General features: G+C 43.7%; 7 protein-coding genes, 2 long non-coding RNA genes and 1 other non-coding gene across 22 annotated transcripts; 4 read left to right on the plus strand and 6 right to left on the minus strand.

Annotated features, from left to right (window-relative positions):
• The first annotated feature begins 268 nt into the window (after positions 1 to 268).
• tsr2 (TSR2 ribosome maturation factor) lies at positions 269 to 5,028 on the plus strand. The gene is made up of 5 exons (XM_004568144.2): positions 269 to 433; positions 1,503 to 1,593; positions 2,358 to 2,449; positions 3,663 to 3,821; positions 4,657 to 5,028. Exons 1-5 carry the CDS (start codon positions 356 to 358, stop codon positions 4,756 to 4,758), a joined length of 522 nt encoding a protein of 173 aa, XP_004568201.1. The 5' UTR covers positions 269 to 355; the 3' UTR covers positions 4,759 to 5,028.
• A 1,395-nt stretch (positions 5,029 to 6,423) lies between these two features.
• srpk3 (SRSF protein kinase 3) lies at positions 6,424 to 23,520 on the minus strand. Of its 2 annotated transcripts, none has more exons than XM_004568147.6 (17): positions 23,059 to 23,520; positions 21,969 to 22,065; positions 16,310 to 17,442; positions 16,105 to 16,213; positions 15,929 to 16,016; positions 15,751 to 15,838; positions 14,822 to 14,928; positions 14,570 to 14,735; positions 14,166 to 14,191; positions 12,476 to 12,568; positions 12,332 to 12,383; positions 12,034 to 12,252; positions 10,951 to 11,048; positions 10,741 to 10,848; positions 8,717 to 8,786; positions 8,500 to 8,592; positions 6,424 to 8,354 (listed from the first exon to the last, which is right to left on the minus strand). In XM_004568147.6, the coding sequence occupies exons 1-17, from the start codon at positions 23,066 to 23,068 to the stop codon at positions 8,170 to 8,172; spliced, it is 2,742 nt and encodes a 913-aa protein (XP_004568204.1). In that variant the 5' UTR covers positions 23,069 to 23,520; the 3' UTR covers positions 6,424 to 8,169. The 2 variants fall into 2 exon arrangements, with proteins under 2 accessions (XP_004568204.1, XP_012779269.1); XM_012923815.5 differs by having other exon boundaries at positions 21,969 to 22,062; positions 23,059 to 23,519.
• On the plus strand, positions 23,468 to 25,629 carry LOC143414267 (uncharacterized). Its single transcript, XR_013094786.1, has 3 exons — positions 23,468 to 23,586; positions 25,137 to 25,300; positions 25,404 to 25,629. It is a non-coding gene; the product is annotated as an uncharacterized LOC143414267 (long non-coding RNA).
• On the minus strand, positions 25,525 to 118,821 carry plxnb3 (plexin B3). Of its 3 annotated transcripts, XM_004568148.5 has the most exons (40): positions 118,652 to 118,821; positions 89,894 to 89,969; positions 54,213 to 54,617; positions 53,323 to 54,046; positions 51,114 to 51,293; positions 47,216 to 47,344; positions 46,962 to 47,062; positions 46,576 to 46,708; positions 45,672 to 45,831; positions 45,299 to 45,407; positions 45,097 to 45,205; positions 44,899 to 45,015; positions 42,718 to 42,831; positions 42,524 to 42,614; positions 41,536 to 41,705; positions 41,043 to 41,194; positions 38,435 to 38,537; positions 38,216 to 38,352; positions 37,957 to 38,133; positions 37,713 to 37,878; positions 37,496 to 37,627; positions 36,652 to 36,756; positions 36,401 to 36,562; positions 36,090 to 36,241; positions 35,733 to 35,833; positions 35,300 to 35,517; positions 34,995 to 35,173; positions 34,819 to 34,885; positions 34,403 to 34,549; positions 34,243 to 34,323; positions 33,063 to 33,141; positions 32,787 to 32,890; positions 32,593 to 32,680; positions 32,252 to 32,418; positions 31,655 to 31,815; positions 31,412 to 31,559; positions 31,252 to 31,316; positions 31,027 to 31,102; positions 30,859 to 30,933; positions 25,525 to 29,592 (listed from the first exon to the last, which is right to left on the minus strand). In XM_004568148.5, exons 3-40 carry the CDS (start codon positions 54,599 to 54,601, stop codon positions 29,488 to 29,490), a joined length of 5,673 nt encoding a protein of 1,890 aa, XP_004568205.1. In that variant the 5' UTR covers positions 54,602 to 54,617; positions 89,894 to 89,969; positions 118,652 to 118,821; the 3' UTR covers positions 25,525 to 29,487. The 3 variants fall into 3 exon arrangements, with proteins under 3 accessions (XP_004568205.1, XP_076734471.1, XP_004568206.1); XM_076878356.1 differs by lacking the exon at positions 89,894 to 89,969; XM_004568149.4 differs by lacking the exons at positions 89,894 to 89,969; positions 118,652 to 118,821 and adding an exon at positions 82,280 to 82,501.
• LOC105941304 (uncharacterized) lies at positions 82,762 to 92,762 on the plus strand. 2 transcript variants are annotated; one of them, XR_013094785.1, is made up of 4 exons: positions 82,762 to 82,902; positions 85,323 to 85,421; positions 88,539 to 88,634; positions 89,113 to 89,763. It is a non-coding gene; the product is annotated as an uncharacterized LOC105941304 (long non-coding RNA). The 2 variants fall into 2 exon arrangements; XR_001167930.4 differs by lacking the exons at positions 88,539 to 88,634; positions 89,113 to 89,763 and adding an exon at positions 92,505 to 92,762.
• A 981-nt stretch (positions 118,822 to 119,802) lies between the features above and the next one.
• On the minus strand, positions 119,803 to 145,452 carry abcd1 (ATP-binding cassette, sub-family D (ALD), member 1). The gene is made up of 17 exons (XM_012923814.5): positions 144,886 to 145,452; positions 142,805 to 143,086; positions 139,744 to 139,862; positions 139,486 to 139,643; positions 139,165 to 139,352; positions 137,709 to 137,883; positions 137,387 to 137,577; positions 137,079 to 137,259; positions 136,841 to 136,983; positions 136,447 to 136,624; positions 136,178 to 136,272; positions 130,900 to 131,045; positions 130,602 to 130,747; positions 129,696 to 129,780; positions 128,156 to 128,281; positions 127,207 to 127,294; positions 119,803 to 122,515 (listed from the first exon to the last, which is right to left on the minus strand). The coding sequence occupies exons 2-17, from the start codon at positions 142,931 to 142,933 to the stop codon at positions 122,393 to 122,395; spliced, it is 2,271 nt and encodes a 756-aa protein (XP_012779268.2). The 5' UTR covers positions 142,934 to 143,086; positions 144,886 to 145,452; the 3' UTR covers positions 119,803 to 122,392.
• Positions 145,453 to 147,232: 1,780 nt separating this feature from the next.
• On the minus strand, positions 147,233 to 185,909 carry ccdc120a (coiled-coil domain containing 120a). 5 transcript variants are annotated; one of them, XM_023152257.3, is made up of 12 exons: positions 168,536 to 168,858; positions 160,303 to 160,441; positions 159,876 to 160,061; positions 159,605 to 159,722; positions 159,388 to 159,515; positions 158,929 to 159,042; positions 158,570 to 158,711; positions 156,822 to 156,878; positions 155,943 to 156,039; positions 154,984 to 155,774; positions 153,400 to 153,676; positions 147,233 to 152,814 (listed from the first exon to the last, which is right to left on the minus strand). In XM_023152257.3, exons 3-12 carry the CDS (start codon positions 159,921 to 159,923, stop codon positions 152,709 to 152,711), a joined length of 1,878 nt encoding a protein of 625 aa, XP_023008025.2. In that variant the 5' UTR covers positions 159,924 to 160,061; positions 160,303 to 160,441; positions 168,536 to 168,858; the 3' UTR covers positions 147,233 to 152,708. The 5 variants fall into 5 exon arrangements, with proteins under 5 accessions (XP_023008025.2, XP_004568208.2, XP_004568209.2 ...); XM_004568151.4 differs by lacking the exons at positions 160,303 to 160,441; positions 168,536 to 168,858 and adding an exon at positions 185,688 to 185,909; XM_004568152.4 differs by lacking the exons at positions 160,303 to 160,441; positions 168,536 to 168,858 and adding an exon at positions 185,668 to 185,909.
• trnae-uuc (transfer RNA glutamic acid (anticodon UUC)) lies at positions 174,633 to 174,704 on the plus strand. The gene has a single exon. It is a non-coding gene; the product is annotated as a tRNA-Glu (tRNA).
• A 4,673-nt stretch (positions 185,910 to 190,582) lies between the features above and the next one.
• hcfc1b (host cell factor C1b) lies at positions 190,583 to 210,907 on the minus strand. 5 transcript variants are annotated; one of them, XM_014407454.3, is made up of 32 exons: positions 210,798 to 210,907; positions 206,137 to 206,349; positions 203,981 to 204,129; positions 203,539 to 203,699; positions 203,254 to 203,456; positions 202,973 to 203,057; positions 201,863 to 201,969; positions 201,484 to 201,663; positions 201,075 to 201,398; positions 200,842 to 200,987; positions 200,440 to 200,610; positions 200,123 to 200,347; positions 199,907 to 200,020; positions 199,404 to 199,602; positions 198,978 to 199,093; positions 197,536 to 197,674; positions 196,542 to 196,708; positions 196,215 to 196,380; positions 195,817 to 196,094; positions 195,445 to 195,570; positions 195,256 to 195,339; positions 195,108 to 195,174; positions 194,875 to 195,011; positions 194,619 to 194,795; positions 194,346 to 194,544; positions 193,525 to 193,680; positions 192,821 to 193,026; positions 192,628 to 192,735; positions 192,356 to 192,541; positions 191,952 to 192,261; positions 191,806 to 191,866; positions 190,583 to 191,247 (listed from the first exon to the last, which is right to left on the minus strand). In XM_014407454.3, exons 2-32 carry the CDS (start codon positions 206,315 to 206,317, stop codon positions 191,208 to 191,210), a joined length of 4,968 nt encoding a protein of 1,655 aa, XP_014262940.2. In that variant the 5' UTR covers positions 206,318 to 206,349; positions 210,798 to 210,907; the 3' UTR covers positions 190,583 to 191,207. The 5 variants fall into 5 exon arrangements, with proteins under 5 accessions (XP_014262940.2, XP_023008020.2, XP_014262939.2 ...); XM_023152252.3 differs by having other exon boundaries at positions 210,760 to 210,896; XM_014407453.3 differs by having other exon boundaries at positions 210,756 to 210,896.
• Positions 210,908 to 210,989: 82 nt separating this feature from the next.
• Positions 210,990 to 224,953, minus strand: irak1 (interleukin-1 receptor-associated kinase 1). The gene is made up of 15 exons (XM_012923825.3): positions 224,625 to 224,953; positions 220,633 to 220,800; positions 218,890 to 219,036; positions 218,728 to 218,801; positions 218,437 to 218,613; positions 216,995 to 217,059; positions 216,781 to 216,892; positions 216,151 to 216,272; positions 215,117 to 215,321; positions 214,239 to 214,307; positions 213,607 to 213,694; positions 213,422 to 213,516; positions 212,520 to 213,144; positions 212,311 to 212,409; positions 210,990 to 212,220 (listed from the first exon to the last, which is right to left on the minus strand). Exons 1-15 carry the CDS (start codon positions 224,734 to 224,736, stop codon positions 212,141 to 212,143), a joined length of 2,238 nt encoding a protein of 745 aa, XP_012779279.1. The 5' UTR covers positions 224,737 to 224,953; the 3' UTR covers positions 210,990 to 212,140.
• Between the last annotated feature and the right edge of the window lie 363 nt (positions 224,954 to 225,316).

Consider the following 225,316-nt stretch of genomic DNA (forward strand, 5'->3'; position numbering starts at 1 on the left):
TTTAAAACATTTAATTATTTATTTTCAGTTGTATTTAATTGATGACATTTTAATTAATGATATATTTAATTAATTATTGACACATTCAATTCATTTTTTAAATGATGTATTTATTTAATTCCTTTTGGCACTCCTGGGCCTCCACAGTACAATAATGTCAACATGGGCGGAAAGTTTCCAGCACCTTGATGAATCTGACAATTAGAGCAGTTCAGAGTTTGCATGCATATCTGTTTATTTCTTTAGCTTTTTGTCACAGTCCCGTTTCGATTGGAAGGAGCACGCTTTTCCTGAACGATCGCTTCTGTCTGATCTCTGTTTCTGCACTCGGCTCCTTCCGTCTGTCAGACCCAACATGGCGGCCTCCGCGGCTTCACGTGAGGTCTTCACAGAGGGAGTCCGAGCGGTTCTTCAAACCTGGCCAGTTCTTCAGGTGAGTTAGAGCCGATCGAGTGCCTCCGGAGCGGCAGGCAGACGGGTCCAGCTGATACCCAGACGGGTTACTGATTCAACGATAACCGATATGATGCTAACATGCTAACAGCTTCTCACGTGAGGAGCTTATGTTCTGTTAAACCAAATCACAGACCTACACAGAGCATTTTTATGGCAGCGGGACCTTTTAACTGGATAAATAAAGGATAAATACAAAAGTCACTCTGCCACAAACTGACGGCGACTTCTACCTTGTGAGAGGAATGTTGTTTGTGGCTCAAGATGACTTGATATCATACATGAGGGAGACAGTTCACATATATCTCACATATTATAGGTCAAAATGTCTTTTTTATGGAAGTGTAAATACCGGGAATCACTTTTTGGCACACGGGGGTTGTGTGGTGATTGTTTTTATGTTGCTAAGTAGACTGTAGTCGGCAGGATTTAGAAAGCAGTTTTATATCAAATAAACAGAGGACCTGTTTTGGAAGTATCTTCATGATTCTGCGTTACTGTACCCACATCATCATCAATCCAGTCCTTCTTGACCAAGATTAGTGTTATTTATTGAAGTGTGGAGCTCAGTTCGGATGTGTAAAGATGGAGCTGCAATGCAGGAGGACAATTTGAAGACCAGGATTAGATTCAACGATGTAGTGAAGCAGCACATGCAGAGAGTTGGTGTGACTGTAGACAGATGATCTGCTGTGGCGATCCCTAAAGGGGGCAACCAAAAGAAGGTGATGAACTTTGACCTTTGGATAGTTCATCTTTTTAAATGTTTCAAAATGATTCATTACTTCAGCAGAATGCAGGTAGAGCTTGGAGTGTGGGCGTCTGGATGCTGGGGGGTGGAGTCAACACATAGAAGAAGAAGTGGGAAATTTAAACAGACGTGTGGGGAGGATGTGTTTGAGTTGGGTGCCTGCAACATCTCGCAGGATTCTCTGTTTATGAGATTTTATTAATTAGCTCGTTTATTCTTAAGTCAACATTAGAAATCTGATGTTATGTATGATGTGAGGTCACAGCAATAAAATGTACCATCTCTGTTTGTCGGACAGATTGCGGTGGATAACGGGTTTGGAGGCATCTACGGCCAGCAGAAAGCTGATTGGATGGTGGATGTGGTTCAGCAGTATTTCCATGACAACGGTGGGTATGTGTAGTTGTTACGGTGCTAATTAGAAGTGGGTGAACCCTTTAAATCGAGTTTAAGCTTTCAGTGATCATTAGATGTGATCTGGGTTGCCTCAGTTTCAGCTCGTGAGGATGCATGAATAAAAGTGACTTTGAACCTCCAACGGTTCAGTCTGTTCTTTGAATCTGACAAAGGACAGCGTGAGATATGGATTGAATTTAATGTTGCATAAGAAAAGACAAATAATTAGACAAAGTTTCTGTCGATATCAAGTTGATTAAAGGGAAACTCAGTCAAGTGTGTCTCAGAGGTTTAAAGGGCTCCTGTTGTCCTTCTTTTCTGCTCCATGTTCACATCAAACTTAAGTCTCAAATAATGAGGTATGTATGTAAAAGCAACCCATGTGAGCCTAAAGGCTTCAGACTGCTCCAAATGCTCCTCAATAAGATGCCAGAGAAAGAGGGTATGTTTAATATGTTCATCTGAACACGGCTCTGCCTGTAGACGCTGAAACCCCGCCCACCTGTAGTTTAAACCCTCTGTTTACAAGACGTAGCCTGTCAGAAGAAGTTTGGTTTAAAGGGAGATGATCTATAATATTTCAGACAGGATGAACTGAGGAGCAGTTTAAGATGTTTTGAACTGTGCGCCATGCAGAGCTTTACTAGTGGAGTCTAAGAATAGAAATAAGGAGCAGAACCACGTTTAATTAAACAGCGAAAGCTTCAGGGTCATTTTTGATGTTGTGTTAACATCTCCGTGTGTCTGTGTGTGTCAGCTGACCTGCAGCAGTACGAAGTCGAGGACTTCATCGCTGAGCTGATGGATCAGGAGTTCAATACAGTGGTGGATGATGGGAGTTTACCACAGGTACACAAAGACAACAGCAATAACAGTGTTTCTTTTTTAAATCCTGTTTTTAAAATGCATTCATCTTCACTGTATTTAAGTCTTCTGTGGAGAAAAGTAAACCGTCGGGATCAGAGGCTACATTTCTCATTCTCTGCATGGATATGATGTTATAATAAAAGCAGCATGTTTATGACATGTCTGCATGTAAATTCTGGTTGTCTTCATCACCTTCCTGCCTCCTGATGTCAGCATTATATCTGCGTGGTCTTATTAACGTCTTCATCAGTTAGTTCAGTAGGACGAGCGAGGCATGAGTTCATCGGTTCTTCTTCTCGCCAGGACAATATTTAGTTTAGTCTTTTTGTTGTGTTTGTGAAAATACACGGCAGTTCTCGCGCTCGTACTGCCTCACGAACGAAGCTGCAGCGTTCACTATGATGTGATTAATGATGCAGAACTCGCGGTTGAAAATGGGCTGTTCGTGTTTTATGGTCGAGCAGAGGTGGTGCGTTCGCTGTCCGCTCCAGAGCTGGCAGCGAGCTCTGTAGTCAGATGGAGGCGGTGCACGATGTGCTACAGCCAGTCTGTGGTTTGCAGAACATAAACACTGTTTGATGATGAGCTCCCAGATGTTTCCATAACCCCGTCCGCCCATCCTGCTGCTTCATCACTTTTCTTATCTGATGCCTCCTCTTTCCTTTATGCGGTTTTTGTTCCTGGGTGTTTCCTGGTCGTCCTTTTGGAGCTGGCGTTGAGTCCTCAGAGATTCATGTCGGTCTCATCCTGGAGAAGAGTCACACCTGCTGCTTTTCTCCAAATTTAGCATCCACCTTAACAACACCTGCTTCTCTGTCACTTTGAAGTTTTGCTGCCTTTTGAACAAAAGCGCTGCGGATTCTGTTAAAGCGGCTCCGTTTGATCTCTTCTGCTTTGTTTGAGCCTCGTTATTTCTTCTTTCCTGACGCTTTCCAGGACGACTCGGTTTCTCTGAGCTCTTTGTTCTTGTAAACATTCAAGCGGCCAACTTTTCACTGTTCAAACCTCTAAACTCTCCACACAGTTGTTTCCTCATTGACGTCAACTTGTTTGAACTAAAGCGCAGCAATTAAAGTAGTTTTATTATTTTATTCCACACCGAACAAAAACTGAAGGAATGAACACAGAATCGTCCACTTGGTGCTGGTCTGCAGGTGTGGATGTTTGAAGGTGATGTGTGTGTGTGTGTTTGTAGGTGTCCGCCAATCTGCTGCAGATGTTCGGTCAGTGGCGGCAGGGGGCACTGGAGCAGCTCAAACACACCATCAACACTCTGACACAGAATAAGAGTCAAAGGGCAAAGGTCACGGCTCAGCCCACACAGTCTGATGAAGAGAGCAACGATGACGCACAGGTACGGCTCACCTGACAGACACACACAGGTCAGAATCAGGACTGTGGATTTTGATCTCCGTCACTCCCACTGAGAATCTCTGAGCGACGTTCAACCTTTTTGAACGAGTAATCTGAATCTTTCACACCTGAATTACATTTTATAGGCTTTGTTAAAACCTGCAGCCCCATCAGTTGTGCGCCCACTCGAGCAGAAATCTTCAAAAAGTGTATTTTGTGTGAGTTTTGCAGTGTTGCATCCATTTTGATCTTCTAGCCGTGATTCCTTTTGTGGTTTAAAAATGACTGTATCACATAATTACGGAGTATTTGCCATGGACTGTCCAGTATGTGTCTTGCTTTCAGCTCCAGCTCTGGATGGATGGAAGGAAACTGTAGTTTGAAAATCTTTCAGCTTCTCTGATGCAGTTACATCCTCGTTCTGTCCGTTTGTAAAGTTGTGCTGCTTCTGTGCTCATATTATAGTCGTAAACAGACAAAACATTACGATATGTGGAGTGGGTGTAAAATGGATTTGGTTGCTGTTTTAAAACAAAACTCAAATGTGTTTCATGAAGTTAAGGTTTAAAATTCCTGGAAAAACCACGACACTAAAAAGCCAATTATGGCCCCGCCCCGTGTACGCCAGGGGCTCATTCATAGTGTGAAGACACAGCTGACTGAGGGCTTCAGATGGGAAAAAAAAAAATATATATATATATATATATATATATATATATATATATATATATATATATATATATATATATATATATATATATATATATATATATATATATATATATATATAAAAAATGAAATCACCCGGGTTGAGTGATGGTTGTTTGTGTGTGCAGGAGATGGAGTGTGAAGCGTCTGGTCCATCGGTCAGCAGGACACATCCTCCTCCTACTCAGGATGAAGAAGATGGCTGGACGGTGGTGAGGAAGAAGAAGTGAAGATTTTAGGATGAACTGTTAAACTGAGAGACTGAAGCATCTCACCTTTGACCTACAGGAAGAGACTTTTTAGTGAAAGCTGGGCCTCAGCCTCCACCTGCTCCAGACTGAAAGGGTCCTGCAGGCTCAGAAAGGCGTGCTGTTTGTCGGCCGCCTGCTGGGACGTTCAGTCTGGAGCAGGTGGACGGGGACGATGTCCTTAAACCGGAGTCACTCTGCTTCCTGTGGATGAATTTTTTATTATTATTATTATTAAACACTTTGACCATACGCAGTGCTGTCGCTATACTGTACATCACAACATATAGAATTATACATCTTACTAGTACTGGGTCAGACAGACTTCAGAGGTTCGTGCAGTTGCTTCAGGTTTGTGGAGACCACCTGAGTCCAGTGAACTCGTTTTCATTAACTATGTTGCCAAAAGTATTCACTCACCCAGCCAATCACTGAACTCAGGTGTTCCAATCACTTCCATGGCTACAGGCGTATAGAATCAAGCACCCAGGTATGCCGACTGCTTCTGCAAACATTTGTGAAAGGGACCCCAGCGTGGTACCGTGATTGGATGCCACCTGTGCAACAAGTCCAGTGAAGTTTCCTCATTACTAAATACTCCAGTCAGCTGTTAGTGGGATTATAGCAAAGTGGAAGTGATTGGGAATGACAGCAACTCAGCCATGAGGTGGTAAAATCAGAGCGGGGTCAATCGCTACAGACCTCCAAACTTTATGTGGCCTTCAGGTTAGCTCAAGAACAGTTCGCCGACGGCTTCATACTGTGTTTAAGAAACTGGTCCTCTGTGCTGTGCACCACTGCATGGATGACATCGACCTGATGAGCCTCTCTACGGGAACACACCAGGTTCACGTCCGACAGCTTTGTTCAAGCTTTCGCTCAGCTGGAATTTCAGTCTGCGTGGGGTCGTAATTTGAAATATAGACTGCCTCTATGTGCCAGAACTCCTGCTCTCCTTATTTGCTCTGTGCAGCTTGACTTTGCATTAAAGGAAAAATATATATTTTTAGCAGCGAGCAGAGTCTACTGCAAATGCGTCTGCTCGAAATGCAAGCATTGTTTTGAGTGAACACGAGCAGCTTAGTCTACAGGCACCTGTAGTTGAACTACTCACAGCAACTTCTGGCCCGTGTCTTTCTCTGCAACCAGTTGCAGTTCTCACCAACCAGCTGGGGAATACACGTTTTTCCCTAAATAGGGAGGGGGGGGTCACTGATCGGTCACTGGGCCTGTGTGAGCGAGGCCTTAACCAGCCCACCACAGTTGGAATGTAATGCAGCTGCAAGTGGTGTTTTCCCAGGATCAGTTTCTGCCACAGGCCCATCAGCAGCTAAATCTGGCTCTGACACAGAATCAGCCCCGGCTTCTTGTACACTGATTTATGTGTTGAAAAGCAGGCTCCCCTTCAATTTAAGCAGATGCAGTGAAATAAGCAGACGTCTCTCGTCATCTCAGGAGGTTATAAAGCAGTGAGAATGGCTTCAATCAAAGGCAACGTCTTCAGTTTCAGGTTTTTCTTCTAATGACTGATTTTAAAAAGTCAGAAGAATTAGCCATGAAATAATGAATGCATATAAAGGAGGTGATAAACAGCAGTAACCCAGCATATACTGCAAGTGATCAATAAAGCTTCAACTAAAAGTCAGGTGAGTGTTCGTTCATCTTTATTTTCACAGAAGAAACATTCCACACTGACATGTAGAAAAAAAACAACCTTATTATATCAATGTGATGGGGAGGAGGGGGTGGGGTTATTTCAAGGCACTATTTATCATATGAACATAGAAAGAGGTGAGGGCAGGTGAACAGGGGAGGTCAGAGGTCATCAGAGGACAATTCGGTTTGACCTTCAGCTACAAAGATCAATACCATCATCAATAATACTGTGGTCAGTGTGGGCGGGGTGGGTGGGTGGGGGTCAACTGTTGTCGGGAAGCTACAGTGTGCTCATCTAAACAAAAGTCATCAGGGAGATTCACGAGTCCTAGAAGTCTCTGATCAGTAATCAATAGTCATCATCTCACAGGTTCAGCAGGAAGTGACAAAGGGACAGGTAAATATGAACTCAGCAGAAATCAGAGAAATGCAGCCGAGTGACCGGGACAGAGACAAAGTGCAGGAAGGAAACTTAAAACTCGCTCATTCAACCGAGCCAAAGGTCAGCAGAGGTGAGAAGACTGAGGCTGAATCCAAATGTTTCCACCGTAAGGCTTCGTCAACACCGGCTAGGCTCATTGTAGCATTTCAGCATAGTTTTATATTTAATTTAAAATAAATAAAAAAAAGGCTGAAAGCAGTGGATTGCTTAGAAAACTGCGGGAGGAAGAACAGCAATGGCAAAAGGTTCCGAGCAGAGATATCCTTGCTTTACTGAAAGTGACAGACAAGGATGAAGCAGGTTAGGACGTGAGCCCAGCTTTAATTTTCCCGTCATTTTGTGACTAATAACAGATCCAAACTCTGGAGTAAAGTCGACACAAAGGTGCCAACGCAGCAAACACACAAAACAAAATCCTCTCGCTCATCAAACACCCTCACACACTTCACTGGCATTCACTGGTGTCGTTCGCTTACAGTGAATGAAACGTAACTAATAAATATTAAAATTTACATTTTTTAAAAATTCTTAATATAAGGAACTTTGATGTGCTCTGATTCAGTTCTGCATTTCCCTCTGCCGCAAACCAACACACTAAACGTCATTTCCCATGCTTATTAACACTAAAACTATATTTAACGTCACAACACTACGCTAATATCCTCAAGCAAAGCCTGCAAAAATGCAGACTTTTGTGAGGTGTGCATAAAGAGATAAAAACGTCTGCGAGCGGCTGATAAAAGTTAGGAGCAGGACGGCCCTGATCGCTGACGTTTGACCTCGGGGAGGGCAAAAAACTCACCTCCGCACAGTCAAACTTAATCAACACAGGAAGATCAAAGGAGGAAGAGTACAGCTTATTTCGCTTCAGTGGACACATCAATAAAGACTGCATGTTGGTTAAACTGGTCTTTAGAAACAGGCTGTGTTTACTGCTGCATCACCTGTTCGGACTTAAGTCCACCTGACTCTTATTTAAGCACAGGAAGTCCCACAACAAGTCAGCAGGAGATGCAGGTTTAAGTTCGATGTAGAAAAAAAGAGAAACTTGGAAGAACTGGAGTTTTCTATCAGAAATTATACTGAACATATTAAAATACTCACATATGAGACGTGAGGACTCCGATTCAGTTTGGATCCAGCCTCAGCCAATCAATCATCCAGTTACTTCAGGAATCAGCGCAGACACATGATCAAGATAACAATTTCCCACATTATGTGAACTCAACAGACGCTTCCAACCCTCCCCGACCGCCGACTGTCTCTGCGTGCAGCCCCTGAGGCTGCGTGCGCATCTATGTCTGCAGCCACGGGTGCTGCAGGCACTCCGCCGCCGTCGCCCTACGCTCAGGCTGCAGCTCCAACATGGTCAGCAGGAAGTCACTGAACTGAGCCGCCTGGTCCAGTGGCCACTCGTACTTCTCCAGCAGAACCTCGAACAGACCCCACGGCTTCAGGTTGGAGATGTGACGCAGGTCACCTGAGACAGGAAGAGTGAGGCATCTGGTTTTAAAAACAACCAGGTTCACTGAATAAGATGGACAAGCTTTACCATCTGCAACAAGAGTTCCAACTTTCCCCTCCTTTCTCTACAGTTTAGGATCACTGAAGGTAAACTGTCTCACCTCTCCTGCTGAAGTACTCTCTGGAGTACCTGCCAGACAAAGCGAAGGGCAAAGGAATCGGCCCCAACAGCTCGATGATGTGAGCGATGTGATCTGAACACACAGTGAAAAGTCACACTGAGGTAGTGTAAACACAGTCAGTCTAACACTACAGTACTGTGTGTGTGTGTGTGTGTGGGTGGTACAGCTGAGTGTACTGCCAGCTGTGCAGTAGTACCTTCATCTCTGGTGTAGTCTTCTCCTGAATGGGGCTCGAACAGGTAATCTCCTGTTGCCAGCTCAAACGCCTGAAACACCAAAATCAATGTTTCATTTAGTCATGTGACCACTGACTGAATCACACATCAATAACTTGTCAGGGAAACACAGATGAAGGACACACGGGTGGCGGTGTGTACATTCTCTGCATAGATCAGTGCACGCAATCAGAAGGTCTGCTGCCTGCACCTATTAGAATACCAAGTGAATTTAAATTTGTCTAAAGCAAAACGTCTCAGGACCGAGCTCGCAGTACAGTTTACACAGTTTACTCTGCCTTACAGAAACCTGGTTGCAGCAGGATGATTATGTTAGTTTAAATGAATCAACACCCCCGAGTCATTCTAACTACCAGAAACCTCGAAGCACAGGCCGAGGGGGCGGCGTGGCAGCAATTTTTCACACCAGCCTGTTAATCAACCAAAGACCCAGACAGACTTTTAATTCATTTGAAAGCCTGATGCTTAGCCTCGTCCACCCCAGCTGTAAAACTCAGAAACCAGTCTTACTTGTTATCATCTATCGTCCACCTGGGCCTTACACAGAGTTTCTGTCTGATTTCTCAGACTTTTTATCTGATTTAGTGCTCAGCTCAGATAAAATAATTATTGTGGGTGATTTTAACATCCATGTAGATGCTAAAAATGACAGCCTCAACATGGCATTTAATCTGTTATTAGACTCAATTGGCTTCTCTCAAAATGTAAAAACCCTTTTATCACACTCTAGATCTTGTTTTAACATATGGCATAGAAACTGAACATTTAACAGTGTTTCCTGAAAACCCTCTCCTGTCTGATGATTTCCTGATAACATTTACAATAATTGATTACACAGCAGGAGAGTAGACTTTATCACAGTAGATGTCTTTCTGAAAAGAGAAAGGCTCTCCCTCCCATTTGTTCCTAGAGTATTTAAAAGTAGAATGGGAGGCAGAGCCTTCAGTTTTCAGGCCCCTCTTCTGTGGAACCAGCTTCCAGTTTGGATTCAGGAGACAGACACCATCTCTACTTTTAAGATTAGGCTTCAAACTTTCCTTTTTGTTAAAGCTTATAGTTAGGGCTGGACCAGGTGACCCTGAATCCTCCCTTAGCTATGCTGCAATAGACGTAGGCTGCCGGGGATTCCCATGATGCATTGAGTTTTTCCTTTCCAGTCACCTTTCTCACTCACTATGTATTAACAGACCTCTCTGCATTGAATCATATCTGTTGTTAATCTCTGGCTCTCTTCCACAGCATGTCTTCATCCTGTCTTCCTTCTCTCACCCCAACTGGTCGCAGCAGATGGCCCCGCCCCTCCCTGACCCTGGTTCTGCTGGAGGTTTCTTCCTGTTAAAAGGGAGTTTTTCCTTCCCACTGTTGCCAAAGTGCTGCTCATAGGGGTTCATATGATTGTTGGGTCTTTCTCTGTATCTACTGTACAATATAAAGCGCCTTGAGGCGACTTTTGTTGTGATTTGGCGCTGTATAAATAAAATTGAACTGAATTGACACCACCACACCAAATCTGAGACTTGCAAAATCTCTTCTGAGCATCATTTTGTGCAGTGACAGCCAACACTCCCATTACTGTGTGACCCTCAAACCAGTCAGAATAACAGAAAAACACAGATCAGCAACTTTTATGTGTTGCCAGATGGGTAGAAACTGCATTTCATAAACAATCTGTCAGATCAACCTTGAAAAAAAAAAAACAATCTTCATCAAATTATCCAGATCAGATGACTTGGAAATGGGATCGTGCAGGGACCGTGTATAAAACGCAGAGTTTAGGCAGAGTTGTTTCACACACACCACTGCTCTCATCTCGTTTATTTTAGGGAATTGCTTTCGAAATAAAAGGCCTATTTATTTATACACAGGGACAATATTTAATGGCTACATACAACAATGGTCTGATGAATATGCTGTAACAGTCAGACTGGGGAAAATCCCGCATGTAAAGCATGTCTATGTATTTTGCACCAGTGAGTACGTGTACCATGCAGGCAGTGCTCCAGATGTCAGCCGGGGGTCCGTACTCTGCTCCAATCAGAACCTCCAGAGCTCTGTACTGTCTGGTCTGAATGTCCTCTGTGAAGTGTTTGTGCTGGAAAAGAGACATAAGACGGGAAAAGAGAGAGGAGCCGTCTGATTGGTCTGACGGGAAAATAAACGAGAGGAAGAGATGACCGTGAAAAAGGATTCTCACCACCCAGCATGCATTTCCCAGATCAGCGATCTTCACTCTGATCTTGTCTGCGTTCTGGGAATCCAGAGGACTCAGGACAAAGTCGGAGGCGCTGAATGCTGAAATTTAAAAAAAGGAAAATCAGTTAAACCTGATTGGTTTAACTGCTGTTTGTGTTAATGCAGGATTTAGAAGGATTTGGCTAATTTGCAGACACTGAGTGAGGTGCTGGAAGAACTTCTGCTGGGTGGCTTCAGTGGTCACGTGGACAAACCTGGTGGTCCGGGGTGGTGGTGCTCTATTATTGGATTAGTTTGCCCATAACACCATGTTTGAGCATTAGCATGTTCATCATGAGTCCAGTTAGCAACAGGACATCCTAGGCTGCCACTCAATTCTAGATTTTCTGACTGCATCATCGGACCTGTGGCTGTAATTCTTTCAGCTGTTTGGATGAAGATGAGTCAAACTGTCAAAAGATCACCACTCGGCGGCGAGTAGGATCATGAGGTGGGGGAGCATGTCTGGCATACTAAAGCATATAGCGAGGGTGGAGTGGGAGTGTTTGGCAGAGGTCCCAGTCCAGGAGATTTAAACTTTCATTTGGCAGAGATTACAGGACTCAGAGTACAAATGGGCCACGTTCCACCTCCAGTTCAGAGTTCCCTAACCAACCATTGAGCTGAAGAAGTCCCTTCAAGTGTGGTTAGCTTATGCTGTGTACAGAACATTTTTGGATAGAATTTTGGGGACAGTGGGCTGTCTGAATTGTTGAGTCTGAGGATCCCTTTGATACAAGGAGCACAAATCAGCTTCCTCTGAAAGATCTGTGGGAGGAGCTAAGAGTAGAACAACTCCTTTGCTTCATCATCATATCATTGTAGGGGATGCCTCCCTGGGCTGGTCCTCAGTCCCCTGATCAGAACCTGCTCTTTATCCTAAAATCTGTAGAATAACTTAGAGCAGTGTGAGAAAGATAGTAGTGAAATATAAAACTGGAAGTCTTTCTAGGGAGAATGGGCCAAAAATCTCTCAGTTGCTACAAAAACAGACTACAAACGATAAAGGCGAAGTATTAAATTGAAACGTGTGAGCGTGTCCAACCTTCTCGTCCACTCGAGTATCCGGACTGAGTAGAAAGTGCAGATTCAGACGTTGCTGACATCACTGAGCTGGAGAACCCTGATAGGCCAGAAGCGGGACTTGAGAACCGTCCGGGGGCGTGGCCGTTACACCCATCCTCAAACCAAGAGCAGTTGGACTCTGGGCTGGTTTTGCTATTGGCTATAGAGCAGGACGTGTTGCCATTGACAACCAGAGAGCCTAAGAACAAAGAAACACCGTATTTATACTGTGTTAGACAACAAATTCTACTTCGGCCTTTACTAACGGTCACACTCACCGATACTGTCTGCATCCTCAGCCTGCAGCACACCATCGTCTTCCTCCATCCTCTGAACACACAAACAGAAGAGTTAACCCTGCAGTACTGCTGGAGGACTGGTGCAGCATGTTTCACAGTACTATTACTGCAGTGCTACTGTACCTGTATATCAAACAGTCTCTCCTCTAACAACTTCTGCTGTCGCTTTGCTTTTCTTTTTAACTTCTTCTTCTTGTTTTTAGACAGTTTTCCGATCTGCGCGCACACAGGGCGAGACAGGCAGCAGGACAGTGAGGCTTCAACAACAACAGTAACAATTTTATGTTTCTGTAATCAAGACGCTCAAACACACGCCTGTTGTTACTGACAACACACACCCATGCACACAGTTCCTTTTCTTGACCTTCGGCCAATCAGCTTGCAGTAGTTTACTACAGCTATAACGTATCTGATACCTGCACTACAAGGCAGGATCTGAGGCTGAGTGAGGTAACTTCAGGTTTGAACTCATCTTTTCAGTGTCACAAACGCAGTTCTTATGGGAGAACAGCAGCAGGATAACTTATCCTGTTTGAGATACCTTAGAGCAGGAGTGGGAGAACTCCAGGCCTCGAAGGCCGCTGTCCTGCAGGGTTTAGATATATCCCTGATCCAACACAGCTGATTCAAATGGCTAAATTACCTCCTCAACATGTCTGGTAATGAACTAATCATTTGATTCAGGTGTGTTGACCCAGGGTGAGATCTAAAACCTGCAGGACACCGGCCCTCGAGGCTGGAGTTCCCCACCCCTTCTTTGCAGGTATGCAGCACATATAATGCTCGCAGAAGGAGTTTCTCCAGTTTTTTGAGACCCAAATAATTTTTCATTCCTGATTAGCTTCAGTGAGAGATACAGTACTCAGCAGAAGTGAAAACATAATTCCTGCCTAAATTTCTGTCCCACTAGCAGCAAGTAATCTTAGAGCCATTTTGCTCCATATAAAAACAGCAAACCCTTTTAGTTGCACACCAGCGTATTACCAGGTTGATTGTGAACTTTTTACCTACTTGTGGCTCCATAGTGTAACATGCAAAAGGTCCCTGGTGTGAAGCTACCTGCTGTGGCGACCTCATGAATAAGGGAGCTTCTACATTTATTACTTTTGTATATGCCTGCTCTCCCCTGCTCTCACATTTCAACACGAGCTGAAGAATAATTATTTTAAAAATGATCTTGCTGTGCCTCAGTGTTGGAACGGTGATACCGATCAGTCTAATAATTCACACAGTCTGATTTTCTTTCTGGTTTTAACAGGACTGGTTCCAGGGCTTTCCAGTTTTACTGGCCACTCACACTGTTTTACACTCACACATCAATACAGTGCTTTTTTACACTATACCTGCATATAAAAATATGCTAGTAGACCTTTCCATGTTTTCAGTCGACTACATACTGCCAAACAATTGCCACTGGAGTTTGTGGTGATTCTAACTAAAGGTATCAAGCCGATAATCTCCACATGACTGCTTAGCCTGATTGATGATTTTAGGGTATTTGAAGCCAGATAAAGGAAAGATATCCTAGGTCAGGGGTGGCCAACTCCAGGCCTTGAGAGCCGGTGTCCTGCAGGCTTTAGATAACACCCTGGGTCAACACACCTGAATCAAATGATTAATTCATTACCAGGCCTCTGGAGAACTTCAAGAAATGTTGAGGAGGTAATTTAGCCATTTGAATCAGCTGTGTTGGATCCAGGACACATCTAAAACCTGCAGGACACCGGCTCTGGAGGCCTGGAGTTGGCCACCCCTGACCTAGGTGTTTAGAGGTTGCACTTGAATACAGTAGGCATCACATCTGGACACTTACCTCTAGATCCCTGGGAGCCGTGCTAACTAGAGAGAGAGACACACAGGGACAGACAAACAGGGAGGAAACGGCAGAAACAGGAAGAAGAAAAGGAGGAAAACAGAGAGACAGGAGAAACAGTGCAGTTAGAGCTGTGTAAGAAAGGAGAAGGAGACAGCTCAGAAAGCAGACAGACAGGCAGGTAGATGTCTCTCTGGATGGAGTGGAAACCACAGCTCCCAGTAACTGTATGTAACACGTCTTAGCATTAAACATTTCTGTTTGTCACTGATCACTGAGCTCACTGATCGATTTCTCACTTTGATTGGAAAACACTTGACAAAAGCTTCATTAGCAGGTTCCTGACACTTAAAAAGAGACACTAACGCTTCCTAGTTCCGACCAATCACATAGCAGCTGATCACCTGATGATCCAGAAGGGGGTGGGGCTCCAGCTCTCTGCCAGATAGTAGCTTCAGCTGCCAATCTCCTGACGTAAACCTCATCAACCTCCAGCAGGATGTTCTCTGGTTTGATGTCAGTGTGGATGATCTTACACTTGGTGTGGAGGTAATCCAGACCCTGCAGCACCTGCAAGCGCACAGCCGAGTCCATGCGGGTCAGCAAGTCCAAGTCACTGTATATATACTGTATAGATCTGTGTTTGCATGCGCTACCTGTCTGATGATGGCCTTGACACAGGCCAGAGGAAGTCCCATGTAGTTTGACTTGATGATCCACTTTAAGAGCTGGTGGCCCAAAACTTCCAGAACCATACAGACATCTGAGAACGGCTGAGGAAACTAACAGCCCACTCTTTCTAAAATTAATTATTAAACAGTACCACACAAGTACCAAGTCTACTTGGTAAAAACGAATGGAAAAACATAATCAGCTTCCTCTCCAGCAAGTCTCCTTCACGGATGGATCTGTCCTGCTCTGCAGCCTCGCTGAGCTTCGTATAGCGGCTCGCTAACCGGTTCTTCGTGTGCTGGTGAATCTCCAGAACAGAACCAGCAGATCTGCTTTGATATGATGTCGTCAGCCCGCGTAGATTTACACAACACCACCTTAAAATACCTCAACAAATATAAAAATTCTTAATTGATAATAATCAGGAAAGTACAGCAAAGAGTTTAATTCATTCTCAGCTTCTTCTTCTTCTTCTTCTCGATGTCTTTAATCTGCCGACCTTAAGGGCGAAGAGGAAGGATTCCTGTTCACAACTGTGCAACGAAAGACCTGTGACTTTTCACATTTGCAGTAACAGGGCTCAGGATTGTGTCGATCCGAAACACTGTGGTGTATATCCACAGACAATGAAAGGATAACACAGGTCTTCATGTCTGTCCCACTGCAGGGCCAGACTGTGGCACAGCCGCTGAATGATTTAATGAATCACAACAACAGCGACTGGTCAGCTTTCCAGTATGAAAAAGCTACATGGGAAATGCTGGAGCTAGCTCCACAGCAGTGACTGAACTTTCAAATTACAAACAAGGGGGTCATTTTTTATATTGATCACTAATTAGCGTGTAGCGTCATTCTGAAAGATGGAAAAATAAATCTTTTAAAAAAGAAATTAGAAAACTTGGTTAAAGGATACGCACTCCATTGACTCCAGAGATCTTGAAGTCATCAATGAGCTGGACGATGGTTTCTCTGTAGGGGTCAGAGGGGTCGCTGTCTCTCACCTGGAGGGACCGACAGACACTCTGGTTACCTGAGCCACAGCCCACGTTGTTGCCGTTGTTTAGAGAAAGCATAAGAGAGCAAACACTCACGCATCGCAGCAGTTTGATCTCGTCCAGAGCCGTCTCAGTGTAATGAGGAGCGCTCTTCACCACTTTCAGCGCCACAAAACGCTTCTTCCTGAATCAGACACAGATTCAGATCATGTGACAACAGAAACCATGCAAAAAGCCAACGAACTGTCTTCAAAACATCATGTGTGCCGTACTGCAGATCCCAGCAGAGCCAGACGGTGGAAAAGTGTCCCCAGCCTAGTTTCCTGACCACGTGGTACCTCCCGTTAAACAGATCGCCAATATCCACAGGGTAGTATCCACCTGGAGCGCACAGAAAGAGAAGAAACCAGAGCTTTTATTTGATTTTAAACCCACGACAGATCTTTACTCTTGCAGGTTTCTCTGATAAATTCTCACCTTTACAGTAATCAGACGGGTCCTCCTGCTCCTCATCATCAGAGCCCAGCAGCTGGGCTGGGGGTGGGGTTAACTCTGGAGGGGGCGGGGTCATAGCTGGAGGAGGTGAGGTCAGTTGATGGGTTGCCGTTGGCATCATGGGAGGAAGGCTAATGGGAGGTCCCAGAGAGTCGAGAGAGCGCATGAAAGAGGGGGAGGAGGAGCAGAGGGGGGAGTACAGGTGGGAGGAGACACTGGACGTAAAGGTCACTGAGGTAAGCAGGTAAGGATCGGGTTGGGAGGGGCTTAATGGAGGAGTGGGAGGAGCTTTGGCAGGATGCGTAGCAGACACCGACGGGGACTTAGAGGCATTGTGGGTAACCGTGTGCGGTGAGGTAGGAGGCGATTTGTAGAGCTCTGTTTGACCGTCTGCTGTGACGGACTGAAGAGTTCTGTGAGGCGATCTGGAGGAATCCTGGGTATTATTACTCTGAGTAACAGTTGGCAGTGGTTGGCTGGGACTGTGAGGAGAATGTGGAGAAGCTGCAGGAGGTGACCGGTTGCAAAACTTATAGCTGCTGAGGGCAGTTTGAGGAGGTACCAGGGGTTCCTCGGGGGAAATTATTGTGCCTAGAAATGGTGATGAGATCTGGAGGGGAGGTGGTGACGGCGTACGGGGAGCATTCAGCGCTGTGATTTCAGTGGTTAACGGGGGTGTTCGTATGGGCTCCTGTGGAGGTTCTTGGTGGGGTGCCGTAGTAGTTTCATAGGGATCTTCTGAGCATGCTGAGGTGTTTTCATGTGGCGTGGTTACTTCTGGAGTGCTTCTAGGATCATCTGGAGATGTTGACATGTTTTCGTGTAGTGTGGTTGTGTCTGAAGCGCTTCTGGGATATTCTGGAGATTTTGATGCGCTTTTGTGCAGTATGGTTACTTCTGGAGTGCTTCTGGGATCTTCTGGAGATACTGACATGTTTTCGTGTAGTGTTGTTGTGTCTGGAGTGCTTCTGGGATCTTCTGGACATGCTAACGCGTTTCCATGCGGCGTGGTTGTGTCTGGAGTGCTTTCATGGGGTGGCAGAGCAGTCTGTGGGAGTGCTGTGGGTACCCTGCTGTCAGCATCCAGAGTCTGAAGGTTACAGAGGTCATCAGACCTGATGGTAAAAGAAAGTAGAGTATATTGAGTGGATTGAGAATACAGGGCAGAAAACTCCCAGTAAAAAAAATAAATAAATAAAAAATAGAAAATTCATAATCGGCAAGAATTATGGGGACATTTTTTAGACATTTAGTTTGCTGACAAAAGTATTAAAGATAATTCAGCTGTGAATCTTAGACATGGGTTGCAGGGGAAAGCTATAAACTCACACAAGTGGCAGCTACGTGAGCCCGATCAGGATTTCTCTTATTTATAAAATGTTTCATCCACCAAAAGTCAAAAATGGACAGTGACAAAAAAAAAAACTACTTTTTTAATTAAATTTTAAATTAAATGCCTTTGTGTCTCTCAAAGGGCTAAAAATACCAATAAATGCAGAGATTTCAGTCGAATAAAGTAACAAAGACTCTGTGTCTCATCATTATGCAGCTTTTATGTACGACCAGGGGGCCAGTCGTGCTTAAGTGCAATCAAAAGGCACATTTTTAGCCAGGAAGAACCCCAGTTGATACAATAATAACAAAAATAATAATGATAATTTCACAGTGTTCAACCATGTGGAAAGATTAAAAGACTTCGAGAAGGGAGTAACTCATGTGTAAGAAGACTACTTCAAAGAAATTTGAAAAGCTCCTTTAAATCTGGGAGAAAATAAACCAACGAGGATGAACCTCAGTCGCTGAAATGTCAAAAAGTTACTGGAAACGTTTCAGGAATATGAACTCTCAGACCACACGACAAATCAGGTGAAACCTCGTACACACAACAAAGATGCGGACAGTAAAATATGAAGGTCGAAGGACTCTTTTTGACATTCGGATGAAGATTTGTTTATTTTGTTTATTTTGTGCTTTTTGAAATGAAGCAGGTGTGTGTGTGTGTGTGTGTGTGTGTGTGTGTGTGTGTGTGTTTGTTTGCTGGTGTACAAACTGCCGTGGGTGGAATCAGACAAGCAGTTTGTTTTGTTTGTTTCTGTAAAAATAATTTTAAAAACTTTTGAAAACAAAAACAAACAAACAAAAAGACTAAACCCTTAGCTCTGTGGACTGTTACAAGCTCAGTAATTATCTCATTCTGGACACAGACAACCTGCAGAGATCAAATAACACAAACACACACACACACACACAGAGAGCTGCTTTCCATCATATCTGAGTCATGGACATTGTTGAAGTTTGCCTGAGCTGTACTGAAATAGACTGAAGTGCGCACGTGTGTGTGTGTGTGTGTGTGTGTGTGTGTGTGTGTGTGTGTGTGTGTGTGTGTGTGTGTGTGTGTTGTGGGATCATAATTCAGTCTCCGGTTCTATTATTGGATCTGAGTGTCTTCAGGCTGAGACCAAAACTGTTTCTGTCAGCGGGACAGCAGCTAGCTTAGCAGGAAGCCTGCAGCAGGCTAGCTGTTTCGCTGACATTTTGTGTGTCGTTATGTGACGAGCTGTTTATCGACAAGACTCACAGCTCAAAACTTTCACTGGAAATCTGTCAGTCCTCATTCGTGGGCAGTTAAACTCAGTAAATACCCAGTCTGATTGAGTTAACTGTCACATGTGTTGATGCCCTCACTTCGGTCTGGCAGGCAGCTCTTTAGTCATGGAAAATTAAAGGTCATTACTCAGCCAGTGCAATGCCAACCATGAACCATGAAAGGAGACATCTGCTTCGTCTTAACGTCTGTATTACTGTTTCTTCAGTTACCTGAAAAACCAAAGCTACCAGCAAACTTTGAAAAACTTGAGCTTGTTCTCCATCACTCCAAATACTTCGCATGGAAATCAGCACCTACTAATCAACTCATTTTCAATCAGACCCAGGTAGCAGATAGCAGACAGCAGGCTGGATGGCTCCACAGAGACTTTCCCCTTCTGTGCACAAGTAAAAACTTTGATTGTCCCTGTCAAATATTTAAACTACTGCCAACCGCCAGTGCTACCGCTCAGCCTCTGTGTAGACACACCTATGGTATCGATTTCTAAATGATACATCACCTTGTTATAGAGTTATTACATTCACAAGATATTCAGAAAACTTGACCTCGAGTTCAAGATCACTGAGATTTGAACTCGATACACCTAAGGTGCTACTACGTCACCTCATTTTTTAGTTATCACATTCACAAACTTGGGTATCAACACCGGCTGCCTGCCCCGGACGGTGACAACAACACCTCGTCAGCATTTTACAGCTCAGGAGTAAAAATACTAAACATTTGACGTGGTAGCTGTTCTTCAGTTTAAACCTGCAGAGGCATAAAGTCAAAGGTAAATGGTTGGGAGGCCATGTGAACGAGGCTCTGTGTAGTCTCCAAAACAGCCAGTGACTCGATAGCCTCAGTGTGAAAAGGTAAAGTACTTTCACCTGCATTCTTTCTAATGACCAGCAGGGGTCGACTCAACAGAAGTCTCACTAAACACAACCTGATGCCCAGTTTGTAAGGTATGGTTCCATGATCAATGACAATGACTATCATACACTGTGAGATATCAGTGAGTACCCCTGATAACTACGAGTACTGCCTCTCAGCAGGCTTCCTGGAGTTGGCCAATCAGAAGAAAATGGGCTTTTGGGCAAGGTGGTCTTAAAGAGACAGGAGCTAAAAGACCACATTTAGACATGTGGACTGAGGGGGCTTCTTAAACTGCATAAACATAAACAGCTGGATATTAGCAGAACAGAAACACTCAGGTGCAGATGTTGCACTCATTTTGTTAGGGTCCGTGTCCACAGCGAGAGAGATTGTTGTTGCTAGGTTACAAAAACCATCTTCTTTAAATTTTTCTTCTCTATCCTTAACTACAGTGTTGATACTGTAAGTCACGACCTTTCTTGAATTTAAGTGGTCGTGAGAGAGAGGTGCCAGTGAAGAGCACAGAAGTGTTCCCAGAGATGGTCTAAGAGCACCGCGAGAGCAGAGCAGAGGGGAAAAAAGAAAAAGAGTGTGCTGAGGCTGTTTTTGTGATGGATTTCAAACACCATCAACGCAGAGATTCAAAAGATTTATTTTCTGTAAAAAAAACAAACAAAACAAAACAAGAAAGAACAGATGACAAAAGTGCAAAAAAAAAAAAAAAAAAAAAAAGGCTGTCTGTACACTCAGAGCTTTACTCTGGTACAGCTGATCTGCAGTTTTCTATATTTCTGCACAAACATGTCATAGAGGTAGAAATAAGAACCATATTAACCAAATTCAACATAAATATTGGTCTTAGCTGTTGATTTATTTACATAAAAATAAAAGGGAGACAATATTAACCTGTGCTTCAATAACTGGTGCAAACCCATCGATGCTGCGATAACTACAACTAAACATAACTCTTGATTAGTCCTGCACACCGGCTTGCAGGAGTTTTTAGTCCAAACTTCAGCTCATGTAACTGACGTGAACGCCTCACTTCAGACTATTTCACGGCCATCTCCATTATTCTCTGATCATTCTTTGCACTAACAGTGTGTATGCTGATGCTTATTTTCTTGGTGCATGATCGACTTTCTCCTATTTCAGGTTTCCTGAAATTATCCTTCAAAGTTTGCTGACATGATTGAGAAAACAAGCCCAAACCATGTACTACTGCCACCATGTTTCACAGATGGGATTAGGTTCGTATGCTGAAATGCAGTGTTTTCCTTTTTCTACAGATGATGCTTCAAAGTTAAACCTAAAAAGTTCTGTAACAGGCTCATCCACTTACAAAGCACTGCTCAAACAGCCTTCTGTTTCCTCCACATAATGTGTGGAGAATGTGCACCGACGTTGCACAGTGATGACACGCTTATGAACATTAACATTAACATGGGTTATGATAACCACACTTTGATAGATCTATGACCTGCAAGGGAAAAAGCGGGGCTTACTCACACCTGATTGCAATCCCACTGAATAAAAAACATCTGATAACAAGTTCATCTTCAAATCTACGGCTAATCCCTCACACACTTTCACCTTCCCCCTCACAGATAAATAATACTGAGTCATTTTCTGAAAATAAATCAACAACAAATGACAATATTTGCATTTTATCCATTTAGTTAGGTTATTTTTGTCTAGTTTTAGAACTTGTATAACGTCACTTTCATGCAGAAATAAAGAAAATCTAAAAATGTTTCCCCACAGCTGAAGATGCTGGTTAAGTTCTGACAAGGGGAAAAATGAACAGGTTGGTTCTAATGTGTTTCTGTGATATTAAAGCATAATAGCAATCTTATCTTATGAAGCAATCTTGAACTTTAAAGTTACACAAATTAGAAAAAGTGAAAGCTCATTAAGACACCAGAGATAATTCTTTGATAAGATAAATGAGCTCAAACTTTTCAGAACTTGTTAATATGACGCGATCAGGAAATCAGATTAAGGAGTAAAAATCAATGCTCTAAATGAATGGAGGTGACACACAGGAAGTTAAAACCAATTTTCTTGGAGTGCACCCACATGCATTCACATTAAGACACGCCTCTAAATTTAGCCTGTGAGTTTGTGTATGGGGTAAGCAGCTGATCCAGTCTACAGTCTCTGCTGGTTTCTTACCGGTTCTCTTCGGCTCGAATTCTCCGGTGTTTTTTGCCTCTGCGGCGGTGTTTCTTGCCCGTGCCGGCAGGGTTTCCGGATCCGGCACCGACTGCTGCTGAGAGGAGGAACAACGTCTTTAAAATACATCATTAACACAAGGTTCAATCACATAACAAACACCATTAATAATGTGAAAATCCAATGATGTGAGCCTTCCTGTTAAAAATATCATCATAAATAAATAATCAAAATACTTTAAAATAACACTATCATAACTCTGATAAGTCTGTTCCATAAATATTAGATAATTTAGATTAGCATTATGTTACCAGCATTTTACAAAAAGTAATCTTTTGTATGTTGTATAGTTTAATTTGCATAAAGATGTAAAACTGCCAGATTACATGTTACTGTTTATTCTGATGTTTGATACTAATTAATAAAATACAAGAAAACAGTACATAGTACACACACATCACTGCTACAAATATCCAACACATTGTAACCAGCTGTCATGCATATATTCCCTAGATTCACGACAAAACAGTAGAACACGAACCAAACACGATTCATAAAATTCTTAAATTTGGGATCTTTAATAGTTGTGTAGCACCTACACAACTATTAAAACAGAAAACAGCACCGGATGATGGTAACCTGACACAACCCTACAGTACGGCCTGAAAACATATAACACAAGACTGCACGTTTATGACCGAAAACAATAACTCCAAAGATCCTGTTCTCCATAACCCTGAACCCGGGATGGGGTGGTGTAGAGGCGACAATCATGGAATACATTAGAGATTTGAGTTAATGAAGTGTCACCTGGAGGCTCAATCGTGTGCCGAATTTATCAGCAGACGTTTTTATTTAATTTGAGACGTAAGTCAGGTCGGTGAATTCGACAGTTATCTGATAAAGAGGCAAAACCCTTAAATACAACATTTTTCGAATGGAGTCTGGCATTGAAGTTGGCGGAACCCGAAACCCCAGTCCGTGTGTGTCACAGCCTGGTACCTCAAGCTGATGCGAGCTAGCTTAGCATGTTAGCGTTGACTCCAACTGTATCGAGCTGTAACACCGAACTAAATCCAGTCTACTTTACCTATCAGCATCTCGGCTCCCGGTCCCCAGTCCGAACCGGTCAGAGAGCGTCTATCTTGTCCGGGCTGACGTGCTCTGACGGCTCTCGAGCGTCCTCGACCCGGTCGAGCTTCACAAAAAAACAGCCGCTGGACTCCGTAAACAATGCGGCTGCAGGAGGTTCCGAAAGTCCAAAAATTAGATCGGGTCGAGGCGGATCCGCACGGTGCAGCGTGGTTACCACGAGCCGCTGGCCTGTCCGTTAGCCCGTTAGATAAGAGCTGTCGGTCCGTTGTCAGTTAGCCTGTTAGCTCCGTTAGCTCCAGCTGCAGATCACCAGCTGGTCCTGCTGAATCCGCCCCGACCTGTTCGTCTCTGAGCCGGTCCAGAACCTGGTCCGCACGCTTTATTTGGGTGTGTTTAATTCGCTGTCTCGGTCTTGCCGTTCATGGACTCAACAGCTGCTGACAGCCTGACACCGGACACCGGGCTTTACGCATGCGCAGTGACCGGCCACGAGCTAAACTGGGAGCAGTGGCGCATCTAGAAGGTAATTTAGGGTGTCTGTGATAACAAAACAGCAACAACCCAGTGCCCATTCTTATTGTTCATGTGCAAAAATGACGTCAGAGAAGTCAGAGGAAGTAAGCTGAATCTGCTGCTGATGCTGATGTTGGGTAATACCTGGGAGACCAGGATAGGATACATGTGTACATAGTTACTATTTCTATTTATTTATTAGTGTCCTTGAGCACGATGCTGCTTTCTCATGGCATTCCTGTCAATGGGTGAATGCGAGACACATTGTTAAGCACTTTGCAGGACTGCTGAGATTAAACGGTGGAATATATGCATTAAACCGTTTAGGTTTAAGCCACAAAACTCCTTGGCTGTGGTTTCTGTTAAAATAGACCATGTTAGGCAAGCTTAGAAAGAATATCTGTCAGAAAGCTTTTCTTCTTCTTCTTGCTGTCATAAAGTGCTGAAGGCAAACTTCTCCTATGTGTGCTGGGATGTGGTTAATTCACTATCTGTAATCACAGCAGGATGGCAGGCTTCATTTTCCTCCAGCATATGCTGCAGCAGAGCTGATGCTGAGGCAGATTCCAGATGCATTCAGCTCAAGAACTTGTATATTGTGGGTTTTGTGCACACAAAATGCTTACATTCATCAAAGGGCTTTCGTCATTTCTCACATTTTTTGTCTCATCGACGGGAAATTGATCTCTGTGAGCCATGCTCAAGTTGATGATGCACATATAAGAGCCAACACACACACACAGCTGGAATATTAGCACAAGTATTTTTCTCTAGAAGTAGTTTCAAATATTTTTGAGAATGATGACACATTCTTACTGCCCTTTGTTTAACTGAAAGGTATGCTATCTTGTCACGTTGCCTTATTATGAATTTAAATAAAGGTTCAATATGAAATATTGTAATATATGTTACCATAATCTCCGTTACAAGTGAGATCATAAAAGCAGCTGTAATAAGGCAATAATATAACAATAAATGATGCACACTGCAGCTGTGCCAAATATTATTTCAATATGGAGAGATCATTCTGAAGAACTGAACAAAATCTATTGAGACAGAGAAATTAATTCATCTATTTGGCCACTGGACTCTGATGACCCATCATGGCAGAATGGAATCCCAGCGGGGACAGGATTTAGGGCAGGACCCCCGTAGTTTAGGTCCTGATGGTGGTGAAGATTAAGATGAAGGCTTGGATGGAGTGAGTAACTCGGGTGAGGTGAAGATGGGAAGGAGAGTCTGAAAGGGAGAATGTATCTCAGTGCTCTTCTTCAAAGCATGCAGAGTGGCGGCTGACTGGGTCAAAGAAGGCGGCAAGAAGATGACTGGACTGGTGTAATGATGCCAGTACGGAGTTTGACAGCATGGGAAAATGGTAGTGACTAGCAGCTAAACATCCAGGAAAGCAAGCAGATGAGTTAATATTGCAGATTGTTCTTGTTGAACTTATGCATGAACTTCATATCTTATTTGAAAAGCTTGAAAATGAAAGAGATGAAGAAGGTTTCATGTTGTAAAAAGCCTGTTGTCCTGACTATTCTTTCCTTCTCTTTGGAGCAGAGGGAGACCAAGGGCAAAACACAAACTACAGGAGAGAGAGATGGCAAAAGTGACTTTTCCAACACCAACATCTCTGCTGCTGCTCATTCAATGGTCTGAAATCAAAATGGTTGATGCTATAAAGTGGGTCATGGGGCTGTGACAACCCTAGGAGCTAAGGAAAGGTGATTTATTACGATTCATAAAAAGATCCAAACATACTGTCTCACCTCTTTCGTCAAAAACATGATAAAAATAATCCAGAAGGAAAAATGTTTTTTGCTACAGGTCCAGAGGGCCTCGTTTCCCCCCAGGAAACAGAAAATCCAGACTTCTCATGATGATGTCGTGAGAAATGATGTCATCATGACATCAGAACTGAAGTTTGAGATGCCACAGCACAGCTGAGAACTGTTAAAATTATAACTTTATTTTTACATGATACAAATTGTGTTTGGCCTCCTGCCTTTTCACAATAAAAGCACATTTCCATTGCAGACTGAATCATCATCATCATCATCCTCAGACAGGTATTTACAGGCACATTTACACACTGTTAGCAAACTGTACACAGTCAGTAGAAACAACTGATCCTGGAGTTCTTTTATACAAACCCTTAAAGTTTCTTTTATTTATTTTTTATTCCCTTATAGTAGAAAAAAAAAAACAATTTCGTAACAAACAGAGCTCAACCAATTAGAGCTGAGGATCAAACTGTACAGAGATCAGGTGACATGCGCATCATCACTGACAAGGCAGGTTTTAAGCCCCGCCCCTCACCTTTAAAACAAAAGAAAGAAAATTATACTGAAGAAGCACCATAAATCTGCATCTGCATCATCATCATCATCAACACACGCATGCAGAAATCTATTGTGACCGAAGAACTACAACTACGGGGTCAAACACAGGCTCAAAAAGCACACAAGCAAAACACAGAGTCAGAAATAGAAGAAGAAGAAAAGTCCAGCAGGAAGAACTGGGTCAGCAAAATCTGGTTCAGGTCTCTGGTTTGGTTCAGTTCAGTAGCAGGGACCATCATCAGAGTCCACCTGCTAGGTTCAGTCCAGCCAGAGGCCATAAACACCGGGGGCACGCACCCAGTGTCGTCAACGCCATCCACAAAGACCAAGACGACACACTAACAGCTGAAACATCATGGCTGCCTTGAAGACCCAGCTGTGACGTCGAGCAGAATCCAAATATCCCGAGAGATGTCGACTCTTTAAACCGGGATCTGGAATTTACACGACCCTTTAATCCCGGTATGTGCAGTGAGTCCGGATCCTCGAGGGCTCCGACCGTTTTTGTGCTATAAACATTACAATACTGATGAGAACGAGAAAGCATCCATAGATTTAAAATGTGGTACTGGATGTGAACAGCCCAAGACCTGAAAGCTCTGTGGTTGGTGATTAAAACCACGCAGGGCATCAGCAGCATCCATCTACCCAGTAAAAGTGATACTGGTGAGATACATGCACAGATAAAACCCACCCCATCCACAGCCTGTTCACCCTGCTGCCATCTGCCAAGCAATGCAGGAGGATCCAGCGGTGCACCACCAGATTTCTTTCTTTTCTTCCTTTTTTTTCTTTTCTTCAGGCTGCTGAATTCATCGCCCATCCTTTTTTCATTAGTAGCATGCAGCAGCTACGTCTACAATTTCCTTTTACCACCGTGTGTTGGGTAATGGTAATAAAAATGAGCCTTCGATCTCTTAAACTTCACTCATTAGATTCGGGCAGATCTGATATCAGAGCTGTAAACTAATACCTGTCACGTGTAGCTCAGCAGATCTAAAGTAGATGAAAACGGCTACCATAACAATGGATGTGGCAGCAGTCGGTAACAACCGTGGCACGACACCTGGACCAGTGTTTCAAGTTACTCGTAGCTTCGTTCTTGAAGTACACTGCGTCCACCTAATGATAAAAAACATTTTTAACAGTTGCAACTCAGCAGAAATGCTGGGGGACATACACGCCAAGCAGAGAAAAACAGGAAGCTACAATCGCCACAATCTGTGACCTGAAACAGCAGCCGAGCACAGTGTGGTACGTGCTGTTTGTGCTCAGGGTTTGTGGCTTTACTCTGTTGTGTTTGGTGGGGGTGGGTTCTTCTGGCATATTGTCAGGGTTTGTGTAAGTTGCTGTTGTTGTTTTTCCTTCCCTGGTTCAATACAAGTTAAGCATTTAAACTGATTTATTTTCCCAATGAGCAGGGGGATACGTGATCAATAAGGCTGCTGTCAGAACAGACAGTGCCACCTAGCTGCAAGAGTGAAGGCACAGCTGGGATTAAATAAGTATAAATAGGACTTACAGTATGTACACACAATAAGTTAGTAACTAGCTAGCACACAGCCACTCTTTATCTCTTTATGTCGCTTACACAAACACAAACACACACACACACACACACACACACACACACACACACACACACACACACACACACACACACACACACACTCTTTAACTCCTCCCACAGATTTTAGATTGTTTTTTCAGCAGGTTCGACTTCAATGTTTCAGTTCAACATTCAGTGTGACTCCAGTCTCCGTCTCCACCACTGCCTCCTTTCACCTGCACAATACTGTCTAAATTAAGGACATCAGTCATTCGTAGGCTGGACTTTTGTTCAATTCCTTCGGTCCTAAGAAGCTCCAGCTGCACTCTGAGAAGCCTTCAATCACCTAAAATGCTCCAGCAAGCGTACTAGCAGGAACAGGGACTGAAACAAGACAGAAAAGAGCTTCAAGGGTTCCTTTCAAGGAGAAAAGAGTTAAAAAGTTTCTTGCACACAATAGCCATAGTGACCTGCTTCTTAGCTTCATTATGGAGTTACAGGAAAACGGTTATAAACCCTTCTGAATAGACAATTCAAAAGGGTTTATTTATAACATTAAAATAATCTATGAACTTTAACAATTAGAAATAAAATGACATTAGAGCACATATCCTTCAATGCACATCAGCAATAGGCAGGGAGAGCAAGATAAAGACCCAGCACAGGGCAGAGCAGACATCAGTGAAGATATATCACTTTGATGAAGTCAGATGCACCATGAAAGGTGAAGCTGGGCTGCAAAGCAGCTTGCACATCAAAGCAACTGCGGGCAGGCTGAAGCAGTTAAAAACATGCTGAGCTACCAGCTGATGTGGGTGAGGACTGTGGCTGAAGTTTGCAATTGTGGTGTGTATGAGCATGCATGACACCCACCTGATTCATAACTACTTCTGTAAGTGGTAAAAGTACTTTTTCCTTTCAGCATATCAGAGTGGAGAGATGCTGCTGAACACATCTGGTGAAATCAAAAGGATTGTCTAGAGTAAGGGTTTCCTAAAATAGAAAGAGAAGTAGAGCCAGCTCCCACTTTGGCTTTGGGAAGCAGACACCCTGTTTACTTTGAAGACTAAGCTTCAAACTCTCACTCTTCTTAAAGCTAAAGTTCAGACTGGATCATTAGTCTGGGACAGTCTAGGAGAGGACTGTCACACTGGATCCTGTTACCACTGCAGTCCCTTCCTTGGAGTCCACAGTTTAAAAAAGATGTGGATTGAATTTGTTTTCATCTCTGACAAAGATCCTCACTTGGTCACATTCAGCACTCGCTGGTTTAGTTTCAAACTAAATCTAAAGCTGCACTCATACAAAACAGATTGATGAAGCAGTCTGGACCCACACCTGTAACTGAGGAAGGCTGGAAGGACTGGGACCAGCAGGTCACTGTTAATGAGAAACTGGAGTCACGCTGAAACGTGGTTTAAATGCTCCCTGATTTTGGTTCTTTTATTGCGCTTCTTAAAACTCTGCCCAGATCGGCAACATCAGAGCTGCTGGTTTCAGTAGAAAAGGCGAAACTTACAAACAGCACGTCTGCGACCAGGAGCTCAATAATCAATACATGAGAATCTGAGTATTTCACTTGTGCTTTTTGACTCACAGACAGTAGAACAGCAGGGAACTCTGGGAAACATAGTGCAAGGCAGCAGGTGATGGTGATATTCCCTGATCTAATTGGTAAGATTGTCGTTCTCCACCATAGGCTGGTGTCAGTCGGCGTAATGCGGCTTCAGGTTTGGTTTAGGTTAGTTTAACTTTAGTTTCAGTGCTGCTGCTCTGTGAGGAAATCTAAAGACCTAGGATCTCCTGAGTCGGACTATAAAAGCTCATATATCCTGACACACACACACACACACACACACACACACACACACACACACACACACAGATGCACACAGCAGGAAGACACAGTGCCACAGCATTCCAGTCATTTCCACTGCTTCAGTCTTTGTGAAGATGTTTCTTATGATTCTTCATCCCCATCCTCCATCATCCTCCTCTCCTCATTTAAGATAAAAACACATCAGAGGTCCGTGACCTTGTTCTCCACCAAGGCGGCGACCTGCTGCAACCGATAGGCCAGCTGCATCTTCTGCCCTGAACTGTCCTCCTCCAGAGACATGATGATCTGAGCAGCAGACACAGTACAGAGAGTTGGACAAGTGCAGAAGTGTAAGATTAGTCTAGAGAGCTGCTAATAACCAAATACATGTTTGTTTCTTTTATTGTAATCTGTCATTTTAACCACTGGATTGCAAAAATGCAATGTAATCTGAATACTTCGTGATTTCTTCAGAAGAACAGAGTGCACCTGTTACCAAGTATTTTATTTATATAATACACTTAATGCACTGCAAATGTATATAAAACATTTGTAGTGCAATTAAAGTGCTAAGTGAGAACTTACAGGTGTTCACAGTAAATAACCTTTATACGAATTATTCAGACACAAACTGTTTCTTAATCAGAAGACTTGTGGAGGACTCACATATTGTAGTATAAGATAAGTTTTCCCTCAGAACTACTTTTATATTTTATTTTTCCTATAAATAAAAACAAATAAAATGGCTATTTTTTCACAGATTATCATAAAAAACAGATAATGATCTGGCAGCGTGACTTACTTGGATACACTGACTTCAACATTTAGATTTATTTAGAAACAGATGCTGAGATAAAATCAGATTTACTGTTCTGTTTCTTTTCTTGTAAATAAAATAATTTATTTTTTATTTTATTTTATTTAAAAAAAAGTTATCAGGTAAACCTGACAATGAACCTGTAATCTACTTACAGTTGCTTAAAAAAAAAAGTCAGGGCTGAAAATAGATTTAGTGAGAGGTGAAAATGCCTGTCAGACGATCCCATTCTTTACTGTTTTTATCACTTTTATATAAATACCATGCAGCACTCTCTCACAGTATAAGGCCCTCATTAATAGGTGGCACCTTTATTTTAACTATGTTGCTTATTTATTGTAGACTCCATTATTTTTATTTTTATCTTGCTGCTGTAACACAATATTGATGCCACAAGGGAAATTAAAGTATTAAAGTATCCATCCATTGATCCGTCCATCTACATCCCAATAGCATCCAAGCCATTACCAGCCCATAGCCTGTGTGTGTGTGTACATGTTTAGACATCTATGTGAGGACAGAAAATTTGCATGCTACTAAAATTGTGGAGACCAACAGTCACTTACGGGGACAAAATACCCATTCCTACGAGTTTGAAGGCATGTTTGAGACTCAAAATGTGGTTTTAGTGTCAGGTTGAGGGTTAGGGTTAGGCATTAATTTTTGATGGTTAGGGGCTAGGGAAAGCATTATGCCAATGAGATATAAAAACAAGTGTGTGTGTGTGTGTGTGTGTGTGTGTGTGTGTGTACTACCTGATCATAATATTTGTTGATGTACTTGTAGAGCTCATGGAGAGCCACAAGATTGTTCATTTCTGATGCAAAACTCTGGAGGCAGACAGGCAAAGACAGTTTTAACATCAGTTTTTCTTACAGCTGAATTTCAGTATTTCAGGCTCTGTTCAGTCTGTGTTTACTGACCCCAGAAAGTTCAGTCAGAGTGGAATTCATCTCTTGATAACAGCCTGACGCAGCACTGTGGATGTCACTGTAATACCTGAGCGCATACACAGAAGGTTATCAGTACTGCGGCTCTCGGGCTCAAAGAATCATCAGCTAAATTAGATCTTATCTTCCCCACAGCATAAAAACAGTCTCTCTATAGTGCATTATGAGTTAAACAATGGGGACAAGAAGCTGTCTCACCTTTCCACCAGCTGTTTGTATCTGGGGATCTCTCTGGCGTACAGCAGCTTGTTTACAGGCGAGTCCTGATTGGAGAAAAAGTAACCATGAAGCCTAGAAAACAAAATCAAAAAACCAAAACCAATACATAGCCAGGCTGAACAAGAGACAGAATTTTTACCCGTCCCACTTTGTGCTCAGAGGTGGTGCAAGAGTCTATGAAGGTCTGAGCGATGACAGACAGAACGGCGTCGATGCTGTCAGTCACCTGAACGTCCAGAACGAACTGAGGGTTCTTCAGGATGTTGACCCAGAACCTAAGAGGGAGACTGGAGGGAGAAAGACATGGGTCAGAGAGAGGGAAAGGGGTGAGAGGGTTGTGGGAGTTGAAAATCTCGATCGGATAACCAGATGTGTGCCTCACCTGTTGGTCTTCCAGATGTGGACAGTTTCTGGGTCGTCAATTCCATGTTTCTCAGCCATGTCGTCCAAAAAGTCGAAGAAAAACCTCACGGCGATCGGAGGAGGACGCTTTGTACTGAGTATCGCCACAAACACGTCATCCACAAACTTTTGCAATGTCCCCTAGTGAGAGACAGAAAAGTAAAGTTGAAGGACAGATAGCCAGGCGGTCAGTTCTCTGGCGTGTATTTGTTTGTACTTATCACATGGCAAGGACAGCTACCTGATAGAATGGAGACCAAACAAACAAGTCTGCACAAAAATAACCTTAAATTTAACAGGTATACCTGTAAAGGTTTTAGTGTTTATCCCACACACTCCTCAGACCAAGAGTTTGTCTGTGGAGGTGTGTGGTGGAGAGTTAACTCTTTACCGCCCCCTAGTGGTAAAAGATGGTATGGCAGCAACACACACACACTAATATCAGAACACACACACACATCTATTTTGCACATATCTCCACCATGTGAAATTTATTTGCTGTTTAACCTCCAGAATCAATGGTCCCCACAATGTCTGACGTCCCCACAATGCTTAAAGGTAAGGATATGTGTGTTACCTTCATGGACAGCAGCCTGGTCAGGTAAATCTCTGGGATGGCCTTGGCTCTCTCCCTCTCCCTCATACTGCTCTTTCTGTGTTTTGGGATTTCAGGATCTTCACTGCTCTTCACCAGGTGCCATAGACGGAGACCCTCCTCCTCCTCACCCTCCAGCATTGGCGTTTCTGCAGCCACCATAAATAGACGGTCAGCCACCATGTTTTGGTGTAATACTTTTACACAGAGTTTTATTTTTCCTCTTTTTTGTGCTACATTAATTTTAATCTCTGGGAGTATTAGATTTTAGGGTTATATTATATTTTTAATATTGAGATATTCTGTTAAGATGTGTTTCTTACTCTCTCCAGTTTGGAAGACCTGGTTGACTCCCACTCCACCTGAACTTTGAGAACGAGGGATGAGAGCGACTGTGGCGCCATCGGGAACCTGAAGAACCAAAGAGCAGAGAACGATGTGAACAAGGAGATGGACAACTGGAAGGAGGAGCAGAGAAGGTGGTGATGGTGGAACACGATTGGCCAGTTGTTTTCACCTTATAGTGCTGCAGTGTGTTGAGTCGTTTCCAACGACCTTGAACCACTGCTGTGACATCATCATCCGACAAGGTCAGATGACCTGCTTGGCCTGAACGCCACTCTATTGACAAAGAAACAGGTACATATGAGCTGCCAGTCTGGATCTACGGATATGATGACACTATGCATTCTCAGATCCACTAACCGAATATTTAAAACACCCACTAATGCTTCGGCCAATTTAATCTACTTTCAGCCATCTCATACAACAGATAGGTGAGACAGGTGTTTACCGAGGTCAAGACTGTCAGCTGATGGTCTCTGAGAGAATGGAGCTCCTCTGTAGACCTGATCCAGAATCTTATCTTTCACCTGAACACAAGCAGACAGCAAAGTGACAAAGGTATTTAGAAATCCCAGTGGAATTAAGAATATAGACGACTACTTCTATGAATCTGAAATTAAATGCTGCAGTGAAATTTTGTATTGTAGTGCAACAGAAAGAACATGCCACCAGAGGGCACTTTTTATCGATGGATCGATGTAGCTGAGCTCAGTGAGCCGTGAAAAATAGCGAGACTGGGAGGGGCTTACATTGCAGAAGGTCAGAAAGGTGAGACAAAAGATGGCAATGCTAGACACTGCAAATGCCACTGGACCCTTCGGCAACCAGAAACAAGAAGGTAGGCATTTCCCCAAAGAGTAATTGCCTAAATGAAAACTCTAAAAGTAAGAAAACTAGTCAAAGGTGGCTAACTTTAGCAGTTACTAACTGCAGGGGCTTTTCATTGCAAATGAACACTGCAAATGAACACACACAGTATTATTAGTATTATTAATATAACCAATACAGTTTAGATAAAATAACACTTTTTTAAAATCATCATTTAACACCTGTTCCGCCTTCCAGCTTGCAGGTTAGCTACATCAGGACTTCGGTTTTGACAGAGTACAGCTGCCCTCAGTTGCAGCTATATGGGCTGTAGCCACTGATTAATAGCTGCTTGCATGACCTAACAGTTGTCCCTTGATGAAACATCAGTAATTATTAAATCATCTATTATTTCTTATGCAGCAGCATATGGTCGCAGCAGATGGCCGCCCCTCCCTGAGCCTGGTTCTGGCATAGGGTTCTTCCTTTTAAAAGGGAGTTTTTCCTTCCCACTGTCACCCAAAGTGCTTGCTCATAGGGGGTCATGTGACTGTTGGGTTTTTCTCTGTATGTATTATTGTAGGGTCTACCTTACAACATAAAGCGCCTTAAGGCAACTGTTGTTGTGATTTGGTGCTGTATAAATAAAACTGAATTGAATTGAAATTATGCTAAGCAAGGTTTATTCAGCTAATCAAACATATATTTGTAGCCACAATAACTATCACCATCACATATCACTTACTATCATATGCAGTATAACCAAAAGGTGTGAAGGCATTAAAAATAGACACCGCCCTACCGTACAAACAAGCATGTACCTGTGTGATCGTGTCGGTGTCGAGCACTTTAACAGGACATGGCTGAACTTCGACTCCGTTTTTCACCAGCACTGTCAGAGTCTGAGAGAAAGAGATGACTTGTCATAAATGAATCAGTGATTCAGCTGCAGATCAGTGTGATGTCTGTTACTCTGGTTACCACTGAGCAATATTCAATGTCCTCCCGCAGCAGGTGACTGTCATTGAGCGTTCGTTTGGCTTTTCCCGTCACAGCATCCACCGGCCCTTTGTCCACCTGATACTTTATGGCTCTGTAGAGCATGTAGAGAGGCTCTCCCGCCACCTCCTGATAGACAAAAAGAGCAGCGACCGGGTGGCCAACATTATGCATGGTAGTTTTATACCCAACACTGAGACAATCTCGTGTTTTTTGATTGGTTCTAATTCACAACACTCAAAAAGAAATGTATCAATCTCTGGATACCCTCTGCTGAAATGTGAATTAACAATTATGGCAAAAGAAAAATGGACTACACCTCAATGATTCTACTGGGATGTGGTCAGGGACCTGGTGAGATGGGACAGGCAGTGGGACAGAGCCAGAGAGACACTTACCTTCAGGAAGGAATAGAGGCAGATGGACATCCAGTTGGTCAACATCTTCTCAACGACCGTCTCTGTTCTGAAAGACAAACAGGCAAGCCAAGACATCAGTAGGACAGACACCTTTAAACCTGAAAAGACTTCCTGTTGAGTTCTAATGTGACTGAAGTTGCTTTTGCTTTGCGTACCGGCGCAGCATGAGTTTGGGGTTCTTGGCAACATACTGCTGCACCAGGTCCTGCAGCAGGCTCTTCATGACTTCAGTGAAGTATTCCAGTTTGTCGTGCAGAGCCATGGTGAGCAGGCTGGCCACGTAGCCACGATCTCGCTGGGAGAAACCCTGCTGGGCCTCCAAAGTGTGGATGAACTGAGACACACACACACACACACACACACACACACACACACACAGAGGCATATAGAAAAAATGTCACCTGTGAGTCTTAGACGTCATATGGTCATTCTCCTGCCTCCTCCCACTATCTCCACTCACCCTGGTGAGGAAGAGTCTGTTATTGAGCAGGTTGTTGAGCTGCTGCAGGCCCTGCTCCACAGTCTGCCTCCTCGATTCAGGCAGATCTAGCTGACGACTCAGTGGCGCCGTCTGCTGGCCAGGGAAGAAAACTCTCTCTGCATATATCCTGTAGTCCAAGAGGGGGACTCCTGGTCCTCCCACATCACTGCTCAGATCCATCATCTCTGTCATCAGGTCTGAAGGACAAGAGGTATACGAGGAGCAAATGGCAGCTTGAGATTTCAAAAACGTAAAGAGTTTAAATTTAAATGTATCCAATCAAACACAGAGGGCTCAGTAAATCTTTAAAGTTTTAACATTTTTGGGCAGATCTGCCATCAGGAAATCCAGATGACTAAGAAGTCCAACACAATACGACGGTTTGCAGTTCATTTAAAATGTGTTTTCATACCAGTGAACTCTTTGCGGCACTGATCTCCCACGTTGATCTCCAGAGTTTCTAACTGCAGTAAAACCTTTTTATAATCTCGGAGAGCCTGTTTACTTTTCCTCCTGCACAAAGCAAAAAACAACAAAACAAAAACACTGAAGATTAATGATGAGATGAAGAATATTCTCATAAAAACATTGAGTCGACTTTTAAAATGTCACTGCAGACAAAAATGAAGTGATAGTCCTTTTTGTTTTTTAAGCACAAAAATACAAATAAAGGCGTTTGAGAGGAAACAAAATCCAAAACAAGACGTCACAACAGCACAGAAAAGTCGCCTAAAAACACACCTGGTTTCACACACAGGTGGATACTTACCTGTACATGAGGATGATGACCAACACTGACAGGATGATGACAGCTGCTCCTGCCCCCAAACCGATCTGAGCAGCCAATGGGACAGCAGGCAGCAGAGAGTTGCTGTCGTACTGAACCAATCCCAGGTCCACTTGCAGGTTTCCCATGAAAACCTAACAGAAGACATGCAGACAGAGAGTGAAAAAGGCTGAGTGTGAGAATGAGTAAACCACTGGCCCTTGTATACCAACCGAGCTGGAAAATCCCTAAAAAGCATCTCTGCCTTGGATATGAATCCCTGTAAAAGCCAACAGCTCAAAACCAAAGATCACCTTGAGGCTAGGAAGTTCATGGCTGTCATCCACACTGAGTGGTTGGACCTCTGGAGGGTCACAGTACAGGTGAGTACTGTCCAAAGTTTTCACGTCACACTCCTGATCTCCAAGCCAAGCCTTCACTTCCTCTTTGGACATGGCTCTGGTCAGGTCCTGGCCCTGACGGACGAAAAGAGACAGAAACGGAGGTTAAATCTGAATTTATTCCGTCTGCATGGCTCAGGATTCACATACGACAGTTGCTGTACCTCCACAGCGATCACTCCTCCAGGTTTGAAACGGAACGGCACATCTAGATTTTCTCGGTTGATTGGAAATAAAACTGGGTTTGGATAGTAAGTGAAGCTTTTACCCTGGAAGACAGACAAGCAGAGAGACAAAAAGGTTTTCCATCAAGCATTAGAAGTGGAAAATTGTTCAGTAAGGCTTCATTCACACTGGATTTCTGTCTGTCAGGCAGGTTTCAAAGCACGTATGCCTCATTTTTCAGCCTCGGGAATAATTCCAGTTAAAATCTGCTTTTTTTTAATCTCCTTTTATTTAAAACCCTTTCAGTCCCTTCCTTTTCTTTTAAGTAAATTGCTATTCAAATCCCTCTAGAGCCTCATCCTTTATTTTCAATCATCTGCATCCTTTTTTTATGCTTTTATATTTGACTATGTGAAAATTAACGAAGTGGAAATTTTTGTGGGGCTCTGCTAGACGTTAGGGAAGCAACGTGACAACATATGCCCCATTTGTTCATATTAATGCGTCACACTGTGTTTAAAGTGAAGTAAAAAATTAGGCTTTGATAAAGAAATGCATGTGTGCCGCTTCACTCCTAATTCCAATAAATCCATACAGCAGCCCAGTATCACCCCTTAAAAAGTATTTGAACTGACAAAATTCAGATTTTGGAGATTTAATCTGCTCCTATGAAAGCAGCAGAACTGACTCTGAGCAGCTCCTGTTCGCAGTGCATCGTGGATGTACGATCAAACGTCACAGGACCAGACGCTGAAGAAAACTGGACGAGTGAAGGAAGTCATCAAGGATGTATTCTCACTATAATCCACCCTGGTGTTTGACCCTTTTAATCATGGGAGGTACCTTGATGCTCTCATAGTGGACTCTGACGTTATCAAGCTGAAACCAGACGCCCTTAACTTTGACCTCTGGGTTCACTCTGGGGGTCGGGCAAGTCATCTGAGAGGACGACAGGATGGAGCAGCGCTCTGATACCTGAGAGGCAGACGGGGAGGTAAAACAGGCGTGAGACAGGCTAAGAATTTTAAAAGCTCGTCTCCGATTGGTCCGTTTGTCTTACCGTTGTCATGGTGCTGTTAAAGACAAGCTGCTGCTTGGAGGTGAGAAGAGCCAGTCGTTTCTTCCGTTTCACCCTTTGTACCTCTAGAGGCTCCACCCACACAGATATGATTGGCTGCTGCACCACATCCAGGTTCCTGCCCTCCACTCGTATGACACGCCCACCCCTAAAACGGTCAACAGCTAATTAGCAGGTGTGCGTGTGTGTGAGGATCGAGTGCAGGTGTAAGGCGACTGGCGCTTACGCATAGAAGCTCTCGGCAGGTATGGCGCTGGTGATGACGGGGTCTTCGAGGTAATGGAAGGTAACGTTTGGAATAGTCCGCTCGGCTTTACCAAACAGAACCCGAACTGGGACGAGACCCGTCCGATTGCTGGAACCAGTCTGACACACCAGCTGCGTGTCATTCACCTCTTCAACTCTGAGAACAGGCGAGGAGACAGACAGTCAGGCAAGTAGTAGTATTGGTGCTGCAGTACCAGAAGCCGTGGCGTTGTACTTACATGTAGCAGGGCTGGGTGCCCAGGAAGGCGCTCAGGTCAGACGTCTGCCCGGTGAGCAGCTGTCGTCCTTTGATGGTCAGCCTGGTTCCTCCGGAGACGGGACCTTTATTAGGAATGAGATCCTGCAGCAGGGGATCCTGAACCACAACATGTTAGACATCAGATATACCTTTATACTGGTGACCAGATACCACGTAACACTGGGCTACTCAGTCTTACCTGATAGGTGAACATCTTTGTTGACCTCCCACGAGTTGTTCCCACAGTAACCAAGATGGGCCCTTCTTTCTGCTTCCCACTAGGCTGCAGCTCACACACAACCCTGATGCACACACACAAACACACACAGAAAAAGCAAACATGAGCTTGTGTGTCTCCATGCAGAGGAGGACAGCTATACTGGCGTGCCGACTGTGGAAGATTCCTATTGGTGGAACAACACTGGGAAAAAAACAACTTTTGTTTATTCCTTTGAGCTCTGAGTCACCATAGCCACATCCCAACTGTTCTGACGTGTGTCACTTACGTGTGTGTTTATCTATTTATCCAGTGACTGTTTTGGAAAATCAATTTTCAAGGTCAAAATCACATATTCTGATAACATAGCCCTGCTATAAGACACACTCGACTCGCTGCAGTCTTTCTACACCTACACGACAGATGTCACACCTCAGAACCTGATTGGTTCCACACTGGAATAGAAATGGAAAAAGTCAACTCAGGAACCAAAGTAACCATCCTCAGAACTTTTTAGATTTTTAAACTGCTGTAGCAGTCTCATCCTCACTCTTTTTACTTTTTAAAACATTTTCTTTCTGATTAAGATAATAGTTAGGGCTGGATCAGGTGACCCAGAAGTATCTGTGCGACAACCGTATAATAAGCAAGCCTGGTTAAACCCTGTGAATCTCATTTATCAAATGCACTGGAGCATCCTTCATGGAAGCAAAGGAGATGATGATAACCCACAACTCAACGAGTGCACCATAAGACTATTAATGAAAGCAAAGATAAAAATATCTGACACGATGATGGAGGCCAGCGTGTAAATTACAGCTGCGGCTTCCATCTTTTACAATAATGCATATGCTTTGAACTTATAATAGCCTTTTATTAAAATCTGCGTGTTATCTGTAATGTAGATTTAGAAATATAATAAGCTTAATTAAAATGATCAAAGTGAAGCGAGGGTTACAGTGTTACACTGGCTATGTTCTCATTTGGGATATTTCGGGATTAGCATCAATTAATTCTATTTCAGAGATGCTAAAAGCCTTAATATGGTTAGGAGATGTTAGATTTAACAATATTTCTTAATACCAGCATTTTATTTCACCAGCATTGATGTTACATTATATTGTTCATAGTTATAAAGCCTCCATAAAACATCAAGCTAAGAACACAAGTTTTTGTAGTCCCTCTACTGAAATTGTAGTTTTATCACGGAAGACCAGCGTCAACAGAATTCACTGTCACAAGCTTTTGCATCTTTTCTTGACCTTGTGACATTTTCCATGAAGGTCAAATAAGATGTGACCCAGTTCTTTTTTTCCCCTTGTTATTTAGCCTCGTTCCAACCTCGAGGAAGCGTTAACGTGTTTGTCTTTACTTGGTAACATCAAGCTGAAGTTGAGATAACAACATAAAACTAAACTGATAAAGTTTTAAACTTTGGAGCAGGTCCCAAAGTTCCTAAAGATACGAAATCCCCGAGGCTGAGTTGGTGAAAGTATTCTAAAATTAAACAAAGTCATGCGGAAGATTTCAATCTGATAGCTTATTCAAATAAAGCACGGAGGCTAAATCAGAATGGAGATTTTGCTCCCGAGGGAGTGAGTTCAAACAGAATCAGTTCTGAAGAGAAAAAGGCTTCGCTCCATAAAAGCTTGTGTTTGAACTTTCTCCCTGTGTGAGCATCAGATAGATTTGTCTCCTGTTAAAGGTTCTCCCTGATCTAAATCGAGGCTCTGAGGATGGGAGGCGTTATGCGCTGTACAGGTTGTAGAGCTCCTTAGAGCAATAAAGAAAAGTGACTCAACGGGCTGCTAGTGTCACACAGACAGGAATAAGAATATTTGACTATGTTAGAGCTGCTGAAAGGAAATGAGAGAGGACACGTTAGAGTGGCATCCTTGGAGGATTTCACCTGATTCTAGACTTTTTCTGTTTCAAGGTGTTCACTGAAGACTGTTTCAGCGCTTTAATATGAGACATATGAGCACAATCGAGCACTGAAGCATGGCTGGAAGTGTTTCTGATTTTATTATGATGTCGGAAAGGTGACCTGTTACTGTTTGGATTTAATAGGTCATTTCACGTGTCAGAAGTCAGTACACAGCTTTGTGATCACATCCACAGTACGAAATAAAATCGTAAAAATGCAGAAGTGTCTTAAACCTGCATGGTTTCTAATGGCCAGCAGGGGGCGACTCCTCTGCTGCTAAAAGGAGCCTCAGTTTCTCTATCAGATCACACATATGGTTTAAAAACACCAAGATGGCGACAGCATAAAGACTCACTTGAGGCTTCTTAATGGGACTTCACTAACCAGTGGGTGATGTCACGGCTGCTACGTCAGTCTACAAGTGGGTGTCTGTGGTTTTACACCATTCAGAAGAATATTGTTGGATTGAAAACTTCTGGACTATCATCATCAAGACATCAAGAATCCCAGTTATTTATATGTTATTGTGCTGAACTGGTGACTGCCAGGTTTGTTACAGAGCAGACAGAAAGGGAGGTCTCATCACATCTCTCTGTGATTCAGTTATGTGCTGAACGTTTGCATAAATGAATCCCGTAAACACTAATGTAATCATCATGTTACCTGGTGGAGATCTTGTAACCTTTAGACTGAGGCAGGCATTGAATACCCGCCACAGTGACGCCGCCCACCACATCCTCATACTTCATGCCCAGGTTCGATCCTGTGATCGTCACCAGAATGCCGCCCTCTAGAGGACCGGAGGCAGGCTCCACCTGCAGACAGACAGGTAGAAACAGTTTGAACGAGCTCTGCAGACACACAGACTGATCTTCCGATCATTATAAAAGGACGAGAGACGGAAATCTGCGGGAGAATTGTAGGAACACAAAGATGGCAGCTGTCCTGCCCCCAAATAGCCAATAACCACCTTTGAAGCTGCTTTTATTGGATGTGACTGATGATTCTGTACATGCAGTTTTTAGGTCCCAGTGACCACTGAAATTAAAGTTATACCAGGTTCACTCAGACAGGGCATCAAAATTACTGCCTGGATTTGATCCAGTATGGTGCACAGTTGCGGGACTTCCTCTACGTGGACTTTGACGAGACCCACCTTTGTGATCTGAGGAGGCGGGCAGGTGTCTGCAGGTTTACTGGAGCAGGTTCGGCTGTACACACAGCTCGGGGCTGGGCTTCCAGGACACCATACACAGCCGTACTCTTTAGGCACCGCCCTGCACTGTGAGCAATCTGATTGGCCAGCTGAGCAGTCATACAGCTGGACTGTATATTAATAAGAAAAGGAGACAAATATCATGAATGCATTTCTCTTTCTGTCTTTGTGAAAACATTAACCCCCATCCTCACCCACATGCTGACTTTGGTCAAACACAGTGGGCCTCATCACTGTGTGAATGCATGAGTCTGTGTGAGTGAGTGTTTTTCACACAGACTCAGACTGTATGCACAGTTATAGAATGACACACAGCTGTCCTAGAAAATGTTAATGCAGATATTTAAACTGAATAATACTAGTAGTGATATTAATACCAGAAACAATATCAAAAATAGTTAAATCTATAGTTGCTCGTTTCTAATTCTAATAAGCAATTGATCTTTTATACTATATAAAAAAGATCCAAAGACTTAATAAAGATAATATCTGAGTTTCAAATGTTTAAATTAGAATTATTAAAATGCTTTAACATTTAAAACCATTCATTTTCTAATGCTTTGGTATTAGAGCTGTATGAAATAACCATGAAATTGATGTCCTTTCATCCTTACTGCTGAACCTTCATTTCTTGGCAATATTCCACATATGGTTTCAGTAACTGCAGCGAGGCTTTTGTCGTAGGTTGGAGCTTTCCCTTTCCCTGCTTCCTCTTCCCCTGGTCTGTGTTTATTTTATGTATCACATACAGTTCAGGATTCAGGGGACACAACACTCTGATTCACTAGTAAAAACAGTACTGGGCACTAGAAACTTGTCATGAATCCAAGTGTAATTTCATGTGTGTACTTATTTTTTGTCTAAATATTAGTAAAGGAGGCCCACGCCCTCAGTGTGCACTACATCCGCACACAGGTAAGGCTCTTACGTCGGAGTCCAGGTGAGGCATCAATGCGTCGTTCCCCTCTCCGCAGGTAGACAGGAGCAGAATACTGAAGTTGACTGACTGGATGTTGAAACTACAGACAGTGGGACAGGTGGACAGACAGAAATTTAAATATCAGCTGTGTGGTTACTGCCATTAACTAATTATCTGCAAACGTGTTTGCGTGCGTCTCTTACTTGATGCTGCATGCAGGTGAAGGTGTGCGTGTTGTCGTGCATTTTCTCCACAGAAGCTGTCAGATTAGTCCGGGATCCTTCGATTTCAACAACACACACATACGGAGCTTCATCCTGCAGAGAGACCACACACAGACACTCAGCTGTTTGATTTTAGTGATTCAGGTCAATAGAACAGACCAACGCCCGAAGGCTGGTACCACGAAAATAGTTCAACATACCCGGGATACCTTTGCCTTATCTGGTTACATTTCATCTAAACGGCCAATCTCTTTAAAGTAGGTACCAGACAAAGCCTGGGGGCTAGAATCAGCCTGCCACTGATTCCAGTCTTTGAAAATGTGAAGGAGGGTGTATAATCTAGACTTTTAACTGTGTTTTTAGAGCTTGTACTACTGATAAAAACCTCCCCCACGCCTATTCATACTACACGAAAGTAAATACGATATATATAAACAATTAAATAACAGAACATTCCCGTTTTTTCACTACTACAGGAATTCATGATTTTTACAGTGAGTCCACAGGAAAAACATGAAAAAAGAAAAAACAATCTGTGCACTGAGCTAACAACATTTTTACACATTAATTTCTTACAATTTAAGCCAAAAGTATCATTATTGTATCACACAGACAAACTGAGATGTATTGTTGAATTTGCACTTTTTTGTTGTATTAAAGCGTCTCAGGAGTTAAGTGTGTGGTTAAACTGTGCGGTTTCGCTGATTCGGTCCACGATCACAGTGGCTCATGATGTAAAATGAATTTGAGATCCCTGCTATACTCTCTCACTATCTGCACACAGAGGTTCACAGGATTTTGCTGCGTTGGAATGATTGGTCAGTAGGTGGTGGTTTTGCACATGTTGATCTTGTTTCTTGTTAAGAAGAGTAAACCAAGGTTAACCCTAAATAAATTCATCCGAAAGTCCCAAATCATAAATTGCAGCACACGCTTACGTTTTATTAGCAGACTGATGGATGAACATAATATAGGAGGTCGTTTATTTGAATTGAAAGCAATACTTTTTAAGTGCATATTATCACAGTAACATGATGGAGCTGCAGCTGCTTTCAGGATTAGTTCAAAGCTGAATTTTTATCTGATGTTGGAGGTTTTTTGATGACAACAGCTCTGAAGATGAAGAAGTAACTGAGGCTGCTGATGAGGATTCTGTGCCTTTTACTATTTACATTCAGAGTTATTGCAGTTCTTTTCTAGGAGTCTTTATTTTGTACAAACGGTGGTGTACCGCAGGGTTCTGTAAGACGGCTTGTGGCTTCATAAATGTCAATTTACATAAGAATGAAATTAATTTATCCATCCAGCAGCAGCAACCTGATAATTAGCTCAGACTAAAACACTGAAAATGAATTTATGATTCTCTCAGCTGCCTCGAACTCGCTGCTGTTAACAAACAAGCAGATATCGAGTAAAAATGTCCTTTTTGTGGAGCCAGAAGACCTGACGCACTCCTGGAAACACCTGCCTACAGCTGCTGCAGACACAGATGTAGAAACACGATGAGGAGCCAAGGCTTACGGAAACTAACAGAGACTCCTACACTCTTCAGTCTCTGAGCGTTTCTTCTTCACTCACCTCTCTACGTGTTCATTCACCACTTTGCATTTAATCGTTAGTTATGATTAATCTCTGGCTCTTTTCCACAGTCTGGTTCTGCTGGAGGTTTCTTCCTGCTAAAAAGGAGGTTTTCTGTCCCACTGTCACCAAGTACTTACTCATAGGGGTCATCTGATTGTTCGGGTTTTCTCTGTAATATTGTAGGATCTTTATCTTACAATATAAAGCACCTTAAGGAAGACTGTCTAAATTGAACAGCATCAAATCGGCTTCGTGTTTATGTGCACGCCACACTCAGACAGAGAACAGTGTAGCAGTGCAACCAGATACAACGACCAAGAAACAAAAGCTCTAACTTGGTTACGCTAAGTGTCACTTTTTGGGAGGTTACAGCAGATGTTGCGGCACCAGACAGTCGAAACATGAAATATCAGTCTGATCTGACTAATGTTCATCCACTTCAAACAAAGACGGTTTTTACAGTTTTAGACATGAAAAACATTTTTTTGGTGTTTTGCATTAAACTGTTAATGGGACCATTTGATTAGACTCCATTTAGATCCCCGTCAGACTGAAATGAGGTCAGAGACGCGGACTTACAGTGTAGACGTCCAGGTTTCGTCCCCGCAGCACCACTGTGGCGCTCAGGCCCATGGGAACTAAAGCAGAGCTCTGTAGGTCGTAGACTAGCGGACAGGAAGTAGGACCAGGAGAGTCCTGCAGACAGAGAGGAGGCGGGGTTAGAGACAGGCTGACAGACAAAAAGATGGAGACAGACGGGGCAGCGGGCCGTCTTACTCTGTGGTTGAGGATGATGTGCTGGTTTGGACAGCTGTGGTTGTGAGTGCAGAGTTGATCCAGAGGACACCAGTTACAGCGCCACACACTGCTGACACACGCCAAACACCTGAAACACACACCACGGCCTTCAGCGTCTCCTCCATCACTGATTTAGATTCAGATAAACGTACAGCACTGTCACTGTGCCTACGTGACTTACTGGGAGCTCTGGTTCAGTCGGCTTACAGCCATGCAGTCATAGAAGGTCATGTTGCCCGTTGTGACGGTCACATGACCAAACATCAGTGACACGGGCAGGATCATGTGATCTGCAGGTGAGAGGTGACAGAAGTTACACAGTAGCACACCTGAATGAAGACGTTTTTACTGTCACTGCGTGCTGCACTCGGACTCTGTCACCGGCGCTCAAACTGCTGCGTGCTGTAAAATGCTTCACATGCAGTTAAACCTCCTGATATTTTTGGAAGACTCATTCTGAAACACTGTGTACTGGGACACACTAAATCTGTTTCTGGCATGCTAAGTAGGATGGTATTATGGAGGATTGGAACGCGCCCACAGTTCCTACTCACTGCTTCCTGTGGGCAGAGGTGGGAGGTGCTCCGGGGCAGGGGATTGGCAGGTGATGCTGTTTCCCATGACAATGGCAGGCTGAGGCGGGAGGAGCCCGAAGATGCAGGACAGAGACTCCTCCTTTGCGAGGGCGGGAAGCTGGGGGACCGACAGCGTTACCTGAGAGACGAACACAGAAACACGGTTACTGCTTTTCCATCGGGACCCTTCTCTCTGTCTCTAGAGCAGCTGTGTCTCGTATCAGCAATCCTTCCATTGTCTTACTGTCAAAAAAAGAAACGCCCATTGACAGTTTGGGGTCTTTCTATTATTTTTCTTTACTTATTTATATATTTTAGGTTTACAAACGAGAACAAAACCACTTCTGTGCTGGCTGAAAAAGCTCACAGTGTTACTTTTTTCTCCTTCTATTTTAAAAATAAACAACTTTACTTCACATCACAAAATCTTAAAAGGTTATTGTCTGAATTCATTTCACTCAGACCGCAATAACTCCTATGTTTGTGCTGATCCTTATAAACCCTGTGAAGATACTCGGTGAGGCACTAAATATGAAGATGTTTCGTTCATCCTGTCAGCGCTGCAGCAGTAAACAGCTGCTGCAGATGTTCATCGGCTGCTGTGAATCTTGTCTGAAGGATTGGAACTGGCTGGACTTGCAGTGCCTCTGCAATAACACACAGCCAACACAACAACACAACTGTGTTGAAACAGAATCAGCAACCTTCAGTCAATCAGAGAGCTGCTGAACTAGCACCTCAAGTTTTCCTTCAACCTGGACTGATACAGACACCTGCCAGCAACACCTAAGGGTGCCCTGACCCAGGCTGTCATCACTGCGGGAGTGGCTGACTGCATCATAATGCTGTCAGTCAGAATCAGATCAAAACAACAGCAGCCTACCTGCGTCTGCTCTTCTTTGCTGTGATTGGCCGGCTGCAGGCTCTGCACTGTCACGCACTGACTGGTTGGTTCAAAGCTCCAGAGCCAGTGGTTGGGCTGCAGGTGACGCTGACACTGATGTTTCCGGGAACATCTGCACAAAATACAAACATTTGCAGATTAGTAACAGCAACAAACAACCAAACGCAAAACGGCGTCAGAGCAATGTCACATCAACGTGCAGATGCTGCTGTGAGCAAACCAAATCTACTACACTTTCTTCTTCTACTGTCAGTCAGACTTTTTACAAAAAAAGTAAAAAGTTTACATAAAGTTTACAAAAAGATATAAAGAATAAAAATGTACTTTTAAAAAGTTACAAAACACCAGCCGACAGGTAGACCTACCTTCCCTCCAGGACACACCAGCCACAGTACGGGTCTCTGACAGCGAGACAGGAGCGACAGTCTGTCTGTTTCTCACAGGATGACACAGGAACCTTCGACAGCTGGGAGAAAGACAGGAAACAGTTTGTTTTCATTTTTTCTTAAATGGATCGTCTGATTGGATATTGGGGACAAAAGGAGGAAGGAGGAGGGGGAAAAAACTGAAGAAAAGAAAGTGAGACAGGAACTGAGGAAGGAGGTCGACTGTCTCTCACCCTGCTGTTTGTTAAAACATAAACATGTTCCTGGCTCTCATCCAATAGGAGATCAGCGCTGACGGCACTGCCACTGTCCACCAACTCGCTGCCATACAGATGGCCTGACTGATTGGAGATCACCAACACCTGAAAAACAACAACACAGGTGAGTCCACAGATTCCGACACTGTTCTGTTGTTTGGTTTGTGCAACCTCAATCCCTTTCCTCACCTCCTTTCCTTGTGTCCTTTATACCAAACAACAAATTACACATTCTGTTACACACACACATATCAGGTATTCATATCTTGTGGGGACATCTAATTGACATAATGCTTTCCCTAGCCCCTCATCCTAACCATAAAAAATGAATGCCTAACCCTGACCCTAAACCTAACCATAACCCAATTACAATTGTAACCCTGTCACTAAAACAACATTTTGAGTCTCAAAAATGCCTTCAAACTTGTGGGGACCAGGATTTTGGTCCCCACAACCATAGTAAACTACACACTCTCTCTCTCACACACACACACACACACACACACACACACACACACACACACACACACACACACACACACACACACACACACACGACTGGAGAAAAGCAGAAAGCTTGACAGCAGATTTCTAACATAAGGTATGAATACAAAAGAGAATCATTGTCCTCCCGCTATGTCTAATGCTTCTTTTAAACATCACAGGTGAAAAGACATCCACAGAGGGGTACACCTGTGCCTCCTCTAATCACCGTTCCTACAGCAAGCCTCGCGTCTCCAACTTCAGGTACTGACAAACCCCTTAAGATGGCATGACTGACTTCCAGATCAGAGACACGGAGACAGAGAGAAACAGGTTGGCCCTGGTCGGACCCTCCCTGCTGTCAGTACATCTCAGTGAAGGGCGGAAAATTGGCTGATTCCATCCCAGTTTCACTAATTGGCTCCATCCACACCCTGAGATGTTCTGGATCTGTACTAATGCCACTAAAACACAAACACACATCTCTGTGTACTGTTCATTGTTTATTTGTTCTGAGTACAACAAAAGAACGCTCTTTCTCTGCTGCACAGTATTTGTCACTGAATGACTTTCCTGCTCGAGTGATGAGACGGGATCCTGCTGTGCCGACTGTGTGAAGTATTTTGAAAAAGTTAACTCAAGACGGAGAAACTCGTGTCAGCAAATATAAAACGTCTAAGAGCTGAAATGTTGTGACAAGTAAAAATGATGATCATCAACATTTAATTTCAGTAAAGTGACAACATGAAAGCAGCAGTGCCTGCTGCCGCTGCGGCAGCAGCAACAACCCGCCAGCAGGTGGAGCTGCTTCACCCCGACAACACCCCTCAAGGCACCTGCACTATCAGCAGCGTGTGACAAAGAGAACAATTCAGACAGTGAAAAATGCAGAAAGGAGGATCGTTTGAGTTTGAACAGACTCGATCCTGCTGTGCCACATCCAGTTTATTTTTTGTCTTTTTTTATTCTTGCTGAGATGGAACAGCAGCATCCTGACAAAGTAGAAACTCTGGAAATCTCTACCATATCTCAGCCATTTCACTCACTGATTGGTCAATTGTGTATAATTAAGTATAAAGGTATGGCAGGGCTTTAGTGTCTCTCTTATCCCTCTGTGTTCAATCTTCACTCAAATACTTTTGTCACGTTTCTTGTGTACAGCTGTGAGTTTGTGAAACACTGAGTTTTTTAGAAGAATTGAAGTACTGTTACTGCTTTTTCCTGTAGAAATGCGAACCTGTCTCCTGGATTTCACCTAAAGGCATCAGGGTGTAAATCTGAGTTCAGGAGACACTTCTGCACCGCAGACTGCAATAACCTAAAAACACAATGCTTAGTGGAGTTTAATGCTGAGCATTTTCATCATCACCGTCTTCTTCTTTTAAACAGGATGCAATGAGGAAAGGATTTTTCTGACTGGGAAACTGAGGACATCACAGGTTCATTTATGTTTAACAATTTAAAAAGACAAAGACTATCTTCTCTGACTTAAAAGAACCATATTTGTGTTTCAACAGTAGACGGACTAGTTCTTACATACTGCTTATCTACTCAACTTGGGCATTCAAAGCACTTCATACAGCATTTGTCATTCATCCATTCACACAAGCACTTTCTTCTACACCTGAGTCCTTTCTATCTTACATTCACACACATTCATGCTCCGCTGAACGCATCAGAGATCAGCTTGGGGTTCAGTATCCTGCCCAAAGATACTGAGACATGCAGACTACAGCAGCCAGAATTTGAACCACCAACCTTCTGATTAGTAAATGACTTTCTCTACCTCCTGAAGAACAGCCACCCCCAGTCATAATGACCTGAATGACCTGAAACAAGTGAGTGAGCCCACAAAGTCTACAGGGCAAAGGAGCCAGAGCTGCTTTCACATCGATTTCTATATAACTAGAAGTCCTTTTACAAGCAGAGGAGTCAGGAGTCACTGTGCTTCTAGTATACATCCGCACAAAAATTTAAAACAAGTGCGGGGACTCTGCCTTTAGATATGTTAAAGTGCAGGAGGAAAACATGAGCATATGTGTTTCTTTAGTTCGGATAGCCTCGGGTGCCACGCCCACAGAAACACTGCAGGAGCATCACATGCTGGAGAAACTGGTGCTTGAGCACCTTTCTGATAGATTCACTATTTCACAATCCCAACAGAAGCACAGCAGTTAACATGTGCCCGGGTTCGCCGCGAAAAACGTGGTGTTGCACTTGTACATGCCTCTTGTTGTTGATTGGTTATTGGTCCCTCAGGTGCACTCTGGGTAAGGATCCAGCAGGAGGCCCTGAAACATTTACAGTGTGTGTGATTAAATATTAATGGGGAGAATCAAAGCTCTGCTGTTTACCTCGCTGAGGCTCCGAGGCAAGATTAGAGCTCATTAACGCACACACGCACACAAGTTTGTCCTTCTAACTTTGCGAGGACTATGAGTCACACGGTGCATTCCCAGGACCCTTACCCTAAACTTGAACTTGATAAAAACTTCGAAATGAAATGGAAAAAAAATGCCTCTTAAGGTGTCCCGCAGCGAGAACAATTGGGTACAGAATCTCATCACTTTTCAAATGTCCTCTCTAACAATGTGTAAGACTGGGTCCTCATAAGCCACATGTACAAGTACACACACACACACTTACACCCAGTTAAAAGCTTCAGGGGTGTCCTGCTGGATTCTTACCAGACTGCACCTGAGAGACCAATCACCAATCAACAACAAAAGTCTGAGCATGCTCCCATGTGACCCTTCCCACTCTTCCCAAACGCACCACACCCTCGAGCTAAACGCCTGTTAGTCACACACACACACGCATACATAGAGTGTATCATTGTGTTGCTTATAAAGAGCTTCAGGCTACAAGCTGCTCTGTTCAGTGTGTGTGTGTGTGTGTGTGTGTGTGTGTGTGTGTGTGTGTGTGTGTGTGTGTGTGTGATCATTTTCCTGGTGCTTCTCTTCAGACCTTCCAGTTACAACATAAACAGGAAACAGCTGATTCCTCCCTGTAGCTAGAGATGGAGACACAAACGCCTAAACAGGCCTTTTCACTGCCAAGTAAAAACCAGTCTCACCAGCTGGTCTCTTAGCAGCTCCATTAGAGTGGAGGGGTCTGAAGCCTGTTCAATTAAGCATTATTCGTATATGCATTTGCACCCCAAAACTTTTCATGTGAGAGTACAAACGGTTTTATACTACAAGTAACTGTCTGCTAAATTCACAGCAGGGAGATTAAGCATCATGTGTCATATCGCTCCATGTTCAGCCACAATGTGCACCATTTCAGCTGTTGTGTGGGACATGTGGGAAAGGGTAACTGAGGTCAATGGCCCAACCGACGGCGTCTACTTCATGTGTGAAACGGCTGTAAAACATGTTGGTGGTGTCACCTTTTGCAGTTGTCCCTTTCTATCTCCCAGGAAAGCGATGGTGTGGCCCGCCTCAGTTGCTGTGGTGACAGCAGTCAGCTGTATAGTGGAGTTGACAATGGGCGTGGCTTTGAGGGGCACGGCGCTAGCGATGGGGTTGGGGGTGTGTTCCCCTCCACAGGGGTACTCTGAGAGAGAGACCTGATAGATGAATAAACAGAGAGAGAGAAGCCAGTGAACACAGGTATGTGGTCAGCCCTGCTTTATCTGTTTACGTCTCTAAACACAAACAATATTGCTTCCATTCACCTTTAAAACTCGTGCTTTTTTCCACTCAGCCTGTCACTTTAATCTGTGTATTTTTGCTCTATGTGGGTCAGCTCTGTGTTACAAGCTCTGTGTTTGAGTGGCAGCTGTCTGATGATAAGTCCAGATGCTGAAGATAACCACTCTAATCCACACACACACTCACTCACACACACACACATAGTATTAAGGTCAGCAGCGAGGCAGATGACAACCATCGACAGCTTCTTGCCTAAAGCAGCTGCTAATCTGTGATGTCATCACATGTAAAATGTGATGTCATACGATGTCCCACTTGGCCGACCAGGACCTCAGCGATCCGTGGGATCATCTTTGGACTCTCATTGGAACAAGTTTACTGTCCCATTGTTTTCAACTGTCACCCACACTTCTGTACTGCACTCTCATTACTAGCAGTAGCTCTAACTCTGTCATCTGCAGTATCTGGAGTTTATATTTGGCTCTATCGCTCTTTGCTTGGACCTACTTCTGAGAGCAGCAGCAAAGACAACAGATTGGTCAACTTTATTAAAAAAAACATGAAATTAAGGACTTGGGGTGGAGGTGGGTTGCAAAGTGACTTGCAGATCAGAGCAACCATTGGGTGGGGAAAAGCAGCTTAAAAGCATGTCCTATATGAGATTTACCAGTTGGACATGTCGAACGATAAAAATCAGCTGATTACAAATAAGCTTGACTTTGTGGTCTGAACTGAAGCTTTGGCATCAGTCCATTCATATATATTTTCAACGTAGAACTGATATTATCACAACTCTATTGCCAAAAAACTTGAACAGCCTACCACAAAGTTATTGCATAGAAAACTGAAACCACAGCTTTCATTCGCTTTAGGAGGGGCTACCTCCCACCCCCCAATCTAAAAAAAAAAGAATAATAATGATTTGCAAAATCAAAATACATTATGCATGTATTATGTGCACCAAGCTAGTGAGTGTTCCAGGTAAGGAGGTTACTCACAGCCAGTAATGGTAAGTGTTAAATCTACATTAGTGCTTTCTATCCAGCATTCATTCTCCGACGGATGCATCGAAGAGTATCGATTTAGTATCTTGCCCAAGGATATTTGGTATGAACACCACCAACCTTCTGATTAGTAGATGACCTGCTCTACCTCCTGAGCTACAGCCACCCCCAGTGCCAATGCTGGGTGCAACATGTTACTGGTACCACATTATATTTTTCAGTCATGCAGTAATGTAATGAGTTACTGTACAAAATTCAGTAGTTACACTACAGTTGCAATTATGTCATTACTTGCATTACAAAGGTTCTTTAGTTCTGTGCACACTGAGCAGATAGAAAGAAAAAAACATTCACTTTTTCTTCTGCACCCCTACGCAAAAAACAAACACCTCGTTTTGATTGTGTACAAGGAGGAGGGAAATGGTTTAGTGGTCAACAACATTTGTTGAGTGGTGATATGGAAATCGCTTTTATTACAAGAGCATGATTATATAAAGTGCAAACTGTGTCCAGGACAAAAAATGACAGTGTTATACCGCTAACATCGACTCTTTGTGAGCATCTGCACAGACAGCATGCTAATACAGAGCTAACGAAGAAGGCAGTGTGATGTTAAAGTTGAGCGTATGCTGACCCCAGGCCTGCATCCAGAGCCTGAGCTTCAACAGGTAACAAAGGCAGCGATTAAGTGACGCAGCCTCCACTTCTGTTCATGTTTCTACAGCAAAATCATCGTGGCGATGACTTTGAAGTTTCATTGAGCTGGTTTCAAACTTTGTTATGTCGGCTTTGTGTTCTTACATAGCCTCAGGTTTACATTGTGTTTCAGGCCACGTTACAGAATAGCAAGAAAGTAACATAATGAGTACTTTCTCTGGGGACAAATTCATAGATTACTTTGTTAATCACCCCAACACTGCTCAGGTGTTTGTGAGTTTACCTTCGGCAGTTTGAGACATTTTGATGACACGCCGTACTCGATGTAGGCCTCCTCCTTTCCACCGCTGCCTTGTCCTCCCTCTGTGTAACACACTTCCTGTGCTCTCCGCAACATTGTGTCTAACTCCGCCATGCCATAAACGCAGAGAGCTGAACGATTTGTTGCTACGGGCGTGGACGCCTGCCCCGCTGCCATGACGACAAACAGGTGAGGTTCACCTGAGTGGTTGCCTAACCATGCACCCTGTGCCAGGTTATACCCACCCTGGCACAGCAGCGGCACCTCAACGTACGAGTAGAAGCTACGATCAGAGATGCAGAGCCTAGAGGCATAAGTCCGGTACTCCTTCTTGTGCCGCCGTGAGAACAGGAAGTAGACATGGTTGCCATGGACAACAGCCTTCACAAAGTGGTTGTTGTAATCGGAGTAACTTCCTACAACAAGTTTTCCAAGCTCCTCCTCCTGAGAGAACGCTCTGCGGGGTGGAACCACTGGAAACAGCCGCCGTGTCGTGATTGGTGGGATGTCACCAGGGCCTTTGCTAGTGTAGCTTCGACCAACCAGCATCAGGCGCAGCACGTCACCATCCCCACCCCCTTCCTGCTTATTTTTCGTGGTTATTACCACGGCAACAGTGGAGACACCTGGAGCGTTGGCTGCGACGTACTGAGTGTCAACGGGATTGGACGTCTGATAGATGAGCTGAGAAATATTGGACAGACTCCTGCAGAGAAAGACAGGACAGAAAAGTCATTCTTCATACGTGTTTTGGCTAATCCAGACATCAGTCACCGTTGATACATGCAAAGAACAGATACAGTGTGAGAAAAATGTATTTGGATAAACTCTGGGAACACAGTGAGGAAAACTAGCACAGTAAACTGACGTACCTCTTTTCACAGATTCCCTGGAACAGTGATCCACAGACTATCAGACTCCCTGGCTCCACCCCCTGCCCCGTCTCCATCAGCAGCAGTTTGTTGTAGTTGTCGGTGTCCTTGGCTGATGGGCATTCCTGGAGCACGATTGGTGGGAGGCACTCTGGGGAGTCCCGGTAAGGGCCGGTCTTTACGTGCAACAACACCTCGAGGCCAGTGGTCAGCTGGTACAGATTATTGACCCCGCCCACATAAATATGTCCCGCTCCAGGATCCAGGAGCAGGTGCGACAGGGGGGCGCCCTTCAACTCCACATGTTTCGAGGCATCCACAGGTTGGGAGAAAGGGGAGAGGATGTGGAGGAAGAGGAGGAGTGACGGGGGGATGGAGGAGGCCAACATGGCAGCTCCTCTTTACCTGAAACAGATTAAAGTTCAGGAGAATTAAAACTTGTGAAAAGCAGCTGCTTATGATTATTCACAGGTCAGCAGGCCCACTTGCAGTTAATCTCACTGCCCGCTGGTCAAAAACAGACAAAACTTGTTTTTCTTGTTTTATCTGTCCAAACCCTAAAGATATTCCCTTTACGGGGCGATCTGGTGGAAAAAGGAAATGAAATAAACCCTCCGAGAAACTGAAACAAGACAATATTGTAGATTTTTGAATTGTGCAGAAACTGACCCCAGATCTGAACTTCACTGTAAAATTTGAAATCCACTAAAGAATGTCTTCTTGGCTTCACCGTCCGCCCACAGAAAGTCAGCGGTCTGTCTGAATGCAAAACTCAAAGCTGTGATTGCATCTTATTTCCACTTTCTCCCCTGCAGCAGAAAACCTCGCCCGAGTTTCAGAGCAGAACTGAACCATGACTGTCTCAGATTAAGGTGGAGAAACACGGATCTATTTCATACCCCAAAAAGAAAAAAAAAATCTTAAATATGTAAAATACACCTGAGCAGGTGAGGCTCAGCCCTGCAGACTCGCTGCACCGTTTCTCTTTCTCTCTCTGAAGTTATTAATAAAATATTTTTGCTGCTTCACACTTTTCATCTGGCGGTCAAACTGTAGTTGCCTGTAGTAACATCACCATGGCAACAAACCGGTATCCACGGCAACGCTGTGAAACGACTCAAACCTCTGGTGGGTTGTTTGGTTTTTATGACAGAGTGGAGTTTTAAACTGGTGTCAAACTGGTTTCAATCTTGCGGGTCCTTCTGTGTCTTCAGGTTGCATCACTCTGTCAAAGTGTAAAATATTCCTGTTAAATAATCACGGCTCAGACCTCATTCCTCTTCTCCTGAGGATAAATCCACGATCTTTCCTCCAGCTCTCCCACTACTGCTACAAACAGACTCCGCCTTCACTTCACCTGAAACAAGCTGATTTACTATACAGCCGAAACGAGGAGAAAGATTCACTATTTAAAGATGAAATTTCAAGCAGCACAAAAAGTGTTCTTCCAATGCTGAACCTCCAAACGGTTTTATTCACAGGCCGCCTACAACAGACACGGTCAGCAATTAGTTAGCTGTTATGGGGTTTGTTTTGTGGAAGGCAGAAGTAACCATATACTGATGAGGGTGGAGTACTACGTTATCAGCCTTCGTAGACTGCAGGGGTGACTGGCACTAACACAAAACCTGCTAATTAGTGCTGATGATACTTTTGTTATTCCATCTGTAGTCATCTCTAATTGGTTGTGTGGCTTTAAATGGAAAGCCAGAAGGCAGTGAGAGTAGCACCACCTACTCACAGAGCAGAGCATGTATTATTACAATGGCTGTGTTATTGATAAAGTCAAAGATAGCATGAATGGCCTGAAACAAGCTGGGGGTGGAGGTGAGGTTGCAAAGTGGCATGCAGAGGTACCAGTAACCCTATGTTGAACAGCTTAAATATAATGTTATGTATAAGATTTACCAACAGGATGTACAGAGGGGTTTCAGGCGACATCAGCTGGCACTGAATTATGCATCTCTGCCAAATTTGCAGGAATTTGGCTCCATGGCTGTGATACAATTTTAACTTTTCATATTAGTCATATCGTTTATAAGATAATTACATTAAATGACTCTAATAGTGTCATTTATGCTTAGCTTATGCATGTATGTGTGTACATGTTTAGACATCTTTGTGAGGACAGAAACTACTATACTTGTGGGGACCAACAGTCAGTTATGGGGACAAAAATGTCCATCCCCAGGAGTTTGACGGCATTTTTGAGGCTCAAAATGTGGTTTTAGTGTCAGGGTTACAATTAGGTTATGGTTAGGTTTAGGCTGAGGGTTAGGGTTAGGCATTCATTATTGATGGTTAGGGTTAGGGTAAGGAGCTAGGGAAAGCACTATGTCAATGAGATGTCCTCACTAAGATATGAAAACGAGTGTGTGTGTGTGTGTGTGTGTGTGTGTGTGTGTGTGTGTGTGTGTGTGTGTGTGTCATTATGAAGGGATAAAGCAGGTTTATTTGTACTGTAAATCTGGGCATTTTAACACAGGAGTCTATGGGGGCTGACTCGCTTTTTGAGCCAGCCTCAAGAGGCCATTTGCACTACAGTTTTTGGCGCTTCTACTTGGACTTCATATCTCTGTCCCAAGTGGTTGCCACATGGTTCTATCCAGTATGTGTTGGAAAACACGCCTGTTTAGATACTCAAAATATGGAGAGAATGCACACAAACAGCTTAGCTTGTCCATCGGTGTAATAATGTGTAAACATTTTCAGTTCAGATATAATCTGTTTTGATTTTCATTTTTACCTTATAAAGAGAAGCCCAGGGGTTTTCTTTGACTGGTATTTTCAGATAGTGGGGCCAAAAAAACTCCCAAAACTCGAGCAGAACCATGCGCAGGAGGAACTGTTTGGAAACATTTTTGCAAATCTGTATATTTTTTGCTTAAAGACAACATCAAATAATCCTGGCAAATATCCAGTCTTTCAAACAACCATCAGGTCTAAATCAAACCGCAGCAGTTAGAAAAGCCAAATTCTATCCATGACATAAACTCACAGTTATGACATTTGATCATCAAACTCCCAATAAAATGGTTTTTAATCTCCTTTTTTTAACAAAGGTCAGTCAGATTAATCTTGAGCACTAATGTGGTCAAAGGTTTTACCACAAGCCTCAGAATTTCCTCTGAACACTTTCAATCAGTCGTCTTTTTCTCGACAGCAAAACAGATCTTTAACTCACATTTCCACACAAACAGCCAGCGCATATCCTCTTTTTAACAATATTCCCAGTTCGGCAACAAAGAGGACTTTCTCTTGCTTTCTCGACACGTCAAAACAGTCACACATCAGATCTGATTCAGCTTCATGCAAATCAGAGGAAGAAAAACTCATTTACATCTGTAGTCTCAGAAAATACCACAAACTGTGGGTTTTACTGTGCTGTGGCGTGCCTCTGATTAGAGCCTGGGACCTCCAAACCAAAAAATAAATCATCAGGATTTTTCCTCTTAATCCAGCTGGAGCCTGAGGGAGACGACACACCAGGCGTGCACCGATTGTGAAATTCTGGGTCAGTACTGTTTGCAATTTTCAAAATAAAAATCTGCATCCTAGTATATACATATACATATAACACTCAGAGGGTGATTTCAAACAGAAAGCCAAACATTAAGCCCCGATTAACATTGATTAACAGTATTGTTAATACATCACATGTGATGACATCACATAAAAGAAGGTCTATGAAACATGAATTAAGAAGTTGTTTAAAGGAGGAGGTTACTGATTTCATCAGTCGTATCTCCTCAGGCAGGTTGTTCTAAAATCGAGGGCCCTGATAGCAAAAGCACAGTCACCACCCAGGAGGATCGACATATCTGGTATGTATCTCAGGCTCAGACTCAGATGTACTTTTAAAGGGATCAGCAAAATCTTACAAGTTGACTCTATAAGCTTACAGATAGTCAAAGCACAGAAGTCAGGACTGGGGTGAAGCTCTGCAGTCCACCAAAACCAATAAAACCCCAGCTGTTGCATTTTGAATGAGCCAGAGGCGAGAGAGTAACTTTGTGTTTATACGAGTGTGGACAGAGTTGCAGTAGCCAAGCCTGGAGAAAACAAACATGGGGATGACTTTTTCCAGGTATGACAGTGAAAGCTGTGATTTAATTGAAACAAGACCAGGCGGCTTCTTTGATGTGTGCCTCAAAGCTGAATCAACTTGTGCTCACAAGATCCTGGCAATGGGCTTCACTTATGTGGACCAGGGTCAGGGTAATGGTCGCGGGGCGCGGGTAAAGTTGAGTAAAGCTGGGGTCAGCGGGGGAGCTGGCCCCAGGGAGGGGTCACTTGCCCCTCCCTTCCTTCCCTCCCCATCTCCAGCTGCCTCCCTCTTCCCGCTCCACCACAACCACCCACACATGCAGGACCTTGGAGTAGGGGTATGTCACCAGGGTGCAGAGGAGGCCACCCTCCCCCCCCCCCCCCCCCCCCCCCCCCCGTCCCCTTCTGGCTGCCTCTGCCTCAATTTTATCCCACAACTTAGACATTCACATTACTCACACTCTCATTACACATACATATAGGATCTTGGGGGTGGGCACGATACACGGAGTCCAAATTACCATCAGGGTGTACACCCCACCCCTGGCGTTGTTGCCCACCTCTCAATGTTAAACACACGTAGACATTGAGGGCTAGCAGGAGGGACCATGCGCTTACCTGCTGCTCTCTGGCAGGTAGCTCCATGCCCTCCTGGGTTTTAAATGCACCTTAGAACACACATGCATCAACACTACAATGAGCGGGTGGAGGGAGGTTTGGAGTCTTCTCTCACCCCCGTTCTCTGCGACCTGCTGGAGCGGGGGGGCTAGGACTAGGAGGAGGAGTTGGCCGTCCGACTGCGGTCTGGAGTGTGGGGCCTCCCTGCTGCTGCGGAGTCGGGGCGGTCTGCCTCTCCCCACCGCAGGGAAAAGGGTAACACCACCTGGGTCTGGGTGCAGTTCCCCCCTCCAGGGGCAAGGGTACCTAGACCCGGTTTGTAGAGTACGCTTGGGGAGTGTGATTGTGTGTACAGCGTCTCTTTATGTCTGTCTCCACGTTGGTTGAGTGTGGAGTAAGTGCATATGAGAGCATGAGGGTGGGAATGGATGTTTGTATATGTGTGTGCCTGTATTTCTGTGTCTATATGTCAGGTTGGGTGTCAGGCGCCACCTCTCTGGGGACATCTCAGGCCCTCCAAGCTTTGGAGGCCTATCTCCCCCTACCACCACTTCCCCTGCCAGTGGCGGACTCCCTCAGACATTGGTGCGTTGGTGGTTCTTTGTGTCCGGGGTTGGGCGTCCAGGTACACACCGGCTCACTCCTTGGCGGCCGCTTATCGGGGCCTGGAGCCTGGGGCTCGCTCGGGCCACTTCGGAGGTGGGGTGCCCCCGGCCTCTCGGCCTGGGGCTCGGTCACTCAGGCACGGCTGGCTGCCGGCGGAGCTCACGGGCGCGTCACTAAAACTCCCCCTGGCTTCTGCTCCGCGGCTGCTGAGTGAGCCCTCATCTGGGACTCTCCTCAGCTCTTTCTGGGACAGTGGCGCAGCTGCCCCTCTGTTGGTCTTCCTTGGTCTCTTGTGTTCTGGGGGCCTCTGGATGTCTGGAGTTTTGATCTCCTCCATACCTGCTTCATGCCCTGGAGGACGGGGCTGTGGCCCCCCCACACCCTCTAGCAGATCATTACATGAAGGAACCTTTTAAAAAACAAAAAACAAGCGCGTCCATGCTCACAGCTGTGCACACGGGTGATCACACCCACAAACTACACCCTTTTTGGCTCCTACCTCAAAGCGCACTGTGTTCTGTTGATCTTATGTGCTGCACAATAATGTTTAATATTTAGTATTTACTGTCATATTCCCATATGTCATTGTGATGTTGTTTATTCTATTACTCTTGTTCTCTTCTGCTTGTTTTCTTTTTTCTTTCTCAGCAGGTGATCCAGGTGATCGATAGATGCATTTTTTTTCTTCTTTTTTTTTCTGCTCATTCTGTTGGTTTTTGTCTTTTGCCCTTCTCCCCCGTCCCTCTTCTCAGCTGTTTCTCTTTCCCTCTTTCTTTCTCCCCTTCTTTACCCCAGTCAAGTCTGTCCCGTATTCAGTAAGTGAAAATAAAATGAACAATAAAAGGTGAATCAAATGGACCATTACGGCAAGGCTGGGATGGTCAATTTGGTAAAGTAAATCCGTTGGGCATCTTTCTTTGCCTTTAGACAACAATTCTGATGGCAAAAGAGCCAAACGGGACAGGCAAAAAAAACAAAAAAAAAAAAAAAAAAAGAGTTGGAAAAAAAAAAGACTAACATGGTGGGAAACAGCAATTAGGCTCTTAAGGTCACCGAAACTCATGGGAAGGTACACTGCATGGACAAACCTACTGGGTCACCTACACATTACACCTCATCACCACAGAAACCCAGCCATGAAGCTCCTGGTGTGTAGTTTTTGTGCAGCTCAGCACTTGGTAACAACACTCTTTAACTTTTCTGCTGAATTGCTGTGCTTCTTAAACACTTTCTACGTTCGAGTTCAGTGACCTGTTAATAGTGACTCATTGTAAAGGCAATCGGCATGGCTTGGTGCTTGACTTTATACACCTGTGGATATGAGACTGAAAACATTTTAGTCCACATATCTGTATGTTGTGAGAGTAGCGAAGAAAAAAAGATTTAAGATTTAGCTGAATGGAAATGAAATTGAAATTAAATAAAAATAGGACCTAGAATTGAACCTTGCGGTACACCACAGTTAGTGTGAACAGCAGCTTAAACACAGCAGCTTTAATGCTTTTTCTGCCCACCAAAGGACAAACTACAATGTGAACTTCAAGGCCATTTTAAGACACGTTTGACAGCTTCTCCTTCATCCCTTTATCAGATACCTTAATTCAATCACACAAACAGTCTCACTGAATCTGGTTCATACCCAGTGCTTTATAGCAGTGGGCCATGTTTCCATCACTGATACTTGGTGCCATTTGCTTGGCACCATGTGAGTATAAGTCAAGTTATTCACTCATAGTAAGCCATAAAAGAGGTGGCTTTATCTGTCAACTGACAAGGTTTTTTCTCTCTCTCTCTTTCATTTGGTTTTAGGTCCTGTGCAAAGGTGGTTAGTTGTGGTTGTAATCGGTGCTCCTGTATAAGAAACACCTCAATGTCAAGCGGGGCCTTTGATGTGCCACAGTCTTATAACCATCCCACAGCTACACAGACACATTTTACAAATACACAGAGACACTCAGGTAAGGTGAACATAGCTGTAGGGAACACACGACCGAGGTAACGAGGCTGGGAAAGTAAAACTGAATACTAAATACAGAGACAAAGGCTACCAAAATAAAACAGGAAATAACATTACAGGAACAGCTAACACGGAGACGAAGGCTAGACAGGGTACTAGGGAACATGCGGGAGGCGGACAACTGTAAATATAGACCTAAAGAGACAAAACTGAGTACAAAAACAAACAATACCTGTAACTGGGGATATATATACTAGGAATCAAACTAAACATAAGACCTTATGAGTCCAAATACAAAAAACGATGGGTCAAAGACCATCTCAGACCGCAAAGGTACACCTGCACTTGCCTCAAGGCACACCATTTGGAGATCACTGTTCTCAAAGATAAGAATTAAAACCAACCAAATGCAGTGTCCTTGATGCAAACTCATTTTCCAACAGGGGGCAGTCGCTTAAAATGGCATGATCTACCCTGAGTGTGACGGGCAGATATCAGTCAGCAGGGCTCATATCGGCTGATATGCACATCCCGGTGCCGTCCTGCCATGAAGAATAGGAACTGGATGTGACAGCTGATTTGAGCCTAGGTGAGCTGGTCAGATAAAAGCTGAAGTTGGAGTAGATAAATAAAAGCAGACTACTGAGTGTAACAGTTTTTTAAAAGAAAATGAATTTAAAAAATCTCTGTGCAGCTGGGCTGATGAAGAAAAAGTGAAGGCTTCAAACCAGCAAGGACAGAAGAGGCTAATCTGAGTTCGGCTAGCCCGTGTAGCTTTCAGCCAACTTCAGTTCGGTCCAAAGCTTCAAGAGGACTTTACACGATCAGTTTGGCTTCATATCTCTCAGGAAAACAAGATTTTCTGCCCCAGTAAAATTAATAAGAGCCTCTGACATGTTTTACAGAGTGTGTTCCTCTGATACAAAACACTATTCATCTCTCTCTCTCCTGGTTAACTCGTGCTCGCTCTACCCTCCCTCCTGCTGCGTGTTGGTACAGACTGAAACTCGCTGTTTAACTTCCCCCCCAGTGCATGCTGGGAAACAGCCAGTGAGGCCTCGGGACACACAAACACACGGTGCCGAACACACACAGCAAGAGGCACACATGCTTCAACATTTCCATGGTAATACTGATCATCCTCACACACAGTCAGTCTGTATGCTAATCACTTCCTCCTTCAGCCTGATGGGTGGGGAGGGGGGCTTCATCTATAATTCATGCTGCTGAGGAGAGAGAGAGAGAGAGAGTTGTAGGCTGTCAGAAAGTAAAATGAGAGGGAGAGTTAAAGTTGGAAGAAAGAAAAAGAGAGAGAGGTTATAAGAAGGACAGAAGAAGGCGAGAGAGAGCGCTGGAGGCGACGGAGCGTTAAAGTAAAAAATGAGGAAAAAGACTCAGAGAGAAAATAAATTCATGTTTGATCTGCTGAATTCAGATCAGCTTCTGTCAGCCTGTCTATCTGTCTCTCTGTTGACCCTGAGAGCTCTGCACACTGCAGCTTAAGAAAGCTCAGGCATGGGAAAGTGCTACGGACACGTCCATGATACCTTTTTAAAATAAAGCCAGTCTCCGTCCATACTAACGCGCCTAAGAACATATCGCGTACACCGAGCCACGTCTCCTAAGCACAGATGCAGAAGCAGAATGATAAAAGGCAAAGTTGAATGGCAACAGCTGGTGCCAGACATCAAGGTCAGCAACGCCTGTTATTCATCCTGCGTGTTAGTCAAGGCTGATGTCTTTGTTATCTTCTCAAAAAGCATCATATGATAAGAGTGTCACAAATCAGAGTGGAACACTTAGCGCCCCAGCAAACACGTGCGCCTGCATCGCCGTTTCCAAAAGTCAAAGTTTCCGTGAAAGGCTCGGTTTTCAGTCTCAACTCAGCTGCATTTACAGAAGCCTCCACATGCCAGGCGAGCGTGGATGCTCGGTCAAAGCACAGAAGAAGAAAGTACATGAACATAAAATGCATAGTTTATGACTAGTTGGTTAACCCTTGAATTGAAATTTCTATGTTAATTTTCATGTTGCTCTTATTATACTCATCATGTTTTCAGGATTATTTAAACAGGAGGGCGAGCAGGGTCAGAGAACGAGGCAGGGGTGACTGCAGGAAACCAGAATAGCTCATCATAGATAAATACACTGTAAAAACTGGTGTATTGTCTTAAAATACTATAAAAAATTAGATTTCACAAAAACATCTATAATATAATGCTGTCTATAGTAATATGTCCCAGTGTAATAATAACTAAATAATAACTAAAATCAAATCAGGGATGTGGAGTACATTTACAGCTATAATATATTAGAGTAAACTATATTTCAGTAAAGTACTCGAGTAGATGTACCAAGTTGCATTCCCCCATTGGTCCCATCTCTGTCATGAGGTGGCACATTAACTGTAATTTTAGTCCGGTGGAATTATTCAGGAGGAGAGGACCCCCTGAATGAGACAGACAAGCTCATTGTCATAATAATTGCTAAAATAATTAAACCATAATTAGCTAAACAAAAAAAAGTGCGTTTGAGAGACCACGTTTTATCTTCAACGCTTCTCTTTTCAATGCAATCATTAGCTGTCGTAACCTGTCAGCTGCTGTAAGAGCTCACAGAAGGAGAAAGCAACAAACGCCTTCGTGTTCACTGTGAGCAGAAAGCCAGCATCTGAATTTAATGACAGCCAAAACTCCAAAAATGTGTTCAGGGTTTAAATGAAACAGCTATACAGCTGAAAAGTGAGGCGTGATTTACATATTTGTGTGATGCCTCAGTTTCCTAATGACTCTGATCAAAACAAAGCCAGGAAACAGACTGTGCCTGGAAAAAGAGTTTGATCAAGGCAGTTGCTCCCGGCCATCGAGACAGACAAAGATCCACAGTGAAGCAGACGCCCGAGTTTCTCGCTAGATTTAAAGGCAACTTTCCCAAAAATCCTGTTGACATTACACAATTACCACAGATATGTTATTCATATTTATTTTTAGGTAAAACTTTATTATTTAATGATAGTTTGGTAACACTTTATATGGTTCAATTTAAGTAAGCTGTTTAGTATAATGTCTTATGTATTGTATTAAAGCTGTTAAAATATTAATAATTTAATTTAACATATAGAAACTGTTAAAAACTGTATTATGTATTTGCTCATGACTGTGTCCGTTAGTAATGGGTCATGTGATACTTGGGCTGAATTCCTTGCTGTCCCATTTTAACCTGTTAAGCACTCCGGGGCATCAGTTTTTCATGTGGAGGGCTAACAATGTGAATTTTAAACCTACTCAAGCAGTTCTGCAGCCTAAATCTGACCGTGTAGTGAGTGAAAGTGACATTAGAGGACACAGCAACCTACCAATATACCTGAAAAACTATCTGAAGTGTCCTGAAGTGGCCTTCAGGTCAACACTTCGTGTATTTTAAATGTGCTGTACGTGATAATAAAGCTGACTTGACTATAACTACAGGTTAATTAACTCTCACTTTACTGTTTATTACTGATGATTGTTACAAAGTAACTGCTCAGAGGACAGTTGTCTGAAAACTTATTTCAAAACTGGGGGTATTATTAAAAAAGGTCAGAGAAGCCCTGAAACATGCAGGCAAAAACACAAAAACTGAAACATGACCGAGGAGAATCGTTTTCCCTTCCAGGCTGACCAAACCCCCTTGAAGGATCCCCAGAAACTATTCCAGTAACCTTCATGCCTCCTCAGGGGCTCGAGGAACATTTTTACAGGCTTATTTAACCTCCTTAAAAGGCCTGACAATTTCTTCGACAACCCCTGGAAACTTTTCATGCTCCTTTGGAATCACCCCAGGGGCCATTTTCACATCCTCCAGGTCCCCCGAAACTTCTTTTGTGACCCGAGTCCTTTCCAAGGACAGACCCGAGGAATTAGCTGCACTAAAAGGCACCTGAAACATCTTCCATTACTTCTGAACCCTACTCCTGCTTCCTCAAGGACCACCGTCACTTCTCCAAAAGCCTTGAGACCTCCTCCAGGACCGCTAGGACTTCCTCTGCGACCTGGAACTTTGTCTAGCGTTCAGAATTAAACAGCCGTGAAGAACAGGTCCTGCTCTCTGATTGACCGCCAGGTGAGCAGATTAACCTCTGTTTCTGCATCGCAGCTCCAGGTGTTTTATTGTGCTAGTAACCGTGGCAACGGGGACGATGCTGCAGGTGTGTCTGCAGTGAAACACGCAGCAGTTTACTTTGCTAATCGCAGCAGTTTGTACTTCACTAGTCTTTTGTTCCTGCCCTCCCTCCCCTCTCTCCCTTCTCTCTTTCTCTCTTTTTTTAATTTTCTCATGGGTCCTCTCCTCGCCTCGCTCGCCCCCCTTCTTTTCTCCGCTTCCCTCCTCTCTCTCTCTGTATGTAAATGAAGGACAGCCTGCTTTCAACACAGTGAGGTGATGATTACAGGCTGCCTTACCTCAGGCGCACACACACGCACACACACACACACCTCCACCCCCATATTATCTCTGTGGTTTGGTGCTGACTCTCACACTCACTCTTCAAAGAGACGACAGAATCAGACGCATACACAGCTGTGAGTGTGTTACTGTGTGCAGTTAAATTTCTTGTCTTTGTTCATTTCCTGTCCTTCCCTCTCGGCGACTCCCCTCCCTCAGTGTTTGCACTCGTCCTAGTTTCAGTCTGCTGAGGAGCCTCAGAGCCAGGCAGCTGCAGAATACCCTCAGCACATCAGGGTCCATCCTGAACCCGGTCTCAGCACAACCTTTGGCTCCCGCTTTCTACCTCATAAGAAAGCAGAAATGAGCCAGCCACACCTTCCCGCTTACATTCCAGTGGAGGAGATTCAGACCGCCGTCTTCCTCCCTCTTTACCTTCAGGCAACATTCCAGAGTAGGAAAAATTTCATGCTGATGCATCAACGGCCTCGCAGAGCATCACATGTTCAGCATCATATAATGCAGAGGCTCGTCACATGATCTGTGGTGCCTGAATCTATGCACTGTGTCTGCAGCACTGACAGGATCCATGCAAGTATTCAGTAAAAGCATCTGAAGTGTAACACAAAGTAAGACGCTGCACAATGCTGTAATACATTAGTGTCTGCAGCCTCTTCCATCCACCTCCAGTTTTTGGCACACTGTATGTTAGGCACATGTAGCCTGATGGCATCATTATGACTGCATTGTGACATGCCACAAAGGGACATCATCCAGCTCTTTTTACACGCCGATGAAGAACAACCAGGACACGAGAACCTCACAGCTGCTTCTGGATTCACATCTATCACAGCATCTCAATCGGGGAACATCTGCAGACCAACTACAGCTGATGTGGACGTGCCAAAAGCTGCAGTTCCTCTAATGACCACATCACAAAGCTGACTCTTAAAGCGAGTCGATCCCTTCAACTCCCATCTTTAAATCCCCAACCTAACAGCAAAAATGAGCCATGTTTGTTTCGGTCTGTGGCTGTTGTACACTTTGATCAGCTGCACTGGATTGTGCACTGTGTTCTAATTCACCCATTAAGGCTAAACTGAGGCTTAAAGTTAGGGCTGGGCTGGTCTGATAGCTGCTCAGCTTCAGTAAAATTCTATTGCTTTATTTGTGCATTAGTACATTTGCATTTTAAGTACACCCTGCTGTTACTATAACACTCCACCAAATCATCCAAATACAGTCACAAATATATGTGCTATGGACAAAACGCTACTATCAAGGTTTCAAAGCAAAATGCAATAATAGAATGATAATACAGCAGTAAGAAAGCAGGAGAGAGCAGGGAGAAGACACGCACTGTCTGCAATATCCTTACGTCATATGGGTCGCCTGCTAATCGGTGGACTCTGGACACCCCCGCAGAATACACTTAGTGGGAAGGAAGCGCTTTAACAGGAAGAGACCCCTAACAGATCGAGGCTCACCCTTAACCATGTGACGTGTTGTTACAACAACAACTTTCTTGTACAGACAGAATTATTTGCTGAAACATTTTATAATAACATGAAAAGTATTCAAATGCTTCAGCTGGTAACAACAGTGTTGTGGTAAAAACACGAGAAGTTTCTTTGTTATGAGGAGAAAGCAGGTCAGAGCTGCTGTGGGACAGAAAACGGGAACAACGGCTGATGAGACTCCTAACAGTGCTGGAGGTCCTGGGGACAGGTACACTACAGGGTACAGACACACAGCAATACTACCTCAAATACTAAAGAATGTGAACCACATACACACAAACACTCATGTCGGGTATTCATATCTTGTGCAGACATCTAATTGATATAGTGTTTTCCCTAGCTACTAACTCTAACCATCAAAACTAAATGCCTAACCCTAACCTTACCCTAAACCTAACTATAACGTTATGGTAACCCGGACACTAGAACCACATTTTGAGTCTCAAAAATGCCTTCAAACTTGTGGGGACCAAGATTTTGGTCCCCATAAGGGCTCTTGGTCTCCACAAGTATGGTAAACTTCACCTTTTGGTCCCCACAAAGATATGAATACACACTTACACACACACACTCAGAGGACTACCACTTCTCTATGCATTTCCTCTCCCTTCCTTTGTTTTTCTTTTCCTTCTTTGTCTCTTTCTTCTGCTTCAGGATTATTTTGTTGTGTGTTTGGCTTTGTTATCACACACACACACACACATACACACACACACACATTAAAAAACACTCCCCTGGTGAGCTCATGAATATTTTTTGGTGTTCGAAGAGACGAGGACGGTTTGATATCATCGAGGGTGTGTGACAACTGTGACACACAGACACACTCCGTGACACACACACTCTAGATCCCACTGGGATTTAGAGTGTGTGTGTTTCTCTGTGTGTCTCTGTGTGCGTGTTATGCATGTTGTCAGCTACTGTCACAAAAAGTCATTTCCCAAAAAGGCATTTTTTATGTCTGCGTGTGAATCATAGAGCTGACTGTACACAGACCTTCATCATCGTCCCCACAGGAAGTCAATTTGTTGCCGTGGTGATGCAGCTCATTGATGTAGAAACATGATGAGATGTTTAAAAACAAACAGCCCATGCTCCGGTGCTATTATTATGGCAGTTACTGTACAGCAGGCTCGTAGCAGGGTTTGAACTCGCAGGTCTTTTAGTGTTTGTTGGTAAATGTTTAGCATTTGAATTTAAATAGTCTGCCTCTGTGTCACTTTTTATTCTGCTGCTGTTCAGTACAACATATACACAAGCTGGTAGAACTAAAAGGAGGCCTCGGAAGCATATTACCAGCCAACAAAAACTTACAGAAGGGCCAACTTTGTCAAACTTCTAAACAATGTTGAGGTTTTATTAAAAGGTAAAATGTAAGGGTGTGTCTGCCAAATGAAAAAGCTTCGATTTAAGTCTAGAAAGTCACTTCTTTATTTCTGCATCGTTCTCAGATGGTTCCTAAAGTTAAACCGTTGAGGCTTTCACTTTGATAGTGACGTCCCACCTGATGTTCTTTAGCTCACTAATCAACAGGAAGCTGTCCAAAGGGGGTAAATGTGAGAAGGTCAATGGTTGAAATTTGGTTGAATTCAAGAGAAGATTACTTTTCACCTTTCACTTCTAAATTCTGACTTACAGGGGACATGTTATTAAAGAACATAATGGGTCAAACTGTTACCTACATATTGTGTCATAGCAACGTGATGCATATCATGTTACTGGGATTAGATTTAATCATATATCTCAATACTTTGTGATACTCTGAGGATTTCTTTCAGGAAATCTGATTGTAAAGAATTTGTCTTATTATAAAGAAAACCTTACTTAATTATACCGTTAGATTTGTGGTCTTTGTATTTGCTTTCATCACAGTTCAGTCAGGAGCACTTTCATCAAAATATAGCTGTTATTCGGTCTGCAGTAATTTGTATTTGGTGGAATGGGTCTGAAAAGCCTGAAAAGGGGGACCTGACATAAATGTGGGTTGCAGAGCGGCTTGCAGAAGTGTGGGAAGGCTGAAGCAGCTTCAATAGCCCACACTGTCTTAGATTTTTCAATTGGATGTGTAGAAGGATATCAGCTGAGCTATCAGGTCACATCGACGGCCACAGAGCCGCTGATCTCCCGTCATTACAGCTAAACTAACGCTGTGCTACAACCCAGGAAGGTAGCAACATTTTCCCTGTAAAAGCTTTGCTTGTTATTTGCTAACAAGTGGCTAAATAAGATAATAAGATAAAACGATGATAAGATGATAAGTTGCCACAGACACTGAACATCAGTAAGCGGAACAAAGGAGCTTAGTGATAATGACCTTACAGTCATGCGACAGTGGTGTAGTTTATTTTTGTCATTAGAGTTTTATTTTGCCGAATGCATTTACACTCAGAATCCACAAAAACAGACTAATTTCTGTAGATCATCTTTCTAAATAAAGTCTCTTAAGTGTCATAAACCTTTATGCCAAGCAGACCTTATTTTTTGTGATAATCCAAAAACCTGAGGGAAAATCCTTGTGTCGAGGAAAACAATGCTAACTACCAGGGTGGCCTATACAAGCAAGCTATTCATGCAGAACTGTTTTGATAGAAGTGTGTCGATAATTTCTCACGGCTAATCGCGTTAGCTTGATGTGGACACAGGACCGAACTGTAGCTCAGACTTTAGTTTTTGTGCAGCAGATGTCTTTGTCTCCGTCTGAACTGTTTTCAGCAGCAGTGGGACTCACTTTGATTCTGGGCCATTGTGTTCTGATCCGATCTGAATGGAGCTAATTCCTCTTTTTTTTTTCACAGACAGAAGAATGGTCCATCGGGCTTTAAACTGTAACTGTGTGCTTTCACATAATCATCAGCTCACACTGGGTCTTTTTTGATGATGACGAGGCTGCTGAGCAGCTATTCCTGCCTCTGTGTCTTTAATCTGGATTAAATCCTGTTTGCACTGACAACACATGTAAACACACTCAGAGCCGAACGCTTGACAGCAGGATCAGATCAGAATAAGAAGAATTAGAGATTCTCCTCAGCTTAATCCCAGACACCAGATCAGAATAATATGTGAATAACAGCAGATTAACAGCAGTTCTCCTGCAGGGAAACAACAACCATCTAAAAATATCTGAAACTCGAAGGAATTAAAGGAGTCGTAGCGTTTCTGTGAACAACTGCAGCTCAAGTTTGGAATTCACATTTCTGCTGCACATCACATCTTATTCATAAAAGCAACAGTCCAGCAGTCTGTAAATATCTCTGTTCTGAGTGCTTTTGGAACCCGTAAGAACCTGTGCAGACTGGGTTGCAGGTTATGACTGCTTTTCATTGTGCTTTCAAACCAGAAGCTTTTAGATAGGTGTCAGTGAAGGCCAGCACTGAACACGAGGTGTTTAAAAGGCAAATATTGACACCAAATATTTGATTCAGGCTTTTAGGTACACGGGTACTTTATTGTCATTCAGTGCACTCCCGCCACAGTATGTGAGCACACTGTGAATGGAAATGCTCAAAGTAAATAAAGCAGTAAGATACTAAGTGGCCTGAACATACATTTATTTTAAAATTCTAGTAATTTAAAGATTTTGATATACCTGTTACAGTTTTCTTTCTTTCTGTGCAAGTTAAACTGTTTATGTTTGATTACATTTAAATATTTAGTAGATTGACTCAGACACCTACTGAGTCAATATAATGACTTTACTGCTTATTTCTATTGTGTGGATCTGTTTTTCTCTGTGCTTGTCCATTACTGCTGTAAGATCCAGACTGAGCATGTAGGCAAAGCTGCAGGTCTGCAGGAGCAAATTACAGACGTTAGCTAAAATACTGCATGCTGTCATACAGGTTGTTTGTTTTACCTTCATGGTAGAAACACTCTGAAAACTCTGACACCATGAATACATTAGGTTGCTGGTTTCATCACCGTGTCAGCACTGATAGAAGTGTACTGAGGGATGGCCTTCTTATTGTAGAAGGGAAGCTTTTGAAGTAAAGCTATTTTATTGCCGCTCGTCAAAAGTGAAACATCACTCACCATAAATATTTTAAGAACTAATAAGGCAAAAATGAGATCTAAGTCATGGTCTGTGATGACCCCCAACCCTACGGCTTTGTTGTCAATATATGAGTTTTTTTATTGTTCTCCCATATTGCAGGGAATAAAGCAAATAGTTCTAAGCAACACATCAAGAACTCTTTATTTTAGGGTTAAAACCTAACAGTTGTGTTCCTTCAGGGCAAGCAAGGCGAGGATTACTAGTTTCTAATTTAGCACTACCAAGTTCGAAAAACAGACATCAATTAAAACCAAAGTAAAGCAATTTCTCTATTTGCATCTAACACAGTCTTAAAGCTTCTGGCTTGTTTGCATTATACCTTTAAATTTTTGCCATCTTGTGGCTGCAGTTGGCCACTGTCTCTGGAAGCAGTCTTAACTCTGCTTGACTATGAGCCACTGAAATCTCTATCGTGTCAACAGCTTTTTCTGGTTGTGTTTGTGCATTGCGGATGAACCTAAACTAACTCAGAGTAACTGAAAGATAAAACAAATCCACAGACTTCTGTTCTAAAATATATATATATTTCTTTATTCATCACATCCACCAGGTTACAAATAACTTGGTGGATAAACTGGTTTAGTTGTAGGGTTAAAGGTCAAGGTTAGGCTCCTACTACTCCAACCTAACCCTAACTGTGGGGACATAACAGTTATTCAAAGGTGTAGCACTGGACCTCAGTTGCCCTCTTAAATTTTCTGTCAACTTATTGGGTTTCACAGTGAGCGCCAAACGTTGAGGCCTCAGAAGTCATCTGTGCTGAGTAAAAGCAACAACTGTGCTTGTGCTATCAATAGAGTTTTGTAATCAGATACTTGCATTTTTTCCTGCTGAACATAAATATTTCAAAAAAGTGGCCATGCAGCAAAATGTTAACTGAAGGTGAAAGGTCGCCGCTGCACTGACAGCAGGACAAAAGTAAAAGGGATTGCTCCGCCCAAAGCTCAGAAAGATCAGCAGAGGAGTTTCTTCTTCTGCACAGACAGAATAAATCCACTCGGCCTCAAACACACATCACATAGTTTCTACTGCTCCCTTTCTGCACTGATGTTTGGGGGTCTCTACTTGGTTTTCCACCACAGCATAAAATCTTTAAATTTGTTCATTTCACAGTTTTCATCTCACACTGTGTTCTGCTGCACTGTACTGTACTCTATTGTACTCTACTGTAATTGTTTCTACTGTATTTCAGTGCAGTCCTCTGCAGCCACAGCAGCAGCAGCCTGTTCTCCTCCACAAACTGAATACTGATCACTGCAAACATTAAATATTAATAACTACAAGACTTTGATACTCAAACTATAACACACACACAGATGTGTGTGTGTGTGTTTGAGGGTAAATGTGTGAACAAGTGCAGGGAGGTGATGGGCGTTAATGATATTGATGCTAATTCCATCACTCTAAGTGCAAGTATGTGTGTTTCTGTGTGTGTTTCTGCATCCGTGTCTGTGTGCGTGGGTATGTGTGTGAATATATTATCTCTCCAGCCTCCTCTCCAATTAGCAGACTATGTAAGTGGTTCTGATCAGCAGGAGATCACATGACAGGATTTACCTACACCTCCTCGGCTCGCGGGTCCATCACAGCTACACTGAGAGGCTGTTAACACACCTCAGTGAGCCAGAGTAACACTTCCAGTCCCTGTCGGCACCCCTGACAGGATGCAGCCTTCAGAACAGAAACGATGAGCACAAATGATGTAAACAAATAATCGTTCTCCGAGGAGTGCCTTTTTATGCAATCGTAATCCTCCACAACATAAGACCATCCTTTAAACTCTACACAGTGTCACTCTCTAGAGAGTGAAGTCCTGTTTTAAGCCCTAATATTAGCATTTGGGTGTTAGAAGCAACCCCTAGCAGCCATGTGAGTACTTGTAAAATGTATAATGTGCACTGGTATCACCACTTCTAAATGAGGTGGTAGAGAGGTAAGAGATGGTTTGGACATGTGCAGAGGAGGGATAGAGGATATATGGGACAAAGAGTGCTGAAGATGGAGCTGCCAGGCAGGAGGAAAAGAGAACTACAGAGATTGTTCATGGACGTAGCGAACAAGGACATGCAGAGGTTGGTGTGACAGGTTTGGGATAAGGTGAGGCAGATGATCCTCTGTGGTGACCCCTAAAGCCAAAAGAAGGTACTCAGCACCCTGGAAACCTAAAAAAGGAAATCTATTAACATGTATTTAACATTGTAAAAGGGGGCATTTCAACCACAATCATGATCTTAATAATGCTTAGCATTAAAGGTTAAAGTTGTTTTTGTACCTAAATTTAACAAAAAATGAAAATCATTCTTAAAATGAGTCCATAATGAAACTCTAGCTCCAGTCTCCCAGTTGATTCATGTTTATGGATGTATGGACACATCACACAGACACCAAAACTTAAACCTTTTCTTCGTTTTTGAATTATTAGTACAATTAACCACACATCAAACCATATTATTTGTCAGATAGTTGTACTGGAAATGCTCCAACAGTCGCCATCTTCCCCCCGTTCAGCGCAAACATTCAGTGAACCAATGGCGCTAAGGTAAAGTCAGCTACAGCTTCCTGTCACTCAAAGTGGCCACTCCCCTTTCTTTAAGCCTTAATAAAAATTTTAATAAAACAATCTCCCTCAGTTCCTTTGAAAGGCAACCTTAGCCAAAGAGGCCTGAACCATTTTTGTGCCAGACCGTAAACATGTGTTCTCTGCTGTAAATTTGCCCATTTAACACAGGAGTCTGTGGGGATCTAATCAGTTTGAAGTCTCAAGTGGCCGTTAGAGGAACTGCAGTTTTGGGCTCTTCTGTTTCTCAGCCCCCGAGGCTGTTTTGTTGGACTGTTCACCGCTCTGCTGGTTGGGGTCCACCGGGACCAGCCCCTCCATCAGATCTAATTCTGCCCCCCAGGCTATTAGACTCCCTCCTGGACCCAATCCCAGCTGAGGACCAGGTGTTTGCCTTTAGACCAGAATGCTGAAAACAAATATGTCCAGTATCAATGGATTAAATGATAATTGTTTAAGGTAGTCCTACCCCTCTCACAATACGAGCCCAGCTGAGGATCGGGGGTCTTTCTGAGATACAGTGATTTAGTGTTTGGGGTTGACAAAGAAGAGGGAAACAAAGTCATGTTTAAATCTGGTGAAAGTGTCTTATTCTGAACCCTGGACCTGAATTCACCCCAGAGCCTCACCTGGACCCGGGGCATCATCTCAACAAGTCATCTATTCAGCCCCCATAACTGCTGCCGGTAATAATAACTCCTCAGCTGCGGCACTGAGACCCTCTATTAAATCGCACGTTGGTCCAGATTCAGTTGTCATGACAACAAACACAAAGACGAGCAGAAGAAGACAACAGCTGGACGGAGAAATGGTTAAAACGGGAATGAAACAGGAAGTCGACCTCAGAGCGTCGCCGCTGACACCGATAATCCAGTGCGAGCATGAAAGTGACGCATCAGCAGATTCAAACTACCGAGGCGCAAACAGGGGAGAAAAAATGAGGGCTACATTTTCCTGCATCAGGGTGGAGACGTGTAGAGGAGAAAGAGGAGGAGGTGCAGTTATATTAAAACCGAAACCCTGACTGTGTTTTACAGCTGCTGTCTCTGCTGCCTGCCGCCCCTCCCTCTGTAGCTAACAGGCGTGAACCAGCTTCATTATGTGTTTATGAGAGAAGAATTTTTTACAAGATTAAAACAAGGCTTTGAAGGGGTGTGGGAGGCAGAGGGGGGCAGTAAATGACAAAAATACTGTAATAACAGAGAGGAGGAGGAGAAAGAGGGGGGGGGGGGAGATCTGAACTCTAATAAACATGGGAGGAAAAAGCAAAGGGAGGAGATTCCTTTATTTAGCAATCTGTTTGATTCCCCACAGAAACAAGAAGATCAGGACGAGAGGAGACAACTGGACCTCCATCATCTCCTCCCGCACCGGAGGACGACTGAAGCCAACGAGCCTCGTGGAGCACAGATTTCCTCTAACAACCTAATTGAATTTCTGAATGCATGAGTGACTCCAGTGTTGAAGTCACTCGTGCAATATATATATATATATAAAAGAAGGAATATGAAAATAAAATGAAGATAAAACACATTAATGGCTGCAAGTTCACCGCTTTTATGATTTTTATAGTCACATTCTCTCCTTTAACATCTCCATAACCATTACATTAGACCTAGTCTTGTCTGAACTGCTCATTAGATCCATTTTTATTGCTTTTTTATGTCACACTGTTCCCCCTCTTCTGTCTGCTCCAATGGCAGCTTTATTTTTAATATATCATCGTTTCAGTTGCTCTTATATAACCCCCGACTGTGGTAGCTGTACTGTTGGGGAGTAGTCAGAGAAATGTAATTAAACCCGTAGTTGAACTACATTTCACTGCATCTTGCTGAGCTTTCAGCTACAATCGCAATCATCCCTCAGGTATTTAGATTACTTTTTTAGCATTTTTGTTGAAGTTAACTATTGAATAAGGAGCACGGAAAGAGAGGAATGTTGTGTTAACTCATTTTACCGGTGCTCCTCTGTTGCCTCACTCCCTTCTCCTTTCATCCTGACCACTGTAAAGGCATGCAATCATTCATCAGTCAGCCGCCACCACAGACTTTAACTTCACCGGAGTCCACGGGGGAAAAGAGCGGGCGTTACCCAGCATTCACACAGCAACAATGCCATACATCTCCTGCATCTCAACCTAAAAAAAGCATCGCCACAAAAGTCACCAACAAGTCCTTTGTTCGTGTGCGAGCAACGAAAGCCGAGAGTAAAACACACTCTGCACTGCAAAGACTGATCTTTTTTTTTTACAAACTAGTTTAGATCACCTTTATCTGAGTAGCTTTAGTTAGCTACGCTAGAGTTCTCCCTCAGGTGGCTTTTATGTAATTTGGTTTCTCCCTGTGCAGAATAAGTGGTAGGTCTGCTTTCACAGAAGTTTCCCCACCAGCAGATATCTGGAACAGGAATTTAAAACATTTTACTTCCTCACACAAAGCAGAGCAGATAGCAGATCGGTGGAAATTCAGGTGGTGATTATGCTTGTGTTGTTTTTTGGCTAATGCACTTCATAACTGAGGTGCTTCCATTGTCTGTGTGAGGTCATCACACAGTTAATTAGTCCTGAACGTGCAGAACTTTTGCACAGACTTTTTAATGATATTCATAATTCACCGCACTCAATGGAATATTCTTCAGATAATTGAATTAAAAATGCTCCAAAAGGCCTTCATATTACAAACACAGTGGATTGGTTGAGTTCAGTCTGTAATTATGAAACTTTAGGCATTAATGCAATCTAAACTCTCTGGGTTATAAAACAGTTGCATCCAAAGCCTAAAAGCCTAAAACCATTTTTGTATCAGGCTGTAAATGTTTATTTCTGCTGTGCAGTTTAACATTAGAGTCTATGGGGAGGGACTTAGTTTTGGAGCCAGCCTCAAGTGGTCATTGGAGGAACTGCAGCTCTTTTTAAGCACTGGCTTCATTTGTGAGCAGAACTCAGGTTAGAGAAGTTCATGAGAAAAGACTGAATTGTTTTCAATGAGACTCAAACACTTTAAAATGAAATTTGTATCAGCAGCCACAGACTCAAAGTTCTGCTTTAAGTAATCGGTAGATGTGCTTCAAACACTGAGTTTCATCAAAAACTGGGTCTTTGCTGCCAGAGCACAGGCGAATGCGCCGACCATCGGCCAGAATCCAGCTGCTTCGGGCTGTTTTTCTCTTTGGTTCATTCATAACAGAAGAAAATGATCAGAGACTGTCAGCGATGAAACAGTAAAGTGTCTCCGTCACCGTCTGTGCTGCACACATCTGCATCTCTCAGAGTCTCAGAGCAGGAATGCAAAGATGTCAGGTGCCAGACTTCGGCACAAACAGGTAACCACAGAACAAAAGGCCCGTACTGCAGCATCATGTGGACCACAGCACCGATCTGATTGGTTGATCTGTCCCCTTACAGAGAACCGATTCAAGTCATTAACATGTAAACTGGATGCGGTCGCCCACAGAGACGCACGTCGACACATTCAGGCCGACACATCAGATGGTTAGCCTTCCACCAAAGATCAGCTGAACTTCTAGAAAACGTTCAAAAGAAAATTCTGACTGAATGCTCGTTTCCATGCACTGCGGCTGATGGCCGGTCGGGCGAGCAGCAGGTGGAGAAAATTCACCACAGAACCACCGAAGAACCCACGCGGTCGAGGTCATTAAAATGACTCCAATCGCAGCTGAAACAGTGCAAAAGGGAATCAGAAAACATGGCAGAAACAGGCTGTTTCTGTCGGCTTAAAATGACACTAACAGAATCAGGATTTCCCTTCATGATTATCATGGTTTTGGCATTATTGCAGCTATAAAAAAAAAGCAATAAAGCTGTCAGTCAAATTCAGATTATATTACTATACTATCTGTGGCAAGATAATTAAACTCATAGAACAGGTGCACGGAGGTAATGAGAGTCTGTAAACTAAGTCTAAAGTGTACAAAAAGAACAAATATTTATAATATTTTCATACGTGCATAACTAACACGACCTTTCGGTTGTCATGCCACCACTAGTCAAAGATTCATCCTAGAACGTGCCCTCGTCCAAGCAACAGCTGGCTGTGTCACCTGACAGCAGCCAACAAATGTGTTATTTACAGAGACGACATCCGTTAAACTGTATGTCGAGAGCAGAGAAATCCAAACTCAGCATTCAGTCGTTCAAACATGTGCTTCAGCTCGAAACTACTCTGGACAAAGAACATAAACGTAACCTGCCAGCTCGCTGGCACAAAGACCGTGCGTTGTGCAAAGCCACAGATGTGCAAACAGTGGAACTAATTCCAGTGCACTCCCTATTAAAGGCTGGTGTCTGCCTCCATCCAGGCTGCTCCATCACCTGAACCACATACAGTCTGTCAGTGCAGAAGTTAAATTGTCCTCAACCTGCCAATTCTCTAGCACACATTCCCCATCACACCTGAATGCACCAGTGTGAGAATAACACAGGTAAATGAGTGCAACACGACCTGCACACTCCATCCCAGCAGCTCCCAGCATTTTTATACTATGAACATGCATTAGAGGTGGGCTGCGTCCCACTGCGTGCTACGTGTGAGAAGAGGGATCTCCACAAGGTTAATGTGTGAAAATGGCTCAAGTTAAATTCTTTTTGCAAACCTGGATGATTTACTGAGAAACGGCAGCTCTGCATGTTGTTTGTGCAGCAATGTGAGTGCATGTAACAAGTGCTTCAGTTTCACCACCTTTAGATGGGACAGAATTAATCGCTAACCCTGTGGTTTCCTCTGGCGTGCTGAAAATAGTCCTTGTATCACACCTCATGCTTTGTTTGTTTTTCCACTTAATCAGTCATACAAAAATCCAAGTAGAGCTTTATATAAATACACGTCACCTTTATTTTTGCAGGAGCTATGACCCCCTCTCACCAAAAACATCAAATTCACTTTATCTTCACTTCGTGTTATTAACCTAATTGTTTGCACACAACTTGCAGCGTCTTCACTTCCCAGTTTAAACACCACCGCTCTAATCCAAACCTAGCCCCGTGACATATTCTCAGAAATAAAGCTTTCAAACAGCTTTCAAGCTTTCAAAAGCTTTTAACCTTTTAAAGGGCTGCCTGATGTTTTCCTAACCTGATCAAGAGGACACGGATGAAGACCGAGCTTTAAAAAAAACTGTCCCAAACCAGATTTGAACCCAAGTCTCCTGAAACTTGGGATGTTTCCTCCTCTATGACCTGATTCACTAGTGAGACTTTATATTCTTGGAAATGGTTGGATACTTCAGGCGCGTTTACGTGGACACAAAGCGGTCAGGTTCGTGACAGGTGCTTAGAACATTGGAGTGAGATGATCAAACCACAGAGCATGTTACATACCGAGAAATGTCACTCTGTTAACACAGGAAGCCCAAATACTTCAGATATGACACATTTCTGATGCTGCAGGAAATTTTTCTGCAACGGCAGCATCACACCTTCAGAGCACTCGACTGTGTTTCCTGGCGGAGCTCAAAGTTTCCTCAGTGACTCACTGAAATGTCCTGATGGTTCAGCCTCTGTCTGAACTGACAGACGAGGCAAACGCTGCAGACAGTCGTGCATGCGTGTTGCAGACGGCAGAGAAAACCGAACTCCGGCGAGTTCGCTTCAACATCTGCAAACAATCTGCAGATTATTTTCCCATTTAATCAATTAATTGTTGCTGCTTCCAGTCTGAATCTCCAGCTGTGACGCATTCAGCCACCATGAAAACTCATTAAGGGCATTAAAACGCTGCACTTCATTCAAAGAGCGCGTTTAATATTTATCCCATCACACTGCTCTCAGTTATTGCTGTGCAACCTAATAGTTTACAAACAATAACTACAATGAGATAATAAAATATAAAGATTTATTAAACTAAACTGCAGTTTAAATGTGATTTCACTGTAGAGCTATTAAAATCTGCCCCTCCAGCTACTTTATTACTGACGCATCAATAATAATGAAATATATAAACACAGGAGGGTTTCACACAGCATAACACACACACACATGAAAAGAAGGATTGTACATTCACTGATCAGAATTCATTAAACTTTATTCATGAGATAAAAAGATAAAAATGAGTTTTTTAAACACCCAAATCAGGCGACATCATCAAAACTTAATTAGCTTTAATTGATTATTCTGCCAAACTCTGCAACCTTTCGCCTCAAAAATCACACCCAAGCAAAGAACGTGACAAGACCGATCAGACAATATGGTTAATTATTCTTTGATTCATTGCTTCTGCTGTTTTTGCCACACAGGGCGGGGCTGTTATTGTCTAATGAGCCCATAAAGCTGGTTAACTGACCTTCATTTGTAAAGATGTTAAAGGATCCTTTGAGAAACAGACAGTTTTATTCAGTTATTAACTCGAGGTTTTATTGTCCGGCTGTGTGTCTCTCTCGGGGCCCTGCAGGTCCACGTCACGAGCTGGTTCAGTTTAATTAAAGCGCTTCATAAGACGGTACGAGAAGCTTTGCTGTTGTTCAGCAGGTTTGGAGCAGCGTTCACGTCCCCGTGCGTCCTGTACTGTGCGGTGTTCACACATAGAGGGGCGAGTGTGACATAAGTCTGCCTGTCAGGAGTGGATAGCGTGCATGTTTTTGTTTTGATCTTGTTTTTACCCACAAATGTGTTTCACTTTTACTCACTGCTGAGAATCAGACACAAACTTTCTGAGGCTTTGGAAAGCACCGCTGGCTTACATTTGGACACTCCTCACTGAGAGGGACGATGCTCGCAAGATGCCACGGGTGTTGGTTGCTTTTTGGTTTTTCTGCCCTCACTATTTAAAAAATATATATGTTATGACCGGCAGCCCAAACGCAGCCGTCAGAACTAAAACTTAAAAGTTGCTGCAGCTTTCAATGCTTGGGCTAAAATATAACCCTTCGCAGCATTTGTCATGTAGGTTAAACGATGACAGCCACCAAGAGCGTTTAACGTGATGCTTTAGAAGTGTCCACATGTGATGAGCTGTGAGTGACGGGCCTGTTTCACTCAATCTAAACTGCTTTGAGAAGTGGCAGGGGCTTTGAAACAACAGCAGTGTTTGACGCTGTGTGAATCAGACTGAGCTGACTGTTCATAGACGTCCAGTTTCAGGTAAAACTGACTGCGTTTAAATCCTGTGACACTTGTACTAACAGGTTGGGGCGGGTCCATTTTTGACTGGGATGGTTCTGCTTGCTTTGAAATGCTGCTTCATCCTGAATTTGATGTTTTACTTGTAATTTACTGTAAAATATTTTGTTCTGAATAAAGATTTCCAGGGTTTTACTGCACAGTGTTGTACTTTTGCAGCAATGCTGCATTTTTGCCCTGTGATCGACCGGTGACCTGTCCAGGGTGAACCCCACCTCTCGCTTAATGTCAGCTGCAAAAGGCTGCAGCCCCCCTGCCTCTCTCCAAAGGATAAAGCAGGCAGAGCTAACAGATGGGTGAATGGATGGATAGATGGAGACCCGCCGCACTTCTTCTACAGTGTACATTGTCAAGCAGCTTTCAAAGGAAACAACACAACTCAGACACAATAATGAAGGGTTAAGTTACCGATCACTGCACACGGGGGACACTTTTCATTTCAAACTGCAGGATCTACTGTTTCTATTTTATTTCACTGTCGGTGAGTTTTTATCTGTTTCACGTCAAACATTTTTGTCCCAAATGAGACTTCAGACACAGACCATGACCATGAGTCTCTGCTGCAAAGAAGCACACAGATTTCAGCATTACATGGACTCGTGCATCCTCGGGTTGGCACATTTTTAAGTGGAGGGGAGGGTTTTCGTGGGAAATTCTTCCACATCTTAATTGAATAAAGCCCTCAAACAGCGGCAGCTTTGTCACAGAGCTTGACACAGCGGCTGCACCTTTATGCGCACAGCGCTGAATAAACTGCCAGCAGCAGGAGGAAGACACAAAAAGATGTTTACAGGGAGATGCTTCACGTTTGTAGCTTCTTTTCTTTCTTGTTTGACATGTCTGAAGTTCATCACTCTGAACACTTTACTGAAGCCGTGACTGCACTACCACGGAATAAAACCAGCGTGAAAACAGAATTCAACAGTCAGCGACACATTTCAGAGCAAAAGAAACACAGCTGCGGGAAACTTCTGCGCACAGCGAGAGAAAGCGACGGTCAGAGTCCACGGCTCTGTGCCACTGATCTGATTCCTGCTCCACTAATTAAATAACGGCGCAATTAAGGAGAGTCAGCTGTCAATCAAAGCCTCCTCTACGAGCGAGAGGAGCGCACAGCGAGGACGGAGTGAGAGAGGGGGAGAGAAACGGGCACTTACTTCTTTCAGGAAACAGTCCGTTTTTCTTTCATTCCTCCAGAAAATTAAAATTAAAGAGGCGACAAGAACTGAAAGAGCCTGAACACCGGGCGAGAGAGAGGGGGAGAGAGGGAGGACGCAGGACTACCAACAGACAGATGGAGAGAGAGAGGGGATGACAGGAGAGAGAGAGAGAGGGAGGGAGGGAGAGCAGCCGGCTAGATGGCTGTAATCCCATTATTGTGAACGACACATTGTTCTGAGAGAGAGAGAGCGAGGGACGTTCACAGGAAGCAGGGAGAGAGAGAGCGAGACATTCAAAGAGAGCGGGGAAGAGAGAGAGAGAGAGAGAGAGACCCACTGGGAATAAAAGGGGCGGGGCTTATCGGCCACACCTCTAGGTGGTGTCAGAGGGGGCGTGGTCTTATATTAATATTTAATAGGTAGGTTGAAGCGTGAAGTTAGAGAAAGAGAGGGCGAGAGGTAGTAAATCAGAGTGTCGCCACACCCCTGCAACTGTGTGAGCTGCTGTGGGCTGAAGGAGTCCAACCATGAATCCAGCCCCAACATATTGCAGCACCACCTGCAAACTTCTGTTATTATTACACGATCAGACCAGGCGCTTCGACATATTCAACAAGCATGTGAGTTTATGAGAATGAAAAATAATTGCTACACCTGAAAGGAAACCGACCAGCAAAGCTCAACGTTTCTCACACAAACGAGAGTTCTGAGTATTTTTAAAGTGGTTTAAGTTTTATTTGCACGCGGTTATCGAGACGGCTGTGGCTCGTGTGGTTAAGCTACTCGGCTACCCCGGTCCACATGTTGAAGTATCCTCGGGTAAGATACCAAACCCTGAGATGTCCCCAGTGCATCTATTGGGGTGTGTGCATGGATGAAAAAGTGTTCAGGCATGGAGTTGTGCGATTGGGAGAATGAGACGTGTAGTAGGAAGCACTTTGAGTGCTCATGTTGAGTAGAAAGGCACTGATCCATCTTTGTGAGGGTGCCTTTGCACTGCAGGAAAGTTGGACTGTTAAATAGCAGCAAATCAACACAACAGTTGGCCTCAAAGCGCTTTATACTGTAAGGTAAAGACCCCACAGTAGCACACATGACAACTCCTTTACGGAAGCGTTAACACGGGAGTCTATGGGGGTTTAATTGGTTTTAGAAACAGCCTCAAGTGGTCATTGGAGGAACTGCAGCTTCTTTTTTCCACTTCCGTGTTGGTTTCCTTTTCAGCCTGGAGGTCTGCTGCTCTCTAACCGACCCTTTTAGACTTTATGCTTCCACTGCTGTGCAGTAGGATCCATCAGATCGAACTGATGATGAAATGATTTTGCAACAGCTTTGTGATGCAGTTGCATCATTGCTGTTTGTTGCATCCACCTAAATGATGAGTTTTATGTTGTCGATAGTCAAGTGGAAGAGGAGACGAATGCTACCGCTAATACATTTGGTGCTTCTTGTCATCGTTTTCTCCAAGTCGACCTCCACCCAGCAGTTTTCTGTGCCCAGAGAAGTACCTACCCCAGAGTAGGCCGTTTGTTCTGCCCCGAAAATAGCAGTAAAAGAGGCTCTTCAAAGGCAGTTCCTGCTGTTGGAACCGGAACAAACAGCCACCAGTACATGCAGTGGGAAATTATTACATTATACTTGTTTAGTCAAAACTTTGTGTTAGTTTAAATGAAGTGAAAATGCAAACAGAGCAGGACTGGGGAGAATCTGCTGCTAAATCAATTCGGACTAATCTCAACCAAACCCAGTGGAATCACACACTTTATATAAATAAGTGTTCCAGATATTTGACTGATTATTGATGAGCTTCTCCTGGTCTGTTTTTTTAGTTCATGTTTTCTCATGAACTGCTTTAATTGAACAGAAGCGACTTTTTCTCGCATGAAAGCCGAGCAGCTGCTATCTGAAGTGCATCGTGAATCTTCAGACATCTATCTCTGTTCACTTTGATGCTGAAGAAAACTTAAATACTAAAAGGTTCTCAGGCAGAGTCAGAACTTTCTGTGGGTTTCTCGTGGTTTATTTTGGATAGAGATCAGACACAATGACATCCTCAGGAAGTGGAAGTAACACAGAATCTAAACATGCTGTGTGCGCGCCTCAATGTGAGGTATACGTTCTCATTTCTAACACTAATGCCTGCCTCGCACCAAACTTTTCAAGCACTTTTAGTGTCTCAGACAAATTTCCATCGTGGCATTAAAATCCTGACAGTTTTGTGGAAGCTCATTTTGATGGTTAGGTGTAGAGTGAGCATAAAAAAGTCTTTTTCTTTTCTTGAATGACTGATAAATTCAGATTTCTCTAATATTAATGTACATTTTTCCAACTTGGCCTTCTCTCTGACTAAAAACCGACACATTATCTTTAGACATGACAATTTCCCAGACCATAGCAAGTCTTTTCAAAGTCTTGTAGAGTGTGGTAGGTATAAGATAAACTTCCTGTTCTGCTTACATATAACCTGCAGTTCTCTGATTGAGGATGTTGGCCTCATGTTTCGCTGACAGTCTGAAAACTGCCTTTTCACAACTGGAAACAAATCAAAACCAATTTACCTGCAGGATTACAGGATACAGCTGCCAAAATCTGACAACGCTGGAGCCACTTCCTGTCAAAGCAGGCATCCGGACGTTATCTGTCCGTGTTATACATGTTATGAGATATTTGAGTCATAATTAACAGGCTCGGGGCTCAGATTTCGCGTGCTTGGGGAACGCCGCCTTCTTCAGTAAAACCTCCTCTGCAGCGAAATGAAGCGTCTCACAGAGAAAGCAGAGTCCCTCTGAGGACGTCTCTCTGAGGATGTCCCACAGCCGACGCGTCTCTTTGATTCTCCTCCATCAGCTGCTGCTGTGGGCGGCCCAGCAATCCCACTGCGAGCCACAGTGCATGATGGGAACCAGCTGCTTAGTCTCCTACATGTTCTCACAGTCTTCAAATTGCAGCAGGTGCTCGTCATTTCCCTGCTCCGGACCGAGGTCGGTCTTATTCATGTCTTTTTGATGTTGTTTGCTCTTCTTTGCTCTTCCTTTGTCAGGTTTTTTGTCCCACACAGAAATGAAATCCAGCAGCAGAGCAACGAGCAGACTCACGTTATCAGATTGGCTCGGGCTCGACACTAAACGTCTCTGCTAAGGTGAGTGAAAGTTTCTGTTTTCTGTCGCCTGATTGGTTCACAGCTGACAGGTCACAGCAGGTGAGAATCCCAAAGTGTTCAGGTCGTCATGGTAACCACCGACTGTTTAATGTGATGTGAAGACAGCGTGAAGACTTGGTGCGTGCGCGAGTGTGTGTGTGTCTGTTATCGCCGTCATCTTATCTGTGACACACACTCTGCTGGTAAAACATGTGTGTGACCTCAAGTTACTCAGTGTGTGTGTGTGTGTGTGTGAGACGATATACTCATGCATTCATTCATGTGTGTGTGTGTGTGTGTGTGTGTGTGTGTGTGTGTGTGTGTGTGTGTGTGTGTGAGACGATATACTCATGCATTCATTCATGTGTGTGTGTGTGTGTGTGTGTTAGAGCTCAGCTGGGAGTGTTTGTCCACCTCTCATCAGGAGCCCTCATGTAATATTAATCACACACGCATACTTAGGGTCACACGCACTACTGAACACACACACACCGATCACATCAATCAAACACACAAAGAGAAACACACACAGCCGTACCCCAGGATTAGCTACTATCTATCTTTGTGGGGACATTTTGTTCAGGCCTCACTCTGGGACGGGCCTCAAAGGGCCGCTCAGGGTTCAGATCCGTGGAGCAGAAGCAGGTTTACGCTCAGGGTTACAAAAGCGTCACACTTTCCGCACTCGTGGGCTAAATTAAGTCATCGGGCTTTTGTGCGGTTGTCTGCAAACTTCACATTGTCGCTGTTGTTGTGTAGACTTGTCTGCATTGCCGCCACCCAACTCTGCATATAAGTAACGCGTTCTCCAAGCAGACCAGAAAGTGCATATAATAAGAGCAACCACCCGTCCGTTGTGCCTGCAGCTGTCCGTGTGTGCATCCGCAACCCAGTATAATCCGGGCCCGAGTGTCCCAGGAGTGCAGTGTGTGCCTGAGGGTCCTCGCAAAGATAGGAGAACGGCCGTGTGTGTGGCCAGCTGGTGCAGCAGCGTCCATGATGTGATTTTATATTTCTGCATTAACGTCTCAAACAAACACTCGTTATTTAAAGGCCATTTAAAATCCGTCCACTCGACAATTTACTGCCAGTCACACAAAGGAAATAAAACATGCGACCAATTATAGCCTGCTCTCTTTTTCTAAATAATCCACTGCAGGACTGTGTCCTCACTGAGCCACACACTCATGTTCTCAGCTTTTCCATTAGTTTCAGCAGCTGTTCAACAAACAACAACAGACCACATACCTCCACCAAGGCTGGAAAGTTTCTCTACACCCTCGATTCAGAATCATATTTGGGTTAGTAGTAGATATTTCATCTCAAAGGATGAAAGGAGGGATAAAAAAATATTAAATTTTTCCTTCAAGATTCCTGCTTCTGGATCCCGGTCTGAAACAACTCTAAAAGTTCATGATGTTGGGCCGAGCTCTGGATACCATCCACCCACACACAACTTCTTGAGCAATCTTGCTAATAAACTGGACAAATAAAAAATAAATTGAGCCAATCACAGTGGAGATAACACCCATGGGAACAAAACAAACTTGAAACTTGCTAACTTGAAATTCAAAACTTTGCTACTTTCTGCTGCTTGCTCGTGCATCCTAAAACATCTGATGTAGACATGAAGAAAAGTGAATAGATTCTTGAAGTACAGTGAGACTAAAGTCAGAGTTTTCAATATTTCATAAAGGGATCTTTACACCTGGCCTACTGTGGTTCCATGTAGATGCTCAATCATCCAGGCAAGGAAATCCCAAAAAGTTGATTCTGTTCATCTGGACAGAGAAACGTTTCGTCACTCGTCCAAGTGACGTCTTCAGTCTCAGCTGACTGCAGGTTTCCCCAATCTTTTAAACAGTACATTTTCACAATAACTGAAACTAGCACCACTGAGGGAACAATGGACTGTGAGGTCAGGTTTTTGATCACTAATATGCAAATTGCCATGACCATTGATCAATGGCCATGAGTACCATTCACAGTGTGTTGGGGAATGGCTGCAATCACAGCATTGTAAGATGGTGAAAGAGGTCCTCTTAGGCTCCCTCCTTGATTCAGAGATGGTCTTTCCCTTTTCACGTAAATGGCCTCCTTGACTCCGCGCCCATCCAGAAAGTGCACATCTTCATCATTGAAAGTGTCCACTGGCCCGTAGGTATGTTTCTGCCACTGAAAACGGTTCATCCAGATGAACAGAATCAACTTTTTGGGATTTCCTTGCCTAGATAGATTGCAAATATGTTCGCAATCTGTCTGCATTTATTTGCAAGTTTTCATCAATCTGTCTGATTGTTTGGAGTCAGGTTGCCTCCCACCAACCAATCTGCAGAATCAACGTGTTAGTGCAAGTGCTCGCCCAGGTCTTGGGCATGTTGCACACTCCTGTTTATAAACCAGGCGGTCGCCACAACTAATTGCGAAAACGTCAGTGCAGTCACCACTGATTTTTCATAGTCACGAGGAGGCTGCAGCCTGTTTTTCCCTCAGGATTCCCTCAGGAGTTTGCATGCATGCAGGTCAGAATGGGGGGAAAAAATAAAAAGAGCATAAATATATGTCATGTTTAGTGTTGATTTGCAGCTGTTATTACAGCTAAAAGCAGCTAAATGCACTTCTTGTGAGCATGTTTAAATATTTCTAGTTTTAGAAAATATTTCTACAATTTTAGAGCTTTGTTAACTGCTGGGAATCAGTCTGCAGGCACTCAAAGGGCCTTCATGCAGTTTCTCGTTAGACATGATCGGCATCACTGAATCCAATGAATAATAGAAAAAATATATTCATATATGAAGTTACAGAGGTAACTATTTTCTGCCAGCATCCTGCTATCTCGTCTTTTCTCTGCACCAGTGTAGATATTTGCTGTGCAAAGAGTCAATTGATGCATCAAAAGCCCTCTTTTATGTGAGCCTGAGGAAGAAAGCCTGGGGTAACAAAGAAAGTTGATAACCGCTGATGTGATACCCATTATCTCTGATTGGAGTTTTAGGTTTTGTATAAGCAGCCAACACAAAAGAAGGCTGGCTATGTCAAACTTCACAGCGCAGCCCTCCTCGAGACTTCGGCATGAGATAAGATATGATATTTCGGGGTGCGTGTGTTTGTTCCCAGGTAAGGCTTTGCAGTAGAAACAAAAGATGAAGGACGAGTGAAGAGGCTTTAAAGGGGGCGGAGGATGGGTCAAGGAGGAGCGGGAGGAGGGGAGAGGTACGTGATGAAGGGGGAGGTGGGGGTGAGAGAAGGGGGCAGGTTTAGAGAGCGTGAAAAGCAGCTTGTACAGAGACGAACCAACCAGGCGGAGTAATGAATGAGGGGGGGAGGGGAGGAGGAGGTGAAAGGTGACACGCAGTAATTGGGGGGAAATGTGTGTGTGCGATGCAGCGAGGCGACGTGTCCCAGATAAAAATCAAAAAATCTAATTCAGCTTTATTTATCTTCGGGGTCGTTTCGTTTAACAATCAGTGAAATAAATTAGGTTAACGCAAACTAACACATGACGGGAAATACATCTGTGTTTATAGATATGGATACAGATATAGCTGTATGAGAGACAGGAGACGGAAATGAAAAATATGTTCTTATGACACAGCTGAATGTGGAATTTAATTTTGGGTGAATTTATGGCCGTAGAAATGTTTCTTTTATTAAAGTCATCTGTCTGAATTTTCCTGTCTGTAATCTGCAGAAACTCATTTCAACAGCAAGGCAGCTGAAACCTGATCACGCAAAAGTTTGATTAATCACGCGATTGACTACCCTACGAGAGGGAGAGAGACACAGGAACACAGAGAGAGAGGCGCCCTGGTAACAATGGCTCTTCTGTTGCAGTAACTCTCTCTGATGATCTTTGGGTCACTGATCCTGAATCTGCAGATTCTCTGTACCAACTAATTAGATCACTGCATCCTCCATCTATCACTGAACTCCCAGCGACTGTAATAAGCCGTTTTCACACGTGAACTTCGGCGTCGGAACAATCAGGTCAGGACTTATTCCACAGTTGTCGTTTCTAATGTGCAGCGCGCAGCAGGAAATAGTCCGCTTCCGACTCGTTCTCGTTTCTAATCCGTTTGGTTTAGGCGAGGGCACAGAGGCAGCACACACGACGCCCACTCACTCGCTGTGAATTAACTGAACAATTAGCTGCGGTACTCTCACATGGGCACAATCAAGCATCACATGGACTTTGTAGCAGGGAGCTGGCAGGTTAGAGACTGTTTAACGTCCAACTCGTTCTCACGTGCAGCTCCGTCAGTTGAGAAAGGTTCAAGGCTTCAGGTGTGAAATGCAATACAGACACAATAAGCAGCAGAATATCACACAAAGGCAACTCTACGGGGCAAGCGTTTAGTCTCAGTGATGTTCAAGAATGATGACATCATCAGGAGCCATGTGGCAGCTGCCTGTGAGGTCACCGGTGAGGACATCCGGACTTATCAGAAGACAGAGATTAGAGCCGCACCAACCTGTTGAGGCAACCTGCTGCTGTGATGTAGAAACTGAGCTGTGAGGAAGAGGAACCTTCTTCATCAGGAGGACGTTCTGGAGGAACACAAAGATGTACATCAGCACAGATGTGAAGTGCATTAATCCCAACTTTTCTTCTAACGGCCGGGGGTGACCTCTCTGGCTTCAAATCAGATCAGTTTGTATGGAAGTCTATGGGAAAATGACTCACCTGATTTATAAGCTCTGCAAACACAATTCTGAGTTTATGGACTCAGCCTTCACTTTAAAGTCTTATTGAATACAACATGATGCTAATTTTTTAAAGTTTTGGCCCTGTGTGGAGTAAAACAGGTGATAAAACAGTAGAAACTAGTGCTGTCAGCGTTAATCTCTTTAAAATGACGTTAATGCCATTACTGCATTAACGCCCCAAATCTCAGTTATCAAGTTAGCGTGGATCGCCCCATGAGTGGGATTGGACGGCACTAACGCGTTAACAAGCTAACTGCCCTGACGCGTTGACACCGTGCAGCCCGACGGATGGAACGATCGCACTAGAAGAAACATATAAACAGGTGTTAAACAGTCTGAAAATTGAACTCAGTTCCTTAAACTTGTATTATTTTATGACCAGCAGGGGGCGACTCCTCTGGTTGAAAGAAGACTTCCAGTTGTATAGAAGGGAAACTGCTCCTGGGCTCCCGCGCTCTTTGGCCTCAGTAAAATTGACTTTATGGGTGCAAGTGTCACATAATACTAGATAAAACACCAAGTTCATTTTTGAAAACTATGGTCATACTAGGGTCAGAGAGAGGGATAAACAAGCAGGCAGCTTTCTTTCATAAAAAAAGGATTTGAGGCTTTCAGAAAGCAGTTGGTGACGTCACAGTGGCTGCATCCATCTTTCATATACAGTCTATGAGTATCCGTCTCTGTTAGTGAAATGAAGTTTCATTCAACTTGAGGCAGAAGACTTTTTTTCTCTTGGTCAACATGTTGACAAACTCTCACATCCAGCAGGTTTATCTGACCCCCGGGGTTCAGGTGTTAATCAATAACAATTGTCAGCACCGCAGATGAATTATTGATCGGCTCCCTGATAAATCAATGGTTTCGGCATTATTTTCATGTGTAATCACAGACATTTCCCCGTCCGCAGTCTGAGATGTCAGAGCTGTCATCGGGGCAAAGCAGACAGCGGCTGCGGGCCCCTGAGGGTCTAAAGTCCCTAAAGGTTTCTGTCATCATTCGAGCTAGGAAACCATGGAAACAGGCGTGTTCACCCTGTCAAAGTGTCTCCTGCATCTCCTGGCCGTGTGCCCACAGTCTCGTGTTTTGGGTGGATTACTCCTTTATTGGCTCTTCATCAGCCATCTGCCTTCAAGGCCAACTGTGAGGTCAAGCAATGAATCACTTCCTGTTTGCCTGCCGGAGCCTATAATGAGTTAATGAGCTACGTGGAGTGTACAGCTAATCAATCACCGCAGCTATTGATTGATGATCTATAGACCGAGCTGCTCCTGCTCATCTGTCCTCGTCAATACAGCCGCTTCTCGCTTATTAACCTGCACACGCCCGAGATCTGACATCAGCACATTTAAAGAGGACTTGGGCTAAAGTGCACTGAGAACTTCTCTTTGAGACTGGATGCTTCACCAGTTTAATCCAAACTGGGAAAAGGGAGATTCTCTGACAGCTGCTCACCAATACTTGCCCTCTAAGTGAATCATAAGTGTGAGTGTCATAAGTATTTTGGCATCTTCAGCTGAGGTTAATATCTACATGTGTGTGAACAGGCCGAGGAAAAACCTCCCACCTCCAACCCTTCGCAGTCAATTTAAGACTGACTTTAAAAACTGAACCTGTCCTTTAATGAACACAGCCTGTGGCTCCGCCCCCTGTTAATCAAACACAGTCATCAGGTCACAAACGCTGAAGCACTAAAGCAGCTTCGGTCTGTCGCTGTCAGGCGTTTTAAAAAGAATGAAGGACGACCGACAGCGCAGAGCCAGCTGAGGCATTCGGTGACCTTGAAGACAAAAACCAGGGATTACGACCCTACCGTGTGTTTGTGTTGTCATTGTCTCTTTTTGAGGATCAGTGTCCTCGCTGCTGATAAATCCAGCCTTCACTCCCTCTTACAGCAATAAAATCTGATCTTAAGAGTCCGTTTGTTTCAGATTTTAACAACAGGAAGCGTACATGAAGTTAATTTTTTGGAGAGTTCATGTCTTATTCATGTTTTCGCGTTTTTCTTTGAAGATGTTCGTCCTTAAGCTGAGCTGAAGTCAGAGATAGATGTTGTAGATTTGTTCTATTTTAAGACTCAGCAGCTTGTAAAGTCACACTTTAAGGATTACTGTCGACAATGTGAGGAATTTTCTTTGTTTTGTGATATAAACTCCTGAACAGAGGCGACTTTAAAGACAAATAATCCAGCCTGGAGGATCATTAACTTTTATTTCACACAGTTTATTGTTCATACGAGGCTCCATATCGAGCCTTTTTGTTGGCTGTTTGTTTGGATTGCAATTTTTCTTTTTCGTGCACACACTTTCATACTTAATGCTCTTTTATGCTAATTTTTATACTTCAAGGAAACTTACATTTCTGTTTTGTTTTTTGCAGAATACTAAAGTCTCCATTATATTCAGCAGCTCGTCTCTGTCTGTCAGTTGTTTGCTGCATGTGGCTTTTTATAGACGTTTCTCCATAAAACACCGCCAAGAGTGAGGCAGAGCTGTACAGTTGTAGCTGGACAGCTGAACAAAGGGATGACTCGCTGTAAAGAGCAGAGCTGCAGAATCAGCTCATAATTGTCTGCAGCTTTGCTACTATAACAATTAAATCTGTTTTCACACTGTCATTAAATACAGTGGGATAATAAACACAGTTTATAGTCTGTTTAATTAAAAGTGGTGCAATTAAAGCTGAAATATCTCTCTGAAAGGCAACATTACGTATTTGTTGTGAATGTGGATTTTGCAGTTCAGGCAGGCTAAAGAGGTTTTCAGATCATGTCTCTGGGTTCTAATAGTAAACACAGAACCAAAAACAGGAGCTGAAAGAGGCTAAAAGAGCAGAAGATGCCGACTGATGGCGTTTCAGGTTCTACACGAGGTCGGCGTCTTACTCTGCACATGTGACTGGTTTACAGTCGGCCTGGTAGCGATATCAAACAGCACCAGCGTCAGAGGAAGTGATCCCGTAGTGAGGTCAGAAGGTCTCCGACAAACACAGAGGCTATTCACTCATGCATGCATTCATCCGTCAGAGTAAAATATCAGCTCTTTCGTCACTCGGCCCAGTGTTCACATTCAGCCCAGTGTTCAGCAGCAGGAAGTTTACGGAAGTCAAAATCCAGGGTTTTCCCTGCCACTTAAACAGTTTTATACAGCCCCAAAGTCAAACAAGCCAGAACACACATGGAGACTGGTATATACTGGGTTATATGGTGGGGAGCTACACAACAACCTGTTCAGTAATGTTTAATAATGGAGGGTTTCCCAGGTTGTTGCTGTGGTAGCCTCAGATTCGCCCGCTAACTCCGGTAAAGTGTTTTATTTTCACAAAAGAAAGAAGAAGCTCGACCGTCACACATGCTGAGCTCCAAACAACAATCTGAAAATGCCACAGAAACCAGAGGAAAGCATTATGTTATTCATTAACCACTGACACGTCCTCCAACCTGATGCACCACATTGGTGTTTTATTACTCTCAGGGGATCCGCTGCAGCAAACCAGCAAGAGGTAAACCGTTAAAACCAGTAATTAACTCTTCCTTATGTGACAGTGCTGTGGTAAATGGATGGTTTGGGGCTAAAAAAAATAACCTGCTGCAGTTTAGAGAACAGATCCATTCTGGGTAGAAATAAACACTGTTGAGGTTAGCAGACCTGTTTCATCATGGTTAGAGTAACAACAATGTGGTGAAAGGGAAACTAATTTTAAAAAACTTAAAGTATAGCTGGGTGTCATCTCCATGAAAACAGAAAGATCTGAGACTTTCTACAAATAGGAACCAAAGAATTCATACAAGGAAGGAAACTGGACCTAGTAAAGATCCTTGCGGTGCTCCTCACCACCACAGGTGATCCAGACAAAGACACCTTGTTACTCACTAACAGAGGCTGATCTGTTGATGCTGGAAATCCACTGAATAAAAACTTGATGAACTTAAAGCGGACTCTTATCTGTCAGGAGTTTTTCCGAGGAGCCGATAAGGTGAAGTCTTTCTTTGAACAGATGACGGTGTGTCAAAATAAACCCATCTATCCTCCTCCCTCACTGCTTCATGGCCCTGGAGTATACAGATGGGCTCCACATGAACTCCAGGGTGCACTAATTGATAAAGAAAAATAGCGTCGGTTGTAAGAAGCTGCCGAGCAGGCAGAAACAGCCCGTCCAGCTGAAGCTCCACCGTGATATTGATCATTATTGAACAGCACATCATCACAGTAGGAGACCTGCTAAATCGGTGGGTATAGATGCATTTTTATAGCTTCGGGTTGACTTTACAAATGTTGCTGCTAAAATCCTCATCTGATCAAAGGGTTGTTGTCTATTTCCTGCTAATGCAGAAAGTTACATCTGCAAGCACTACTCAGGGCCGAAACGACCCATCCAGGTAAAGTATGTCATTGCACCAGATTTGTTTGTTCCTGCTCACTTTGCACTTCAGTCCAATCAGCCAATCATTGTCCTTAGATATAGATACGTGTGTGTGTGTGTGTGTGTGTGTGTGTGTGTGTGTGTGTGTGTGTGTGTGTGTGTGTAACATTTGAAGAACAGTGGTCAGCAGTTCCTACCATCCCTATTGTGCTCTTTGTGTCTGATTTCTCTCTTTTTAAAATTGATTTTATGCCCGAGTTCTTTCTTTTCACTGGCTGCCTCTATGTCCATGACGGCTGCCTGGATTTTTAAAAAGTGGATTTTGAATTTCCACTTTACCTCCCGTGTCTTACATTTTACTTCTCTCGTCTTCCCTGTGGTTGTTCTCCTGTATGCATTTATGTTTCCTGCTGATCAGGTGTAGCTGAATTAAAGCATAAGGACACATTTCTCTCTCTATATATATTCTATAATAATTATAATGAAACGCGATACCCGTCTCCATGAGGTCAGCAGATATGCTTCATTACGACTCCCAGACTTCTTCTTTTATGTCTAATATGAAGGCAGTGGCTGAGCAATACTCAGAAAAACCCTGACAATGCAGCTGTCACATTTTCAACTTGTGATGCTTGAAAATTGTCACCTCGCTCTGACCACTATCACCTCTGAGAAAACCACAAGGGCTCATTACTGTGAAAATCACACATTTCTACAAAATCTCTGCCTTTTAGAAACTGACAAACATCCTCGTTCACACCTCTAAACTTTCAAGCAAGCGGAGGAGAAGAGAGCAGCTGATGAGAAACCTCATCCTGGATGAGAGGACCGACCCTGGCTCTTCACCAGAACCAGACTTTCATTCTGCGTCGGTGCCTTTGGTTTATTTAGATCTTCCACTGTTCTGTGATTTTTATTCTAGTGTTTAATCTCTTCGTTTTATCTTCTTATCTTTTATCTCCCTGCGTCTCTGTTTTCGAATCCTCCTGCGTTTCTTGTATCTCGTCTCGAAGCCTCGCGCGTTTCATGTGCAGCCCTCTGTAGCAGACAGCAGATCTGAGATAAAGCAGCAGCGTGTCTGTAAACTGTCGGATCTTTCATCAGGCAGTTTGGGTCAGAGTCCTCCTGCTCACACACTTCTCTAAATAAACTGGACAAACCGGTTCAACAGTTTATAAGACTCCGTGCTGAAGGTTTCTCAGGTTTGGATTAAACTTGCAGATGTGGAGCTCATCTCATTAACAAGAGGGGGTGGTTGAGATGTTGTAAGTCGTGTAACTCTGCAGGGAAATGAGGAGCCAGACCCAGAGAATGTTAGGAAGGGGCGCCGCGGGAGCCCCGACCCTGACTGACTGACAGTGTTTCTGAGCGTTGCATCATCAGCTAACGGAGACTCATCTGCAAATATTTTCATAACTAACAGCTCAGATGTGCTTTAATGTGGGAACAACAGGCTGCAGGCTCGTCACTGACACGCTGGTATTCTGTGACAAAGGTGCCTCTGTAGAGCTGAGAAGCAGCTGTGAGCACATTTTGAGGAAAATGCAATTCAACCGTGACCACAATGTCTAACCGCTTATTACTGATGTGTGGTTAATCAGCATGCAAACATTGAACCTTACACACACATATCAGACCATGCTTGAACACTTCTTCTAGCTACACATGCGTGTAACTGCATTTTCATCACTTTTACTTGTCACTACATTTTTGGATCTGTAAACTTCTTCAGTGAGTCTCGGTTTCACATTAGGTCAAATTTAGCTGTTTCCTTTCTGTTTTCATTTCCGCCAGTGACTAATTCACCAAAGACTTGACACCAAAGATCTATGAAAGTGGATGGCGTGCATGCACTATTTAACAAACGTCACAAAAACAATGAACACTTCTGCCTTTGAGCGTACGCAGCTCCACTTGACCTCCTCCTGTTTATCCTCCATCCACCCGGACCTCCTGCAGAAGACTCTGGTGCAGCTAAAAAATATTAATCAATTAAAGAGAGGGAAACTTGATGCACTGATATGAGAGCTTAAAGCGAGAAACATTTCCGTGCTTGAAAGTGCTCTGTGTGTGTGTCTGTACATGTTTACATATTTATGTGGGGACCAACAACCCTTATGGGGACAAAACCCCGCCCCCTGCAAGTTTGAAGGTGCTTTTGAGGCTCAAAATGTGGTTTTAGGGTCAAGGTTACAGTTACGTTATGGTTAAGCATTAATTTTTGATGGCAAGGGTTAGGGAAAGCATTATGTCAATTAGATGTCCCCACAAAGACATGAAAACACGATTGTGTGTGTTTGGCTCGATATGCCTACTCTTGCCCATCATGTAAAATTGTAAGCATCCTCTGCTTCATTTCCCGCACTCTGGTGAATGTTTGTGCACCACTTTGTGCGTTGTCTGCATGAGTTTTTTGTTAAATGTTCACATCAATGATGAATTAATTCATTTTAATTAAAACAACTCCTCCTCCTTTGCTCTTCTCGCTCCTCGATAGTTATCAGGCTGACTGCCTGCGCAGGTCTCCAGATGAGAGGAGGAGATTCTGTGCCACTGCTGATTGAGATCACAACACTGTGCATGTGTGTGTGCGTGGCAGGGATAAATACGTTTGCATCAAACAACTCAGAAGCTGTGCGACTTCAAAATAAAATTCTTTTTCTCTTTTTCTTTATTTAACCTTGTGCACGTGTCCTCGACCACGAACGGCAGCAGTAAGTTGGTGTTTTCAGTGGAGGACGAAAGATTTGGACCCACTTCCTGTGAGGCAAGAGTTCAAACCACCAAACCAAACTAATGCAGTGGTGCTGCCACTGCATTAGTTTACTCACAAATTCATATTTACGAACACTCGTGCTACATATAGAGGGGAAAGTAAGCAAGAATATTCTTCTAGAAATGTAACTATCCATTCAGGAATCTAAATTATTGCTAAAATATTACTTTAAATAAAAGCTTGTTTCAGAGTTTGATATCTTGCTGTTCTTCTTACAGGTTCAAATTTGTTTTGTTTTGCAGGATTACACAAAACGAGGCAGAATTTCATGAAAATTTGGAGATGTAGCACATGGCTGAAGACATAATCCATAAAATCTGTGTGCAGAGCTACATTTCTTTCACTAAAACTGTGAAATAGGGCACCTGCTGTGGAAGCGAGTGCTCCTCTACTTTCTGCTGCTTCTATCTGATCTGCGAAACTGAACCAAACTCGGCATTCAATTTTTATTTTTGGTGCACAAAAAAAATTAAACCGAAGCTTCCAAATAGGCCACCAGTCCTTTAAATCCCCATTAAACCTGCCCCTGAAACACACACACACAGTCAGTAGATTAGGCAGCCTGCCTTCAAACACTAATCTGTGGAGTTAATCTGATGGTTGTAACTCTGCAAACTGAGACATTATAGAGCTATAATCTGCATATATGGAACACACACACACATGCGCGCACACACACATAGAGTCAGCCTTGTATGCAACATCTTTTTGATGCAGGTTTTTTGCACAGAAGTCTCTGTTTCAGGTTGGAAACTCATGAAAGGTCAGTTTCAAGCTGTGTTTACGCCGTGTGTTGTCATGTGATCCATACCTGCACTCTCACACCTTCACCTTCCACTACAGCGTCATTCTGCTCTTTGTTTACATGTTACACAGCAGCCTAAAGCAAATGTGGTTGTAAATACGTATGGCAACAATCTAAACTCCAAACATGAAACACACCTGCGATGCCGCCACACGTGCACCACTACTCTCACTTATTCATTACTGCCTTTGTTACATTCACGTGCTGCTTATGTCGTCTGCAGCTCTGAATGTGTGCACTCAAACTGAAGGAATGATTTAATGTCCTGGTGTGTGTGTGTGTGTGTGTGTGTGTGTGTGTGTGTGTGTGTGTGTGTGTGTGTGGGTGTGTGTGTGTGCGTGTGCGTGTGTGTGTGTGTGTGTGTGTGCGTGTGTGTGTGTGTGTGTGTGTGTGTGTTTCTAAGTTGGGGGTGTAACAGATGCTGGTGAATGAAGACAGCTGCACTCCAAGATACCAATTATACACACACACACACACACACACACACACACACACACATACAGACTGTATAATCTTCAGTGTGAGGCAGTGACACCACATTATTTCAGTCTGTAATCTGAACACTGACAGAGGCCATTAAAAGGAACAGTCCAACATTTAAGAGTACAACGGCATGTAAAGTACGGGTGTAACGTATAAAAATCCAATATTTAAAATATAATTTTTTTGCCCAACATTTAGAGGAACAGCACACATTAAGTGTAATATTTACCAGGACAGCCTGGTAGGGCTGTCCTGGTAAAGAGGGTCGATAGTGTGTGTCAGAAGGCAGTCAAGTAAGGAGGATCTGGCAGACCAATCCCTGACTGAATACCTGGAGACCCAGGACACGCTGGAGAGATTACATCTCTTGGCTGGCCTGGGAACACCTCGATGTTCTCCCGAGGAGGAGGTGGAGGAAAGGGAAGTCTGGGTTTGAGCTGCTGCCCCCACGACCCAATCCCAGGTAGGAAGGAAGGAAGGAAGGATGGATGGATTAAAAAAAACTGGCATTCAATGCAACAGCCCATCTACCCAAGGTAGAGCATGAGGGCCCAAAGTTCCCCTAACACACTTTAAAGTACAGGAGACTTTCATCCATCACAGAAGACAGCAAAACTGCATCTCAGCTAAAAAGTGAGACAAATATAGTCAGAGAAAAAACTTCTGAGACACTCAGAGGCTCAAACTACGTGATGTTAAAATAAATAGCAGCACAAGTCCTGAAAACGCTTCTGTAACATGGCAAACAGAACAATCCAAGGTTGACTAGAGAGTCAAACTGGGAATCAGCAGCTGTTAAATAACAAGAACCACATAGAAACAGATCAATGAATCAATACCTCCAGTGGATGGATGAGTCAATCCAACCACTGAGATCAGTTTGTTTTTATTACAAGACAATTTTTGGATGTTTTTTTTTCTGAATATCAAAATCAAATAGTCTTAAAAAAAATGGAGGATACTATAATCTGCACATGTGACATTTCCTTGAATGTATGATTTTGTGCTGTTTTGATAAAATATTGCCTCAGACAGACAGAATGATACAGACAGATGGACAGAAAGAGCCAAGAATAGAGGGGAAAAGGAAGGAAGAGCAGCACAAGGGGAGGAAATGGAAACACAGAGACAGTAAAAACAGCTCATTGTACCACAGAACAGGAACTTCCTCCTTCATTAAACACAGCAGGATACAGTCACAGTAAGCACACACACACACACACACACACACACACAAAGTAACACAAACACACGGTGTGTATCCTGACAGTATCAGAGTGAATCAGTGTCTCATTGGGACAAACTATCCTGTTAGTCACCGTCTCATGAAGCTCGCTCTGTCCCTCTAAATATACAATGTAACAACCGAGTGCATCATTACAGGCTGATCCAGGGTCAGCGAGGTCTTTCAAACAGTAACTGTGATAACAGACTCGTGGCGAATCAGCTCCAACCTTCAAACTCAAAGACTAATCACAGAGCTGAGACAATCGAGTCGTTGTTGGACGCCTTGACGTTTAGAGTAAAATCATTTCATGGTTTGTTATCGCTGCTTTAAATATAGCTTATAGTTCTAACATTTCCGCTGCCTCGCCCCAGTAACTTTACACAGCGATAAGACTGTAAACACCGCGTGCTGTCAATAAAGCTTTTCCAAAGAGCTCATTTTTTCGTCCTGTCATTTTGTTCCCCTTTGTTCACAGACTTTGTTTAAATAAAGGCTCCCTGTTGAAGCCTGACTGTTCATTAACACTGTTCACCCCGAGTCTTTCAATAAAGTTCATTTAAATTCACATCCTTTTGTTCAGGCGGTCTTTGTCTGCAGAGCTCATTTAAATAAAGAGACAGTGTCAAAGCCTGGAGTTTCAATAAAAACTATTCAGCGTGCTGCTGTGAAGATCCTGTTTTCAGTAAAGTTCACTTCATCAGTCCCGAATATGCTGGAACACCCAGCAGGCCGCGAGGTTCCTCGAGTCGTGTCCAGAGACGGTTTGACACACAGAGATGTTCAACGACAACAAAAACAGCTCTCTCTGTATAGCAGGCCCAATTAAAGCCCTGAGGGGCCCCGAACTCCCAGGGGGTCCCTGATTAAAGTGCCAGGGGGCTACAGGGACCACCATTATTCAGTCGCCAGAAAACGTTTGCAAACCCTTTAAAATTACCATAATTTTAAATGTGGTCTGATCTTCATTTAAGTTATAATCACAGACAAGCACAATCGGACTGTAAACTGTCAACAACAGATATTCTAAATTCAGTTACACGATGCAGTTTAATGACAAGAAAATAAATCTAACAGTTCTGACAGCTGTTTGTCTCCAAAGCTGCAGAGCTGCTGGATACGTAGAGATGTGGATCTTTTATAAGACGTGTTTCTGTAGAAATATTTAGTAAAACTTTTCATTTTTTTGCTTTAAGGACATTTCAGGGGTTTGAGGGGGCATTTTAAAATTCCATTATCCACAAAACTACCTGAACTAGGTCCTTGAAATGTTTTAGGGTAAATATCTGGTACCGTGTTTCGATGAATATGGACACTCTGGAGTGGATGATGGATGCTTGAATTCTGTAAAATATTTGGATGTCCGACCACAGACAGCAGATTTGGAGGCCTGTAGAAACCACAGGTTTGCAGCAAAGCGACTGATGTTTTATTTACAGCTTCTCAGATTCGAAGCCCTCAATATTCTTTGGCCCAATCAGGTGAATGGTTTCACAGATATTACAGCTTGAATGTGAAGGGACTTCAGCGTGATATTCCCCGGACAGGACACCATGCACCAAATCCAAATGAACTTTTTTAGACAGAGTGAGTTTCTGTTATTATTTCTATTTGTGATCATGCTCTCTCTCAGTTTCATAATATCAGTTGTTGGAAATGTTTATATCTATGTATGGCAGCCAAATATTTCATATTTTCTAAAAATTTGCTTGTTTTTCCTCTTTCATGCCCGGTTTTCTTTCTTCAAACCAAATCTATTTTTAAATTTTTTGTTTTTAATTTTTTTAAATATGATGACTTGAAATCCCTCCTAAAACATTTTTGAGACATTTTACATGCTTTATTGTATTTTTTTTAACTTTTTAAGTAACTTTACTTAAAGGTAATGTACTTTCTATTCTTACTTTATTTTGTTTTGTACTTCATTGAGTTCCTTTTGTGTGTGTATTTTTCCTTAATGAGCTATTTACCTTTGTTATAATGTGTGTGTGTGCCCTCATCAGGTCCTGTGTTATATATATATATATTATATCCTCTCTGAGTTTGATTTAAAACTTGTGTTATTATTGGGAGATATGTCACAACGCCCCTTTTGTGGGACACGGGGCTCGGGGGTCCAAGGTCAGCTATAACATCACTAATTTACTCTACATATAGTATTAATATCAAGAAAACATATGAAACAATGTGAAATACTCTTATATTTACACACTATGCACATACTATACCCAACAGAGGTAAGCAGAAGTTAAACACTGATCGAGACGACTCCTTTTTCACACACGCGCAGACAAAAACTGACAATAAAGACAACAAAGAACCAAAGAGTGAACAATAATAAAGAATTCCAGCTCAAACCCCGGGAACACCCAGTTTTCATGACAGTGTGGGCGTTTTTTTCTACATTTTAACACAAGTTTTGACCAGTTTTGACAGCCCCACACTAAACTAATAGCGCAACAACAGCTACACTTTTATATCATTTGAACACATTGTGTCATCTGTGCAGTGCAGGCTGCAAAAAACAAGCAAGCCTCTGTGCTAACGGCTTCTTCAAAGGCTACTTGGAGTCAGGTGTTTTAAGTTAAGGAGTGAGTGAATTGTGCAACGCTGCTTTATTCAGAGGTGAGCCGGTCTATAAATAAAGGCATTCAAAGACTGCCTATTAGGAAAGATTGACTGGTATGAACTTTCACAGGGCGTCAGAGGAACCATTACAGAGATGCACACAGATATAAAAGACTACAAAAGCTTTTCTAAAGACCACAGTCCTCATCAGTCCACAACCAGACAAACCACTGACAAAAGGAAGAGATTCAGGACTGCTGCTACTCCTTCCTAAGAGTGAAAGTCCTACAAATACTACACAAAGAGCATAACAAGTCATTCTGAAAGAGATGAAAAGAGCTCAAGGTTAAGAGGAACACACCTGCAGAAATCTCCTCAGCTCGCTCAAATCTTTGTTCTTGCGTCTCTCTGGACGACATTTGTGAGGCTGGAGAGCATCCTCAGACACACACACGCTGTTTTGTCACTGATGTTTGTGTCACAGCTCAAGTTTGTGTTGACTCTTACTGTATATGTATATCACAAATCAGACGGCTGGTTCTGGGTGACTGGTTCTTTGCTTACTGGTTCTGGCTTCACTTCAACATCAAAGAGAATATTTTATCACAGCCAATTATAAACACACACACACACGCTCGTGTTGGTATTCCTATCATTCTGAGGTCCCTCACTGCTCGCCGTCAGCCATACTCCTCATCACCATGGTAACCCCGACCGTCTCCATGGAAACTCGCCTGACTTTAACCACAGAGCGAGTTTCTTCCTGTCTGTGCAGGAATCCTGAAACTGAACCCTGCGTAATTCTGGTCCCGGTCCGGATCCTGGTCCTCACCCAAAGCCGCAAGTCTGAACTTTAAACTGGCTCCAGTGACATGAAGAGTGATGTGACTCCTCTCTCAGCTGTCAGGCTGCAGTCAACACCATGGACGTGTGAAAGCTGTCACAGGGAGGCAAGAGAGAGAGTGAAACATCCCAACAGGTTCGCTTTTAGGTGGAAGTGTGGCTGCCGTCCACTGGGACCCACTAAACGGGAGGAAACACTCCCATTAATGCTCAGTTTTATTCCAAACACCTCTGGACTGTCAGTGAGCTGATACCGGGGAGGCTGAAATGCTTATTACAACAGCAAATTCAGTCCTACGAGTGATTCATATTGTAGCAGCTGTAACCGGATTTCTTTCATATAGTTTTTGCCTTAAGGCCTTCGTTGTGAAAGACTGAATATTTTTTTAGCATGCTTATAAAACAGAAGTCTAGATTTTACAGTTTTTTGAAAAGTTCCCCTGAGCAGGAGCAGTTTGGGTGTAAAACAACTTCCTCGCTCAGACCTGATTGTGTCTGCTGCTTGCCAGGAAAAGCTCCTGCACTGGAAAATTTCACTGGCTCTTTCTCACTTTTGCTTCAGTTTCAGCAAATTAAGTTTCAGCTCTAATTTACTTTCTTTGTTTATTATAAAACATGTCGCAAAATGAAACCCGAGTGCTTCTGTAAGCGAGTCTTACTGCTCTGTAATCATGCTGAAAAGCCTCCAGCTGCTTACTTTTGGCAGTTATTTTGAAGTATTATAAATCATTTTTAATTTCAAGAGACACAGGGACATAAAAGCTGCATGAATACAATAATCAATTAAATCTGATACTTAAAAAGTTAGCTGACTTTGCCCCAATAAAAGCTTCATCCTCCACCTGCTCTGCTCATGAATAGTCGTTTATGGGGCTTCTTATCTTTTCATAAAGACAACGATGAGGTGAGGCATAACTGGCTGACTGTGGCTGCTGTTCATACTGGTGTGCCGTGAGTCTGTGGTGTTTATACAGCTGACCACGAGAAGCATCGAGAGCCAGTAACTGCAGTGTTTGTGCACCTCACTGCAAAACCAATGAGTGAATGAATGAATCTCACTCATCCAAAAAGAAAACTGCATCCACCCGAATGAAGCTGTGTTATGAGGATGTTATAATTCTTGGTGCTGGCAGTTTGTGTGACAGGGCCAAATCTGTGCACAACAATTTTTTCTGTCTGTGCTGCTGAAAAGCAGTACCCACTCAAAACTGACTGGCAGAGTGCTGGAAAGCAGTCGAGGAAGGAACAGCTCTCCTTTTCTACTTCACTGTCAGCATAGACTGTATATAAAAGATGGGCGTACTCCTGTCATGCAAATTTTAAAAAGCTAAAAATGGCGTCAGTGCAGACACTTAGATTGAGGATTTGAGAACTGTACCATGCAAACCAGTGGGTGATGTCACCGTGGCTACACCCATCCTTTATAATAAGCAAAGCCTTTAATTGGCAGTGATGGTACATGTAATTGGTACATTGCTGCTACCTGCAACTCTGGAGACTGTAAGGTGAAAGCAAACCTGCTCACAACCTTTTCATATAGCACATTTTACAGGACACAAATAAACAAGTTTGTTAAGTAATATGTAAGTTTCCAAAGTGCTTGAGTAATTTTAATAACTGCATAACTTCAGGTATTTCACTGGAACGGAGACAAATTAATCGGCAAGTAATTTAAAGTACTGCATAAGTCATTTTAAGTAGTGTATATCTTTATGTATTTTACAGGAAAGAAGGAAAAATTACACTGCAAGTAATTTCAAGTACTGCGTTTCTGGTAGTTTTGCAGAAAAATAGATAATCTTTCCCATCTTACACTGTGAATATCCTGTTTTTTTGTCTTGCTTTTTTCCATCTTTACTTATTGTTCATTATGCTGATGTGCAGAATAGATGTTTTGTTTCTCAACTATCCTGTATTTTTACCAATATAAATGTGCTGTTCTACTTTACCAGGTTACAAGAAAAAAATCACTAGCATCAACATTTGCATGTCTATGCCATCTTATAATGAACTTCTTTTCCCCCCATCACTTCATTGTTCAAACACAACTTTCAAAAGTAGTGTGCAGGACTGGTGTGCCGACCTTGCTGTAAAATACCTGGACCAGGTTAAGTCACTCCATAGTAAGGCCACACCCCAAACAGTGTACTTTAATTTTGTAAGATGGGGAAATATTATTTCTTTTTCTGCAAAATTACCAGGAAATTATGTGGTTCTTACTTATGTAGTACCTAAAATTACTTAATATTTGTGTCACCTTTACTGTAAAACATCTGAAGTCTACACAATATTACTTACACCTTATTTAAAATTAGGTAATAATATAAATTTGGTGATGTAAAAACCTCCCTTGTTCGCCCTCATTCTAGTGTGTATACTTTTAATCTGTAGATAAATATAAATACATTGTCATTTCAAATAAAATACATGATATTATAGAATATGGGAGAATTAATTAATCTGAGGTCATATTGTAAATGGTTTATTAGACCATCTGCTATAAAAACAAGAAATCACTTTTTATGTCCTTATTTTGTTATTTATTTAAAAATTTACAAACTGAAATCATGTTTTTATGGCAAGATTTAACCGACACACCAGACGTCTCTGAAAAGTCAGAAATGAATCAATCAAAACAATCAACCACTAAAACTATTTTTTTCTGTTCAGGAATCCAAGTAAATAACTCTAATTTGGACTCCTAAACAACAAATTCACTATTTTCTTCTGCTTTTTAAGCAAATTTGAAAATCATTGCATATTAACGATATGCAACTTCTCAGCCAAGCTTGCTCGCGTCAGCTGGTAAGTTAGCATTAGCATTCCACCCTTAGATTTGGCCTGTTTTGCTCAGAGAAACCAGGGAACTGCACATAAACAGTCTATGATGGAAACACTACAGGTGCATTTGTTGATAAGCTAAAGATCAGTTTGTCAGTGTAACTGCTGAGTGGCTGAACTTTCACAGCATAGAGGACACTTGAAACACTAACCAAAGGAATTTCCACAAACAGCTGAACACTGCAGCATGTCTGCAGCTCCACCACGTGCAGCAGAACCGTCAGTCAAAATGAGTGCATTAGTGCATCTGCACTAAAGCAGATCTCTAACATATGGCACCTCACAGATGTTTTATGGAAATTTGCAGGTAAACAGCAAGAAGGGTTTTTATTTTTTGTTGTTGCTGTTCATTTCTGTATAAAATGTCTAAATATAAACGGCGATGTTTACATGTGGTGATTGTTTAATTTGTCAATGTGCACGTCCTCCCGAACGCTCGCTGCCGAGAACAGAGTCGGCAAAGATTCGGCTCAAGTTTCCAGGAAATTAGCTGAAAATATGTGACTGTAAACTGAAGTGTTACAGTGAGAAGGCAGAAAGTGACTCCACCATCCTGTCTGTCTGACAGGCAGCGAGACAGCTGGTTAGCACTGTGTGTGTGTGTGTGTGTGTGTGTGTGTGTGTGTGTGTGTGTGTGTGTGTGTGTGTGTGTGCGTGCTCCACAGGGAGCGATTGAGAGAAACCAGCTTCTTTATGGATTATTAATATCACCTCCAGCTACACACACAGTTAGTGTGTGTGTGATTTCATACACACACACATACAGGGGAGGATGGGAGGGTGGGTGGGGGAGGGTTGGGTGAGTTTGAGGAATAGGATGGGGGGGGGGGGCTCAGCAGTTGGTGCGATCAAGGACACTTCATTCATACTCCACTCTACGGTGCATGCGTGTGTGTGTATAATCGGTGTGGAGGCCCCACCCTAATCTGGGATCAACAATAGACCCCCAAACACCCACCCAGAACCCCCCTTTACTCGTCTTTGTGAGTTCTTGTTTGTTTCAACTCGTCCTCCGGTCACCCTCCAACCCCCAAACACCACAATGCACCCCGCCCTCCTCTTCCTCCGTCTTATCAGGTCTGTCAGTTCAGGTTCAAGCCGCCACAAAAAACATCAAACACACCTGCTACAGCAGACTGCACACGGCCCACTTATGAACCATTTCAGAATGCTAAAGTCTGCTATGGTTCACTGCAGAAGTAACTATTTTTAATTTCTGGCTTATCCAAAGATTCTCTGCAGGATTAATCGATTGAGAACTTCAATAAAACAACAAAAACCGGTAAAAACATGAATCCGCGGGAACATCCTTCTATGTCTTTTATACGTCTAAAACTTCTGCAGTTTTGCTCAGTAAGTCACTTAATAAGAACTTAATTAACTGAGTTATTTTACATTAGCAGGCTTTTGTCCAAATGTAGAACAAGCTGTAACCAAATTTCATGAAAATCTCAAAAACATGAATTAAAGCGTGTTTTCTTCCACCATCTTTGTGTGAATTTGACTTCATTGGTTCTCACAGCAGGTGGAGATTATCCTCAGTCTGTCCATTAAATGACTTCAGAAGCAGACTGCAGTCTAAGCCAGAGAATCTCTAATATAACCAGTAACTCGCACTCTCTCAGATTTCTTAGAGGGCACACATGAGATAATCCTGAAGGAAAAGCCGTGAAGTCCAGAAAATGAAGTGAAAAATCTTCATCATGTTTTTGATAAAAGAGTTGGACACAATAGTTCAGATTTTGATTGCAGTAAAATACCTTCAGGTGAGTTTTAGGGACGTCACAGCAAGGGAACATTGGTGCCCTCACAAGTTATCGCCTAAAATACTAGTTGGTTAAAGGAATCACTCATAAGTCAGCAGTGTAAAACACTAGTAAACCCTCATTAGGATGCATTCCCATACAGCTGTGCCTGTCTGTGCTGGTAAGCTATAAACACCCACAGTAGCAAGCTAAGATGACATTTGGATGAACAAGCTCTGCATTAAAAAATGAGTGATTTTATCTCCGCTGTGTCAGAGTAAACCGGCACGAAACCACAGGAATACCGTGACAGCTGACCACGTTCTGCAGTGGACTGCCTTGTTTATCAAAACTTTAACAGATATATTGTTAAAAATGCTCGCTCTGACTGTGCCAGCTGACAGACACCAACACCAATTTGTCTAGCAGCAGGTGAGTGCGTTTTCCCTGCAGGCCTTTACAGACACAGCACCAACATAAGGATGCTCTTCTTTAACTACAGCTTGGTGTTAATACAGTCACACAGGAGAAGCTGTTCGGCACGCTCCGCTCCCTCATCAGCTGCCTCCAGACTCTCCAACTGGGCGAGTGCACATCCTCCACCCTGAGCGCTGGGATCCCTCCATGGTTGTGTGATGAGCCCCCACTTTCATGCACTCTTCACGCATGGCTGCTAGCCCAGCCACACTTCAAACCTATTGTTAGGTTTGCGGGTGATATGACAGCCTTCAGGCTCATCAGACTGCAATGAAGCTGCATTTACGGAGGAGAATCAGAACCTGAAAACACACAGTGTTCAACAATAACCTGGTTCTGAAACACCACAAAGACCAAGGAGGTCTTTGAAGAGAACCCCCACCTTTGGGCTCCTGGGAATCCCCATTAAAGAGGACCTCTGCCTGTCTGACAGGATGTCTGCAGTGCTGGGGAAAGATGTGCCTTCATTAGAGCCTTACTGGGAGGGCCAATATATTGGTCCGTTTTAGCCATATATTGGCCTGTATATTTAATAAATGAAAATCTAAAACAGTAAAGAAGAGATGGGAGAAACTCCCATCGATGATATAAAATGATGACATCACACAGTTTGTTCAACAGAAGGCAACAGCACAACAACTAGTAGATCCAAGCAGTCCATGACTTAATGTGATCATTCATATTTTGTTTAGTCACATGACCAACTCGCTACCCTGGCGGGCCAAACATTACTCCATCATGAGGGAGACAGTCGGAGTACTATTGGTTTTTTTTCACCTGTCTCAAGGCAAGATTACCTGGATCAGCGGTCCTCAACCTTTTTTGCGCTACAGACCGGTTTATGTCCGACAATATTTTCACAGACTGGCCTTTAAGGAGTCGCGGGTAAATACAACAAAATAAAACCAGTACAGTACCAAAAAAAAGAAGATTTATTCATAACACACGGGAAAAGACCCAGGGAAACCGAGTAAATGATAAAAACGATTAAAAAAATAACAATAAAATCCCTGAAAACCATAAATTTCACACCTGAGCCTCAACTATCGCGGCCCGGTACCAAACAACTCATGGACCGGTACCGGTCTGTGGCCCGGGGGTTGGGGACCGCTGACTTGGATCATCTATCCACACATCCATCGATCGAAAACTAAGATGTGAAGAGAAACTACACATTTTGGGGACTTGTTCCAAAACCAGTGGTTTTATTTAAATTTCTGAAAGTGGTGATGTGTCCCCCAGAGCTTCAGCTCAGTGTCATCTACGTGTATCTTTGCTCACCTCACACCACTGCAAGGATGAAAGCTTTCAAAGTACAGACAGCTACATGCATTTTCTTTGTGGATGGGTAGGTAAGACGGCCGTGTGGGAGATGAAGAACACGAACTTGTGTGTGGTTACGACAAACATAAGTGCTACATAGCTAGCTTAAATGAACTACCACACTTGTGTTTTGCTGACTTGGACAGAGAAGTTCCAGTAGTATAAATTTGTCACATTAATGTCGCATCATAACAGTGAAGTCAACCGAGTATTCTTCCAGTGTCGGGTAAATCATTCCTACGGTTTAAATGAGCCACCACTGACAGCCGGGGCTGCTGTGGAGGGAGGTGTTGGTGCCATACTCCACAAACTCTGCCCTGCTGGCAGCTGTAAATAAACGCTGATTAGTGCACCCGACTGCACAGGAGCTATCTGGCAAGTTAAACTCGAAGATGTTCAAAGGATGGCTGGAGGGCAAAGGACTGCAGTGCTCCAGGTGGGCATGTCCCAGTGGCTCTGACATCATGTGAAAACTAAGGATAAAAAGATGATGTTAGGGAAATATTTGTGCTTTGTGTGTTGAAATGCAAAAAAGGTAACAAAAACTGGCCAATACATGACCAAATATCAGTTCTGGTTCTTTCTGGTTTGAGTTCATATTCTTTGATTTGTTGTTGGTGGTGGTTTCGTTTCTCTTCATGGTTTTGTGCTCATGTTATAGTTTATAGTCTTTAGGCTTCTGTCTATGTGTCTCCCTGTGTTTCATGTTTTTGTGTCTCCTTGTCTCAGTGTCAAGTCCGTGTCTTTGTGTTTGTCTCGTGTTTCCTGTTTTACTTTGACAGTCTCACGTCCTGTGTTAGTGTAGTCCCCGTCTCGTTATGTTTGATCTCTCCCAGCTGGGTTTCTACCTCCCTCGTTAGTCCCTCGTGTGTTTTCCTCTGCCCGTTGTCTCGGCATCCCCACGTCCTGAGTGTTTCCTGCGTGGTCCTCATCATCCACGCTCCTAGTTTCTAGCTCTCCAGTTTATAGTTTCCCAGCATCTCAGTTCCTCATTTCAGTTGTTGGTTTCTGTATTGAGTAATTTTGCTACATTGCAATAAAGCTGCCTCTTTTACTTTAATTCAGTTCAATTTCAATTTTATGTATACAGCGCCAAATCACAACAACAGTCGCCTCAAGGCGCTTTATACTGTAAGGTAGACCCTGCAATAATACATACAGAGAAAAACCCAACAATCATATGACCCCCTATGAGCAGCACTTTGGCGACAGTGGGAAGGAAAAACTCCCTTTTAACAGGAAGAAACCTCCAGCAGAACCAGGCTCAGGGAGGGGCGGGGCCATCTGCTGCGATTGGTTGAGGTGAGAGAAGGAAGACGGGATAGAAGACAAGCAGTGGAACAAAGCCAGAGATTAATAACACGTGTGATTCAGCAGAGAGGTCTATTAACACAAGCTGAGTGACAAAGGTGACTGAAGAAGACTCAGTGCATCACAGAATTAGCCTTTGTGTTCGTGAGTCCTGCATTTGGGTCCTTATCCTAAATATTCTGTATCAGTTGGCCTGTAATCAGTTACATTTGAATAGATATTGTGATAGTTTACAAAGAGTCATTTAAATGATGTTTACTGTTTGACCCAGCAGCATTATAGATGTCAACCAATGATTCTGGCTGGCTTTATCCACCCAGGTTTCAAAGCAAAGTCCATCCAGAAACGAGGTGATGTCATGGGGTTTGTGTCCATCTTTTATATACAGTGTTTGGACAATAGAAAAAAATAAAAACGCACTGAGTGACAGCTTCTTCTAAACGCTGTGGCTTTGCTGATCTCAAGCTTCCCCTGTGCTGACGTCACACCCGGGTACCCCACCACCGCCACTTAGTACCTGTCACACTGCACCTGTAGTACACTGACTCTGGCTCATGCTCTGAGGTTGTGTCTATTTACAGAATATCAGTCCGCTCTGATTCGATTTACTGGATCAATCTGATTAATCCTCAGTGTAAAAGTTGAGGCTCTGAATTCAGCTCTGCAGCTGCTGGAGTCCTCGCTGATTGACCGGCAGTCCCTGGAGGGAAAAACGAAGCACCTCCATTCAGCCGCTGGGGGAGTGTGAAATGCATTCTGGGATAGCTGGCTGCCACAGTGTCCAAAGAAAACACGGGGAGTGAGACAACTTCCGCCAAGAAAACTCGTACTCTTGAAGTGAAGCTGCTCAGAAGAATGCAACCAAAACAAAAGAAAAACATGATGGAACCTGGATCAGGAGAAACACACACGCACGCACACGCAGACACACAACCTCCTGAGGATTGGTGTGTGCGTCATTGTGGTTCAAATCAGTAGCAGCCAGCCGCTGGCTGAGAGTCCCTGAGGAATCAAACCAGCAACTCTTTCATCTGCAGGAACACATGAAACACACACACACACAAGATCCTCTGATGTTCTGCAGCCAGTGGTTGTCCTACAGGATTAATAACATTAAAGGGTCAGTTCACCCAAACCAGCAGTGCCGTTTTCTGCTCAGAGGGTCTGATTCTGGTTCCAGGTGGATTCTGGGGTCCGTTTGGGGGAATTTATGTTTGGAGATTTGATTTTATTAAGAATTCAGAAACATAAATTGATAAAACATAAAGTCAGATTTTCTCTGTATTTCTTGTTTTTATGAGTCAAACTATGTTCTAATCAGATTTTATGTGTGAAAAGCAGCAAACATCATTCGGGCCACAGATCGATTAATCGTTCGGTGCATAAAACATCAGAGAACAGCTCGGCTCAGTTTCACAGAGCAGCGTGTGACGTCAGCAAAAGTCCAAACCATGAAAACACGTCAGCATGTTTAAGAAGTTCTCGATTCAAACACGTAAACAGTCATTCTCCTTTGATCAGCTGATCAATCTACGGCCTGATACGTGCGGCTCTGCTGGTTCGTCTCGGGGTCTTTGCTGGAAAATATGGCTCTGAAGGAGACTCCTCTTTTTAATATTCTGAGCGCTGAAGCTAATCTCCGGTTATTTCACTGTTGCTGTTTCTGTTGCTCATGTTTGTTCAAGATAAGCGCTAATAAAGAGCTTCAGGTGACAAAACTGAGAAGAACTGAAAACCATGCCAAGAGCAGCTACAGCAGTCATTACTCTGCTGCTCATCCACAAAAATGCTCACAGTTTACTTTATATTTTAACTTTTAAGACTACAACGTTATAAATAAAGTCGATAAAGAAGTAAGGAGGTCTGAGTGAAGATCACGAGGAGCTGCTGCAGACAGCACGGAGGAGGGCGGTTTGAGAAACGAGCGGGACGACTTTCAGTTGGTTCGCGAAGCTCCTCGCTCGGAGGAAACAAATGAAACCTGGAGACTTTTAGACACTTAGACAAGCAGAGATACATCGAGCGGTGATCGGGGGAAGCTTTCTGTGGGAAGATGCGGCTCACTGGTAGCTGTGCTAAGCAAGATTACAGCTGACACAGCAGCGAGCGTGCGGGCGAGTCGCCACTCAGGAGACTCTTGAGTAGAAATTCATGGGAAAACTGCCCAACGCCAGTGATGGAGTGATGGCGGTTGCCCCGCCGCCTCTCAAAAACCCAATCTGCTTTACAACATATTAGCCAATCATGACGGGGCACACAGCCGGCACACAGCTTGATGACTGTTTCAGCTGTGTGCTGGTGAGTACAGCTGCTCCTTATCAGAGCAAAGATATAGCCCAGTGTATGTTCTCACTCTTTCTGGTTCACTGCACCCATAATGTGTCAGAGAAGTGTCACCGACAAACACACCAAACTTTTCTACCTATTTTTAAACCAGACTTAACTGATCTGAAGTGATCGCGTTCCCAAACATCATCCAGATCTGGAGACCAGCCTCGCTCACTGAACCTTCTGCAGCTATTAGATCTTAAATTAATTCCAATTATCTTTAAAAGAACCTGCAGACACATAACAGCACCTGTGCAGGCGTGTGTGCATACATGGAACATGTGATAACAATTCCCAGGAGCACACACACACACCCAGTGTGTACAGTGGAGTAAAACAGATGGTCACACAGATTGTATTAGAAACTGACAGCTAATCAGACACACAAACAGTGAAGCGCACACACTGTTGCTGTTTCCGTCACGTCACACTGACTTCAGCTCAGCTCCTCGAGACTGACAGCAAAGCGGGCGAACACTTTTAGTATTTACGAAACAAATTTCAACTCAAATGTATTTTCTTTATTTTGTCTTTTTTGTGTTTCTCATGTTTCCCAAACTGTCATTTATCTTTAGGACACAGAGTTATATAAATCATTACAAAAGTCTTTATCACATTATCTGCAGGGCTGAAGATAATAATTCCCCTCCTGAGGGGAAGGAGTTGTCAGCGGGGCCCCCGTTGGCCCCCTTCGCACATGTCAGTAGGATTATTTCCCCAGAAACCAGCGAGCAGTCCACACCTGACCCGATTACTCGATTAGCAGATGGACGGGAAATTATCTGGAAGCAGTTTTATTACTGATAAGTATTGTGAGTCATTTCTAAACACAAAAGAAGAAAGAGAAAAAAACGTGCTCCGTCGCTCTCATTGAGATGTCACTTGACATTTTCTGAACAATCAGTAGATTATGAGAGAAAAATAGAACCTGCTTGGATGTCTTCTGCCTCCACATGGCTTCAGTCAAACTTATCTTAATGTAATAATTGTCATTAGGATGACTGAACATGATTATTCACTAACTTAACAAACATTGTGCAGTTACTAAACTTTCTGAAATGTTTCCTTTTATGTTGGATCTCCTCAACTTATTGAACTTTAATTTTATACTAATAAGTGAAAATAAGGAGGTGAGTGTGAGGGAGGACATCCAGCTGTTTGAGTTCGGTCACGACTCACATCTTTGGGACTATAAAGTATCACATGACCCAGTAAAAGATTGTGAGAGACAAAGGCAGCTGCAGGAGCGCCTGATGATCTTTCCACAGGCTCATTGAGAAAATGTCACTTCCTCTTGTGAGTCAGTGTGGGCTTTTATTTATAGAGGGGGTGGTAATGCAATGTAAAGCAAACATAAAATACTATGAGAGTAAAATTTTAACCCCGATTATCTTGTTGTTACTTTATAAACCTTTATAAACTGAGTTCAGATGTTAGAAGCAGATCCTCGCTCAGAGTCTCTCCACAGCACTCGGAGCACAGGGCGGGGGGTGGAGAACCAGAACATTTAACAATCCTCTTCCCCTGTATTAGGATTCCCCCCCCATCTCCACCGTCTCCAACTTGTTTCCTAAATATGATGACTAATATTAGTTTACATATTCGCCTAACAAGCAAAAGATCCCCGGTTCGAAAAAACAAAACTCTTTCGGGTTGTGTTAGGGAGGGCATCCGGTGTAAAAACTGCCAAATCAGACACGCTGTGAATAAGGGAGCAGCCGAAAGAAGCTTCCTCGTTAACATTTATTTATTCTGATCTTTCTCTCACATCATCGTGAACACTTTTTCTATCTGTTATTTATGCCTTCGCACCTCCACAAACACATTCAGCGCAGTAGTAAAGTACATTGTACAACCAGAGCATATAGAAATATAGAAATGGCACATTAACACCAGCAACCAAAGTGGTCTTCACAGTGATCACACACAGGACTAAAATAATCACATATTTCTCACATCTGTGAAGTGATGTTGTCACTGATTCTGCAGATTCTGCCCCGTTTAAAAAGACCTCACTCTATTTGTATTTGCTGATTAATCAATTAGCTGATCAGATCAGCTCATCTGCTAACACTGCATCAAATCCTCTGCAGCAGGAAATGAGGAAACACGATGGTGACTTTCAGGAAAGTAGAGCACTCTGTGCTGGTGTTACTGGTGCGAGCCCAGTTGGACTAAAACTGCAGATTAAAGCACATTAACCCTGTGTGTGTGTGTGTGTGTGTGTGTGTGTGTGTGTGTGTGTGGATTAGACAGTAATCTGACTCTGAAGCTGGACTCAGACTAAACCCTTCAGATTAGTCAAATGGGCATTTCGGTTAAGTAATCTTCATCTCACTGATGATGAGGAGGAAAAGGAGGATGAGGAGGAGGAGCATGATGTCACTGCCTCAAGCCGATCACATGCCAGGGTGGTCAGTGGGTGAGCTTCATTCGGGTTTCTGGGTTAAATCGGGTAAAGGAGTCTTCAGGTTGTCTCTTTAAACCAGAGTCCATTCAGAAAATCTACAATTTAACATTTTTATCAGTGCGGCCCTGAACTGTGACTGTCAGGCTGCTGCAGAAATCTAATGATTGCACAAAGAAACAAAGTCATGCATTAGAGCTGCTCCTCACTGCCAGCAGCGAAACCTTCATTTTGTTTTCAATAAACTTTGACCACACCGCCTCTATTTTAAATCTGTTAATTGATTTTCATCATTTGTTCCATCTACGTGTGAATCACCTTTACTGTGAATTATCAAGGTTATTAAACATTAGTTATGATATTTTTTCATTTGGACAGTTTTTATGTATTTGATGCATTTTGTTGTTCTATTATAATCTTATTGTCTTACTTATGCAGCATGTGGGCAGCTCCTGTACTTTTCAATAAAAAGGAGCTGGAGGAATAACACGGCTTTGCTTGTGAGTTAAACTGAAATAATTTAATCAATAATCAAAATTCATGTTTGGATTTTTTTCAGTCTCTGTGATTTTTTTTCTGTTTTTCTCTAAAAGAACGAGGTTTTGTATAAAAGAAACCTGAAGTGCGTACAGTCAGAAATCCAAACACAAAATCATTTCAACCAGAATTATAAGAAAGACGTGGTGTTCAAACGAAAAGCAGCACAGATGGAGGTACGAGTAAATCTTCTGAGAGGAAAAAGAAGGTTTTTAAAACTTAATGTTGAGGAAAACCTTTTAGGCAGATTCTTTCATATTTCACCTGCAGCTTTCATGTCCTGGTGACCATTAAAACTGGCAGCTGTCATCAGAGGATGGGTACACTGAGGTCAGAAAGGTGTGGACATGCTCAGTAAAAATATTAAGGCAGGCTGTGATGGTTAAAAGACGCTCAGTTGGTACTAAGGTGCACAAAGTGTGCAAAGAAAATATGCTCCACACCATTTCACCAGCAGCAGCCTGAACTGTTCACAAAGCAGGATGGATTCATGCTGTCATGCTGTTTAAAGTCTGTCCCTATCATGTGAATGATGCAGCAGAAATTGAGACTGACCAGACAATGTCTTTCCAGTCTTCTCCTGCCCAGTTTTGGTGAGCCCGCGGGAACTGCAGCCTCAGTTTTCGGTCTTCTGCTGCTGTAACCCTGCTTCAAGGTTCAATGTGTTGGCCGTTCAGAGATGCTCTTCTGCATACCTTGGCAGCAATGGGTGGTTATTTAAGTAAATGTTGCTTTCTTATCGCCTCAAAGCAGCTTGTCAACACATCATTTTAACCCAGAGAGCTGCAGCTCACAGGGTATTTTCCCTTTTACAGACCATTCTCTGTAAACCCTGGAGATGCATGTTTGGGAAAATCCCAGCAGATGATCATTTTCTGAAATACTCGGACAGACCCTCTGGCACCAACAACCATCACTGTTCTTCCTCATTCTGATGAGTAGGTCAGCTTGACCATGTCTACATGCCTAAATGCAATGAGCTGCTGCCATGTGGTTGCCTCATTAGATATTTGTGCTAACAAGCAGTTGAACAGGTGTACCTAATAAAGTGGCTGATGAGCTTAAGTGACTGGAAACATTCCCAAGATAGCAAGATGTCTGGAAGAGGAGTGGGTAAACTGAAGCAAGTTAGCTGAGCACTGGAATCCAGATTTAAACACAGTTTCTTTCTGTCTTTAAAAGCATGAACTTTAAGTATCTGAACAAACCATTTTCCCCAGTGTTCCATGTATTGTGTTCAGTAATTCAAACCTTCATGCAGAACATCAAGAGTTTGAACAAAAAAAAGGTTCAGCTGTTCCTAAACATCACAAAATAATAAAGGAGCATTCTGCTCTTTTTCGCACTTTTTCAGCAAACCACAGACTCAGACCGATAATCTCCTTCAGCACCATCAACCGGATTGTCACTGCAAACTAAACCAGAGCGCCACTTCTGCCTCTGGAAGGAGTCCCAACAACTTTACTATTCTATAGGCTACATTCAGCAGGAGCCAACATGCTGCAACCACAGACAGGAAGTCTGATACACCAACAAAGCAGCAGTTAAAGCCTGAGCAGGATCTGTGGAAGGGTAACACAGTGCAACTTTAAAAACTGAATCAGGACCAGCAGATCTGCATCAGCCTGGAGTCATGTGGTATCCAGGAGCTTAAGGGGCCCCGAGGGCCCAAACAGAAAATATCAGCGGCCCTGCCCAGTTTCCCTAGAAATACTGACCACATTAATTTAAACTGGAACAAAGAGCAGGTCCAGCAACTTTCTGTGTGTTTGTGTAGGAGGAGGAGAGGGGGAGGAGAGGGGGAGGACGGGGAGGGAGGGGGGGGGGGTTGTATTGTTTTTTGTTTATGTTCTCAGAGTGTCGCGTGATGCTCACTTCCCTTATGCAAGTCTGCAAAGGTGACTTCTAAACTCGCTCCAGCTATAACAGCAGCACAGAGTGTGAGAGTGTGTGTGTCTGTGTGTTGGAATGCCAGCTATTCAGTGGCTGCTGCGGCCGTGCCGTGCCGTGCCAGGACAGGCTGGAAACGGCCGACACGGACACACACAGAAGCATTCAGTGAGGAGGCAGACTTACAAACTGAACCCAGCACCACATTTGTCACTCCTGCTGTTAAACCGGCTTCAGTCAGACCGCCGGCCAGACTCCCTGAAGGGATTGTCCACTTTTAAACTCCCAGTCCAGAGTCTGAGCCGCTCTGTATTTACGGCTCTGTAAATTAAACCCGGGGGACATAACCTGGTGCTGGTCATAATATCAATGTTTCTGAGCGGAGTCAAAGAGCATCTCCTCCCGGTTCTAAAGCCATCGGCAGCTGCCTCCCTCAGATAAACAGCCTAACGGAAAACCGGCAACATCTAAAACTACTACATTCCTGAATGGAGTCTGGCGTGTGTCGGGCAGACACGCCTGACTCTCACGCCTTTTCCTTCCTACAGCAGCGGGACAACTCAGAGCCGTGACAAGGGGGGCGATGAGGTCCGGGTCCGACTCACCTGAGCTCGCCAGGCTGCTGTGCCGTCCTCCCGGCGTCCGAGTAGCCCGAGAAACTTCCAAAAGACCCCAGCAGACACCCGGATCCGCACAGTCCGCGCGGAGAGACGCACAACAGGTTTGACAGAGACCCCGCCCCGCTGCGCTCCAAGGTCCACAGCCGAAAACCCACCGCGAAGCCTGGCTTAGAAATCCAGAGGTTTTAATAATTAAAAGCTATCGATCCCATCTGTCCAGTCAACACTCAGTGTCAGTCAGAATATCGATCCTCTGAAAGTGAAATACTTCATGCGTGGGTTTAATATGAGAAAAATTTTTTTTATTTATATGAATAAAATAGGCGACTTTTACCTCTGATACTTAAGATGGCCCAATTAAATCCACGTTTAAATAACTCAACAAGTAAAGTCTTATTATTAATATTACAATGTGGGTTTTTAGCGGATGAGGATGTATCCAGATACTTTTGTTCTAATAGCAGTACTAACGAGCAAACGTGTAGTTAGTGTAGTACAGACGCATCCCTAACAGTAAATTCTCGCGTATGATGCTACATCTTGTACCCCTGTGACGTCTATTTGAAGAGTCGTGTGGTTTCCAGAGTCTCCGTAAACCACCAGTACAGTTTACTAAACCACAGTGGAGTACGTGTTTTATTAGCCAAACTCTTAATTTGAAAAGCCAACAGGGATTAAACTGGTGAAACTGGGCAGAGGTAGGAGCGCTTTTAAACCACGGGCTGGCAGGGGTTAAAGGTCCGGAACGCAGTTGAGTCTCACAGGCATGTTAGTGCGTATTTCTGTTGAATGAGTTCCTTTTAAATAAGCCCCGCATCGTTTCCAGCGACGGCATGCACATACTCGCTCAGTAATCACAAACTAATGACATCCTACGAACAGGATACACCTTCAGCACCTTTTCTAGTCCTCCTCCCTGTGATGCGTTCAAGGTGCAGATGTAACTTCATTGCGCCCGTGGTAATCAGAAGGTAGCCAGCGCGAAAAATAACGTTTGTTAATGTGCGTCAGACTCAGACATGGAGACATTTGTAAGAAAGATGAAGATGAAGATTATTGCTCACTTAAGAGGAAATAATTGATTGTACTGTTTGTTGGTCACCTGATCAGAGGAAAAAACAACAACAAACAAAACGCATTAGTAAACTTTTTATTTATTTATTTTTAATAAACATCCAGACATCATCATCATGACATCACACAGCATCGTTATAATTGGATCTTCATCACCCTCCTCTTCTTCATTCTGATTGCACTGGAACATGTAGTTTACATTTCTCTAAATAAAGTTTCTTTATTCAAACTGCAGCAGCAGATTATTCTGTTGTTGATCAGTGAAGCTGCTGTTTATATTACTGATTGTGCATATAATATACTGTTTATTTGTACACGCAGGAAAGGATTAAATATCACAATTAAAAATATATATAAACGGACTCCGCTGTCACGTGACTGCTTAGCAGTCATGTGACTCAGCTGATCCTTTTCTGTCAAATCTGCTGCTCCTCTCTTTGTTCTCAGTCAGCTGACGGCTGCTGTCAGATCAGTGTTTACGGTCCTTGTCTTACTGTCTTTGGAGAACCAGCACAAACTTCACAGGTTTAAAAGGCAGATGTTATCCAGTGTAGCCCCACCCACAGCCTCTGACATCAGTGGTTTCCCCAGTGGAACTTATTTTTCTGGAGCTATACTGGTACTGTTTGTTTTTCTGTTGTTGTTTTTTTTTCTTTTTTTGGGGGGGGGGGGTTAGGACCAGCACACAGTTGGTGGAAAAAAGGTCAATGGCATATGTGGATAAACTGATCCTCACCTTTCAAATTAAAAGTCTGTTTACAAAAGCAGCTTACAGACTGTTTGGCGAGTGGTTGCTTGTGTTATCTAAATGAAACTGGTTTAAAAAATGTATACAGTGCTGCACCAAAAACCTCTCAGATTTCTTTGGTCACTAGCAGACTGCGACAGACGGATGTAGTTTGCATGGAAGATGGCAACCTGTCTGCAAACACTCACCAACCACTCACTAACAGAGACCGCCCACCTTCAAAGTAAAAGTTGCACATTTTGAAACATTTGTTTCACCAATAAGGCACAACTTTTACTTTGAAGGCAAATTGGTCTCCGCCTCTGAGTTGCATTTCACCTCCCCTCAGTGTTTAACGAGCGTTTGCAGACAAAACGGCATCTTCTATGCAAACTACCAGCAACTGCAGCACTCTGGCAGCGACCAAAGCAATCACTAAGTTTTTAATGCAGCACAAATACACAACTACCATACTTGCAAACTGGTCAAGGAAAGCATATTTTTCCTAACACAGGCTACCAGGTGATCAAGACCATTTATCAAGTTGTATAAAAACCTGCTGTTTCTATACAAGAATACTTGAGCTATCAGCAGAAAAAACCTCCCCTCACCTCACCTGGACCACTTCAGGCTGACAGCCAACCTGTCATAGCCTCACAATGCAAAGCGCTCTAATGTGACTGCTGTGGCGATTTCTTATTGTAAATAAATGGTAAATGGCCTGTATTTGTACAAACGCTTTACTAGTCCCTAAGGACCCCAAAGCGCTTTACACATCCAGTCATCCACACACTGGTGATGGCAGCTACATTGTAGCCACAGCCACCCTGGGGCGCACTGACAGAGGCGAGGCTGCACTGGTGCCACCGGGCCCTCTGAACACCACCAGTAGGCAACGGGTGAAGTGTCTTGCCCAAGGACACAATGATCAAGACTGTCGGGGCCGGGGCTCGAACCGGCAGCCTTCCGATTACAAGGCGAACTCCCAACTCTCGAGCCACGATCGCCCCTAAAGCTGAATTGAATAAAAACTCTAGGTGCTTATTTATTCCAGCCAACTAATGTATGTAAACAAGGTTACGTGACAGTAGAAACGAGCCATTTAAAATAAGCGAGATAACCAATCAGGACAGGAAGTGCTTCGTAAAAAACAGGCCAACTGATCATGGGCGTCTTTGAGAAACAGCAGCTCTGACAGCAAACCGGCAGTGCTCACGAGATAAAATTTAAAAACAAACAAACTCACAGTTAAAACTCACTTCAGTCATACGATTTACCTGCTTAGCATGTGTGTGTGTGTGTGTGTGTGCGCGCGCGCGCGCGCATGTTTGTCCATCTTTGTGTGGCCCATCCATCAGGCACACTGCAATATGAGGACATTTCTGCATAGCAAAAGGTTTGCATGCACAGTGATGGAATTTCTGTAATATGAGGACAGTTCTGAATTACAAGGACATTTTGGAACACTTTGAACTATACTGGGATTTCTACACCATGAGGGCACTTGTGCTTTCTCAGAGCATTTACATCTCTGTATTATGAGGACATTTCTGAACTCTGGTGAGACGTCGACATTTTGAGGTAATATTAGGCTACTTTTTAATTCTGAGGATTTTTTTTTTTTTACTTTGAGGACACTTCTGAATTGTAAGGACATATCTTCACAGTGAGGACATTTGTGAATTATGAGGACATTTCTGCATTTTGAGGACACTTTGGGGATAATTCTGCTTTACAAAGGCATTTGTACATTTTAAGGGTATTTATAACATGTGCGGTCACTTCCGCTCTCTGGGGACTTTGTGTCCAGTGCACATTACAGGAGTTACATCAAGTCAACGCGGGGCCCTACAAGTAAGGAATACAAACGTGTGTGTGCGTTTCTCTCAATGCTAACCAGTAAATACAATCATCAGTGTGTAATCTCAGGAGGCTAGCTTCTCTTCTTTCTCCCCTTCGGCCTCCCCCAACAGGACACACAGCTCTGAAAGTCTCTGCTGCATCTTAGGAATTCCCAGCAGCTGGTTCTCCAAACGATGTTTCTCCTCCTGAGACACAGCACATCACAGAAACCACAAACACAGACACATAGAAATACAATGAATATATTATGTTTACTTTTCTCTGAATATTGCTGTTACAGGTGTTGCATTTGTTTGTTTTCTCTAAGCTTCCTGTCACTCTTAAATCCACCGGTGTCTGTACTTGTACCTGAAAGCTCTGTTTCCTGATTCAGCAGCTTTATCCACCATTACTACAAACAGCATCTAGAATTATAATAACTTTGGTTATTGCGTGTTTGCTTCCTTAATGTGGCCGCCTGTTCCTGGTTGATACCCCAGCTAAACAATAGTCATTAATGTTTACTCTACAGGCAAAGAAACAACTGACTGCAAGTCAATGGAAGACGAAAATATGACGCTACAAACTGAAGCCTGACACTCGACACTGCGTGATGCATCATAACTTCCTGTTAACATACCACAACTTTTTAGCGCTGTTATGATGCGATGGAGCCTTGTGAAGAAGCTCAAGACTGTCATAGTTACTCACTAAATACTAAATTTATCAAAACAAAGAAACACGAGGAAGCATTACTACAAATGTGTACTGCCACTCGCATGTCTATGTGGCTGGGAGCCAGCTGATGTGTGATTTATAGTTCTGCGTTTAATCTAGACTACACATGTAGCTCACGCTGTTGTTTATACTTGTTTCTCGTGTGCCTGTGTCTCTCTACACTTTCACAGCCAAAACACGAGCTCATGGTTGGATTTCTCTCCTCGAGCTGATCCATTCTCTTCCAGAACAGGAGGAAAAAATGCAGAAATAAAATTGTAAATAATGGCACGTACATTACATTGACATCTGTGAACGTAGCATAATGCACAGAGTGAAACGGTAAGTGGTCCAATCTTTACCTCCACTTTGCTCACAGTAAACTTGTCTGACACAAGAGTTCATTAACAGTGTTTGCATCCTCGGGCCTTTATCAATACACCCGGCTGGGACCTCACCAGGCTGCTTAGGGTCAGCTCAGGCATGATCGATACGTTCTTAAGGACTCTAATCACACAGCTCTGCTACTGCTGCTGAGTATCTCGGGCGTGAACACTAACACAGCGTTTTTTAGTGAGTGCAGTGAAAGTAATAGTGTTACAGAAATTACCAGAATCACACCAGAGGAGACTGTATCAGATCCTTCACCTGGTATCAATAATACAACTATCCAGCAGGTATTTTCCCGTAAATACCAGGATGTAACGATAGGCCATCTGTTATCCTGGAACGCCTTCGTCCGTGGGGACGAGTACACAGATTGCTTTTTTGTTATTTCTGCAGTTCAATCAGTGTAATGTGTATACGCCGAGCCTTTATTTCCTTTCGTATTTGGCAGCAAACACGACGCGCGATGCTAAATCATTGCATGGATCCTCGTGTGATATGACCGCTGATGTGCTGGTGCTTAATATCAATATTTTTGCATATTTTAGCCGCTCTAAGCGGTAATGACTTGAGTACCTGAAGTCAGTACTTCACCCGAGCTCCTCACATAAGTGAGGGTAAAATAAACAAAGTCACCAACGTGCACTGAAGAACAAGAGACCCGTTTGTGCACCAGTCAATCCTATAATTAGATACTGTGTTTAATCGCAGATTAAGTGTGCGATGATGTGCTTGAATCCTGCTGCTGTGTTTGTGTGTTAAATATATGTATCTTTGTCTGATTGTCCTTATTATAGTTTTCTCCGTGAAGCTGCAGGCTGAGCATCATGATCACTGCTGAGGTGTTGGGATCGACCCCTGAGGAGATGAAGTCTGTTAGACTTCCCGCAGAGTAGATCTGTGTGTTCTTCCCACAGCAGCTTCTGCTCAAACCTGTTTTCACTGTTTCAGGTGAAGCTGAGCAGGTTAATAAGCACTTCATGCTCTGGATTAATAAACTCTACCTTCAAATCTGGAGGCTAATGATAAACTGCAGCAGCCCTGCAGCCACTAATGATCCGTCACATGACAGCGAGGAGCCAGCTGACTGGCTGTTCTCACTCTCCTCGCCGCTTCCGCGCTTTGACCTCACTCGCTCACACATCATGTGCCGCAGGCGTGTTGTTGTGGTGCTGATGGTTACCACAGTAACCGCTGCATGCGCAAAGGCAGCAGTCAGAGGGGTCGCGGTAATTTTAGCGTGTTTACGAGTCAGGAGGGTTCAGTGATCAGCTCCGCTCTCTCTCCTCGGCGTAGCGGGATGATCACAGCAGGATGTGAACATCGCTTTCACGGAGTTACAGATGCTGAAGTAAGTGACGCCAGGGGGTCGTCCTGCGGGTACGAAACAGAAACGCACTGACAGAACTGATCCAGCAGCTGCTAACGGCTCACAGTCAGGACGCTGAGCTTGTTTAACTCCTGCAAAGAGTTTAGGTTTCTGTTCGCGCGGTATTGAGCTGTGTGTGGGTGTTCCAGTGACAGCCCTAAGTATCGCACCAAAGCCCCTCCCCTGTGCGAAATAATTATATTCTAAAAATCTGAACTGTATAAATTTCTATAAAGCTATCATCAGGCCTAGTTTTTCTTTTTATTGTGAAAGCCATCAACTCAACCTTTCACCTAACAAATCCCATCATGTGACCACGAAACTGAGAGGAGGGGAAGCATTTCAATGAAACTCTGCCGAGGAGTTTGCAAAGCCACCGCGCACTCTGACCCCCGATAACAAGACGCAATCTTTCAGAAACAAGTCATCCACATGATGTTGGACACGTGGCAGGTTTTAGAGATATTTCTGCCAAACTTGGAGATGCTTTTGGTACATTTCTGTCTTTAAAAGCAGTAAAAAACTTCCCAAAATGAACTGAGGTCATCAACAAAATATGCAGAAACGTCTGAACTGTGTAAAAGCTTAAAGTCTGCAAATGATAATGACCTCTGTTAACCCTGCATAACGAAGGGAGAACTGTTTAGATCCCACGTATAAGAGGAAACTGTCTAACAACGGGGCATCACTGATCATGATCCTTCATGTTTCTCCACTTTCTGTCACATTAGGAGAAGCTGTTAGAGTCCAATGAGCCCATAAAGCTGCAATAAGTGATCTCAATGTAAAAATAAGTCAAAGATACCTCTGAGATTCAGTTTAATTAAAGGAATTCATGACCCATTGAGCAGAGCAGCCTTGCTGTTCTGTATGTATTAAGCAGTGAGCTGTTATTAGAATTCAGCTTGCAAATGGCTAATAAAATAAAACGTCCAGTTATGAGTAAAGATGAAGTGACCGTGTAGCCTCTGTGTTTTGAGCTCTGTGGTTGCAGATAAATGTGGGTTTCCAAACCTGAACCTGTGCGGTCCTCTGGCCTATGCAAACACAACCGACTCCGATTTACATACAGAGCGGGGAGCTGGGATTACAGGGGTCACTCGAGATGACTTTTATATGTATGAACAGCTATTTATAAAGTTACTTTGACATAATCTTGACTCTATGCAAAGTGATTTTCCTGCTGGTGAAGTTTGGGATACTACGCCTCCTATAGAGCTTCTCAAAGGACACGTGGAATATGACCAAATAATTTTAATGTTAAATTTTTTGCTGAATGTTTTACATTGTGCGCCTCAGGCTCGGACTCAAAGGTCTCCTTCATCACGGAGGGAGATGCAGCACCGGCCGAATGATGAAGAATATTAAGACCGACTCGCTGTTTAATCCCGGTAAGCAGAAGGCAGTGGGCGACTCCGTGGTGCGTTTGATCACCTTTGTTTTACCTGTGTATGTTTTAGCCTTTGATCTCGTCACCCACTGTTATCTTCCAGACTCTTCGTGTTATACGTTTTGTCTCTGCTGAACACTGATTGTCGTCCCCTCCCATCCACTCTCACAGCAACACCAACAAGCCCAAAGTTTGAACACACACGTTAAATATCAAAACTGTGTGTGTGGCAACAATCGACAAACTCTAAATTCTGCTTTTTAGCTAACAGAAGATGAGAGCTGCTGTTCATACTCTGAGACGTTTCAGTTTTAACACTTTAGTTTTTATCCAAATGAACACAAATAACTAACAGCTCAGTGGAGTTTAATGGCTTCATTGTTGGCTGAAACCAACTGTTTTTTTAATGTGCACTATCATATCAAATCATATGTGTGCATTTCATATTGATCACTCTTTTAATAAAAGCACTCTTGGCATGTCGCCGTGTCGTCATCCAGCCTAAATGTGCAGCAATGTTATCTGTGTAGCTCTAGAGTCCAAGCGTGGTAATCCAGCATAAATTAAAGATCTGACAAGTTATTTTCCACATGCAGGTGTGCTGAAGTAAAAGCATAATGCGGCGTCGCATTAGAAAGAAGTAATCACAGCTTTTCTGGCATTTTTGCAAGAGACTGATGACAGCACTTTGAGATGCTTTTCTCTTTTGTTCCACAGCCATTCCTGACTAAATCCTGATCTGCGCTGTATTGCTGAAGGAAAATCAGAGACAGCTGCATTCACTTTAAGCTGTTTTAATGCTTATGGATCAATAATAAGCACATTTAAGCCGAGTTTTTGTGTCTTACAGCTAAGTTTAAGTATAAATCTTACAAACAGACCTGAACAAGAGCCACCTGGGGGCTGGACCCTCCAAACAAACTGCGCACATCTTTTTTGTTTCTAACATGACACGGTCTCACAGCAGCACACGCTCAAATAAAACACCTGCTGCCGGGGACCAATCATAGAGCTCGAATTAAACACACACAGACCTGCAGAGAGAGGCGCGTGGAGGCATCCAGAGGTTCAAACCTCCACCCTCCTTCTCCATCGAACTGCAGCAGGTGAGAGTGGTACTTCCTGTGAGACAGAGGAGGAGAAGATTAGTTGGAGGGTGTGGCAGCCGGCAGCAGCTCAGAGCTATGCTGCCCCCTGCAGGCTGAAAATAAAATTAAATAAAACCTGAGTTCACTCCTGATCTTTGAGTCACATGAGTCACGTAGTTTTATCTGCAGTTTTGGCATCTCGAGTTTCACTAGTCTGTGGATTTCAGTTTTGCTGCACGCTGTGTAAAACTTTATTTATGACATTTAAAGACTTTGTAAAGACATAAAGACAAAAAAATATTAAATGAAAGCATTTACATGTTCCAAGTCAGGAAACATCACCTTGAAAAGTGTTTGAATGTCATTGTTGTTTAGAAATTGTGCAAATTTAACCCACAAAAGTTAACCTGATGACACAGAAGCAGCAGAGATGACAGACTCAGCTGGCATCTGATCTTTTAGAATACCACGCTTTCATTTTGCCATCATGCTTGTTTCTTTTGCGTCTTGAATGCAAGACATGAAAAATAATCCACAAAATTCAAATAAACGTGTAATAGGTGACGTCTCAGTTATAACACACTCTCAAAGAGCAGTCACAGATATGATCATTTTCAGACTGCAACAAAAACCATCCAGCCACATTTTAAGAGTCGCCCTCTTTTTCATGAGCACTCACAGTGTAACTGTTGTCTTTGGACTCACATGATGCTGGAAGCTTCCCACATGACCAATGACACCTTTTTACTTTTAGTACTAGCAGCAGTACCCCTCAGCCTCCTAGCAGATTACAGTTTCAAAACCGTTCCTCCTTCAAGATATTCGGAAAACTTGACCTCTGACCTTGAGGTCAAGGTCACTGAGATTCAGTGTGTGTGTTTGTGTGTGTACTGACCATAGGGAAGGCCTGTGAGTAATTGACAGCAGTGCGATCCCAGCATCCTTCGCAGCCTGGAAGATTCCTCCCTCCACGTCGATGCTCACGGCGCTCGTACACTCGTCCAGCAGAGCGTACCTTGGGCTGGGCGAGAGACATTCACAAACACACAAAGAGAGGAAAAGAGCGAGAGAAGACAGGGTGACTATGGTGGGCGCACACAGAGTCACTGTCACGCTGAGCATCTGTGACATTTGCATGCTTCTAAAACGGCTTTCTCAAAAGGCAGCTTCTATTATTTCTACGTTCTGAGTTTTTCTAGCCACCAAAATAAGTCGGCATGAAAATAACATGAATTCTCTACAAACGTAAACACACATTTACCTGTACGCTAAAGTACAGTCCCATTTAAACTTCAGTTTATATCTCAGCAACACAACACGCAGACGTTTCATGTGTCACGCTGTCTCATCTTGGATAGACAGACACTTGCTCTTCTGTGATACAGAAACTTGACCTTTCACTGCAGAATTTGTACAGATTTGGGGCTAAACTGTCCTTTAATATTTGTTATTCTTCCCTGGGAAAAAATAAACACAAGAAGTCGTCAGCTGTCTGAACTGGTGCGAAATCTGTTCACGGCTCATAAACAGGCCACTTACAGTATGTTAGTCATCATAAAGGTGGCAGCAGATGAAACCATTATTTTAATAGCGGAGCATAATCTGACAGAATAAACAGAAGCAGGCCTGACGCCTGCGCTGACTGCATCTGAACCAGCTGCAGGGACGTTTCACTCTGATGGAAAACGGAAACATGTTGGTTTAACAGTGCTGAGGTGTGTAAAATAAACACGGCAGCGGTCACAGTCCTAAACAGGTCATGGGGGTGCCGATTTAACTCACCGGGTTGACCTGATAATGAATAGGCCATAATGCTAATACTGAGGCCAATAGTGAGAGCTACGCTGAAGCTCAACACGAGCACGCCCAGCGTTTAGAGTTTGCTCGAAGGGAGGGTGTCCAAGGAAATGTGGGCGTTACTGGGGTGGTTATTTTAAAGCAGCTATCTAACTGAATAGGGAGAGAGCCGTTAACTTTAATGCCGTTGAAACATACAGAATCATCATGAGTCAAATCTGATTTCATATGCAAAGTTAACACATTACAGTTTCTAAAGGGGCTCAGTTCAAAGCACCAACACGAGCAACGTCTCAGATCCTCCCACCCTGAGCCAAGAAACACAACAGTTTACATTATGGACAAAGTGAGCCTACACTCACCTACATACCACCTATAATACAGCTACTACACAGCAGCAAACCTCTACTGCAACACCACCTCAGTTAGCATGTTTCTCGGTTCAGCTGTTGGCTGGCTCTGTGGAGGCAGAGGGCAGGTTTACCACCACCTTTACCATTAAAAACGCTTCCTTCAGATTTCTGTTCAGAACTCTTTGAGCACCTCATCGCTCTTTCATGACGTCTCTGTCCAAAGTCCAGCCCGAGCACAGCCAGATGCTGTGAGCATCCTTCACTCATTGAAGAGTGAGACCTTACCGGTGGTAGAACATCCGAGCCATCCCCATCCGCTGCTTCTCTCCTCCAGACAGAACATCTTTCCAGTCATTGACCGACTCCCAACCTGAGAAGCACATACACAGGTGTCGCCACAGCAGCATTGCATTACAACAGCTACAGATGATCCCAGTTAAACGACATTTACAATTGCGTGTGTCCATGCACCTGCAGACTGACGCTTTATGAATCCGAGCCCAAAGGGAAATGTGTAAAAATTTCCCCCCCACAGTCTTCTGGTAGCACTGATGTACACATGATGTGGCTCAAGTGTACGTGTAACACTACTAATTCAGTATTTACATGTTTACTGATTGATTCCCACTCTCTAAGACATCATTTTATACGTTTTTCTACACTTTTTTTTTGCAACTAATGATAGATATGTTCATTCATTAACTTGATTCAGGTGAAGTGAAAAGCTCTCTCTGTATTTTCATGTTTAATACTGCTGACAGGTGAGCCGGTCTTTCCTGAATCCTGCGCCCTGACACATCCTGGCATCATCCTGCAGCTGCTGCGAGCTCTCAAACTGACTGCAAGTGTCAGTCAAACAGTCGAGCACCCTTCACGGCAGGCTGGGGACAGGGCACTGATTAAATATTTAGCAAAATTTGATTTGAGCATTCGAACCGGTTTGAATGTTTGTGATGGAGCGGTTCTCAAAATTAAGTGTCATATGAAGTGAAATGAGGTCGAGGCACCATTAGATGTGAAATGACTCCTCATAATTAATTCTTGGTTCAATCACCGCCGCACAATCTGCCTCACGAGTTTCCCGTCTTCTATGTTTGTTTGTGTAGTTGAGTCTGAGTTGCTGTGGAGGTTTTTCTGCCTGTTTACTCCAAACAAAGCGCAGAGCACAGCTAAACACGCACTCGGACTGACCTCCCTCTCGGTCCATGATGTAGCGCAGGTGGACGGTGCGAAGGATCTCTTCCAGGTCTGAATCTGTGAGTCCTCTCTGAACCATCTCCTCCACCGAGTCCGGATAGATCACCTGGTCTCTGAGGGTCCCCTCTGACATGTAAGGCCTGCAAACCACACAGAACAGGAAACCACAACTGCTGTGGATCTAGGGCCTTAACTTTGTAAAACACCGACAAATGGTTGTTGGTGGTAATTGGAACCATATAAATATAAAGTGCTGAACTGAATTTGGTACTAGTAGTAGTAGTAGTGTTACCTCTGTGGGATATAGAACATGTGCTCTGGCTCCGGTCTGTACAGGACTCCTCCATAAACAGGCCACAGCCCACTGAGGATCCTGAACAGGGAACTCTTCCCACAGCCGTTTGGACCGGTGATCAGCACGTTCATCCCATCGTCCACCTGAGACACACAGAGAGACAAATCCACAGGATTGGACTCGTTTCTGGAAAGGTGTCTCCAAGTCTTTACAGAACATATGTGCACAGACGCCTGTACTGCAACGCATGATTTAGGAGTTAAAGATGTGAGATTACACCCGGGTTTTAAATATGACAAAGGGGTTTACTGAGGCAAGCCAGGCCTGCAAAGCCATGAAAACATGGTTTGGACTTGACCTGCTCTGAGAAAACAGCTCAACAGATGCAGAGCACATCTAAAGGCTGTTGAGCATGAATGGAAAATACAAGTTCTCATTGTTTTCTGTAGCTGTGTACTCCAGATACTAATTAAAGCACTAAAACCTTGCACTTGTTGGCACTAAACTTGCAAATAATCCTTCTCACTGGCTTGTATTCAGTTATTATTTGTTCTTTACTTGTTCTCCACACTGTTTAACACCACCAGGCTGCAGCTGAAAGAACGAGGCTACGGCTAATAAGCCTGTTAGCAACAGCAACAGATTCATTTAGCAGGCTGTGGTGGTAAATACAGTCGGATCGACCTTGTCTTAAAGATGAGTCGGTGTTTTAAAAGTCAGAATTTTTTCTTTGTTTTTACTGATTAACTACCCAACTAATTACTTCCTACAGCACAACTACTCAACAGCACAGACTCCTTATTTACAGTGGGGCAAAAAAGTATTTAGTCAGCCACCGATTGTGCAAGTTCCCCCACTTAAAATGATGACAGAGGTCAGTAATTTGCACCAGAGGTACACTTCAACTGTGAGAGACAGAATGTGAAAAAAAAATCCATGAATCCACATGGTAGGATTTGTAAAGAATTTATTCGTAAATTAGGGTGGAAAATAAGTATTTGGTCACCTCAAACATGGAAAATCTCTGGCTCTCACAGACCTGTAACGTCTTCTGTAAGAAGCTTTTCTGTCCCCCACTCGTTACCTGTATGAATGGCACCTGTTTGAACTCATCATCTGTATAAAAGACACCTGTCCACAGCCTCAAACAGTCAGACTCCAAACTCCGCCATGGCCAAGACCAAAGAGCTTTCGAAGGACACCAGGAAAAGTATTGTAGACCTGCACCAGACTGGGAAGAGTGAATCTACAATAGGCAAGCAGCTTGGTGTGAAAAAATCAACTGTGGGAGCAATCATCAGAAAATGGAAGACATACAAGACCACTGATAATCTCCCTCCATCTGGGGCTCCACGCAAGATCTCATCCCGACGGGTCAAAATGATCATGAGAACGGTGAGCAAAGATCCCAGGACCACACGGGGGGACCTGGTGAATGACCTGCAGAGAGCTGGGACCAAAGTAACAAAGGTCACCATCAGTAACACACTACAACGGCAGGGAATCAAATCCCGCAGTGCCAGACGTGTTCCGCTGCTGAAGCCAGTGCATGTCCAGGCCCGTCTGAAGTTTGCCAGAGAGCACATGGATGATACAGCAGAGGATTGGGAGAATGTCATGTGGTCAGATGAAACCAAAGTAGAACTTTTTGGTATAAACTCAACTCGTCGTGTTTGGAGGAAGAAGAATACTGAGTTGCATCCCAAGAACACCATACCTACTGTGAAGCATGGGGGTGGAAACATCATGCTATGGGGCTGTTTTTCTGCCAAGGGGACAGGACGACTGATCCGTGTTAAGGACAGAATGAATGGGGCCATGTATCGTGAGATTTTGAGCCAAAACCTCCTTCCATCAGTGAGAACTTTGAAGATGAAACGAGGCTGGGTCTTCCAACATGACAATGATCCAAAACACACCGCCCGGGCAACAAAGGAGTGGCTCCGTAAGAAGCATTTGAAAGTCCTGGAGTGGCCTAGCCAGTCTCCAGACCTCAACCCCATAGAAAATCTGTGGCGGGAGTTGAAAGTCCGTGTTGCTCGGCGACAGCCCCAAAACATCACTGCTCTCGAGAAGATCTGCATGGAGGAATGGGCCAAAATACCAGCTACTGTGTGTGCAAACCTGGTAAAGACCTATAGTAAACGTTTGACCTCTGTTATTGCCAACAAAGGTTATGTTACAAAGTATTGAGTTGTATTTTTGTTATTGACCAAATACTTATTTTCCACCCTGATTTATGAATAAATTCTTTACAAATCCTACCATGTGGATTCATGGATTTTTTTTTCACATTCTGTCTCTCACAGTTGAAGTGTACCTCTGGTGCAAATTACTGACCTCTGTCATCATTTTAGGTGGGGGAACTTGCACAATCGGTGGCTGACTAAATACTTTTTTGCCCCACTGTATGTAGTGTTGAGCTACGGCTGAAAGTACCACAGACACCTGCAAAGAAACCTGTTTTTTTTCACCGACTGTGTTTTATCGTAGTGCCCAACCCCCACGTATTAAAATAAAAAGTATTACAAAATGTATCCCGTGTGATCTCGATCTGTTCCCCACATGAAGGCTGATAACGTGTCCTCGTGTGTATAATTAAGAGAGAAGCTGTAGCTTCTCTTCTCACTTGGTGAAACGCGGGCAGCAGACAACAAAGAGTCGGCACTGTGAAGATAATCCTTTGTTGACAACAATTATGGCCATTACTGTAACTGCAATCAAAGCCTTTGTGGGTACAAACACCAGGTGTACAAACCACCTGTACAACAAGCTTTTGCCTAATATGAGAAGCATGCGAGCTTGGTTTGCTATTATCTTCAAATTTGGCAGATTCTCGTAAGCTTGTACAAGAACCACCCCCCTACCCACCTTCCTTCTGCAAACCTGCAGACGGCACGGGTGCGTCTAAAGCAAGGGTGTGCAGTAGCCTCCTGACACTTCAAAACATGTAATTATGTTTATTCCAGCATTGCACTGAAGCACAATTCTGATATCTTTGCAATTCGATGTCGTGCTTTTGTTCTGCTTCTGCTCCACAGCGTAAATGTTTAAGCTTTGGTTAAGTATTATTGTGGTAGTTTAGATTGTTAATATAAAATACAAATCTACAAACATGTAAAGTTTATTTCAGTTCAGTAAAAATACCCAAGGACCCACCTGGGGCAAATACATACTGCATTATTAACCATACAGTCCGGATCTTTTACCAGCTTTAATTCTTGGCTCTGGCTACAGCAGCTGTCTTTCTTTTAGCCTAGATTATATTTTTAAATCCCTCACATTTGTTTAGTTCGCTGCTGTTTCATGCTACGTCTGTCCTTAGCTTAGTGTGGTTGTGTTTGTTGGGTTTAGTTAAGCCAAAAACAGCTCAAATCTATCCTAAGCTTGCTGATGCTGAATTCGTTCCCTGAGCAGGCCCCCGTGATGCCTGTAAACATGTGACTGAATCTCAGAGGTCCCTCCTCGCAACAACACACTGAAAGAAGAGACCAATCAAAGCACATGCTGTGAGAGCAGAGAGGTCAAAGGTTAAGAACCAGACAACAGAGAGGAGTTTCTGTGTCCATCAATGTTCCTCTTCTTCCCCTCTATGTTTCCATCTCTGCTGCTTCTTCTTCTCTCATCCTCTCGTACTGAACACAGGAACCTCATTCTATGCCGCGAGCACGCACAAACACACAAAGTAACACACTCTCTCACTGTTTCGGCACATGCTAATGAGCGATGACCTCTGACCCCAGGCGCATATGGAAAGAATGAGCCCAATCCCAATGTCCACAGACTCACAGTCGTTGAGGCTTGCTCCCGCAAAGGCAGCGAGGGTTCGGTGTCTGACACCCAGTGTCAAACAGGCTGCAGGAGGGATGTTTGGTAGAAATTTTGAGCCCTTTATTCATTCTTTTCTGTAATTGCTGCAGACTTTGCCTGAGGGAAATTACCCACAGTTCACAGCGCTGTGGCGTTAAACACGGAGGCTGCAGGGGATGCTTCAGAGGAAAAACACTTAATCAAGAAAGCATCGGCGGATCAGCCAGACTGAAAGTTACGAGTACAAATATGTTTACACAGAATTAGATGAATGCCGTGTTTGTTGCTTATTCTTTTTCATTTTTGCTCAATTATGTTTTGACTATACTGAGAAAACTGATTATATAACTGTTTCTTCTCGTCCCATCTGTAAGAGAAGCTAGGAAGAAGCATATTCAGTGCGGCTCGTCACTCCCATACCTGTCAGACGTCCATCATTACACCCCTTCTCTGCCCTGTGCTCAGCTTCTCCTGACTGCTCCTCACTTCAGACTTAACACCAAGTGTGCCGGAGGACTTTAGCTGTGCCGCACCTCATCTTTCAAACCTATCAACACTTCCCCTTCGTTAGACAGACTCTCGGACAAATCACAGCTCAGAATCGATCTGTTTTCATCAGCATATCAACTACAGCCATCTAGTTTCATATCATTCACAATCATATTATTCCAGGATTTCAAATCCTTTTTATTACTGTTCTTGTTAGTTTTGTGTTGTAAGGTGACATTGTTTTTAAGGGCTTTGAAATGTGCCAAGAAATTATTATCATTAGTAGTAGTATTACTATTATCATTATTATCATTATTATTATTATTATTATTATTATTATTATGTGCAGAAAGTAAAAATACATTTGTGTGTCTGTAAAGCGAGCATGTACAGTTGACTTCCTTTAAATCTGTGATGGTTTTGTGCTTAATCCAAATAAGGACTGGACTGCAGCAGTGCCACCATGTGGCCACAAATGTTAGCTGCACACTGAGGCGACACTGACCACACTGAGGATTCATGGTTCGGATCGTAACAGACATTAAATTAAAAATAAATAAAAGGAAAAGCCCACAGCAACGTCCTCTGCTACAAAGAAAGTTCAACATACCCAGGATATCTTTGCATTATTTGGACTCACTCATGCTAACGCTGGCAGTCTGGAGCTACTGTATTAATACATTTTAGCCTTGGCTTCGTCTACCTGCAGTCGATATGAAGGCCTCAAGTACAAATAAGTGTCTTAATTTGTTTGGTTATGCTTACAGAACAACAACATTATTGTAAAATTGTTTGCACACAAAAGGTTGAAAAACAAAACAAGATAAAACAGGTTCGCAGGATAGGTTACCATGGCGATGTAACCCACTAAGAAGTGAACCACCTTCATAGTAACAAAATGTCAGGGATAACCCTGAAGTCACCTGGATAAGTGTGTGTGTGTGTGTGTGTGTGTGTGTGTGTGTGTGTGTGTTACCTGGATATTCAGACAGGACACTACTACATCTCCGGTAGGCGTGATGATTGGCAGGTTCTCACAGCGAATCCCCTTTTCCACACTGATCACCTGACCTGTACACAACACAACAGACAAAACAGCTGTCTCAACTTCCTGTTTGGAGTTTGTGTGTGGGCGGGGTTTTGCCCTTTAGTGACTGAAGCGACAAATGACACCGGGCCAAAGATAACCCAGCTGAGAGTTTGGGAGTAAAGTGCTACAGAGGTGTTACATGATACAAGACTCACCTCTGATCTGTAGCGGACCACAGACTCTCTGCCCGTGTTGAACTGCTCCTCCTCCTCCATCAGCTGTTAACTCCTCCTTCTCTCTGTCTGCGGAGCGGCGGTAGATCCCCTGATTCACATCTTCAAACACATCCAACATCTCAGAGACTCGAGCAGTGTAACCTGCCAGCTCCGTCACCTGCACAGCAGTCAGTCGTCAGTGTGCATCATTTAAACATCAACATGGCATGAAGGAGAAAGGGAGGAAACACAAGGTGAAGACTGGAGGAAGACGAGCAGAAGAAAGGAAGTGATAGTCTCCCTCCAGCAGCTGCCTTCTTCAAATACTCCTCTGTTAACCATCAGCCAGAGAATCAGAGGAGGTGAAAAAGAGGAGGAAGCATGGCGTGCATACCTCCTTGTAGGAGCTCATGATTCTCTCCACGGCGTCGGCTGCAGCGTTCAGGAGGTTCCTGGCTGTGGTGAAGGCCTGCGTCCGTTCACTCACAAGCTCCTCCTCCTTCATCACCATGGCAGCCTGCTTCACCTCCTCCGAGTCTGAGCACATCACAGGTCAAAGGTGAAGCAGCTGAACGCCATACTCGCACCAGACTCGCTGTGATACTGTACACCGATAACAGGAGTGTGTTTACCGTGTTCAGCGTATCCGGTGGCGGTGATGATGGGCACGGCGACCATCACCAGGCCGGAGGCACTCCACACGTACTTCATGAGGAACTGTTCCAGCATGATGTACCAGAGGCGCTTCAGCAGGATCTGATGGATCTGAGAGGACAGAGACGTGTAGCTCCTCCGCAGCTGGGCCAGCTCCACCTACAAATCAAACACACCCAAACTCACATGACCATCACAGACATGGCGATCTCCATCCACAAAGTTTAACAGTAACCTACCTGTCATTCAAACTGATCACTTCTTAAAACATCGGTGTTTTTCTTACCTTGTGTCCTCCATAGAAGGCAATCTCCTCTGAGTTGGTGATGATTCGTGAGTGCATGTAACGCAAGTCTCCTTTCCTCTTCGCCTCCTCGGCCACAAGCTTCCCGAATCGAGGCGAACAGGAGCGCAGGACTTTAGCCGTGAGTGCTACGACCAGGCCGGCGATGACCGACGGCCACGTTGTGTTTGCTCCTGCAGAAACATGTAGCGCAGACACGCTGTTAGAACAACCTCAGCCTCAGTCAAAAATAAACATTAATTACAAGCAACACACCAATGTGTTCACATCATGCGTGAAATCATTTGGCGCTAACATAAGCAACCTTTGGAGTGGGCGGTGCGTATCAGCGTGTAGCAGGTGACGATCACGTCCAGGATGGGTTTGGTCAGGTTGGAGTAGAGGTGAGCGATGGAGGCCGAAAACATGACGATGTCCTCAGTGAGGGACTGATCGGGATTGGACAGACGCCCGTCCATGTTGCTGACTCTGTAGTAAGTCTGCAGAGATCAACAAGTTCACCAATCAGAGTATAAATAGGTCAAAAATAAGCATCAGACTAATGATCAGAACATACAAACTTCAGAACACTCAGTGGATGAGATAACAAAAGATAACAAAAAGGCCACAAAGATCATCCTCAAGTGGGACACATGCAACTATAATAATGGGTCAAAGATTAGCTTGTAACTGATTGATAACGGATAATGCGGAAGATAAATGACATTCACTGTCAGAAAACGTTCTGGAGATTTGCTGCAGTACCTAGTTGAGCCACCAACTGTTCAGTGAGGCAGCGCTGCAGCTGTCCCTGCTAACCTTCCTTAAGGGTAACATAAATAGAGCTTCTCCCTGCTGTCCAAGTAAGGAAATCGTGGCCTGCTGGGCTCTGCGGACTGTCTTGTTCATGAACTTGGCAGCAGAAAGGTGTGAAACATGTGCCTGACAGCTGTTCAGTTCACAAACTAGTTCCACAGAAAATGTGAAGATTTGCAGATAACACAAAATCCCAGATCCTGAAACAGGAGAAATACTTCCATTTCTTTCTTTTTTTTCTTTGATGTTAGCAGCAGGGGAAGGTTTCTCACTGCGTCTGCTTTTAACAACACTCATTAAGTGTTTGGGAACCGAGGAGTCCAGCTGCTGTTGTTCCAAAGCCAAATGTTTCCCCGATCCTGCTTAATGCTACATGTTTTCAGCTGCTCAGCAGCTCAGTTTTCTCCCAGTTCTCAAAGGTACAGACTCGTTTATGGAGCCATGCTAATGGGATATGTGCAGAATACGTATTGATATTGTCTCACCTGAAAAAATACAAAAAGGAGGTTTGGATGGTAGCACATGCTGCCTTATAATCTTCACATATCACTCAGCTTTAATAGTGCTTTTACAGACCACCAACTTACCCATGCACTCTAACTGATATCAAACTGAACGCCCATTTTTAGCTCAGAGGATGCGGAGTTCATGATTCCATGTCTCCACTTCACTTCATCTTAACTGAGCTCTAGATCTGTCTGTGTTTTTTGTTTGTAAACTTCTATTTGTGGTTTCAGTGATGGATTTATGATGGAGTTGTGCTTCAGTGATTTCGTTTCTGGTTTAATGAAATGCTGTGTGACAGCCTGATGGAGGTGATCAGTCATTCAGTACCAGTTTTTAGGCTCGAGGTCTCTCGAGACTGTCCCCATCCATCTGTGCTTGAACCAGTGAAGTGTAAAAATCAGACATTAGTCCTGATAACACACCTGTCGAAGCTGTTTATTTGTGTGTGTTTGTGTTACCTGATTGGTGAAATACAGCTGGTAGGAATGTTTAACCAATCGGGTCCTGAAGCTGAGGCTCAGCTGACCCTCCAGGAATCTGATGGCGCTGTTTATGAAAGTTGCAGGAACTGCAACGAGGAGCCACTTGGAGAGCTGAAGCACGAAGGCCTGAGGATCCTTCTGAACAATACACCGCACTATCACACCTGACACACACAGCAGATCAATACTGCTGATTAGCGATGATGCCAAACTAACTACGTCACCATTGATACTAAAAATATGATCAATAATAGCGATGGATAACTAATGACTTTATAGACAAACAAGGAGACAGACCGTCCAGAGACGCGACGTAAATCGACAGGAAGGTCCGGGACATCAGGGTGAGAGAGTGTAAGGCGAGCAGGGCGATCTCTGGACAAAGTAACCGTGGAAACAAGAGCTTCAGCAGCCGGGAAAGTCTGAGGAAAAAGTCCCTGTTGACCGACGGAGACCTGAGGACAGAAACACACGAGAAGTTCATCCTGAGCTCGACCCTGAAGGCCCGGAGCAGCCAGACAGGCGAGCAAACCCTCTGCCATTTTAAAAACACACCTGCTGTCACTCTTCTTCTGCTTCTTCGCTTTCTTGTTCTTCTCTCCGCCATCATCAGCAGAGCTCACTGCACCCACTGATGGATCAGATACACCCAGCTGTTTACCTGCTGCTCGCCTCTGCAAAGACAAACCCACAGTCACCTGCGCTGTTTGTACAGGTGTGAACAGGTCTGTGCAGTTCTGTTTTCAGGTCAGTTTATTCTGAGTCAGCTTCCAGAATATGTTTCCTGGTTTCAGTTTATATATTTTAATCTCATCTTTAGTTTTCAGTGTTTTTGTGAATGTTCTTTTGATAATCCTGGGGAGGATTTGTCTGTGGATTTAGGAAGTTCAGAACAAATAATCCAAACAGAAACGTAGGCTGACTCACCTTCACGTAGACATCCCAGCCTCAGCAAACACATGAACTAATGCTTCCCTGTATTCTTCTTGCTAAACAAAGACTTAAACTAAAGGAATCTTTTGTTAGGGCTGTCACGACACCGACCACAGTTAAATTAAAATACATTTCACTGGTTCACAGTATCTCCAGTGGCTCCACAGTGTGGTGGTTTACACATGTAAACGTGTGAGAGGCTCGAGATCAGGAGGAGATAAAAATCCCTTCAAGGTTGCATCAGGAAAGGCGTTCCCTGAGAAAAAGAATTTTTCCTATCTGCCGAAAATATACAATAGACTCTGTGCGCCTCAGCACATGCTACTTCCGGTGGGGAAACTCCTGTAGAGCGCTTCGTTTCCGGTGTGATTTTCGCTCCTTGTTTATGGTCGGTTTTTCTAAAACAAGTCAACCAAACGCATGAATCAAGCGGTGATTTACATTTCTCGAGATGTCTCGGGCATTTACCGAATATATCTGTAGATGATGTTCGTCGACTTGTCGATATTTTCCCCTCACCCCTCAGAGCAAAAGAGAAAAAGGATTCAAATGTTATATTTCTCAGTATTTGTGTACAGCGGTCCCTCGTTTATTACGGGTGTTATGTTCTAAAAATAACCAGCGATGGGTGAAATCCGCAAAGTAGCCAACTTTATTTTTAACAATTAGTATAGATGTTTTAAGACTGTAAAAACCCCTCACTACACACTTTATACACTTTTCTCAGACAAGCGTGAACATTTTCACACTTTTCTCTCTTGTTTAAACTCTCAAAGTTCAAACCTTTGTAGCAAAATAAGTCCAGTATTATAGAATAAAACCAAAGATCAAACCCTGTTTTCAGGTCCAGAACATGAGAATAGAGCAGCTGCGAGATAATTCAACATCAATGAATCAATGAATCAGCGATCGATGTAGCGATTCTGTACTGTACAGGAGAGACGGCACGGAGGAGATCGACAGTGTTCTGCAGCCAATCAGGATGCAGAACACAATGACGCATGCAAACTTGCACTAAGAAAATCCGCGAAACAGCGCAGCTGCAAAAGATGAACCGCGTTATAGCGAGGGACCGCTGTAATTTTGAAGGTAAGTCACAACATACCCTTCGTAAACACTAATGTATAGAAATCCTTACCAGCTATGATTCATTTATTTTTTGTGGCTTTTTTCACGGTTTGTTAACATGCTGTGCAGGTGTGTACTTGACTAGCTGATCTCGACATAACGGGGAAACATCTGGTTTGACTATTCTTCACCTGTAGTCTGAATGCTGAACATTTGCCTGTTTAAATCATGAGACCAGTCACTATACAGAGATGTGCTTCTGAGTGTGGACGATGTGTCTTCTGCTGCAGTGATGCAGTTCTGCTTGTGTTGAGTGACGTAAACAACCGATCGATCTACACGCTTCAAACGTCAAAATTGACCATTTGATTTTTTATGCCACAGCAGTGGTGAGTGTTCCCACCTCTGCTCTTTGTAACTTAACGCGATCTTTCCGTTTTCGTGTTTTGGACATGATTCTGGAGTCCATCTTCGCAGTAGCGATTGACTGCAAAATAAAGCTACCGGAAATGTACAACCCTACATCCGGTCGTAAAACTGGAAGTTAGCATTTTCTCGTGCACAGGGTCTATTAAAGAAAATATTTTATATACTTCACTTTACTAATTGGCTACTGCCAATATGAGTGAAAAAAGCATTGATTACACCAGTATGAACAAATGTCACAGCTATAAGTTGACCCACAAACTGAAGAAACACCTGTAAGTCCAGGTGGAGGGCAGAGTAGGAGTAAAAACCTCCGGGGCTGAAACATGAAGCTGACACTGAGATACCCAGAAACTGCCTTTCCTCTAACAAACGCCTGAGGCAAACTCCAAAAGGGAGTCAATCCCCATTGTCTCCTATGTTAAAATGTACGTTACAGCAGAAACCCACTGTAATGTAAAATGTGCCCCACCATAAGAACTGTTCAGTGGGTGAAATTTGTATAGCAGTATCTATCAGTGTCCATCTAGTGAGGTTAACATTAGGGGGTGTGGCCACTTTGATTGCCATGCACCTGCAGCTGATTGTTGTCTCACTCATTGAACTGGTCCTCTCCACCATGTTTGTAGTCTTTGTGCCTCTCAAAGCATTTTTAATGAAATAATAATAATGTCCTGCTGTGAGTTACAGACCATCCAAGATGTTTGTGACTGTCTAGAGTTTTATTGATCTGTTACTACTTAGCAATAATTAGCAGATATCCATGTTAGTGCATTGCTACGGGTCCAAAGCTAACCACAGTGACAGGTTAGACCTTTGGAAAGCAGAGAAGGGAGGAGCAGTGTCTCACGCAGCAACACAACAGCTCCAATGTGAGTGACTGAGCCTGATTAAGAGCTTGTGTGTGAGAAAAGTTGCCAGAAGGGAAGAAAACTGTTGTTAGTGACTCCGTGATTTATTGCGTCATAAATCTTTTTTAGTGCTGCGATAAACATCAAAGAGAATCTGCAACCTGAAGCTGGGCTTTTGCTTTGACTGTAAATCTTTAGTTTAGCTACCCAACAATTTCTCATGACTAAAGTATAATTAATTTTTTTATTTCTGGTGACTAAAATGGGGTTTTTTTCACACCTAGTTTTAATGTTTCATTCAACAATAATGACCTTTGTGTGTACAGGTGTGTGCGTACCTGCAGCCTCCTCCACACATATGGAGACAGCTTTTTGACGGCATACGCTGTGAGCAGGACGGCCGTCAATTTCCTGAGTCTGGAGCTCCGCCTGAGCTGAGCAGGCAGCTTCTCATAGGTCAGCTGCATGCTGACAGGTAGCCGACGAACGACCAATTGATGTCCAGAAATCGCAGCGTGTCACCTAAGGTCAAACCGAACCTGATCCCAGACGGGTCCACTGTGAACCGATGCGGGTTTGTCAAGGAAACGCCATGCTGACCTCAGAGCGTGAGCCACCACCTGCACAGACAGGATCAGGTTTTAGATTACACCTCAGTCCAGCTGTAACCGTTAGACAGTTCATGCACTCCATTACACTGCAGAGTAAGCAAACAGCTGCATGGGGCCCAACAAGGCCCTCCAAAAAAAAAACATGTGGCTGTGAATGAATGATAGGGTCGCACGGCTCTGTGTTCACAATCGTGTAGTGAAAAAAGTGGTCATCAATCAATTTTTATTATATTAAAAAAGCAAAGACATGTGCATTTATTTTTATTGTAATGACTGATCAACATTTCTTGCTTTGTCTGAGACTAAACCACTGCTCTGGTGGAGTCAGACCAACCAGTCTTAACTGGGAGAGCTCTTTGATTTCACCCATAAATAAAGACATTAGCAGTGCAATCTGGTGCATGACCCATTCAGCAGAATTCAGGAAATTAAGGACCTGACTCTCACAATTTCCTCCAGGACCCCCACATGAATGTGCTCCTTTCTATATTATCTACACCCGTGTGTGTCAGTGTGTAATGCAGGGGTGTCACGCATGCAGCCCAGCCTGCCAGAGGGTCTGATCCGACACCCTGGATGACTCTGCAAGGTGAGAAAGTTGCAGAAAAGTCTTCAATAATTTAATCTTCTTAATAAAGTAATCTGCTGTTCTATAAAAACATCAAATAAAATTGTTACTTAGACCTAAATAACTCCACCTGAGCTTTTAAAGAGCCACTTAAATCTGTGAAGCACATGTAATGTCAGCTCGAGACAAGCTGTTTCAACTGCTCTTCTGTTATGTCTTCTTATATACCTTAAAAGGATATCTATGTTAAACATCCCCAGCTACAAAACACATTTACGCTCTGTTAAAAACATAAAATTATTCTGATGCAGAAGGAATATCAGCCAGAGGACGACCCTGGAAAGACCTTTCATATGCTATAACCTGGTTGTCCAGCCACCTGTCCCACGTGGTCCTCTGACCCTTGAGCCCTGAAAGGTAACTCAAAGTACTTTTCCCATTTTTCTCCAGTGACTTATAAGCACACAGATAAAACATGTTATACACATTAAATTAGTGCATTTTCACTGCTGAATCTATGTTTCATCTCATGACAATAAAGCTTAAAATGAATTATAGAAAAATGAAAGCTTGGCTGTAGACTGTCACACCTGCAGTGGATCTAAACCTGATTCATGTGCAGTTTAAACAGAGCTTACATGTTTTCAGTCCTGGAATTTTATTAAGTTATAAAGGCTCCAATGTGTTCTTGCTTGGGGGTCTCTAACTCTGAGAACAGCCATAATATGAAGGTAAAACTTTCCATTACTTCATTAGAAACGCTAAAGTTATTATATTAAAGAAATCAGCTGATTCTGGGGGATCACGTGGAGGTATTTTCAGCTTTTACTGGTTTGACACGGAATAACCCAAAGATTATTACGCAATGCTTTCATTGGCCCACGCTGAGCTGTATGTGACCATGAACTAAATCACACACCCCACACCCCCATGTAACCCGATTTGATTAGTGTAACTTTATACGTATTATAAGTGTTGTGAACAGACAGAAGGAATTTAGGTCTGTGATATATGTAATAATCGGACAAAATGTTGTTATATAAGGTCAGTAAACGTGCTGTGACATACTGCACACTGTTATATAACGTTAATAAACGTATAGAGATTATACAACATTAATAATAAGATCCTTGCTCTCTCTCTCTCTCTCGCTCATTTACTATCGACCAGGGGGACCGGCTCCACTTTAACGCCCCGCAGGTGTCCTGTCGGTGTTCCGGGTACTCTGGTAAACACTCACCCGGGTTCAGCAGCAGCAGTCGGTGACCTGTTGAACATCCACAGTCGGTGTGTCGGTGTACAGAGTCCAGCTCCGGTGTGTTAGCTCCGGTCCCCCTAGCTTCTAAGTCTCCCGTGAACACTGACCGTAACAAACGGCTAACGGCGCGCTGTCGCGCAAACTCGTTTATAACACTACTGCCGTTCGCAGAGTGTCCTGCCCTCCCGCCGAGCAGCTCTCGACCCGGACTCGAACTTTACTCCGGGCTGGGTGACCCGGCAGCGGACCCACGGTTGCTAACTGAAGCTAACTGCTAACAGGAACTTTGTTGTTTCTCTGATGTGGACATGAAAAGCGCACGAAGTTCCGGGTTAAATCGCTCCTCCTGCTTCACAGCCGCCCGGGACAGACGCGCGCACGACCCGCCGTCACTCCTCCACCAACTTCTTCTGCTACACTGAACCGGTGTGAGGACGGTCACACCGGCGGAGGCAGAGAAAAGTTCAGCATCTGTTTACCTGAGCAGCGGCCCGCGTCCGGATACCGACACAACGTGCCCTGAAGGGCGGGCCGCGTTCCGATACTGAGGACGTGACCTCCCTCTCCTCCTTCTGCTTTTATCCGAACAAAATATAAGTAGCTGCAGGGTGGTGGGGAGGGGGTGTGATATTTTAAAATTAAATGAAATAAAACCTCTGATGGTTGGAGGTTAAAGTGATACATTTCAAATAAAATTATTTAAAGTTTACAAAATTAACTTCTAAATTAACAATAAAAAACCTTGCAAAAATTGACAAATTTATGTAAAAAAAAAAATACTACCAAATTTCAGACAAAAATATGGGAAATTTATAAACTAAAAGATGAAAAATAAGTTTTTGAGAAATAAATTTGCAAATGTACAATGAAAAGACGTAGCAATAATTGGAAATTTATGAGAAGAATAATGCCAAATGTCTGAGAAAGAACTGCAAATTTCTGGTGGAAAAAAATAAAATAAATAAATAAATGTATATACATATAAGGAATAAACGTTTTTCTTTTTAAAAAAATACAATTTGAGTCAGAAAGCCTAAATTCTCTAAATAACTTCCACTTGATAGAAAGAACATGAATTTATACCCAGTTTCACCAGGATCTTACATTTAGATCAAAATCTCTCAGGAGACCTGCTCAAAAGTAGCAGTCATACACTGAATCATAATGAAAACAATGCACATGCAAAATTATATTCAAATATAACAAAAACAGCAACCGCCACATCCACAATTCAGCAATACCTAAAAACATGTTTGTCATGGAGGTGTCTTCCATCCTTTGTATACAGTTTATAACATAGTGATTACAAATAGCAGCAATAATGAACTTGAGTGTTCATTTACAGGTAGCTCATAGTCTTCTGCTAATTCTTTAGTTGTATTAAACAGACCTTAGTTTGAGTTAAAAGGGTTTAAGATTTGTTCAAACAATGAACTCATTTGGTTTCTGCTTTGCATATTCTGTCACAATTACTTCCTACTGCTGGACCGCACACTAAACACATCAGCACTTTGTCAGGCAAACTTGTTCAGCTGGTTATTTATGCAAATATGTGATCAGACAATCACATGGCAGCAGCTGAATCTATTGAAGTAAGCAGATGTGGATAAGACGACCTGCTGAAGTTTGAACAGAGCATCAGAACAGGGAGGAAAGATGGCTGAAGTGACTTTGTACATGGCACAGAGCGCCTTTGGATCAGGTGACCCTGAATCCTCCCTTAGTTATGCTGCAATAGGCCGAGGCTGCTGATGCATTGAGTGTTTCTTCATTAATCACTGTGTTTTTACACCACTTTGCATTTAATTATTAGGTAGTATTAATCTCTGGTTCTCTTCCTCAGCATGTTTTTGTCTCGTCTTCCTCCACAAACCCCAACTGTTTGAACCAAATTGCTGCCCCGCCCTGAGCCTGGTTCTACTGGAGGTTTCTTCCTGTTAAAAGCAAGTTTTTCCTTCCCACTGTCGCCAAAGCGCTTGCTTATCGGGGACCATGTAATTGTTTGGGTTTTCTCTGTATTATAGTAGAGTCTACTTTACAATATAAAGTTCCTTGAGGCAGGTAAGACTGTGTCCTTAGACATTTTTTGAGTCCCTACATTGTCAGTATTATTTTACTGTGCGCGCAGTAAAGTTGTTTCAGACACACTGAACTACAGATGTCAGTGAATTTTCTTTTCTCAGATCATTGTTGGCATCGTGATGTTTGCACACTTGCATTTACTTGTGAGAAACGAGTAAAAACAGCCAGGAAACAAGAGGATCTAACACTTACTCCCCTGTGTGACTGCGCTGGAAAAAAAAAATCCAACAATAAAACACTGCAGATCTAAAGGAAGAGAAATCTTTATTTAAAAAGCACCTGCTGACAGCCTCAGGCTTTATTTACACCAAGCTTCATTTCCATCATGAAACATCAGAAAGAGTTCAGAGTGGAAAAAGTACAAACGACCAATAGAAAACCTTTTTTTAAACAGAGTTACTGTACAGCAGAAAAAAACAGACTGTACACAGTGCACCTGAATGCATCGTAGCAGAGCCACAGTCCACACAGTGGTACTACAGCTGGTCCTGGACCTGAACTGGGACACAGAATGGCAGCAGGAGGCCCCAGAGCAAAGAGCTGTACTGGAGACTAGTACAACTTCAGCAGTACAGGAAACAGAGCTTTAACCTAAAAATCCAAGTACTTAACTCAGCTGGAGGAAATTTTCTTTCATACTGAGACACAGAAAGAAAGAAATGTTAAATCATCAAAATACTGTACAGGGTTTGGTTGAGAGAGGCTCCACTGAACCTGGACATCAGCACGTCTGCAGTCCTGGTCCCTGAATACTAGCACTGCACATTACCAGTACTACAGCAGGAGTACAGCACTGCACTCAAGCTAATACTGGTACTGGAGAGTACAGAATGTGACAAATATTCAGACTGGTACCACACCATTATATCCTGGTACTGCAGTATGTTTAGTGGCGCTGCAGTATTATGTACAGGTAGAGCAGTACGGCAGCTCGAACAGTCGTGAACACGCGTGCTGTATTTACATCGTATCTTCACATGTTTCTGCTTTGGTGTGAGCGTGGAGTGAGGAGAGGGGCATGCTGAGACTTTCTGAAGCCGGAGGGTCACATGACCAGACTTCCAGACAGAAAAATAAAACTATCCAACACCCTGCCTGGATCTCTGGAGGTCGGCGATGCTTACGCAAAATATGACTGAAACGTTTTGCAAACGTGCCTAAAAAATGCAAACAAATGGCCCTGATTTGGATTTGGCCATTACCCACTCCCAGGTCAATACAACATTCCCAGTCTCTTCCGAATCACCTGCTGCTGAATTCCTTAAATTCATTTGGTTTCCATTGAATGTTCTCCCTCAACAACGCTTGATAAAATATGATCCTTGGAGACTGGAGAGAATATGGGCAGGCCTGTTAGTTTTTAAAGAAAACCAGGCGTAGCTCATCCTCCTAACACTGTGGGCTCTTCCAGTAAAGACACTATTTGGACTATTCTTACACTGCTGGAAATAGATTTATTCTCGTGCTGAATGCACCCTACTGTTAGTTGGTCTATTCAGCCATACCCACAACCCATTATCGATGACTTTTCCTAAGCAGCTGGCAGGTTAAATACTCATTCATGTCTGATTCAACAGTATTAGAAAATAGCCTGAAGCTTCAGCTTCATAAGGCACCAAATCACTCTGGACTGTCTCAAAGATGGCTCTCCTACATGACACCAGACATCCAAGAGCTGGAGCAGATTAAAGACCACTTTATGTATTTGGGTAAGTCCTGGAACAGTTCTGGGCTACAGGTCATGTGTGAAAACTGGAGATCCAGCTCTCTCGATCCTCAAAATTAAAGTTGACGTTTGCTCTCTGAGCAAGTTTGAGATCCACACTGAAATCAACAGAAGAGCGCTGGAAACAGGATAGTGCTAAATGGGAGAAGCCTACATTAACTGGGACGACAGCCAAACTTAAATCAGATATGATTTTTGCTTTTGTGATAGAACACAAATTTGATGTTTTCACCTTTAAAATGTCTTAAAATCTTCTTCTAAAGTGAATCTGTGACCTGAGAAACTTTCTTTGATGTATCGTAACCTCTCAAGTCTCAGTCTGATCTACCGACTTGGTCTGAGTTTGTCGTCATATTGGGTCATGTGACCGCGGCTTCATTGTGGGGGAAGCTGGAGGTCAGGCCGGTTTCAGTGAAGCTGAATTTAAAAATACAAAGCTGGGACTGGGTCAGGCAAAGCTGCAGCTTATGAAGACAACCGCACGCTGAAAGACGATCAATAAATACAGACAGTAGGAACGTGTGGACACAGATCCTGATCAATAACTTATGGATTAATAACACTGACTTCACAGCGCTGAAAAAGCTGCATTTCATTCACGGGCATTTTTATAAAATCTTTTTTCTGGAGCAGAGTACCAAAAAAACAAAAGAAAAAAACTGAATAAATTCTAATTCATCGATTAAACAGTCACTACTGTGACGACTGTGACATTTCCTGATTGTCGCTGCAAATGCTTTTTTTTTTCCTGAAAGAGCGATAAAATTTGCAAAGGGAAACTTGGAACAGCTCCTCTTATTGCTTCAGTCGTCCTGGACTTGGAGTCCCGGTCAGCTCAGCAGGACAATGGCTTCACTGAGGGCTCCGAATGGGGCAGAAGGTCTGAGTGGTTCTTGCAGCTTTCCAGCTGCTGATGCTGTTTCTCCACATCTGGATCTCATTTAAACCACAAATACAGAAACCTCCAAAGCGATCCCTCTTAATCAATCGAGTGTCTGATCAAACAACTCCTGGTTCCCTTAGATGTGACTATTTTCGTCTTTCTGCGAGAATAAACTGTGTCGCAGCTGATGACTGTTTCATTATGGATTCATCTGCTGATCATAATCTGGATTCACTGTTTAAAAAAACATGAACAACAAAAACTGGGGAGGGGTTTCCAGTGCAGGAACTACGGGTAGCTGTGGGGTATTTTCCTTGAATTGGTGCCTCATTCAACAAAGAGCCTTTACACTTCCTGTTAATGCAAAACCCTCAATGAATGGGAGTCACCGGAGCCAAATCGCTTAAATATTTATTAACTCTTCTTCTGTAATTTTCACAAATGCAAACAACTTTCTCAGCTGTCACTCTGCTAATGTGTGCCAACTGGTCTGTTAAGACCTTATGAAAATCTAGAAGCAGCTGTTTGTGGTGCATGAAGGCGACTCATCTCAGGAGGCTGCCGAACACCTAATAACTAAAAAAAGATATTTTACCACAATCCAAAGTTTCAGCTCCATAGAAAAGAGTATTGGAAACAAATGAGAGAAGCCTTCACCAAAGGGGATGGCAGCCAAACTTAATTAGTGTCTTTTGCTTTTTATAGGAACAGTAGTTGAACATTTTGAGGGGATTCTTGTGATGTCTTGGTGTTCTACTGATGTCTAATGATAAACTGAAGACTTCCCCTTTAACATTTCTAAAAAGGATCCTCTAAACCGAATCAGTGACCTGTGGAAGAGCGCCATAGAGCCCCACTCATTGTGGGCCATCTCAAGCACATTCCCTAAAGGAGGCGTTTACCGACCTTTGTTTTGCCCTGAAAGGAGTCTTCCAGGTGTGGTTCTGACAAAATATGTGCTAGTCGTTCAAATTCTAGGTTCAGACTACAAGAGTTTAAGTTTCCTTTGTCACATTTGTAAATTACTCTCTGGGGTTAAACTGCCTGGAATGGGCAGCTCGGAGGCCACGATGCACCAGAATTCATGCATCGGCTAAAGCGTCGACTTTGCACTCGGGAATTAAATACTGGTTTATTTGTGATCTGACTGAGCTGGACATGGGCTGAAGTCATAGTAAAGCTGTGTGAGTTGCATGTGTGAAAATGGCTCTTTGATAAGAAACAGCTGCCAGGGGTTAAAATAAAAATAAACTTTCTGCGTTTGTAATTTCTCACTGCAAAGTGCTGCTAAATGTAAAAACTTTACCATAAAACCTCTCCGGTGTTCCTGCAGTGGAAACCAACAAACTATCCAAACCTTAAAATGATTAGAAGTGAATTACTAAAATGAAAAGTGTCAGATATTCACATTTCAAATCCTTCGACTCGGTTAAAAAGTCGAGTTTTCAGAAACCAAATGAACCTTTCAGCAGTTTGTATCGGCTTTTAAAGTGTCCCGTTTGCAAGCATCCTCGTTTCCAAGTATCTAAAGTTGTCAGATAAATTAACGCGTACAGAAAATATTTCCCTTTTCGGAGGAAAGGCTCGTGAGTACGTCAGCTTCTGTGAGTCCCTCTGCAGCAGTGAGGTGGGAAGCTCCGTTTACTTCAGAGGATTTATTCTGTTCACGTTTGGTTTCTACTCGAGGGCTTTGCAGCTGCTTAAAGCCACAAACAGCAGCAGCGACAGTTCAGCTGGTGTCAGTAAACTCGGTGCTCGAGTTTTAGTGCAGAGATGTTGAGTCCAAACCGGGAGAACGCTGGAGAACCTCACCGCGACGCTCCCTGCCTGGACTCACCTGAGGGATCGACAGGTCACCTGATCAAGTCACCAAAAAGTTCTTTTTGCGCTTTGCTGGTTGGCTGCAGGTAGCTGGTGATGTCATCTGTCTTCAGAGGAGGTACGTCCTCCTCGTTGGTGTTTTGAGAGTCTGATTGTCTAAGCACAGTCTGAAGGGTGTAGGAACAGAGCCACGGACACCTTGTTCAGTTTCTGCTTTAATCTAAAACCTTTCAGAAAATGGCTGCATCTCTGAAAGGACTCCAGAAGTCTTTGTTCTAGCTATCCCAGAAACAGGAACCTGTGAGAGACGCCGTATCTCCATCTTCAATCTGAACGCCTGAGAAATAACGACTTCCACAAAAGCAGAGAATCGTCTTCGGCTCGTCCATCTGCAGCTTTTAACAATAAATCTTAAAATGTATTTGGAAAAGACGCGTACAGCATGTGGCTGGTGTTTCAGCATCAGTCTGATGCCACCGTAGGAACCCGGACCTTCCTTTCTGAACAGTTACGGCTGCTTTTGGCCAATGATCATCGGGCTGAGTTCGTTTCTCTGAGAACTGCGACTCCATTGAGCGAAGAGAACCAAAGATTTGGCCACGACCATTTACGTCGCTTACATGTTAGAAACTAAAATCCCTCAGAGTGAAGTAGCCGTTAGGATAGTTTGAGAAATCTCAGGGCAGGTCGTGCATGTGAACATCTCTAATTAGTCCAGAAATGTAGCATCTTCCACAGCAGATGACACTTTTGGTGGCAGTAATCAGGGCGAAGCAGAACGAGACAGATTACTTTCTGAATCCAGACTTTAATGCCTGCAGGGGACAACTGTCAGAGGAAATCGCTCAATCTTCTTCTTTGCAACACAGATTGCTGCAGGAACTTTTTCCTGTCATTAGTTCCTAGTAGAACTGATGTTTCTGGAGAGTTTGGTGGAAAAGCAGCTGTTGACTTAAAGTCCATCCCTGATAGAAGAAGTTCACCGAGCAGAGCAGCAGTGACCCGAGCAGCGAGGAGCAGGTCCAAGGAGGGAGGAGGGTTGGACCTCCTCCCTCCTTGGACCTGGTCTGGGGTTTGGTTCATTTTTACAAACAGAAGCTCGACCCTGAGGGCAGACGAGGACGAGGCGGGCGGGGTTTTCCATCCTGTACGATCAGGAACTTCCATTCATCAGTACCAAGGTGTGTTTGATTCAGACACCTGGACACGCATTCCTTCATACTGCTCATCCCAGGAAGCCAGCCTGGAATTAGTCCCTTTGCCTGCCTCTCAGCATCGTGATTGGTTGCTGAGTCAGACCAGAGTCCCAGGAGACGGTTGGTCCATCGGCGGATCTCTGAGAGGGACTTCCTGTTTCTGAGCAGGAAACGAGTCGTGGTAGAGCGAGCCATCCACAGACCTGTAGGAAGGACAGAAATGGATATTTACCCACACAGCAGGAAAGTCTTCCTAAAAGTCGCCTCAAACTCATTGCGCTGCTTTTGTTTGACCTTTTAGGTACTTTAACATTTGTTCTCATTTTAAATATCACTCTTGCAGCTTCAAAACAAACATTACTGCTGAACAGAGGATAAGAGTTCTTCAGGGTTCGGACCGACCGCGGTGACCAGCAGGTTGGAGCGGATCTGTAACGAGGAGGCTTCAAGGCTCAAAGCTGAGGAGAAGCGCTCTCTGCTGAATACGTTTTGACTAATTTACACTGATTACCATCATCGAGCTTGAGGATAGTCATGTTGGAAGATCTAAGCAAGTTTTTGCTGCCGTGTCTGGAATAAAGAACCTGCTGTGATCAAAGACGAGTCGGACGCTCCGGCTTTCAAAGCAAAGACTAGAAGTGAAGAAAACCCGTGCTTCGAAAAAAGGATCCAGTAGATTTTAGCAGGTTTTTATGATTTTAATCTACTTTTAGTCCGGACACATTTGCGTCTTAAACTATGTAACAAACATCTGAGTATAAAGGGGGGCGTGGTCATCTGACCCATACCTGCCGTGCAGCGGGTGTCCGTGGAACGTGGCTGAATGCGGCAGCGTGTGTTTGTGATGCGGCGCAGCGTGATGATGATGATTCGTCTCCGTCTGATAGGCCGACTGCTGAATGACACCGTGTGTCGTCCGTCTCCGCTGCAGAGCCCCGCCTCCTCCCGCCTGACCTTTGACCCCTCCATTCATCTTACTGCCGTTGGTCCCTGCGGTCACCTTTCCATTGGCCTGGTTCTGGTGGGAGGAGCCTAAGGTGTTCCTTAGGTACCAGTCCCTCAGACCTGTCAATCACACATCAACAGCTCATCACAGTTTCTGCTCCATGGAAACTTCTCCCATCACCACACTCAGAGCAAGTTTCACTGAGCTGACTGTCTTTAATCGTCAGCCATCTCAGCAGGTTCAGTCCAACCTCTGAATCCCCTGCAGACTTTAGCTGTGTCTAGGTAGAAGATATGGTTTAAAGACTCTCAGTATAACCACAGTTGTTAATGACACCCACATCAAACCACAGTGGTCTGTTGCACTGTTACGTGTACTGAACCTTAGATTACACATTTAAAAAAAATAAATAGAGGAAGTCACTTAGCTAACCGATCACTCACTGGTTAGCTAAGCTTCATGAACGGGTTGAGGTTTCACTCTGATTCTTTTGATGGTTACAATCCGGGTGTTTTTAAACCACCTGTGTCATTATGTGTCACCACACGCTCGTGTGGTAACAACTTATCTGTCTGAATACACAAACCCCGTTTTATCTACTAACTCAATAAATGAACATCGGGTTACATTAAACAAGAAGTGAAACTAGAAATGAGGTCACAGAAGGAGTGAGCGCCGTTTACCCTTCTATTTAAACTCTATGGTAGTGCGCCTGAGACTTGATAACAGACAATAAAGTTGACTTGATGCAGTGTAGACAAATTGAGTGATGAAACAAACAACAGGCGGTGACCTCCAGTTTACACTGAGGCAGTCTCCGGCCAAGTGGGAAAGAGTGGGAATAGAATTAGCACCTCCAACTCCGGGACTATGGAGTCCAGGATGAGTTGCTGCCCCAAGTGGAAGAGTTTAAATATCTTGGGATTTAAATAAGTGAAGGGAGAGTGGATCGTGAGACGGACAGAGGGATTGAGAGCCAGAGTAGAGCCCCTGCTCGGTGGCTCAGGATGAATAGGATGCCTTCTGGACACCTCCTAGGTGAGTCTTACCAGGAGGAGACCCTGGAGCAAACCCAGGACATGCTGCAGAATCACGTGAGGTCTAGAGAAGTCTTAGCTTCTCTGCTTAGATGATTGCCCAGAGATGCAAGCGTGGGTAAGCAATGAATGGATGAAGCAAACATATTTGTGTTATTCTGTCTGACTTCCACCAGGTGGCATCACCTCCTCACTGCAGTACACCAGTAGACAGTTTCTGCTGCACTGACCCAGTTTTATCTCCATCCCATGAAACATTCAACACGTTTGAGCTTCACAGCTTCACAGATCAGCAAACATCAGGAGGTAAGAGAGGCTGAGCTGTAAGCTAATGAGCCCAAAGCCTCCGTACAGGAAGTGCAGAGCAGCTAAAGGGTAACAATACTCACCTTCCAGGGCGAGGGCCTTGTGGAGGCTCCTGGTGGCCTCCTCCAGTTGGGAGTCCTGGTTGGGGGGCAGCTGAGGGGGTCGGGGCGGCAGCAGGTGGGGGTGGGGGTCGGGCTGAATGGCGACCAGAGGGGGATTGTGGGTATCAGTCTGGCTCTGCTGCACCGGGAGGAACGGACCGCACGATTTGGTTCGGGTTACCGTGACCCGCCGCTGGTCACCTTGGGGGCCGCGGTAGGTGGGCGGGGCTCCTGATGGCTGCTGGGAGTAGCCATTGTAGACTACCTGCTGCTGCGATGTGATTGGCTGTCTGTGGGGCTGAGAATGCTGTCTCTGCAGCTGCTGCTGTTTTCCCCAAACATAGTCCAGCAGGACATCGCTGTACCCCGCTCCTCTTCCTCCTCTGTCTCCCCTTCCTCCTCCCCTTCCTCGCCCTGCACCTCCCCCTTTTCCTCTCCCATCGCTGACTCCATTATTTGCCCTCGACCGTCCGTCTGTCAGCGTCTCCGAGTTCCAATACGCGCCGGCTGTGCTTGTTCCTCTGGACCCCGGCAGTCCGTTTACCCACAATCCCCCCTGCTGCACCCCAACATCATCCTCAGGAGGGGTGATGCGGTCCAGGAGGCCATCAGAGCTGTTACTACGGCGAGCTGCATTAGCCTTGAGTCCTACCTCCCCTCCTGCTCCAGGGTCAGACGGGCCAGAGGAAGAGGAGTCCTGAGAGCGAGGGGGAGGGGGAGGAGGTTGTGAGGGAGGCAGTGGGAGGGGCTTCTGGCTGTCCAGATGCTCAGTTCTGAAAGACAAAAGGAAATATTTTCAGTATACAGAGGGGAGGGGCTGTTCGTGCTTCCAAAACCAAACATGATGAGGTGACGCCGAACATGAAACCTCAAGAAATCTGTGAGCTCCGATCATGAGATCACAGACCGTGACACAAATGTGGACGTGCTCTGAGCTGTACCTGTGCACGGAGTTCCTCCTGGTTCTGTTCTGATAGAAAACCTCCACCGGAGACCCAGAAGAAACCAGCAGGGGGCGACACTGAGACACACCGTCATCTGCCAGATACATAGACAGAAATTTACTTGTGCTAGAAATATTAACTTTAATTGAAATCTATACCTCAGTTCAACTTATAAAAGCTGTCAATCACTTATATTTTCCTTATGATATTGTAAGTCAGGATAAAGACAGCTGTAACCATGGTAACCGTACACAATGAAGATTATGTCAGATATCACGATGTTTGTAAGACAAGCAGGTCTTATAATTTAAGGACATTTAATTTCGGAACAGTGTAGCAGGGAAAACATCACATTCATAAACACGCCCTTTAAAAAGATCGATAAACCTGCACATTATGAAATAGATAAAATAATTAACTGATTAACTGTCTAGTGTTTGCCTGATGTCTAGTATACAAAATGTCTTATGATAAAAATATAGAGAGAGAATAAAAACATGTGTTAAAAATAAAAAAAAAAACGCTAAATAATCAAAACATCCTATGCCGAATCAGTCTGTTCGCCTATTCACTGCCAGCAGCCGTGCAGTTCTCCAAAACGAGACCAGAACTGCATTCAACTTTTACTGTTATTCCTCCTGTCAGCCAGCTGAGGGCGCTGCAGCTACACTACCAGTTTTACAGTGTGTTTGCTTGTACATCCATCTTTGCGAGGACCACTGAGAGCTTCAGAGTGAGAGCAGGTCCACAGCACAGACCTTCTGTTTCAGGATTACATCAGAATCGGGTTTATGTTCGGGCTCAGGAGTGTTGGAAAAACATTAAGTGATGGTCCTCGTACAGATAGAAGGGTGTGCGCGCGCGTGTGTTCATTACCATTGTCGTGTCCTGTTGAGTCTGATGTCGAGCTGCTCTCTGACCTCACTGTGTCGTCTGGAAACACACACACACAGAAACAGAGTAAGAATAAAAGCAGGAAGACGCTGGTTTCCTCATCTTCCTGAAACAATGGCTTCTCATCTACTGTCAGCTGTGAGTGTCTCCATATGTATGCATGTGTATCTATGTCACATCTATCGCACTGACTGCGCCTTCTGCGTCTTTAGTCCTTTGAAGACCCTCCAAAGAGGACGGCTTTCAGGAAACTGATTAATTTAGTTGTGAGGTCAGTGAGTGTGATGCAAACTCATATCTTTGACTAGAGCTGATTGCAGGGTTTTACTCACTGCGCGAACGTTACATAATGGACTCAAATGAAAACATGTGAGATGTGATAGTAATGATGAGATTACAAAAAGCAAAAACTGTATCCCCCTTCTCTCCTCACGTTGACCAGTCCCAGCCTCTGACCACTCGCATGTGAACAAACCTGCGCAGATAAGAAAGGCCTTCCATGTCCATGATGTGAAAGTTCTCCTCACCTAGGAAGGAATTAGTGTGTTTGGGCATGAGTGAGATGCGAAGGTAATGTCAGAAACCTGTGAAGTGCAGTTTCTGAATCCCTGGCAGGAGTATTCTGTAGACTTTTAAAAGTCAGTCAGAAACATTTACGTTGACTTGGGATTTTTAGCAACATTTTTTTAAACCTCTTGAACTCGTTGCAGAAATCTGAGGACCAGTTTTGGAGGTTGGTGAACCAGGCGATCTGACCAGAGCCTGGCAAACTGGATACATACCAGTCCTCGCATTATTTAGAAAATGGATGCATAAGTTGCAGAGTGTGAAGACTCGTTGCAGGGTTCTGGGGACTCGCTTTCTGATGTATGAGGACTTCTGAGGTAGCGGGACGAGTTAGAGCGGTAATAACACTACCTGCAGAGATCGGAGTACACACTGCACAGGTCTAGGAACTAGTTTAAGAGGTCTAATAACTTTCTAAAGAGATCAGTAAAGTACAAAGTAGTTTGTGCCTCCTATCTGTGAAAAGTGCTGCATAAATTAATACTATTTGCTTCATAATGTCCTGAGACATCTGCAGGAGGTTATTTGATGCAAACCAAATTCAAGTTCATGGCCTGCTGTCACGAGATGCAGGACGTGTTGATGTTGTTGTTGATGTGCCGACAGAGTTTCCAGGGTGACCCGAGTGTATCACTGAGTGAGGTGACTACTCTGAAGAGGATAGTACCCAAACTTCAATCAGGCTTTCGGTTTCTAGAGATACATGTATGTACGTTTTTGATTAGGCCTTATAAACATGACATAGCAACTATACCTGAAAACCTCTCAACTGGAGGATGACAGTATTAATTTTATTTATACAGCACCAGAGCATAACAGCACTTGCCCTGTGAAGTCTTTGTTGTTTTTTGCAAGTGCTCCCCTATAGAAGAACGAGATGGGTCAGGTACCATCTGTATCATAAATGTGTGCCAGGTGAATATGGCAGCAGAAACTGGATACTGTGTGTGTGTGTGTCTGTACTTGTTTAGACATCTTTGTGAGGACATAAATTTGGCATGCTGCTATGCCCACCACTTTGAAGGGATTTTGAGGCTCAAAATGTGGTTTTAGTGTCAGGGTTACAGTTAGGTTATGGTTAGGATTAGGCTTTCATTTTTGATGGTTAGGGGTAGGGAGAGCGCCTAGGGAATGCATGTGTATTGAGTGTGTGTGTGTGTTACCTGTGTGGCAGCCTCTGTGGACAGTCCTCTTCCCGTGGTGTGTGTGTGTCTGCGTGTGTGCGTTGTGCTCAGAGTCGCTGTGTTTCCTCAGAGCTCCGCTGAATAAATTTTTCTTCGGCTTCGAACGCTGAGCATCTTCCTCCTAAAGAAAAAACACACGCAAATACCTAAAGGTCACACCAACACATGCACGCACAGGGATATACAAACAGACTGCCTCAGCTTGAAACACACATGAAGGTCAAAACTGTTCCATCAACAACAAAACAACACACACAGAAACACACACAGAGGGGGACAGTAAAATTCTCCACCACTGTTGAAATTATTTAGAGTCAAATCACTCCTCAGCTCCTCACCTCTACTCGACACTTCCTGTTTCCCTGGCGGGACGTTCCACCTCTCCTACGAACACAGGGGGGCTTCTCCCCTGCCTCCAGGGGGAAATCACTGGGCACTGCACCCGTCAGCTCCTGACCCAGGAAAACACAGGAAAACCCAACTTACAGCTATCTGGCAGTTACTTTAGTCACTGTTAAAGTATAAACTAAGGTAGAGTCGGCTGAAGTAATCAGAGGTTGGGGACTGGATAGAGAAGACTAGTTAGAGACATAAAAAGAGCATCTGCAGAGGTTCAAGCACCAGATAAAAACATCTGAAGACCACGTGGAGAGGACTAGTTGCAGAGAGGGATAAAAGGATTAGTTGGAGAGTGAAGAAGACTAGTTAGCTGCAGAGCTAAGAAGACTTTGGTTTAGGTGGGAATGCACTGTCAGTGTCTTAGTCATATTGTCATCTCTTTTTATGACATCACTTACAGCTTCCTGCAGACAGATGCGTCTCAGCTCAGCCAATCGGCTGCTAAGCAGCGCCTGGAGACTCCGCCTCCTCTCCTGTAGCTCCACCATTCGCTCTCTCTGCTTCCTGTCTGGGCAGGTGAGAGGGTCTGCAACATGCAAGCAACACACACGTAAGAGACAGCTAACAGACACACTCGAGAGTGTAGCATCACCACATGTCAGCGTTTATTCTCACCAGGTGCTGAGATGAGTTGACCTTTGACCTCCATGGCTTGTGTGTCCCATATGCCCTCTCCACCTCCTCCTTCCTCACTACTCGACTCCTGTTCACCTCCCCACACACTCTCTCTCACCTGCAACACGTTGTCATCACAAATAAAGGTTAGTACTGCAAGCTAGCACAGACTTCCTGCAGTCCTGATGACACTGACAAACCCTGCTGCTCGTGTGATGTCAGCGCCATGTTTTGACCAATTAGCCAATCAGAACCTTCGGGACTTTCTCACCTTGCGACTGGGTTCATAAGAGTTCCAGTAGTTCACTCCTGTGGCCATCCAACAGTCAGAACACAAACCACAGCACTGCTTCACTAACTAGGCGTCTCACTGCTCGGTTAGCTGTTAGCTGACGGTGAAGCTGCAGTTCCAAAATGGGCCTGAAGAGGGAGGCAAACAGTCTTCAGCGCTCCTGACCTAGGAGAACAAAAGCACAAGAAGAAAAAGGTGGTAGAGTGAGGACCAATCAGGAAGTCAATAAAAGATTATAAGCTAAAGTTCAAAACAACAGATTTTCTCTCAAAAAGTCACAAATACTATCAAAGTAAACATTTTAAAATGTAAAAACTACGTGCAGTTAGCTTGAACTTAGAACCTTAACAAATACATTTACACAAGAAATTACCAATAAAAAATTAAAGGTAGAAAAAAAAAAAACCTTTCTAAGAAATACTTGGAGTGGCTCTGGCTGAGCAGGCGACCCTGCCTGGGTCTGATTCCATCCTGGACCATTTCCTGAGACACATTTCCTCTTGCCCTCTCTTTCTCTTTCCTGTCTACTCTCCTCTATATCTGTCCTGTCCAATAAAGACCAAAAGAAAGAAAGAAAGAAAATCACCAACTCTGGAGGACGAGGTCTCATTAGCAAACTACAGCACAAACAAATGTTTAAATAGTGAAACATGTAGGTGCACTTTCAGCTGCTCCTTTATTCACAGCGCTCGCCACGGCAGGTAGCTCTGCACGCTTGATTTGGCCAATTTATGTATACTCCATATGACTCTATATGTTTGCATCTGTGCATTAAGTGAGCTGTTACACTCAAGCAGCATCAAACCTTGCAGTTGTTTGGCCACATGTTGGTGGCTGCAAAAGCCAGTAGCTCACCATAGACTCTCATTAAAATGTGCAACTTCTCAGCATTAAAAAGCACGTTTATTGGCTGGTATGAAGAAAGGTTTGGTGTCTGTGGACAGCTGTACAGGGGGGATTTTTAATAACTGATCCACCTGCATACGGGTGAAGCAGATGTAGCAGCTCGGTGTCTGCAGGGTCTCACCTCAGCTAACTGCAGTCACTGAACTGGACCTCCCCAATGTTTTTGTGCTGCGTTTTTAATGGAGGATCAAATAACACTGCTTGCTCTGTGATACAAACGTCTTTATTAGCACCAATTAGCAGGTAGGTGTGCCAGTGTGTTGCACCCACAGGGACACTGTGGAGAATATCCTGACCTGGTTCTCACAAATCTGATGTTGTGGCTTATTTGTAGATGCTTCCAAGCCTTCAGCGGCCAACAGAGAAGCATCAATCTCGCCCACCTGATTCGACCCAAACACCAACAAAACGTTTGGATTCACATTTTAATTGCAGATTTGTTTTACATGCAAAGAAAGCTGACCGAGTGCAGGTAAAACCTTAAACCCATTTTCTGTTTGACTGCAAAATAAAGACAAAGTTCACACGTTACATAAATGCTTCATACAGTTTTATTCTTTAAAAGCTCAACGTGCCCTAAAGTAGCCAGTCTCTGCATTTTTACCAAGCAAACAGGAGAGGATGTTGCATTCATTAGAGAATGAGACAATCACATTTGGTGCTTTCGCGAGAGTTTTTACAAAGAAAACCTACAAATACTTTGAGTTCATGGTGATAATTAAGTATGTCAGCCACTAAGGATGACTCAGAGGCTTTAATAGTTTGGAAAAGGCAAAGCCTTGAAGATCCTCGGGTTTAAACGCACAATATGAGCAGAGATACGATTTAAATGGATCTGAAACAATGAAGTATTTTCTCGTGGAGCTTCGTGATTAAACGCGCAGGTTTGTGTGCTGGAGCTGCAGACAGAGAGAGCTGGCTCCAGATTTACTGGGTTTAAAGGAAAAATGTGGAGAGAACGGCGAGTACTGACATGCCTCAGACAAAAGACACACACAAAGGTTTATCTGTCAGTCTGTAGCCAAAACAGAGAAAGACCAAAACACACGAAGCCCATTTACAGTGACAGCGTGGTCAGGCGACAGATGTTTGAAGCTCGTGTGACCTCTGCGTGTCTGTCTGGAGAAATATTATCTGGACCTTTGAAAATCCAAATTTTAAAAAAGAGAGAGTGAGAGCTTAAGTAGTATCCTGCCTTGTGATTGGCTGGGAGCAGGTGTTTGATCTCTTCCTGCTGGTTGGAGGAGTGAAACTGAGAAACATCTGCATCATCAGACAGCAGCAAAGTCACAGCGCGATGGAAACGGGCTCTGAGCTTTTGTAACATTTTTACATGTAAACTTTAACCGTCTCCAGCTGTTCCTCTGGTTTTAGTCAACATTCATCAACAGTTTTTTCTAATCCAACCACATGTGCAACACTGACTGATGACAGCGTCACTGCGTTTAAACCTAATTAGTTCAAAAGCCCACAGAGGATAAAAACACACCATGCAAGCCTCTTTGTAAGAATAAAGAGGTTTTACATTTTAAATGCTGTCAGTGGCAGACTGCACGTCCGGAGCTTGCAAACGTTTCCTCGAGGAACCTGAACAGCAAACCTAACAATATTTAGTAAAAAGCACAAATAGGTTCATGGATCTCTGAGAATCCACACTGCAGATGTCTTTCTGTAGTGTTTACAGGACTGCGTTGTGCACATACAGCCTCTCTCATGCAACATCTACCTCCCTGTTTGAGCATCTGTTATAACAAGGCAATCAAGACCAGAGCAAAAGGTAGTTTTTCTAGCTTTAGATCTGTTCAGATTTGATCATCTCCTGTCCGTTTGCCTCCTAACAGGGATTCAATACTACAGAAAATCTTATAAAACCACAGCACGACGTCACTTCCCATCCTGGAAATGTTCCAGCCCAACAGAGGAAAGCAGACACGAAGAAAACAACAAGTGTTACTTAATCACAAAACAACAAGGAGTCTGAAACCTCTGCGCACTTTTATCCTCCAACTGGAGGAGAACGAGATGTCCTCCGACAGCACAGCCCTGAGAACAGGAAGTGGAGCCCAACAGGAAACAGGAAGAAGGAAATGAGTGATGAAAAAAAAGGGGGAAATTGGGGGGGATGGGAAGGACTGACTGGGAACAGCTGAAATGGTTGGTAACACTGGTGTGATTCACGCCACAGTATCCAGCAGCGGAGGATAAAATTCAAGTTTGTGTAGAAATGGCGAGGATCAGAGAGGCGGAGCTTATAGCATTATCACCGTCTTCTTCACACAGATGTTGAAACTGTGTAAGGAAGATTGCAGCAGATGGTTTGACGTCCTGTTTCTTTGGAAAGCTTCCTGTAGAGCAAAGAGTCAGTGTAGGGAGGAGGTCAGGGTGGATGATGCAAGCTGTTCATAAAACGTTAAACTGGCTTTTGTTGTGACCAGTAAAACACATCTACTGACCCAGCTGCCCAGGAGGACAATAAAACAAGAACTAATTTGCAGTAAAGCTTCATTTGTCGACCGTGTACGGACGCTGAAGTTATTTCAGTATTTTCAGACTGCTTCTTGGAGCCATTGGTGAGTCAGGCATGCAGGGACGAGTGCCAGGAGTCCACCAGGAGACGGAGGAGAAACAAAATTACAGCCTCTACTACTACAGAAAAAAAGAAAAATGTTCAATCTGACACTAAGATCATTGAAAAGGGAAAAAGAGCAGCTGTACGTGACATTTTCCTGCCCGAGCTGGCAGCTATTGTGAAAAAACGGGTGTGTGCACCAATTTTGGTACCTGTATCCACTTGTGAGCAATTTTCATGACATATGAAATCATCTGCTGCACGAACTACACCGATCTCACCGAAACCATGGAGTTCGAACACGGCTTTCACTGCTCGGGTATTTATTTGCATGACATTACAGAGGGGACTTTTATAAAAGCACAGATGCAGCACTGATCGACATCTGTGGGAAACACTGGATCTGGACTTTAACGTTAATCAAGGAGTTTTTCCCTCAAGGAAAAACAAATAAGTGTGGAGATGAGCCAGAGCTTACTGACGGGGTTTTCTGACACCAAATGCTCTGTCAAATGGTCTCCCCCTCCTCTCTGTCCTCCTCCACCCTCCTCCGCCTCTTACATTCCTGAGTCCTGCCGGGTCGAGTCCAGACCTGCAGCTCCTCCCTTCATCCATCAGCGGCTCGATTGATCGGCTTCAGCTCGTCCGTCTCCTCACACCGCGATGCGCTGCTGTGATGAGGTGAAGTCTCCGAGACAGGTGGTTTGTGCTGCGAGGGCGACATGTGCTCTTTACCGTCGGCGTCCTTTGGTGTTTTGTTGCATCTCGTCACCGGAGGTTTGCTTCACATCTGTTTTTCTACTCTCACACACTCACAGCCTGGTCTTTGACCTTGTTGTCTGTGTGTGTGTTTTGGGGGAGGGTTGGGGTGTCACTCTCACCTCCCCTCCCCCCTCTCAGGTGTTGCAGGCCTGAACAGCTGATCTGATAACAGCCCGCTGAGGCCAATCTGTTTCCAGTCTGAGTGCCTGCCCTGATTTCTCTGAACCAGCACAGCCTCCATCATCACTGCGAGGAGCAAACGCTTTCAGAGCCTCGCCGCTCGCCCACGTCACAGTCCAGGGGTCGGATATACGAAGGATGCGTGCACACAGACGACACACAAACACGGCTTTTTGTGTTAAAAGTTCAGAAATCCAGAACAAGAACTACAGCTACATCCAATTTTCAGCACTGAAGACTAAAAACGATGCAGCTCTTCTTTTAAACCCTTACCTTCTTCTGTAAATGATTTAATAACTGTAATTAAACGGATTTAATTTGATAGATTCACACTTCGTCGTCTCTTTTGTTTCAGTCGTGGCGCTTTAACAGCTGCTGCCTCCATTTATTTTGTGCCTTCGGTAGTTTTTCATCCGCTTGTGGCATCAGATCTGAGATTACCCAAAACTCATTTTTCCTGAATGTCTCGCCTTTATATTGTGCTTCTTCTTTGCTGCTGACCTAACATGACATTCATTCACAGCTAAATGTGAAAACATGAATGATGCTCGTGAACATGCACAACACTCCAAAATGATTGGAATTCACAAAAAGAGGACCAAGCACACGTGAAGCTTTATAAGTCAAACAGAAAATGCACAGGTTTCTGCCTTTGTGCACTTTTAGTCATGAATCTCTACAGTTCAATGCGTCTGGGCCGAGAGGTCTGCACTGTGAGGACTGAACCTCAGGTTTAACCTGCGCCTTCAACGTTACAAAGGTGGGTCACTTCTTAGCCGTGCATCAGACTGGCACTCTGTCCAGGACGTGCTCTGCCTTTCGTCCAATGACAGCTGGGACACACTCCAGCACCTCTGCAACCGTGAACTGGTCAAGTGGTTAAGAAAATAGATGGTTGGTTCACTTCTTATCAGCGCGCATCATTGTCATTTCGTCCCGTCTTCCTCCCTCAGCTGGTCGTGGCAGATGGCCCCGCCCCTCCCTGAGCCTGGTTCTGTCACAGGTTTCTTCCTGTTGAAAGGGAGTTTTTCCTTCCTACTGTTGCCAAGTGCTTGCTCATAGAGGTTGTCTGATTGTTGGGGTCTTCTATAAATAAAACTTTAGTTGAATTATTGGAAATTATGCTGCAGACCTAACTGAGCTGAGAACTCGAGATAACGTGCGTAAAACTACCAGCCAATCAGTCCTCTGGAAAAAAATCCTGGAGACTTCCATGCTCAGGGAGTAAGAGGATCAAAGGTTTTTGTCTTTCCTGAATGACAACCAATAAAAAAAGAGATTCACAGAAGCAAATTATTCCTTCACTCGTGACCCCCCACCTCCCCCACCACGACCCAGAAGACTCCAAGTATATTTCATTGTTTTATAAGCCTAATAATTGCCATATTTCCTTAAAACAGGATACCTAAACCTTGTATTTGTTCATCTTGCAGGTAAAATTCTTCACTTGCTCTCAGACCGTTTAAAACCAACAAGGCTGCAGCTGAATAACCATAATAACCTTTATTCAAGCAACAGGCTACACATCTGTACTTGAAGCCAGTTCTTCCCTTGTATTAATGAAGGAGCAGTGTACCTGATTACTGTTTCTAGCATTAAATGAACTACAGCTTAACTAACCACCTCTCACATGCTGCCGATTCATATTTTTCCAATACTTCAGTTTGATCTTTGTTTGTGAAAGGCTGCCAGCAGACCTGTTCCTGTGATTGTGACAAGATGCTGATAGTTAGACTGAAAACCCTGAGCTGACACATCCAGCTGATAACAGCCTTCATGTGATTGCTGACTGCTGATCTTAGGTTAAGTGAAGCCAGATAAGGCAAAGATATCCTGAGCATGCTGGACGTGCTCCAGGATTCGTCCTCCAGATTCTGCTCAGACTCACAACTGTGGAGTTTTACTCGCCCACAGAGCAAGACCAGAACCAGAAGAAACACGTCGGGCCAATCAGGATCTGACGTTCGCCGCTAACAGCAACATGATGTAAACAGAGAGGAGCTCATGAGCCCAACAAGTCAACAACAAATCGAACATTTAAAGATGAGAGAGATTAACACATCAAATGCACAGAAGAGGCTCAGCACTTCATACTGAACACACACACACACACACACACACACACACACACACACACACACACACACACACACACACACACACACACACACGGGGAGAGTTGGTGATGAAAGGCTGCAGCTGCAGACAAAGAGATGCAAATACAGGATTTAAATATTCAGCAGAGAGAGATGGATGCTCTGTGCGTCCTCTCTCTGCCCTCACACTAAACCAGGAGATCACAGCAGCACTAATCCTGTTATCACGCACACTCTCAGTAGGAACTGAACCACGTCTCAGACCCTCTCCGGTCCAGTACCGGATCAGTGCTGCGTGACCACGGCTTCGGCTGCATTTACATTCATCTCACCAAACTCAGGCAGGAAATCAGAGAAACACGGCGAACATATAAATCACGCTGCCCAGAGTTCACCGATCGTGTCCTCGCAGCAGCAGCGGGTTCACACGAGTCTGTTCCTGCTATTCTGTCCACCCCACCTACACATCAACCATCAACTCTCCTCTAAAAGTCACCAGCAGTCTGAGTACAGCTCAGTCACGGACCGGCTTAAAATTCAGACATCCGCCACACGTTCACCTGCATACAGCTGACTCCTGACGGAGAGTCCAGAAGGACCACAGGTTTGTTCCACACCATGTCACAGCCACAGACGTCCACTAAATAAAGAGAACACACTCATTTGAAACTCTTTAAAGCCCAATTCTTACTGCATAAAGGTGACACAGGAAACGTTTAAACTTGGACGTTTTTACTTTCAAATAAAAATCTGCCCATTTCTAATTCGGTGCCAGGAACAAGCTCCAGTAAAGTCGGAACAAGTTCCCCGCTGTGATTCATCACCTCTCCCTTTTGACACTGCTCGCTGCATGCCTCCCATTCTTCTACTTCAGGTCTCCTTTGTTGCAGTTTTTTGTTTCATAATCCTCCAGCTGGTACAGGTCCGGACTGCAGGCAGGCCGGTTTAGCAGCCGGACAGTTTCCCTTATTCGTGTGCAGAATGCGGTTTGGTTTTTGAGTTACTGAAAAAAGCAACACCTTCTCTAAAAAAAAAAAAAGATTGAAAAAGCTGCACATATTGTTCAGCGTCAATGTTGCCCTCACAGATGTGGTGATACCTGCATCCTTGTGGATGCCAGCTTTGAACTTTGTGCCGATAACAAGTCGGATGAGCTGCTTCCAGCAGGTTTTTGATGGGGCAGCGCGGCAGCGTTCACTTTGCCTCCGTCCATCGTTAATGAAAAGAAGGCAGCGGCGTTTCTTCAGATCGTTTATGGCTTGTTCCTGAGCACGAGCATTGATTTCCACTTCAGAATCGTGTGTGTCTGTAATGCTGCTTGAAGATCACAGCAAAGGTTTTCAGTCTCTGTCAGCAATGAAGTTTTTTAACAATGTCATGAACAGTAGATAATAAAACCCCCAAAGTTTATGAAATGTTACCTTCATGTAGCTTCATTACACATGTTCTAATGAAGGACCTCACCTTACTCTGTGTTTCGTTTTATACCCAGCAGACTTCCTTCCCAGTGTGACCCTCAAGAGACTGGTGTCTCCTCCTGGGATCAAACTGGGGAGCTTTCGCCTGTTAGGTGAACATATAAACCACACAATAGACACTCTTCTCTTTTTACCAATGTTACCTAATTATCTAAAAAAAAAAAAGTAAATAGATTTTTTTAATCTTACTCCAGTCTTCTGTTGCTCCTGTCCCAGCTGTGTGAAACGTCATCAGACTGAAAAGGAACAGTTTTTCCTTAAGAACATTTTTTATGTTCTCCTTGCACAATTTTTAATTAAATGTCGGGTTTAGATAATCAGTATTCTATATTTTGTCTAAATCTCAGCATCAACTGAATAATTAATCTGCTAATTTATTGAGATCTATTAGCTGTTCTGAGACGTTTAAAGGGAGTCAGCACCTTCTCTAAAGAAAGTGCAGACATTTATTTTCATTTAACTTTTTCCATTTTTTTATTCTCTGATTTTCCTACTTTTGTTCTGGCGTTAAAGTTCTTATAATACCGGGACCTTCATCTTTATCAGTTATTTACTTCATAACTTATTTAACTGCACGAAAGTCCATCCAGGAAAGTAACGAAGGTAAGGCCAGAGGCGAACCAGCAGCGGTGAAAAGGCTGTAAATACCTGCGAGTCTGAACCATCCTGTTTGCAGACCAGGTGTGGTCCAGCTCCAGCTGTCCTCAGGACGGGCACATCCACAACAGGAGCCGAGAAAAGGGAATTAAAACAGCTTCAGTCCCGCGGATCAACCCGCCCGTTTGCCAGTTAAACTCCGCTTTTCTCCTCTCAGCGTCTCTGAGCTCTGACTCGCTCTCTCTGACTCTCAGCTGAGTCCCACCAACAAGCTCTCCGCTGTCACCACCCCTCCACTTCCGCTCTGCCGTGTCAAAATAAAACGACAAAAGGAAGTCGTTTCACATCTCCGCGGGAATTCGATTAAGCGATGACGTATGAACTGCGTACGTCATGAACTGTGTCCATTTACAAATGCGATCGCATTTGTCCGTAACCATCGGGAACCCTCACGTTAACTTTTATCAAGTGGAAAAAAGTTAGCATCCATCCTCCAGCTTCACTGTGCTAATGTGTTTATATTATGCAAACCATAGCTGTGTAGCTAGGACATCATTATATACCAGCTACTCTAAATTCACTAACCCTATAAACGTCACTGCTTTTTAGTTTTCTGTCTTCATTTATGTCGGAAGTGACAGCAGAGCTGTACGTTTTAATTTTTCAGTGAGAACGTGATATATCCTCTTTAGATGGAAACTAGCGAGCTAACTCCCTGCTAACTTCAAACTCAGTTAAACTTCATAAATTCTGTTTTCATGGATGCCTGGATGTTAAACAGTTACCCCTGGTAGAGCAGCCACACTGATCATTTTATTAAAGATGAAAAAATTTAGGCAGTTTTTAACTCTCAGTGACGCCGCAGTGTTCGTTTGGGACCTGAAGCGGAGTTTGGGCGGCTAATTACGTCAGACTTAAGACCGGATAAAAGTCCAACGTATGCTAGCAGCAGCGCCTTATGGCAGCACAGAAGTTTGAGATGTATTTTTAAAAGGTAAGAATTTAAAAACAAGTCTATATGTCATAAGCACTCATTCCAGCTGTATGCTAAGCACGGGAACTATTTGAAGGCTACATGACACACATGGTGACCCCAAATTCTGAACCCTGCTAACACCACACTTACTTAAGGTGTCTGGAACAGGGGAAACATCTCCCAGTTACATTGGCATGTTCTGAATGAAACATACCTCCCACTCCCACTAGAGTCAGTCTGGCAGACAGGTATCCTGAAGCTTAACCCTACTTTTGATTGGAAGGGTGTTTGGATCCCTCTGGGAATCCTGATCAACAACAAATACGCTTAAATTTCATACACAGCATGAATATGACTCCATGTGGACTCAGATGTTTCGGGCACTGGTTTATCTCATGGTAAGAATGGTGACCAGTTTTGTCAGAAAGGTTTTAACACATTTAACGGCAGATAAAAATTCGGTCGCCACCAGGTGCAAACCTTGTTGCCTGGGGTGGTTGATCAGTTTTACTGATGATACTAATCTTAAGCTTTCAAATGAGTGTTTTAAAGTTTAGCAGAGATGATGGAGGATCTTAAAATCTTACTGAAATGAGACCCGGGGATTTACTGAAACATAACCAAACATAAACTAAAGCACAGTGTAAAGCTAAAACAGGGTTTGTACAATTCTACTGAGTTTGAAGCAAGTATGTGGCATTTTTTAATTTATTTATTTATTCCTTTATTCTTGAACTCTCATACGCAGCTTTCCTGTATTTTCTTTAAGTAGTTTTAAGAACTATTTCCCCGGGCTTCTTGAAGGACATTCAAAGCTCTTCTCTGGATGTTGTCTGCCTGTTGTTCTGGTGTCCAGATGACTCCACACTGCTTCAGTAGTGTTGATGTCTGAGCTCTGGTGAGGCCAATCCATGACTGATTGTCGATGTGTCTCGGATCACTCACATGCTGAAAAATGGAGCTGTTGCTATTCAGATGCTTTCCAAATGGTATTGCACGGTGGATCAAACTCTGAATGTAATTTTCTGCTGACCTCCTCTGTACACACTGCCGACGATTTGAAATCTTTTGAGGACACTGCAAAGTTTTCAGCTAATAGCTGTTTGGAGTCACCTTGTTGTTACAAAAATATAATTTTATACCTGTCAGACCGCCAGTAAGTGCCTAAAGATACAAGTTAAAGTTGGTTGTTTGGTAAGTTGTCTGTTATCTTTAGACAAAATAAATGATATAAATAAAAAGAAATAAAAACATTTGTTCACGTTACATTTATTTTATTCTCATACGAGCTCCATTTTTTCTCCTGCTGTTCCTGACTCTGTCCTGCTGCTCTTATTTTGAAAGTGGCAACATCCTGATGAAGTGCAGCAGATTGAAGGTTTCTTTTCTGCCTCATGAAGGTTTTCTGATTCTAATGTGGGTCTATTTTCATTAAAGACGGGAAGCTGGAGGACTGTATTTTGAGATTGTGAGATCTGCCAAAACTCAAAGATCGATTTCTGCCCCAGAAACACAGAAACATCAGAAATTAACAGATGTGTCAATAAAAACTTAATCAACATAAAATATAAAATCTATTACTGACATTTGGACAGTTTATTTTTTATTAATCTTTTCTATATTCAGGTTTATTTATGAAAAACGCTCATGACAAAAAAAAATCTTTCATTAAAAATAAAAGTAATATGAAAATTTATGTCATTTTCATTGATACTTTATATTATAAACGTTGAAAAATTATGGTGAAAAAATTGAATTACATAAAACTTAACTTTAATTACATAAAAAAATTAAAAAAAATTACATAAAAAATTAAATAACTACAAGTGTGAAGATCCTAAAAAAAGCTGTGATGATGACAAATAAAAAAGATTTATTTTATTTAAAAAAGTAAATAAATAAAATTTGAACTTCTTTGTCAAATTGTTACTTTATTTTTACATTTTTCTACAATTTCTTCATGTGATGAAATCCTATTTTGTGTATTGATTGCTGGACATGTGTGAGACTTTTTTATTGTATTAAAATAAATGAATTAAGAGGACAAAGAGCTGATGCTCATCAGAAAACTGTTTCTTTGCTTCCAGCTGTTTTGATAGCGCTGTGCCCACCCCCACCAACATTAGCAGAACAAAAGGCACACACAAACACATAAATCACTGGCATTCTCACACTCAGACAGACAAACACTGAGACTCCTCCTGTAACTGTCTGTTCTCACATTCTCCAGCTCAGCAGGACAGAAGCAGGGAATTCTGGGAAATAAAAACCTCCTGATGTGTACTTACAGACTTCCTGCAGGTCGGCTTTTCTCTCATACACAGATTTTCCCATTTTTCCCACCAAGCGCCTGTCTGGAGCCGGTGCCTCAGCACACTCTCATTATTCATACATAAACAGCCCAGAAGCCACACAAACTGGCTCTACTGTGCTTACTGGTTACACTGGTTAAAGTATTTATGAGCACAGCCACAAACAAGGGTCGCTGACTGAAGTACTGCCCAGTATTTAAACTGTAAAACATGACATCAAGAGCAGCCATCAAAGCTGAGAGGTGATGCTGTACTTTCAATCTGTCTGTCAGACTGAGAAGATCTGAAGCCATGAATCAGCAAGTCTGTGCAGCAACTCACACCCAGCCAAGAAATCAAGCTAGTAAATGATGTAAAAGATATTTACTTCACATTAAAAGCAAGCAGACTCTATCAGATAATTCAAATAACTTAAGGTAAAGCTGCAAGTGCCAAAAACTGCAGTTCCTGTAACGGCCACTTGAGGCTGACCTCAAAAGTGAGTCAGTCCTGTAGTTTAGATCCTACTGCAAAAAATATTTTGCCGTCTATGGATAATTTTTGCCTTCATAACATCCATACAAGCAGAAACGGCCCTAACCAATCTGGCGCCCTAGGCAAGATTTTAGGTGGCGCCCCCCTACATCAGCAGTGTAGTGTAATGTTGTAACAAATAATATTTCTATTAAATAAGCTTTACTTTGCATTTTAATTAACGTGGGATTATTTTTTGTATTTAGAAATAATAGTACCAACTTTTTTTTTTTTCAACATTTGTGGCACTGGCGTGGCGCCCCCTGATGGACGGCGCCCTTAGCATTTGCCTATACGGCCTATGCCACGGGCCGGCCCTGCATACAAGGCATGATTTCTTTTTACATTAATCTTCCTGGATCACAGAAAATATAAAAGACACACATTGCTACTGTGTGTTTGTTCTGCAGTCCTGCTTTGAAGCCACCTGTTAGTTGATACTTTACAATCTGGTTGATTAATAAGAAAACCCTGATTTTAGCATAAAACCTCTATATCATCAGGAGCAATCAGACTTTGAAGAGATATTTCCATGAATGGGGCAAATACAGAAGAAGGAAAATGTACTGAATCGAATGACCTGACAGCTTTTAAGCATCAGGGACAACAACCCACCACACAGATGGAGGATATCGCTGCTTCCTGCATTCATACACCAGCGTCTTGTCTCACATGTGGGTGTGCTATTCCTTGTTTGGCAAAGGCATCAGCGGCACAAGTGAAGAAAAGCAGCTCCTTTTATTTTTACCGCCCTCAAACTGCAGATCTGCACTCCCCCTGGAGTTCAAGGAGATTAATTAAATGATTTTAATGATATTAGCATCTGTTTTTTATGACCTCTCTGGTTATTGTGTTCTTCTGCTGTTTTTCTGTTCATTGTTCCCGAAGGTTTTAATCTCACTCAAGCTGCCTGATTAAAAAAACATGAAACATGTCAAAGGCTTTATCAAATGATCAAACGTGATTCTACAGCAGGCTGAAATCTAAAAGTGAAGGACGGTGGTGCAGAGTTAGAGTTAACACTGATTGGAAAAACATGCTTCAGCTGTTTCAGGCCAGCAGTTGATGCTTTAACGTTCACTAACAAGTTTAACAGCTGCTAAAAAACAGCAAAATCTTAAGAAACAGATTAACAGCCATCTTTGTGAAATGACTTTTGTTAGGTTTTAATAAACAATTAGTTCCCCAGTAACTGCACATGTGCCATGAATACTTATTACTTATTACTCACAGCAAGTTTGATGTTTACAGGGTGATTCACAGAGATCGGTCCATAATGAGAACTGCAGAGTCTCTACTTAGCAGTGCGCGCACACACACACACACACACACACACACACACACACACACACACACACACACACACACACACACACACACACACATAGGGCTCTGCAACATCATAAATCTGCTCTAGCACTGGTCTGTTACATAACATATTGACATGTCTGTCCAAATGCAGCAATTAGCATGACTTAAACCTGTTAAAATGACGTCTGAATCTGTGTCAGCTCTCCTCGTGTGTTGCCCACAGCATGCAGAAGAAAAAGAAAACCAGAGCTACATTTACACACGTGGAGTTGTATTAATAACACGCTAACTCGTTCAGAGTCCTGCAGTAAAAAGTCTCGGGTCAGCTGTTAAACACAGATTTCAGGTTTTTATGGCAGACTTGCTTTTAATCAGGAAACCTTTATGAAAAACCCACAGTGCCTTTTAATATCAGAATGGTTAGCACTTCTAACAGAAGAAACTGGTTCTCCTTCAGCTACCTCCCATTGATTGAAGCTTTCAGAGAGAAAACATGTTTATATTATGTTATTTTAGTTTCTTGCTCCTTCATCAGGCCTTTTTGTTTTTTAACTAACAAATCTGAGCTGCTTGTGGTAGATTATTGGTGATTATTGAAATGAATTGGCTGGATTTGTGCTTGTAAATCGGCACCTTATTAATAGATTATTTGGACTTTTCATTTGCTTATTTAGGATTCATTCGTTCATACAGGAGTGCGTCTGCTCCTCTCTGTCAGCCCAACAAGACGAAGCTGTAGATCTCACCTTTGGAGGGAATTCGATGTCACCAATCAGGCAAGTCACGCAGCACAAGTATGTCCAGGATCTTTTGTAAGTCTACTGATTCTCGAAGTGAGTCAATTTCTCTTTTGTTTGGTTGACAGTAGTTTTCACACTGAAACACTGGTGCTTAGTGGCTTAATGACAAATCAGGTGATTTCCCAGTATCATCTCGTTTGCCGTTAGATTCTCCTGGATGTTAGGTGTCACCGCTTAGAAAATATCTCACACAACAAATAAGTGTTGGCAAGTATTGTTGCACAAACTGCAGCTTGTCCCATATGGTCTAGCGGTTAGGATTCCTGGTTTTCACCCAGGCGGCCCGGGTTCGACTCCCGGTATGGGAACCCCCTTTTTCCTCAAGTTTTTACCCAAATTTGCTGTGCAAGAAACTGCACAATCAGAATCAGAGACACTTTATTTATCCCCAAGGGGCAATTAAGATACAAATAATGACAATGACAATAAAAAGCTCTAAGTCTCTTATTTCAGTGAATATGGCGTCACTTTGGAATAACCTTTGTCGTAAGGTGCTGTTCACCACTCGGTGGGTATAAAGGGGCCCTTAACTGTTCTTTGCTCTGTAGACTGTTTCAAGCAGCTCTAAAAACCAGGACTGGGGGTACATCTTTAGTCCCCCCAGGGATCAAAATAATTTAGCAGATCTAGGCTCATGTGGACCAGAGGTGGCCAATCCCCTTCACCCCTGCTGGGAAATCACATGTTGCTTTGTTGAGCCAAACAGTCAGAGATAGTTTAGCCACACTCTTAGTAAACTCTGTTTATAGTGTGGCTGACAGAGCTAAGCTAGCTGATGTTGACTAACTAGCACAATGGAGGTGATTCGGAGCAACATGGCAGTGAGAAAGTAAACAATATTTGGCCACTTTAAGCAACTGTTGGTGAAATAACAACACAAAGTGGGCGGGACTTGAGGTAAACATCTTAACTTTCAGGTCAGCAACTTGAGCAACTACCACTGAGAGTGAAGAACACCACTGACTGACATTAGACGGTTTTCTACTGATTTTTCTTGACTTTAACCACAAAATTATTTTTTCCCTCCCCAATTTTAACACCCCTGCCACTCTAACCTGATGCTTTTTATTGCTGTTAATGATGAGATAAAAACAAGTAAGCAACTTTTTGCTTCCTGTAGAAGAATCTTAAGCGTTACACTGAATTGTATTATTGCTTTTCGACGGTCTGTCAAAGTTGAACTGAGCATGTTTCTAACAGGAAAAGTCAGATGACACTGTTGGATAAAGGTGGTTTATGGGGAGCTGTGGTTAAGTTGGTCCATTGGAGAATCAACACAGTGGAATTTGGCACCGACCAATCAGGGCAGCTGCTGAGAGCCGGCTTCTAATTCAGGAGCAGAGAGAGTATTCATTAAACACAGAGACAGAGAGAGATAAACACCGGCTTCACTGCGGAGATTTCAAATACTTTGAGCGTCTAAATACAGAACGTGGATGAGAAACTGGATTCACACAGAGGGTACAGAGGGCACACATGCAGATGCTGTGGGAAGGAGGAGCCGTGACCTCACACTAACTGTAGAAATGCTGTAATCAGTGTCACTCTGTGGTTTTTGGTATTTAAAAGCATTTTTATTTATAAACTCTTTGCACAGCTTTAGTGTCTCCTGCATGAAGCAGATGGACCTCATTTGCTTTGAGCGCTACATTTCTGTCTGTGAAGGTCAGGTCATCATAGTACTACATTTCCCATAACACACCTGAGGCTCCCTGCACTAAATGGGGTCAGAGAGGGCGAGGTGATGCAGCCGCTGCCCCCTGCTGGAAATGCACACACACTGCACACTGGTGACAGGACGCGACCCTCATCTTTTTTCCCCACGAGGGTCTCTGTTTTGTTGTGTCTGACACCGCCGGGGGTAGAAAATAAGAGCGGGCGAGAGACTCTGACCCAGAGGGAGAGAGAGAGAACTTCAAACAGCTGATGTTTAGATGAGATATGAAACTGCAGATAAAACAGCAGACCAGTGTACTTCAGTGTGTGTGTGTGTTGTTTTTGTTTCTTCAGATGAATCTGCTCTGATATCAGAATAGATAAAAGTGTGATTTTATAAAACTAATTTTCTCCAAATTCCATTTTTCATAGTGTATGTTTGAGGTATATTTTATTTTATTTATATTTATTTAACACAATTCAGTGGCTACATCTGAACTTCAAGGATAGAAACAAAATATCGATCATATCTCACTACTATCAATCCAATATCAATACCAGCGTTGGTATCAATAGTATAGATATTTGGAGTAATTGATTTGGACCCATCTAGCCCCCCTTTAGTAGCTAATGCCCGAGTACCAAAAACTGCAGTTCCGCCTTTGGCCGCTTGAGGCAGACTCCAAAACCAAATAAGTTGTCTTAGGGTCCCAGGTTAAAATGTCCAATGTTACAGCAGAGATAAGCCTATCACAGCTATCATAGATTGAGAAGCCGGGTACATCCCGCAGACAGGTCGCTGTTCACGCCAATGTTCAATTTAGAAGCACAAACGAACGTAACGCCATGTACGTCTTTGAACTCCAGGAGGACGCCAGAGTTCACAGAAAAGAAGCTGCATGCAAAAAAAGTCCAGCCTGGATTCGAACTCAGGACCTTCGTGGTGTGAGGTGCTAGCGCTAACCACCAGACCAGCATGCTGCAGATTTAATTAGCTTAGCTTGGATTTTATAGACCAACACTATAATATGTGTATAAAGAGGATGCTAAATATGAAGTATGCAATGAAAAAATGTAACTGTCCAGATCTGTAGTTGAGGAATTGCTGGAATGAACATGCTGACCGGGAGAGTCCCAGGCGTTCACACTGGCCAAGGAAGAGATTTAATATGCTTCTGATCTACGAACGCCTGCACCGTCCTTCTGACAGGGCCACAGGGCGGGGTGCTGCTGCAAGAATGGCACAAATACAGCTTGGAGCATTTCATCTCTGTCGAGTCAGATTTGCACCACGAGTAATCAGATCAGAGGTGGTGCTCCTGGTCCATGCAAGTCTGCAGGAACAGCTGGGACACGCAGCCTGCCAACAGCCCACCCGGCCTCGGTCAGCATCAGGCAGTCACGGCAGGGTGACATTGACGCTGTGCATACACTGCTTTATTGTGTTCTGAGAATTCAGTAAACTGAAGCAGTGATGAGTTGTACAAGCGAGACAAGTTAGCAATGACTAAAACCAAACTTCACCAAATATGTTCGGGTTTTCTAGGAGACTCAAACAATTTGCTGAGAAATGGATAAAAAAACACACTTGACGTCTCATGACATAAAATCTGTTTCTTTTTTTTGCTACAGAGCTTGAACTGAAGAGATATATAACTTGTGACGATAAAGAAAAAGTATCTGAGGCCGTCCTCCGAGCACGTTTGACCCAAGAAACTGAAAAACTGATCCAGGACCTGTGATTGTGTTACTTTCAGGTCAACCTGTAACCTCACCAGCAGCAGCACAGAGACAGAGGCTGAGCTCTCTGATTGGACGTGTGTCACAGCAGGGGTCTCGGGGAGTTGTAAATGGTCTTCTGTGTCAATCCGTGGCTCCGCCCTCTGAGCTGCTGTATGTGCGATGTCACTGCGACATCACCTGAACGCCACGCTGTATCGTTCAGCGGATAAAACCAGGACACTAACTCTGAATCTGAAAAGAGTCTTTAAAAAGGTCTGACCCCGTCAGGCAGAGGTGTCCTCACTACCACGGTTTTTAAACTGAAATTTATCCACACACACACACACACACACACACACACACACACACACACACACACACACAGACAGTGCCTGGGGGTTGAAAGGTTATTGGCTGCCTGGCTGGATCTCTCAACCAATCCACTGCGAGTATTCAGAGTTGGGATTTTGTGCATTGTTGCTGTGCAGAGAATCAGCAGCGTGACCTACATTCATCCTCGACACACACACACAAACACACGCACTGTAAGAAACACACACACAGGTGCTGAGTGTGTGAATCAGTGTGTGTTTGGCTCAAAGGCACAGAGGCACCAGCTTCATCAATACTACATGTGTGTATTCTCTGGAGTGTTGTTGTGTCTCTGTGAGGGCCGGGCTGAGCTGCGGGACGCGTCCTTCACAAAGCCGAGCAGCATCCAAACCTCCTCGCTCTCTGAGATCATCACATGGCTTTAATGCTGATACAGGCAGGGACACGACGGCGTTAACTAGAGCGCCGTGCACACACAATTCTCCGATCAGTTCAACAGGAGAGACAAAGGAAACACGGAGGAGACGGTTTCTGTCGGGATGAAATCATCCCATCCAGCGTCTGTTTTCCCAAAAAAACATTCCTGCACCAAACGCTGCTTCCCGTCAGCGAGAAAAGACTCGGATCTATAAAACAAATCCAATAAAATCTGAGACATCTTCGTGTTGAACTGAAGCCAGCAGAGCCGTCTCAGTGCCGCTGCTTTTCTCTCCATCTGTCAGCACTGTCATCCGGTTTGAATAACCTTTATTGAACTGCCGGAGCGCGCGTGGGCTCGGTGCTGAAGCTGACAAACTCAGGGACAAACTCCTGCCCCTCCAAGCTGCTCTCACACATGCACTGCTGCCCTGAATCTTCCTGAATTAACTTTCTGTTCATTTTGACCCAAAATATTTTGATTTTAAACCTGCATCATCTGCTCCCGGGAGAACCAGACTCACCACGGTGTTTCCTTGAAGCTTGAAGGCTCTTTAAATCTTGCTGAAGCTTTGGGAAAGGCTGAGCTCTGCTGATCCTAACAGGACTTGAGTGTGGAGTCTGTCAGCACTGTCACTGGGTCTTATTGGTATTTTGACACCTGGAACATCGGCAGGGTTTAAGGATAAATGACGGTGATGTCCTCATGAGTGGGTGTAGTAGTAGAAGACGTTGCCTGCCAGAAACTTAAAGATACTGGTGAAGGCAAAGTTTAGCTAAATCTAATTGGGCTAGTGAGGAGAAGAGGCGCTGCTCTTCTCTCCATCTGTCAACACGCTCATCCAGTTTGAATTAGCTTTATTGCATCTTTCAGGACAGCATGGAGGACAAACTTCTGCTTCCCGTCTGGCTCACACATGCTACATGCTAATCTAAAATAAACACATGGAAACAACTAAAATTAATAATTGGGGGACGCGTTGAAATGACAGCGTAGTAAAGCGAGTGCTTCACTGAAACCTGCACCTTTCTGGGCAAACACGGGGTCTAACTCTTGCCCCTCTTGGCTCACACATGCACTGCAGCCCTGACCTCTTCTAGAGACTACCTGACATATGATCACATATTAAACTGCCTTTAACACATCTGATATTTGCCCATGTGAGAACAGTGCAGGTAAGACAGATCCACACACAGGAAGAACCTCTACTCTGACCATGCTTGAGACAAGACAAGAGATTCTGCACGTGAGAGAGGAAAACGGAAAACAGCCACAGATACAAACATGAAGCCTGAGAAATGTTCTTCACTGCTGCCTGCGGCTGACAGCGATGAAGGCGTGAGCTGGGGATAGAAGAAGGAGCAACAGCAAAGAGATGAATACCATCACACCTGCAGATCGCTCAGTAACAGCCGAGGACTTCTGGTTTGTGAAGTCCTGATCGCATTCAGAGCAGTTTACTTGTTACCCATCACTCTGCAGCACACATTCACTCTGCAGCACACATTCACTCTGCACAAACTGAATATAAGAAACAAACACAGGCACAGTCATGACTTCAAAACCTCAAGCTGAAAATTTTTCTCAGCTTTTACTGTGGACGTGATTAATGCTGCACTCTCATTGCGGCTGACCCTAAAGCATACCAAACCTTATTGTCTTTCTTGGGATTAATGAGGACCATAATTTAGAGCACAAACCTCGTGTCGTAATAAATAAGAGTTGAAACAAGCGACTTGGACCATAAACTAGACCAAAAGAATTTACTGAGTTCAAAGAGACCAGGGAAGCTGCAGGGTCTTTTTTGCATGGACTTCAATACAATCAAACTTCTTTTTACAACCAGACAAGTCGCCCCCTGCTGGTCATTGGAAAGAAGGCAGGTTCAATGCGCTTCCACGTGACCTTCACTTTTCCCACTACGTGCACCTTCGATCAGCTGATGAGTGTTTCCGTATCCCCGCCTATCACCGTAACCTTCTGCATCATTTGCTCCTTTCTCCCCGCGTGTCCTTGCATTATAATCAATAATGTAATCAACGAAACAGCATTTAATCTCAAACCAGATGTTTGCAGATGTTCTACATTAGCGGTCCCCAACCTTTTTTGCGCCACAGACCAGTTTATGTCCGACAATATTTTCATGGACCGGCGTTTAAGGTGTCGCGGATAAATACAACAAAATAAAACCAGTACAGGCACCAAAAAAAGGAGATTTATTCATAACACACAGGAAAAGACCCAGGGAAACCGAGTTAACTGTAAAGATGGTAAAAACCCTGAAAACCATCAATTTCACACCCGAGCCTGAACTCTCGCGGCCTGGTACCAAACGACTCACTGACTGGCCTGGGATTGGGGACCACTCTTCTACATGACTATATGCTTTATGCATCTGAAACATCTGTGGTGTCCGAGTGAATTGGTGACATCTGGAAGGACAGGAAGCAGAGGATCTGACATCACTTCCTGTTTAAATAAACTAAGGCCATCTTATTGAATCTCTCTGAGCAACATATCAGTTCACACAGAAACGACTGCAAAGCATCAAAAAGGAACTTTAAACAGGATAAAAAGGTTAAAGGTCAAATAAAGAGAAGGTAAAGGAAGCTCGGTTAGGCGAGTCATGTCAGCTCATGTTCCACACTGACCCATGTTCATGAACTTTGGGTAATGACTGAAAGAATAAAACCACAAGTATAACTCTCTCCAGCCACCTGCGCGGGGTGCCCGCGGCTGATTTAGGACTCTCAGGAGGGATTACACTTGCCGCTGAGCCGGGAGTGGCAGGGGATCCCCTAAAGGAGCTGAAGGAGGCTACTAGAGAGAGAGAGAGAGAGAGAGAGGAGCCTGAGTGCCTCGGCTCCCTCGATGCCGCCATGAGCCTGAAACGGAATAAGCTGCTTTACTAAAACAGAGAGAGAGGAGGAAAGAAAGAGTGAAAAGTAGTGAAAAAAGGAGCAAAACAGCAAAACGAAAAGAAAAAAACAAGTGTAAAGAAATTAAAAAGCAAAGTATACAAAGAAAAATCAATAAAAGAAGAAAAATAGAAAAATCAAGGAAACAGGAACAAACATGCAAAAGAAAGTTTGAAAGAAGCCACAAAAAAAATTAAGAAAGAGGAAAAGCAAAATATATAAAGAAGAAAAAGATCTAAACAAAAGCAAGAAAGAATTGGGTGAAATTTTATTCTATGGCTCTATGCTGCAAAGTCTCTGCATCACTTTGCTCTGACAGCTTCTTGTCGGTGAAAAACAAACGCAGAAGCCTCGAGCTGCCTGCTTTCTGCTGACTGTCTCCAGCAGAAGCTTCAAGGCTCTCCTAAAACAAGCACACAGCTGAAGGCTGGTTCAGCTGACCCTAACCGGACTCGAACGTGGACACACCGACCTCTGTGCAGGTGCAAACGCCCGTCAGAGTGATCAGACTCAGACTTGGTGTTCTGCAGGACCGGCTCCACATGCAGCCTGAAGGTCCTCATTAATACAGTAAACATGGGCCGTGAGTCTGAGAGAAAAATCTGAATTCATCAGATTTAATGTTCAGCTCTGACCAGCACGTTAAATCCTCTAATCCTCCTCTCTCTCTCTCAGTTTTAATTTGCTTTATGGAGCGAGCACAGAAACAGACAAACAGCAGAAGAAGAGAGTTCAAACTCCAGGAAACACACACCAACGATTACCACACACACATACACACAAACATCCATCTGCTCCTGCAGCAAAACAACAAGTCTGTCCCCCTCAGCTCCCATTATCCTGCTCTCAGAAATAAGCGTCCTGCACACATCTCAGCCTGCTACCAACACTTCTACACAACACTACACTGCTGCAACGCTTTTCCATCCACGAAACAAGATAAAGTCGCTTACTCGGTGTCACAGTCAATCTGCAAACTCGTAAACGTGTAGTGAGCCAGCTGGAATCACCAGGATTTCCCCACTGATTACTCAAAATGTGATCTAATGTCATCTGTAAAAGCTGAACACAGCCACTGTCACGCCGCCTGTGAGTGGACTCAACATGTTGATGCCTCAGCATCGGAGCCCGTAGTGATGACAAAATCAGGACAACAGGGCGGAGTGCTGCGTGATCATGCAGGCCGGTTTTTGTCTTTGTTGTCTCCGTTACTGTTTGTTTGCTTGTTTCACTGACATTTTGTGTCTTAAAGGCAGAAGCAGAGACGAGGTCTACACATTAGCTGAGGCTAGAAGTCCTACATGAGCTGGATGTATATGCAGTAATGTTAACATGCATGTCCCTGTTATGTGGTGCTAACAGCAGAAAGTATCAAGGCCCAGTACAGTGATTTGAATAGTTTCCCCCATTATAACAACTCTAAGAGGTGTAATTTTTTTCTTTACCTCTCATACACCTGTGTAATTAAGCTAGGGAGCATGGCTAATCACTGTTCACATAGCTATATTGCAGCTAGCTGGAGGTGCTGCATGGAGCCTGTTCACTGCAGTTTTAATGCATTTATTGTACAAACATAGTGTCCTGCTGTGTGGTACAGTTCATCCAAAGCATTTATGCTTCATTTTTGGTTAATTAGAACTAATTAACGGTTATCTCTGCATCGTACGCGTACAGTTTGTTGACGCAGCTTGCTAATTAAGCTAACTAGTTTTAGCTAATAGCTTCACTCCACCCTGTGGTGTAAATATGGTAACTTCCTGCCCTAAAAGACCAACATGATCTCAACCAGTAACACTGAGGTTTCAAAATCCGGATTCCAGAACTAATGGTAATTCAAAGGTGGCTACGTCCATCTTTTATATACAGTATATGGGGAGTTATTTGCTTTTAGAGCTAGCCTCATGTGTTGCTCGAGGAACTGCAGTTCATGTTTCTGATGTGGAGGTTGCAGCTTGTAGCTGACTAAACACACAGTTTTTTAAAAGGAATAAAGCTCCATTAGCAGCTACAGCCTCTGTTAGAGTTTACTGAAAACTTTGATTTGTTCCTTTCAGTTTATCGACATTTCTAGGATGTGTTAATTGAACAGAGCTCTCCAGGTCATGCCTCAGCATGTCAGTTGTGTTAAGGTCAGGCTTTCTTCTTCACTCTGGTTTTTGTTTCATTGTGGGCTTCAGCTCGTGCCTAAGCTTCAGGAGGAGTCTAATCCACTTCTGAGCCGCTTGAGTTAATGTGAGAAAATCTCCTCAGATTAAATTAATCTGCTTCAACACTCATTGAGTTTTTTCCTCACATCGGATGAATGAAGTCACCGAGCTGCTCCTGAACTCATTGCTGGACTTCTGATCTCAGTTTTACATCAACACTGAAGCAGGACACTGTTTCTTTGCTTGTTTGTAATAAACGTTAATAAAGAGTCTGGGAAAAAATATCTGCAGCACGGATCTACCTCCTCTCTGATTGGTCTATTTGGTTTTAATTTATACTCTGAACAAACCAGGAACACATCAGGACATCTAACTGACATGACTTTGGTTTTCCTTCAGTTTGGTGACATTTTTGTTCATCCTCAGGATGCACAGATTTGTGTTCAGGCAGACAAACCAGTATTTGTGTCTATATGTGGACCAGCCCTGCTTACAGTGGCTCCCCGAAGGCTCATTTTGAGCCTCACACAAGGCAGGACAGCAAGAATAGCTGTCTGTGTGTGTGTGTGTGTGTGTGTGTGTGTGTGTGTGTGTGTGTGTGTGTGTGTGTGTGTGTGTGTGTCCCAAAGCGACTGCACAGGGAGCACATCCGAGGGAGGAAAAATAAGGGAAAAGAAAGAAGGAGGTCAAAATAATGGTTCTACCGCCATCACAGCTGTGGGGGCTCCGCCCACCTGCAGTACTGTAGAGAGTACTAGTAACGCCATTGGATGAGAGCATGAAGGAGAAAGTACTTTACAGAGGTGCAGTTTTCATGTACTTCTAAGTATTTCTGTGTTAGGACGGTTTCTGCTGCAACTTCATTATATTTCAGATGCAAATGTTTGTACTCCGTAAAAATTTATTTTAAAGCTTTCATAAATTTTTCTTATTTTGCACATTTTATGATATAGTTCTGTTTGAATTATTACTGTATTTATTGCAGAGTTATGGCAGCTGACTCTCAGTATTGTAGACATATATGGCAGATAACAGATTTTACCAAAGTAACAAATAATAAAACTAAAGATATTTTCTTCAGAATTATTTTTTAATTTAGTTTTGGTTAACTAAAATAACTTTTGGAGTAATTCAGGTTTTTTGCGTGTGTCACATTTTAATTTAGATATTCAAAGCGAGGCCCTATCATGATTTTGTCTTTATGTCCTTATGGCTTAAAGCACATCCAGCTCCTTTCAGGGGCTGTAATTTACAAAGCAAATATCATGTTTTATTTATTAAGACCTAAAGCTAGTGATACAGCCAATAAACTCATCAAGAATGTGTTTGCTGGGCTCGTAGATCAGGTAGGAAGTGGAGAAGTTTTCTCATAGACTTCTATTCCATTGAAACCAGGTAAGTCGCCCCCTACTCGCGAGAATGTATGTTTAAGACAGGGACTGGTTTCAAGAGAAAACAGGAGATGAACCCCGACATATATGTACAAACATGCATATACCACACACACACACACACACACACACACACACACACACACACACACACACACACACACACACACACACACACACTATACCCTGGGTCTGTCCGTCAAGTCAGTGTTTTATGATCCTGAGCAGGAAAACTGGGAAAACCCTCCAACCTTTCATTAGATAATTATTAATAAATAATTACAAACCGATATGTAACATCGCGCGCAGGAGCAGCAGCGGCGGCAGCACGTGGCGCTGGGTGTGACGCGCAGCCACAACAACAACACTGCTGTCAGATCTCATCATCGCAGCGGCTTCGGTGTTAAAATCAGCCTCACTCAGGATTTTTCTGTCTCTGCGGAAAAACCTGGCACAGCTGCAGAGCACACCTCCGAGCCCGGCCCAGCCTTCCTCCCGCCGCCGCCCTCTGAACTGTGACCCGATTTGTTAAAGAGAGGCTAGGTGGACTCGCGGCACCGCCTCGTGCAGCTCGGCTGCAGCCCGCAGACATGCAGACTAAAAACAGCGATTTTTTGAATGGAGTCTGGCGGAGCGGCGGGGAGCCAGCCGGGGCCGTGTGCGCAGGCGGGTGACAGAGCTCCTACCTGCTGGCCTGACCCTTTACCTGCAGCTCCTCCGTCACAACGTCCAGGTGCCGCTCAGCTGATTGTCTCCCGCTGCGGCTCGCGCTCAGCCTCACATCAGCTGGACTCTGCGCGCCGATTGATGACGCCGACGGTCGCCTCGCGCGTGCAGCGATCCGATCAGTCATGTAGGGTCGACACTCTGTTCATCACTCTTCATCCTCCTCCTCGACACGGCGGCCACTCTCTGTGCTCAGTGAAGCTCCATCAGCAGCAGCAGCACGAGGCGCGCTCACGACGCCAGCACCATGCGGCGGGCATGCGCACGCCCTCGCCCGACTCCAGCAGGAGGTCCCTTCATGTTTCACAACGCGACGTGTCTGTGAAGGTTCTCAGTCATCCAGGTCATCGTAGTCTAAGGAGCTTGGAAAGAGAAGCCTCTGGACTTCTTTAAGTTTATGTTTCACCTCCCATCCGCGACGATAATCAGAGGAAACTGTATCTGATGTAGAGCCATCCGCACACCTACATCAGTCTGCTTACACCACGCTTTTTTCACAACTTGATTTATAAAACACGTTTCAGCCAAAAACTAAGTTTTAAAAAACGTCTTAGTGAAGGTCATAGACTGGATATAAAGGATGGATGAAGTGCCTTCCTTTTCCGTGACCAGCAGGGGGCGACTCATCTGGTTTCTCAAAGAAAGAAAAGAAAAACCTTTTAATTGTTCTTATTCATGTTACTGTGTCTGACTAATAAGACTGCACTGTTGGACAGTTCTATAATGTGTAACAGTGGTCAGCCTTAAAATAACTGCTTTGTCTCCAGCTCTGTTCTTTTCGGAGCGATGAAACGTATTTGACCAGTGCTCATCTGTCAGTGTTATACACTGCAACACTTTTTAATCAGAGTTTAGCATCAGGTCAGTTAAACTGCCAGGTATATTGATGTGGTCAGAGGGTTGTTAATTAGTTTCATCTGCTTTGGCATTAATGAAACTAACAACAGCGGAGCAACAATGACACAACCCCAAAAACAGGAATGGTTTTACCCTCTTCATCTTTTCTGTATTTTACTAGTTTAGCATTTGGCTAGGGTCAGCGTCACTACTGGTAGCATGAAGCGATACTTGGACCTTGCACAGGTAGTCCAACTCCTCCAGGATTTCACCCATTACCACAAGGTTTGCTGTGGCACAGTCTCAGGAGCATGGAGGAGATTCCAGGAGACAGACAGTTACTCTAGGAGAGTTGGACAGGGCTGTGGAAAGCCCTTAATCTATCAGGAGGACCAGTATCTGCTCCTTTGTGCAAGGAGGAACAATGAGCACTTCCAGAGCTACAAAATGACCTCCAACAGGCCACCGGTGAGAACGTTTCTCACAAAACAATCAGCAACAGACTTCATGAGGGTGGGCTGAGACCCCGGCATCCTCTAGATCCAATAGTTCACCTCTGGGACAGTGCCATCCAGACTGTCCAGAAGCTCAGAGAAGGCCTGGTCCAGATCTGGGAGGAGATCCCACACACCAACCTCTGAAGCCTCATTAGGAGCATGCCCTGATGTTGTCAGGTATGCAAAAGTGTTCCTTTAATTTGCTTCCTTTTCTCATTTGACTTTGACGTAAAAGCTGGAACGTGTTCCAAGAGACTGTATACATAAATACCGATTTCTTGTAGGCATCAGTGAAAATGATATGAACACTTTCCATCACAACCAGTGCAGTCTCTTCACATTTCCTCCTTTTACTGAGATGAATGTCTGTGTGCCAGAAGAGACTTGAAGCCAGGTACGATCACTCTGATGGAAACCCTCCCATTCCACATGATGAATGCTGGAACAGCTCCAGCTCTGACGGAGGCCGGGGCAGTAGGTCTGTGTGATCAGCTGGTGAAGAAAAATCATATGTAAGCTTGAAAACACAAAGGAAAACAAGTCATTTCACCTTTACGTGAACCACAGGGATCACGAAAAATCAACTTCACTCAGTGATAAAGTCATGAAAACCAGCTTTCTGTAACAGGCTGGATCTCTAGTTTCAAGTCAAACACTCGAGATGTGATTGAAGTGCAGACTTCCAGCTTTATTTCCAGGGGTTTAACTAAACTGCTGCATTTCCTGAACGAGGATTAAAGCCATTATTGAACACCGTCCGCCCTGTTTGTTAGAGGCTTTAAAGTAATTCAGTGACTGATGGATTTAAAATCCACTGTGATGGTCTACAGAGCCAAAATTACAAATACTGTCTGAATACGTACGTACCTAAATGTGTGTTTTGATTGTTAATCATATAAATATGTTGTTGAAAAAATATAAAAACCCATCAAATCATTTTAGGTTGAACTTTACTCAGTGAGCAATATTTAAAAACATGAATATGAGCAGAAGGTGACCTGCAGAAAACGTGGAAACAGAAACTCTGGTGACATCTGGCAAACTGTGAATCAAATGTGCATCTAAATTCTCCGAGCATCTCAGTTTGACTCGGAGCAGCACATCTGAAGGGTTAATTCAGAGAATAATCCTGCCGCTGGGACGAATCCAGAAGAATAGCTCCCCACCTACCACCACCACCACCCACATGTGCAGAAACACAACGAGGCTTCAGGCTAAGCTGCTCCTGTTTCCGCTGATTTCTGCTCAGATGATGTTTAAATCTGCTGCTGCTTCCTCTCTACTGTACTCCAATTACTATTTGACTGACTTTCAGCGTCTGATGATGTGAGCAAGCGCTTTGGTGACAGTAGGAAGGAAAAACTCCCTTTCAACAGGAAGGAGCCTCCGGCTCAGGGTTAGGGAGGAGCGGCCATCTCTTGTGAGCGGTTGTGGGGAGGAAGGAAGCATCTTCTTCTTCAGGCTCTCGTCTTTAAGAGTGCATCTCTCCAAAAAATTAGAATACTGTAAAAAGTTGTGTAGTTAATACTTTAATTAAAACACATTTCATTTCATTAAAGCAGCTATACTTTAATTAAAACAGGTAAACTCACAGTAAAACATTTTAAGCCTTTTATTTTGTTTAAATTTTGATGATTATCGCGTATGGCTCAGACATCTAGTATCTTGAATTATGATATTTCCTACGATCATTGAAAAAAGGATCTCCATTATGAAATGTCAAACTTCTGATCAGTTGTGTATGCACACAGAGCATTTGGGGCTCCTTTACCACAAATCACTGCACCCGTGTGGTGATACATGGAGGTGTTCAGCTCGGCTGTAGTTTTGGGTCAGATGTTTCGCCTTCTTGAAAATACTCCACAAATTCTTTGAGGGGCTCAAGTCAGGCAGGTGAGTTGACTGCCCGCTCAAACACAGGTAGCTGTTTTGGTGCTTTACGCCCAAAAAGGAAAAGGAAATTAGCATCTTTGTTGACTTTGGACTTGATAGAACACACTGGACCGACCACCACCGGCACGATCAAGCAGACCAACCCATCAGACTGTGGAAACATTAAAGACTTCAGTCTGTGCCTCTCTATTCTAGCTCCAGATCTTGATCTCCAAATTAAGTGCAAACTTTACTTCAATGAAAAGAGGACAGTCCAGATCTTTTTCTCCTCAGGCCAGGCCAAGACACTCCTGATGTGGTCTCAGGCTCAGGAGTATCTGGAATGTGACAGGTGTGCTTCCTGTCCTAAAGACGTCTGTGTGGCGGCTCTTTATGGAACGACTTCACCCTTTGTGAAGTTCTACCGTTCTTGAATAAACTTGTCTTGACATCACTGTTTCCTGCAACACTTTTCCCAACTTTCCATCAATATGCTTCCATTCGGCACTCTGTGAACAGCCAGCCTTTTCAGCAGTGACCTTCAGTGGCTTAACCTCATTATGGAGGGCACTGATGGTCATCATCTTTCACGTTAGCAGCTTCCTCATGACTGTGCTAGAAATATTACAGTATACCTTTTTAGTTGTGATGAACAAAAAGGAAAAAAATGTAACACTATATAATAAGGCCCACAAGTAAGGCTGTGAATGCCCCGTAATTAAACTGAATTTCAATTTAATCATGTTTACCTACAAATACTTAAAGGTAGGCACGAGTAACAAGTCAGGTAACGATGGAGCCTTTTTTCACCCCTTTCACAATCACGGTTTAAACAAAACTTTCTAAAGGTGAATCTCCTTTCCTGGTTTCCTGAGGTTAGGCAAGAATAAACCATTCCAGCAGTAAAAATGACGCAGTTATACTGTAAAAGTATTTACAGTATAATTTGTGTCTTCTTTCCCAGGGCGGGTTTAGGCACTACTTCAAAAGCAATTCAATATTTCTTCGTCCTGGTAAAACAGATGAAACAAAGTACTTTAAATAGTCATGTTGACTTTTTGTTGATTGTTTGTGTCTGTCACATTTTGTTTGTTCTTGTTCCAGATTTTGAACACCAAAAACCAATATCCATGCCGGACTTCCTCCTTTGAAGGAGGTATAATTCTCTGTATTATTACAGCTCTGCTGTTGGAGCCAGGCTTCCTTTCAATCAGCCTCTCTATGTTCTGCAAACACTTAACTGCAGACTATTTTGCATAATTTGAGTCTTTTCTGAGATACAAATTAAAAAATGATTCAAAAAGCCCCAAACTATGTTTAATGCTTGATCCAGCACTTGGATTGGTGTAGCCTGGTGGTGGCTGGTATGTAAGAAAACTGGGAAAACTGATGGTGACCGAGACCTTCGGCTCAGATTAGATTAACAGTTCCTACTCCTGTTATACGATCCTATTTTATTTAATAGAAAACTCCAAAGTTTACACTCTTTTTCTTTTCAAGGCCATCCAACACCCTTCGAAGGACCAACATTAGCTGCCAGACCATATGTTTGACATCAGGGACATAAAAGCTACACTGCTCAGATATGAATAAGTTACAGTAGATTACAAATCAGCTGATTCTGAAAGGGTCAGGTGGAGAAATCACTGATTTCTGTTCGAAAAGCAGGAAATGTTCTAAAAATCTTTATTGTTTCTGAGAATATTCACAAACATCTGGTTTGATTTTCAAACAGCTCGAGTTTCCTTCACTGACCAATTTGTGAATGCTGTGAACAACAGAAGAAGAAACAGAAACCACAGAAGAAGAACTTTGAATAACCTAACAGACGTTTATAAAAATGAAAACAACATTTCAACGCTACAGGGAGAAAATAATTTACAATAGAGCTGGTTTAAACACCGCCCCTCTCTGCTGCAGAGGCTCCGCCCACAAACAGCACCATAAACTGTGACCTTTAAAACGACCTCAGACAGAGAGAGGGCGAGAGACATTCAGAGAGAGAGAGAGAGAGAGAGAGAGAGGGGGAGAGAGAGAGAGCTACCTACATATAACTCAAATAAATTCAAATTTTAATCCCATTTGGAGAAATGCTGTTGACTCTGTCCAACATTGTCTCCATGACAACAGCAGAAAGAAACAACAAAGGAAGAAGAGTTCTGATTGGTCAAAAAAAATGTACAAATATCCTACAAGTCTTTTGTTTTGTTTGTTTCCAGAGTCCCGCCTCCTCCTGGTTCTGGCAACCAAGCAACAGTAACCAATCACAGTCTTCAGGAGAAAGTCGACTCCTCCTATTGGTCGGTTCTGAACTTCTTTGGTCCAGCAGATTTACTAGGGACAAAACAAAGAGGTTCAGTGAGATTTAAAGAATGATTCTACTCGTTTCAGCTTTGCATGACTCACAGCTCAGAATAATCCTTCTTTATCTTAAAAAACAAAAAAAAACTTAATTTAAAAAAAGCTTAATTTAATTATTGTAATTTCTTCCCTTCTAGTCACTACAGTATAATTTCCTGCTGGGAAACTTCAACATATCCAGGATCTTTCTGTTATCCGCTCCGTCAGGTCAGGCGGCCTGCAGTCATGGTGACTACAGCCCTGTGGAGGGGCAGCATGTACTGCAGTCGAAGCGTTGAGGCTGATATTTAAAGTCTAAAATCACGATGAAAATAACTGAAGGGAGTCGGCTTCGCTCTTTTTTTTGCATAAAAATGACAGACAACTAAAATATTTTAGAACAGGAAACCGTCTGAGAAACACAAACGGAGTCTACTTGTGTAAAGTCAGTAAAATGGACTGGTACACTTTCACATGATCAAATGAATGTTGGGTTGTTCCCTTTTGTTTTTGAAATATAGAACAATAAAGTTGTGTCAAAGATGTCCTTACAGGTCTGCAGCGGGTCCTGATCCTGGTCTCTTCACCGCTGCTTTGGGGTCTTTACTGGTTTCTACAGAAGACAGAAAAACAAACATGAGCTCCATTTTTCTCTGAAAAACATCAGCACACCTGATCCTGGTCCTGGTGGTTCTCACCTTGCAGCCACCGGACCTGCGTGGCGGGACCGTAGCCCTTCTGGTTGCGAGCTGCAATGCGGAAGATGATGGCGGGTTTGGTTGTGTAATCGATGTGTGCGTTGGCGAGGCTGGAGGACTGGACCAGGCAGGACGGGTTGGGGCCACAGTAGACCCTCATGAAGGCCAGCTGGGTGGCACCAGAACCTGAACTGGAGGAGGAGGAGGAGGAAGCCTGGCTGGAGTGGATGGCCAGATAGACGGAGTACTCCGTGATCTTCCCCGACGTGACGGCGGGAGGCTCCCAAGTCAGCTGGGCCCCGTCCAGGTTCTGCAGGAGCAGAGGTCACATGAAAACATGAGGTTCGGCGCCCCCTACTGGTAACACTGCAGGATAATTGGCGGCCATAAAGCCTGCATCTCACCTTGCTGATCTTGATGGCACAGGGTGCTCCGGGGAAACCAGGCAGGCACGTTTTAAATGCCGACACCTCTGAGAACGCGCCACGGCCGCAGATGTTGATGCCTGCCACACGGAACTTGTAGGCTGTCCCCGGTTGTAGCTCCACTTTTCTCATTCGACTGTAGTCTGGGACCACGCCCGAGTCGTCCTGCAGGATTGGCGTCATCAAAGACATGATCAACAGGAACATCCCTGTAAACTGAATAAAACTTTATTTAAAGGCGGCGTTCTTACGTCAGGTGTGTTGTCGTCGTAGGGGACGTAGTAATGCGAGACCACCATGTTGGTGACTTTAACGATGCCGACGTCGAACCACCGATCCTCCTTCACCGACGTCTTCACCTGCAGGGGGCACACAGTTAGCCTTTTGTTAGCATGACGTTACGGTTTTGTTAGCATGTCATTAGCCTGTTTTTCAGTCGCTCACCGGCGCAGTCGGTGCGATGCCGTTGGGGGCCTCTGGCAGTGCGGCAGGTGCTTCATTCTTCACCTGCCCTGATGTCAGAGTGGGGGCGGGACCAAACGTGCTGGCCAATCGCGCAACAGCGCTCGTTACCGCCGATGATGCCAGCTCGTGTCCGTTACTCGTGTCGGCTGCCGGGTCGTTGAGGCTGTCTGCGGGAGCAAGGCCCTCTGGGAAACACAAGACATAAAATCTTATAAGGCTCATAAACTAAGCAGCAGCAAAGTCATCAGCTGATCAGGTCTGATCAGTTATTGATCAGCTATCAGTCCTGTGAGCAGATTAAAAGTGATCAAGTTTAAAAAGAGCCAAACTCAGTTCTCTTAGAAATGAAGAAAATATTTTTGGTGTGCCTGTCCTTCGATTGTCTCCTAACTAACGCTCTATGACGCTGAATGAGAATCTATCCATGGACAGGTGAGTTTGAAAGCTTCACAGGTGACTTATTTGTTCCTCACACAGAGTTGGGATCCATTTACTTTACTGCAAGTGAAAACTGATCTGTTTATTTCCTCGTCAGTTTTATTTTTTTCTGTTTTCATGCCTAAATTCATAGACGTAAGGGCCGTAGAGATTCGTTTGTAGCTAAAACAAACAGCCTAGCAACAATGACAACATTTAAATATACAATAATGACACTAAGTTTAGACTTCTGACAGCAGGTGTACCTGTAGGGATGCTGCTGTGCTGTGGCTCCGGTTCTGGCTCAGGCTCAGGTTCTGGTTGGTGGATGCTCTGCAGTTGCTGCTGCTGTTGGACGAGCGCTGCCAGCTCCTGCTGAGTCAGAACGATGGGAATAGACTGCTCCGAGCCCTCAGCGTCACCTGCACAAGACAGAATAACATCTGTCATGAAGGCAACTATGTCACACTTGATCCACACATTTTGCTTTTAAACCTTTACTTTTGTTGCACACTCAGATGTGATGAGTGAGTGGTGGACCTGACTGTGAACCCGCACACCCATCAGCTAATGACTTGTGGTCGGCAGGTCATTAGCTGATGAGATTATCCTGGATAATCCCCCCTCTGTGATTCTTACAAAAACTGTAGCATACAAAATGAACTTCATGTTTTAATCAGTATGACCTGAAACTAGCAAGGGGAGTGAGCCGTTGAACTCTTAATGTTTCCCGAGGAGGCGCTTGATCAAATAAAGGGGAGAATTGGGAAACACTGCAGTTGGCTTATCAAATCCCTGACCCCAAAGAGCAAACAGCTGGAACTGGAAACATACAAGGACACAGATATAGCTCCAGCTGTTTGAAATCTTTGGCTGGTTTTTAGTGCTCTTATGGGATGAGCAGAGTAATCAGAACCAAGACATTAATGAAGCTGTGACGTTGTGAAACTGCAGTGGTAGTGAAAGTATCACTTTTGGTGAAAAAACTACAAGTTTGAAATAAGTGAAGTAACAGCTTTTCATATTCATGGAGTTTTTACGTCCACTTACGGCCAGACGAGTCTTTAAAATAATGACATCTTCTCACCGATATGTCCCGCTGCCTGCAGTACTGCCTGTATCGTCGCCTGCTGGGCCGCTTCCTCTGTTGCCGTGGTAACAGCCAGCTGATCCGGCATCAGCGCCCCTGTCACCATCAGGGTTGTCGTCGTCCCAGAGACGTCCTCGCCTCCGTCCCCTTCAGACGACATCAACTCCTGAGGAAGACCACCGTCTGAGGACGCCATCTGAGGGTGGGGACAAGCCAATCAGCTGCCTGTAGGTGAGTGTTTGTGCAAGTGTGTGTGTGTGGACGTCTTACCTGTGCTGCCGTATCACCGCCCTCAACATGAACGTGTAACACTGCCGCTGCTGATGACATCACATCCTCTGCTTGGCTGTCTGTCTGCATAGGCTCATCCCCCTCATCTGCTGCTGTGTCCATAGCAACAGCCTCTGAGGACTCCTCCCGTGGCTGTCCGACCAACGACGAGATCTCCTGCAGAGGCACAGACATGTTGGTGTAATGTGTCATAATAGTGATGCCACGGGTGTGTGTCCTCGTGTCTGCCTCTTACAGGTATGGATGGTCCTGGTGTGGGCGTGGCCTGTGTAACAGTAGTAATAGCTCTGCTCTGATTGGCTGCTGTGGAGGGGGGCTCAGATGTGGAAGGTTCTGTGGATTCCCCCTGTTGGCTGTCTCCACCCTGCTGAGCTGAAGACCACAGGACAGGAAATGAGGTCAGTTCCTGCTGAGAATTTCAGCTCTCGTTTTTCTTTGTCTTCAAAAAGTCAGGTGTGAGCAGGTTACCTGTAGCAGTAGTGGCGGTGTTGGTGGTTCCAGTCTCGTGGGTCTCACATGGTGGATTCGAACACACCTGAAACCAGAAACGTGCACCGTTACTCTTGTTTGTAAGTCTTTAACCTGCCACAACTCACCTTCTGATCAGCTGACTCACCTGTTGGAGCCCTCCAGCTCCAGCAGTGGTGGCAGTGTTGGTGGTTCCGGTCTCGTGGGTCTCACATGGTGGTTTCGAACACACCTGCAGACACAAACAGCTGGTGTTTAACTACAGACATCACCACACCTTCAACCAATGACTGTCCACCAGTAACCTGCATGTGTCAGGAGTCAAGCGCTCTCTAACCTGTTGGAGCCCACCAACTCCAGCAGTGGTGGCGGTGTTGGTGGTCTCACACGGTGGATTTGAGCAGGTGTTCAGAATGACAGCAGGTGGAGCTGACTGCTGAGCTGCAGGCTGGTTTGAACTCATCTGAGGAGGAGAAGCGGGAACATGATGGTCATACAGAATCAGCAAAAACCCTGCAAGCCCTTACAGGACTGAGTTTTTCCTGCACTGTTAGCTAAACCGTTTTACAGACTTGACTATGCGCTCCTATAACAACCACATGCACAGTGAGCTGGTCCTCAATTGTAACGGAATGACTGAGGAGAGTCGACTCAAGTTGAGTTGGTACTACAGAGAGAAAAAAAGAGGCATTAGACTCCATGAACGCACCTGCAGCTCCTGTCTCATGCTCGCTGAGGCCACCGTGGCAGTGTTAGTTGTTCCTGTCTCGTGCATCTCACAGGGCGGGTTTGAGCACACCTGGTTGCTACCGCTGATGTTGGCGCTGGCGACGGTAGCGGTGTTGGTCGTTCCCGTCTCGTGCGTCTCACAGGGAGGGTTTGAGCACACCTGGTTGCTACCGCTGATGTTGGCGCTGGCGACGGTAGCGGTGTTGGTCGTCCCTGTCTCGTGCGTCTCACAGGGCGGGTTGGAGCAGACCATTGTCACTGCAGCATCATTAATAACAGCATAAACAACTTTGAAACAACGATCATGTAGTTCAACGTGCATTACAGTTTATTTCGTGCAGCAGCTAAATAGAATACTTGTGGTACTGGTTTCTGTACCTGCAGCAACTGCACTTTCCCCAGTCTCGCCCTGTGCAGTAGTTGTTGTACTCGTAATCGTAGTACTTCCAGGTTCCTCTGAAGTAGGAGAAGCCATGATAGAGACTGGCAGATCCTGGACGACCGGCTGAGCCTCTGCACCGCTTGGTGTTGTGATGAGAGTCACCTACAGAGAGAAGTTACAGTATTACTACAGAATAATGGAGAAAGAAAACTGTAAATACTAAAAACAAGTTCTGCTAGATAGTTTTTTTTCATGTCCTGTCCAGTGTAACTGCAGTACTACAGTAAAGTATTCCAGTATTTCTCCAGTATTTGATGAATTACCTGCTTAGGTCCAGTGGCAGCTGTGGCTGTCGTGACCTGGCCAGCCAGTGTGGCAACAGTTGCCAGGGTGGTGATTGGCGTTGCCAAGGAGGCGTTAACCTGAGCACTGGCGGTTCCTGCCACGGTAGTGGAGATGTTTCCTGTAACCGTCCCCAGATTGGAGACACCTGCAGAGGTAAAATCACAGGTGCTGTGTTTGGACTGGTCACATGTCCACTGACACTGAACAGACTTCGCGGGGGTGCAGTGCAGCAGCCGCTGGAACATTTTGGACAGCACTATGATCGCTGCTGCAAAATCGTGAGCCAGCTGGTCGTCATCATCTCTGACCTCAAATTTGATTCAGATTTTTAACCCTGCTACTTTTGGATAATGTAGGATGGATGCTGTTGCTGTAGTTTGCATGCAAATGTTTCACTGGTGAGACATTTTATACATGTAACATATTTTTAGTGTAGAAGAGAAGTTTTAATCATGAAGCCCTGGTGCCAGAACCGACCCACTAAAGGGTCTAGTGTAGCCCACTGGACAGCTTTAAGTGTGAAAAGTCAAGCTCTTTAGAGGCCTATGTCCCATAATCTTCTTCATACCAAAAACAGAACGTCTCATGCAGTGAAAGGAGGCGTTTGTCTGGATATTAAAGCACAGACACATATAGTAGCAGAGGCAACAAAGACACGTCAATAATGCCAGACAAAAACACAAAGTGTGAAAATTCAAAATGTTTCAGGCTGATAAGGAGGACTACGTCATACAGCTGTTTCAACATCACACCCTGTGTATACTGCTTGTGAGTGTTATTAGAAAAAAGGTGCCATTAGAGTCTGGAGGAACTCAATGTTGCTCTAATGGGAGTTGATATGAGTGTGATTGGTAGACATGTCACTGCAGCACTGACAAAACAAACGTGACAAATCACACATTGTCAGGCATTAGTTTGTAGCCTCGTAGCGACAGCATCCCCATGCTGTGAGGGTCAGTGCAGGTGGGTTACCTGTGGTTCCCTTGACAACCAGCGTGGTTACTGTGCCGGGCTTGGCGCCAACACCTCCTGGCGAGACCAGTCTGACTCCGCTCATCGGGACGGTCCTGAGGATTGTTCCCGGCGTACCTGGAGCTCCTTTCAACACCAGCTGAACACACACACACACACACACACACACACACACACACACACACACACACACACACACACACACACACACACACACACACACAAGTTACTGTGGGAGAAGTCTCCAGTTCTCCTATAGTCCAGAACACAGCATCATCTTCCTGTATTTACTCTTGTTGTCCCGCCCCAGACACACCTGACCAATGAGCAGACTGAATATTCTCATGTGGTTTGTAGTGATGTAAACAAAACAAACCAGCAACAAGTTTACAAACTCAGACCAAAGTAAACAAACTACAGGTGTGAAAACAGTCTTAGAACAAAAAAATAAATAAATCAATAGACACAGCTTTGTTAATCAGGGTTTCCATCAAAAACAAACAAACACAAAAACTCACTGCCTGTACAGTATTTGAACTGGGGCTATTACAGTTTTAAAAAATTAATAAAGTTTAAACCTGAGAGTGGAGAAAAGAAAAAGTAGTTAACTGAAAAAACAAAAAGTACTAGATTTTTGGAAAAAACAAAACTTTATGACCTAGAACTAGAAAACTAAAAGGAAAAGAAAATATATTTAGTCTTAATATTTAACAGTTTTGTTAAAACCTGTCAGCACAACCAGCCTGATGAGGCTTGAGCTACAAATGCACTGAATTTAATAGTTTTAGCCATTTTAAATATCAATATCACAAATTAAAATTTAATGTGTAATCAATTAAAAAACATTAAATGAGAAAAAACAAAACTATAATAACTGTGATGACAGGCGGATCATGGTGACTGTGAGCCAATAACATGAACAACTGAAGAGAAAAGCTTTGCGGCCTCCTTGCTGCACTTTGTACACGCCACTTTAACCTGATGATAAAAGAGCATAAATATGACAGCGATGTGGCAACAGAGGGTTCATGTAAAGGAGCCTCAAGTGTCTCATTGGGTATAATTTTTTTAATTGAATACTTGTGGGTTGGTGTCTAATGTAACTGATGTGGTGTCAAATGTGGCGGATGTGGCATCTAATGTGGCTGATACATGGAGTACATCAGATTACCGTCTATTAAACAAACACACGACCAACACAGACTTCCGAGGATTGTTTTCTGACAGTTTCTCGCAGATTTCTAAGCTTAAAGTTTTTTTCCTGATATTCTATAACCAACAAGTCTCATCAGTCTGATTCGTTCAGCCTGCTGTATTAGTGTTAGAAATAAAGTTGAATTTTACTGTCTGCATGTTCACGCATTACAGTGTGTGTGTGTGTGTGTGTGTGTGTGTGTGTGTGTGTGTGTGTGTGTGTGTGTGTGTGTGTGTGTGTGCATTACCTGTGTGACCCCCTGCTGGCCACCTGCAGACACTTTTGGCACGGTGGTGAGGATTTTTCCAGCGGTCCCTGGAGTCACCATCTTGGTAGTCAGGATGGTGATCGGACTGTTTCCACCTGGAAGGGAGGAGCTTCACTCAGTCATCCACCACATTAAACATTAAACTGGACTCACAGTGGTCCGACTTTCTTTCAGGAATGTTCCTGGGGGAGTGAAATGACCCCAATGTGGCAGTCGTAATAAGAGCCGGTCGAGTTCTCTTAATGCAGCAAAAGGTTTCTCTGCTTTTTTATCTCCTTTACCAATGAAACAACTGTTCTAACCAGGCAGAACCTACAACACTGAAACACTGAAGTGAGGCTATTGGATGTGTTACTGGCTCTTTAAATCATGTAAGGCTTTGAAGTGTGTGTGCTGGTGTTGTACCTGCGCCTCCCTGCAAAGCTGACACTGGGATGGTCTTAATGATGGTGGTTCCGGGTTTGGAGGCTGCCGGCGCGACGCCCAGGATGGTGGGTTTCCCTGCTGAGGATCCAGCCTGTGCCGTGCTGAGGATGGTGGTCTGCTTACCATCGGCAGACGATACCAACTTCAGGATGGTTCCTGCAGGGAGACCGCCCTTAGCCTGACAGGAAGCCGGAGGAGGAAGAATCGGGGTTACTGAGTTTTTTAAATTTTTTAAATTCTAGTCAGAGAAGAAACTTACATTTAACGTTGTATAACACCATGCAGATAAATTAATGACGTAAAAAAAAAGAAAAAAAAAAAAAAAGAGTTCCCAAACTTTAAGCAGTTTTTAAATGGATTTGACTGGTGATTCTAAACATTGTTTATTAATCGTCCCAGTGAGAACTGAAACTGAAGTCAGGGGTGTCTCAGTATTCGTTTACAGAGGGGGTTCAAACTCATCAGGACTCTGGGACCAGTACCTGGAGGATCTGAGTTACTGCGTTGCTCCCAGCCTGGACCGTAACGGCACCACTCTGAACTGGTTTGGTCTGGACCAATGATACCACTTTGCCCAGGCTGCTGAGGTTACTGAGCTGATACAGAGGGAGGGATGATGTCATAAACAGCACTCTGACCCACATGCTGATATCAGATAAATTATCATCTAAACCAGCGCTGCAGCTGACATCACTCACCAGTGTCCCACCTCCTCCCATGCTCAGTGGACTGTTAACCAGAGTGATGGTCTTTGTGACTCCACCCACCACCGTCGTGACCACCTGAGCCTGCTGAGAGACGGTCACCGTGCCTGACTTATGGACCGTGATGATTGGCCTGCTGGGGGTCCCAGGGTTGGAGACAGAGGCCCCACCCACCTGGGCTGCAGCCGTCTTCAACATTCCCGTGGCCACGTTACTCACCTGAGAAAAAGAGCAAGATGTTACATGTCACCTGCCGCGTGTTCTGATGTAATCCTGCGTCTTGGAGGCGTCAAGTCGAGTTTTATCTTTACCACTTTGACAGGCAGACTGCTCGTTCCTGGACTGACAGCGACAGTCTTCACTAGGGTTGCTCCTGCGGGGACATTCAGCACCGTTGCTGTAGATGGAGGGATCTTCTGAGTCGCTGCAGCTGCCGCCGCCAATGCTGCCATGCCACTCATCTGAGGATTGCTGCCGATTGGCTGAGGGGAGACAGGATTAAGCCATGATAACAGGAACATTTGAAAAATATGAATGATAATCCATATCAAAGTTTATGACAGTATACAAAGTGTTTGTTACAGGAACAAATCCCGTTTTACCAGATTATCCACGCTTACATGGACGACATGAAACAGTGCAGAGCGAAGTGTGACACCTGTACTGAGGAGGGTGGGAGGTGAGGTGAAAGCTCATAAGAAAGTTCTGTTTACCGTTTGACCGGGCTGAGCAGGTACCACCATACGAACACCTGCAGGAAGTGTCGTCACACCAACTGGCGACTTGGGCATGGCCTGTCTCACTGTGACGATGGAGGCTCCGCCTGTTGTACCTGGAGCTGATGGCACTTTCAAGATTGCTGCAGAAACAAAAAGATAGGTGAGGGACATTCATGTGTACCTGCTCGACCACCACTACATCTACCTGTGCAAGTGTGGAGACCCACCTGGTGCTTTAGCAGCTGCAGCCAACGGGGTTCCAGCTACAGATGCAGTGGGAGTAGGGACGAGTGTGATGCCGGACAGGGGGACAGTTTGGTTGGCTGGTACTGCTGTGACGGGGGCAGAGCTTTTGGGGGAGCTGGCTCCAGGTGTGGCAATAGTGGGGGAAGGGGTTGTGGCAGGTGAGGAGGCCGCAGGTGTGGCAGGAATGTCGTACTTCTGCAGCTGTAGCAAGTAGGTGTCTGCGGTCTGTGACGGCCCCCAGCTCACCTCCAGAGACGTAGTGTTTGCCCGCACCAGCTGCACCCGAGAGGGGGCACAGGGACGCTCTGAGAACAGGTCAGACAAATTATACCAGGTCAGACTGTCAGCTCAGGTAAAACAGCACTAGTACAGCTCTGCTAGTGCACTCACCGGTCTCCAGGTACCAGAGGTCTTTGCAGCACACCTGGTTGTTCCAGGCCTTCCTGTATCCATCTCTGCCGCTCCAGATATAAAGTCTGGAGTTGATGGCGACGCTACAGTGACCTGCGCGAGCTCTGGGGATGTTCTCCTCTGAAATGTCCATCAGCACTGTTTCCCAGCACATCGTGTCTGGAGGCAGACAAGTGAACTCACAGTTTTGTCGTTTGTGTGATGAATTCCTCTTTAGTTTCAGTTATTTATGCACATGTAGAACATCTGTTATGTCAGCAATATAATTTACATGACCCGGCATGAACATGAGCACTCAGCACCACACATGTGAAGAGCCACTGTGAGTGTTGCTGTGTATCTGAGTGTGTATTTGTACCTAGGTTGAGGCAGGCCAGTGTGTTGGTGCACTTCCACTCCTTCTCATGAGTCGCCACTTTAACATCATCCATCACCAGAGGAACCCAACCTCCAAAAACATACATCCTGAAAGAAAACAGTCGGGATTTCAGCGTGCAGTAGTAGAATACAGCTCAGACGTCTGGGATCACTTAAGAGTCCTTGTTTAGATATCTGACCCCCATCCACTTTCAGCCACTTATGCAGGTCCAGATTGTAAGGGCAGCAGTTTAAGCAGAAACACAGTGTCTCCAAGCCATCTGACATAATCTCTCCTGTGTGCCTTCAGTTCTCCCACAAGTTCCAAGTTCATCAAGTAGACTGATTTCACTTTTCTTCAGTTATAGCAGTGCTCAAGATGATAGATTACTCCGTCACCAAAGTAACCAAAATACATCTAAAACGCACACATTAACCTGCCGTAGTTCCTCTCCGTCACACAGCCTAACTCTGGCATCTATCTGCTCCTCGTCTAAAGTTCAGTCACAACAGCAGCTGAATAACCAGCATACTCCAAACATCCTTCTCCACAGAAAGGTTTTCCAGTTCCTCTTATTGAAACCTGAAGTGCTCAAAGATCATATATTCAATATCTCTAGAAACTTCTGGGTATTCCCCGGTGTTCCCACCCAGTTCCAGGTTTCCCCAGATAACCTCCAGATAGAAGCACCAGGACCACCTCAGCTGGCTTCTTTCAAATTTGGGCTGTTAACAAAAATCAGCCAACAACTGTGTGACTGCCAACAAAAAGAGCCATTCAGGGACAGAAAAGTTATTATAATAAAGGCTCTTAGGCCTTTACGACAGGCGTGTGGGTGAGTGACCTCTGCTTTTGCAATTAATACAATAGTAAAAGTCACACTGTCGATATGCAAGTTCAGTACAGTGGCAAGCTGATGGCTAGATAGCAGAGCTGTCCCTTCAACCGCTGCTGTTTAAAGTCCTCAAGAGAGAAAAAAAAAGCTCTGGGATGCTGACACTTTATTTGAAATACAATCAAATCAAATCAAAAATAAACAAGGAGATCTCAAAGTGAATCCAGTCTTTTGAATGGATGCGTGCGTGCGTGTGTGTGGGGGGCTGCGCGTACTTGTTGTTGATGGTGGTGGCGGAGTGCAGACTGCGAGGTAGGGGGGCCGTCCCACCGAGGCCTGGTTTGCTCCACACCAGAGAGTCTGTGTTATGAAGAAGACAGGAGCCAATGAGAAGTCAGTACAGCTTTTGTTGGACTCCAGTGTCCCATTTTTTGATTGTTTTTTTTTTTTTGCTCTGTTTACTTCAGACCAGATGTTTTGTAAATTTAACAGCTGTTGAACCAGGACCCTCATCTCCACAGAACCACACAAACACTCAGCAATGACACCACCTCACCTATGTCGAGGACCCACAGGTCCCCCAGCCGGCAGCCACTCATGCCTCCGTAGATGATTAACCTGCTGGCCCCGTGGTTTGTCGTCACCACCGCCGTGTGACTCTCTCTGGGTGGTGGTGGTGGGCCGGACGTTGCTGGAATCTCCCAGCCGACCACGCTGGAGCCCGGCCGCAGCTCCAGACAGTACAGGTCATTCAGGTATCTGAGGGCAGAGGTCAAAGAACAGGCTCAAGGTCTGTATCTGGACCAATAGTTTTTTTGCTCTGGCTCCCGACGTTTCCTACCTGGGGATGTTGTTTTTGGGATCTTCGCTATCGTTGGCAAGTCCACCAAAAAGGTAGCACCGGCTTCCAATCAGAGAGAAGCTGTGTCCAAGACGGGGGCAGGGGGGTGGGCCATTCTTTGGCGCTTTGGCCTTCAGACGTTTCCACTCCCAGCGACTCGCCTGAAGGTATAAGGTGTTACATAGTGAAACTTTCATGAGCTTTATAAAGCTTCATAAAGACTTACAGGCTCTGCAGACACTTTGCATTACTGTTTTTTACTACATTTACAGTTGGGATGAATGAATAAAAAGAAAGAAAGACAGACAGAAAGAAGCGTAGCCATGCTAATCAGCTCTGTACCTACAGGCTAACACACTGCTGTCTACACCATCAATCGTCATCTGTGATAGTTAGCGTCTGACCATCCAGAGACCCCGCTCCCTGCAGTAGCATCACTGACCTGCAGCTCATATAGGTCGTTGCTGTATTTGCCGTACTCCACCATCCCTCCGAACACCAGCAGCCTCGTCCCATCACACACGAAGCCATAGGCGGCACAGCCGGGGGGGATGTCACCACGGACTGCAGGGATGAACCACTGATTGGTGGCTGAAAGTCAGATTGGTCAGATGTTATTCAGGATGTTCCTGATTTTCAGTGTTTCATGATAGCAATGTAACTTCTCGACCCAGTTGGGACCATTAAAAGAGTCACTGTGAAATCTGGGAGACTGAACTGAACCTCTTAACACATGCTCTGACACCACACACACTACGAGTAGGGATGCAGGAATCTAATATTTGGTTGGAACATCGGATCAACCCCCCACTCAGAAAACGGGACCTGCTTAATTTCTCCATATTTCATTTGTTGCAGGACAGCAGTTAGTGGGTGTGGAGGAAGCTGACAGCAAAGTGTCAGCAGTTTGGAGGTTTTTCATGCTTGCTACACAACACCTTTTCTTTTTATGTTTGCAAAATGTCTTTTGGTTAACAGCAAACTGTGGTTAAAGTGCGCTGACAAAACTGAAAAGCTCGAATGGGAAGATGATCCAGCCGCTCGAGTCTTATGTTCAGTCAGAGAGATTTGATACGTGGAACATACAGTTACACACTCTACATGGTAGACCCTAACAAGGTCATTGGTTTGGTCTAACACTTGCTGGAAAGTTTTATTAAATTATGTTATTCACAGAGTTTAATGATCACTGTGACAAATTTTCATGACAAATATACAAATATTTCAAGAGATTTAAACAGGGACAATGAGAGAAATCCCCATTACAAACTTTAGAAATGATATTATTAGAACTTGTGTTTTCCTGAAAAAAGCTCATTTAGATTTGGAACATTTGCAGCCTGCAAGTTCACATCAATGAGATGTGAACTTGGCATGAAAACACAGACTACATACAAAAACGTTTAAATCTACATCAACTGAAAGAAACACATTCAACAAGTATGAACAGCAGCCCCAGAGAATGTTATTAAGGAAATAAAACAGTACAAATACGCTTGACACCAATTGGCTCAAAATACATTTGTGCTTTGAACCTAAAGCTTTAGGAAATCATCAACAACACAATCTTCACACACAGCAATTAAGTTTTCTTAGATAACGTCTTGATGCATTCTCAATCATCCAGGAAAGTAAATCTCCAAAAAGTTGATTCTGTTCATCTGGATGTAGCGTTTTGTGGGAGAAACGTTTCATCACTCAACCAAGTGACTTCTTCTGTGTCAGCTGACTGCAGGTTTCCCCAATCATTATAAACAGTACATTGGCATAATGACTGAAACCAGCCCACTGAGGGAACAATGGGCTGGGAGGTCAGTTCCTTAATCTTAATCATGCAAATTCTCATGACCATTGATCAATAGCCATGAGTACCATACAAAACGCTAAGTCCCGATGAACAGAATCAACTTTTTGGAGATTTTCTTAGATAACTGTTTTTTTTTTTAAATAGTAACTTTGCTTTCTGCTTATTTTATTAAAAATGCCCGATGTAAACGGAATAACTTAGTCAAGTCGTAAATATGTAAAATTTTGTGATATATGCAGATTTTTATCCGCAGTCGATTGCAGGTCAGAACCACGATAGAGAACGATAAAATAAAGACAACCATATTAAACAAATAACGACCCCACAAACCACTTGGACGCAAATACAAAAACACTAAAAACGAATTTTGAAACGTAAGTGTCTTTAAACTGGCTTGTTTTTAAAGTGTTTTTCTTTATTTTCTGCAGCAACGTGGGGGTGTGTCCATGTGACGTCAGCAATGTTTTCAGTAAAAACGCGCCATTTCTCTCTGTGCTTCTGCCAGAGCCGCCCGGTTAGCCGCTAGCTGTCTGCTAACCTTGTTAGCATGCGGAGCGGGGCTAGTAGGTTTTATTTGGTAGTCTGAGGTTAGCCTAGCGTAGCCTAGCCTAGCAGGCTAAGGGTTATTATTTATTTAGCATTTCAGCCTCATTAGTCACAAGCAGAACACATCTCCGCTCTCTTAGCTCTTTAGCACAGTTAGCTTCGAGATAGCATATAAATTAATTTAGCATGCAGCCACACAGACCATATTCATAATTATTTGGACACATGGAGCATATGAATCGTACCTGTGTTGTAGACATGCAACTCATCCACGATCCCCTCGTTCCCCCCGCCGAACACCACCATCAGCTCCTTAATGGCTACGGCCCTGTGTCCGTGCCGGGGCCGTGGGACTGGACCAGTCGATCCTACGACGCGCTTCCAGCGGGGCTGTAGCACCGCTGGCCTCCTCGGTTTGGCTTCCATTGGGCTGTTCTCTTGGTGCGCTCCTCTCGGTCCTCAATGACAGACAAAGATCAAAATTCAGTCGCGAGTTTAAAACGGTATGCGGCTGGCATTAGCCCGCTAACTAGCGCCAGAAGCTAACTAGCCGGCTAATGTCCCTGACGTTGTTGTATGGCTAACTAGCTTCTGCTACCAGGATTAAAGAGCCGCTCTGTGAGCTGCGGTCTAACCCGGATCCGTCCCCTTTTATTGGACCTACTATATAAAAAAGCCTTCCTTTCTAGATCCAGCCGCAGACTCGGGCTTAGACAGAGACCACTGGGGTGCTATCCAGCCCAGTAGGCGCTGCTTGGAGACGGGAGGAAGCCGCCAATAGCAGCTCAGGCTAACACAAATGAGCATACGGCTGCAGCGTGCAGCGCTGTGAGCCCCGGAGGCAGCAGGCTGCTATCAGACACGCAGAGCGGCCGGGGCGGGAGCCGCCATCTTGCTGCTAGCAGAAGCCGCTGAAAATGGCAGTGAAGCTAGGTGGCTAACAGCTAGCAGCTAACAGACAACTTCCTGTCCTCAGTAGTAACCTCTGTATACAAAACAGTGACTTATTAGCTCCGTGAGCAGCTTTCAGTCTACTGTATTAAACTTTATAACTTAATTTAATCTGTACATTTACAATAGTGGGAATAAATATTAATTAAAAAAATAATTACTTCATTTCTAAAAGTCTGCTGAAAAATTCAAAATCACTTTACAATCTGAATACAGAATCAAAAACTTTGATCAGTTCAGCCATCATCTGCTCATATAGACCCCAAATGACAGAAAACCGCTGGCAGATTCAAATAACCTGGAACTAACTAATCTTATTACTGCATTTTTTAAATTTATTGTGTACTTATTACAAGAATGTATTTGATTACCTTCTTAGATAATAATTTTTTACACTGGAGTCCGGAGGCATATAAAAGATTAATATAAAAGATGAATTAAAAAAAAGCTAACCTTCATGTGTGAGTTTTGAAAGAAATGTGTAAAACTTGCTTGAATGACTGTTTTAAGTCATTATTTGTGCCTGAATGACTTGCAGCATTTAAACTCAGCAGTTCCAGTCAGGATGCAGAAGATCCTGGAGCTCTGGCCTGCTCTGATTGGCTGCCTCCCTGTCGGGTGACTGATGATGCTCTGGACACTGGAAAACTGACAGTTGTGGACTTGACTGAGCTGGTTGTTGAATGTTTGTTTAAACAGCATTGCTGCTGACAGGTAGCATAAATATGTTTCACCTCCAAACTGGGATTTTCCCCCCTGACTGTGTCACCCGAAAAAACTGGAGGGATTCGTAAAAGGCCCAGAGCTAAAAGTGACGCCATCGCCGTGCTGCTTCATCCACCCAACAGAAAAACACAAATTTCAACCTTGCAGAGAGGAAAAGCTGCAAATTTGGGATTCTTACACTTTTCAGTGCACATTATATTTAATTAAAATTTATAATTACATTAACTAAACGTTTGGCCCGAATTTAGTCAAAACACCCTAACCTTCCATCTTAGACACCTACTGGAGTGGTTTTCAAATGCTGTTTTTATGGGTGAAAGAGTTAAATATGCCACACAACGTGAATGTTTTCAACAGGACGTGACCCAAATTCTCAAGGCCTGGTGCCGCGCCTGCCTCTGCCTGATGGCCCTGAGAGTTTGCCGTCATCTACCATTAACAACAACCAGTCAAAGCGGAGGGTCCCTCCAAGCAGACCCAATATAGCATCGACGTTTTTAGATACTCAAACAGAACAACCCACCGGCGCTTCTGTGATAAACACACCAAAAAACTAACAGACTAACTGCAAAATAAACACAGAAAATTGTATTAAGGAACGGTTTACATGAAGTTGTTTTTAAAAATAACTTTGTGAACACTTGGATAGCTTCACCCTGACCTCGCCCATTATATAACACGCTATATTTAATCAGCCATTTTGCAGCGCTATTGACATTCTCTACAGTAAATGTCACAACAGAGCTCAACAGCTACTTTTTTATAAGGTCTCTGTTTCCAGAATTGAATTTCCTATTTCAGGAAATCCTTTTACAAAGAGTTTTAATCCTTGAACCGAGACAACCAGCTGAGAGGTGACCTTTGACCATAAAAAGATTTCATTAGTATTAAAAAAAAAGGAAAATGGAAAAAAAGACAAAGGTTACATAATTATATAAGGAATCACTCATCACATAATTAACTGCAAATCCAAGACTCCACAGCAAATGGCCGTAAACCCCTTAAATGCGATGCTTTCATTGTTGTAGGGCTTCTATGGTTAATATGTTGTACAATAACAGTTTGAATGGATTTTTGTAGTTTGTGTTGCATTATGTTTAAGTATCGCCTCCTTATTGATCTGGCACAGAGCTTTGCACCTGATGCAATCAGCACTCTTCTGGTTTCTAAAGTTTCACACTCTCAAAGCAACCTGATGATCATAGGTTTAAACATTTCCATGGCAACAGCGGCCTCCACCACAGATGTAGGATTATAGGTTGAAAAGTTCTACCCATTCCACCCAGGACATCTAGTCTATGTCCTGTAACTTTACGAATAAAATTCATTCTTGCTGACACAAGACTGTGGATTCTACAGCAGCACTATCATGGTTTTACAACACCATACGGAAGATCCTACATCTATCAGCTTAGACCATCACTGACCGGAAACTTCCAGTGTCCTAAAAATCAGGATAATCCGAGCAGCAGCACGTTTTGCTCAAGCTGAAATATTTTTCACTTGTACAGGCACATTCTCATCAGCTGCATCAAATTCACCCCATTGCCTAAGCTTTGCTAAGTATTTCATATGAAACCACCCCTGAACTGTTTGTACCACATCACTGTGTAATTAACTGTTAATTTTCTATTAGGAAAATTATGGCTCTTCATCTCACCCTATTGCTAGCACGGTCCTCCTTCACTACATTCATTAATCTTCTCTGTGGTCTTCCTCGTTTCCTCCTCTCTGGCAGTTCTATCTTCATCCTGCATCCTTTGTCCAATATATCCTCTATCCCTCGAATGCACATCTCAGCCTTGCCTTCCCTTTCAATCTCGGTTATCCTTCTGTCACGAGTTCCCAATGACGCTTGTCTGCACTTACTCCATCCACCCTTCTTCTTCACCTCTCTTGTGCACTGTCTGTTACTTTGGATGGCTGAACCCAGGTATTTAAACTCATCTACCTTCAAATCAAGCTGCAGTTTCACTGTTACACCTTTCTCCCTCTCATTCACACACATGTATTATGTCCTGCATCTATTACATTTAACTTCATAGAGAATTTTTTACATTACTATAGTGTAAAATTTACAGCTGAGCTTCTTTACACAGATTTGTATTTTAGATATTTATTTTTTGGACACATATACTTTAACAACATCAGTATCGTTGTTTTCACCGTGTCCTGCTAATGCTCTGCTGTTTGTTTCAGAAACATGGAAGTGCTTGCTGTGACCAAGTGGACAATCCAAACACAGCCAGCTGAACTCCCATTGAAACCTTACACGGGCTGTTTCACGTCGGAACAATTAAAAGCTCCGGTACACCTGCTGTTCTCCGCTTCCGGTTAGCTCGGCAGGTAACCGACGCACCTGGCTGCACTTTTATTTGCTGCTCAGTAACATTCATGACAACATAAGTGGAATCCAGCGCCACAGCTATTTGCTAGCTAATGCTAAAACCCACCGCTAGGATAAAGCTGTTAGCATGCACTCACAAAGCTAACCGGCTAACTTGTATAATGTTTTATTTATTTCGTATCTTCTTTATCACAACTGTAAATTAAACCTGGAGAAAAATCAAAACGTTTAGGAGCTGTTCTATGAGACATTTTAGATCCCCTGGGTGAAACAAGTATTTGTCCACCTAACCAAAACAAAACCATTTTCTCTCTACGGGAAGCCGGCGGGCTATCTGCCCATTCTGATCCGGAAACTGAGCGTAAAAGCAGACGTTAGCAATTCTGCAGGGCTGCTAATGCTAGTCTACTTTATTAATGTGCTGTTAGCAGACCGTTCTCGTGCTAACCAAAGATTATCATCGTTGTATCAGATAGCGTCCAACATTAGCTGAAATGACCACAAAGAGCTGCAGGTAGCCGTACGGATAGCTTAGCCAGCACAGAAGCTTCATTAATGATTAGCATCTGCTAAGTTAATAGTGGTTAACTGATGGAGCTTTCACCAAACTTCCTGTTAAAAATGATTCTTTAGCCCGCGAGCTTGAGTAGCTCTGGAACGGTTAATGTAGCTCAATAACGAGCTTGCATTAAATAAGTAGCTGGTTATGCTAACGGCTGTTAGCACTGACGTCCCTTCCCTCAACAAACATGGCGGCAGTACCGTTAACCGCTCAAACAGGCTGAAAAGTCGCGAGTAGCATTCGACCCGGTCCTGCCCGGTCCGGTCTGGAGTACTTACTCACTTTGCGGATTCTGTCGTGTACAGTCAGACTGAACTCACAGCAATCTTTCAGTAGCTTCAAACGCTCATCTTCATCTTCGACATGCCGTTCAAAGAGACGCCATTTCCTCCCCAACTTCACGGCGCAATAGCGCACCCCTCAGGACATACACAAACACACAGCTACAGTCTTTCAGTAGAAATGGAAACTAAATGTCATTAAAGCAATCTAAAATAAATGAACGAAACAACTGGGTTTTAAAAACTTGTTTAATTAAATTAATTAAATCAGCCAAACTATTTTTATAAATTGTCTCAAGTGAAGAACTAGTAAAACCAGTTAATTAACAATAATTATCTTCAGTGTTATATAGTTGCTTCAGTGAGTTTTATACTGTAAGATAAATGTTAGGGCAAGAACCCCAACAATCAGATAATCCCCTGCGAGCAAGGCTAAGTAATAGTGGGGAAGAAGAACTCAGTTAGGCCCCTCCAGGATCAGGCTAAGGGCACATCTGCTACAAGCAACTGATGAATGAAGACAGAAAAAAGGAACACTGAGAAATCAAATTTAAGCCAGTTTTTGAAGTTAGTAAAAAAGGTCCAATGTTAAAATGCCTAATTTTACAAGAAATAGAAGACATAAACATGTTTAGAGGCTGCTCCAAATCAAAAATGTTGTCATCTGATTATATTTTCTCTGTGCTTCAGTTTTGGTGACTGAAAATTTAATATTGTATTTCACAGGTAGCATTGTCTCAGTGTTCCACCTGTACAGTGTATAGATGCAGTTTTCCATCAAAGCCAGATAGCAGTACCTGATAACATTTCACCCTCCTGTCCACATATGACATCTTCTGGCTCCGCCGATAATAAGATTACAGCTTCAAAATGCAGAACTTGTGAGATCGCAGTGGCTACGTTCTGATGTTATCTTTGTCTTGCTCCTTGAACAACAACAGCCATCAATCAGATGCAGGTTTTTGTTGGCACTCAATAACATAAAACATCGTCTCAAACTCTGCGGCATTCAAAGCATATAGCATGTACTCTGTTTTCAGAATTTTATGACACAATTACAAATATTAAAATATTTCCATGTGAATTTTAAAATTATTACAGACTAATGAATAAATAATTTCAGTTGGATGAAAACAACAGGAATGTTGCGTTACGCTGACATGGGCATCACTTGGTTTGAACCCAGTGATGTTTTTTGGTAAATGCACAGCTGGAGAAATCTATGAAACCCAGATTCACCAGCAGTCTGAAATGTGACACACCAGCAGCTCCACCATCCAGCAGTTTTTTCTGTAACATTAGTGATGATGAAATCCACAGCTGCACTCCAGAAACTGTCCATCTTTGGTCCTCTACTTTGTGTCCATAATAGATAACCGCAGTCACTTGTGTTTAGTGGGAAGATAATCCAGCTCATCGCTCTCCTCTGGTCCTCTGATGTCCCCAGAACTCTTCTCTTCATCTGATCAGACACAGGAGAAACACAATGAGTGAACCAAAAACAAACAAAACCAACAGGTATCATAAAAACTCCTGAGTGTGGTTTACATACAGATGTTTTCAGATGACAGCAGCTCAGGAGTACGAATCCTTCCTTCCTCGTACTGAGTTTTCTTCTCCAGGAGTCGCTGTTTGCTGGAATTTATCTGAACTGAACAAACAGGAAATGGATCTAGTTTCAGTTTCAGAAAAGTTTAGGACAGGTGTTCAATAATGTCTGAAGAAACTAAGGTGTGGTCCTTTAATGAGTTGCTCACATACTTGAAGGCTCTGGAGATGTTGACTTCAGGGACCCTGCAGGAGAGAAGCCGTAGAGCCTTGCAGTTGCATCTGCCGTGGTTTGCCCTCTAGTCTCTGGTCCTGCTGGGGCCCCTCTCAGTGCTCCGGGTGCTATACTCAAACTGGTGCTATTGGGCTGGGGAGGGAAATTGTACTGGTCCTCAGTGGGCACCGAAGGCTGGTTGCACTCAACCTCTGTGAGCCTAGCTGGACTGCGATACTGGGCTTTGGTGGAAGGAGATAAAGACCTGCAGCTGGTCCCGTTTGATCTCAGCTGAGAGCGAAGGTCGTACTGGGAGAATCCTCGACTCTCGTCGGTTTCACATGGACCAGCGAATGAACAGGAAGACACAGGAGGGAAAATGGATGACGGGGGAAGAGATGATGATGAGTGAAGTGGGTCAGGAGTGGCGAGGGTGAACAAAGAGGGAGAGGAAGAAAATTTGGTTGACTGTGACACTTGGTAGGTATCCTCCAGTGGTCCCAGTTTACTCAGCTCTTTGGAAAGCTGTTGTATATTAGAGTCCAGAGAGCGGGGAGGTCTGGGGAAGGACTGGTAGGGAGGCTCCCTCACCATTTTATATACGTCCTCAAGAGATGCACACACCTATGAAAAAACAAAACAACACACTGAGGTGAAAAACAGGAGGATCCAAACAGGAGCCCTGAGGAACTCCAGAGTGCTCTAAGCAGCAGTCACAGAAGTCCAGATTAAATTAAATTGCACCACAACCAGTCTGAACTGACAGGATATGCATCTGAAGAAGTCTGCAACCACTGAAACTACATCTGAGGAGGTCTGGAGAGACTGAAACTACATCTGACAAAGTCCAGATTAACAAAACTGTTTAAGAGGAAACCAAGTGAGTGTGGCTGGCTCTTACATCTTTCATTACCGGTCTCTTCCTCCTGAGTTTTGCCAGACACCTGCAGGCCAGATCCGCCAGTTGCAGGCTACCAGTAAGCTCAGCAGTACCCCCTGCAACGAAAGTGAACACAACAGGTAACAGGAAGGACATGGAGCAGGCACAACAAGGACAGGGACTGTGGTCTTAGCTCAAACACTGACCTGAAATCAGCCGTTTGTCAAGATGCTTCCTCCAAACTGCTTCAGTTGAGCCACCCGGACCTTCCTTGATGTCCTCCACCAGGTCCTTCTGCAAACCAGAATCAAAACCAGGGTAAGCCCGACTCAAACAGACCAGGTTACCGGCAAGGAAACACACCAGCCGGGTTTGGAAGGATTCTGCCATTTTCCAAAGCTTCAGATTCATCCATCCATCCATTCGCTTCCGCTTATCCTTTTTCAGGGTCGCTGGAGCCTATCCCAGCTGTCATAGGGCGAGAGGCGGGGTACACCCTGAACAGGTCGCCAGTCTGTTGCAGGGCCTACTCACAGGGACAGACAACCATTCACACTCACATTCACACCTAGTGGCAATTTGGATTATCCAATTAACCTATCCCCACAAGCTGCATGTCTTTGGACGGTGGGAGGAAGCCGGAGTACCCGGAGGGAACCCACGCAAACACGGGGAGAACATGCAAACTCCACACAGAAAGACCCCGGCCTGATGATGGAATTGAACTCAGGACCTTCTTGCTGTGCGGCAACAGTGCTCACGACCGTGCCACCGCGCTGTTCAGATTCAAAACAACCCAATATGCAAATCAACTGTGTGAGCAGGTGTGTGCTATTACCAGGTATCTGTCTCGACCCATCCCATCTTTCTCCAGAGCTCGACGTCCAGTCAGCACCTCGAGCAGCACCTGAAACACACACACGGATGTGTGGACACACACACACACACGCACCATTTTCAGACACTTGCTGTGTTTCTCTTCTGTTTTCTGGTCTCAGAATAAAAATGTTCAGTTTCACGTCAGTTCCTAAAACAGGATATTTCCTGTTGCCAACTCTATAACTTGCCTACAACTAACGAAGATGTTTCTCTAACTAATAGATGGTTGTAACTTATTTTATAAACAAAACCACCTACAAATTATTATGTTTATGATATTTTTTTATGGTTTAATGGCTGATGTTTTAGTGTATTTAATTATGCTTTTCAAACGTATTTATGGAAAAGCTTGAAGCTTAGGGTGCAAATTATGCTTTACAGTATACTAGTATTACAGATCAAACGATAACGCCGTCATACTTGAAGTCTTTCTGTTTCCAGGTACTTTTTTTTTTTTTTTTTTTAACTTCCGTGCTTCGGTTTCAAAATCTACAACTTCTTGTTTACATCTTTTGTGGTGTTTAAAATATTTTCTAGAGGAACAATCAAAATTGAGGCCTGCAGCTGTAAATCTTGCTACTCCTCAACGGTTAGCCATGGTCCACATCGAAGCATCACATCATAGTGATTAGGAATTAACTGCATTAAAAATCAAGTCCTATAATATTAAAAACATACATGTTTCACACAATTTTCCACTGTTGTCATAATAGAAATGGGCCTGTTTCTGTACCAAACTACAAAACGTTATTGGAAAAGCAGAAATATTTTTATAATTAGGACTATATGAATACACAGAGTCCTCCCATACTGCACTGAGGCCCTGCGACATCTCACCACTCCGAAGCTGTAAACGTCCAGTTTGGGTCCCAGCTCTCCGCCTCTCACGTATTCCTCCGGCAGATAAGCCAGCGTTCCTCTCACTGTTGTCGTTTTACCCACGGATGTCGTGCTAGCTGCCGAGGTGCCGGTGGGTACAAACCGAGCCAGACCGAAGTCTGAAAGCTTCGCCGTCATGTGACTGTCCAACAAAATGTTGGAGCTGGAGAGAAACCGATGCACATAAAGAAAAAGAGTTCAGGTTAACACACCAGGTGAAAGCAGAGGCTGTGTTTTTGCCAGTGCGTCGCCATAGTGCAAATACTCGCACTAACAGACTTTTAAAAAACAAAAAAAACAACAACAACAACAAACACATCACAGATGACTTTTTGACATCACTCAGCCTTATAACCAGGTGGACCACATCAACTGTGATAAATGAGTAAATGTGGCGGTAAATACACTTCATGCAAATCATTTCATTACTTCTTCAACGGAAACTTCATCTTGATGTTTTTTTCCTGTTACCTTTGTATGAACTGTGAAATGAAGGCATGAATTTCAACTGAAACTTTACCCGACGGTCTGCCTACGCTGACGTGTTTTACACACAATTCAGAGGAAAACAAAAATGATGGCGACCTCCAGATAGCAGAAGAGGAAGAAGAGGGGCTTGAATGTGTATGAACAAGCAAGACTGTAGCTCGTAGTAAAAAGTGCTTCGACTGCTCAATGAGAAAAGTTCTATATAGGTACTAGCGCAGCTTCCAATTCAATAACATAAATAAAAATAAATTCATCATCAAGGCTGGAATTTGATAAGGGAATTTATGACCTATAAGCAGAAATAATATTTCTCACTTTCAGATTAGTTACTCATCGTTTCCAGTCATTTCTCTCTTCCTGCTGGAAATAATCCAGTATAGCTTCTGCTTTCTGCACTTTTCAGTGACTCATGTCAAATAAAAGACTGTAATACAGCTGTTCACTTTGATCTATTTAACACATGGATTCATAAATACACTGAAGAGCTCCAGGGTGAAGATCACCTTTTCACGTCTCCGTGGATCAGCAGCTTTTCGCCTTCAGGGGGGCAGTGGAGAAACTGCAGAGCTTCTGATGCGTCTTTAACAACACTGACTCTCTGAGGCCACGAGAGCACCGCACACTCCTGAAACACACACACGGAAATAAACACACCCATGGAAATAAACACCCCTCCGAAACAAATAAACATTTGTAAATTATGTAGTGTGCGGGGTTTTCCCCAAGCACTGAAACTCGGGTGCAGGACTGAGTGTTTTTACAGAGCATCATGGAGAATGCACATGAAGAGGTAAAGGTGATTAATAAACACTTAAGAGCTACCATCATTATTTAACAAGCCTTTCATATTTATAATCACTTCCCATCAGTGGATCTTATTTATTTGTATATCACAATCTTTTATTCACATCTACTTGGAGCAACAGATGAAGGCCGATACACTGGGTGTATCAGGTTTCAGTGTTGCCAGCTTTCTTTCGGTAATATTGCAATAATATTGCGATAATGGCAAAAGCCAACACTGAAAAGACCCAGCAATGACCACCTATGACACCCAGAAAGCACCCGAGTCCTGGGAAAACCTGTGAAAACCCTGGAGTTATCTGAGCCGTGTGCATCTGTGTATGTGTTACGTTGTGCAGCTGGTCCTCCAGAGATCTGTTTTCCATGTAGCTGTAAATCAGACACAATGACCCTCCTCCGTCACTGAACCCTAAAAGATCCACAATGTTGCGATGTCTGAATCTGAGGAGGACACACACACACACACACACACACACACACACACACGTGACTTTAATCAGAACAGATGAAATCTGCTGTATCTCACTGAGGAACTTCACCCACCTTGACAGTTGCTCCACTTCAGTCTGGAAGCTCTTCTTCAGCAGAGCCCAGTCCAGCAGCCCGTCCTGTCAAAAACAGCAGCAATTCTGACCAATCACAATCTACTTCCTGGCAGTAAAATGGACCAATGAGAAGGCTTTTTCAGACAGTGAGCGGTCGACCCCTCTCTAATTATCAGTCGATGTTTTTCTTTTAACTTTTCTAAAAAGAGCCAAAAGACTCTTTCAGACTAATTTTGTCTCCGTTTCCATGGCGGCAAAAACCTCGAAAATGACAGTTGTTTTTAAAAATCTGTCTGTGACAAAACCATAGACTGTACGTTAAAGATGTTGGCAGCTACCGTGACAGCACCCATTGGATTGTGAAGTCCGTTGAACCCTCGAGATGAGCCATTTTGCTGACACCATGTTGCTGTTTTGATACAGGATGTGCACACTCACCGTCACACACATGTTGATGAGCAATGAGCATTTCCTGGAAAATCCTCTCTCACACTTAGAATGACCCAAATTTACAAAATGGACTGAATTTTTCATTAAGTGTGACTGAAACGAGAAGCTGAGATGATAACATCAGCAGTAAAGTGTCGACTATGGTCCTGACAGAGCGCCGTCTTCCCACAGACTCACTTTAGGACCTCTACGATGGCTTCACTTTTTAGACCCAGAAGCTAAAATTGAAGCTCATATTTTGTGTGGAGACGGGCTTTAGAAGGGAACCACCCAACCTGACCACCATCGCAGGACTTCCAGGTCGCTCTAAAACGTCAACCAAATGTACAAGTTACCTAAACTGGCCTTCTAACAGCCAGCAGGGGGAGACTCTTCTGCTCTGTGACCTTTCGTCTTAACATTTTTGACTCAGTCACTAGTTCCAGGTCAGACTGAATAAAACATGAAGATCATTTTGTAAAATAAAGAATCAAAAAATACTCTAATTGGCTAACAACTACTCACTCATTAAAACGATTAGCTAGAGGTGTCGTCATGGGGACTTGACTAACCAATGGCAAATGGCCTGGAGGCTACATTCATCTTTTATAGGGTCCGTAGCTGTGACAAGCCAAAACAAAAGCCTGCACAGCCTTTTTGATCTATTTCCAACTTTTGTGTTGCTTAAACTTCATTGTTCATGGCCTGCAGGTGGCGACTCCTCTGGTTACATAAAGACTTAAAGGGCCCTTTCCTCAAAATAAAAGTGTGCAACACCATTTCTGACTTTTTTGTATTTCATCTCATTTCCTTTTATTTCTTTGGTGCCCGACAGTTTTAACTTTCTAGCTCGAGCGCAGAAATAATCAGACGGTTGGGATCGTGCATACATTTACTCGAACTGCAGCGTAAACTGTAAGCAGAGTTTTTCTGTACCAGTCCTGTTGCTGCCTGAAAACCGCTCGCTGTCTGAAAACTCCTCAAGACTGAACTGCATTGTGATTGGCTGACCTCTTTGAATTTCTTGACGGCGCACTTCATGTCCTTCAGAGTCGCTCTGTACACGACTCCAAACCCCCCCTCCCCTATCTGCAGGCAGGGGGAGAACCCATTTGTCCCAGCATACACCTCTTCATATGACAGGCGCATCACTGCGATGCTGCTGCTCACCGCCACCATCACCTGGGGCTGGGGGATGACATCACCACCATCATCGTGCTTTGTTGTAGTGATGTATTTGTATTGATTGTTGAACAAACCTTGTGTAATGTGTGTGCAAGTATGCGCGTGTGAGAGAGAGACCTGGTGACGTTGTTGCACTTCAGAGCGCAGGCCCGGGGGGGGCGATGCAGGTCTGGGTAATGGACCTCCTATTCCTTTATTTACAGAATAAAGTAGTGACATCATCAGCGTCACAGAACAAGCCGACTAGACATACGTAAATGTCTGTTTATGCTGTGTTACCTGAGCCCAGTCTACAGGTGTCCTGCATAGGCGTGGCCCAAGGCTTTTTGGGAGGGGGGACAAACTGAGAGTCAGAAAAAGGAGATGAAGAAGGAAGATGACGAGCAGGAGCAGGAACATAGGAGTAAAGGTCCAGACTTCTCACCCCTGCAGACAGAGAGACAGAATGAGAAAAAGTCAGTCCTATACAAAAGGTTCTACTGAAAACGTGGACTTCAGGCACGTTGCACTAACGTATAGTGATGAAGTGTTTTAGGAGAATATGATCAAACCAATATGCGTACAGGGAGGGGTACAGCACTGAGGACGCTGTGCTAAGTGTCACTCTTTTAATAAGCAAGCATTCAGAAGATTCAAAAGCTTATGATCAGATTCCATCTGCTGATTCTAGTTCTGCATTTGACTGTTCGTCCACACCCGCAGCTCCAAAAACTCTTAAGTTTAGAAATGCCTTAATTATAAATTGGTTTTTATCCCTTTTGTCAAGCCGGTCACAACAAGTTAAACAATTCAATCTCCGTGAGTTCCCCTCTCCTTTTCACCTTGTATACTACTGGCTGTTGAGGTAACTGGACTAATTATGGGGTTATCAAATTCTCATCAAAGAATTTGATAACCCCGTTATTGTTATTATAATATATCCTACATGCAGGTGACTGCCCGTCTTTATCCCACAGGGATATCAGTGATTTCAAAGTGTGATGTAACTGTGATCATCTCATTTTGAATAGTGATAAAAGTGAAAGAAAAAAAAAGGGTATATGTGCACACGACCCAGTGGCAATTGATGTCTGTACAATAGAGCACATATAAGTACTTGAGTATCTATATGGACAAATTCTTTAATCATGAAGAATACGTTGATTTTTAAATGTGAAAAATTAGCTCAAAGACTCCACTGTGTTTGTAGACTCAGGCTGTTTGAAGTGAGCTCTGTGGTTATGGGTATTTTTTTGTAATTCAGTACTTGAAAGTTTGATTAGATATGAGATGACAGCCTGGTTTGGCTCGCTTACAGCAAATTCAGAGTCTAAGATTGAGAAACTGATAAAAACTTCCATGAAAGGCAAAGGAAACAAAGAGAAACAGTTTCTCATGTCGAAATGAGGAAACAGTTGTTCATCAGACTCATAATTGATTCATTTTTGGTGCTGGTTTTATTGTGCGAATGCTGCTTTGTTTAGCACTGTTTGTCCAAGATTAATATCTAATGTGGTATGACTACACAAAGATAAGAGGCAAGTTTATTCTTATCTTTGCATAGTCTTGCAGAAACATGAAAACAAACAATAGCGTAAAGACGTTTTTATATCGTCATCCGATATATATCGTTATATCGAGCAGCCCTAACAGGCAGCATATTCAAGATGAAGTGATAACTAAAGGACAACAACTCTGAGCAAACCCAACAACTTAAAAAAAACATTTACAAAACAAAGCACCATATGTTGGTTGTGATCAGCTGTAAACACCTACAGCATATATCTGTGAAATCCAACACATTTTAAAACCTTATTTTCCTTTTTAAAAGACACTTGGGAACAAATATATTTAAGAATTTTTAATATATGGTCTTTTTTTTTTCTAGATGCAGGTGTAAATAATTCTTTATTGACTCCTATTCATCGAGGGCCATCTCACAAGCACCGCGGCTGAACTGCAGCCAGTTTGTGCACCGTGGCATTAACATTAATATACTATCCCTCGGGGTCAAAGGTCATGAGTGTTTGGAGGTAAACTCACAGTTCAAGATGACATCACGGGGGCGTAACAGCTGCAGATCCTCCAGCAGGTCGATCAGCTCTCCGACTTGAATGTTCCTGTTCGAGCATTTGACCATCACCCAGTGGGTCCGCCTTTCCTGCCTCTCAGCCAATCGCACGTCGTTCTGATCCATCAGTATCCCCGAGGCTGTGAGACAGAAACAGTACAATCAAAAACTGCAGAAATATGAAGTAAACTGATTTTACAGACACTCAGACTTCAGAGGACAAAAACTAGCTCGCTATAAACAATCACAGATATAAAATGCAATAATATAAAAACAGCACAAACAGAACATGTGAAATATTAAAACCTAAAGTTTAAACAGCATTTGGTTGAATCCGAACAGAGAATTTCCTCGTACACGTCACAGTTCATCATTCTGCTAAAAACTAGTGACCCGGCTTCACTGGTAGCCATACACAACCGTACCATAACATGTTTAACAGATGTTTTCATGGAACCTCAGATCTGGCCTTCTTGTTCTTGAGTGTAACCAGTGGTTTGTGTACAAGAAAGGCATCCCTTTACTGTAGACTTTGACAACGATACATCGACCTAACACAGGATGTTTCTGACTGTAAGATGCTGTGAAGATCTTCTGAACCAAGGAGATAACTCTGTGATTTTCTTGGTTCAGAGATAATTTTGTGACACTTTAGCGGTCCTCTGTGATCTTTCAGGCCTTCTGGTGTTGCCAGTGCATCCATTCTGTTATGCCGATTGCTGTCTCTCTAACAGCTTTATTTGTGTTTGTCAGCCTAATAATGCTTCCCTCATTAATATCAACACCTCTTTGTGCCTCTTTTTGAGAGTTAATGCAAATTTCAACGCTCTGAATCAACTCCAGATCTCTTATCGTCTTAGTTTGTCATGAAATAACAAAGGAACGAGCCTCCCTTAGCCAAGACATGGCCTCCAAGTTAATTGTCCAATCACTTTTGAGCCTCTAAAACTGTGCATGATGCTGCATTCCAGATACCTCTGAATCCAGATGTCGGAACTTGGAAATTAGGGCGTTCCAGAAGAAATGAGGAAAAAGAAGATTTGTTTTGGTTCTTCGCAAAGTAGAGACATTCAGGAATCACTAGCGTGCACCTATGGTATCAATTTGAAAATCCTAGATGACTTCCTTCTGAAAATCATCTGAATGCAATGATTAAAGAAAACTTGACCTCTGGCCTTGACCTTGAGGTCACTGAGATTCAAGCTCGTCTAAGATTGTTAGTAGATGGACTTATGGTATCAATTAGAAAACCCTACATTGCCTTGTTCTCAAGTTAACGTTATCATAAACTTGGGTGTCCACGCCACCCGCCTGGTCGGGGCAATGACAATTCCCATCAGCCTTTTACGGATGATCTGATATCCTCGTGTCGGTGTTGTTCCCACATCATCATAATAAATGTTGTTCCAGGTTCAACATTGCAAGTGACCAATCACATAGTTGTGACGTCCCCCTTTTGTGCCTTTGAAAAATACCGCCTTAAAAAAAATCTACTTCACTTGAGAGAAGAGAAACCGCTTCTGTCCGCCGATCCAGGAACTTGAATTCTTTGAATTTCAGGATTCTTTTCTTTAATAAACGGTAAACATTATACATATTGTCCTTACAGAAGCGGTTTCTCTTCTCGCAAGTGAAGTAGATTTTTTGAAGGCGTTTGTTTTTTGAGGTCGCGGATGACGTCAGGAGAAGGTGATTGGTCACTTGCATAGTTGAACCTGGAACAACATTATTTATGATGACGAGGGAACAACACCAACACGAGGATATCAGATCGTCCGCCTTTTACGGCTGAGGGGTAAAAATGGCTGTAACTCCTAGAAAGCTAGCGCAGTTCTTTTTTAAAAGCGCTCGAATTAAAGCTGAAAGTCTGCACCAGAATCACATCTTGATGATTGTTTTAAAATTTCACCGTGGTAGTGTACAGAGGCGAGAACACAAAAATACAGAAAAAAAAAATTACTCCAAATACTTATGTAACCTCACATACTGTATGTTGAGGCATGTGATCTTATTTGTCTTATTCAGCGTGCAACATTTGCCCCTTTTTTTTTTTAACATCTTTATCTGTTGGTTAACACTTGTGACTCGTGCTTCATCTGCAGTGTTGCATTAGAGTTCGTCTGAAAGATTTTCAAGGACATAATCAACGCACGTGCTGTCCACCACAAACCACAACTCCATCACCTGATGTGGGTGGGATACACAACAACTGGGCCCGATGCTTTTCAGTTTGGAAAAAAAAAAATGACCAGAGTTTACCACAAGGAGGAAGTGCAAAAAACCCAACATAGACCAAAGGAGCAAACAGGAAAAAGCACGGGCGATGGCAATTTATTGTTCTAACAACTGGTTTCATTTCATTTCAAAGAAGTGCTTGTTCTGCCGTCTCCACAGCAGGGCAAAAATGAAATTACCAGCAACAGCAAACAATATGAGCTAGAACAGCCCACATTAGTGGTACTTTGTCTCTCTTTTTTGACAGCTACAACAAGCCAACCTTCACGGTTAAAACAAAAAGTATCAAAAACTGATTTTCCTTAGGGGCGAGCGTGGCTCAAGAGTTGGCAGCTCATCTTGTAATCGGAAGGTTGCCGGTTCGAGCCCCAGCTCGGACTCGGTCGTTCTGTCCTTGGGCAAGACACTTCACCCGTTGCCTACTGGTGGTGGTCAGAGGGCCCGTTGGCGCTAGTGTCCGGCAGCCTCGCCTCTGTCAGTGCGCCCCAGGGTGGCTGTGGCTACAATGTAGCTGCCATCACCAGTGTGTGAATGTGTGTGTGAATGGGTGGATGACTGAACGTGTAAAGCGCTTTAGGGTCCTTAGGGACTAAATAAAACGCTATACAAATACAGGCCATTTACCATTTTAAACTTTGTGGCTTATATTGACCAGGATAAGGCGCGATGTCTCGGGGATCACTGTGAGGGTGATGCAAATTGGAACTTATGGTGATATCAGAGAAAAGGTGCAGGTGGCCAAAACACTAAAGGTGAGGCTTCAAAATAACATCACAATGCCTGGCTCCATCATCTGTATACAGTTTCTGAGCCCTACATCTAAATCTTTTTTAAATCATCTTTTCTCCCAACTCTAACTGCTCTAGTATTTCTTTTCAGTGTTCCACTTTGACAGCTGTGAATGTTCTCTAATGCTTAAATTTTACTTTGTCATTTTTCTGTAAAACTTCTATTTCAGTAGAAGAGAAGCTGCCAGAGGTCTTCCTCCCCACCATCACCAAATGCTGCTTATACAATGTAAAACTTTAAAAGTGTATTTCATTCGAAGAAAACTTTTCAAGTCACCTGAGCTCAATATAGTACACCAACATAACAGAGCTCTACCTAATTTTTAGTCAAATAAAACCCGCACAACCTTAGTTAAGAGAGTTTACAGTAAAACTGAAAACTTCTGGATTTTTGAGAAACCTCAAACTGTTTCTAATCACATTTCATTATGCGTCAGAACACACAGGCATTTCAGTTTCTGTCACATTCTTGTGCTCCGTATTTACTCAATATTAACCAAGAGCACTTACAGATAACGTCTACCAGAGACTTCCTCAAAACAGCCACCGGTGAATTTATCTATATTTAGGCTAACTGTAGTCAAAATGTGACCTAATATCGGAAGAAAACTGTACCTGATTTAATCTCAGTTGACACTCACGCTAAAGCAATCTTTTATTAATAGTATTATATATTTTACAACTTTGTGGAAATAGTTGGGACAGGTAAGCCTGTACCTGAGGGCAGACTGAGAAGGATGGATCACAGCTGAGGCTCTCACAGCTTGTTTAATTCTCATTTTCTGTAGTGATTTCACATGGCAGCAGTTAAAGTTGTTACACAGAATAAACACGCTAGAGTTTATTTTGGTGAAACACCCAATTAACGGTGGACTCCACCGTCCCTCCTACCCCAAGCTGCTGGCCTTTAGCTCTCAGTCAAAGTTCGGGTTCTGACTCACCAAAGCGGGTCCAGTCCTGGTTTGACAGCCCGTCCATGATGCGGCAGAACTCACAGTCAACGGAGGCGGGCAGGTTGTAGTACAATACGGCCCTCGGGTCTCCTCCCGACATCTTTACCTAACTCCTACAAGTTAGTCCACGCTGAAGCTAATAGGCTAACCGATGACAGCGGCCACCGCGGGGAACTCTGGGTGGTCTGTAGGGTATCAGATTCACACAAGGACCTGGATCACATCAGAACCGCCCGGAACGAACCTGTTCAATCACTTCAAAAACTCTCTCAAACTACAGGTTTGAGTCTTTCAGCGCTTCCGCCTAAAACAAGCTAGCTGCTTCCGCTCCGTACTACCGAAATAAAAGCCCAAATAAATGCACTGTTTTAAAACTTTTTTTCTTCACTTTTTACTTCTTTTTTTTTGAACAAATGTTTTACCTCGTGAGCCACATACACCCCCATTTGATCACAAGTGGACCACACCAGTGAAATTCCCCTTTCTGACAGTTTAAATCAGTTTAATTACACATTTAATCCTCGAGATGTCTTAGGACCGGACCGACAGATAAAAGGACATCTCAGGTTTTCTACATGACAAAGAAAAGCTGTCGTGGTAAATGAAAAAAATCTGTCAGCATGACTCCGAGTTTAAATTGTAAGACATAAAGATATAAAATGTAAAATGACTGGAAAAAA

Source organism: Maylandia zebra, linkage group LG20 (assembly GCF_041146795.1).
Source record: "Maylandia zebra isolate NMK-2024a linkage group LG20, Mzebra_GT3a, whole genome shotgun sequence".
NCBI lineage: Eukaryota > Metazoa > Chordata > Actinopteri > Cichliformes > Cichlidae > Maylandia > Maylandia zebra.

Bases quoted from the DNA above. Each gene is read 5' to 3' on its own strand.
- tsr2 (XM_004568144.2), top strand. From the start codon at position 356: ATGGCGGCCTCCGCGGCTTCACGTGAGGTCTTCACAGAGGGAGTCCGA. The intron at 434-1,502 runs GTGAGTTAGAGC...TTTGTCGGACAG, and splicing joins AAACCTGGCCAGTTCTTCAG to ATTGCGGTGGATAACGGGTT. The intron at 2,450-3,662 runs GTACACAAAGAC...GTGTGTTTGTAG, and splicing joins ATGATGGGAGTTTACCACAG to GTGTCCGCCAATCTGCTGCA.
- srpk3 (XM_004568147.6), bottom strand. The intron at 12,384-12,475 runs GTACAGTAGCAC...TTGTGTGTTCAG, and splicing joins AGAGACTGTTTGATATACAG to AGGATGGAGGAAGACGATGG. The intron at 8,787-10,740 runs GTACACGTACTC...TTGGTGTTTCAG, and splicing joins TCTGGAGCACTGCCTGCATG to GCGTTTGAGCTGGCAACAGG.
- plxnb3 (XM_076878356.1), bottom strand. From the start codon at position 54,601: ATGTTGGCCTCCTCCATCCCCCCGTCACTCCTCCTCTTCCTCCACATC. The intron at 47,345-51,113 runs GTGACACCACCA...GTTGTTTTTCAG, and splicing joins GAAAGGGACAACTGCAAAAG to GTGTTGGTGATCTCCAATCA. The intron at 32,419-32,592 runs GTAAGAAACACA...TGGTGGCTGCAG, and splicing joins GGTCTTCCAAACTGGAGAGA to AAACGCCAATGCTGGAGGGT.
- abcd1 (XM_012923814.5), bottom strand. From the start codon at position 142,933: ATGCAGCTGACCTATGAGAAGCTGCCTGCTCAGCTCAGGCGGAGCTCC. The intron at 139,353-139,485 runs GTCTGTCTCCTT...TGTGTGTGTCAG, and splicing joins TTACGTCGCGTCTCTGGACG to GTGTGATAGTGCGGTGTATT. The intron at 136,625-136,840 runs GTATGCACGCCA...ACTGCTGTGCAG, and splicing joins TCATGAGCTCCTACAAGGAG to GTGACGGAGCTGGCAGGTTA.
- ccdc120a (XM_004568151.4), bottom strand. From the start codon at position 159,923: ATGGCCACAGGAGTGAACTACTGGAACTCTTATGAACCCAGTCGCAAG. The intron at 156,879-158,569 runs GTAACACACACA...GTGTGTTTCCAG, and splicing joins CCACAGAGGCTGCCACACAG to ACGACACAGTGAGGTCAGAG. The intron at 155,775-155,942 runs GTACAGCTCAGA...TTTGTCTTTCAG, and splicing joins AGGAGGAACTCCGTGCACAG to AACTGAGCATCTGGACAGCC.
- hcfc1b (XM_014407454.3), bottom strand. From the start codon at position 206,317: ATGGAAGCCAAACCGAGGAGGCCAGCGGTGCTACAGCCCCGCTGGAAG. The intron at 201,399-201,483 runs GTGAGTGCACTA...ACCTGTTCTCAG, and splicing joins CCTCTGGTACCTGGAGACCG to AGCGTCCCTGTGCCCCCTCT. The intron at 196,381-196,541 runs GTAATTCATCAA...TTCTCTCTGTAG, and splicing joins CTGCCACTGGACCTAAGCAG to GTGACTCTCATCACAACACC.
- irak1 (XM_012923825.3), bottom strand. From the start codon at position 224,736: ATGTCGGGAGGAGACCCGAGGGCCGTATTGTACTACAACCTGCCCGCC. The intron at 215,322-216,150 runs GTGATCTTCACC...GTTTCTCTCCAG, and splicing joins ATCCACGGAGACGTGAAAAG to CTCCAACATTTTGTTGGACA. The intron at 212,221-212,310 runs GTATGTAAACCA...GTGTCTGATCAG, and splicing joins GCTGTCATCTGAAAACATCT to ATGAAGAGAAGAGTTCTGGG.